Here is a 234,419-nt window from a genome sequence, read left to right as displayed (position 1 = left end):
GGTTTCCCCCAGGGAGTGATTTTGTCCCTGGTGGACAGTTTTGGTTGCTAGTCTGGGGGCGGGGGGACTGGGTACTATTGGCATCTAGCAGGCCGAGGCCAGGGGCAACGCAGGACATTCTCGGATGCACAGAACGGCCTCGTGACAAAGGAGGGTCTGGCCCCCAACGTCAACGGTGCCGAGGGTGAGCAGCTCGGGACGTTCAGAGGAGTCCTGACCTCGGCCCAGGTCTTGTCCCCTTCCCGTCCCCGCCGAAAGGCTCCCTCGAAGCCGCACAGAAAGGCCAGATGTCAATGAGTCACTTACAGTTTATTTTTGCCTGAAAGTATTTCACATCTCTGAACACAGCTAACGTGACAGTAGTATTAACCATCAGGAAAAGCAACAGTGCGAAGGGAAAAGATGGCATGTCTCGGCTCTTTTTTTTTCTTTTTTAGAGTTTTTTTTTGTTGTTGTTTTTTTGTTTTTTTTGTTTTTTTGTTTTTTTGTTTTTGCTTCTGCTTCTTCCTGCACCAGAGTGCTATAAAGTTTGGGACCGGAGGGGAGAGAATAAAACCAAACAACAGAAAACAACAACAACAGAAGAAAACAAAACACGAAACAGAACACACTCACACGCACACACAAAATAAAACCTGGCACGTAAAATGAATTAAGACTGAAACCCAATTTCTTTTTTTTTTCCTTTTTTAAAAAAATGAGGGCATAGTCGGGGGGGGTAATAAAGTCTACCTAGCAAAGTATAAAACGACAAAAGCATGGTTTCCATTGAATAAGATTAAATATATATAAAACAATTACATTGACTGAGGGGTCAGGGCTGGGGGTGCCGGAGGGGGACGGTATTTGTGCTAAACCAACAGAAGAGGGGGCTTGGGGGGAGAGGGGACCCCAAGTAAACCATAAAAGGGCTGTTCTGTACAGGGAGGGTTTGTTAAGAAAAAGCCGACTGTTTACAAAAGAAACGGAGGTTGGTTTGTCTTCGGGGCAGGTGTGGGGACAGAAAGGGTGTCTGTGCTGTAGCGGTCACATTCATAGGGGTGGGGTGGGCAGTCAGGCTGGTGGAGGCGACGTCTCTCTCTTCTCCCAAGAGACCATGCAGAGAAGCAGGCATGCGTGAGGAGACCACGTGAAGCACAGGGTGGCGGGGAGGCCACAGGCCGCAGTCTCAGTGGGGACAGGGATGGCAGAGGCCACCGGAGATGGGAGCTCTCCGGGGGACGGGGCCGGGGCAGCTCTTCCAGGGGATGGACCAGGGAGGACAGGTTAGCACCCCCCAAACGGCGTAAGAGGGGGCTGAGAGAAAGCCGGGGCCTGGCAGGAACAGGACTACAACGTGGGGACCCCACTTCTGCCCCCCAGCCTGACCCTCACCCGGGGGCAAGTTGGAGACATCTGGGAATTGGAAACGCACAGTGGGGGCGGGCGGACAGACGGCCGAGCATTAGCATACAGAATCCATTACGAAAAAGCAATTAATTTTCCAAGGAAGTTTTTTTTTTTTTGTCTGTTTCCTTTAAAAAAATAACAATAATACTACCACTACCCCAACAGCTGACTGGTTTATACAGTACTACGGGCCAGGGGAGGGCGGGGTGGGAGGGCAGGAGGGAGGGAGGGAGGGTCAAAGACTTCATAAATAAGAGGCAGGTCCCAGACCCGCAATTTGTCAACATTTCTTAAATAGGCGCATTATTTAAATCTTATGTACAACAAGAATCACTTTGCATAGCAATGGCGAGGACACAGGACGGTGCAATGACATGTCTGGGTTTTCTTGTCCCAATGGTGGGGGGCGGGGGCGAGTTCTCGGTGGAGCCTGTGAGGAAGAAAGCACCCTTCCTCGGCCCTCGAGGCCCATCAGGGTCGTGTGATGGTGGCATCGGAGTTGACTTTTCCCACACGGCATTGAACACAAAGGCAAAGAAAATCCACAAAGGGTCCCCCCTCCCCAAGGCCCCCACCCCTCCCCCACCCTCTCCCCCGACCCGCTGATGCTCCTCTGGTTGCTACAAAGTCCTTTTTGGATCAGGTCAAGGTTTCCAATTATGAAGCTAAAAGAATTAGGCGGGGCTGGGCGTGCTTACGGCCCCCCTCCCCACCCCCTCCCCCCTCCGCCCTCTGCCCCCAGAAAGACTCCCCCATCTATCTCACAGCCGGGACGCTGGGGGCGGGACCCCAGGACCGGCGCTCTACGGCTATTAGTCAAAAGTCGTGTGTTGCAGCTGCAAACTCCTTCCTGCCGAGCCGGGAGCTTCACCAGGCTTCCGTGTAGCGGACGTCCACTTCCTTCAAGTTGGGAAGCTTGGCCTGCGGGGCAGCAAGGAGGACAGTCCTTTCCCGAACCTGGCCCGGCGGTGCCTGGCTCTCCCGCAGCCACTGTGCCCTCCCCACCTTGCCGTCGGGGCTCCCTGGGGCTCAGAGCTGGGTAACCTCGGGGAGCACAGGGCAGCAGCCCCGGGATCGGGGGTCGCAGGTGGGCGGACAGCTGCAGGGGATTCCGTGCCCCCTGCCTCTGCGAGGCCGTGGATGCCTGGCTCTGAAGGCGGAAAGCTCCGGTGGGAGCCCCAGCTCTGCCACTTGCTGGCTGCACGACCCCGGGGGCAGAGCCCCCGGCCTCCTCCTCTGTGGAGCCAGCGTGATCCGGCCACGGCTCACAGGACGGTGCTAAGGGTGGAACCGCCTGACGCACAGCTCGCCCTGAACAACACAAGGCCGTGTGCCCTACAGGCGGGAACCACCAGCACCGTCACCACCGCCTACAGGCCATCGTTACGGGAAATCGGGCAGGCAAATGCGGCGGCATCGCCATAAATGCAGGCACCTGGGGGGCAGCGAGTCTTCCCCTGCAGGACGCCCCCGCGTCGGAACCGTCTAGACTGCAAGCTTCCACCTGCTGTTGTTCACACCTGCTTCCCGCTCTCCATCCCTGCCACCCAGACACATCGCCTCTCTTCCTTCTTTTATAAACAGCTGGCCTTCCCTCCACAAGCCTTCACTGCACCGACAGGGCTAATGGCTCTCCTCCCTTTGCTCCCTCTTCCAGACTCTCCGTGGGGGCACCGGCCAGTGTCACCTTCTACCGTGCGTGCGCACGGCTCCTCCGCGCTTCTCCCCTGCGCTCTGGCTCGTGGGCCCCCAGCCCCGCTGCTCAGGCAGAGGCTACAGACTGGGGGCTGCCTTCCCCTGTGCAGCACTGTAAAACCTTCTTGAAGCCGACCTCTCCGATCAGGAGATGGCAAACTGGCACGGAGGTTTCCAGGTTCTCCTGAGAGACGGGGCCATGAGCTGGAGGGCCCTGCCTGCCTGATGTGGAGTGCAGGCCGCCTGCCCCCAGGCAGGCAGACAGCCTCCGGGCCATCCGATGCCCGCAGCACAGAGGTTGGGCCTCACTGGCCAGTATGCTCAAGTTGGCACCATGGGTCTCTCGGATGCACGAAAGCGGCTTTTCTCCACAAGGGGCTGACCACACCCCTTTGCTGCTTGGCTAGGGCACCCGGATCTGTGCTCCTTCGCCTTCAGGGGGCACAGTAATCCTCAACGGTGCAGAAACACCCACTTGGGCCCGGCAGGTCGGGGAGGCCCTGGAGGGTGCACTCAGGCTGGTTCTGCGCCGGCCGCACCCCTGCCCCGCTTCACATGCTCCTCAGGACCCTCTGACGGCTCTCCTGGCCTGCTCGGCAGATTCCCTTCTCAAGACCTCCTTTTGTGAAGGCTCTTCTGCCCTAGTGAGCAGGGCTGGCTGTCCCCTGTCCCCTCCCTGCTGGTCCCCGAGCCCTGTCCTGGCCTGGTTACTGCATGTATCTGTCTGCCAGGACGGAGCTTCCTCCTGGGCAGTGGTGAACCACATGCACCTTGGTCCTGTCCCTGTCCCCAGCCTGGGCTTGGCACATAGTAGGTGCTCTAAAGCTGGCCGCAGGTCTGGCTGAGCTGGAGGGCTGAGGGTGGGGCGGGGAAGGGGTGGTCCCAGCTTCTGGGGATTCCTTCCAAGTGGCTTCCAGCGTGTGAAGGTGCCGGCGTCTCATGGTGGGTCTGGCTGCCTGGCCCAGGCCTTCCGTCCTCAGCGCTGGCTTATCTGCAGCCCCACTCACTCCTTCCGGGGCAGTTGGTACTGGACCCAGAGTGATAGGGGCAGCAGACTTCTGAAGGCCAAGCTCCACCAGTCCCCCAGGAAACGTGCCCACCTTTCCCTACTCAGATCCTCTTTCTTGCCCCAACTTTATACTGCCAACCTAGCCCAGGCTACAGGACCAGGAGCTTAACCCACGACTGCATCAGCCCTGTCGATGTTCTCCCTGTTTCTACTCTTGCTTGGACCACCCCCGGCTCCAGCGAAAAAATCAGTTTTCCTGGTAACAGCCACAACAAGCCTTTACAAGCATAACTCACAACATTGCTTAGAGTCTCTGAAAGCTTTCTACTGAACTTGGATGGAATCCAGAACCCTTCTGTGACCTCTGAGGGCTTATTCAGTCTGGCCCAAGTCTGTTCTCTCTTACTTCTAGTCACATTTGCTACAAAGTCAGTTCATACCAACCCCTTCTGCCTCAGGACCTTTGCCCTTGCTTTTCTTGTCATCCTTTGCATCCATTGCTTCTTATCTTATAGGTCTCAGCTTATGTGACTTCAAAGGGACCATCCCTGATGATCACATGCCAAACAGGCCCTCCCTGTTTCTAAGCTACCAATTCCCTGCTGGCTTCCTCCCTACCACTCCTTTCCACCTGCCATTATTTTATTTACTGACTTATCTGCCGCTGTACTAGCCTTTCTTGCTGGAGAATAAGCTCCACGAGGGCAAAGCACTGGTGTCTAGATGCTGACGGATGGAAGGAAAGAAGGAGGGAAGGGGGGAAGGGAGGGAGGAAGGGAAGAATTACCTTCAGATCTTCATAGGTGTCAGCTGAGAGCTTGGTGCTGTTCATGTTTAAGCTGCAAAGACTCTTCATGGCTGTGCAAGGACAGACAGACACAGGCATTAGGTCAGTGAGGACCCCACAAAGGCAGCTGCAGGTAGGGGACAGTCAGGCTGGGGGGCTGACTATTGTAGCCAAGGCCCCTGTCGAGGAGATGGGGCGGGAGGGTTTCAGGGGCACTGCTAGGGCACCACCAGGACAGAAAGTCTGTTTCAGGCAGGAGCTGGTCTGAATTGGGCTTACGTTCTCTCCCTGCTCGCTGAGCCTCCCTTCCTTCTGGTCTGTCAGGTCCCTGCACTGCTGTCCCCTGAAGTTCCCCAGGTGTGCCTGCCACATCCCAGGTCAGCCCCAGTGGGCCAGGCTGGGCCCTTCCCCCAGGGGAGCTCTGGGAGCTCTCCCAGTAGGGCTGACCCAGGACCCCCCTTCTTGAAAGCACGCCTCGAACTTTGGTTTGGTCAGGAGCCACCCATCAGAGGTGCGGTGTTCCATCCCGTTCCTGGGGGCACCGAGCCAGGGGCTGTGTGACTCCAATGACAGTGTCCAAAGAGCACATTTGCAGAAAAGTGTCCCCAAACTTCATCCTCTCTGCCCTCCATCACCCCTGTCTCCTGTCCCCACCCCTCCCAAGCCATCTGGAATTTGCCAGCAACCTTGTAGGAGCCATGGCCCCTGCCCAGCGTATCAACCCCCTCAGCCAATTCCTACGTATGTCCTGTACACCCAGATCCGGTCACTTCCCCGGGGAAGCCCTCCATGATTCCTCCCAGCTGAGGCATGGGGCCTGTCATCTAAACCAGTGGGTGGGACATGGGCAGTGCAGCTTCCCAGGCTCAGCACCCAAGACTTTGCTCTGGTAGATTAGGGTTGGGGGGCAGGAATCGGCACTTCTGGGTTCCTTGGGTGTTTTGTGGCTCCTTCTATTAGAGCGATGCTTCTCAAAGTTCAACCACACGTGGGAATCACCTGGGCATTTTGTTAAACCGCAGTTTCTGAGGCAGCAGGTCTGGGGCAGGACCTGAGAATCTGCCACATCTAACCCCGGCTGACGGATGCTACTGGGCAGGAGAGCGGGGCAAGCCTGTCCTAGGGCACTCTTCCCGAGCCTGATTCCTCAGACAAGGATCTGGAGGATAAGGGCACTCATGGTTTCGTTTTCTTCTAGAATATAAGTTCCATGAGGGCAGGGATATGTCCCCTATTGTGCTCCCAGCACCTAAAATGGTGCCTGGCACACAGCAGGTGCTCAATGAGCACTTGTTGAATGAATGGATGCACGCACGCGTGAATGGGTGGATGGGTGAGTGGATGAATGGATGCACGTGTGCACGCGTGCACGAAGCAGGCCCTGCCCACCCTGGCCACCCCCGCAGGACTCACAGCTGAGGGCCAGCAGGCCGGCGTCGGTCACAGGCGTCTCACACAGGTTCAGCACCTGGAGCATGGTGAGGTGTTCCGACAGGAGCCGCAGGCCGGCGTCTCCAAACTGTGGAGCACAGAACCTCTCAGCCCTGGGGATCGACCCGCGTCCCCACGGCACTCAGGGAAATGACTCTGAGGCTGGAGGCAGCGGTGGAGGAAGGTGATGCGGACAGAGCCACCGCCTTTCAAGCCGGGGGATCTGGGCTGCCCTCGCTTCTCTCCAAAGACTCAAATGCTTCCCCTGACCGGGGTTCGAGTCCAGCTTCTGCTGGTGGGATGCGGGCCAGCCAAGGGCCCTTCCCAGGAGTCGGTCTTGCTGTCTGTCAAGGAGGGCTCTGAACTCAGGGGCTCCGGCTACCAGTGAGGGCCAAGGCCGCCTTTCCTTGGGCAGGACAGTAGGATGGGGCAGGACGGAAGGCAGACTGCCGGGAACACCTGGTTCCTCTTCTATAAAAGGAGGGCTCTGGCGGGGCCTCCATGTCACAGGTGGGGAGTGGAGACCATGTGTGCTGATCCACGCAAGGTGCTTCGCAGCGCAAACGACACCAAGCGTGGGCGGCAAGCATCGGTGTGCTGTGGTTGTTACCACAACAGGAAGACTCTCGAGCTGCCCGTGTGCTACCCAGGCGGGTGCGGGAGACCAGCGTCACGTCTCGGCCCCGCCTCTCAGGGCTTCTAAGGCTTTGCTGGGCCCGCCCCTGCCCTGGGCCTCAGCAGCTCCAACTGTGAAACGGGCCACTGGCCTTCAAGAGGTCCTAAGTGTCCTCTGGCCTATGGAGGGGGTGCTGAGCTGGGCAGGGGCATGGTAATCAGGAGACTGGGCCCCGGGCTCCAGGCAGGAAGGCCAGTCCCAGAGGAGGGCGCAGAGCAGGGGCGCACAGGGGCACGGAGGAGGGGGCAGGATGCGGGGGCGGGCGGGGGCAGAGCAGGGTGCAGGCAGACAGTGTGCACCTGAGTGGACCACAGGTTCAGCTGCTTGAGAGAAGGCAGTTTGATGAGGTGCTCAGCGCAGGCGCTGGTCACGTTGGTGAAGGCCAGACTGAGGTTCTCCAGGTTTCCGAAAGAGCCGGAGCTCAGCAGACGAGCCAAGTCGGCATCCTGCAAACAGACAGGCGGTGGGCTCTCGGGGAAGGCCCGGGGCTGCCAGGCGCTCCGGACACCCCTCCGCACCCCTGTCCCCACCTCCCTTCCCTTGCCCCATAGACAGTTGCAGCAGGGGTGACGGTGCGGCTTGGGGGGGGGGGTGGGACCGAGGGGGGTGCTGGGAGCGGCTGCCCCCCCCCGTCCCCGTGGGTGGGGGAGAAAGCCTCCAGTGCCGTGACTCACACCCTGAGTCACCGACTGGGGTGCTCCGAGGCACGTCCCTCCCACAGGCGTGTGTGCGTGCACACGGACGTGTGTACCTGGCCAGCTCCCCTTCCCAGGCAGCAGCTTGGGCCCTTTGCCCGCCTGAGAACACTGAGGTCCCCCCACCTCTAAGGCCTTTGGAGGGCAAGACACGCGTGAGCACTAGACCACCAGGCGGCTGCGGGGAATGTCCGCTCTCTCTTTCATCTTAGTGATCGAATCCTTGGATTCTAGCTGCCACACGGCCACACCGAATTAAGGCTAATCTCCCAGTTAGATGTGGCCGTGTGCCGAGTCTGGACAATGGTATACAGGGAGATGTGTCCAGGAGAACTTTCGGAAAGCCCTTAAAGGGAAGGGGCATGTTCTTCTCTGCTTTTCCTCCTTCTGCTGGCGTGAATGGAGACCTGATGGCCAGGGCTTGAGCAGCCTTTTTGGACCACGAGGTGGAAACCTCATGCCAAGGACGGCGGCACAGGATAGGAGGAACTAAGATCTAAGGAGGCACAGGATACGAGGAACTAAGAACTAAGATCCCCGAAGCCCCCCTTGTCAGTGGGGCTGGAGAGAGGCGCCAACCTCACAGTGTTGTGGTGGTGATAAAATGAATAGCCCAGTACCCGGTACGTAAATGCTCAATGTATATTAGCTATTAGTACTATTATTAACTGGTAACATATTAACATTAATACCAGCGACAATCTACCGTGTGTGGTTTCCCGGAACCTGGTTCCCTCCTGGAAAAGCTGGCCTGACAAGTGCCACAGGGTCCTTGGTCAGCTCCACCGGCTAAAGTTCCTCATCAGGGAGGTCTAATCTAACTGCCTTCTTCCCTCTACCCAGCCCCACAGGAGAATAAAACCAACTCACCGTGGACTTGGAGGGCAGTGTTAGCCTGGTGGGCCCGCCTTTCCTTTGCTGCAACAGAAACCGGACTGATGACGACCCGTTCTTTCCCCTGGGCCGCCAGCCTGCACACTCCCCTCCCCGTTGACATCACGCACAGCGCCATTTTATTTCTCGGCGGCAGAAGGCCACGTGGTGGTCTCGGTCTCGGGGGCAGACCCCGAGACAAGGTGCGAACACAGCCGGTTTATCAGAGAGGGAATCCCCAGAAACGCCAGCAGGGGAGTGGGCGAGTGAGGCGGCGAAGGCCCCCCAGGAAGGGAGCGTTACGGTACCGCTACCGCTGGGGGTCCTCTGGGAAATGGTGGAGAAGTCATGTCTCAGAGGTGTCCCACCTGTGCGGAGAGGGAGCTGGAGTATTTATACACCGTCTCCTATTGGCCGCTGGGTGAGAGCTACTCCCAGAGACCAGGGAGGTGTGGGCTCACCACCCCTCTGAAGCCCAGCCCTGGTGCACTTAAAGAAGGGCCTGTGGGATATGAGGAGGGAGGCAGTGGCTGCCGCGCAGGGCTCTGGGGTGAGGCAGGATGCGACTCCTGGCCAGGCCCCGTAGGAGCTCCGGGACTTTGGGGCACCGACCTGACACGTCTGTGATCACCTGGAAAGTGGCAGGTGGTAGCCCCGACCTCTCCAGGTCTGGAGGAGGCCTCGCGGAGACAGAGGCCCGCGCAGGTGCGGGCGGGGGACCCGGGCTCCATCCCCCTGCACCCCAGCTGTGCTCTGGCGGGCCCGGCACGTGCGCCCCAGAGCCGGGCCGGGGACTCACCAGCTCCTTCAGCTCTCGCTGCCGGTCGCACAGCTGCTCGTACATGCGCTTGCCCACGCCCGTGCTCTCCAGGGTTGAGATGATCTGCAGCTGGGTGTCGTTGTTGTCGATGATGTTGTACTCCAGCATGAGGCACAAGATCTGCCCGAGAGCAGCGGAGGTGCGTTACAGCAGGGCGGGTCCTTGAAGGCACGGAGGGCTGGACCTCAGCCCGTGCCAGTAGCCCCGCGCGCCACAGGGAGGGGTCTCGGGTAAGCTCCGCGTGCTCCACGTGCCCCGAGATCTCATCCTGCAAACGAGCAACCACGCTCCCCCCTCGCTGTCCTTCTGGCTGGGTGACCCGGGCAAATCACGTATCGCAGCTTCCCGTCTGTACAACGGGAACATTCGTGCACAGCCGGCTGAGCACGGGGCAGGCTCTCGGCAAATGCGGGAAGAAATGATGCATGCTAGGACCTCAAGGGTTGGGAGAGAGCCCAAAGGACAGGGCACCTCTTTCCATCCCTAGTTATCCCCCTGTGCCTGGCACGTGGTTGGTGCGCAAGACAGGCTCAGAATGAAACTGGAGCCCCGGAGGACACCTGCAACACACTGCCTCCCAGAGCCTTGGGGAGCCGACGCGATCTCCGTTCTCCGGCCCTCTCGCCCAGGATTAGCATGCGGGCAGCCCTTTCCGGCGACTTCTCACTTGCCAAGCAAGGCCTGCCCAGCCCAGGCCCTCACAGCACGGCTCACCTGCCTCCTGGCTCCCTGCTCACCCCCGTCCTGCAAGTTCCCTGCGCAAGCATCTCAGTGAACCTCCAAGATGCCCACCGGGGCCTTTGGGCACTTAGGCTCTTTGGGCCCATCCACCAAAATCGCCAACCCCTTGACTCAGCCATCCTGACCTCCTCTGTTCTTCCTCACCCTGCTGTGGGGCCTCTTGTTGACCCCTTGGCCCCCAAATCTCACTGGCAGGGACGCTCTGGGGCTCAAGTTCTCTGATGCTCTGCCCACCGAGAGGTGTTCTAATCCCCGTCACCGTGACTACCGGCCAGCACTTCTCGTGGGTAGGACGTGGCAAAGTGCTGCCGCCTGACTCTGGGGCTGCACCGGGAAGAGCAACATGGCTTCTGCCATCCTGTCTGTGGACAGCGGCTCTGGGGGCCCCAGGCTTCTGGGGACTTTAGGATGAGGCAGGGGGGACCTGGGCCAGGCGTGTGTTCCCCGGGGAACAGGAATACTTCTGCCCAGGCTGCTTCATAGACAGAGGCCTGGAGTCCCAGCTGGCCCTGTCTCCTCATGAGACACCCAGGGTGAGAACCTGTCAGCTGAGCCCAGTCACCCCCAGATCCGTGAGCCAAATAAATGAGTACCATTGTTTTGAGCCCCCCCACCAGGGTGGCCTGCTCCACAGCAATAGACAAATGGGCAGAAACCTCCCCTGATCATAAGTGAAAGGGACCAACTGTGACAGGTGGCGGGGGGGCCTCTCGCTCCCGCTCGACTCGGGAGAGGCCGGGCCACACCTACCTCCTCCACCGCTGTGCTCCCAGCTGCCCTAACAGCTCTGGGCTCCTGTAAGGTGCCCAGTGAACAGAGACGAAGGACCGGGCAAGACAGCAGCCTTGCCAGGGACCCGGGCCAGCTCCTTACCTCCACCATGGTCTGGTTCCCCCTCAGCGCCAGGAGCATGCAGGGTCCCAGCTTGTTTTCCGCCAGGGAGAGCAGGAATTTTTTGGTCTTGTAACAGGAGCCCATGAGGATGTGCACCTATGACGGGAGACAGCCCACGTGAAGGGCAGTGACCACAGTGGGGCTGTGGCCCGAGATGCCTGCCGGTGGCATGCCGGGAGGATTCCCCACACCCTCTCTGGACACCAGATCTGAAAAGACCATCAGACCCCCCTCTTCCCACCGACAGGTGCTCCGCTGTGGATGAACCACGGGGATGTGGTGCTCAGTAAGCCGATCACAAGGGACAGATCCTGTAGGATTCCGCACACGGAAGGGGCCTGGGGTGTCAGATTCGGGAAGTGGAGTGGTTGCCAGGGCAGGGGTGGGACGGGGAGTAAGTGTTCAGGGGGTACGGTGCCACCACACGTGGGACAGAGACCTGTAGGGAGCCCTGCCTCCCCTTCCCAAGCGCCCTATGAGCTCCACAGGTGCTCAGTGATCACCTGCCCCAGAAACCCAGGAACTGGCAAATTCCGCTCCACCTGGGCTACACGCGGGGCAGACACTAAGGCGACGGTGTTTCTTTCCGGTGTCTCTGGACGTGGGTCCCGAGGGCCGGGGCCCCAAATGCCTAGTGTGCTCTCCCCCTTTGTGCCACGGCAAATGCCCTTCCACGGTTGGAAACGGCAGCCTCATTAAGGGGACCGCTCCTGCCCCCTGTGTCTCCATGGAAACGCCGCGTTGCTCTCTCAGGGGCTGTCTGCCTCCTTTTCCGCGTGTATCTTTTCCGCTCCATCGTTAACTCCGGCACAGACGCAATCTCTCAGGTGGGGAAGCTGCCAGCCCCCCGGGTTCTTCCGCACACCGAGTCCCCGCCACACAGGGTGGGGGACCGCCGGCTGTTGCCATGGTGAAGCTGTGACATCAGGGGAGCCCTCGTGAGTGGGGAGGTGGGGTGCACTTCCAGGATGCACAGGGCACTCAAGAGGGACTTGTCAGGCAGTGGGTGAGGAGTGGAGAGCCAGTGCGTAAGGAAAACGATCTAAAAATAAGTCCCTTTCAAGAAAGCTTCCAGAGGCAGCGCCGGATCTGTCGTCACTGCGGAGTGCTTTGCGAGCTGGCCCTGTTGGACCGGCGGCCCAGCAGAGAGAAGACCAACCACAGCTGTCACTTCTGGGCGGGCCGTGCGCTAGGCCCTGGCTGGGCGCCCTGCCTCCGTCACTGCAGGCGATCGCCTGGTGATCCGAGAGGCCGGCGCTCCACTCCCTGTTTTACAGACGAGGGGGCGAAGCGAGGGCGCAGCAGAGAGGCCCCCTGAGTCCTGTTTTCTCGCCGCTGGGAACACGCTTGGTCACAGAACCCAGCTGGTGTTGCGAGCAGGAGGGACAGCTGAGGTCACTGGCCACCTGGAGGACAGTCTGTGCCCCCCGTCAGGAGACGGTCACGCTGCCCCTGGAAGGGCAGGCTCTGGACAGCGTGGGCCCCATCAAGGGAGGGACCTGGAGGCTGAAAGCCTGTGTGACCTCAGGTAAGCCACGGCACCTGTCCGGAGCTGCCTCAGCACAGGCGTGTTTATGGGATGAAGTTGAAGACCTAGAAGAAACAGGGCACGTGAGGTGCCCAACAGAGTGTCCGGCACGAAGAAAGTACTGGAAATCGCGGCGGGTGCCCAGTTGTGGGTCTGGTGACGTCAGACCTCTCGTCTCCCGGAGGAGATGGTCATCCTGACCTTGATTTCTCATCGCAAAGGTCGGGTGAGCTGGTGGGTCTGCAGTGCCTTCTGGAATCTCTGAGCACTCTGAGCCCTCAGCAGCTCGACCTGATCTCAGCAGCTCGATCTGAACGTTGCCACTACGGTGAGCTGCGTGAGCTCGGGCAGTGAGCGCCGCGGGCTTCTGCTGCCTGCCTGGAAAGTGGGGTAACACTACGTGTCACCTCCCGACGGAGCCGAGTGAGATGGGGCGAGAACAGGACTTTCGTGCCCTCGGTTTGGTGCCTGCTCGGGTGAGAGGCAGAAAGCGACACTCCTGGTCACCGTCTTCATCACCATCTTTCTCTTTGGCTCCGATGCCATCCAGAAATTCCCAGGCTGGCCACTGCCGGACCAGGACAGTGCTGGCGCTCATCAGGCGGGGCAAACCCGGTCCCCGCCCGCAGTGCCCACTGACGGTCCCGTCCCACGTACCATGCTGGCGAACAGCTCCCCGTCATCATCACAGGCCACGCCTCCGGGGCTGTACAGCTGAAACCAGCCGTCTTTGCCGGCCCGCACGCTCAGCAGGCATGAGTGTACCTGCAGCAGAGAAGGGGCACAGCAGTCAGTCCCATCACACAGACGAGACCAGCTCCCACAAGTCCGGCACTTAAGAAATCCGTTTAACATCTACTCCGGCGACTCCGACCTCCTACTGAATTCCACAGAAGGCCTGTTGGGAAAAACCGTGGCATCTGTAAACTGGGGAACACTAGCCGTTCCCCATCAGCTCCGCGGGACGAAGGGCCAGGCCTGGCTTGGTTAGCTGCTCTGAATAGAAGCAAGTCTGTGGACAGATCAGGGGGAGACAGGCTCACAACCACTGCTTCAACTCAGTCCCCTTTTCTACGTCTTTTTCCGGGCACAGCACAGGGGGCAGCTCTTTTTCCTCTCTTCTCTCTCTGCACCTCTAAGTCCTGACTCCTGCTTTCCGCCCTCAGCTCTCTGACCCTCCTCTGTCCAGCTGTCTCAGGACATCTGCCCCCTCCACCACGGGGGGTCTGCCTGCTGCCCTGGCTGCGTGTCCTCTGAGCCACCTTCTGAGTCTTTGCCTCTCTCTTGAAGGCGCTCTGTCCAGGGTGGGGCGGTTTCATGCACATGCACCGCTCTCTCTGGGTCTCAACTGCTTTCCCAGAGTTCCGCATGTGGGTGGGTGGGTGGGCGTGTGCAAACACGTATGTGTGTTTGGGAGAAATTCCATCCACATCCACCCTACTATAGCTGCACAAAGAGAGAGAAAGAGAGAGAGAGGGAGAGGGAGGGAAACCAAGGCCTTTGTTTCTTACCTCCTCTCTGTCCTCAGAAGAAACCTGATAGAAGTGGCCAATCAGGAGTGAAGGAAGGACAATTTGCTGCCAAAAGCCACTTACTTACAGATATTCAATTGATCACAACCCACACACAAGTGAACAGAAAACAGAGGCGGGGGGGGGGGGTTTGACTTCTTTCCCTCTGAGTCGGAAAAATATCAAATGTTAATTTGTCTACTTCAAAAAATAGCGAATCAAGAGTATGCAACTCTATTCCGCAAATGTATCAAACGATTTAGAAGTCCGGCTTCTTTAGGAGGCAGAAGGTGGGAGGGGAGAGAGGGGACGAGAAACAGAATCAAAGGAAGAGGTTCAGAGGAGCCCGGAGCAGGGCCTGGCGAGGAGGGGGGGGGGCGGTGCCGGGCCTCTGCACCCCACCCCTCCGCAAGACCGGCCTGGCCCCTCGCTCACCAGTCCCCCGGGCCTCGCGTATGGTGCGGGGCTCGGAAAGTCTCCTCCCAGCACTTGGTTCTGCTTCTCCGCTCTGGGAAGCAGCTGGGACCACTTTTATTCTTCAACTTCAAAGTTGGTGTTTGAAAGAAAGGCTCACTTTCCAGGGGAATTCTGGGAATCTGTCTTCACATGCAGCGAAGAATGGCTTAGCGCAGCCCAGACCTGCCTAGCTAGCATTTCCGCTTTTCCCATTGCGGCCAGGGAATGCAGGGGCTTGGAATCAGGGCTTAGAATCAAGGTGTTCTAGAACTATGTGTCACCGTGGGGCCGGAAGAGCATATATTCTGGCTCTGTTAAGAAGGAATCCCTTCGTCCTCTGCCCATCCTTAACCCTCCGCTCTGCTGGGGGTCTGTCCCCACCTAGAAGCCAGATCCCCTCGTCACACCCCAGGATCCATGCAGCTGGAGAAGGGGGCTGTGAGCTCCTCGGGGCAGGGCCAGTGGGAGTCCCCCTCATGTCTGCAGCCCCGCCTGGCCCCACCTACCGAACAGGCTCTGGAGGCAGACTCCCTGGGTTTGAACCCTGCCTTGGCCAGGTACCAGCTGCGTGGCCAAGGCCAAGGAGATGTCACTCAGCTCCAAAAGGAGGGTAATTCTGGTGTTAAATGGGGTTGACGGCAGACCCCACTCGTGGTTGTGGCAAGGACTCCAGGAGAAAACGCAGGTGTCCGACACAGGGTGAGCGCCTGACCAAGGCCAGGTGTCTCTGATGTCCCTGATGCAGTGGATGGAGGAACCCAGGCCACCCGAGTCCTTGCTCACGAAGCCTCAGGGGGAAAGCTGACCTCTCCCTGAAGCCCAGATACGGGGGGCGGGGGGGGGGGGGCAGAGCGGCCCTTCAGAGGCCCTCAGCCACCATGCCCAGGAAATGAACCCCGGCTCAGAGCCCGGCTCAGATGTCTTCCCAGCTCAGATGTCTTTGCTGGCCTGCGGATGTCAGAATGGCAGGGCTCAAGAGGGACCAGCACTACCCTGGAGCTGGCTGGGAGCCCCTGTGCCAGCCCGCCCCTAACAAGGCCTGTGCTCCAAGAAGAAACCGCCAGCTGGTGGCAAACCACCTCTGGTTAGCCTGAGTTTACAGTAAAAGGCTGACATCATGGGCCAGGCACCCCCACCCCCCAATCACAGCGGTGGTGGGGGGGGTTGGGGGGGGGGAGTGGCGGTTGTGTTCATGCTCCAGGCCAAGGAGCCTTTGTACAGTGTTCTGAGTGCCTGTGGGAGACAGAGAGGCCCCGACAGAGTCACAGAAGGCTCAGGGTGGCCCACAGGCATCACGCCGTAGCCCCTGACAAGGTGCCTTCGAGAGGCAGAGTGGGAGGCTCACCTCTTGTCGCGGGTCTTCGGCAAACCTCTGAATCACGTACTTCAGCTCCCTGAAAGAGACAGGGTGGGGGCGGAGTCATTGCCAGGGTCCTGGCTTGTGTGGACGGTGATGGGGGCTGAGGGGAGGGCTGGGGCGGGGGAGCTGGCGGGGTCAGGAAATCCCTTGGGCAGGCCTGGCTATGCACGTGACCGAGAACGGGCTGAAAAGAGGGCTGGCCGCTGAGCACGGCCGCGGCAGAGGACATTCGCACCGGAAGGAGGTGATGAGGGAGGTGGCCAAATACTCACTTGGTGAACTTCTCGTGTGCGAGGGCTCTGTAACAAAAACAAAGGGAAACTGCAGTTAGCGGGGGGCTTTCGAAACCCTCAGTGATCCAAAGATCTTCCTCTGGGGACGGTGCGGCTTTATGTCTGATCCGAAGAAGGAGGAGGTTGAGAGTGAGACAGGGACATTCTGTCCCTCTTGGAAACTGCGAAGCAAAGGCCTCCTTGGATGAGGCCAGGATCCTGGCGACGGGAGCATTACTGAGCCCCCCACGGCCCGGGTCCCACACCTGTGGGTGCTGAGCAGGTGTCTGTGAGCACGTGCACGCGGGCACCGGAGACCCAGGTGTGTGCACTAATTGTTCCACCATTAAGGTGCGGCTGTGCTAATTATCGCCGTGCATCAGAGGGGCATCTGGGGACCGTTTTCCAAGCGAATTGCATCATGGGCCCACTGTCACATGTGTCCCCGGGGCTATGGGGACAGCGAGCGCAGCCAGTGACGCCACTGCTCTTTGGAGACAGCCGTGGCTCTCAGGAGTCGGATTTCTCCGGTCTGGAGTCCTGGGGGCCCCAGGGACGGGCCAGGCCAGCAAATGGGGCAATTACCAGGTATAATGTCCCCCTCGGAGAGCCGCATTTCATAAACACAGGCTCGTTAATCGGCTCCTGAGAGAGCCCTGAGCTGCCTCCTGAGGCCTGGCTTCCCCACATCTGTCAAAACAGAGACCTGGAGGCATTTTAGGGCCTGGTTATTCAGACAAAGCCTTCTCCGCAGGCCATTATCCACTAGACCGTTTTCTCCCTATTTTCCTGTGATAAATTCAATATTGGCATAAGGGCTGGCAAGAGAGAGACGGGGAGGGTCCATTTCTGGCCCAACTCACTGTGGAACACAAGCTAATAATCATAATGGGCGCAACAAGAGAGCTTTCAGCATATGGCGGCATGGCACAGAGAGCGATTCCACGTGCACTATCTTCCGATTTTCGCGGTGGCCACCGGAGAGAGCACAGACAGGTATTCCCACTCCCACCTGAAGCAGAACGGGAGTTGCTAACTGCCCTGCACGGAGGCTCGGTGGGGAGGGCTTTGTTTGCCTGCTTGGCTCAGCGAATCCTCGTGTCGCTGCCAGGAGGTAATCTCCCCGTGTTCCGGAGGTGGGGGGCCTCCCCGGGGCCTCACAGCCGAGGACCAACCTCTCCATCTCCCACTGCCGCCCACGGTGTTCTCGGGGTGACCGGTGGACCACTGAGGTCAGAGACCGGTGTGGGACTTACTCTTTGGGGAATGGAATGGGTTGAAGCAAGCTGGCCAGAGACGGTCTCCAGTCATCGTAGTCCGACCTAGAGAGAGAAGGGGAGACAGTCAGGTTCAGACTGTGGCCAAGGACGGGGCGGGGGTCTGGCGGGGACTCGCCAACCGTGCTCCGGCCACCTCCCGCCTCCAGGGAGCTGGGAAGATGAGCGGCCGGTGTCTGCCAGCCTGACAGAACCCGTCCAGAGAGTTCCTTCAGGCAACCGAAGGGGCCAGCCATCTGGCTCCCTGGGGCCTCATCCCACCTCACCTCTGCACCCAGGTTACCAGATCACTGTTCCTTCTGACTTTTGAGTTATCAGGTTGAAATCCCAACCCTGGCACCTTAGAACGTGTCTGTGTTTGGCAACACAGATGCAGTGAAGGTGCAACGAGGCAGTGAGGGTGGGCCCTGACCCAGTGCGACCAGCGTCCTCACGAGAAGAGACCGGGACAGATACGCACGCGGAGGCAAGACTGTGTGAGGACACGGGAAGAAGGAAGGTGACTGCAGGCCCAGCAGAGAGGCCTCAGATGAAACCCATCCCGCCCACGCCATCATCTCAGAGTTCTGGCCTCCAGAACTGCGAGAAAACAGGTTTCTGTTGTCAAAACCACCTGGTCTGTGTAATTTTGCTGTGGCCGCCCAAGCGGTCTGGCCCGGGGGGCTTATGAGGGGAACACAGAGGTGTTCTCATCTTTGTCCAGAACCCGTTGGCAAATTTGTAGACTTACTCATATAAAACATAAAAATGGTACGCTATTCGTTTGCAGTTTGGGGCAACCCTCCTGATTTATCAGCTACTTCTACTCCTCTGTCCAGATGACAGCTTTTTTCTCCTGAACAGTCACTATTAGGGGCGCCTGGTGGCTCAGTCGGTCGAGCGTCTGACTTCAGCTCGGGTCATGACCTCACTGTGCGTGAGCGTGAGCCCCACATCGGGCTCTGTGTTGACAGTGTGGAGCCTTCTTGGGATTCTCTTTCTCCTGCTCTCTCTACCCCTCCCCTGCTCACACACACTCTCTCTCAAAATAGATAAACTAAAAAAAAAGGTCCCTGCCAATGACGGTGATGATGACGGTAATGGAACAGATACCAGCAGCTGCGACCTCGCCCGCACGTTGTGCACATACCCCTTCACGCCGAGAACTTCGCCTGTTTCTTCTTCACGGTGAAGATCAGCCTCACTCAACAGAGGGGAAACTGAGGCTCAGAGAGGTTAACTGTGCACGCTAACACAGCTGTGGTGGATGGGAGATCAGATCCAGGCCTGGCTCTCGCCAGCTCTGACAGACGGCAGCTGAGGCTTTCGCTGAGGCCTCAGGTGAGACCAGGCACTGGAGGGTCCCCCCCCCCCACCTAGGGGCCGACTGTGCCAGAACAGGGACATTTGGCATGAATGAGCATGACAGCTGCAATGTGCTGAGAGAGCACTCGCTGCTCAGACCACGGAAACGGCCCCACGACCACCACCCACCGCGAATCTGTATTACAGGCAGGGAGTGGCCTATAAGGAGCTGGCAGGGTGACCGCAGAGAGGAAGCAAGAGCTTCTGGAGGCCGCTGTGGAGTCGGCAGGGGTGCCCCACACACGGTACCAGCACAGCCGGCCCCCCGGGAGCCAGCCGGGTCAGGGGCAGGGGAAGGAACGTGTGGGACATGGCGGTGCCTCAGCCTTTACCAGGAGCCACAGCGTTCACACGGGTCCCGTTTAACGCTCACAGACGCCCCGCGAGATTCCAATTACCACAACCCATATTGCAGGAGGAAAACAAAGCCCAGAGATGCCTCATGTTTGCACAAGTCACCAACTGGGGGTGTGGGTTTGACCTCAGGTGCCTCTGGGGCTGTGACCTCTGTCCCTGCCCCGGGTCCCCCTACTTCTCCGGTTTGGGGGACTCTGCCAGAAAGCAAACACAGGGGTAGCCAGTTCTCGCCGACCGTGCTAAGCCGGGCGGGCACCTCCGAGGTCCCAGTGCTTTACCCCTCACACAAGAACCGAGGCCACTGGAGCGGCCCCGCCTGAGCTGCAGACGGTTGGGGCGCCCAGGTGCCCGCACCCTGGGAGGGGCTGCGTCTTATCTCTGCACCTGCCAGGCCGGGCACCAGGCCAGGCGGACGTCTGGTGCCCAGAGGAGGACTGTTGAGCTGCGGCCCCGGAACACACAAGAGAGACGCGGCCAGGGTGTGGGGTTCACTCCCAGGTGGAAGGAAATGTTGTCAAGTGGGGTGCGTGTCCCCAGCTGCAAGCTTGAGTGTGCAGTCTGGCCCGGATCCTGGCAGGAGGGGGCGCTACACTTGGACCCCTACTGACGCCTGGCGGTACCCCCAGGAGGCGCCGACGGTGCTCGGACCGGCCCGGGCAGAGGAAGGGACCCAGACCGGAACCGTGGTCCTACGGCCCTGGGACTCATTTCCATTTAGTTCTCATCATCATCCGGTGCTCCTCTGCCCCCCACCACCCCGAGGAGCTTTCTCGACATTTGTCCCTAATCGTTCTCCCGATAGACCGTGTGTCTGTTTATATGCTGTGTGTCTGCACTTCACCCCAAACGACAGTTACGGTCTTCTCACCCCCAGGAGCCGGCACCGGCCCCCACCAACGACACACACGGTTTACAGGAGTCCTGGGCACGAGCCTTTCTGGCCCTGCCTTCCTGCAAACAAGCCAGGGATAAAGCGGCAGCCTTCAGGACCCAGCTCGCACCCTGGGGGGCTCTGAGGAAAGACTCAACACGCGCACAGAAAAGAATCCCCAGAAATGCCTGGTGGCCTGAGGTGAGTTCTAGCAGTGCCGCTTTGTGGGGCTTTGTTAAGCACTTATGAGGCCGCGCACCGGGCACAAACTTGCTCCCTGGCTCCTCGGGACGGGCACTCGAGGGTGACAGAGCTATCACACCCACCTCACGGGTGAGACAGTGAGGCCCACCTGAGCTCACACGGCGAGGAAGTGTGGAGCCGGGATTCACAGCGGGGTCCTTGGACTGCAGTGCCCAAGGCTGGGTGCGAGCTCTGCGTGCCAGGTGGCTGGGCACAGGGAGCCCAGAGGCCCGTCAGATGTGCATCAGGATGTGGAGACCCTTCTGACCCCATCCATACCTGTGTGCTGCTCTTTGGGGGGGACTCAGTGACCTTCATGTCTGGCTTGTCTTCTCTCTGAACCTCTCCCCGCCCCCCTCCCCCACCGGATTCATGGTTTCCAGAAACTCTAAAACAGGAGCAAATGCTGTAACGGTGCTTGTCGTGGGCACAGGCTATTCTAAGTGCACATGGATTGGCCCACGTGTGCCCCAGACACCTGCTGAGCTGGATGCACCCGCCACCCCCATTCTATAGATGAGAATGCTCAGTGAGGGCCAGCGCCGGCCGTCACACAGCTGGTAGGAGCTGGGACTTGAACCCAGGAGCCGGGCTCCCACATCCGTGCTCCATCAACCGAACGACACGACACCCTGTCTCCCGCTTACATCTCTGCAGGAAGGCCACTTCCCTCTAGGGAGAAAGGCACTCCTGGTTATTCTTTCGCTTAAAAAAAAAAATGTTCTACGTAGAAATACCATTAAACAGAGAAAACTCCCAGGAGACTTTAAACCGCTCATAATTAGTGGGTGTCAGAGGCCACGGAGCGGGGGCTGTGCCGGGCGTGAGGCGCACGCTGGGCTTCAGGGCAACACAGCCCGGCCCGGGGTCGCTCCTGGACAGAAGGGGGCATCGACAGGCCCGTTCCATGGGGCACTGTGCGTCACCTGTGTTCCCAGGCCCTCAGCTCGGCCTCCTGCCGGCTGCACTGTGGCAGCTCACACGGGGCTGAGCGTGGGGGCCTCGGGCACGGGGAGGGAGAGGGCAGCAGATTTCCTCCCTCGCCTCGGCCAAGCCAGTTGCAAGTCTGCGGTCGGCGCCTGGCCCTGCTCCAAACGCCCAGGTCTACAAGTTTGGGGGTACATGGCAGGTGTGTCGGGCAAAGGCTGGGTGCCCAGAAGCTGGCCAGGCCCGAGGGGTGGGCTGTGGGCCCCCCGTGGCCAGCAGAGCACCTGCCGTGGGCTTCCGGAGAGCAGGGCCAGCCTGGCCTAGGATCGAAGGGGGATCAGCGACCAGGCTCTAAGCGGCCTGACTGCCCACCCCCAAGAAGGCAGCCAGGCCTGCCCCGTGCTCAGGGAGGAAAGGGACACGAGGTAGCATAAGTGTCCTGCAGGCCTCCAATGAGCCCCGGGTGTCACTCCCCAGACACTTGGTCCTGGCATTAATGGGGCCCGGGCTGGCTCTAGAGAGGCTCTTTGCTCCCAAAGAGATCGGACAGCCGCTGAAGGCCACGGAGCTCACAGGGGGAGAAGCTGGAGTCGGTGCGCAGGAGGCCCAGGTCTCCCGCCTCACGCCGCGCTGCGCGGATGGTCTGAGGCCAGACGGCTGAGAAGTTCCCTTCTCTTGCTGTGCTGGGGGTGGGCGACACCAGGGACAAGGGGGGCAGGTGAAGGGGCGGACCCAGGAAACGGGGACAGGGTGGTTCCCAGGACCTGGGGCAGCCGCTTCGGCCTGGCGGAGACGTGACCTCGCCCCGTGAAGCCGCAGGCCGACTTGACAGCTGCCGCCCGAAGCAGAGCTCTGAGCCGCCCCGCAGACGAGACGCTTCCTTCCAGCACACCATTTCCTCCCGATTCACAGAGCTTCTTCGTGGCACGGGGAGAACGCGACCCCGGCCGCACAACAGGAGCTGACGCGCCAGCCTGAGCCCTGAGAAGCCGCAAGGCCCGGGCACACTGGCCCGGACGGCGCCCAACCCGAACCCCGACTCTCGCGGGCCCCAACCCCGGGGTGGGGGTGTCAGACTCCAGCAACGCTCACGGACTCGGTCCTGGCCCCACCGTCACGTCCCGCCTCCCTGCCATCCCTCAGCCTGTGGGAAGCCATTTCAGCCATTCCTTGTGTGACAGGGCTTGCAAGCCCCCGACCGGTCCCCTCCGTGCACCTCGCGCCTGGCGCGCACAGTGGAGCTGCGGCCTCTGGCTGGGGCAGCTCCTCCCCAGGCAGGACCACCCTGGGCGATGTCTGAAGTTCCCGTGTCCCCTCCCCAGCACCTGCCTTCTACGTTCTAGTGACGCCGCCCAGTCATCGGGACGACCCCACGTCTGTCTGCATTTTCCCTTAAGGCCCCTGAGGATAAGGCATCTTCTGCTTACCTCCAGCCCACCAGGGCCTCTTCCAAACCCCGGGTTTTTGCAAAAGAACAAACAGCCAGATTCGAGCTGGTCAGAGAGGGTGGATGTGCCCACCTCTCCCTCAGGACGTCTGCTCTCTTCTCTTCCCGGACCGAAGAGCGGCCCCTTGCCTGTGGCCCCCCACCGTGTGCAGCAGTTCTCCACGCCTCCCCCCCCCCCCGCCAAGGCGGGCAACGTCACCACTGCCAGTAGTTGGCGCCACTCAGATCCAGAGGGACTGAGGGCAGGAGACGAATTGGGAGCCCTGGCGTTTAGCGTAGAGCCTGGCCCGGTGGACGCGTGCGGGGGCACTTGGTAACGGGATGCCCGAATAGATGCGTGAGTTGGACACAGCTGTCCAGCAGGTTAAGAGGTGGACTCCAAACTACCATAGACCCGAACCTGCTCGGATTTCCCTCCCGAGTCCACATTCTTTTCCGTCGTGCCACCCGGCCCGGGCCTCAAAAGGGTAAGGCTGGCCTGCGCTGGGAATAGTTTTCCTTTTTAAGGGTCTCCAGGGAACTTCTCATGGTTTATGTTACTTTTCAAAGGTGTCAGATTCCAACAATGCACACGCCTTCCTCTGGGAACACAAGTAATCCGGGGCTGTGGGCTGGGCTGGGCTGCCGTCACGCTCCGGGAAGAGCAGTGCCTGCTCCGGTGGATGGGCCAGGCCGGGCCCCGGCTCCAAGTACGGCTCCCGTGGCCCCGACAATGCCCTGCTCAGAAGCCCCGCTCCACATTAGATCGTCTACACTTCCCCTCCCTCACGTATCTCTGACTGAGGAGTGTGCTAGTTGGGAACAGCAGTGCACTTTCACCAAGAACCAGAGCCGGGCCGGCAGGAGAAAGGCCCTACGTCACGACACGCACCGTACGGACAAGAAAACCGAGGCCCAGAGGAGCCAAGAATGCGGCCTGCAGCGCACGGCAGACTAAGTCAGAAGGCCACGGGCCTCAGTTCTCGGACCACACATGCTTCTTGTGATCTGTGTGCTGAATGCCTCACTGGGGCTTTCTTCCCCCTCAAAGCGCTATATAATCGGGAACGCACCTCACTCCCAACGGTGTCATAAAACAGAGGAAACCCCGTTATACCCAGAAAGTGCGGTAACTCCCACTGGCCTAGCGTCTGTGCCTGTAAGGTGCCCAGAGAACGTCCCGGAGGCAGGTGTAGCTCAGAGAGGACATGTAACTCGTCCAAGGCCACAAGCCCTCCTGGCATCCACAGCCCTGGACTCAGCAGTCTGGCTCTGAATCTGCGTCATTTCCAACGTGTCACCCCGTGGAGCTGCAGGGGTTTGTGGGTCCGGTGTGTCTGAGGGCCTTGGGTGGGCCAGAGATGCAAGCAGGCAGTAGGGTCAGAGAAGGGAAAGGGCCAGGAAGAGTTTAGCAGGTGCAAATTGTGTTCTGAGGCACTGCCCCCCCCCCCCCCCCCCAAGGTGAAAAGGCTTCTGGAAACATAAACCAGCTTCGTGGAGACCCTCAGGCAGGGGTGAGGTGCTATTCCGGGCAGTGGTCAGGACCGCCTCCTGGTGGGCAGCGCCCGACACCTGACACCCCCTTCCCCCTCCCCCATGCCCTGGTGGCTACACAACCACGGAGGACAGGAGGCCTAGAAGCAGACCAGGGAGAACAGAGTCCGCATTCGTGAGCATGTTTGTGAAGAAGGAAAAAAACCGTGTGTCAGCTGCATGATGAAACACAAACCCTTGATGCTTAATGAGAAATCGGAGTCAGGGACGGGGCCAGAAGGCCTGGGGTTCCAGGTGCTTGTGGAAAACAGCCAGAGAAAGTAAGGGGCCGAGGAGAGCGCGGGGCGTCTCTGGCCCGGGGGACCCTGCCTCCACCAGGGCGAGGAGGAGACGTGGGCCACGGCTGACCTATCCCCCGGAGGGCTGACTTCTGCTCTTGGAAGCAAGTGGGGACTGCCCCTGCCTTAGAGAGACGGACCTGTGTTCTTAGCAATGCCCTCCGAGCAGAACCTGGAGTTTCCTTCGGTTGGTGTGGGAGTGTGAGGAGGTCGCTAAAAGTGGCTGTGCCCTCAGCTGGCCTCTGCTGCTAGATGCTGAGGCTGGCGCTGACCCTGGGGACCCGGGGAGGCCTCGCCCTCCCCTCTCAGGGGCCAAAGGAAGGACAGAGGAAGTGCCTTCACCTGGCCTCTGCCGCACCCGAATTCTCTCTTCTTCTCTCAAGCCACAAAAGCCACTGTATAACGTACGCGTGTGTATGTGTGTGTGTGCACGTGCATGCATAGGTATGTGTGCACACAGATACCACAGGCCTTGGTTGTGCAGCACGGGGGACACCCCCAGGCACCTCCCAGTCCAATTCTCCGGCTCTCCAGGCGACCGAGAGGCTGTCCTGCACTGTCCAGCCCAGGAGCGCGCTCAGGGCAGCAATACGTCCGTAAGTGAGACACAGCATGCCGTGCGGAGTCGTGTAGGCACAGGGACGCGGTGAAACCCCAGCAGCACCGACCAGGCCCAGGAGCCAGGCGTCCCCTGGGATTGAGGGGCCCCGGTGCCCGGTCATTAGGCACCACGCACTGGTCGGGGGTAACCACACAGTCGTACCCATACCATGGTCCCTCTGAAAAGCCTCCCACCCTCCAGTGGTCGTGCCTGGAAATGCCGGGTCTGGGACCCGGTCCTGAGAGCGGGGCCAAGCTCTGTCTGAAGAACAGGCTTTATGGGAGCCACACAGGGAGGCATCTGCTGGGGTCTCCGGACCAAGGGGGGCCCCTTCCTTCACCTGCGGATGCAGGAAGCAGGTGCACGACACTGAGGTGGGTCTGGGTGGTTCACGTGTGAATGGCAGAAGTGGAAAGACCCTCAAGGGTCAAATATTAAGACCCCCTCACTGTAGAGTTGCACAACCGAGGCTCAGGGAGCGGGAGGACTGGGCCCGAAGCACCCGGCTCAGAAGCAGCACTGACCGCAGCAGAACTGGGTCTCCTGTCTGCTTCCCACTAGCCAGGCCTGCACGGAGCTGATCGGCAGGCCACACTCCATCACCGCCCACCGGGCCAGGCTGGGTGAGGGGCCGGGACTTGCCGAGAAATACACGCAGGCACACAGAGCATGCACAGATCACACGATACAGAAACACAGTCACAGGCTAGCTCACGGGCGTGTCTGCACACACACACACACACACACACACTCCAGCCTTTGTGCACAAATGGTCATACCCACATGTGTGCACTCACAGCCCCTCATCCCTGTGCAGTTACACACAGGCACTCAGGCGCTGTGCATTTACACACACAGGCACGCTCAACACACATATCGGCCCCTATAGAATGATCCATGTACATCCCACATCCACTTCTATATGCAGACATACACAAACACACACACACACACACACACACACACACACTCAGGCGACCCCCTCCCACTCACACGCTCATAGACACATTTGGGCACCCATGTGCTCGTGGACATCCTGGCAGCTCTACGCAGAGGCTTACACACACGTTCTCAAGCTCACGCACACAGCCTACACACGTGCCCAGACACTCAAGCATACATAAGCCCACACACCCTACGTACGCCCCCTGCATACGCACACACTCTCACGCACAGAGCATGTGTTCAAGACGCATACATACCCGAAATCTGCACCCGGGGCGCCCAGTCACGTTTACACACACCTCAGTACACACACACACACACACACACACACACACACACACACACACACGCACACACACACACACACACGCACACACACACACACACACACACACTCAGCACGCTCACCCTGCAGGCCTCGGACCAGCAGGCGCGGCTGCACCCGGCCGCGCAGCCAAGTTCCCCTCTCCCACCCTGGCGGTGACAGGCACGCGGCGGGGACACTCACAGCAGCTTGAGGATTTCCACGTAGCAGCCGAGCGTGCGGTCGGCCTGGGGACCCAGTTCGATGCTCATGGTGCTGCAGGCAGGGCTGACCATGAGGCAGTCGATGAGGTTGGGCTCGCTGTCATTGCCCGCGCTGGCCGTCAGTGCCGGCTTGGCAGTGCTGGTGTGTTCCACCTCCACGTGGATCTCGCTGGAGGCCACGACCACGGACTTGAGCCGCGCCTCGGACAGCGTGGCTTCCTGAGACACCAGGTCCGGGCTGGGGTGCAGAAGGCGCAGAGGTAAGGTGGGCTTCCGGTCACAGGGCTGCTGGCAGCCGTTCCGGATCTCCTTCAGGCTGGGGGAGTTGTCACGGCTGCAGGGAGAGGCGGAGAGGGTGTGTGAGCACCGTGCGAGCAACAGTCCCACGAGCGCCCCGGGCTCCACCCCAGGAGCCCCCGGGGGCAGTGCTGTGAGCTAGTGCTGTCATGTCCCAGCCCGCGAGTGAGGAAACTGAGGCTCCGCCTGTGGTTTGCTCAAGGTCTCAGGCAGGGAGGGGTGGAGACGGCATCCACGCTTAAGCGTCTGTCTCGAAGGCTCCTGCGGCAGTCCCAGCTCGAGGGGGGCATTCAACACACACGTGATGGATGAATGAGTAAACGTCAGAGTCTACGTGATACCACAAGGCCTTGGCGTTCACCTCCACCGCAGGCCTCCCCTGGCCACCCGTGAGATCCACTAAGTGCCTGTGCTTCTAGCTGCATCCTGGGGGCCAGCTGCCCCCCTCTCTCCTGGGGGCAGGCCCAGACCCCACTTCTATTGCCCGTCCCTGGTCAGGTGACGAGGCTCAGCATCCAGCTCCCCCGGGAGCCCACTTCCCAGGTGGATCCCAAACCCCAGAATTCTAGTCGCGGGCAGTCTGCGGGTGCCTCCAGCCCACGGCATCAGCCCTGCCCTTGGCTGAACCCGCAGCTAAAGCATCTCCACCGGCCTGGAGGGATGATGCTTGTTAACAGGGGTTCACTGAGAAAAGGCCTCGATGGCCTCACTGATGTCATATTTGTGTGGGAAACGCTGGGCCAAACACAATGAAACTAGGCCTCTATGCAGCAGGACTTGTCAGAACCTTGAGGCTGGTTAAAGCACCTCCACACTGGGTGCTTCCAAACATTACTGGGAGGCTCATTAGAGTGAAGGCAATTCCAGCAATGGGCTTCCTTTGTGGGTGCCACTGCGCTAAGTGCTATCACAGACCACCTTCTCAGATACGTCTGAATGGCCGGCATTACCATCTCCTAGTTCCAGGTGACGAAAGACACTTCTAGAGGTCACATGATCTACCCCTGACCCCATGGCTTGTAAGTGGAGGGGGCTGGAAATTGAAGCCAGGTCTCTGACTATAAATCCCTGGCTCCTCACCACCACATGGCTTCTAAGATCCCATGTGATCCTGTGCAGATTCTCCTCCTCCAAAAAGTCTTCCCTGATTTCTCCCCGGTGCCATCGTCACCCTTCTGCCCCCAGAGCCCGAGCTTTCCACCCCTGGCTGGATACAACATCCCCTGGGGGCACTTCTGAACATCCTGAAGCCCAATTCGATCAGAACCTCTGGGGTGGGGTCCAGACACCAGTAACTTTCCGGGTTCCCCATGTGTGCGGTCAAGGTTAAGTCCACTGCTCCGAGGCACTCAGAGAATGACGGCATAATTGCAAACGGTCACTCGTCCAGGCCCTCCCTAAATGTGCCACACACACGTGTCCCGTGCTTGCAAAGAAAGCACACGTTCCTTGTGCATAAGCCCTGGGCTGAGCATAGACCTCAGACCCAATGCACCCGGAGGGCCTAAATTTACCCAGCATGGGCCACAACCAGGCCTGAGCCGAGCCCACCAAGGATGTTTGATAAATACACTTTAAACTTTGCTAGGGAAGAACAAAACCCATTAGCTAAAGTCCGAGAATTCAACAGTTGATGGAAAATTGTGTGTGGTCTGGGGTGGGGGTGGGGGGGCGGGGGGGCGGGCAGTGTAACTGTCTCCATGGGCTCGGAGCTAATTTGCTACCCAAATACTCAACACTCCATTTCCCTGTGTTTGCCTTTGCTGGGATTTAGGAGTGGATTTTCAAGGCTGTTTGGCTCAGAGCGGGTGATTTTCCAGCAAGCTATGCTAACCTGGGTCAAGTTGTCTGTTCTTCAGTGAGTACATCATGTACCCACCGAGAGCGCTGTGGACAGACCCACAGGGCTTTATCTTCCAGGGACTGACCGCCAAGGGTGGGATGGACCTGAGCCCGGGAAAGACCTCGCAGCACCGCAGGCCTTGTGGTGACTTCCTGGAGGGACTAACAGGAAACTACTCCAGGCTCCAAGGGGGCTGGGCCGCTTTGAGCTGGGGGCTGGGACCCACCTCGCCCTCCCCAGGCCTCGGCCCTGGGCCCCTGGTTGTGATCCGCCCACGGTCAAGCTTGCCCCCTCCGGTCCATCCTCTGTGCAGCAGCCAGAGGGGACCTGGGAAACCGACATCTCGTCAAGTCCCTTCTCTACTTAAATCCTACTGGAGACCCCAGGGCTCTGGGAAAGAACACTCCACAACCCAAACACAGGGCCAGCTCTGCCACTCCAACCAAGCGTGGTCCCCGAGTAGCAGCCTCAGCCTTACGACGAGGCTGTTAGGCAAGCGGTCTCAGGCCCCGCCTGGGACCTGCTGAATCTGAATCTGCGTCTTATCACGACCCCCAGGAGCAGCTCGGCCTGGCCTGGCCGTTCTCTCCAATTTCCCCTTTGCTTCTCTTTTCCCCTCTCCTCGTCACACCGTTGCCCTCCCTTCCTCCCCTGCAGTGGCCTTCATCAAGGAGCGAATCACCTACGGACTCTGCCAAGAATGCAAATTCCTGGGCCCAACGTGAAAATGCTGTGTCCAGGAGTCTGCATTTTCAGGAAGCAGCCTGGGGATTCTGAGGCAGGTGTTTAAGGACCACAGATGGAAAAGGTGACTAATGCCAACCCTACCTGCACCACCAGGCGCTGTTTTCTCTGCCTGGATCAGCTCGTCCTGCCTCCTGCCTTGCTGGCAGCCAGGAGCTCTCAACTTAAAGATCACCTCTCCGAGGGATCCCTCCCTCACCTGCCCCTAGAGCAGGCGTTCTCTGCTCTGGCCACACACTCGAACTTGCCTGCGAAGTTTAAAATTAGAAAAACAACAAGCAATAAACAACGCCAGGGCCATCCCAATTCAATCAAAATTACAGCGGATGGGACCCAGGCACCACCCCCCTTTCTTTTCTTTTTTATGACCCCTGTGCTTGTAAACGTGCAACAACAACTTGCCAGGAAAAGGGAGTCCTGACTGTGGCATCTGCCAGTGTGAATGCTCCCGTCAGGACTGACTCCAAACCACCAAGGTGCCACCACTGAGTACGGGGCTGGGACGCGACGTGCTTCCAAACGCAGCAGGGCTCCGGCACACCCTGGGCGTAACTGAAATACGGTGCGGTCGAGTACGTAAACCTCAGGTGCAGGGCTTCGTGAACTTCCACACGTTCCCACCGGCCACCAGATCGCGACTCCTCCCCCTTGGTACCACTGACACTCGGGGCCAGATTGTTTCCCGGGGCGGGGGGAGGAGGGGCATCCTGCACGTGGGAGTATGCTGAGCAGCATTCCTGACTTCTACCCGCTGGATACACCCAGCACCCCAACTCCGGCCCAAGTCATGGGAGCCCCAAATGTCTCCAGACACTGCCAGATACCCCTGGGGCGTCAAGACGGCTCCCGGTCTCAACTGGTTCTCAAACCACTGACCTAGAGCAAGATGTGAAACACTTCCAGGAACCCAGAGGTTTCTCTCATGCCCTTCCTCTAACTCCCCACCCCAAAGGTGGCCATTCTCCTGGCCTCTATCACCACAGATTCCTTTTGCCTATTCTTGAAGTTCCAGGAAAAAGAATCGCACCGTATGTATCTTTTGGATCTGGCCTCTTTTGGTCAGTTCTGCATTTGTGCGATTCATTCACAGTTTGCTCGTTCTGGTTCATCCATTCTTGCCACTCTCTAGCGTTCCTCTGTGTGAACACACCCCAAGTGTCCAACCATCCTACTGCTGAAGGACACTGGAGAGGAGGGTGAGGCAGATCCGAGTGAGGAGCAGTTACACATAATGCCGCCGGAACATTCTCGTACGTTGTCTTCTGGTGGATATGCCAAAAGCTATACGGACTTGGGTCACAGGGTATATGCGTGCTACGTTTACGTTCTGATTGTGTAAACCTTCCCCAGCTGACTGATAGCAGCCAGGGTTCAGATTCCCCGTCACAGACCATGTTAATGATGCCTCTGGCTTCCATCATCGCAGCCCTGACCAAGGCGTGCCGTGACTGCTCCCTCCCTCCTTCCCTCCCTCCCCCTCCGTCTCCTGCTACACTGTCTGCTCTGAAAGGGCAAGGGCTCCGTCTAGCTGGTTCACCTAGGTGCCTGCGGCACCTGGCGCGTGATGAGCGGTCACTAAACGAGGGCTGAGTGGGCAAGAGAGACGAAGGCTGAGGCACCCGAGCAGCGCTTCGAGGACACAGAGGGAAAATTCTGGGAGGTGCTGTTTCCTGCTCCTGCTCCTGCCTCCTCCCAATTCCAGGCCAGGCATCGGCCGCGTGGGCTCAGGGAGGCCGAGATGAGTCACAGGCCTTTGGAGGAAAAGGAGCCTGGGAGTGTGTGACCCTCCTAGTACTCTCTTCCTGCTTCCTAGGGTGGCCCGAGTTGGCAATGCACTCAGATCGGCTCCAGAACTACAGTGTGGAGGTCAAGGGTGGGAGACCGTCCATGTGCACAAGGATGCTTAGGATAGTTGTCCGTTGTCCAAGCCATGCACTACCCTTTGATCTCCCGTGTGTGTGTGTGTCTTTTGCTTCTAACAGAACATGCTGTAGGCACAGAACAAGCACTTGGGACTGACCGGCATGACATCTTCCTGTTCTGGCCCCAGGGACACTATCACCTCCTGAACAGGGAAATGAGTCAAGATTGGACAGGTCCCCTTTGAATATCAGGACCTAGGGCTAAGGACATGAAAAACAGAAATCCTCCCTTCTTAGGCCCTGTCATAAGAAAATATACCCTTATTAAGGGTTTGTGGCCCCTTCCCCAGGAGCCCAAAGTACATTGGTTGTTTTACAAGCCTCACTTGTCCAGAGTTTCAGTGTCTCAGAATGCCCCACCTTCTTCTCTTTAAACTTTTTAAAATGTTTATTTGTATACTTTGAAAGAGAGAGAGAGAGAGAGAGAGAGAGAGAGAGAGAGAGGATCCAAAGCAGGCTCCACACTTACTGTGGAGCCGATGCAGGGCTCGATTCCACGACTCCGAGGTCATGACCTGAGCCGCACTCGAGTCAGACACTTAACCGACTGAGCCACCCAGGTGTCCCTCCACTATCTTCTCTTTAGGGGCTGAAGTTTATTCCTGCTATGTCCCCAGCTCTAGCTAGGCCTAGTTTGGTGTCCTTGGAATCGGGCAGTGTACCACCTGAACAACTGGACAGGGGAGCTACAACAGATGCCACCTGGTCCCGCACATCATATCCTCTCCAACGACTGGAGAGGTCACTGTATAAAGCTCTATACAAACTCATGGCATCTGCGTCACTGTGCATCCCAAGAGCGAGCCTCAACCAGGAAAGAGTGGAAGCGGTAAGTAACCACCACAGCACCATCGTCTCTCAGGGGAATGACTGTGAGACGTGTTCCACGCAGTCTCCTGGGAAGTCCCAGTGGGGAATGCACGGGTGTCTGCAATGGTCATCAGACTCCACCGCTGTCCTCGGGTCCCCTCCCTGAGCTCCTAGGGCTGCCTCCCTCCTAAGCTGCTCCACCCAAGCCCTGGAGGACCCGAGGCAGGGCCCTGTCATGCCTTTTTCCAGTCCTTCTCTACCACATGGGCTCTGTTTTCGTGTTCTCGCAGCCTGACTCCATCTGGCTCGATCCTGACCACTGCACGTTATCCCTCCAGCAGCATCTGACACTGTCTCACACACACAGATGCTCGGGAAACACACGCAGACCCTGGGCAAAATGAAATCCCATGTTTACAAAGTGAAAGGGAGAAAACTACTGCCAGCCCTTGGGCACACACATGCACACACTCACGTGCGCGTGCGCACACACCCGACACGGCCCCTCACGCACACCGCACTTGTGTGCACACACTCTCTCTCTCACACAGTGAGAGCCTCAGCGTGCCAGATGTGCCAGGCGGTGAGAAACCTTCAGAATAAAACACTTGTTCCTAAGGCCAAGTCAACACAACAGCCTTGCAGTTGCCAATGTTGATTCACGGTGTTTGCGTTTCTGGTAACATCCCCAGGTCCTGGTGGGTTGTGGGCCTGGCAAACGACGGGAGGCAGTCCCAGCGAACGCCGCCCCACGTCCCCGGCCGGGTCAGGTACAGGCCGCCCTCCCTGGCGACCCGGCCCTTCAGTGTCCCCATCCGAGGGTGGAAGCGTGCCCCCCCACCCCTGCAAGCTCTCCTGGTGGTGGCGACTGACCTGTTGATGAACTCTTCATAGCAGGAGTAGATGGCAGCCAGGCACACGGCCACCAGGTTGGGCAGGACCCGGGGGTGGGGGCAGTGCCCCGTGGGGCCGTGCATGCTGGAAGAGAGCAGGGGGCAGGGTGAGCTGGCGGCTGCAGCGGGGATGCCCACGCAGGGAGGCGGGGGAGGGGGAGGGGGAGAGGGTGGCCCAAGCCCTGTGCCGGGTCCTGGCTCTGCCAGGCGCAGGCAGCAGAGAGCCAAGCTCCAGGCCACGGGCTCGAGACCCAGGGTGCCTGGGTTCAAGTCCAACTAAGCAGCCTTGGCAAATCACTCGCGCTTTCCACTCTCCACGTGCTCAGCTATAAAACGGGGACGTGGCCTCCTCTTCAGTGGGTTACAAGGACCCAGTTTTTCTAACCCACGGGAAGACTCAGCATATGGCAGTCCTACGTCCCGAAACAATCATGTCTGTGCCTGGGGGTTCTGGAATAATCATTCGTGATACTGCATTTCACTCCCCAAAGTGGCCTGCTTTGAAAGAAAAATTATTACAGTCACCCTGGCCCAGCATGGCATCTGGGACACATTTGCTAAGTCCTCCCTGGATGCTAGCTATAGGTATTTATCATGGCCATCCCTGTGCCTCAGTTTTCTTACCTGTAAAATGAGGCTAATACCCGTCTCCCAGGGCTGTTCGGTACCTGGGAACAACACCCATAACATTCCTGGAAAATCACTGTGGCCCCCGGAGGTAAGAGAGGCCTAACCTGAAAAAATTTCACAAACCATAACTGGGTCCCGATAAAGGGACCCTGAAGCCACCAGGGCTCCTCCAGAAGGACACTTCATTTGGGTTTAGAAATTCTTCGTGAATTCTAGGTGAGTCTATTTAGGAAACGCAGTTTCAAAACCGGCTTAAACAGGCCGCTTTGATTTTCTTAAATGACGAGAGGAGTGAGGACAACTACCGCGAACATTTTCGTCACATCCGCACAGTTCTTGGCGTTTACGTGGATTAGCTCACGGGGTCTGCACGTGAACTGGGCGAAGCGCCCACTCCCGTTCTCAGTTTGCAGAGGAGGAAACCAAGGCACAGAGAGAAAATTTAGAAGCCAAAGAAAAAGCAACCCCACTCCTCCGAAACACTGGAAGGGGGTAAGAACCAGCATCTCCGGCTTCCTCTTGCCCGAGTTGGGGAGGTGGCTGTGCAAGTCCCCAGTGATGGCTCTGCAGGGCCTCAGGGGTATTGTCTCCTTACACACTCAGTACTTCTAGACCCGAGGTGGACCCACGGAAATAATCCTATTATTTAGGACGACTGCCGTTTCCTGACTTCCTACCCAGCGCCAGGTACTGCGCTAGGGGCCTCCTCACATATTACATCATCTTTAATTACGCAACAACTCCTACGGGTCGCGGCGTGAACGGGACCAGAGCGGTACGGCAACTGGCTCAATGTCACGGAGCTAGTAAGTGCCGGAGACCGCCAGAGAACACGGATGCTCAGGGCCCAGATACACCCCCGGCTTCCCTCGGGGCGTCAGCGCACGCGCAGCTCTGGGGTGGAGAGGAAGGCCGGCTGGCAGGCACGGCAGGGCGGGGGTCCCGCTGGGAGACCCACCTCTGGATGAACTTCTTCACCACCTCCATCCCCGCGTTGAGCTCGTTCAAGGCAAGGATGTACTCCTGAGTAAACAGCCTCAGTCGTGGGCACTTCCCGAAGTCCTGCGGAGAGAGCGGAAGGAGAAGCTGGGCACGCTGCGGAGGGGGCCGGGGGCCCGGAAGGGGCAGGGGGACCCTGCTCGGCCCACAACCGCTGGTGTCGAAGGCAACGGCGAGACACCAGCCCACTCCTCTTCCCAGCACACGGTTCTCACTTCAGGAGGCTGGCCTCGTCACCCTCTCGCGCACCCCCTTTGATGGCCGCCCGTGGAGGCGAGCCAATGTCCTGACACTGAAGGCTCTTCTGGGACTTGTGGCGAACTCATGGGCACGGCAGCGGCCCAGCCCGTGCTAGGGCAGGGGTCGGCGTGCCGCACAGACGTGCTCAGAAGACAGTCCAGCCGGGGCTTCCCTTCTGCACCCCTGGGAGGGGGCCTGCGGGTGTTGGGCTGGGCCTCCCACAACCCTTGGGGGAGCCAGAGACTCGTCCCCAGCAGCCCCCTCTCGCTGTTTCTGGGACCCCTGCTTTCTGTGAGCTGTTATCTCAGCTCACTCAACGCAGCAAAGTCAGGGGATACCCAATCTAGGGCCATCGGTTTCGGGGGAGGGCTCTGGGACTCCGCGGGGCACGCAGGAGGTAAAGGAAGCACTGGAGAGATGCAACTCCGCGTGTCCCCAGACATCAGCGACGAAAAGACACCTGTTCCTTCCCCTGAGCAAGAGGGTAGGAAGGAGGTCCAAGAACCAGACGTGGCCCCGGGGGGGGGGGGGGGAGAGGGTCCCCAGTCCTGGGCTGCTCTAGGCTGACCCCAGCTGCCCACTGGGCTCCAGGAAATACTTAGGGAGCATTTGATGATCTTTAGAAAAAAGCCGCTCTCAAATGGCACACGGAATCAAAAAGGCCGATGGAAGTAGAGGGACAAGCTCGGAGAAAGGCTGGCTGGACAGGCAATGGCGTGTATGTGTGAGAGACACACGGGGTGTAAGAGGAGGCGTGTTTGTGTGTGTGAAATGTGGGATATGAGAGGAGGTATGTGTGTGATAGGAGGTGTGGGAGGAGCTGTGTGTGAGAGAGACGTGGGGTGTGGGGGCGGGTGTAAGTGAGACGTGGGGTGTGGGAAGAGGTGTGTGTGTGTGTGTGTGTGTGTGTGAGATGGGTGTGGGAGGAGGAGGAGGAGGGGTGTGTGTGTGTGTGTGCGCGCGGCATGAGACGTGGGGCATGTGAGGACGTGTGTGGGAGATGTGCGGTGTACGTGTGTCAGGGTCGTGGCCCGAGGGGGAGGTGTGTGCCCTGGCCGGCGAGCGGGTGGGGCGACAGGGGGCTGGCGCGTGGGGGGGGGGGGTCCGTGCGAAAGGGGCGCGGGTGGGGGGAGGGGGAGGGGGAGGGGGAGGGGAGGTAAGTCCGCTCGACGTCAGGACGAGGCCCGGGGTGACGTCTCCGTCCGCGGCCCGGCCTGGGCCCCCGGCATCTCCGCTCAGCGGCCGCCTAATTGCGGGGCGCCGAGCAAGGCCGAGGGCTCCCGCCTGCTCCGGAGCGCGGCTCCAGCCGACGCCTGGGCCCGCTAGGCTTCCCCGACACGGCACCCCCATGGGGCGGGTGACCCAGTGCAGCTGAGAGCTGGGGGGGGGGGGTCATCTCCTCGGTGGCGCTGGCTCAGGGACTTGTCAGAGAGGGGAAACGTCCGCCGGGAAAGGGCGCTGCCTCCACTCCCAGGGTCACGGGCAGGGGTCTGGGTGGTGGTGGAATGGGGGGGGGGGAGGGGAGGGGGGCGGCGCTCCCGCCCGCAGCTTTGTTCGTGGACTTCTAAACCCGTGGGCTGGGTTTTGAACAGTCGGGGAGGGGGGGAGCAAGTCGATGTGGTGACGAGGGTGACCGGGAAGACATCCGAGGGAAGAGTCACATCTCCAAACTCCTCCGCCCTCCTCCTGCCCCCGCTCGGTGGAACCCGTTCAAGAAGACGTCACCGGATCAGCGTCTAATTTCAGGTAAAACAGCAAGACTGTCTTCACAGATCCAACTGATCCCGCCGGCCCTCCTGAAAGCTCCGAGTAGAACACGTCCCTCCCACGCCCTCCCGCCAGCCCACACGAGGAAGCTTCTAGAGCTGCGTCTTCACCTGGAGTAAAGAGGCTGAATTAGGGTCCTCAGGACAATGCGGGGGTTCGTCTTCTGCCATTCTCCTACCACGAGTGTGCCCTTACACGAGGAGGGCAGAAGGAACCACGGGGAAAGATCCGAAGGAACATACACACTCGTGTGCAAACACATACACACACAGGCGCGCACACACACACACACACAGGGCATCGGGCTAGATGAGGCCCCTGAGCGAAGAGAAGCCTGGAGCTTGACCGTGCTTCCAAATTGAGGAAGACGTCTAAAGTCCCCTGACGCCCTGGAAAAGGGTGACAGGAAAGCTGTGTGGCCTTGGGCTGACCGACCCACCCCTCTCAGGACGTGATCGTCTCTGAGGGTTGTAATAACCCATCTCTACACCCACTTCCACTTCTGAGGGCTTATGAGTCTAGGAACACTGCTTCAACCCAACCCTGCTAAAGGTAACTGTCCTTATCTTCGAGAGTAGATGTCTGGACAGTCAAGGTCATTTTCTTGGAAATAAACCTTACAGAAGGGTCTGATGGCCTTTCGACATATGGGTGACGACATTTTACCTCTACGGAAAAGCCAAAAATGTTCCTCTTGGAATCTGGTCTGGTCACTCAGGGGTCCACTAGGGACCACAGCCACATCTTGCTTCCCTTGTCACAAGAACACTCCAACGAATGGCATGTGGGCACAGGGACCACCTTCATTCTTGAGGATACAGTTTAACAGGTTTACAATCTCTAGGAGAACATTCTAGAGGACTGCTTCCATTTGTATCTAATTTTTATCTCAGTCCAGTGAGTAACACTCTAAGACTCTTCTCTAAGATTCAATTTACGCATCCATGAAACGGGGCGCGTGATATATCTGTGGAAGACGTGCTCTGAGGATAAGGGAAGCCCCGAGATCCCAGAACACCTCTGCGGTGTATGGTTTTCTCCATTTCCCCAGTGTTCAAATGCCTCCTTGATGGGGTGAAGAGAAGTCACTGCTCATGCTATGCTGACAGACACGTGGCTGGTGGCAGGCCAGCGACGAGACGCCCCACACCAGCCGAGAGCCCCAGCTCCAGCCGAGCATCTGGCCCATGGCTAGTAAATCAGCTTCCGGGAGCATTAAAGGGGCCTGAAAGGCCCACCATACTTCCCATGCCTAGCATTAGCCACGATCACTGTTCACCACACATCTGTTCTTCTGCAGAAAGAGAACCCCCCTCTGTCCTGTCTATAGTTCTCTTCTGACAGAGTTCAGAGCATGTAATTAGTAGATACCGAGAGCAGAACGCAGAGCGGGCCTGCAAAGCTTTATGGCATCCCCAGACGCGAGGATCCCTTGGGGAGTTTGTAAAAACTGAAGTGAGGATTCATGCCCGAAGGTCCCTGATCTCTGCCAGGCCACAACAGATGCTATAAATTCTGGATTTGCCCTGGAGCTATTCTGAATCTTATCCAGAAAATTATTACATGGTCAACACTCTAAGCCCATAACTAACCAAATATAAGGGAGACGTTGTATGGTTAAGCTGTGGGAGGCTGCCTGAATTTTGACTTTTTCCCCTTGGAAGTCGGATGTCCCATAAGAACTCTTATTAAACAGACTACGGACTACCGTGGAACACGCAGAAATGTTTACGTCCCGAGAAGGCATGGGCCCAGACAAGTATGCCCTGGGGGTTTGGCTGTCAGTGACAAGTTGTGAAAGAGAGGTCCTTCGCAAAGGAAACCCCAGAACCTCTGCTCTGGATTCTGAAGGGGTGCAACCCTCACCTCACGCCACATGCACGGTGATTTTAAAGTTAACAATCAGAAACCCTTTCCTCTCAGAAGCTTGAAGTTAGAGAGAGTGCCCTTGAAACCATAAAAGCCCCAATCAGGGCAGAAACCCAGGCTCCCCCTGGCCCCCCACCACCATGGAGATTTCTCTGTTGGTCCTGGAGAAAGAACTGGACGGAGTATCTCTCTCCCTTGGGTTCAGAAAACTAGAAGTGCATTTATCTCAAATCAAGGAGGATCTCAGAAATAAGCAACAATTCAATTATGGTACGTGATTGCTCAGGGCAGAAAATGGTGAACAGAATTCACACCGTGCCAGCATAGTTCAGTTGCCAGTGTCTGCCTGGAATGTTGTATTGGGATAGATTCTGAAGCTACCTCTGGGCTCTGCGGGAAGAGTGCTGTAATCGATTAATGATGTCTGCCGCGGGTGCGGGATGAGGAACCGCACCTGTGCCCTACGCTGCCATTCGGATTGGGGTTAGGGACACGGTGTGGAGACAGGAAGGCTACTTGTGAACTGTGGGTTGCCCCTTTCCACAGTTGTTTTCACATGCTAAGTCTTGACAGGCCAGGGGGCAGGAGTCATGGGTACCCTGCAACTGATTTAGTGCCACAGCACACAGATGCCTCCACGTCACCCAGGGGACCTGAGTCCAGGCTGGGGGCTGGCTCGGTAAGGCACATTGGACACTGGCCCTCGTTTTTCACTGCTGCTCTTCAGCACGGTGCCCCTCCCCTCACATCACAGCAAGGGTGCACGCCCTCACATGACTTGTCACTGCTGTTGATGACCCTGACTGCCTGGCCACGGCTGTGACTGTCCGCTTTCTCCATCACAAAATCACTCCTTCTCCCCCTTCCACACTGTGCATCAGGAAGGACACCATTATGGACAGCCCAGCCCCCACTGAGGAAGTGAGGGGTTCCACTTCCCCTTCTTGAGGGCCGAGCATCTGTAGACCTTATTTCTGATTCTACACATGGAAACTTCTCTCTTCTCCCCAGATGCACTATTTTTGTTATTTTTACTGTGAAAAGATCCTTCTTGTTGCCTTACGAGAAAAAAAAAAATATGGCCGAGGAGGACAGGCTGCATTAACACCCCAACTTAGACAGAATCCCAACCCCAGTCCCTGGCGGGCAGGCCAGGACAGCCAACCCCCTTCCCCAATCTTTGGCGAAAAGGGAAAGAAAAGACTGGCTTTGCAGTCTGGGGCCGGCGGGGGGTGGTCAGGGGAACTCACCATGTTATGCTTGAGGATTCTCTGGACCACGGGCGTGAACACTTCGATGACCACCATGGACCGGGGCCGCTCTCTGCAGTGCTGGGGAGACAGAAGGACACGGTCAGTGCCGAGCTGGCAGGGCCCAGCCAGGGCTGATCGGGCCTGGTCTGTGGCTCCTGGCAGGGCTCAGGGGCAGGGAACCCAGCACTGATGCCTGTATTCCCTTGCTCAATACTGGTGCACGGCTTTTGCTCTTTTTTTTTTTTCTTTTTGCCGTAAGAAAAAAAGAGGAAGGGATCTTTCGTTTGCTTTTTGTTTTGATCTTAAAATCCGAGGCTGTTTTAGATAGTACAGACAGGCGTCAGCTCTGGACACAATCCTTATTTAATACAGTGCCACTTTCACAGCACCAAGATTCAGAGTGCATGGTGTGACAGAGGAGTGTCTTGAAGCCCAGGGGCAAGAACACCAGGGGTCTCAGTGTTTGGACACCAGAATCTTGAAAGCTCTGTGGCTTTTCGGTTGTTGGCTTTAATAAGCTGGCAGCAGTGTGAGGCCAAATGCACCTCTCAGATGTGTTTTAATTTCGTCACGGTGGTGTTTTGTGTTTCAAATGAAAACTGAAGACCTTCAGGTGGAACAGACCAGGCCCCATCCCTCCCGACACATTTATAACCTGCCCAGGCCTGTAGGTGCTGAGTTTGGGATATGAGAAATCAGGGCTTTCCTGGGAAACCCAAGATAAATAAACTTTCCTCAGATCGTGGGGTCCTGACTTCAAAGTCTGGTAGGTGAGGCTGCCCGGGCAAGTCCAGTGAGCTGGCCCAGAGTGGACCCAGTGGGGGTGGCTTTGTTCCCCTCAGGTTCCCCTCTCTGGGAAGGCTTCCTGTGGGAGAGGCACTGAGGCTGGAGGCCCCCCCCCCAGAGGGAAAATAGCCTGAAGGCTCACAGGCCCCAGGGGCTGGGAGCCCTGGCTCCTGGAAGGGCAGGCTGCCTTCTGTATAGGACCAGTAGGAGTTCTATCAGGAAATGCCAGAAAGAATGGTTTCTTCCACCTCACTATTTTTCAAACTGCGCTACCCGGGAACCCTCAGGTATGATTTGCTTTGAAGGTCCAGTGTTCTAGAACCACCGTGGTTTGAAAACCATGAACTCTGGGAGAAGCTGTACAGCCTGAGGGCAGAATAAAGAGATGTGGATTAAATCGGACAAACTAGTGAGAGAGACGATCGGCTGAGACGGGTAAGGGAGCAGCTGACCATCCCCTCGGGGGCCCACACACTGGGTCATCTGACCCCACCCTGCTTGGGGCACGTCGCCCTCAAGCACTGGGGGGCAGAGAAGTCCTGATAGTTGTCTCCGGCCTCACCATGGCCCCCGGGGAGGAGGGGGCCTCCATTTTGCACAGGAGCCCGATGCCCGTGCGGCACACGCTTGTGTGCACACACGCACAGGTGCTCACCCGCTGGGCCCGGAGGGCACACCCTGCCACATGCCCACACACGCGCATTGAGAACGCGCCCCGGGCACTGCAGGCCAGCAGGCTGGGTCCACCCCCTGCTCTGTGGGTTGCTGGGAAAGGTCTCCTGACGGAGAGATGAGGCCAGAGAGGATAAGGCAATCCCGTCTCTCTCAAGCACACAGAGAGAGTGTGTTTTCCATCCCCTTCCCTCCAGAAACCACTGAGCCTCCCAGGTGCCCGCTTGGCCATGCCGCGTGCTCGGCTCACTGGTGGACACAGTCCACGCCCCCTGAGGACACCATGCGGCTGTGGAAGAAGCAAGGGAGGGAGGGAGCATGAGGAGGGTGAGTCAGCAGGTGCAAGACCGGGGAGCGCCGGGGAAGCAGCAAACCTAGGCCCTGCATCTCTCCAAAGACATCAACTCGTTACATAAAAAAAAAAAAAAAAATCATACAGCAAAGAACAAAACAGGATTGCATGCTGGTTCAGTCCCCGGACTACTGAAGTGTGCTTTCAGAGTGACGGATGATTGGTCCCCGACATGCCCTGGGCGTGTTCCGTGTAAATCCCACTGCGACCCCAGCACTGGGTCCGCGGGAGTGGATGTCCCGCTCTGTGGCTCCCCCCAGCTAACCTGGCGTTCCCCTGCCTGCTTTCCCTGTTCAGGAAAAGCCCCGTGGCTGTGCCCCACTGTGGGCCAGCCGGTGCTCAGAGGAGCCAGGGCTAATAATAAACCAGCTCTGACGTCAGGAACCCAGAAAACCCGCTACACATTTCTCCCAAGACAGCTACAAAGATAGTCCAGAGAAAAGCCGGACGCTCCTCCCCGACCCACCGGTTTGGACTCTGGGCCTTCCTGATCACCTGTGTGGCAGAGAGAGAGAGCTGTAACTCTGAGAGAAGGTTGCCTGGCCCGCCTTCTGGGTCCACGTGGGGCCCTGACCCAGGTCGGGCAAGCCTGGGTTTTCAGCAAATTGCACCAAGCCGACCCCAGCACGCACTCGGAGGCAGGCTGCCTCCTGCAAACGCAGCCCTCCTTCAGTGACGCCATACCTTGCAAAAGAATTCACAGAGATCTGGCGGTGGATGGTTGTTTTCCAGCAAAGGAGCAATCGCCTGGAAGACAACGAACAAACGTCAGTTGGAATCTCTAGGAGGAACTCCTACCTGGCGGGGGCGCGGGGGTGGGGGGGCTCACGGCACCCACTGAGAAACTGATAAAAGCTCTGGGCTGACCCCCCGCCTCGGAAAAATACACACCTACGATGACGCAGGTAGCTTTAGGGGTTTGGTGACCTGCTGACGTCCATGCACGTCCCCCTCAGATCAACAGTCCCCGCCTACGGGGCAGGACCCTCGAGCGGTTAAGAGCCCAGGCCCTGGGGGCAGAGTCCTGGGTGCAGTTCTAGTTGTGGTACTTGTGGCTCTGTAACTGTTCGAACAAGCTATTTTGTCTCTTTTAACGCCCGAGTTCCCGCCTGGAAAGCGGAGCAGAGAGAGTCACTGGGAAAGCGGGCGGGAGGTGCTGATAACTGTCATCTGGGGCTGGTCGTCCCCGCCCTTTGCAGGACATTCTGCAGCATCCTTGTGCTCAACCCGCTAGATGCCAGGAGCAACCCTCAGCCAGCTGTGACGGTAAAAGTCTCCGGGCACAGTTCGGTTTTATATTAAGGGAGTTTGAATATCTCATGCCCCTTGAGTTCATTTCCCACCAAGTCTTAAAAAAAATTTTTTTTTTTTTAACATTTATTCATTTTTGAGAGAGAGAGAGACAGAGCACGAGAAGGGGAGGGGCAGAGAGCGAGGGAGACACAGAATCTGAAGCAGGCTCCAGGCTCTGAGCCATCAGCACAGAGCCCGATGCGGGGCTCTAACCCACGCACCATGAGATCATGACCTCATGACCAGAGCCGAACTCGGACACTTAACCGGCTGACCCGCCCAGGCGCACCCCTCCCCCAGGCCTTCTTAGGCAAGCTGTCCAATTCTTACCGGTTCCCACTGCCATTCCTGGACAAGGTTCCCATGGCCTGAAGGGTGTGTGATTCGTGATTTTTCTTCCCCTTTCATAATTTGTGTTTTTAATTTTTATTCTTTATTTTTTTCATAATTTCTGTTTTAATGATTTTGCTAAACCTCAAATAAGATATTTGAACCACGGGAAGAAATGTGTCCAGACACTGCCAAATGCCCCACAGGAGACAAAAGAGTCCCCAGTTAAGGAGCCCCTGTTATAATACCTCTCACGGAGTCTGAAATAAGGCCAGGTCTCCATAAATGTTAGTTACTGGAAGGTTAACGTCTATGTGAGGTCCACTCATCTTCTTATTTGCCACACTGGGCACAAGATTAGGAAACAGGGGACCCAGGACCCAGAACCAAGACTACGAGGCCGTGTGACCCTAAGTGGGCAACTCGACCTCTTCGGGCCTGTAAATGGGGAGAACTAGAGTTACCTATTCACTGGGTTGTTGGGCAGATCTGATGAGAGAAAACTCTAGAAGCTTTGGAGTCTCGGCCTCAGGATAAGCCCAATGGCCTGGAACACAGCAGGCCATGGCCACCATCACTGGGGGGCTGTCTTGGGCTGCATTGGACACAGCGGCAAGGGGGGGTGGAGCGATCCGGCCCGACTCCCAGGAGGGCTCTGTGAGGACACGCTCTCCCCGTCACCGACTCCCACAGCTCCGACCCCGCCTGCTTGGGTTCACAGGGTCTCCTTGATCTGCTCCCTGCAGCAGCGCCTCTGGACATGCGGAGGGACCTGTCAGCAAGGTCTTCCGCTTGGCCTGGGACCATCAGGGAGAGGCAGTGTAACTGGAGGCCAATAAAAGATGGCAGTTACTCGGCCAGCTACGTGAACGCGCCTCTGTGAACGGGTAAGTCACTGACACTGAGGTTCTCCTTGATGGCACCACGAGCCAGGTTGGCAAACAGCTGGTGATTAGGCCCCGGGTCTTATCTGCCTAGGGCCGCACGGTCTAACACAGTAGCCACTAGCCACATGTGACCACTCAGACTTTAACTGACATAAAATTAATGATTTTAAGTGAAATAAAATAAAAAATGTAGTTCCCCAGTTGCGTGAACCACGTTTCAAGGGCTCAGTAGTCACACGAAGCCAGTGAATACCTCCAACGGGGCAGAAAGTTCTCCCGGGCAGTGTGGGGCAGGGTAGGTGGGCACCTCACTGACCGCGAGGCCGAGCCCGCCATCCTGTCACGGTCTCCCCCACCCCAGCCACACGGACACAAACCACCGACCGACAACGGTCGCAGACCAACAGTAACACCCACAGCAGCAGGTGCCGTTCTGGGTACCCCCCCCCGTGCTGGGCTCTGTGCTGACCATGCCCCTGGCGATCTTCACCGTGTGCTGGGAGATGGGTGTGGGTCTTGCCTTTTTCCCCAGAGATTGAGTCTGCTGCCCGAGGTGGCACAGTCAGAACACGGTGGAGCCAGAGGATGAACCCATGTTGGTGACTCAGGAGGCTAAGCTATTCACCACGCGACTTCTCAGTCCCGGCCCTCCACACGACCGGGAATAAACAGCCCTGTCTGGTGACAGGAATCACACTGAAGGAGAAACGGGGCAGCGAAAGACAACGCAACCCCCAGCGTGATCTCAGCCCATGGTTCTGGCTCTGCTCTCATTTCCAGAAGTTCAGTGCTCAGCCCGCTGTGTGGGGGCTCTCCTGTGCCTGCCCCCACGCCCCCCGGATGCCCCTGCTCCCCACACCCCGCTCTTGGACCAGCTCCGGGAGGAGGTACCACAGGCAAGGCTGAAGCGCTTCAATCGTGCCGGGCCCCTCTTTCTCGGGAACGAGTCAAGGAATGAAGGAGAGGAAAGGATTTAAGTGCCCAGAGTGGGCGTGAGGTGTGGGCTCTGTGCCTCCACGGCTATTCCCTCATTCGATCCTCATGACAACTCTGTGAGGTCAAGCGGGAGTTATTTCCTTTTGTACAGATGAAGAGACAGAGGGTCAGGGAGGCTACAAGGCCTGCCCTGGTCACAGAGTTACGATCATTTCAAAAGGTATGATTAATCAAAAGTGCTTAGATTTCTGTGGACTCTTTCTATAAGCCTAGTCCTCTGCTGAGCATGTCAGGTACATTAGCTCACTGACCCTTCCCGGCAGCCCTGTAAGAAAGGCATTGTTGCCATACCCATTTCACAGATGAGGAGACTGAGGCTTACTATGTCAAGTTAGCTGAGAGTGATCTGAATGGCCATCTGGTTAAATAAAAATATTCTAGAGCCAGTAGAAAGAAAGGACTGGGTGGGCCAGGGGTTCTCAACCAGGGTTGACTCTGCCTCCCAAGGGATGTTGGCATGTCCGGAGACACATTTTTGATCATCACGACCGGGAAGGGCTACGGGCATCTAGTGGGTTGAGGCCACGGAGGACAGGTACCTCACAAGGAAAGATCCGTCCCCAACTTTCACTAATACTGAGGCCAGAGACCTTGTGGCAGAGAAGCATGAAAGGACTCAAAAGCATCTCTGAGACAACACGTGTAGCATCACATCATTAATGCTGAACACACAAAACCACAACCCTGTCTGTCTGTGTGGGTTTGCTGTCACCGAAAGTCCCAGGTGCCGTCTCTGAAGAGGACACTGGGATGGAGCGAAATCCTTTCCTTGCTTCTTCTTTTTTTAATGAAATTTTACTCATGGAATATTTGCAAAAGTATTTTTAAATAATATTTTAGGGGCGCCTGGGTGGCTCAGCTGGTGAAGCGTCCGACTTTGGCTCCAGTCACGATCTCACAGTTTATGGCTTCGAGCCCCGCATCGGGCTCTGGGCTGACAGCTCAGAGCCTGCAGCCTGCTTCGGATTCCGTGCCTCCCTCTCTCTCTCCGCCCCTCCCCACTCATGCTCTGTCTCTGTCTCTCAAAAATGAATAAATGTCAAAGAAAAATAAAAAAATAACAATATTTAAAATAAAAGAAAATAAGTTTTTTAATGTTTACTTTTGAGAGAGAGAGAGAGAGACAGAGTGTGAGCAGGAGAGGGTCAGAGAGAGAGAGAGGGGGAAACACAGAATCTGAAGCAGGCTCCAGGCTCCGAGCTGTCAGCCCAGAGCCCGACGCAGGGCTCGAACTCACGAACTGTGAGATCATGCACTGAGCCAAAGTCAGACGCTTCACCGACTGAGCCACCCAGGCTCCCCATAAAATAAAATAAAAATAAAATAAAATAAAATAAAATAAAATAAAATAAAATAAAATAAAATAAAATAAAAGTAGAAGTCCTCCCATTACTTGCCCAAGGTCACAGCTCGTATGGGGCGGGCCCAGGGTCGGCACCAGCTCTGAGCGTGAGCTCACATTCAGCTCCAAGCCTCCACTCCTCACTAGCATGTGGGACCCCAGTTGCGGTTCGGACTGTGGGTCGACGCGCGTCCAGTGACGTGCCAGCTCTAGTCAACACCTACCTACTGCACAGATGCCTGACCCCAGATGGACTGAGTAAGACCAACTCAAGTTACTCGTGAGAGTGTTTATGAAAACGATTACATAAAAAAATACCAAGCCCCAGTGGGAGAAAACTAATTGCCCACGGGTCAAATCAGATAACGTAATCTCTGGAACGAAAGGAGACTTCCCAATAACGATAAGGGCGCTGGTGACAAAGAACACTGCGAGGCAGGCTGTAAAACGCAGGGCTGGGGGTCAGACCGCAGATCACATTCTCCTCTGTTCTCAGGCATGCCTGCTGAGCAGGGGAGCTTAGCCCAGCCCAATTAAGGGGTCAGCCCGGCCAAATTAGCTGGGTAACAGCAGCCTGCATCTCTCAGATCAAAATTCTTTTCCCAGGCTCGTCCCCGGTCCAAAGCCCTCACCCTTCTTCCAGGGCTGAAGTACATAGTGGGACCCATAGTTATCGCCAGCAGGGAGAGGAAGACACCGGCTCCTTCCCCGGCGCCCAGGTCCCTGCCTGCTTCTCCTCCAGCCAGCGCCTCGCTGCTCTGCCTTTCTCATGCTTGGCCCTCTGCCTGGACTGCCTACCCATCCTTTAATATCCGGTTTGCTCACCTCCTCCTAGAAGCCCTCCGTCATCCTCCTCCCAGTACCCTCACTGGCAGAGGATGTCAGGTGCCTGCCCTCTGTGCCCCACTAACACTCCAAACAAATCTCAACCCCCGACCGTGTTATTTCTTGATTGTCTGTTGACCTGCCGGGTTCTCCCAGCACACAATAAATCCCTCAATGGTGGCACTGAGCCTGTGGCACAGAGTTTTCGGCACATACTTGCACTTACATGTTGACAAGTGTTTTTTCAACGAGTTTATTAGTTAATAATATGCCAGAGAAAGGTGGTGGTAGGGGACGGGGGGTGCCCAGGTCGACATCCCCCCAGTTCTGGCGAGAGAAGGCAATGAGTGGTCAGGGTGGAGCGCAGGAAAATAAAAAAAAAAACCTCTACATTTTTAGCAAATACCCACTGAGTGTCCCAGAAGCTGCTGCCTTTATTCTCCACAATAAACGGTCTAGGCCTCACCTCTTCGGGTGCCCACAAGACCCAGCTGGAGTGAGGAAGGGGATTCTCCAGGCTGGGCCTGCCAGCGCCAAGGGGGAGGGCCCATGAAACCATAATTCAGAGGGGCACGGAGTCTGGCATGCTGTCCTTGTTTCAAAGGCTGCAGCCACCGGACCTCGGGCCCAGGCGAATGTCCTTTCTGTGCACACCAAGCTTGGCCTCCCACTTCCGCTTCAAGTTCCGCTTCCCTACTTCCTTATGCTGTATGCTCCAGCAATGCTGATGTTTCCAGAATAGAGCATGTTGTTTTACGTCTCTGTGCACATTTTATTTTCTCTCTCGGGAAGGCCTTTACTCTGTCTTGCCACCTGGCAAACTTTTTTTTTTTTTAACGTATTATTACTAAGTTTACTTATTTTGACAGAGGCTGAGTGGACGGTCATCACACATGTGAGCACGGGAGGGGCAGAGAGAGAGAGGGAGAGAGAGGATCTGAAGCAGGCTTCACGCTCAGCACAGAGCCTGATGTGGGGCCCAGTCCCACAACTGTGACATCATGACCGGAGCCGAAATCAAGAGTCAGATGCTTAACCGAACGAGCCACCCAGGAGCCCCTCATCTGGCAAGCTCCTACTGATCCCTCAAAACCCAACTCAGACATCGCTGTCTCCAAGAAGCACAGTGGCTTCTCTGCCGGGTGAGTTTATCACTCCACTCTCTATACTACAAGCCTCTATTTGTGCAGTGATCTACGTGTCTTCCTACAACAGACGATGAATGTCTCGGGAACAGGAACGGTCTTAGTTATGCACAGATTCAAATACACAGATCGGTGCTTGGCATCCGGCAGGTGCAACCTCATTTCTCTCTTCTCTCTAGTGAGAGTCACACTTCATAGCTTAAAATCACCCAGGAAGAGATTTTACGCCAAAGATGCTTACATCACAGTCAAGTCCCAGAAAATATTACCCCACTTTGCGTATCAGAGGGAATTAAATCCAGGTTCTATTTGTGGATTAATTAGGAGATCTGTCCTGGGGCAAGAAAGAGAATGCTTACCTTTCAGCTAATAGGGTTATGCCTCTGAATACATTATACACTGTCTGCCATCTCCTGCCTTCAACTCCCTGCGGCACACTCGGGAAGGAGGAGGCGATTAAGACACATTTGCTACAAACCTCAACGACTGATAATTACATCCCCCTTCCCAATCAATTGGGGCTCTGAAACGTGCAAAGGCAGGAAGCAGACTCGTCTGGCTTGATAGAAAAGACAAAACTGAGTAAGGTCGCCATGCTGGTGGATCACACGTGCTTCCGAGAAGGCACTCAGATCGGAGCGGCGGGGGAAGGACTGTGGGCCCCAAGAGGTGGACAGAGGGAGAAGGGTCCGGAGAGACTTACCACAATGATGTTCTCATGCTCCTGGGTAGTCAAGTTCGTGTTCTGAGGGATTGAATGGAGAGCGCAGGAGGGAGACAAAACAAAACAGAAACACTGACATTAATAAAACGGAACATTTACATCTCAAAGGTCCAACCGGTGAAAAACGCTTTCAGCGTCTCAGCGAGCAATGGTCACTTTGCTTAATTAAACAGATCAGAAGCCCCTCACAGGATTGGTCGGGAAGGGAGGAAAGCACGGCTTTGGGGCGGGGGGACTGCGTTTCCAGTCCTGGTTTCACCCCTCGTGAGTTACGCGACCTTGGCTCCTCGGTGAGGCTCGGTTTCTTCTCCCATAAATAGGGATCCTCTGTGGGCTTCAGTGAGAGGGTATACAGACAGACCTAACCGCACGCTTGGTGCTGCTCATGTAGATGCCACCGGGGAGCCAGGAGGCAGGTTCACAGTAAACACATCAAGAAACAGACTTTGGAATCTTGACTGTGCACCAGGCATAAGAGCGGCACGTACGTATTATCACAGCAGCTTTCCAGCTAGGTTCCCAGGGAAGAATGGTCTTCCATGAGCTGGCCAAACGTGGTTTCGCTAAAATTCAAACGCCAGCGATTAACTTGCGAAAATAATATTAAGTGGAAGGCGTTAAGCTTGTTTAAAGTTTAGGGTTTTTTCCCTCCCCAATGCGGGATCTTCTTACCCAGCTGGTACCTGTTACCACCATCCTGTGCGTATGCGAACGAGGGAAGGAATGATCACGCGATAAATGAGAAATCACGGGAGAAACCAGAAACGGTCGAACGACCGTCTTCTTTCCTAGTTTTGTGTTGTGTTCGGTTTCATCTGTTTGTTCTTGGTGGAATGGGTTCTCCCTGGTGTCGGTTCAGATTTCCTAATAGGGCCGCGTTTGGCCCCTGGTAACATGCCGTCTCACCGGACAGTGAACTGGCAAGATGGACGGCTGTTGGGTTCTAGAAACAGCCCCACCATGCGCACCACCTGGCATCACGTTTAAGGAGCATCAGGGTATCTGGCATTTACAAGCAGCTGAAACAAAAGAAAAGCCATTGGGCCGTGGATTTGCCCAAAGGGTGAAGGTAGCCTTGGAACCCGGCCGGGGCGACGTCTGCCTCCTCAAGTCCCCGGGTTCCCATGGAGACAGCAAGGCCCTCGGGCTTAGAATCCAGGAACACACGGAAGGTGGAAGGATGTCTTTTGGAATCCAGAGGCTTTTTCTTTTTTGGACATTGGTGGAGTCTAAGCAGCCCATTTATGGCAGATGATTAAACATCAATAATTTTTCCGCCCAGGGTAGATGGAAACGTGGCTTTGGTCTTTCCTTCCGACTGACAATGACAGCTCACTATGCCTCAGGCAGTGCGAGTGCTCTCTGTAACCCTCATCCCACATCCCTCTTCTTACGATGCTTTTCCTGCTCTCCTGTCCACAGATGAGCTACCGGAGTCTCACGCGGTGCGGCAGCTGACTCAGGAGCACAGGTAAGAGACGGTGGGGTGTGGGTTTCACCCTCTCTGTCCTGATGCCCAAACCTGCATCTCTCTCTTCATTTATAAAACAATTTTTTAAAAAATCTTTATTTATTTTTGAGAGAGAGAGCCAGTATGTGAGCAGGGGAGGGGCAGAGAGAGAGGGAGACACAGAATCTGAAGCAGACTCCAGGCTGAGCCGTCAGCACAGAGCCCGACATGGGGCTTGAACTCATGAGCTGTGAGATCATGACCTGAGCGAAGTTGGATGCTTAACTGACTGAACCACCCAGGCGCCCCAGCATCTCTCTCTTCAAAAAAAAAATTCTTTTTTAATGTTTCTTTATTTTTGAGAGACACAGCATGAGTGGGGGAGGGACAGAGAGAGAGGGAGATACAGAATCCGAAGCAGGCTCCAGGCTCTGAGCTGTCAGCACAGAGCCCGACGCGGGGCTCGAAGTCACGGACCGCGAGATCGTGACCTGAGCTGAAGCTGTACTCCCAACCGACTGAGCCACCCAGGTGCCCCTCTCTTTTTATAAAAGTTTACTTTGAGAGAGAGCGAGAAAGACAGAGAGAGAGAGGGAGAGGAGAAAGCGCACGCATGTGCAGGGAAGGGCACAGACAGAGACAAAGAGGGAGAAAAAGAATCCCAAGCAGGCTCTGCATCGTCAGCAAGGAGCCCAATGCCGGGGCTCGATCTCACAAACTGTGAGATCACGACCTCAGCTGAAATCCAGAGTCAGATGCTTAAGAGACTAAGCCACCCAGGTGCCCCCCTAAAACCTGCATCTCTAACCACTGAGCTATGGTGCTCAGCCCAAGCAAGGGCCAGTCCCATCCTTCGGGCCGTGGTAGACAGCTCCGAAGGGCTCAGTCCGTTCCTCACTGCACCTGTGCACCTTCCCAGGAAGAGCCTTCGGTAAATACAGATGCTGATTTCTTTGTCCCAGTCACTGGTGGTGGCCTGTGCTGTTCCGCAGGGACACTTCTCTCTCCCAAGGCCATTTTCAACCCTGGGTGGAGAGCACTCACTGAAAACGGCCACTGAATCATAGGGGACACCTGAACCCCAAACTGAGCGGCCTCTCCACACACTGAAGTCAACAAAGGCCCGGGAGGTCAGGGATGCGGCTCTGTCTGGCCAGCGGATGGGCAGTCCTTTCGCAGAACTAACAGCCCCTCCACCCCCTCCTTGGGGATCCTGCCCACCTCCTGGTTGGCTTGGTGACACCTGGAGCCTCGTAGAAGGAGACCCCGGAGACAACTTAAGTAAAGAGAACAGGCAAATAAGCTAGCCCATATAATCTACACAAGAAAGGGCAAGGAGGAGGAAGGATTTGTTTGTCTTTCCACCCATCCTCCTAGACCCTTAAGCTGAGAGTGGTTAAGGTCAAGGTCATGACTACCGCCCATGGCAATAAAAATGGCACTTATCCAAGTGACCCTGGGCAGGTGACAACCTCTTGGAGCCTCTGTTTACTCGTCTGTACCTTTTAGTACTTACCCTGCAGGGTCCCTGGAGAAATGCTAAGTATCAGCACTAAATGCCTGCCGAAGTGGTCATCACAGAGCCTGAGTGTCACTCAGGGAGGCGTCAAGCCTTACTCGAGGGGATGCTGCCCGGGCACAGCTCTGTCCAGCTCTGTCCCTTACCAAACAACAGCTCTTACCAGTCAGACACGGTGAGTCATAATGACCCCTTGCCCGACACACAGTAGGTATACAGCAAACGCAAGCTTCTTCCCTTTTTTCCTTTTTAAATGCTTTTATCTTTTCCTACCCCAGCGCTTGGGGATCAGGTGCCTGAGAAGCGATGCAAAGGCCCATGGGCGCGCGGTCACATGTGACATAAATGCCGCCAGAGGTTGGCGACAGTGCCCGTCGGCCACCTTCCCCATCGTCCTGACAGCGAACCTGATGTCAACGACGGTGTGGTGGCGGCCGGGACTGGCGGGGCAGGAGGGGCGGGCAGGTGGTCTTGCAGGGAGAGCGAGCAAGCCCCAAGGTGGAATTTGCAGCCCCACCACTTGCTCAGGTGTACCAGTGTCTCTGGACCTGAGTTTCCCCATCTGTACAACGGAGACAGCAAGGCCCACGTCTCAGGGGAGACCGTACGACACGAGATGCCATGCTGCACGGCACCTGACACCGGCCGCCACACAGCAGACGCGTACTCGCGGTGAGCGGCCAGCCTGGGGCCTGCTTGCTGGGGCCCTTCCCCTGCTCAGGCGGGAAGCCGGGATTTCAGGTCGCACATACAGCACCCAGCCTGGCCTCCAATTCCAGGCCTTGACTGTGATGCATTTCAGAGCATGAGTCTCTGCTCTTCTGCGAAATGAAGCTGTCGCACGCCCGAGGGCACGTCTTCTGTTCCTCTACCTGCCACCGTCTTTGCAGCCCACCCTCTACCTCTTGCCATACTTCCTTCCAGGGAAAGGGGTCCTCTGCTCAAATAGCAGACATGGAAGAAGGCCCGGGCCAGTTTCCTGGACTGATGGGTGGCAACCAGCTTGGGTCTGCGGGGGAAGGGGTGGCTCCAGGCAGCAAGGGGCTTGTGCTTCTAGAAGGAACCAGGGGCTACTCCCAGGGAAGGGGGACGGGGGACGGAGGCATTGCCCTGGGGCCGTGGAAAGTTCAAACCGGGAGTCATCAACGCCAGCGTCCCCAGGGGCCCAGGCAGGCAAACAAACGAGACAGCTTTAGTACTTGTAGAGCGCGGAGAAGAGTGCCCGGGCCGGAGTCACAGCGTGTCCCCAAGTAGCCCTCGCCTACACACGAATGGCGCGGCTGGCTCTGGCTGAGCCCCCACGCTCCTGTCTGTCTCCCCGCTGGAACGTGAGCTCCAGGGGGGTGGGGACTTGTCTTTGTTCCAATGCAGGACAGTGCCCGGCACGGCACGCACCCTACCGGGGGGCTGCCTGGCACAGCAGAGTGGTTTTTCTGAGGCTCTGGGGGGTCGTGGAGGCAGAAAGCGACAGCCGCTTGGACCCCTGCAGCTGACGCAGGCCAGGGCAGGGCAAGGTGGAGACGGGTGGCGGGGGGCGGGCAGGAAGGCAGGGCAGTCTGGGGGCTTCACCGATGTGCTCTGGCTCGGGAAAAACTGGAAGCTCCTGAAATCTGCTGCCATCATCACCACCAGCCTGTCGTCAGGCCCGAGGCTAGTCCCCCCAGCTTCGGTCGTGGGGCATGGCAGGGTGGTCACCACTGCCCCTTCCCCCTGCCACACCCCCGGGACGGCCCGCAACGGGCAGACGACACAAACTCAAGTCTGATTCCGTTGCCCGGCACAGCGTTGGTGCTCGGCAGAGGGGGTGGGGGTGGGGTGTGCACAGTCAAGCAGGGGGCACGTCTTACCTCTGAGAGCAGTTTTGAGACGATTTCCAGTGGGGCTTGGTTGATGGAGTCATCCTGCAGGGGGGATGTCAGGGCCATGTCCACCAGAGTTCGGATCTCCTTCAAGACAACTTCCCAACGGCTTGGGTTACTCAGCACTTTCTTATATTTGTAAATCTTTTTCTGGTCGGGAGGGAGAAAAAGACACAAACATGTTATTGATATTCTGATGGTGGAAGAGGACACCAGATGATCAGAGAAATAGATGCCCTAGCAGGTACAAGGCCCCGAGAAACTGCCCGTGTGGACGAACCCTCCCGTGGGAAACTGACTCGCAGAGAAAGGAGAAGTCCCTGCCCAGGGTCACAGGCGATGTTTGCAGACAGGCCTTCCGAACACTAGCTGAGAAATCTCCACACTGTTTCCGATGACTTAAAAAAACAACAAAGCGATGTCTCTTTCAGATCACGTCTTCTCCCAAACGTATTCCCTAAGTTTTCACACGCAGGGAGGGTGGAAGGAAGCATTCAGGGGTCCAGAGAGAGGCTTTCTTTGCGTTGGAGGTACTGTTTCTACTCATCCCGACCCTAAGAGGTCCCTCTGGAGAGTGGAGTCCAGCTAAGAAAAAGGACAGACAGGCTTGTGGCCAGGTACTCAACCCCGGCCAGGTGGTGACAAGCCCAGTAGGCCCCCGAGAACCGCAAAGCGGACCTCAGTTTCCACCTGGTGAGTGGGACGGAGCATATCCTCACCTTTGCTCGGGGCTGCGTCCAAAGCGGAGAAGAACTGGGGCACGGGCTGCTGTCTCCCTCGATGTGAGGCGGAGTGAGTTCCGCCTCTCTGACATCATGGAAACAGCAGCCCTCGGAAGGCGGAGGTCCCAGCCAAAGTGCCTCCCGGCCCCGGCAGCTGCCGGCCCCACTGTTGCCCTGGCTTGGGACTCTCCCACTGGATGAACTCCTTCATTAAGTGCTCTGCTCCCTGGGGAAAACCTAAGTTTAGTGTCACCGCACCAAGCAGCCAGCTGGGGTGACGAGTCACAGTCTCTGAGCCAGAGTCTGAATGAAGGAGTGAGTAGGGAGGAGGTCAGGGTCCCCCACTGAGGCCTCCGGGGGGGTCTCCCTGACCCTTTTGTTTCTGAGTTATAAATTACAAAGTGATCTTGGAACCCAGCACTTTCAAGGAAGTATCTGGGGATGTGCTCCCTACCAACCTGAGTTAACTGTGCTGGGTGAGGCCTCGCCATGGCACAGGAGGCAGACTTTGGACTCAGGTAGGCCCGGTTCTATGAAGCATGTCACCTACTGAGCCTCAGTTCCTCTTCCATAAATCAGGCAGGAAAATACTTTGCGGCCTCTTTCAGGGTGTGACTTTGACAAATTCTGGACCCACGATGGTCCGCCCTCTGTACGCAGTTACATTCACAGGCAGAGTCCAAACAGAATTAGCCACTGGCAACAAAAAGGGAACCCGGGTACATAACTCGTCTCTTTGGAAAAAGAGGACGAAATGCACAACCTCCAGCAGTACAAATAGTATCTCTACTTTCTTCCCCCCATTTGTTCCCAAACTCCACGATTTTCTGGTCTCTTACTTGCTCATCAGGCCCCATCACCACCACCATCACCCACAAAGCGAACTCACATCAAAGTCTGTTTCCCTCGTCAGCCCGGATCTTTCTTAAGCAAATCAGTATGGCTGGTCCCCGTACCCCGTCTTCCACCTGCCTGCCCTTTACTCTCCCTCCTGGTCTGGCTGTGGTCTGGCAGTCACCACGCCTCATCAAGAACCAGAGAGCGATGATGCCTCTCCGAGGGGCAGCAGGCAGAGGAACCACCTGAAACACGGACTTGTCAATCACTGCAGATGCTCTAAGGACTGGAAGACGCCTCGGCGAGCTGTCAGGGGCGGACGTTCAGTGAACACAGGCGGCCGGTGGGGGTGACGGTGACAGTGAGGACTTAGTGAATCCCAGGACTTTAATGACGAGACACAGCCAGTTCCCGGAGGCCTCCCTGGGCCGGTAACCAGCCTCGGGCCTAGTTACCGTCAGCTAGGCACCACCTCTGCACCGCCTGGTCTGTGCAGAGCCAAAGTTCCCCAAGTCTAAAGCCGTGGAGACGCTTCCCAAGGCAAGAACCCGATCCGCCCCCGAAGACGAAGACTCCTCCGAGTCCTGGACGCTGTGGGTTTGCTCCGTACCCAGAGAATTGCTTGCTTTTTAAGCGACCGTGAAATGGTCACGGAAACTCGCCGTGTATTAAGCCCCAAAGAAAACCACACGATGCACACCCCTGTGTTCCCACAGCAGATCCTAAATGTGAATACGGTCTGGGCTGTAAGGGCCCTATCTTCGGATCAGCTGCAAGCTATTTACCTTTGAAAGAATAATGACTTCATTCTTTTCGTGAAAACGATGCCTGCTCGTTGTAAGCAATTTAAACCATGCTGAAACGCACAAAGAAGGGGATAAGCGAAAAGAGGCCTCCAAAATCCCACAACCTAGAAATAGCTATCATTAATCTTTGGTGAGCATTGTTCCACCCCACCCGCTGGAACTTTGCCAGAAACAGCCAGCGCGTGGGGGTAGGTGGCCGTGAGGACCGCCCGCGGCTCTCCACACTCAGACATCACTGAGACCCCGAGGTAGCAAGGTCCGGGCAAGAGGGCCCACGGGGTAGCACCAGCCCGGGGCCCACCGACACACCCCCTCCATAGCAGGGAAGGGTGACACTCTCTTGTGAGTCCCCAGGCACCGGAGCCCTTGCTCAGTGGGCATCCCCAGCACCTGTGGTCACAGAGGCTGTAGCTGCATTCAAAACCAGAGGGTCCCAGGGCTCGTGACAAGGGCCAATGCGTAATGAGCTCACGCTACCCACCAGGCACTAGGCATTCCTGGGCATCAATCAGCTCTCTCCATCCTCACCGTGAGCCGGGGAGCCGGGGGGCTGCCGCAGGCTAAGCAGCCCCCAGAGTGGACCCTAAGACAAGAACCCAAGGGCAGATGGCTCTTGACTTGAGAGGCGGTGCGGGGCACATCAGTGCAGGGTGTGGAGGAAGAAGCAGTCACTAACGGGGCACCACCAAGCATTACGACTGGGCCGCTGTGGGACCCGCTGTGAATCGCGTGGGAGCTTGAGGAGACAGTGCTCTCCGCTCCCCTCCCCCAGGGAGCGAGGACGCTGCATTTGCCCGCCCACTCTCTGGACACCTCTTGTCCAGGGCCCCGCACCGTGGACAAACTGCTCTCGCAGCCAGAGAGGAACGTGCCCCCAGGCAGAGCCACGTGCGGTCCCGGTGAGCAGCCTTCAGAGTGCGGTGGCTCAGAGGGGCACCCGCAACCTTGTGCTGTAGCCTCCAGTGTCCTGCTCACACGTACGACTCTCACGGCCAGAGAGGCGTGAGTTCAGGACCCAAGGTCACACTGCTAGAAAGGGTCGGTTCAGGAGTCAAAATCGACTCTGGTTAATTCCAGAGGTCTCTCTCTATCATGTCCATCAGGGCCAGTGCAGACAGTGGAGAGGAGAGAGAGATTCACCGAGAGACACGATGAGTGGAGGGGGTTCAAGAATGCTTGGTGGCATTCAGTGACAAGAGGCTTGGAGAACCCGAGGCCAGGCGGCCAGGGCAGTGGGGGAGGAGCTGCGGGAAGGCGGTGGGTGGGGGCAGCAGGTGGACAGTGGGGCTGTGAAATCACGGTCATGGGGGTTAGACAGGCCGCTGGCTCTGGGACAGGGCAGCTCCAGGGCAGAGGGAAGCCTACCCAGGACCCACAGGGACCCATTCATTCTGCTGTGGTGATAAATTAGCAGGTTTCATCCCCCAAAACTCCAATGAGCTCATCTGGTCATGAGTCACAGTGTGGTTGGGACAGGGACACCTCTGGAGCCCTGACTCCCAGGCTCCCAGGAGCCTGGCCCTTGGCTTTGCGGTATGATCCTCCCACTGAGCCCCTTCACCAGGACGGGTGGGTGACATCTTGCCATGTCCAGCGTGGCCACCGGATTCTTTGGTCACGGGCCCCAGAGCTCTCTGGGAGGGGCTTAAAGCAGGGGTTAGCAAAGTGCAGCGGGGGGCCCAAACCGAGCCCCCTGCTTCTATCTGTGCAAGGAAGCCAAGAATGGTCTTAAGGGTTGCGAAAGAAAAAAAACCCAAAGAACATGGGGCAGAAATCCAACGTGCCCTGCAAAGCCCCAAATATTTGCTATCTGGCTCTTTAGAGAAAAAGCTTGCCAACCCCTGGCTGAAAAGGTCAAGTGCAGTCTAGAAGTAAGTGTGCAGAAAACGGCTCAGCGTCTTGAGCCACCGGGGAGACACAGGTCCGAACGGCAAAGAGACGTCACTTCACTCCCGCCAGGCTGGCTGTAACCAGAAGGACGACACCCGGTGCTGGTGAGGATGTGGAGGAACTGCGACCCATGTACACTGCCGATGGCACTGCACACGAGGACAGCACCACTGGAAAGCAGTCTGATAGTTACTTAAAGCATCAAGCATACATTTGTCCTATGACCCAGCAATTCTATTGCTAGAAACCTACCCAAGAGAAATAAAAACAGACTCGACACAAAGACACATACATGTGTGTCCCTGGCATTATTCATAATCACCTCAGACTGGAAACGACCCGACTGCCCATCGACTGATGAACAGATAAGCAAAAAGGTGGTCTATCCAGACAATAGAGCAGTGTTTGCAATAAGAGAAGGATGGATCAGGGCGCCTGGGTGGCTCTTTCGGCTCAGGTCATGATCTCACGGTTCGTGAGTGCGAGCCCCGCGTCGGGCTCTGGGCTGATGGCTCAGAGCCTGGAGCCTGTTTCGGATGCTGTGACTCCCTCTCTCTCTGCCCCTCTCCCGCTCGCACCCTGTCTCTGTCTCTCTCAAAAGTAAATAAAACGTTAAAAAAAAAAAAAAAAGAAGAAGGATGGATCTACTCAGATGTGCTACGATACAGGCAAACCTTACAAATGTGATGCTAAGTCAAAGAAGCCAGGAGCAAAACACATTCTGTGTGATTCCTTTTATATGAAATGTCTAGAAAAGGCAAATTCATAGAGACAGAAAGTGGAAGAGTCACTGCGTGGGGCAACAGGGATTAGACTGCATACAGACACCAGGGAATCTGTTGGGATGATGCGAATATTCTGAAACTGGACTGTGGTGATGGTCGCGCTACTCTATAAATTAACTAAAATCACTGAATCATGCACTTCTGATTGGTGAATCTTAAGCTGTGTAAGTTACATTTCAATTACAGTGTTTAAGAAGAAATCTCAACCTAGGCAGGCAGAGGAGGGCAGCAGACAAAGCCAGAGACAGCACTGCTTAGTGGTTAAGAGCGCAGGTGTTTCAACAGCAGACTTAGTAGAAATCTAAGCTCTACTTCACCCATTCACCTGGCCACCCGTGTACCCAAGCCATCCACCTTTGTCACCGTCCATCCACCCACTCATCCGTCCTTCCCGGCATCCATCCACCATCTGTCCAATCATTCATCAAAAATTCCCATGATGGGCCAAGCGCTGTGTTCGGTACTAAGGATCCCCACGGTGAGCGAAGCAGACAGGTCCCAGTGCGCGCGGAACTCACAGTATGTTACTCGTACCCTAGCTGCCTCAACCGCAACTCGGGGTCAGGCTAACTGCTGCCAAAGGCTCCCGTAGCTCTCCTGTGAGGTAACATATACAAGGTACCTAGCCCCACTGCTGGCTAAACAGTTACCTTCTTATCACCTACCAAGGGACAGGAGTGAGTGGCCCGGGGCAGGTGGAACTTAGGAGGATTCCTGGCATCCGTGACTCAGCCCCGCCAGCTCCCGAAACAACAGAGCCAGCAGGAAAAGCTTCCTGCCTCCCGGGTGGCACAGTCAGTCACTCCATTGCCGTCCTCACCCTCTGCTTGTCAGGGAGGGGACGTTACCTGGGCAACACCCGCCATCTCTCCGGCAACTGCTCCCACGGCAGAGGCGACCGCAGACGCCCGGGGTTCTCCGGCCTGGGAAAGCAGAGCCTGTCGGCAACTCCACGGGAGACAAGCTGTCACCGGGAGTGTGCCCCTCACCGGGAGAGGCGTGACTCAGAACGTGCTGGAAGCACGCCTCCCGGTGATGGGGCTGCTCTGCTGGTTGCCGCAGCCTCCCAGGCTCAGGCTCGCGACAGCACGCATGCTCCCCACCACCTGTCATTAAAGGAAGGGAGGCACGGGAGCTCCTTGGAGCTGCCGAGAAAAACGAGCCAGGGAGGAACCGACTGGCTTTTAGAACTGCCCCCCGGTGGACGGCCCAAAGCTGTGCCGCCCAGGCCCCACGTCCCTAGCCCCACGTGGCTACTTACATTCAACTTAATGAAAATGAAATACGATTAAAAATCCAGTGCCTCGGTCTACTGGCCACGCTGTGGCTGCTGGAAAGCCACAAGTGGCCAGCGGCTACCATGCCGGACGGCGCAGAGAAAGACCGTCGTCACCACTGCAGAAAGTTCTATTGGGCAGTGCCGTCCTACGGTCTCGGGGTCCCCCCGCGTCCCCATGCCCCCAGAGGACCAGCAGCATGCTCACTGCCTCTCCCCATCCTCAGCCAGCACTTTGGGGCCTACCCACCTGCCCCGCTCCTCCGACTTTCCCTCCCAGGTCTTAGGCTGGTGTTCCCAAACGTCCCCTGCACACCCAGGAAGAATGGATGCTTGGGCAACTTCTCTCATTCCTAGACAGGGGCCTTTGACCTCCTCATTCCCTCACGACTCAGTATGGGCCGTGCAGGCAACTCGCCATCCCTGCCAGGCCGCGTGCTTCCGGGGGCCCCAACACTCGGGCCGCGGGTCCTCCAGAATGGGTGCCACTTCTTCAATCCTTTTAGCCTTAGGGACCATCACCCTGCCTTCAGACACAAGCCAGGCCTGTGGTCGGCCCCTGCGTGCCACCCCCACACTGCCCACTTGGCCCTGGTCTTCACCATCAACCTGAGTCAGCTCATCGCCTCTCGGCACCCCCTGTGCACGTGCACAGAGACGCTAATTTAGCCAATCCAGTTACTGAGCTGTTCCCTGCTGGTCCAATTAATTAACAGATGGATTCATCAGTGATTCCCTTCCAGGGACTCGGGATTTTCACGAGGAGCAAGGGTAGGGACACCTGCTCTGGGCACTGGCTCCACGGGGGCGCTGGGAGTAGGGGAAAGGACACAAAACGAGACACAGGCCCAGCCCTGGTCCCCCTGTCGGCTGGCACGTAAACCAGGCCCCGACTCACGCTAACAAAGCTACGAAACACAAACCGCCGGCTACCGCTTACCCGGTGCTTACCATGTTCCAGGAAAAACCACCCTGACTGGACACAAGAGCCTAATGGTTATCACGCCTGGAGCGCTCTCCGCGGCCCAGGCCCTGTGTGAAGCTCTTCGTGGAAAATAACTGCTTTGAAGCCTTGCAGCCACTCAACTAGACATGTGATAGAACCAGGCCCATTTGATGGATGAGTAAACAGAGGCCGGGAGCGGTTAAGTCAGGTGGCAAGCAAGAGCCAGGGCTGGAACTGAGAGCGGCCTAGCTGTGGACCCTCAGGGCCCGACCACCAAGCCGCTCTGAGAGGCATGCACCCGAGAGTTCCTCTGCCTTGATGGATGCTGCCTGCTGCCAGGAAGCTGAGAAGTCCTTGCAACTGGAGACTCAAGGCCGCCCAGGGGCAGTTCCAGACTGAGTGCAGCTGGGTGCCCAGCTGGCATCTGCCTGGAAAGCCGGGTCCTGGGGAGACGGACAACCTGCTTGAAAGAGGGGAGAGGGCATGGGCACTCAGCCCCCCGCGCCCCTGCTGGGCAGTCTCTCAGCAGTCATAACTGCTTCCAAGGAAACAGCAGGAACTCGGGCACGGTGTCCTGCTCGTGGTCTCGGGGGCATCGGCCGGTTGCCTGGGCAACCACGCATCTGGCCGGCGAGGAGAGGAACGGGCCTTGGAGCCAGGCTCCCCGCCGGGTACTACAACCCACCTGGCATTTTGGGGCCCGCCAGACTCTTGGCAAAATCCAAACATCACACGGATCCGTTTGATCACATTTAAAAATTGCATGTGGCCGTTCTTCTCACTGAGCTCGGAGCTCCTTGGGGGAGGGATTGTGCCTGGTGTGTTTCTTCACGGTTCCGTGTGGTCACTGGACCTTCTCAGGGGCCCACGGAAAGTGCTCTGAGTGTTTGTAAAAGGGAGGAAAACAGAAACTGGAAATAATGGCTGACGCGTACCAAGGGCTTCTGCCGTGCCAACACCGAACCAGCCTTTTCAAACCTGCCAGGTGCTCCTCAAACCCGTGTGGGGAGTCTTGTTAAAAGGCAGATTCCAACTCTGTAGAGCCAGGTGAGGCCCGGGAGTCTGGATTTCTAAGAAGCTTCCGGGTAAGACCGATGTCCCCGATGTCCCCTACGAGGCGGACAGGCGCACCCAGTCCCCATCATACACGGGAGAAAGGGGATGAGGGATTAACAGCTTGCCTGGGGTCACACAGCTGGTGTTGTGGGTTCTGTCCCCCAAATGATACGTCCAAGTCCTAACCGCTGGCATCTGTGACTGTGACCTTATCTGGAGTTAGGGGTCTTTGCAGGGCAATCAAGTGAAGGTGAGGTCAGGCTGCATCGCAGGTGGGCCCTATGTCCAGCGACTGGGGTCCTTACGAAAAGGCCACGTGAAGAGTCACAGATACACAAGGGAGAAACGGCCACGTGAAAACGGAGGCCGAGGGTGCAACGAAGCGTCCACAAGCCAAGCAGCTCCGAAGAAGCAAGGAAAAGGACGTCCCTTAGGGTGTCTGGATGGGGGCTCAGCTTTGTGGACGGGACACGTTCGTCTTGGATGTCTGGCCCCACTACCCTGAGAGGATGAGTGTCTGTTGTTTTAAGCCCCCTGGTCGGTGGCGCTTTGCCACAGCTGCCCCAGGAAACCCACAGCTGGTACGTGGGAAGCAAGGACGGACCCCGGGAATCCTGGCTCCTGATGGCTCCCTCCATCCGCCGCAGTCACTCAAGCCGACCCCTCCAGCCCTTTTATTTTACAAAGCCGGAGCTGGAGCCCGTCTGCTGGGTATGTGGAGGTGTGGGAGGGGGCACGACACCCAAGGTGCGTCAGCAGCCTCTCCCACTTTGCCTTGTTGTGGAATTTGTAGGGTTCTCTCTTCCTGGGGGACACGTGACCCTGGCGTCTTTCTCGCTCCCTCGGAGGGTGGAAATGCTAGTGTTCATGCTCGACACCCGTCCAGCCTGTTACCCCAGGGCATGAGCCTGGCCCTGCGTTGGCTGCACACCTGGGTACCCGCAACATCAGCCGTGTCTCAAGGAGCCACCTGCACACCCAGGGAGGCGGCAGGGAGAGCTCCCGGACTCAGTCAGGACGCTAGCACAAGGCCACCTCAGGTCCTTGGCAGAGAGGAGTCATGAGTCAAAACGGAACTCCTTTTCCTTTTATGAGGGTCACACATGAGCCAAGGGAACCCCATCACACCGGCTGACGGCCCAGGGCTTCCTGCGGCGGGCACCGTGCTAAGTGTCGTCCCGAGACAACCACTTCAGGGTTCTCAATCCTGGTCACACGTCAGAGTCACTAAGGGGGTTTAACAATATTCCAATGACAGAGTCCGATCACGGGACAAGCTCATCAGGAGGGTGTTGGGGGCGAGGTGGAGCCTGGCACCCATATTTTGGGGGTCACTGGTAAATTTTAAAGTATATTTAGGGGCATCTGGGTGGCTCCATCGGTCGAGCATCCGACTCTTGATTTCTGCTCAGGTCATGATCCCAGGGTCGTGGGATCGAGCCCCACATTGGGCTCTGACGGTGAACATGCAGTGTGCTTAAGATTCTCTCTCTCTCTCTCTCTCTCTCTCTCTCTCTCTCTCTCCCCCCCCCGCCCCACTCATGTTCTCTCTAAAAATAAAAAGTGAATCTTAAAAAAATAATAAAGTATATTTAAGCACCAATGTGCACAGAAGCATCATTCACAGCAGTGAAAGGGTGGGAACAACTCAAGTGTCCACGGATGGGTGGATGCACAGACAAATGCAGTGCATACAATATGGTACGTATAAGGAAGGAACTACAGGTACTAAAAGGAAGGAAATTCAGACACACACGAAAACACAGATGAACCTTGAGGACATTACACTGAATGAAACAAGCCAGTCACAAGAAGGCAAATACCATATGATTGTATTTACGAGAAGGATCCTGAGGGGTCAGTACTGCCGGTCCAGTCTAAGGGGGCAAGCGCGACCCCACGGTACAGACAAGGAGACCACAACGTGGGGGAGGGGTGGCTGCCCACTTGGGGTGAAAGCCAGCTGTCTGAACCAGGACCCCTCCTCAGGTCTCCTGCTTTCCTTAGTCATGGTCAAGGGAGACTGGGAACACACACAGGTACGGCCCGGGACCTGCCCACAGCATTCTGGGAACACAACCCTGTCTCCACCTGGCAGTAACCCCAGGGAAGGCCGCTTCCCCAGGAGCCCCCTGCTGTGGAATACCATCGAAGATAGCCAGGAAGGGGCTGCACGTGCCTTCCGGAGTGATCACAGCACCCTAGGGAGGCCGGCAGGGAGCCCCAGTTTCATACTCAGCCACACCCTCCCCACCCTTCACTGGCTTGCCTCCCCCCACCCCCACCCCCCCGGCCTGTCAGCTCCTGGGAACTCAGAGGCTCAGACAAGGCCCCTGTTTTGACTCTTGGGAACACGCAGTACAATGAACCAAGCGCGGGGCATATCTGATTTTGGACTTCTGTCGTGTGCGGCCTCAGGCCAGTTCTATCACTTCTCCGAACCCTACTTTCCTCATCTGCAAAATGGAGATACGGGACTGAATGCGCTATTTCGGGCTGAATGCCCAGCACTTTGCAGGTGCTCAGTAAGTGGTACTGTTGAGTCCAGCAGGACACTGACTGAAGACAGTCCACCTCTGAGGAAAAATATGGGAGACGAGAAACCCCCATCGGCGGAGACGTGCTTGAGCCCACCGTGGCCCCCACGCACAGCTGTCACAAGAACGGAGGACACTAGGTCTGCCATGGGCTCCACGTCCACGACAACACTAAACGTAGCAGCAAACACGCCCACACACACACACGTGTGCACATATATTTACACACACGCACTCCGCAAACAGGATCCAACTCGTAGCGGCGGGGGGGAGGGGGGGGCCACAGTGTCAGGCTGATGACAGCTGTCTTCCTGCAGAGGGAAGTGGCTTGAGGGAAAACCAAGGGGGGAGGATGGGCTTCAGCTTTATCCGTAAATTTTCAAATTGTCACAGGAAGCCTTATCCGTGTATTGTGCATTTATTTCATTCAAAAGAAACTTAAAAAAAAAAAAAACCCAAAGGTTTCAGAAACTGGAACCATGGAGGCGGTGGTGTCCTTTCCACAGAATTTTCAAAGCGGTCAGAATCCCACATTCTTAGAACTGGAAGGGATCTGAGCTCCTATGTTTTTGACTTTTCCATGTTCCTGTAGATTACCTGGTTTTTGAAATAATATGTTCACCGGGAAAGGGAATCATACAGACGGTGTTAAGGGCGGAGAGTAAAGGGCACCAGAATTCCATCGTGGGGCTCACGGCCGGCACGTTTGTGTGCTGGTGCCCGTGATGTAACGGGTTCCCTTTCTGTGTGTACGTGTGCACACACGCACGCACGCACGCACACACCAGCATAAAAGTTTGCATAAATTTAGCCCACGCCATATACGTTGGCGTTTTGTTAACCTCACCTCTGTCTCCCGTGCCGCCTCCCCCACCCCTGTGGCCCTGAACCCGTGCTAACACCACAACGGATACTAGGGTTCGGCAAACGTTTTCTGTAAAGATAACAACATTCCAGGCTTTTCTGGCCACACTCTGCTGGGGCAGCGTGAATGGGTGGGGCTGTGTCCCCCCAAAGCCCCTTTCTTCATAAAAACGGGCGGTAGGCTGGGCAGTGTGCTGCCCCTGGCATGTATTCATTCAGATCTTTCCCCACGGCCACACATGCAAATACAGAGCTTTATTTTGGTCCTCAGCTTTTGCTGTTTTGTCCCCCGTTTCATTGCACAAAAGGAGCATCACGTTATACACAGATTCTGCGTCTTGCTTCTCCTCTCCTAACCCCCGGAGGAAGGCGCTCCAAATCAGTACAGATCTCCCCACGCTGTGTGTTTTTGTAAAGCCACCTCGAGTCTCACTGGGCAAAGGTAGCATTTACATTTAGAAAATTAAAATGAAGCAAAGGGCAGTCCTCCAGCCTGATCTCAGCCCTCTGGGCAAATCCTCCTGAAGGTCTTTCTGGCCATGGCCGTCGGTGGCCGTGACCGCCATACCTGAGCGCCCGCCCTTCCTGGCCAGGCAGCTTTACTGAAGAGCCCCTCCTCGGGGGCCACACCACCAGGGTCTCCAAGAAGGCAACCCACCCATCCTCCCCAGCTCTCCAACATCCGGAGCCCCGTCCCCACCCGTCCGAATGATAAACGCCACACAGTCACTGCACATCCCAGGCATGGCTGAGACCCCACTTCCCAAACTTGCCGCTTAAGAAGATGCTATTACTTTGCGATGACTTTTCCAGGGGAGTTCCTGTGCCCGGAGAGCGCATTCGACCCTGAACACGGACTAAAAACAGCAGTGGGGGCCTCTCGCTAACCCTGAATCGGAGATGCCATTTTCTGAGAAAACACCCCTGGTTAATAGCAACCCACCAAATAAATTTAAATGTACAAATACTGTACCAGAAGCTGCTCTCTTTCTCTGCCATGTGGGAGGGGCCGGGCCCTAGTGAGGTTTGCTCCCTGATATGCAGGGACAGCACGGGGCCCTGTTTCCTCAGGGCCTGATAAAGGGAAGTCTCTATCCCAAATAAGGACTTCCCTTGCTCGGCCTCAAGCTGGTAGCATCTCAACCCGGGGTGGGGAGAGGGCTCCGGTGTTTGTCTCAGAAGTTTATCTAGTGCTCGCATTCCTTCAAAGGGCATCGGATCTGTTCATCTCTTTGTTTGGGAACCCCTCCATTCCTAGTGGGCCTCCTCTTCTGGGCCAGAGCCACGGCTCCTTCTACCAAGGGCCCTAGTTCACAGGCTGGAAAAGAGTTCCCTAACCCACTGCTGCTCTCCAGTGTGCATGTGCAGACAGGTAGCGGTGGTGAGAGGTCTACCCCGCCTTCCGGAGTAGGGGTCTTCTGGAGGGGTGGCACTTACATGGAGGCTGTCCTTGCCCTGAAGAGGAGGGTCCTGCAGACAGGCACACGGAGAGCTCTCCCTGCCTGGGGGAAGCTCAAGATGGAGGCAGGAGAGGGGCTTGGGGGGTTGGGCGGGGGTTCATCATGGTGACTCTCAGTTATCTGCACACGCGGAGGAGATGCTGGGAGAGTGATCCAAAAGTTACGGATACGTTCAGCTGTTTACGCTTGATTTTGGGCCAAGAGGAACCCAGCAACAGGGTGCAGAGGTCACAGAAGGAGGCTCAGACCTGGGTCTGAATTCTGGCTTGGACACACAGGGAAGTTATTTCAACTGATGGGCAGCTTTCTTGTCTGTGAAAGGGGGATATAATCCCCACCCCTCTGCGACACCATATGGCCTCAACAGGACAACACAGGTGAAGCAGAGGGAAAACAGTAGGCACTCAATAGATGTCTGTTGCTCTTCCCCCTTTCTTTAAGCTACTGTAGCAGGTCTTGAGCCTCGGTGGGCATCAGAGTCACCTGGAGGACATTCAGGATTATGGGACAGGTCTGCACGTCTCCTAAATTTCCAGGGGAAGCTGATGCTGCTGGTCTGGGAACCCCACTTTGAGAACCACCAGTTCAGAACCCCTCTGTCCGTGGCTGGGAGAAGATAAAGAGCATTCTAGTTCCGAGCGGATGGTGACAAAGGCTTCAGAGCCAACGGACGCGGATGGGCCGCTTGGTCAATGCTGACTTGGCCCCCGACTTCCCGGGTGTGCTTTTCAGGGTCCACGCGTTCCTGAACATCTGCTCCAACCGGAAATCAGATTCCATCCACACTGCCAAAGGGTCTTATCCAAACATCTGCCTGGCGCCCCGTGTTTCTCTGACCGCCCCCCCCCCCGCCCCACCAGACAACAAACCACCTTGGCCTTCTGCCAACTGTCAGGGTGGCTTCCGCTGCCCCCCAAGGGGGTTTCCGTCCACTTCAGCGTCTTCTGTGAAACCGTCTCTGGCTCTGAGAAGGCACCAGGATTCTCGAGGGAGGGGGGCAGGGGTGATGGCCACTAAGGCTGCAGGGGGCGGGGGGGGGGGGGGGCTCTGTCTTCGTCTCCCGGTCAATTAGCCTCTCTCCACAACACCGTTCCATCCAGAGGGTTGAGCTGGCTGTCCCGCCGGGTATTTTATGATCATCAGGTGAGGCGAGGCCCTAATTCCTCTGTGGGGACAGGTGCTGCTCTTTTTGGAGTCTGTTTGGCCTGGTCTCCGAGCCAACAGAGCTAACAGTCGGGTAGGAGCCTTGGAGGCAAACAGAACAGAAGGCCACCTTCCCCTTGAGGCCAGACCACCCGCCGCGGCCCCAGCGGAGAGCGAATCGGCGTCCGCCTCTCCGGGGCTCCCTCCCCACCAACCCCACCACGAAAGGGTGCAGACTCCCGCAGAACGGAAGGTCTTGCTAGCCAACATACTGCCTCCCGTTTGTTTTAAAGGCTCTTCTTTAAAGAGACAGAAAGAGAAAAAAACCCAAAAAACTCTGCCTTAAAGGGCAGAAAACAAGTTCACCCGCAAACCATTTACGTGAAAAAACTTCCTTGTATGGTGACTCATCGGCCCCCATCAAAGCGAGCGTGGGATGGCACACCAAGGCTCTGGTCCCCCCCTTCCTTGTCTGGGGGGGTGGGAAACAAAGCCAAAAACAAAGAAAAAAACCCAACAGCCCACAAATGCACTTCTTTCTTGGCCATGTGGAGAGCCGGCTGTCATGTGCCATTCCCGAGGCCCAGGAAGACCTTCACACACAAGGAGGTGGGGGTGTCTTGGGCGGCCAAAGCCCAAGGCCGGCCCTCTGGAGGGGGCTGGGAAAGCCCTGGCTGGGGCAGGAGGGCGCAGGGAAAGGCCTGCTACCCAGGAGATGCCGGGTTCCTGCCCTGTGGCCTGGGGCAGGTCATTCCACCCGGGGGCTGGGGGGCCCCCAACTCCAGGTTCTTGACCCATCAACCGGGGATGGCTGAGGGGGGCGGGGGGGCGTCTGAAGGGGTGGGGGTTACACAGCCGGCTGTTCTCACTGCCTCTGGGCGCCCAACAACTGTTATCCTACCGCCATCCTTTCTCTCAGGAACTCGGTTTCCCCGCGTACACAACAGTGTTTTCCCTTTTACCGGAAGATACAAGGTCCCACCCAGTTTGACCCTCGTCTGAACGGAGTACTACAAAGCCATAAAAAGGATCTGTGTGGGCTGACACACAGATCGCCGTGATACGTAATTCAGGGTAAAGGAGAGAGGAATCAAACAGCGTGGGTGAAACGATCTGTGTGGCGCCTGAAGAGGGACATTCAGAGAAACTTCTGGAAGGCCCCGGGAGACTGCTCACAGGCCTGCCTTCGGGAAATGGGGCGTGGGGAAGAGACCCCCGCCGTGTGCCGTTCAGAATCGCCACACGCTCCCACGGCCCGCGTGTTCCTCGAGTGTCCACGGAGGGTGCCTGGGGGAGCGGGGGGCTGGCTGGAAAGGGGCATGAGGGAAACTTCTGGGGTGACAGGAATGCCGGTGGTGGTTATTCAGGTGAATACAACAGTCAAAACGCACCACACCCCGCAGTCGAAATGCAAGCATTTTGTTAACATGTAAATAAATTATTGCTTGTTTTTTTTTTAACTTAAGATGTGTTAACGGATTTATGGGCAGTGGGAAATTTTTTAGTTCTTTTTGTCCTTTTTAGTATCAAAAAAGCCTTCATAAATAGGATTTTTAAAAAAAAAATTAACATTTATTTATTTTTGAGAGACAGAGTGCAAGCAGGGGAGGGGCAGAGAGAGAGGGAGACACAGAATCCGAAACAGGCTCTAGGCTCCGAGCTGTCAGCACACAGCCAGACGCGGAGCTCGAACCCGTGAACTGTGAGATCACAACCTGGGCCGAAGTGAGACGCTTAACCAACTGAGCCACCCAGGCGCCCCCATAAATATGATTTTTAAATGTCCTCTGCCGGCGGGTGTATAGCTTGGGATGACCACTTTGGAAATCTCTGGGCAGTGTCCACAAAAGGGACCCTAGGCCTGCTCTATGGCCTGTGCTCAACAAAAGACATGTCTGTAAGGGTCCTATTTGCAGTAGCCCCAAACTAGAAATACCTTTGCACAACAGGACAAATTAACAGAGCCCCTTCATTCAACAAGAATGCCACGCAGCAGAGCAAATGGACACAGTAACGCTGCCCACAACAGCAGAGAGAAATCTTCTAATTTTGAGTCAAAGGAACCGGTCACAAAAGAGTTCAACACATGTGATTCCATTTATACCAAGTTCAGATACATGCAACACGAATCTGTGCTAATAAAAGGTAGGACAGGGGACTTCTGAAGGGGGAGGTGGGGGGCGGGGAGCCGAGGAGACACCTGGGAGGCAGTCGCTCTGTTTTTCAATCTGGGTGATGGTTCATCGGGTCAATTCTGTGAGAATTTGGGAGAAATTCATCCAGCAGTAACTCTTTCGATGCGTGCACTTTTCTGAATGCAACGCCTTAGTGAAAAGTTTACTTAACAAACACACTAACACGCCCCATGTCTGTGCCTGAGAGAGCTCTGGTCAGGGAACGTGGGCCCTCCTCTGCCTGGCTGGGCTCAGAGACCGAGCACTCCGGCTCAGATCCCAGCTCTGCCTGGTTCTAACTGTGCAACCGTGGACAAGCCCTGCACCCTTCCAGCAACTCCTTCTCGAAGGGCCTGATCAGACTCGGGGAAGATTTCAAGAGAGCACACACAGGAAAGCCCTCAGCACAGCTCCTGACATTAGTAGGTACCTAACCATCGTTCTCTCTACCGTAAAGAAAGCCCGCGAGGGCATGTGATCTCCTCCCTGGGGTCACCCAGCCCTCTGCCACTTGTTAGCCTCAATCCCTGATGCTGCCGTGACTATTAGTTACAGGGCCCCGATGGCCCACTGAGGGCCCCAGCGACCTCCCCTCAGTTCCACTGCACACAAGTGCCGGAGAAGCGGCCTGGAAGGACCTGTGCCCCGCCACGCTGTCCTGGCTGGGACAGCCCCGCCTCCTGGGAAAGGTGCCCTTTTCACCAGTCTCCCCGAGTCCCTGTGACCCCTCTTAGGAACGCACAGAGCCCTCCCTGACCAAGTGCCACAAATTAATCTGGATGGAATTCTGGCCTTCCCGACCTGAAGGAAGCCAACCTGTGGCCAGGCCCATAAAAGGTCCGAGGCTGACTTCTGCCCATCCTTCTCCGGCTGCCCTGTTTTACCTCCCTTCGCAGAGGCAGACAGGTGACAACCCGTGACTTTCTCAGGCAGGGGAGAACCAGACCCAGCGTCTGTCTGGAAGCTTGACAACTTCTCCCACAAACAAGCCCCAAGAAGCAGAGGTCAGAGCCACCAGGCTAGACGTGGGTCGCAGCCACGCTCCACACACCATGCTCTAGGGGGTCATGAAGCAGGGTGGGCGGACGCTTTCACTCCCTCCTTCACCTCAAGTCTGGCAGCAGCGGCTCTGTTGGCAAGAGTTCTGCCTCAAGGGAAAAGAGCAGAGTGATTGATTAGCGATGCCTGTCATGGGCTCCCTGGGGGCTGGTGGCATGAGTGGCTTGCACGGGCCTTCCTTCTTCTGGAACTGTCTGCTAGGACCCTTCTACGCAGAGGGAAACAGGGTCTTTGGTCATTAAAGCAGAGTAAGAATAATCAACGTCGATCTAACACTTTGTCACACGGCAGATGCCCTTCTTTCACATTAAATTTTTTTTTAATGTTTATTTATTTTTGAGAGAGAGAAAGAGAGTGAGACAGAGTGCAAGTCGGGGAGGGGCAGAGAGAGAGGGAGACACAGAATCGGAAGCAGGCTCCAGGCTCCAAGCCGCCGGCGCAGAGCCTGACGTGCGGCTTGAACTCACAAACCGTGAGATCATGACCTGAGCTGAGGTCGGGCGCTCAACCGACTGAGCCACCCGGGCGCCCCTGGCAAGTGCCCTTCTAAGTTCTTTGTTGCTATGGACGCATTTAATCCTACAAGAACCTAGTGAGTTTGGTCTTACTGTGAGCCCCACCTCGTTTAGGAAGAAAAGGAGGCCAAGAGAGGAAAGAAACTAGCCCAGGGCCACATCACCAGTGACTGTGAGAGCTGGGATTTGAACCCACGCAGCTTGGCTGCGAGCTCTCACCTTTGGGCACGCAGAAATTATTCTTTTGGGAGCAAACTGGCAAATGTGGTAAAAGCCACAAAATATACCCCTACTCTTCCCAGGAACCACTGTTCTGGAAATCTGCCTTAGAAAAGTGTTCCAGGGGTGGTTTAGTTGGCTGGGCATCCGACTCTTGATCTCGGCTCAGGTCATGATCTCATGGTTTTGTGGGTTTGAGCCCCACATCGGGCTTTGTGCTGACAGCATGGAGCCTGCCTGGGATTCTCTCCGCCCACCCCCCACCCCACCCCCCGCCGCCTCTCCCTCGCTCATGCTGTCTCTGTTTCAAATAAACAAACATTAAAAAAAAAAAAAAAAAAAAGTTCCAAGGAAGTAGGAGCTTAGATTCGGGAGAAACGCATGGCTGCATTATCCATAATTGAGGAAATGGGGAATGGCCTGAAAGCCCGACCACAGTGAGTCGTTTGGTAAATCAGGCCAAAGTCTCTTCACAGATGTTACGCAGCCATTGGATGCACGTGGGCCTGGACGCAACGAAACGCTTCAGCTGCAACGCTGTGCCGAAGCTGGTCGGACGGTCGGTGCTGTGCACCTGGCCACAGCCGCCAGAGCATCTGCGCAGAGGCAGATGAGGCCTGGAAGGGTATTTGCAAGAGCGACATCGGTCACTGGGTGGGGCCGGCAGCAGCAGAGTGCTCTGCCCTCGGTGTGGCCGCAAAGGCGTTTTCAAGGTGGCTATACAAAGCATGGGGAAAGCGAGAGGAAGCAAGACAGGGAGGAGGGCAAGGGGGACGAGGGGGGAGCGGGGGCCACCGTCTTCCCTCCGGGCCAAGGGGCGTCGTGGCTGGAGCAGGCCAGCCCACCAGGAGCCACACGGGAGGGTGGGGTGGCCCAGGGCAAAGGGGAGTCGGGAGCAAGCTGGGTGTGGGCACGTAGAGCCAGGATGCTGGCATCTGGGGATACTGGGGACACAGTGTGTCTGGGACAGGTGTGGAGGCGGGTTGGTCCTGAGCTTGACCTTCCGGGCCCGGCACAGGTGGTCGGACAGTGTATCCTGGGGCACGCGGGACAGGGTGGGGCCATCAGCCCCGACCTGTGAGAAGCGGGACTGCCAGGCCAGAGGTTAATTCATAGAATCCTTGTGGTGACGTCTGGGAGACAGAAAAATGAAAAGCTCTCATGACATGGTGTGTCAGACTGAAAACTGAGACCCTACGTGTGTGACACAGCAGAAGAGAAAGGAGGCAAGTCAGGCAGCGCCAGCTCACAGGTGTGAGGAACTGTCCAGCGTGTGTGTGTGTGTGTGTGTGTGTGTGTGTGTGTGTGTGTGTGCGCACAGGCACGCAGACACGTGTGCAGCTGGGAGCCGCATTCTCAGGGGTTAAGTTCCCAGGTTCTGGACTCAGAGTTGTGTCTCAGCCCCAGCTCCGCAATTTAATAGTTTTTTGCCCCCAAGCAAGTGGTTTTACCCCTCAGCCTCAGTCTCCACATCGGGCAACTAGGGAAATTCGAGGCCCAGGCTCCTCCGCAGATTTGTGAGGGTTCAATGGGGTGACAATGGCCACCTGCTGCTTTGGCTGAGGGGGGAGCTGGATGAAGACTCGGGACACACGTGCTGGGGGACTCCAGCTCGGGGAGGTTTGCGGTCGCGAACAGAGGCGTCAAGGGGCCACAGACGCAGGACTAGAAGTGGCTCTTCCCCCGGAGGAAAGGCCCACGAGGGAAGAGGGAGGGAGGTCTGGAAGGAAGGTCATAGTTGGGGGCGATGGCACCCGCTGTAGGGTCCACCCTCCCCCGGGGAGCTTCCCTCTAGGGGAGGAGCATCAGCTCTAGGGCCCTCTGTCCCTCTGACCTGGTTGCCCGGGAATCTTGGCACCAGCTGGGGCTCCCCACCCCATGTGGAAATGGGGCGATGGGTCCAGCCTGCCAAGTGGGGTGGCCGGAAGGGAGAGGGAACCTAGGCTCCCGGCTGCAGTTTTCACCTCTGTGCACCAGGGACCCGGATGGTGGCTGTGCCTTGGCGGGGGCTCCAAGCACAGGACCGGCTCACCTCCACGTCAGGCTCAGTGGCGGCCTGACGTGGACGCTGACTGGCTGTCCTTGGCGACGTCCTTGGCCGGCTCACCCATGAGACGGGGTGGTAAAGACCTGGAGGGCCGCGAGAAGATTCAGGAAGCGAATGCGCGTGAAGTGGCGGGCACGGCAGGGCTCAGAAACCCTCAGGAACGGCCAGCCACCCCCTACAGGTAGGGCCCTCTTGAGGACACTTCCTACCCCGCCCCAATTCTAAAACACGCCTCACGGGGGGCAGTGCCACGGCTGGGGGGCGCTAAGCCGCACTGATGGGGTGCCTGTGATGCTGTCACAGCGGCCACGCCTGCCGGCCCCCTTCCAACTGCTTCATGCACAGCGGAGCGTCCTGCCTACGACGACCCAGTGAGCAAGGTGCTGGATTACCCCCATTTGACAGAGGAGAAGACTGAGGCCCAAATGAACACACTCCATACCCGACACACTCCTAACGTGGTCACCCCCTCACGTGCAATGGTCTCTCTCTGACTGACATACCCGCCCCCTCACACATTCACTCACTCCCACACTCGTACATTCTCTCCCACACACTCACTCCCACACACTCGCCCACACATTCACTCATACGTTCACTCCCACACACTCACACAAATTCACTTACTCGCACACACACTCACTCACAATACTTACACACTTGCACACACATTCATTCACACGCTCACGCACATCCACTCCCACACACTCACTCCCACGTTCACTCTCACACACTCACATGCACGGGCATGTGCACTCCACATTCCTTCCCACCCTCCTGCTCTGTACAGAAGAGGGACAGAGCCCAGGACGGGGTGCCCAGGAGGCCGTGGCCGCCCCGGGGGTTCAGGGGAACCTGCCTGGGGGAGGAGGCAGCGTGGTCAGGGCGGACGCCAGAGAAGACACAAGCTGGGCCGGGACCTCCCCAGAGCCCGGTGCTTTCCTCTGCCCTGCAGCTTCGGGACGGGAAGATAGGCCAGCTTCTTGCCTCCCCCCGAGTCCGCTCCTCCGCCCCCGGCACTTGGGATAGGCCTCGGGGGCTGTTCTTGGGACCCCGGCTTCCCTAGGGGATAAAATCATCTTGGTTTTCAAGGCTTGTGAACAACAGCCTATGCGAGAACCCCTCTCGGGAAATGCAAAGGCCGTTTTCCCGCGCTGGAGGGACCAGAAGTGTCAGCCATGCCAAGTGGGTGTATCTGACTTCTTGGGGCTCCTTTATGGGCCTGGTGCGTGTCTCGGCCTGGCCAGGTACTCACCCACCCCAACAAGCTGTGTACACCCAGGCCTCTTGCCTCGAAACCTGGACGCAGAAACAGGCCAGTCTTTTCACAGCCTGTAAACACACAGCGTGCCCTCACGCGCCTGGCACACAGGGACAGGGCTGTCCCCTCATGGCCGTGCACACACAGGCAGGCCTGTCCCCTCACGGCCTTGCACACACAGACAGGCCTGTCTCCACAGGACCTGGCCTCCAAGGTGCATCTGTGAGTCAGAGATGAGGCCTCATTAACTCAGTACAACTGTTTATGCTTCCACACCCCCAGGAATTGGCCTCACGGGCTAAACCACCCAAACCAAACAGGGCTGGCCTCTCCAGGGAGCCCTCAGGACAGTTGCTCTGCCGCAGAGGATCCTGGGAGATCCCACTGCCCGGAGTAAGCCCAACCCATCCTCCTTCCTGGGCCTGGAGATGCTGGTTGTCCTCCTGTGGGAAGAGTCTCCCTGAACGGTGCCGGTCAAAGGGAGGAGGCCGGAGAGGAACAGCAGAGCTGCTGGGGGGCAGGGGGCGCAGGGAAGGGGATTCTGGGAGTTGGGACGCTGTGGGTCAAACCTCCCTCCCATTCTGGGTTGCCTTGGGAACTTGGGCCAGTGACTCGAGATTTCAACACATGCATGACAGCAACAAGCGACTATTCAGCGAGATAACATGATGCTTCAAACACGGGGCCCGGGCTGAGGAAATTCCCCAAGTGGACCGTGACTTCACGAGAACAAAGTCTGACACTGAGGCCACCGAACCACGGGATTCCCAGGACGGAGCAGAGGCTGGCAAGAACATCACACAGGTATTGTATCTACACTGCCTTGTCCCACAGCACGACTTGAGGTACATTCCACGGGAGCATTTCTCAATCTTTTCCTAATTATTCTTCCCCCAGGAGCCTTTAAACATTTCTCCCCCATTTCCCTTCTTCTCTTTGAAATTAAATGCTAAAAAATAAGATATTAGGGGCACCTGGGTGGCTCAGTCAGTTGAACGTTCGACTTGGGCTCAGGTCATGATCTCATGGTTTGTGGGTTCAAGCCCCGCGTCTGGCTCCGTGCTGACAGCTCAGAGCCTGGAGCCTGCTTCGAGTTCTGTGTGTGTCTCTCTCTCTGCCCCTCCCCTGTTCACACACTCTCTCTCTCTCTCTCTCTCTCTCTCTCAAAAATGAGTAAACATTAAAAAAATAAAATAAAATAAAATAAAAGATTTTGTTGAGTGGGGCTGAACTTTGGAGGGCCACATGCTATTGTAATAACTTAAGATTTTTTAAGCCCCAGAGAACCAATTGTGGCCCCTCTGGGAACAATTCTCTGTTGAGAATGCCCTAGAGATACCAGAACAACTCCATAAAAACTAAACCAATGGGAATGTAGTATTTAATAGGCAACATTCTTCACAAGTAAAAGAATGGGGTTTCTACGTGCCCTGTGGCTATAATATGCATATACGTGTTAGTATAGGTGAAAACCAACAAAAACAGTACTTAGAAAATTAAAAAAAAAAAAAAAAATCAAGCCGAGGCTGCAGGATTTCTCAAGTTCTTAGTTTTGACTTGTTAAAAAGATATTGAAAAGAAAATAAAAGGAAAAACCCAAGAAGGTTAGTTGTAAGTGCAGGGAAAAGAGAGCCTGTCACAGGAGAGGCAGAAGGTCACATCCTTCTTCGGACCCTTTAGTCCAAAGCTTCAGAATCAGGCAGAGCTGGATCAAGCAGCCCTACAAATGTGTACTAAAATCCTTTGTGTGGCTATGGATAAGTCACTACACCTCGCTGAGCCTTGGTTCCCCCATGTCCTGAATGACAATGAGCTGAAAAGTGCACAGCCATGCCTGGCACATCATAACTGCATCTGAGTTCATGAACACTTGCTAGAATCAATGCATACCATAAAACGAGTAAGCTATAGAACCAGAATTCGAATCCAAGTCTCTCGGCTCAATTTTGCTAGCCCAGAGTGCCTCCAAAACACCTTAAATTTCTTTGCCACTTTGAAAAGGAAGGGGAGCATGCCTCCCTCCTCCAGTCTCATCAAAACTGAAACCAAGTTGCTCACGCTAAGATACCACTGCCACCTGGTGGCAGCATACCTAAATTATTGGAGTGGGGGCAACTAACAAAGGAGGAAAACTGCCAGGGTCTTACACACACCTAAGTCACAAGCGAATGCTTATACAGGGAGAACAAACGTCCCCATCAACCACTTCACGAACGGGCTGCACACTGCCTGGCATTTACCAGTTCCTTGAAACTCTGACTTGGGTTTCCTGGACGCTTTTGGGCTTTGTTTGTTTTTGTTTTTGTTTTTAATTTAACAACCACAAAGAAACCAAACACCACTAACACTGAGTGCAGACATCCAAGTTTTCCTGGAAACTGCTAGAAGCTCAGGGGTCCCCACTTTTGTACTTGTTCAATCAATCGCCTAAATCCCACATGTAATCCTTCATGTTTAAATTTCACGTTTCAAGATTGTCACTTTCCGATCATCTTTCTAAGCCAGTCAGTGTCCCGAAATTCAGCTTTCTATGCCCACCTTCTTGGCTAGCCCTCGTAGCTGCACACTACTCACGAATTCCCCGAGCGCTGCCTCTCAGGTGTTCCCATAGGCCGCAGACGACAGTTAAAGAAAATGCAGACTGGGACAAGGCAGGAAGCAGAGCTCTGTGGACTACCACTAAAAACAGCCAGCCGCTCCCTTGACATTGATCTTGGCCACCTTTGCAATGAGGCATCTTCCCAACCTGTCCAGGGGGCAGTTTGTCTCCAAGTGCTTCCTGCCCCTTCCCGAGCTAGGACAAAACAAGGCAATCACCTACTGAGTTTTCCGCTCACATGGAAAACACATACAGAGAACAGAATGGGGCAGAGGCCAGGCAGCCGTTGTGTGTGGCAGTGAAATGGCCTCTTCCTTCAGGTAGGCCCCCTGACCACACTACCCCTGTTATCTTCCCTGCCCCTGGAATGCTCTGGCATTCAACTCCCAGATGGCCCCCTGCAGGTCCTGACGTAAGCCCTGCCTGTCTTGGGACACGCGGGGCCGCCGAGAGCCAGGCCCCAGGGACGCAGGGTAATCTCGCTGGGGAAACGGAGGTCTCAGCAGCACCTGCCGACTCTGTGAGCAGGAATGTGCCACTCTGCCTTCCTAGCTGCAGTCTGCTGCCTTCTGCCTACGTTCGCCAAGCTGTGGGCATGAGAGAGACCTAGGGGAGAACCCCGCCTTTAGCCCTGACCAGCTATGGGAGTGGGGCCAGCCTGGCCTCACCTTCCCCATCCATAAAATGGGAGCAGCGATGGGAATCAGCCTTATACGGCTGTGGCAAGGGTGAAATGGTCACGAGGAGCCTAGCACACAGTAGGTGCTCAATAAATTCTCGTCCCTTCCCTCCCTTGGAGACTTGCAGTGAGTTTCCAAGACTGTCACACAGCACAAAGCAAGTGGCCCTGCAGCTGTCAGCGGGGAGAGGAGGGGAGTGACCCTCTTTAGGGCCAGGAATGTAATTCTGCAGGGTGGTATTTCCGTCCTTGGTCCGGCTGTGATGAGCGTCCCTCTAGAGGCACGGGAGGAATTCCGAGTGTCCCCTCGGTCATCCCAACATGGCACGAGGCCTTAAACTCTGCACAGGGCCGGCCACTCATCCTCAGCGGCTCCCCGGCTCACTGTGAAGACGACAGCTCAGGACGTGCCCTGGTCATCACGGCCCTACCCCGCTGGCTCTGTGAGGCCACAGGACTGTCACGGCTTGTTCTAAACTAAAATTATCAGAAGGCGCGAGAGCCAGGGAGGCGGGGTGTTAAGTAAGGCGCCGACTGCATGTTCCACACGGGGGAGCACAACGGGGACTCCCCGGGGGGCTGGGAGGACCCTTCTCAGCAGATCTGGCCCCTGGGTCTCGAAAGTGACGAGCAGAGGACTGATTTCCTTATGTGCTAAAAGGCTCTGGACCATCCTATGCAGAGCTCGAACCGGAAAACTGGGCCAAAGAACCAGGTAACGGACAGGAAGTGAAGAGCGGGGAGAATGGCTGGGTGGTGGACTCCCTGGAATACTGACATTTGGAGCAGCCTTCCGAAGTTACTTTGAACCCAGAGCCCTGAGACCCTGAGCCTGCCTCACCCAGCCCCTCAGGCGGGCCCCTGTTCTGAAAGCAAGCCCTTCTATGGTCCTTTTGGAAGCAGGCCCAACGCTCTAAAGCTCCTGAGCAAAGTCAATGGCCAACGGGGCAGGAATGCCTTTCGGCACTGCAGGGAGAAAGCCACCTGACGTCAGGGGGAGAAGGGGGAGAGGCTTTCGTGCACTGGAGGGATGCTCCCGGGCTGAGCTGTCTGGAAGGCAGGAGGCGTCTGCCCTCACGCCTCCGGGGAACAGACGAGCTTTGATTTGAGCCGGCAGGAGGCTGCCCAGAGGCGAGGCGGCCGCCCGAAAGCAGCCACCGAGTCAGGACTTACCTTCCACTGCAGAGAATGGAACCACTGGTCTCTCAGGTAGCTGTTGGCAGCCTGCAACGACAAAACAGGACAGCAAGGTCCGGTCACCGGCTTGCAGCATGTCAGGGCACTAGTGCGCGGGCCCCAGGCTGCCCCGTCCAGCAGGCTCTGCCCTGCGGCCCGAGCACAGGGACCCACCCAGCTGAACCTTTCGGGCGCAAAAACCGAAACAGAAGTGGCAACCGGGGGGACTTTTCTGAAACGAGTCATCACTGCCGCTGCGTGCTTACAATTTGCTGGGTGTAAGTGACTCCAGACACCGGCTGCTTGAAGAGCTTTCACTGCACACGTATCTTGACTTCATTAGGATCACGGGAGGGGCCGGGGCGAGCGGAGAGAGGCACGGTGGTAGGAGCAGATCGGGTGCCTCCTTTCCACCAGGCACTGCTCCAGGCACCTGGCGCCTGTTAGTCACGTGTTCTGTCATCAGCCCTCACAATAGCCCTGTGAGGTGGCTACGCCCATTTCACAGGGGGAGAAACTGAGTCTCTGATGTCTCACATCAACTAAGTACATTCAAACCCAGGCAGGCTGGCTTCAGAGCCTGTGGGTTTATGAACCTCTTGCCAACCGCAGAAAGTCACGGGAGAGAGCGCCCGGCCTTGAACTCAGGTGGACTCGAGTTAAAAATCACCGTGCAGGGAGCAAAATCTTCCCAGAGGTGCACCACCCTAGTTCACAGACCTTGGCAACTGGGCCTGGATTTTCTTCTCCGTAAAACGGGGCCATTAACCCTATCTTGCAGGAATGCTGTGAGGATTGGGAAGGATTCCTGTAAGGTGCACAGAATCGGGCCTAGCACATAGTACGTGCTCACACAGAAACACAGCCTCTGTCGTTACTGTCATCACTAATCCCTCTCAAGTGAATCGTGGCCCGAGGAAGGCCCTGCAATTGTCACGCTGCTGTGGCTCTCACCCCCGGTTCCAGCACGGCTCTGGGTGATAACAGCAATATTTATGGCTCATTTAATGTGCACCAGACACAGCGCTAAGGTCTATGCGTGGACTGGCTTGTTTGGTCCTGGCCAGTCTACCCTGGGAAGTCGGGACCGTCAGCATCGTCACCCCTACGGTACAAACGAGGAAACTGAGGCTCAGGGAGGTTAAGAACGTTCCCACAGGCTCACAGGGAGTAGGTGTGGGACCAGGACTTGAACCCAGGCAGTCTGACTCATGCTGTAAACCACAAAGTTTCTGGCATTCCAAGTTTTCCAGTCACCATCCCTAAGGGCAGAAATGCAGTGTCTGTTCTCTCCTGACCCCGCAGCCCTCTGTTCTAAGTTGACCCTGACCTTCATGGTCCCGGGACTCTCACAAAGGCTGGAGCTTCTTTCCAAGTATGAAAGTCCAACTTCTGTTCCCAGCCTGCATGGACACACACACACACACACACACACATGCACAAGCGCGTACAACTTTGGGTCACCCTCTGTCATGGGGATCCAGGTACCCTACCCAGATCCTCGATGGGGCATCAGCCGCTCTCCCAGGGCACAGTTTGGGGAAATCTCTGGGCTTGAATAAACGAACCTGTTCCGTGGCCAGTGCGGGAGGGTAAGGGTACCAGATCCCCGTGAGCAAACTCAGAGACTGGCAGACTGATACCAGCCTGTGGACACAAGGCAAGTTGGCATCTCTGTCCTGAGTGGGAGTGGGCCGGGGGACACCTTCCGTGTGATTCAGGGACCTCTGCGGTGGCCGAGTCTCCAAGAGACCTGGGTTCAAGTTCCCTGAAGACACAGAGCCTTTGTCACCTGACTGGGGAGGTGGTGGCCGAAGGGGAGCCTCACGGGACCAGCAGCACCCCGGAGGGTCTGTGGCTGACTCACCTCCCATCCGTGCTGACCTAGCTCTGTGGTCTTGTGACACTTCTTGTTCATTAGGATGAAAAAATACACCCCATGCTCAGGGAGAGCGACGCAAAGATCCCCAACAATGAGATAATCCACGCAAAACGCTTACTTAGCTCAGCGCCTGGCACGTGTAGACACTTTACAAACAGCACCGATCAGGATCCGTGCAGCCACGGCCTGTGGGGTGCTGATAAACGTGGAACAACAGGCTTGCAGAATAGAAAAGCCCTGATCACAGCATGTGCCACCTTCTGTGCTGCCCTGGACCACGGTTGGGAAGAGACGCGTTGGATCCGCTCTCAGGGGCTGGTCCCGGCCGGTGTGAGCCTACCCGGCACACGCCCAGCCCACAACCATCTCTGGGCTTTTAAACACACCCAAGTTGGCCAGAGAGAGGGGCAGGTGCGGGAGGCCAAATACAGGACCCCCAGAGATGGTCCACATGCTTGCCCTTGCGAAGGCCTCACCTTAGGTGGCAAATGGGCTTTGCTAAGATTTGAGGAAGTTAAGGACCTTGAAATGGGGAGGTCATTCTGCGTTCTCTGGGTGAGTCAATGTCATCAGAAAGGTCCTTACAAGAGGGAGGCTGGAGGTCAGAGAGAAGAGACAGAAACAGAGGTTGGAGGGATGCGGCCACAAGCTAAGGGACACAGACAGCCTCTGAGGCTGGAAAAGGCACGGAAAGCTATTCTCCCAAGAGCTTCCGCGAGGCTCTAGCCCTGCCGACATCTTGATTTTGGCCCAGTGGGCCCCGTGCTGGACTTCTGGCCTCCAGAACTAGAAACAAACAAGTACTAAATTTGTGTTGTCTGAACTGCTAAAGGTGTGGTAATGTGTGACAGCAGCAGTAGAAAACCGGTGTGGGAGGTATGGATAGTTAGTGCTCAGAGGGGCTGCTCTGTTGGTCCTGGGGGTGCACAGTGGGCCCGGGCAATGCCCATAAGGTGTCACTGGTTGGACTGAATGACCAAGTGAATGAGCTCCTTGAGGGCAGAGTCCTTTAAAAAAAAATTTTTTTTTTTTTTTGAGGGAGAGCGGTGTGTTGGGGGGGGGGGGGGAGAGAGAAAGAGACAGACAGCGAGTCTCTGAGAAGGAGAATCTCAAGGAGACTCCACACTGAGCACAGGGCCCGACTTAGGGCTCCATCCCACGACCCTGCGATCATGACCTGGGCCAAAATCGAGAGCCAGATGCTCAACCAACGGAGCCACCCAGGTGCCCTGAGGGCAGAGCCTTATGCCCGAATCCCCCGTGCTGATTAGCAGTCCCAGGTACCGCTGCGGGGCTGGCTGCACAAGAATGAATGAACACGCACACAAAGCAGGAGGTGAGAAAGCAGAGAAGTGGTAGGAAGCACTAGACAGTGACTCCCTTTCTGTGCCTCGGCCGCCGAATCGAACACAGACCTGGTCTCCCCGTGACCAGGCCCAGCCCCTCCCATTCTGGGAACCACCCCAGCACGCAAGCTCCTGTTGGGGATTTTTAAGGCGGGGGGGGGGGGGCGCCCCTCCCTTGGTTGACTGTGAGGAGCAGGTGATCCAGGCCGCGTCGGTCGCGTCAGTCAGAAGCCCCTGCCCAGGACTCTGGGTCTTGAGCCAAGCAATGTGGGGATGAAGGGGTTAAGAATTCATCATGAGGCAGAGGGGTGTCTTCCGCTAAAGGGAAACCCTAGGCTGGGTGGGGCACGGTGCTACCACCTGCCTCAGCCTGTTCTCCAGGCTCCCGTCAATCCTTCCAGTATATTCCTTTTCTGCTGGAGACGGCCTGAGTCCATCTTGCCTGCTTACGTCCAAGAGCCCTGGCTGACCCACAAGGCACCACTGGACACTTGTTCCTTCTCAAAAACGCATGTTCCAAAGCATTTTCTCTCCAGCTGTTGCTCCAGAAGGCGCTGGCCAGCCCCGGAGCGGCAGCTTCCCCTGCTTCCACCACGAGCCCTCCTCCCACCCCCCAGGTGGTCTGGCTCTGCCCGACCTCGACCTCCACCTCGACGTGCCCGGCCTGCTGCTAAGCAGAGATGGCTGTGCACGTTTCCTCCCCTGCCCTGGTGCCTGGGGCCGCGTCCCCAGGTCTCCGTTGGGTCTGCTGTGTCCTGTTTGACAGCAGCCTTGCGGTCTAGAAGGGGAAGAAGGTTCCTTCAGCGACACAACCCCATCTCACCTGCCCTGCTCACCTCCCCTCTCGGCCTGACCTTTCCGGCAGAGCCCCCTGCATGTTCCAAGTCCCTCCTCACGTGGGAGAGCCCCCGCGCCTGCCCACACCCAGCTTCCCAGCTGCCTCCATCATCCCGTGAGCATCTCAACTGGAGGAGGTCAGAGTCACGTTCTGGAAAGAACGCAGGTGTGGGCTCAGTGGAGCAGTTGGTGGATCCCAGCTGAAAACAGCTGTGTGGCCCTGGACCACCCCGCCTGTACCGTGGACCCGGGGAGCCTGCCTCCCCAAGGCACGGGGCTGAACTGAGACGCACAGGGCAGGAACCCCGGCTGATGTCACCTACCAGGCACCGAGCAAACTGCTCTGCACACCTCACTCTGAGGCGAGGCCCGGAGGCTCCGAGCAGGTGGGAGGGCCCTGCCACCCGCCTGGGAGCTGACCCAGCCCGACCCCTGACCACACCGTCGCCCTCGCTGCTACAGCTTGTCTGGCACGCGCCCCTTCTCTGTCCTCCGCACCCCTCGCCCCCTCCAGCACTTTGGCTGGGACCATGCTCCCCGCCCTCCTTCCCGCCACTCTCAGGGCCCCATCCCGCCCACGGGACTGGGAAAGGAGACAGAGTCCCGTCGGATTAACTGCCACCTCCCCGGTGAAGCCGGGGTCACCAAGTTCGCCGAGTGGACTCACGACACGGGGGCAGATGCTGGAGACGATATCCGGTTCCGTGCTTCCACTCCAGGGAGGCAGAGACAGCAGACGTCCCCCACCCCACCCGCTGGGCTCATCATTCCCCAGCGCGACCGGGAGGAGAGGTGGCCACAGCCCTCGCTGTGCCCTCTGGGCTGGCTGCCCTTTGGAGGAAGACGGAGGCCGTGGCTACGTTCGTCCATCGTAACAAATGAGGCTCTTTGAACTGGAGGCTCAAAGGGATTTCAAGGATCACCCATTCAGGAGTTCTTGGTTTTGGGGGGGATTTATGGGAATCTGAATCCCTCTGAGAACCTGAAACAAGCTGCAGAATCACACCCAAGTTGCACATGTGTCCACTGCACACACATGCAGGTGCACGCAAAGACACCCTCCCCCCCCCCCCCACACACACACACAGAGGCAGTTTTGGAAGACAGCACGGGCCGTAGGTTAGGGACCCAATTCTAGCCCAGCCCATCCCTTCCTGCCACGCTTCTGATGAGCAAACTGAGGCCCGGACTTGCTGTGGTCTTATCAGCATCCTCCCGCAAAGCGTCCAGCTCTCCTCCCAGCACGTGGCAGGTACCCGGAGCCACGGGGCTGGCCGTGGCCAACCAAGTGTGAGTGGATGTGACCCGCGTCGCTTCCAGTGGAGCCTCTACGAGCCAGCACGCTACTTAGCAGGGTAAAACCAGGAACATGCCAGACGGCACCGGCTCCGTGAGCAGTAAGTACTCCCCGCTGACCCACAACGGACACGTGGCCCGAGTGAGAAAAAATCCTTTGCTGTTTTGAGCCCCTGAGAAGCTGGGGCTGCTTTGCCACGGCAGCAGAACCGAGCATGAGCCGGCTTGCTTCGCTTCTCATGTAGCTTTCACACCGGACACACATCCTACCGGGAACACTCTGCCTTCCTCCTCCCTCAGGGCCTGCTGCGCTGCGCACCCTTCAGTTCTGCCCCGAGTTCCTCTCCCCCCTTTCCCTTTCCCTCGCCATCCCGGACCACCTCGGGCGGTGGAAGCTCATCTAACTGCCCTACCCTGCCCTGCGAGTGCTGATCTCACCGTTCTTCTCTCTCTCCAGGCCGCGAGCTCCGTGAGGTCAGCAACCATGTCTGATTTACTCACTACTGCGTCCGCAAAACGCAGAGAAATGTCTGTTAAATGAAAGATTGGCTGGGATGTTGGATGGATGACTGGATGGACACGTGGATGCATGGATGACGGATGGGTAGACGGGTGGACGGACAGATACATAAATGGACTGGGTGGGTGGAGAGTTAGACGGATGGGTGAAGCATGACCCGTCCTGCTCGTTGGAAGAAAATCTCATGTGCAGTCAGGCTTCAAAAGAACTACTCAGTCTTGATCCCGTCTCTTCCCCAAGGTGTATCTGATCGGGACTAAAGAAGAGTCACGGCGGTCTTTCCCCGAAAACCTCCTATGACCAGGCACGGTGCTAAGTATTTTACGTGCAGTAACGCTGGTCCTCACAACAGCCAAGGAGGCAGGTCCTACAACTCCAGCTCACAGACAAGATCAGCGCCCTGGAGAGGTTACTGCTGCTCGTCCAAGGCCGCACGGGCTGCCCGCCCCCAACACGAGAGCCATGTGTCTGGGCTCCAGCAGGCTTGCAGGAACTGGGCTGGGGAATCAGAAGGCATTATGCCTGGTGAAAGGGGGGGAGGAAGGACTCGGCTCGGGTTCCAATCCCCACGTCGCAAACAAGAGAAGGGGCCAGAACTTTCCTCCCGAAGAGGGGCGGCGCATCTCTCACTGATGGAGCTGGGGGGCGTGGGCCACGAACTGCTCCTTCTTCTGGTCTGTCTGGTTTCGAAGAAGGACGGATGCTGCTCGGGGCGCGGGGCGGGGGGACGTCCGGGATCCCGACATATCACCTCTAATGGAAAGGAGAGGTCCACTCCGGACTGGGCTGTACGTGGCCCGGAGGAGAGGGTGAGTTTCTGCACAGGGTTTCTATACTGCCGTATGGGCAGCTGAGCCAGGACGACTTGGCCCCACGGGACGCAGGGTGCAGCTCAGAGTCCTGGGGAGGGGGGGGGGTCACTGGATTCAAGCATGGGAAAGAGCCCCTGGAGGCAGGCAGGCCTGCTCAGGCCAGGGCTAATTTCTCCTAGCGATAAATCTTTCTAATACTGGAAGGGCCTCGTTCCAGGCAAATTCTGCCTAATTTCCTCTTCGCAAGTTGCCAAGTTCTCTCTCATTGTTGCATTGTCTCGAGAGGTGAGAAAAACAGCCAAGGGTGCACTGTGGGTGACTGTTCCCAAGTTCTCCTTCCTGGCCCAACTTCTTAGGGAAAAAACAGCACGTGCTTTTCAGACCGGAAAGCTCTTTCTCACTGGCTTCCAGTAAGAAGGGAACCCACCCTGTCCCTGCCCCTGACGCCTGGCCTCTGCAGGTCCTCTGGGGAGAAGAGCCGGTCTCTGAGACCATCGGGAGACGAGAGTCTCTTTGTTCTGGTTCCGCCTGGACCCTGTCTTAGGAGCAGGGGGCTCCTGTCTACTTCTCACGGATGGGCAGAAACCCAACCGCGAGGCAGAAATCCCCAGATGGTGGGCGCCACAGGGCTCTTTAATGCTGGCCACCCCACCCCACAGGCCGGCAAGGAGCCCCCCGGCCCTGGACGCTTTCATTGCACCGTTTATGTTCTTATGCAGTTACTTCCTCACAATGAAACATCAGCACAAAGGGCATTAAGGGGGGAAAGAAGATAAATAGGCCCTTTCTGCACCCGGGGATTCTAATAACATGGCATTAGGGAGCTCATGCTGAAAAACACAAAGCTTCCAGAAAGACACCAACTGGACAAGGCTGGGAGGCTGGTGCCTTTGTCTGGGGATTCGACCTGCTGGCACATCGCTCGGGCTCTCTGCGCTGGGAGAAGGCACGGTTGCCAGAGATCGTCTCTTAACCTTCCCTGAACTCGGATAGGTCAGCTCCCAGAGGTCTGAGTGAGGCACCGATTCAAATTCTAACAAAGCAGCTTTGTCAGGAGGTCCCTGGGAGAGAGACGGAGGTTGGAGAGGGAGGAACAGAGGGAGGAGGAGACACAGAGGCAGTTAAGTCAAGATGCACGAAGAGAAGGGCCTGGGGTGGAGAGAGGCTTGGGATGGAGAAAGACATCAGAAGAAAAAAAAAACCAAAAAACCCAAACCGTAAGAGCAGCAGAAAGTGAAATACAGCGAGAGAGAGGGAGACACGGGGAGAAGAGAAAGTGTCAGAGAGAGACAGAGGAAAACGGATTCACGTGGGTACGAGAACCCGAAAGAGAGACCGAGAGCGAGAGCCTGGCAGGCGAGGGTGGGGACCCCTGCAACCCCAACATCACCCCACGGGAGGGAACAGCCGTGCACATGAAGGAGGACGTGACCCTCTTCAGAGCTGCTGGAACAGGCCAGACCCTCCAGCCTTGTGAGGTTACTTCCTCTGGCAGGGAGGCGGTGCGTGGAGCATGGGGCCGCGACGAGAAGTTCCAGGGTCCAGCCCCGTGCAGCACTTCCATCATTCTGCGATGACGGAAACGGTCTTTATCTGCACCGTCCAAGCAGCAGCCGCTAGGTCCGTGTGCTATCGAGCACTCGAAATGCGGCCAGTGGACCGTGGATCTGCATTCTCAACTTGATTCAGTAAATTAAAATGCAGACAACCCAGTGTGGCTAGTGGCTGCCGGCGGAAGGCACCACTGGGGGGGGCATTTCACCCTCTGCCTGCCCTGTGGCCAGGGGCGCCCAGACCCAGACAAAGCTGCTCCAGGTGGCCTTGCCCCCTGAGCACAGCGGGCTGCGTCCTGGTCCTTCCTGCACGCACGGCAGGGAGGACTGCTCAGTCATGCCACGGCTCCGGGTCCCATCACACAAACCGGGACAAACCCAAAGAAGGCTCCTGCGGACTGTGTCGACAGCACGCGAGGAGCGCCGCCCTGGGGCTTCAGGTACCTTCCAGCCCAAAGCCCATCTCCAAGACGACTTGGAACCCAGTTATGTAACAAGGCGGCCACACACCACCCATGAATCTGGGGGGGGGGGGGGAAGGGAGGAGGGCGATGATGAGAAGGAAGCAAGGTGGAAGCTGATGCAAACGGCGGAGGGAGAGGCTGAGGGGGGTTGCACCCACCTGGGCTCCCCGAGTAATGGGGTGGAGGGCCGTGTGTGAGTCCCGCTCTCCTGCTCCAGCCTCTGTCCACCGGAGCTGGAGGGGGGGTGCTGAGCGAGCAAGGGGGGTGCTGGCGCAGGCCCGCCTGTCGGCTCGGCAGGGGGAGCTCTGACGCGAGGCCACGGCCGGACGCAGCCCCAGCCAGGCGAGTCATAACCGCCGGCCCGCAGCCACGGCCTGGGTTAAAGGGACATTCCACTGCCCAGCAACCCACATCCCTCTAAGCCTCCCTGCCCCTCCACCCCTGGGCGAGCGGCATTCGGGCCTTCCTTGGGGGGACGCCGGCCCCTCCAGCCCCAGGAACAATGCGACCCTCCTGCCGGTCAAGCAGCAGCCACTATACAGCCCAGGAGATCGGGGCTCAGGGCCCTCCCCACTCTAGCTGGACTACTTCAAGGTTTGCCTCCCTCCTGCCTCCCTCTGGTGCTCCCTCCCTCTCTGTCCTGCAACTAGACTGATCCCTCTACTGTCCCTTCCAACCCGTAAGAGCTTTCCATGGCTCCCCATTGCCCTCGGAACATAGCCTTGGCTTCTTCACTCGGCTAATAAGACCCATAGAGTCTGGCTGTGACCCAAGAGCTCTGGACATCATCCACAGGGCCCTGAACCTGCCTGCCCCTCTCTTCCAGGGCAGCAAACACCCCCTCTCTCATATTCATGCTTTGCACCCGCATTCCCTCTGCCCCGAGTGTGTGCCCCCCATCCTGGCACACTCCTACTCATCCCTCTATGCCCCACTATAACGTCGCCACCCCTGGAGAGCCTTCTCTGGCCCCCCCAGGCCGAGTGAGTCAGTCCCTGCCCTCCGGGATGTGCCTCTATTTTAGCTGTTATCTCTGTAGTCACGTCTTTAGAGCTCGGTCTCCCCAGAGAGCCCCACAACTCTTCGAGGATGGGGCCAAGGGGCTCATTTACCTTCCTCCCCCAGCACAGGGGGCAGGCCGGCTCGGTGCTCTGTGAGTCAGTAGGATGGTCTCTGTACCCCTCTTCTCCAGCTTTCCACAGGATGCTATTACTGTCCCCACCCGCCGAATGTCCCGCCGCTGCTCAGGTCCCAGCCCAAGGGGGCCGGAAGTGGCTGCCCCCACAGACTCCAGATGGCAGCTGTCAGAGGGGCCGGAAGGACAGACAGGAGAGTTCTGCTGGCTGGGCTGGGGGGTGGGGAGGAGGGAAAAGGTGAGGGCAGGTAGAAGAAAGACAGCCAAGTGCAGAGGGCGCCAGAACTGAGAAGAAAGCAGACGGGCGGCCATGGTGTTGGTGTCCTCCAAGGGATGACGGTAAAGAAGAGGATTTTTCTAAAGAATTAGCTGTTAGAGTCAGCTTGTTGAGCTCAGCATTCCTCAGAGGCCAGACCATGTGCCTCTCGCCTTCAATGTTGTTACACAATCTAGTGGCCGCTTTGGGAATGCGTTTTAGGGAACATCTCTTCAGGCTCAGGGCAGATCTCCCTGGAGTGACAGAGTTAGAAAGAATATGTTCCTAAAAGAAGGGCCTGTTCTCCCAAAGACAAGAGAATGAATTCTCTCTAGATGAGCACTTTCTGACTCGGGGTCCCTGCCGGAGGCTGGGACGGCTCTGCCCAAAACGACACAGGACGGACACATCGCATGTATACACTGCTGCAAATTTTTCAGCCACGATTCCTTGCCTGGTGGACCCACCTCTCCCGGACCACAAGGTCCTGGAAGGGCCATGAGAGTACACAGCCCCCTATGGTCAAGGCTGGGTATGTAACCTAGGGTGGGGCCATCCCTGGGATGTAGGGGACTACAGCAGGGCCAGTCAGAATCTTCTATGAGATTTTACCGAAGGGTACTGGAAGGAAAATGGGCTCTCACGTTTTTAAGGACAGAAGTCCCTCTTTCCCGGGGTGCCTGGGGGGCTCAGTCGGTTAAGCAACCGACTCTTGATTTTGGCTCAGGTCGTGATCTCACAGTTCATGAGTTGTAGCCCCGAGGCGGGCTCTCTGCTGACAGTGAGGAGCCTGCTTGGGATCCTCTCTCCTTCCCTCTCTGCCCCTCCCCTGCTCATGCACCCACGTGTATGCTCTCTCTCAAATAAATAAATAAACTAAAAAAAAAAAAAAAAAGTCCGTTTTTCTCATGCATGGAGAAACCGTCCCTGACAATGAAGCCAATGCACAGAAAGAGAGCCAGGAAATGGAGACAGAGAGAGTCCCTGAATACTATTATCACTTGACTCCTGGATCAAGCTATGCCTGAAGGCCTCTCTTAGACTTCCCAGTTACTTGAACACAATTACAGCATCAAATTGTTTTTGCTTCAGAGAGTTTGAATGTTTGTATCATTTCCAAACAGCAGCCCTGACCGATACGCACAAAATGCACCCTTTTCCAAGGAGACAGCTCTGGGGGGCTCAGTCGGTTGACCTTTGATTTCGGCTCAGGTCATGATCCCGGGGCCGTGGGAGGGAGTCCCGCATCAGGCTCTGGGCTGAGCGAGGAGCCTGATTAAGACTCTCTCCCTCTGCCCCTGTCTACTGCTCGTGGTGTGCACGCTCCCAATCTCTCTCTCTCTCTCTCAAAGGACAAAAAAAAGACCGAGACCGACGAGAAGAACCTCCTCCTCACTCGAAGTAGAGCAAAAGGTGGCATGTGTTGCTTACTATGTCCTTCTAAGGCCTAAAAACATGCCTTTGTGCCTCAGTTACCTCATCTGTAAAATGGAGATCAAAAGACCCATTTCTCAGGTTTGTGGCGAGAAAGAAAAGCGTGAGACATAAGGTTCCTGGGCTGCAACGGGCAGGCGGTAGGAGCTCAGTCTGTGCACATTCCCTGCTCGTCTCCCAGAGAGGGCCCCACGGTTTATACCTTTCTTATGCTGGAGGTGAATGTGCCCTAAGCTAAATACCCTGCCCTCCTGGGAGCTGGCCGTCTCCTCTGAGGGAAAGCGGAGTGCGAGAGCGCGGAGGGGGCAGAGGAAACTGCTTGTTCATGTTTGTCTCTCCTACCTGCAGTAAGACTGTTCCCCCAGGGATTGTGAGCTGTAAACAGTACTTCGGGGCATTCTCCCAGGACAGCAGCTGAACATCTTCAATAGCGCTGTAGGAGACCGAGTTTTCCATGTACCCAGTTGGCTGCAGCAAAAAGAAAAAAAGAAAAAGAGAGAGAGAAGACACACATTGGTTACAAGATCAGGCACAGTATCCATGCCTCAAAGAAGGTTCCAGAAAACATCCTCCCGCCCCCCCCCCCCCATTCTGGCAACAGGCAAACCGAGTTGGTACAGACACGGGGCGACTCTGGAGACCAAAGGAACTCCGTCTTTCCTAGCATCCCAGCTGGCAGGAGGGGGCTGCAGTGGAAACCCGCCCCCGTGTTTGGAGCTGTAGAGTCGGGACCAGACTGGGGGCACCTTAAGGGCAAAGCCTGTACCCTGTTCCTCTGGGCGTTCACGGGGCCCAGCACAGGGCAGAGCCTGGATCCCTCCAGCCCTCACTGTGTCCAAGCCACTGCCTTCTCCTGCCCAGAATGCAGTCATAGACCCCCTTGGATTTCCCGGTCTCGTCTCCCCACCCAGATATGCACTCTCCACTCGAGACCCAGGGCCACATTCCAAGTCGACGAACTGTATCCCCCTACTCCCTGTTCAGTGTCCTTCCATAGCTCCCGGTGGCCCAAGCACGAATCCCACGTGCCCCTCCACCCCTGCCGGGCTCCTTCCTCCAGCCGCACCCACTTTCTCTTCTCCGTCGGCCCTCCCCAATGGCCCACCCGGTGGCACCACACAGTTAGCCTGCCCTTTGTCCCCAGACGGTTGTGGCCCAATCCCTGGCATCTCCTCCTCCACTGTCCAGGCCTCAGCTCCACAGGTCTTCAGGGGGGCCTGCTACCCCCCAGACCCTAAAGCCCACCTGGCCACATCCTTCCCTGTGCCCTCGGCGCTCCGCGCACCCCAGTGAATCACTGTGGACGCCTACCATATGTCATCTACTGATGCCTGCCTCCTGGCCAGGCTGCAGCTCCGTAAGGTCAGCCCCGTGTCTGTCTTGCTCCCTGCCCTCTCTCCACAGAGCCTGGCACGTGGCAAGGGCTCAACAATTTGTGTCGAAAGGAAGAACTGGAACAGCTTTCGTCGGTCAATGCTGGGGTGAGGGCAGGGAGAGAGAAACTCACAGCCGCTCACTACTCTCTGAGGGAGCTCCCCTGTCACGGAGAGAAGGCACCAGGAGCCAAGGGGATGCACTGGTCACCAGGTACCAGCAGCGTCCTTATCGCCCTGACCCCAGGAAGCCATACTTTAGCAGAGCCAGAGGCAAGCGTAGCTTAGCCCAGAAGGCAGAATGTGACGGCTGACACGTCCCCAGCCGTGACACGCGCCAAGCGAGGTCTCCTTCCATCCTCACAACGGCCCCGTGGAGCAGGTGCCAGGGCCATCCCACCACACGATGAGGAACCTGAGGTGTCACATGACTTGCCCAAGGTAGGCCAGCTGGGACGGGGGCTGGCCGGGGCCGAACCGAGCTGGTGACTCAGGAATCGGTGCCCTAACCACTCCCCACTGAGCTGCACACAGGAGGGGGCGCAATGTAAAACCCATGGCCTGCCGAGTTCATTCTACCATCGGGATATAGGACCGCCACGAGGTTTTAAATTTCCATTTCTGTCTGCCCAAGTTGAGATGCAGCGGTGGTGGTGGAGAGGGCTGAGGGCACAGGCTGCGGCAAATTTCCCTGATATGATCGGTCACCGGGCTCAGGAAGGGAGAGAGGTTGATCAATACATTCGTTCTTTCATTCATTCATTTACTCATTCACTCATCTGACGTATTCGTTGGGCATCTATTACATTATAGGCCCATATGCCGGGTGCTGGAGATACAGCAGTGGATGAGACAGGAGCCCAGGGGGGCAAGGAGATAACAAACCAAATACACAGATAAACAGCAGGTGCTGCACCAAGAATCCAAGAGGGTGTGCTCACAGGGACTAAGAGCTGCGGTGCCCGGTGCCCCGGAGAGGTGGAGCAGAAGTACGCCCCGGAGCTCGGAGCTCGTGGCCAGTGCAAAGGCCCAGGCGTGGGAACGAGCTGGGCGTGTTCAGGGAGCAGACTGCCCAAGGGAGGAAGGCCACTCCCAGAGGGTCCTGTGGGCCCAGCCAGGGGTCTGGGGTGGAGTGTTGTTTGGGGAAGAGACTCGGGAGGAGGGGACAGAAGCAGGAACAGCTTGGAGGCTCTAGAGCAGGTCCCTAGCAAACAGAAGCGATGTGGGGGGGGAGGGGAGGCAGCAGGAGAGGGGCAGTCAGGTCCCTTCTGCCCTTCCCTAAAGGCACAGAGACCACCCCTCAGCACCAATCCCAGGAGCCTCTGTGTCTGACCAGGAGAGTTGCCGTGGTGCATCCCAGAGGCAGATGTGTGGGCTCCCCTCACCTTGCAGCCTGTGCCTGCGCCCCATGCACTGTTCCGTTCTCAGTATTCCGCCATCAATGACTCAGCTCTGACTGCACATCTTGTCCCGAGAATATCCGTGCAACCAGGGGCTCGGGGGATTGGTTAGACACTTATTATCTGAACCCACGTTCAAGTATTTATTGTGTGCTGTCTCCCCTGCTAGTGTTCCAGCACAAGAGCAGAAATCTCCACCTGTTCTGTTCCAAGTGCCCAAACAGACCCTGGCACTGAGACGGGGGTAGTCATTTTCTTCTAAATGAAGGAATTATTTTCCTAAATAACACAGTGTTCATCCATGTATTACTTCTAATCATGACACAGAACATACTTGGGGAAGATGCTTTCTGGGGATCATTTTAAAAATTAAATTTTAAAATTAAAACTTAATTGGCAAATGAAAAAAAAAAAAATCTCCTTTCGGAAGCAATGGCACCCGGGTACCAGATGCGCCAAAGGCCTTTCTGTAGTGGCCCAAGTCCACCTCCCTCCCTTTACGAGGTCTGGTCGGCCTCCAAACTCCATGCCGTTGACCCCTTGAGACATACAGAGGCCAGAGGACACGGGTTGAGCCATGGCCACTAACACATCTGGAAAACCGCCAGACCACACCAAACAAGAGAAAGATAGCAACGCCCATTCTGTAAATATCTGGACTCGATGATCCAAACCGAGCCAACGGCCAGCCTCGTTTCTTTAGAAGCGCACCTATGGGCCTCGAAGCTTCTGCCTCCCACCGGCCTCCCCGGGGACCCTGGGACACGACGAGGCTCCGCACTGCCCCGTGTGGCACCAAGCCCGTGGCGACCACACGCTCGGGGCGGGGCGACCACTCCCGACATGTGCGATGTCCGGGAGGCGGGGCTTGCCTGTGTCTGCCTTTCTCACGACCCTGCTCCAGCTGCTTCAATGTGGCCTTGATTAGAAGTTACAACACAGGCTTTTTGGGGAAAGGTTGGGTATAAATAAATACATACTGGTTTTTAATAGCAGACGTTCTGCTTTCCCACTGTTCGAAACAGTACTGGCTAAAAGCAAAATGTGTACAGAGAGACCTGTGTTTGAGTCTCTTAACTGTGTGGCTTCATGCAAGTTACTGTACCTCTCTGAGTCCATTTCAGCCAATGGTAAAACGAGAATTTATCAGACAGGATTATTTTCTAATAATCCTTAAAGGAGGCCCAGTCTGTCAAGGCTTAGCACCGCATCTGGAACATTCTAAAAAGCGCAGTAAAATGAGGTACTTCGAGAAACAATAAACTCTACCTCTAGGCTCTTTCTCCCCCAGACCCGTACCTCTGGTCTAACCGTGACAAAAGGATCGGATAAACCCCAACCGAAGGACGTTCCTCACAACACCTGACCAGTACTCATCAAAACCAAGCAAGGTCCAAGCAACTGTCCCAGACATGAGAATTCTCTGTCTATGGAGGAGGACCACTCCTTGCACTGTGGGATCCCCAGTGGAATCCTGGGACAGAAGACGGACATTAGGTAAAAATGAAGGGAAGCAAATAAAGCATGGACTTTAATAACAGCATATCACTACTGGTTCATTAGTTGTGACAAATGGATCATGTTTCTGGGAGATGTTCACAACTGGGGTAGCGGGCTTAGGGGTCCATGGAAACTCTGTGCTGCCTTTGTAACTTTTCTGTACATCTCAAACTGTCCTAAGATAAAATGTTCACGGACAGAAATTAACTGCTGCCATGTTATTACTAGCATCGTCTTCGACGACAGAGCCTAGGCAGGAGCCCAGGGGGCTTACAAGGGAAAGGGGACGGATCGGGACTGAGAGTCCCTGAATGCTCTCTTGGGATTCAGGTGTGAGCCAGTGCTGACCACGGGCCTCCTTCGTCCGGGCACTTTCACACGGCTGGGGCGATTTCACAGATAACTGATAATTCCTTGGTAATCTGAACACGATGATCTGAGTTACAGTGCAGGAGATTCCTACGTGGGGTAAAGGCTCAGTCAGATAAAAAAGAAAAATTTAATTCCCCTCCACTTGAGGGAAGCTGGGAAATCCAGCTCTGAAAGGTACATGTAAGAGAACAACAAGCAGACTCGGTTGTTTCTACACGTAAAACAGTGCGAGGCCATACTGCGCGATTCTGTGTACGTGACGTCTCGGAAGGAGCACAACTACGGAACTTGAACTCAGACTAGCGCTCTCCAGCGGCCAGGGTGCGGGTGGGGACCAGTTACCAAGGGGCACGGGGAGCTATGTGGGGTGATGGAAATATTTAAAAAAAAAATTTTTTTTAAGTTTATTTATTTATTTTTGAGAGAGAGCGAGCGAGAGAGCATTGTGAGTGGAGGAGGGGCACAAGAAGAGAGAGAATCCCAACCAGGCTCTGCACTGTCTGCACAGAACCCAACTCGGGGCTGGAACTCATGAAGTGTGAGATCATGACCTGAGTTGAAATCGAGAGATGGGACGCTTAACCGACTGAGCCACCCAGGGGCCCCTGGAAATAGTCTGTATCTCGATGGTGGTGGTGGTGGTTACCTGACTGTGTATCTTTGTCAAAACTCACAAATCTACACCCTTAAAGGATGAATTTTACTGAAAGCAAATTAGAGGTCAAACCTAAGAAAGGCAATGTGTGAATACTGTAGATGATTTGGAAGCCGATGAATAGAATGAAATCTTTCAGATAAAATCACGTCAAGACCACTCATTAGCACTTTGGTATATTACCTTTATATTACCCTCCTGATTATTTTTTATACATGATTTTTTTTCTTTTTTTTTACAGAGCCCAAGTCATACAATACATATAATCTTGTGACTTGCCTGTTCTTTTTTTCTTTTTAACATAATGTTCCATCACATGCACATCGTATATTCTGGACAATAATTTCCAGAACTATTATTTAGTGGCTATAAAGCATTTGGCCACTGTTTTTTCACTGCTTCCCACCTCCCCCCACCACCATGGACAGTGTGGTTGTTTCATTTTATGCCACTATAAACAACTCCACAATGAACATCCTTGTGAAACGTGTTTTTCTACCCTATATTTAGGATTATTTCCTTAGGCCAGATTCCCAGAAATGGAATTACTGGGACAAAGGGTAAAAGCATATTTTACGTCATTGCCAAATTGCTCTCATTAAAGAGATATTAAAGAGAACCGGGGAGCCCTGGCTAAGGCTGGGGGGGCCTTCGTCCTGAGCCCCGAGCCTGGCTGGGTCCTGGAAAAGCCAGGCTCTGATCCGGGTGAGCTCAGAGGGACCACATGGCGGCCAAGTGCCCACAGCCCGACTGCGCCGCACAGGGGCTGGGATCACAGAAGTCTGCACACAGGGGTCCAGGCGCGTGGGGACGCTGCTCTCCCGTGGGAGTTGACGTGCCTCTGTCCTTTTGCCCTTGGGGACTGATGAGGGGCTAGCTTGGGGGTCTTGGTGCCCGCCAGACCAGGAAGAGAGCGCTCCCCTTCTGCTTCTGTTTCTGAGATGAGCTGCTTCTCTAGCATCCCCTCGATGCCCGGATCTGGGCTCAGGAGAGCAGAGCCTGGAGGGGCTTCGTGAGGGCCCCTAGTCAACAAAGACCCTCGGAGCTGACATTCCACACTGGGAACCCCCTCGGACCTCCCACGTCAGAGTAGGCAAGGAGTGGGGTGACCAAACTCCCCTGAAGCAGCCCCTCCCCCAGAGGCCCCCAGGCTGCACCTCCCCCTGCTTCCCAGGGAGCCAGCTCCTTCCCACCCAAACCTGCCTGGTTTCCATGGGGATTCCTCTAAAAGCGAATGTGAATCATGATGTCTGCGACCCCCAAGACGAGGCTCAGGCTGACTCAAGGCATATGTTGGGAAGGTGTCCAGCACCAATCCCAGGAAGGGGAGCAGGGAAGAGGCTCCCAGACCCCAAGAGGAGAAGCCGGTCTGGAAACACCCTCTATGAGCTCACTCCCGAGGCAGGTGGACGTGGGAGGCTGGGAAACCTTGCCCCCCGGGGGACCCGGGCTGAGAACAGCAGGCTGTTTGCCATGGGTGGGAGTGGGGGTGGGGGTGGGGTCGGCGCCCTGACACCCTGCTGGGTGAGCCACGCTATAGACAGGTCCCCCTCTCCCTGCATGGAAGCTGCCTGAGTCATCGTGGAGGGAGACCCCTCTCTGCACAGCCCGACTCCACATGGCACCGTCCCACTGGAATGAGGACGGGTTTGCTGCTGCCCGCTGCCCCCTGGACACACACCCTGGACTCAAAGGACAGATGTCAGGTCAGAGGATAGGGAAGCCTCTTCCAGCCCGTTTGGAGAGTCAACAACAACGACAACAGTAATAATGACGGCACTGTTACCTCTGGTATTAAGTACCACAGAACGGCTCGGATCGGAGGAGTGGGTTTTAGCTCACCTCCCCCTGCTGCTTTCTAGAACTGAGATAAAATTCATATAAAATCAAACGCTAACCCCTTTAAAACGTACAACGCAATGGCCGCTGGCACATTCACAGTGTCGTGCAACTTCATGGCACTTAGTTCAGTGCTAAGGCATTCTCAGCGCTCCGAAAGGAGACTCCGTACCCACGAAGCGGTCACTCCCCCACGGGGCTGCTGGCCGCTGGTCTGCTACCTGTCCCCGCGGCTTGGCCTCTTGTGGACATTTCCCGTCAGTGCAATCACGCAGCACGTGGCCCTTCTCGCTGGCTCTTTTCCCTGGAGGTTCCGGAGGTTCACCCACGTCGCAGCATGTATTGGTTACGGCTGCATAACGTCCCGCTGAAGGGACAGGCCACGTTTGGCTTACTCCTTCGCAGCCGAGGGACATCTGGGTGGTTTCCCCCTTTGGGGGAGGGGGGACGGTCTGCCGCATATTTTTCCGGTGATAAGGAAGGATGTGTGCCCCGCAAACACAGCCCTGGCGAAGCCCCTCGCGCACGGAAAGGCACAGGTGCCCCTGGTTAACACGCCTCGAGCGGGTAGCACGTGGCCAGCACCACGCCGAGGACACGTCTTCTCCCACTTGACCAGGCCGCAGCCCTGGAGGGGGGCCGTGTTTACCCCTGTTTATCCGTATGCTACAGACGAGGCAGGTCCAGAGAGGTGCTGACGTGTCACGGACCCCTGCTTTTAAGAGACACACCCAGGACTCAATCCCACAACCGCCGGGGACGGTGGCCTCCACCCCGCACTCTGCCAGCTCCTCCAGCCGGAGCCACACTCCGGTGTGCACACCGAAGGGCTCACGCACACTGCGAACGCACGCCGTGCACAAAGGAGCCAGGACCGGAACCTGGCGCCACCAGGGTCTCGGAATCTGCCCGCCAGCTGCCACCCCGCCCTGCGGGCCCCCAGGCCACCTACGGCCCCACTGGGCGTCGAGGGCAGAAATCCACACGGGCTCACTTGGGAAAGGCCTGTCAAAATATTTTGATGTTCTCTTTAATCCCACAAAGGGAAAGCTGTACCGCAAAAGCAAAGCGGCGGTAACAATTCGCTGCTACATGGGTCAGTCTGGGCCCCAGGCCCGAGCAAATCTCCTCCAGTGCCTTTCACACCCGCCACCTCCCTGTGTTTCCATAAACCAGGGATAGCCGACGTGACTTAAGCTTTTCCGGTTGCCCCAGGGCCACTGTCCCTGCCGCCATCCCCTGGCGAGCTGCACCCCCCACCCAGCACCACTCTTGGTCCCGCGAAGCGTCCACACGGCGGCCCGCCGCTCCCCTTCCTGGCCCCCGCCTCGGAGACGCTGTGTCAGGCTGCACGGCCTCTCCAACTGTCGTCTTAAGGCCAAATGCTGCCCATGTACCATCCCCACCCCCTACCTCACCAGGTTACCGCTCTTCTGCAGGAGCCTGTGAAACCACAAGGCCAGGCTTTTTTTATTAGCACAGGCAACTCGGTTTTGAGCAAGAACATCTCTCAGGAGAAAAACACACCCTTCTTGTGTCTTATGGCCTTTTGTTTGATCGTCTTTTCTTGGTGGTAGGGGACTTAATGAAGGGCCGTGTGGCTCAAGTGGCTCTTAGATCCGCACTGTCACACAGAACTTTCCGTGATGGGGGAAGTGCTCTGCACCTGCGTGGTAGCCTCCTGTGGGCTACTGAGCACATGCAATGTGGCCAGTGCAACGGTCACCCCGGGACTCAATTTGTGCAGTCACTCAACACGTGGAACCCCTCGCATGTGCGAGCCAGTGCCCAGTGTCTGGGGGCGCGACCCTACAGTCGTGCAGCTTTGGAGGCAGGGAAGAGACAGATGACCCAAGAAAATGGGGGACTCTGATGGATGGAAATTTGTGTTCTCAGGGCCTGGCACTTCTCACGTGTGCCCCTGGGTACCCCTGACAGCTGAGCAACTGACCAAGTGAGTCTGGAAGGGAGGCTGGATGGAGGGACCAGCCCTGGCTCCCACTGAGGCCCGGAGGGGCTGGCACGGATGCCCTTCCTCTGCCCTACTGTCAGGACCTCCCAGCCTGGGAGCAACCCCGCTGGCGCCCCTTGCCCACCCCGCACCTCTGCACGGTCCTCCCCACCTCCAGCAGCCCTGGGGAACCCACACGGCCCTCCCGGGAGGCAGGTCTTGCCCCGTGACACATCGAATGAAGGTCCCGAGCAGGTACACGTCTTCACCAACCACACACAGCTATTCAGGCAGAGCTGGAAGGAGAACTGAGGCCTTCAGAGCACATGTCCTGGCCTCTGTCTGTAACAGCTGGTGATGAGAAGTCAGGTCAACCACCCCGTGACACCACCCCGTCCTCCAGCCAGCCAGCAGGACGGCTCGAATGGGAAAGGCAGTGACCAGCGTCGGCATAGAGACAGGGCATCTGGAATGCTCCTCGACTTCTAAACCGCTGTGGAAACCCGTGCACGGCTATCGGCTAAAGCTGGAAGCCCGGGTCCCCTGCGACCAGCGGTCCTATTCCCACGAAGAAGGGCTGACATACGTTCTCGCGGAGAGCTGGACACACATGCTGCCTGAGCACGACCCAACCCTGGACCGAACAAACTGGAAACCACCCAGGCGTCCATGAGCGGAAGAACGGGGGAAGAAAGTGTGCCGCGTCACCCGGTGGAGTGCGACTCAACGGTGAGAGAGAAAGATCGGCAACGACACGTGGCATGCAGATGAACTAACTGCACGGACCAAAGGCTGAGGAAAGGACACTAGACACAGAAGCACAGATTATACGCTTCCGTTTATATAAAGTTCACAAGTGTGCAAAACACACTCCATGCTGAGAGAAGTCAGGGTACTGGTTATGAGGGTGACCGGCTGTCTGGTTTGCCTGAGCCTGAGGGGCGTGCGTTCTTGAGATCCTGGGTGTTCGGCACTAAAGCCGGGGCAGTTCCGGGAAAACCAGGATGGGCGGGCACACCACTGCTTACCCCTGAGTGGGGACGGTACCCTGAAGGGCCAAGAGGGAGTTTCTGGAGCTTCGGCACCGTTGTAGGTCTTGATTCGGGTTGAGGGCAGCACAATGTTAAGAGACATCGAGCAGGACGCAATATATACTTCTCTGCATGTGTGTTACGTCTCAGTGAAAGAATGTTTGAAAGACCACAAGTCTGAGAGTCGAATCCAGGCTCCACCACTTGCTGGCTGTGCGGCCTTAGGCAAGTCACCGGGCCTCTCTGAGCCTCAATTCTCTGCCTTGCAAAAGTGACATAGGATCCACACCCACTAGGACGGCTATTTTAAAAAAGGGAATAACAAGTGTTGAAGGAGATACGGGGAAACTGGAACCGTAGTCATCCACGGCTGGCAGGAACGGGACACGGTGCAGCCACTTGAAAAGTCGGGCGGATGTTGGAAGAGCTAAACGGTTTCCACGTGACCCACAGGGGGAGTTTAATGGTGTGGGAATTACGCTGCAGTAAAGAAGGTAACAGTGTACCTATCTTCAGGGTGCTGCTGAGAGCAACTAAGCGCGTGGCCTGCGAGCTCGGCACCTGTGAGAACTTGCCAATAGGTCACTGCAAGGGGGTTACACAGGGCGGCCCGAGAAAGGCAGCAGGAGGGGCTGCAGGCAGGGACATGACCAAGCGAGGGTTTAGCTGTTTGAGCTCCATGAGTTAGACTCCCAACGCCGTGCCAGGTGCTAAGCAGGAGCTCATCATACCAAGGTGATCATTCTTCAAGCCTCAACAAGAAGGAAGAAGGGGTTTTGTGCAAACCATCTCCAACTCCTCCACAGATGACCGCAAAAAGGGGGGACAGAGAGGGGTGTTCTGGGCTAGAGTCGGCCCTGGCCACGGGGTGATCTGCCAGCTGTGGAAGACCAAAGACAAGTAGGACCTCATCGCTTAGATACTGCCTCCCTCAGAGAGACCCGCCCCACACCCTCTTGCCCCAACTCAACCAAGCCCCACCTTGGGGGCCTGGGAGGGGCCACCGGGCAGAAGCGCTGCTGGACCCTTTTCCTGCCGCCCAGACCTTGGCCGAGCGCCGCCTGGAGGCTGGGCTGCGAGGGCAGGGCCAGTCGGGGCAGGCCAAGGCTGTTCTCCACGGACCGCACTCCTTGGAGACAGTCAGGAGGCATGTTCTGGCTCATTAATCATGAGTCCAGCCATGGCAGCTGCCCCCTTTTATGGGCAAATGGCTCAAGACTTGGTTTAATGACAGAGGAAGAAGAAGTGATATTGCCATGTTCGGACTCTACAACCTCAGTCACCACCGTGGGATGGAAATCCGAGTCCCCGGGGTGTGGCACTCTTCCTCTGTACCACGGGGCCCCTCTGCCATCCCGGTAGCTGATCGAAGCTCTTGAGGGCCGCGACGCACAGTCAGCACATTTCCAACCACCGAGTCAGCAGCGACTTTTAGGGAGCAACAGCCCGGGAGCAAAGCCCAGATGCCCGGCCCTCGGGAAGTCCACAGGCCCCATCTGGCTGATTCTTCACAAGGTTCCCGCGGGGAGCCCCATCCCGGAGAGGAAGCAGGGAAGGTTCGGAGCGGTTAGATGCTGGGCCCCGGGTCACAACTGGTAGGTGGAAAGGCCACGTCCTTATCCCCGGTTCCACGTTGCCTGCCCACTCTGCCAGATGCTGGCCTGGGGGTCCCACGATGAGCAGGGTGTGCCAGAGTGGGCCTTCTTTTTTTTTTTTTAAAGTTTATTCATTTTGAGGGGGGAGGGGCAGAGAGAGAGAGGGAGAGAGAATCCCAAGCAGGCTCCATGCTGTCAGCATGGAGCCACGAGATTGTGACCTCAACCGAAATCGAGTTGGACTCTCAACCGACTGAGCCACCCAGGCACCCCCAGAGCGGGCCTCTCGATGGGAGGTGGGGGCAGAGGCGTACGAAGGTAGCGACAGTGCGACATGACAAGCAGGGTAACTGCGAGGTGTCGGCTACAAAGGACAAGGAGCAGGGGTGGGGACAAATGCTGGGGAAGGCCTCCCAGAGTGACCTTTGAGCTGGGCCTTCAGGTGGGTCGGGGAGTGCCAGGCACTCCCAGAGGAGGGAATGGAAAGTACAGGGGGCCCAAAGTGGGGGACCCTGGTCTGGAAACAGGAATTCGTGGGATGAGCGGGCAGGTTCAAGGATTCCTAAAGGGGCCTGAGATGGGACCCAGGACAGGGCACTGCCCCTGGCTGCCCAACCTTCCCAAACTCGGATTTCCTCTCTCTCCTCTCCCTTCTTTTTTTTTTTTTTTTTTTTTTAAATTAAGGTAGACATGTAAACGGTCAAGTGCGGAAGTGTGAAAGTGCACAGGTTTTATGTGCTCGGCAGGACATATCTTTGCGCAGGCTCAGCCCTGCACAACCACCACCCGGGTCAAGACAACGGAGGTCTCGAGCCCTCCGGCAGGCTCCCCAGTGCCCTTCCCGTCCGCACCACCTGGGGGTGTCGCTGCCTGGCCTCTGTCACCATAGGTCCGTTCTTGAACCTATGGAATCACAAATGGAATCCCACAGCGGACAGGCTCCTGTGTCCGGCTCCTGTTCACCATGTCTGCAGACGCGTACGTCTGTGGCTCATTCTTAACTGCAGAGCGGTGTTCCTTCCGATGCACCGCCACTGACAGTGAATCTTTGCTTGTTTCCAGTTTGGGCTCCCGTGTAGAAAGGGACATGGAATGAACATTTCTGTACATATTTGGGGTGGGCGAAGCAGAGACAAAAGTATGTGGGTAAATACCCAGGAGTGGGATTCTTGGGTGGCCCACAGGCTAAAATGCTTGTATCTAAGTGCAAGAGACACACATTTGCAGGGAATCACAAGGAAGTTTGATGTGACACCAAGCTCCTGTGTCGAGCCTCTGTCACAGGTAGTTAAACCCGTCTGGTAGTTTGGAGGACAGAATCAGGCCAGCAATGGAGCTCGATCTTCTGAAAAGGTGGAGCGTATCTACCCCAGAGAGGACCTCTGAGCCCCGCTGGAGAGACAGCACCCTTCTCAAAACTAGACTCAGGGCCACAGAGGAAGTGGCGGCAGAACCGAAACTTTGTGGCTACAGTGGCAGAGACAGCCAGCTCTCCTCCCCTGCACGTCCAGCAGGCTCCCCACGCTCCCCACAGATGCTTTTGCAAAAGGAGAAGATACGTTTGCTCCAGATCAGAGAGCTCGGAGCGCAAGGCTGGGAACAGGAACGGTATTTCTCTTTGTTAATATTGGGAGTAATTTAACCCTAAGATCACACACCAAGGTCAGGCGGGCCTGTCTGTATCCACTTGGTGTTCCCGACGTAAGGAGACCAGCAGGGATCAGACAGTGAATTTTTAGGTCTTCAAAAACACAAATTAGTTGATGGTGGAATTCTGCCAGGGAAACCCGTGGCCTCTGACAGCCTGGAAACGGGGGCACCTGCCTCTGTGTCCTCCTCAGCCGGGCACGCCCCAACCCGGGTGACTTCCTGAGAACAGGGATCCTGCGCTTCGATGGGCCACATTAGTCGGTTGCCCAGAGCAACGGTCTCCATCAAGGACCATCTATGTGCTTCCTATGTGGGTCAACTACTGGGAGGCACTTTCCCGCTGAGTTTTCAGAACGAACGACTCATGAGATTGGTGCCACTGGGATCCCACTTTACAGCTGAGAAAAATGAGGCCCAGGGAAGAGAAATGACTTGCTCAAAAGCCATGCGCCCGCTTATTAACGAAGCCAGGACTGGGACGCTAGCCCTTTGACCTAATCCAAAGGTCAGCAACCATTTTCTGTAAAAGGCCAGATAGTAAATTCTCTAGGCTCTGTGAGTCACAATAATTCGACAGTGCTGTTGTGGTGTGAAAGCAGCCACAGACGAAATACAAATAATTGTGGCTATGTTCCAATAAAACTTTACTTACAAAAGCAGGCCAGGGCCAGGTTTGGCCTGGGGCCATAGCTTGCCAACTGCTAATTTAAACCATTCCAGAGCGTAAACATATGATGGGTGGCTGGCAGGGTGCATGGATGGGCAAACATGAGTGGAACATTTTCTCTCTTTTTCTTTCTAAGGTGACTTTAGTGGACGGGTACGTGAGCGGGTGAACTTGCTACTTACTGTATCTTGCACGGCTGGGCCCTACCGAGATGTTCTCCAGCAATGTCCTCTGAGCACCGGCCTCAGCCCTCCCCCTAAAATCTGTAGATGCATCAATCAGCCGCATTCTGCAGAAATTTCCCAGAGACGTATTTGGGGGGAAAGTCCCTTGGACCTATCTCTAAATGAAAGCAAAAGTCCCAGAGGCCAGAGCTACCCATGTCCTGGGGACATAAGACTGCTGGAGATGACCCAGAAGTGAGCTGTCAGGGCCCTACGTGGGGTGACCCACATCTCACTCTTGTTTCCAAAACAATGAAAATGAGCCAGCGTGACTGAAGTCTCCTTCAAAGAACCTCTGACAGCGCAAAGAAAGCTGGGCACACATCAACAGAGCCTTCTAGAAAATACCCAGAGGAAAGAGGGAGGGAGGGAGGGAGGAACAGGGGAGGGAGAAAAACACTGAGAACAATGCTTTGGTCCAACATGCACACGAAATGGGCCCAGAGAGGTATGGGAACTCCCCAGGGTCACCCAGCTGGGAGGGGCAGTGCTGAGAAGGGCCCCCAGAGCTCTCCCAAGATAAAGTCTGTTTGTCATGAGCGCGGCTGGTATCCTTCCCGAGCCCCCGGAGCTAGAGCTCAGGGTGGCTGAGCACCGCCAGTGGTGAGCAGACGAGAGTTTTGGAGTCGCTCACCGTGCACTATGCTCCAAGGGGGCTCCTCACAACCATTCCCTCGGCATCCGGCCTCGGGACCCCCACCCCCACCCTTCACGGACTCACGCCTCCCTGACAGGATCCGACACCTCTTCTCTGAGATCGCAGGAGACGCTGGGCAGACGCCAACGCCTGTGTAGCATCACAGGTGCAAACTGTCTGCTCTCCACGACAACCTGAGAGAGGGAGGCAGTGACTCTTTATGAAGCCTGACTATGTGAAGGGCTTTTCGAGCACCAGTTTATCTTCCCAGGAACACCCTGAGGCGTGGAGCGTTGGTCCTTCCCATTTTACAGATGAGTCAATGAGGCACCGAGCGGATAAGTCACAAAGAAGCAGTGGGGCCAAGACTTAAATCCTGCCTCGCCCAACTCTCCGAATTGCTGTCAAGCCCTATGATGACGACGACGACGATGCTGGCATCCACGAATAGCCCAGAGCAGTCACCCAGCTGCAGAAAAGGGAGGAAGAAGGGAAGAAAGGAAAAAGGGGGAAGGAAGAGGCCCTTGGGGATACAGAGCATATGGCAGCACTGGCTTTTCCTGTTCTGGAAACCAGCCTAGGGCACTGGAGAGCCCGGCCCAGGGCCCACTCAGAAATCTGCTGAAGCCGCCCAAAGTCTGTGTCCGTCAGCACAATGAACAAGTGGGCCGAGGAAGAAAACTCTGTAATTAAAAACAAAAATGGCACACAATAAAAACGTATGGCTGGCTGCTGGCCTCAACACACTACCAGACCAAAGTGGCCGCACACAGTGCCTGGCTCGGGTATCAAGTGCCATCTGGGCGCAGGCCTGCCCGAGAGAGACCAGCGCAGGTCCCACGATGTTGAGCCCATGTGGATTCATTATTTCCAGAAGGTGCCACCCTGCACGGATTGCACCCAAATGGACGTGGCCATATTTGGTCAGAGCTTCAAGGCCAGTCTTTCATAGGCCACTTAGGAGAGTGTGATGTCATTTGAAGGCTCCTGGGAGGCCACACAGAGGTCACAGCAGGCAGCTGCTGCTGCTGTGAACAATTTTCAGGCGACGCCAGCTCTTCTGTTCCACAGGACGCTGCATTTGGGGTGTGATCAGATGCTGGCATAAGAACTGGGGAAGGGAACAGGTCATTTCTTGCAAAGAAGACACATACTGGGATCCCTGCAGGCATGGGGCCACACCAGGTCAGCCTCTGCTCAGGCAAGTGTAGACATCTACCGTCCAAGGATGTCTTTGTGGTCTCACCTCTGGAATGTCAGTACCCAGCTGTCACTCTCACCAGTAACTTCGTTCAGCTCAACAGGCATATATTGAACTCCTACTGTGTACCAGCACCATCGGAATAACGAGGAATCACACCGATGGCAATCTAGCATCACCTACAACAGCCTAGAATATAACAACCAATACTCAAGGCAGACATCCAGACAAATTCATTACAACCTCATTCTTCTGAGCGCAAATTAAAACCACCATGTAATCACTACGCACCTAACAGAATGGCTTTAGGAAAAAAAAAAAAAAGACACTGTCAACCTCTCACACACATTGGGATGGCCACTACCCGAAACAAAAACCAAAAACAAGAAAATAGAAAGCGTCAGGGAGGGTGTGGAGAAACTAGAACCTTGTGCACCTGCTGGTGAGAGCACATAATGTTGCAGTAATGTTGTGTAAAACAGTACGAGGGTCGTCAAACAATTAGGTACAGAATCGCCATATGATCCAGCAATTCCACGTCTGGGTACATACATGCCCCAAAACGAAACGCAGGGGACTAGAATGGATATTTGTACCCCCATGTTCAGAGCATCATGATTCACAGTTGCCGGAAGGCAGAAGCAATCCAAGGGCCCATCAGCAGGTGAAGGAGTAAACAAAATGCAGCATACACCCACGGTGGGATATCACTCAGCCGTGAAAAGGAAGGGAATTCTGGGACACGCTACAGCCCCCACAAGCCCCGAGGGCATTATGCTGACGGAAATAAGCCCACCACAAAAATACCAATATGATATGCTTATGCTTACATGAGGGACCCAGAGCAGCCAGGGTCACAGAAACAGAAAGTAAATGGCGGTCGCCATAGTCTGGAGGCTGGGGTGGGGGTGGGGGGTTAGTGTGTAAAGGGGACAGAGGTTCAGCTCTGCAAGAAGAAAACAGTCCTGGAGATGGACAGCGGTGACGGCCAGGAACAAGGTGAATGTGCTACAGTGACACGGAACCGCAACGTTTTTAAAAACAGAGGAAGGGATACATTTCATGTGTATTTCACCATAATGTGTAAAATGGTGGGGGGGGGGGCGGGGAGGCTACAGTATCCAGCGATGGCCAGGACGCGGAGAAGCCCGGATGCTCCCACGCTGCTGGCGGGGCCATGAACTGGTGGAGCACTCTGCGAAGTGACTTGGCAACATCTGCTAAAGCTGAGCCGACCCCTCCCCTCCGCCTGAGGAGCCCCACGGCAAGACACCCCCCGACAGGGATATGTGCACGGACCACACACCCCAACACTCACAGCAGCACTTTGCCGACGCCCCCGGTAATAACATGTTCGGAGACGTCACGGCGCATTCACCAACGGAGAACCACCTGCCGGTGAGAACGAGCGAACTACACGTCTGTTCAGCAGCAACGTGACAAGTTTCACCCAAAAAGAGTACGCGCCACACAAGGCCTTTTATTTAAGGATGGACACTGGCAAAGGTCAGGGCAGTGGTCACCTTTGGGGCCGTGGTGGCTGGAAGGGGGACGAAGGAGGGTCTCAGGGGGTGGTGACACCATGTGTCTTCATCTGGGTACAGGTTACCAGGACATGTTGCCTCTGCATGTTCACCAATGTGTATACTCATTATTTGTGTGCTTTTCTGTAGGCGTTTTATACAGGTCAACAAAAAATTTCCTTTGAAAAGACTACATTCCTCTGCGTCACCGGTTGCCCATCTATGGACAAAGACCACAGCGGGGGCTTGGGAATCACTCTGATTTTTCTCATCATGCATGCCTACATCATTCAACAAAGAGAACCCGTGTGTGCCAGGCACATGCCAGGCTGTGGGGATGCCATGGTGAGTGACACCCATCCCTGCCCACGAGCATGGTGTGTAGACTGAAAAACATTGGCCCGTCTGCATAAACAGGTACACTGTATCTCAAACGTAGGTACATGCTCTTGTTACGGATAACTGTGTTCAGAATATCTTTATAGCATTTTATGTATCACTCAAATCGTAATGGTGAAGAACCCAGGCGTGGGAGTCAGAAACCCTGGTTTCACACATCAGCTCTGCCTCGACAGGCTCTGGGCCCCGGGGTGCAGAGCAAGTTAGTCTTCTGGAACCCGTTTCCTCGTCTGTGACACGGGGGTAACAGAGCCCAGCTGATGGGGTCACTATGACAGCCGGATGACGGGGTGCACGGAATTCACTGAGCTCAGTGTCCAGCACACAAATGTCAGCATGTGCAGCACTGAGGACCCACGGTGAGCCATGAATGAACAAGGCTCTGGGTCTCATTGGATCTCCCCTGTAGTGGGGAGACGGGCAGAAAACAAGTAAGCAAAATAGTTAGAATGTCAAATAAGTTCAAGTAAAATAAATAAAGCGGATACCGCCAAAGCGGATGCTGGGCTTTGGCACAGCCGAATAATTTCACAGGAAAGTACAGTATAATTTAACCATCACACAGAGATAATTCTAGAGAAGTATGGGGAACCACCGCTTGATGTTTCCCAAGAAAGACCATCCCCAGCCTGATATGAGACGATCCCCCACCCCCACCCCCACCCCAAAGGTGACATAACAAGACTGCGCTAATAAGCCCCTTGCGGCAAGGGTCAGAATTTCACCATCAGACACTTTCTCCCTTTACAGACAGGTCCTTCTAGAATCTCTTAGAGAGGTTTCATCTGTGAGTGGGGGAGCCAAGAAGAAAGGCAGGGAAGGGAAGGAATGTATTCCACGAGAAGGCTTTGTGTGATTTTTCTGGTCAGAAAACAAAACCAATGTAAACTGTATCTCCCTCGTGCCGCCTGAACAGAAGGCTCCAAGCTTTCAAACAAGGCCTGGGATAATCGGGGCCCATCCCTGGGGATCCGGAGGGGCTCGTTCTGCGAGATCCTAATTGCCTCATTTCACATGGTGTCTTGAGAAGCCGCAGCCTCCTCGGAGGCAGGCAGGGCATAATCTTAGACAAATAAACACAAAAGTTCTGGGGGAAGCGAGTGCTGGCAGCCATTGCTGGTGCTTTCAAATAAGAAGCGGGAAATCCCTGCTTGTTCTCGGCTCAGGCCTTGCCTGGGGGACTGCAGGCTTCCATCCAAGGGCTCCAGGATGTGTGACAAGGGAGTTTTTACAGCTGGCTACTTAGGCACAAACCCAGGGATCATTCTCCAAGGAAGCTGGGCTGCAGGGCCAGAACCACCTCTAAGGTGGGATCTCTAGAACCATTAAAAATCTTCTCCTGAAAAATGAGGTCTACACAAAAACCCGCGCACGGGTATTTATAGCAGCTTTGGTGGTAATCGCCCAAACCTGGCCAACCAAGATGTACTTCAGTAGGGGAGTGGATAAATAAACTGTTACAGATGCACCATGGGATATTATTCCGTGCTAGAGAGATACGAGCTATGGGGCGCCTGGGTGGCTCAGTCGGTTGAGCGTCCGACTTTGGATCAGGTCACGATCTCACAGTTTGTGAGTTCGAGTCCCACATCGGGCTCTGTGCTGACAGCTCAGAGCCTGGAGCCTCCTTCGGATTCTGTGTCTCCCTCTCTCTCTGCCCCTCCCTCACTGGTACTCTGTCTCTCTCTCTCAAAAATAAATAAAAACCTTTTAAAAAATTAAAGAAAAAGAGAGATACGCGCTATGAAACCATGAAAAGACATGAAGAACTTTAAACGCCTATTACTAGGGGAAAGTCCGTGTGAAAAGGCTATGTGCTGTAGGATTCCAACTCTAGGACATTCTGGAAAAGACAAAACCTTGGAGACCATGAGAGATCAGTGGTTGCCAGGGGCCGGGGGAGGGGGACAAACAGGCAGAGCACTGGGGATTTTTAGGGCAGCGAAACTACTCTCTGTAACACTATAGTGGTGGATGAACATTCGTCCAAGCCCATCACGGACCCAGAGGTGAACTGTGGGCTCTGGGTGATGATGAGTCAGTGTGGGTGCATCAGCTGTACCAAATGTACCATCCACTCTGGTGGGGACGCTGCTGTAGGGAACGCTATGCATGTGGGGGGGGGGGGGCAGGAGAGCTCTGTGCCTTCCCCTCAGTTTTTGCTGTGAACTGAAAACTGCTCTAAAAGAAGTACATCTAAAAAAAAGAAGAAAAAAAAATCTACTCCCCCAAGGCAGACTGGAGAGAGATAGGCTCAGTCATGTCAGGAAGAAGCCAGGTGGCAAGAGGAAAGTTCTGGAACGCGGACTCAGAAAGCCTGGGTGCCTGCTGCACTCTGCAGCCCCTTCACCCCGGGTGCCTCGGCTTTGCCGCTAGTTTAAACAAGACGACAGTTGGAAGATGGCTACGATGGCCTGGGCGGAAGGCTGGAAGGCCAAGGACTCTCTAAGTGATGGTTCTGGGCGCGGAGGGGAAGCCAGGGTCCAGGTCCCCGTGTGTGCATATGAGACACAGATTAACCACCTCATCGGTCCTACTCACAGGCATTCCGCCTTTTAAAACTCCGCCTAGGACGGAGGAACAACTTCCTTACGACATAATGAGCAGAGGTAATAGTAAAAACATTTAACATCTGATCTCGTGTAGGAACAGACAGACAGGAAGGAATGGAGCTGTAAACGGCTGCTTCCACCGTCCAGGTGCATTCTACAGGGCCCCTGCTCATGGTAAGGAGTCACACGTGTCCCCTTTTTTCACAAACAGAAGACCCTGTATTCCTGTCCACCAGCATTCCAGATCAAAGGCATGTAACTGGCATTACCAACTCAAACCGAACACACTGTAATGAAAAACAAAATCCAACACCCGACCCAAAGATTTTACCTCCGGCTGCCTCGTCTTTACCCTTTTCAAAATCGACAAATCAGCTCTTGGGTCCCAACAGATTGATGTGAACCCCTAGAATCCTGGAAACCCCCAGATCTGACTCCAAACATCTCTCCTCTCAAGTTTTCCACCTCCTCTCTCTCTGCCCAGCGTCACAGACCCACACAGATACCTACCTCCTCATTTGCTTGGCAAGCATTTGCTCCAAGAAAAAAACACAGTCCAGAATCCCTTCCCTTAAGAACCTCTCAGCCGAGTGGGGGAGTCAGACATATGCGTACAGATGATCAGAACTCTGTGTGTAGAGTACCTGCAGAGGTGGACGCACAGGGAGCCCTAACTCAGCCACGGGATCATTCAAGAAGCCTTGGGGCAGTTACGTGATTTCTGAATTGGGATTGGAAGGGTGAATAAATAGGAGTTTGTCAGGCAGGCAGGCAGACAGACAAAGGGTGAGGGAGATGAGTGAGAAACCGGTTAGATCCAGATTATGGAGAGGCTTGGACACCAGAATGTAATGTCTGGATTTCCACTGGATGACTGAGGAATGCTGGGGCTCACAGGGATTGGATCCCCCCCATCCACGAGGCCGAGGGCTCTCAAGTGCAAGGAGTGACTCACGGGACTGCCGCCAAGGACCTTGGTTGCCGTGTGTCTTTGCAACTAGGTGAGCCCTGAGCAACCAGGTCTTTCCACCACTGCCGCTGCCACCACGGCCATCACAAGGAGCCATCCTGTGAACGAAGGAAGAGCTGTGCCACGCTCCATTCGATGTCTCCTCTGGGAGACGCAGGCCATGGTGTGATTTCCCTACGTCTGTGAGAAGCGCTGCCGAACGTGTGTTATCAAACGGCGGCGTAAAAGCACTTGCTCCATTTCAGCATCCATCTACTCAAGACGTCCCCAAATCCCGTCTCCGAACGAGCCTGGATCAGTTAGGCCCTGAAGTTGGGAGGCTGGGTGTGGGGGGATGCCGTTCACAGAGACCCAAGCAAACCCCCAAATCCCTTCTGGAGAGACGGGAGTACGAATACACGACAACACGACAACTCACAGAAGCTAGCGAGAGAAAGCAACGGAGTCTGAGCAGGAGAGCGTGGCCTGTTTTCTCAGTGGGTCACTCATTCACTCTACAGACATCCACTGACGGCGCTCTGTGCTCTGCGTCCAGGTGCTGGGGGGGGTGGTAAGGGGAGGCACGGTGAGCACAGGGGGAGACACAGGGCTACGAGAGGGTTACACACTCTCCCGGGGGATGGAGACAACCACCGACTGCGCTCGAAGGTGACTCTTGAGGAACGAGCTGGGGTTTGAGGGGAAGGGGATGGAGGGACACCGTGTTTGGAGGCAGGAGGAAAGCCGTTTTTGGGGGATGGTGGGAGGTGGGCCTGGCTGCAGCTGGGTGCACACGCGGGAGAGGGCTGGGTGATGAGGTCAGAGGGCTAGGCCGGCTTGGGAAGGGCTGGGAGGGCCAAGCTGCGGGTGTGGGCTGTGTGCTGTGGCTGTGGCCAGGCCGAGGGGCGGGCTGGAGGCCGGGACCCAGGAGGACAGGGAGGGAGCGGGGCGGGGGGGGGGGGTCCTCTCCCGGCCAGAGCCATGCCAAAGGGCCTGCCGAGGTCCAGGGAAGAGGGCTGAGGGGCGCTGCCTCACGGAGCACCCGCAAACCCTAACGTCTGGCATGAACTTCTCTGCAAAATGGAACGAGTTCCTACCGAGGCACAGCACGGCGTGCATGGACCTCGAGAACGCGACGCCAGACGCAGAAGACCTCACGGTGTGTGACTCCACTTCCCCGCACCGTCCAGAAGATGCAAATCCGCGGAGACAGAGAGAAGGTGAGTGGCTGTCACGGGCTGGGGGAGGGGACAAGAGCAACAGTGGCCTCTGGCGGTGATGTGAGCGCCCCAGCTGTGGTACTTGGGAAGGAAGCAAAGGCCACTGAATTGTATACTTCACGCTGGCCACTTTTACGTTACAGGAGTCTCACCTCAATGAAAAGAAAGTCTAAAATACGTGCAATGAATTCTAAGAATCTTACAGACCCAAGGAGGATGCCGGAGCCGCTGGCTTGCAGCCTCTGCTCTTTCTTAAGCAGGGCCTGGGCCACGCGGGAAGACTCCCAGGGGCGGGTGGTGTGGGCCCTGCAGAACCCAACCCCCCCCCCCCCCCCAAGCCAGCGGCCAGCGGGCGTCCCTTCCCGGGCAGGGAGGGGAAGAGCTGGGTCTCAGGGGGCTCCTTCGGAGGCCCTTTCAAGAGCAGAAATCCTCTCCTGGTTTCTAGTCACGTGTCAATAATTCAGATGATGGACGACACCAGGCTGGTCCGCATAGGATCAACAGAGCTCATGTCCAAGAGCATCGGCCTCCGGCGTAGAAGGAGCCAAGCCCTCAGTGTATCGTGATCAATCGGTGTCCACACACTCCTCACACCAGATCCGTGGCCTCAGCAATTTCCAAGGAAGCCCTGTGACCGCTTTAGGTAAAAACATAGTCGTTCTTGCACAGAGAAAGACGATTTTATACACACACACGCACACCCAGACTTGTACTCAGCTTGAAATAAATAATCTACAAACTGGATTAAGAGTCTGCTTCCTGAGCTTCAGACTCACAGTTTATTCATTTATCAAATATTTATCGAGTGCTTCCTGTGTGCCACAAAAGTGCTTCCAGCATGTTCCGGGCGTTGGGGACACGTCATCAAACAAAACAAAACAAAACTCCTCGCCCTTCGTGGAGGGCTTACAGTCTAGTGACTGCCTGCCGGGCACCACCGCCTGGATGACTGCCAGGCTCTTCTTCCAGATCACCCGCTAAGCTGAACCCGCCCCGTGGGCTCTCCCTGCTGTCCCCCCAAGCCTGGTGTGGGGCAACCACGTCTACCAGCTGGCCACGTGCAAAACCCCACGGCTCTATCGTACGCAACAGCCTGGACCCTGACCTCCTCCGTCAGTCCCCAGGGTCAAATCCAGCTGCGACCTGCCCCTCTGAGTCACCCACACATTCCCGTACCCTCTGTTCCGGCCCTGTCTCCCCTCGTCTTTCTTCTGGAATACCCTGCAAAGGTTTCCTGTCTGGACCTCGCGCTTCCAGTCTTGCTGCCTTCAAAACCCTGCCAAAGTTTCCCGCCTGAAACACCTGCCTGTCTGGCTCGTCACTCCGCCCGGTGACTCTGGACGGCCCCACTCCACCTGGAGAGAAGACCCAGCCCCTTTGGCCAAGTACTCTGGGGTTTTCGGTAGGAGCTGAGCTGCTTCCTGATCGTCAAAATGCTGTGAGGTGACCAATGTTTGCTGTGTTCAAGTCACTTACGAGAAAAAGGTCAGGTGCCCTTTCTCAGAGCCCACGAGGGAAGGGTGTCCCCGGAAGTCACGGTGCTCAGACAGACCCGATGGGAAGCGTGGGTGCAAATTAACGTACCGCCAACAGGCCCCAGTGTGAAAGAACAGCGAAAGGAGCGACTCACTACTCCCTCCGCATCCTTGCCCTGACTGTAGGAAGCTCTCTGCTGGCAACGTCCATCGAGGGCTGGTCCCCCCTCTCTGCCCAGGGACAAATACTCCCACCGATGTATTTTCACAAAGCGAAACTGGGCGCTGGTTGAGAAAAGAACTCAGGGTTAGCCCAGGACGGCGGCACAAGAAATAGCGAGAGTAGACGGGGTGGCCGCTCGCAGTCAGGGTCAAAGAACAGAACTTCCTCTGCTGCTGTGCGGGGCCCCCGGCCCCGACCTCGGGGGCGGGGCTCGCGACAACAGGGGGAGACGTTCACACAGACATGGGGCTCGGGACCTTCCCAGCGCTGCCCGCCGTCAGCGGGGAGACGAAGGCGCCGGGCAGCCCAGATGTTGGCAGGGTCCCATTTGCAGCCCCAGGAACAATTCCCCCTTTCACTGCCCCACCAGGCAGCCAAGGTCAGAGGCAACGCCAGCCAGACCTTACCCTCCGAGTGCCAAGGCCCTTTAGAAAAATTTTAAGAATTCTAGATAGAGATGTGTCCTCTCTCCTAGCTTTAACAGACCACGTGGAATGTCCTCTGCCCTTTTCTTGATGACATAGTTGTCATGTGGAGCATCCTTAACTGCACACTGCCACCGTCAGGAGCTCCCGAAGCCGTGAGTGAGCGGCCGGCCTCTGCACTGACTGTCCCCAACCGCTGTGCATGCTGTACCCTTACTTTCTTCCTGTCACTTCCCCCTCCTCCCCAGACTCCGGGCTGTCAGGTATTTCAGCTCTCCGAGGACAGCATGTCAGCGCATCAAAGCCTCCCTTCCTCCTCCTAACTCATTAGCTGCATCTCCTTCCAAAGTCCCAGAAACCCAAGCAATACACCTGTCGGCCGCGCCCAGGGTGCAGATGAACGAAGGCTGTGAGCTCAGTGTATGTCGGCTGCCACTTCTGGGGATGCTTCTTCCTGGGCTTCTGGGCTGTGTTTGCGATCAGTGTGACTGTGGGAGAGTGGTGGTCTCAGAGCAGATGAGGGGCTCCTCTGTGTACGGGCACGAAGGCCCACCGCTGACTCAAACAGTGGAGTTTTCTTCCGCTGAAAAACGCTCCCGTGGAACACCGGGAAGTAATCAAAGGCCACTCACCACCTTTGAGGGCAGGGCTTTGACTCCAAGAGGAGCCTTCCTGGTCCCCGTCCCCAACCCTAACCCCACCTGTCCTTCTCAAACTCAGTCTACGTGATTTTTAAAAACGGTGCCTTGGCCTCATCCGGCTCAGAGAAACGGGGGCTGAGCTGGCACGTTACCAAACACACGCTCCAGGGAGGAACCCGGGGGGCACTGCGCTGAGCAGTGCAGCATTCCTGTACGTGGGGGGCGGCCCTTTGGTTTCAGGCCCGATGTGGCAGAGACAGAGAGCAGCAGCTCCAGGCCGTGGGCTCCGGGGATCCCACTCCCTGAATTCAAAGCCCGACTCTGCCATTTGGGAGCTGTCTGGTGTGACGGCAGGTGGTTCCAACACCGTGCCTCAGTGTCCCCATCTGTACCTACTTCCGGGAGTTTTGTGAGGATTAAAGAAGACGCCATTCCTACGAATGCTGAGTTCAGCATTCCCCTCCGAGGCAACAACCAAAGAAACTGAAAGCAGGGAATCACACAACGGTGAACACCCACAGCAGCACCATTCACAGCAACTAAAAGGTGGAGACAACCCGACTGTCCATCAGCGGATGAACGGCTACACCAAATGCGGTCCGTCCAGATGGTGGAATGTAAATCAGCCATAAAAAAGAATGAAGGACTGACAGATGCCACAGTGCAGATGAACTTTGGAAACATCATCCCGCGTGAAGGAAGCCGCTCACAAAAGACCGCGGATTATACGAGTCAAATTATTTGAAGTTTCCAGAAAAACCACAGGACAAAACACCGATGGGTGGTTGCCAGGGGCTGGAGGAAGTGAGGAGGGACTTCTAATGGGCACGGAGTTTAGTGGCGGTGAGAATGTTCTGGAACCGGACAGAGGACGTGGTCGCACAACAGTATTCACTTTAGAACGGTTTATGTCACGGTGTGCGAATTTTTGATCTGACTTTTTTAAATCCTCAGCTCAGTGCCCAGCACAAAGCTCACCGTGTCAAAGGTTCTGGCGCTGGGAGACCCAGGCTCCTGTGTGACCAGGAAACGGGTCTGGTCGCAGCCGTGCCCTCACGGCATCGCGAAGGTAAGGAAATGAGAAAAGACGATGGACGCCAGTGCTCAACACAGCAAACACTCAGTTCACGATGGCGAGGACGTCTGGAGAGGTGGGAGGAGGGGGGAGCGGCGGGGTAGCTGGTAAGGCAGGTGCAGCCGAAGGCAGGTGTGGAGGCGCCCCCTGCCCCTACCCGTCCTTGCTTGCAAGGACCCTAAGAGAAGGAACTCTATGGACCTGAACATCCTGACTGGTTGTGCTCTATCAGAAACACCTGTTCCTTAGACGACCGGGGACGTATCCAGCCCAGCTTAGTACTCTGCGAACCTGTTCTATTGTTCTACTTTTTTCGAGCAGCAGGACCCTTTCTTCAACTGAACGAGAGTCCTGACAGGTAAAGCATCAGGCAGGTGCCCCTCAGGCGGACGGGGTGCTCAGGAGGGCCTGGGACCCTCTCTCCTACTCTGCTCTGGTTCGGAAACACTCTCCAAGCCCACGTCTCCTCCCGTCGTCCCAGAGAGACACCCAAAAACAGGCCCAGCGGGTTTCTGCTGATTCCTTCAGGAAGGAGACTCAAGGCGAACCCTTTTCCCTAATGGACAGAATGGCTTTCAAGGCAGAGACTGCCTTTCAAAGTCCAGAGGGCTGTCCTGGGTGAGAAGAAGGTACTAGATTTGTGGGTGGCTCAAGTGAGTAAGTGAGGGCCAAACGGGGCAAGGCAGAGGGGTGGACAGGAAGGCCTTGAACCCCCGAGAGGCGCCCAGGAGGCCCAGCTGCAGCCATCCGTCTCAGCTGACCTCCACCAGCCCTTCATCCCCCATCTTCCCTCCTGCCGTTATGAGATGACCCCTGAGCACCCCCGCAACAGCCCTATGAGGTAGGTGGTGGCATCCCCATTTCCCTGCAGGGGAAACTGAGGCACAGAGAGGGCCAGGTGCTTGCCCCAAGGTCAAATGGAATTCTCACCTGAACCCACAGAGGCTCAGGAGAGGGATGTTGATTTCCTGAGCTGCAGAAACTGAGCAAAATCTGGAACACCTGTCTCCCGACTCTTCGCCAATGCTCCTTCTCCCCGATCCCACCGGCCAGCACGGAGGAGAGAGAAAGACACAGCTGGAGAGGTCAGCTGATGTCAAATGATGTTGGACCTCACAGGAGTGGATGGTTCCGGGGCAGCAGGTGGCTTGGGCTCGTCTCTGTCATCGTCCTTCCCTGAGGACCAGTGTGGAGAGAGGTCTGGCTTATCTGCAATGGCACCGGCCAGTGCCCACAGGGACTGGTGTTGCTGCTCCCAGTCTCAGCCCCGAGAGAGGCCACCATGCTGTCCTGTGCACAGCCTTTCGTGACGTCTCCCATGTGGAAAGGCCCAAGCTGTCTCCATCTAACTGGTCAGGAAAAATACCCTACATATCAGCCCATCCATGAAGATTTCCTACTTTCTGGGCTAAAGGGATCAGGAAAATCAGAGTCAACTCTAACGTGGGCTCCAAGAGGAGATCGTTTTTGGACAAAAGGGGAAGGGAGGGAGGAAGGGAGGGAGGAAGGGAGTGGTCCCACAGACAAATATATGTGGAGAACTGTCTCTAATACTCCCCTTACTGATGTTTACAATTCACAGTGACGTATTAAAGGCACTGAGAAGTCCTGCAGCCAAGAAACCTGCCTTCACTGTTTGTATACCCATGTCACAGAATCTTTGCTCGTGTTTGTTCTGTTGCAGTGGTGGTGGTTGTCATTCTTACTTTTTGCTAGCACCCCTCTTAACATCATATAACAATACTCCTTTTAGGAAATGCTAGGCTAAGACATTCCTGGAAACAGCAGGAAGGCAGGGGTTGGGGATGAGGGTGGCAGTTTGTTCATTTGGGAAGAAGTCCTTCTCAACCGCACAAAAACACCAATGCCCTTCTTAACAAACTCTGGTGGCACTGCCTTAGCTCTCGGAAAAAGTCCAAATCCCTCCAGGTGGTGTTCGAGGCCCTGGACAATGTGGTACCGGTCTCCCCGTCAGTCTCACCTCCTGCTAAGCTCCTCTCCCTCCCTACCCAGGTGAAGATCTGACCTGGCATTGCGAGCTCAGGATCCACTGTGCCTCTAACAACATCCCTTCAGAAAATGCCTTTGTAAGCATCCTCTAAGCTGCCTAAGCAGGAGAAAATTTTCAGAGATGAGAAAAATCACGCAATTATTTCCCAAAAAGTGGTATAAGAAAGAGGAAGTATGGTGAGGGAAGAGAAGAGGCATGGGGCTTGCAGTGAATGCAGCGTTACAGTGCCCATTTCACAGATGAGGAAACAGAGGCTAATACCTCATCTCACTCTCCATCTGTCCTGGACCCTGAGGCGGGACAGATGGGACCCCTGGGCTTGTTCCCAGGATCAAAGAACTCACACTGTGTCCCATCTTGGTGCTCCAGAAAGAATTCATCAAGTGATTTCTCCTACTCCTTCATTATACGCATATTAGCTCCAAAACGTTCTCGTTTTCCAACTCAAATTTGATGGCCTGTTATTCTCAGGATAGGGGTTAAGCACTTAAAATGCCCCTGTCTTTCCTTTCTGAAGACACACGTGACCTGCACCTCGTACAGATGGCCCGCAGGTTAACTCTAGGAGAGACCCAGTACTCACGGGACTCAGGGCTGGGATTGCCGCTGACCGGGTGAGACGCCGCATCCAGCGTGCCGAAGCCCCCGGGGACAGCAGGGAAGAGACTTATATGCAGCCTCTTTCCCTTTGAATGAACTGGTGGTGGTGGTGACGATGGGATGACGCTGATGGTGATGATGGTGACTGCCCTGGCGGTCAAATCCTCAGCAGACAACAGCCTCCACTGGGGCCAAGCGCTCCTAACACTTCCACTTGGAGCTGAGAACACCAAGGCTCAGAGGCACTGGGACAACTTAAAGCCACCCAGTAATTCCCAGGAGCGGGACTCCCAACTGCATCTGACTCTACACCCTGTGCTCTTACTCCCTGTTCTACGCTAGTTCTCGTAATTGCGCAGCACCCCACAGTGGTTATGGCACCAGGCTCTGGTAAGAGGCCCCCAGCGTTTGAGTCCTGGCTCTGCCTCTGGCTAGCTATGCGCGGAGAAGTTAGGCACTTCTCGGTGCCTTGATTTCCTCATGTAGAATGCACACAGTAGTATCGTACTTCGTCAGTTCAAACACAGCTGAACCTCCCTTAAAGTTGGCCGGGTAATAAGGCTCTGCTACATTCTTTTCTCTCTCCGAGGTCGGAGAGAGAAGAGGGTATCTTACCAGCAATGGGGTCTCAGATCTGAAGAAAGATTGGTAGCACCCGTCCCAGAGAGTTGTTATGGGGACTAGGCGAGATAATAGAGAGAGAGAGAGCGTAGAACAGCACCAGGCACAAAATGAGCGTTTATGAACATTTGTTCTCGTTTCAACAACGGTTTAGAGTTCAGGCAGCCTGCAAAATTTATTCCGGTGTTCGTTACGGGATCAAACCCTGGTCAGACCCTGAGCCAGACGCTTTGCCAGAAACACATTCCTCCCCGAGAGACGCAGACTCCTCCTCACGCACGCGCAGTTCACACAGCTGGGATGGTCCAGGGGCAGGACTTGAACTCAGAACTCCTAAGCGCCCACACGCAGCTCAAAGCTCTCTGGCTGGGGCTCCCGGGTGGTCACGGTGGCAGGAATTCAGGCACCCCTGGAGGCACCAGGCGAGTAAAGGAGGGGAGCAGGGCGGTGTGTCCCTGGGCCCCAGCTGCAGCCTCTAGGGCCCCTCATCCTGGTGTTTATTCTACGCTCACGGATGAAGTCAGCCTCCGTGCGGGACCTTCCTTCCTGGGGCCCTGATCATCACTCAGGAGACCCACAAGCCTACCTTGAGAAAAAGTTTTCTGTTCCCCGAAGCCCACATCGCCCGTGCTTCAAGCCTCCTGGAAAAACTGGACTCGCGACAGCTCTGCGACCGTCTCCACAGGCAGCGTGGAGGCCGAGGGCGAGGGAGTCAGTGCCGGGGACGATTCGGTCCGAATCAGCATCTCAGGAGCGCTCTGAGCCCGGAAAAGCTGGCGAGGGGGCTGGGGGATCCCTGTCCCACCGCTGTGCCACACAACGTGGGCTGAACCGCCCAGCTCTTCCTGTGCCTCAGTTTCCTCCTCTGTCCCCCATCCATACATAATTTGTTGGGCAGATTAAAAAGGCAATCAGGGCAAAGTGTTTAGCACGTGCTCAGTTAACCTTAGTTACATTATAAGGCAACTCTCCTTGAGTACATTCCAGAAGAGGGCGTGCCTCTCTGAACGCTATAGAAATGAATGTTCCCCTCTCAGAGGAAGAAACGAGAGAGGGATGAGAGACAACTCAGTAGATGGCGATGACACCTTATACAAACGTTTCTCCAGCAAGCACTTAATGAGCACCTACTGTGCATGGAGCCCTGGGGACGCCAGGGGACAATATGGTCCTTGCCCCCACTGTCTTCCATTTGGTCCATTCTAATACTCAGGATCAGTGGCGTAAGCACCAAGTGAGTTGCAAAGTGACTATTTACTCATGAGTCTGTGTCTCCCCAGTGTCTGCGAACCCCTGAGGGTAGGGATGGTGACCTGCCCCCAGGGGTCACCTATGCGTCCCCAGCACGGAGCACAGCGTGGAGCACAGCAAACCTGCTCGCGGATGGGTAAGAAAATGAGCCGAGTTGAGGGACTATTTCAGGTTAAAGTCAAAGACTCTTCTAGAACCTTCCACTATCTTCCCCGCCCCCCACCTCACTTCTTCAGTGACTGACAGTTTCCCAATCTGTCCAATAGGAAAGCCTCCAGCAGCCTCTCAGTTTCCGCTGAAGCATCGCCTTTTCCTTATGGAGCATACACACACCACGAGCCCCGGTTAGGGCCTGCCCTGTGGAGCTGAGCCAACGGTGCCCACTGCCAAACTTAGCACCCCGTCCACGTCCCCCTGCTGGCCAGTGGGAGGACTCCCAGGGCTGGGAAGGGCCTTGTGGCCGGGCAATGGTCAGCCTGGGATGGGCCAAGAAGTAGCAGGTGGGGGTCAGGGAGGACGGGGCGGGGGGCCTCAGGGGAATGGCTGGCAGTCTGGACAAAGGGGCTGTGGGGCGACGAGGAGACCCAGAGATGAAGGCTCCAGCAGGATGCTGAGTGCGGGGAAGTAAGACGGGGGGCTCCCTGGGCTCTCGGCTGGGCAGCCCCGGCAGGGCCAACCCTCTAGACCAGCACCCTTCCGTGATGATGGAAACGTTCTCTACCTCCGCCATCCAATATGGTGGTCATGGGGCTGCTGAGCGTGTGAAACATGAACAAACGTGGATGTGAGGCAGGGGGGCCGAAATGCTGGTCTGCTTGGGACTGAGGGGTTTCCGGAAAGAGGGATTCTTGCTGCCAGAACGGGGACGTCTCGGCTGGTCACCGACCTTGACTATGTCACTTTCCACGAGAGCCATCAGGTCGATTTCACAACCGTCACTAGGGACCTTGGGCACCTCTGACTGTGGGGCTGCCAGCCATCAGGCAAGTGGGGGCCATGAAGAAGGGAGCCCGGATCCGAAATCAGACTGAATGGATTCTGAGATCCCGGCTCAACCCCTGTGAGCGTCTCGGAACCTCAGGTGCTCGTCTGTAAATAAGGACAGTAAGACTCTCTCTCCCAGAGCGTTGTGGGGGGAACGAAGAAATAGAAAGTGCCTGCACGCAGGAGGTGCTCAAAGAACACTGGCTCCTCCCCCCTCTTTGTGGCCACTATTAAAGGCCAAGAAGCAGAACGAGTAACAACTCTGAATAATTCCAAGAAAGAATGCAAAAGAACTCATTCACCTAGCATACCCCAGCCCCACCCCACCCCACGAAATTTGCCAGGGAGGAGGGGGGGCCCTTTCCAAGACTGACCCCCAGAGTCCTGCCCGTGAATAGGAGGGCTCCCCCCACAGTTCTCTTGTCCACAGAAAGAGCTCACAGGGGCTGCACGCTGCCCTGAGCAGGTTCCGAGTGGACACCACAGCCAAGCAGGAGGCTGATGTGATGGACAGAAATGGGGAAGCTGAGTCTGAGGCGGCTGCCAGAAACCAGCATTCTGGAGACCCAGGAAAGAGACGGCTACTTCAGATGGTGAGCTCAAGGTCTCTGGAGCCTTGAGAAGAACGTGCAAAAATCCCTGGGCAAAGAAGGAGGGGAACTGGATGGAGGACCAGTCAGAACCACATCAAAGTGTCCTGGGCTGGTGCCGGGGTCGGGGCCAAGGGCTTCCTGGTGAGCGAGTCCACCAAGGGTCTCACGGTGGAGATCTACTCACCGCCCTTCCTCCTGCCAGACGAAGGCTGAGGGGGCTGGAGTCGAGGAGAACAAGAGAGGAGGTCTGCCAGCACAGGTCAGCGAGCGCAAGGAGAGGCTGGGATTCGTCCTGGGCGTCAGGGAACAGGCTCCCGGCGTGGGAGGCAGGGCCACCGTGCACACCTGCTGGCCAGGGCAGGGTGTGACCAACCAAGGCAATGCACGGGGCACACGTCAGCCCACACTGCCACTAAGCTCCACACTGAGGTTCACCAGGGAGGGGGCCATGTGAGTCCACACCTCTCTGGAACGCCTTCCCCCCCCCCCCCTTTGATACACTTTTTAGGACAATTGCAGGTTTCCAGAAAAATGGGAAGGATAGCACAGAGTTCCCACAGGTACCACATTCTGGTTCCCCTACGTACGTGAATGTGGTGCACCTGTTAACAACTAGTGAAATAATACTATAGTGAAAGTTCGTGCCTGATTCGGATTTCCACGGTTTTAATTTCACATTCCTTTTCAGTTCCAGGATCCCATCACCCCACTACACTTTGTTGTCTCGCCATCTCAGGCTCCTCTGGGCTGTGACAGTTGCTTAGACTTTTCTTGTTCTTGATGACCTGGGCAGTTGTGAGGGGTGCCAGTCAGGTATTTTGCAGAATGTCCCTCAGGGGGGGGTTGGTCTGATGTTTTTCTCCTGATTAGACCGGGCCTGTGGGCTGGAGGGAGGAGGTCCCCAGAGGTACGGTGCCCCTCTCCTCACATCATAGCCAGGGTGCATATGCCGTCACATGACTCGTCATGGCTGCCGACGGCCGTGACCGGCGGGCCAAGGGATGCTGGCAGGTTTCTCCACTGTCAGGTTATTCCTTTCTTCCCCTTTCTGTACTCTGCTCCTCGGAAGGAAGCCCCTACCAGAAGCCTCTTAAGGTATGGCCAATGCTATTCCTCCCTCTTTACTGAGGCTGTTAATGGGAGGGGGGGGGGGGGGGGGGAGCTGATGACTGAAGACCCAAAGGTGGTGTGGGAAGGAGACCAGGAACCAGGGACCTCCAGAACTGGATAGCGGGTATCTGCTTCAAACAGGTGTTTTCAGCCCCTCGCTCACCCCCCCCACCCCCGCCGCCCACGTCTCCTCTCCAGGCCCTGCTGGGGCCTAAAGGAAGAAGGGGCTCAGCCGGTAGATGCTCAGAGTCCCCTGGCCAGGGCCCAGCCAGCCCAGGCCTGACACAACAGCGTGGCTCCCTCACTGAAGACGTGACAAGCCCCGTGAAAGGGCCTTTCGGCCTCGGCCACTTCGAACCCAACCCCCCACCCCCACCTTCAAGGAAGCTGTTGTCAGAACGTTCTGTAGAGGAGGAAACCGAGGCTCGGAATAAGGCATCACCGGGAAATGGCCGTGTCAGGTTCAAGCCCAGGTTCTCACCGCACAGCAGCACGGGTCTCACCCACCGGGACGCGCGGCAGCGGTCATGGCGTGTGACGGGTCTGGCCCTTCCTGGTTCCCGGAGGCCAGCTGTGTGCGCCTCTTCCTCGTCTGCATTCAGCGGTCTTGTTTTGGCCACAGCGGGAGTATTTACACTGTGGAAACTGCTCAACCCTCCAAATCCAGGCTCCCCCACCCCCCGCCCAGAAAAGCCACCACTCTGCAGAAAGCAGACTCCAACCCGGGCAGTCTGAACCCTCATCCACGTTCTCCACCACCAGGCCACACCGCCCTCTCGAGGGCAGGCAAGACGGGGGTGTGTGCGCGTGTGTGCACACATGTGTGTGTGTGTGTGTGATGCTCTGCCCTCAGCGCTCCCAGGTTTCACGAGAAAACCACACTCCCACACTGAGTTCAGGGTTCAGATTCTCATGGGATAATTTGCCCCAGTAAAGCAAAAGCACCGAACAGCACCTGGCCAAGACGGGGACGTGCCTCTGTAACCCACTGGCCTCCGTGGCAGGACTGATCCTGTCTGAGGAGCTCCTGCAGGCCGTGGCTTCTGGAAAGTCAAACTGAAGACCAGAGATGCCAGGACAGCCTGGACCCCTGCCAGTGTCCTCTCCGAGAGCGAGCCAGGGCCCCAATGCTGGCCAGGAGGGAAGGAGAAAGGAGAGCATGGCCTTGAGGGCCGGTTATCTCTGGATTCAAATTCTGGCTCCACTATCCAATGTGAGGTGTCGCCTAAGTCCCTTCGTGCTGAGCCTCAGTTTCCTCATCTGCAAAACGGGGCGGTAAGCCATGCCGCATGGGTTGTCCAGAATGAGACGGCATGTGTGGGATGCCTGGCATACAGTAGGTGCTCACGAGTGGCAGCTACTGACATTCTCAGTGGATCCAGAGTGCAGGCAAGAGACGGCCAAAAAGTAAGCGATTCAGAGGGAGGGGGTTACGGACCCGGGACGGGGAGGACCCACAAAAGTGTGAGACGCACCTGTCCTCCTTGGAAAATGCATTATCATATTTAAATCTTTGCCAGTTTTCCAGGTGAAAACCTGCTTCGTGGTTTCTTTTTACTTCCTATTTCTCTCATTACTGAGAGGCGTTTCCTCACAGATGTTGGCCACTGCATTTCTCCTTTGACTCTCTGTACGTTTCCCCCCAGAGGTGGTCAGTTTCTTATTGATTCACGCGCACTTTCTGCGTATTAAGGTTATTTAACTCTTTATTTGTCAAATATGCTGGAACTGCATCTTCCCAGCTCGTCATTTGCCTTTCACATCGGTTTACAGTAAGGCTGATGTGTCGCTCCGTTTTTCCATGCTCAAGGGTGCCTTCTTTTTTTTTTTTTAAATGTAGCCAAATCCAGTTCTCCTTTCCTTTGTGGTTTCTCAAACAGAAAGAGCCAAGGTTTAGGGCTGTTGTTGATCTGTGAGGTTGATCCTCACCAACTGGCTTGAAAGTAAGAAACAAATGTCAAAGTTTCCACTCTCCTCCCTCGTCCCCCAGCAAGCCATGAGGGCCATGCCTGGGCCTCCCCCCACGTGGCCTGCCCCCTGTGGGGTCACTCCCCTGTCCCCTGGAGCTCCCGCCTGGCATGGAGAGAGAGTGACTCACTCCCAAGGCCTGGTGCCCTTGCTCTGGGCCCCTGCCAAGCCGAGACGGGAGACAGGCGGCCCACACACTGCAGGGTTTTCATCGGGCAGCCAGCCTTGCACCTGAGGACGGGAGCATAGCTCCCTCCTGACGTCCCCGCTTCCAGGGGGCAGAGGGCAGGCATGTGGCCGGAGCACCAGAGGAGAACAAGCTGGAAGTCAGAGGGGCAGGCAGTCTCGACCCACCGTGCCACGGTCCACAGTCAACGCCAAGGGGAAGGCACAGAGGTCCCCTCACCCTCCTTCACTATCAAAGCTGCCCTAGAAGGCAGGTGCCCTGCACCTTTCTGGGCGTCAGTTTCCACCTCTGCAAAGTGGGCCCTTCCTCTGTCAGTGACTTCTGGCTTTAAAAAAAGTTGAATCTTACACTGAACAACTCGGCATACAGCTCCCACCATCCCTGGGTGAGTGTATTGAAGTTCTCTGGCCTCAATTCTACCCCAAAGAAAGCCCTGGGCATGAAAAGATTGAGAACCTTCTAACGGCCGCTAACAGGTCCGTGCCAAGCCAACAACAATTTATGAAGTGCCTACTATGTGCCAAGGGCTGGGGATACAGCAGTGAACAAAACAGACAAAAGTCCCTGCCTTCGGGAAGCTGCCAAGGAAGCAATGAGTGAATAAATGAACTTTACGCTGTGATCAAGTCTGCAGAGGAAACCAAGCAGAGAAGGGCCAGGGCGCAGAGAGGCCGAGAAGGTGGGTCCTATGGAGAAGGGGCACTGGAGCCAGAAAGGGCTGGCACATCGCACAGGCCGTCTCTCGGGGAGCATCATGCTTGCAGAAGTGGAAACTGAGGCCCACAGAGGTGCAGCCAGGGGATTTCCAGGGCAAGTCTGTCTGTCTGTCTGTCTCCTCCAACCATGGGGCTAGGACTTCAGGGTTAAGTAAATGCTCCCAGGGCCACAGTGTTTTCTCACAGTCCAAATATGCCAGACATAGGCAAAACCAAAGGGGGTCCCGGCCCGCAGCAACTGTGCCCCCACACCGGGCACGGCGCACTCTGAGGACGATGAGGGCCCGCGAGGACCCGCAAGGACCCGCAAGGCCCAGCGGCCACAGCAAGCACAACATGGCTGCTGCGGACCCTTTGTCAGCAGGTTCTCACACCAGGCAGCAAAGACCCGGGGGTGTGCCCTGGGACTCCTTCCAATGAGCATCTACAGAACAGTTATGGCTGCAGGACCCTTCCCTCTGGGGGACAGGAGGGTCTGAGGTGTCCTTCCATCCGGTCCCGTGCACTGATGGCGTGCAGGAGCCTCATGAACATTCAGGTATGAACACACTCACGGGATCATGACCCCACATCCAGAAGGCTCCCTCGTGCCCCTTCCTGGTCAGTGTCCCCCAGAAGTCATCACTCTTATGACCTCTATTGCTACAGGCCAGTTTTATCTGCCCTTGAACGTCATATAAACGGAATCATGCGGTATGGACCCCTCTGTGTCTGGTTTATTTTGCGCAACACAACATCTGTGATATTCATCTGTAGTATTCGTCATTTTTCATGGCTGTATACTATTCCCTCGTGTGATCATGCTATAATTTGTTTCCCATTCTACCAGTGATGGATACTTGGCTTGTTTCCAATTTTAGGCTATTGCTGAGGCTGCTTTGAACATTCTTGCTCATGTCTTCTGGTGGACAGAGCACTCGGGAATATAACTGAGAGTAGGATTGCTGGGTCCTAGAGAAGCAGGTACAAATGCATTAGAACCTTGCCAAGACCTTGTAGGCAAACAAGATGAGCCTCACTGTGTAGACGAGGAAACAGAGAGGTCAAGTAACATGTCCAGGGTCACACAGCTAAAGGGTAGCACAGCTGGGATGCAAACCCAAGAGCTATGTGTGGCTCCAGCGCCATGCCCCCCTCCCAGCTTCACAGGGGTGGGCGCCCTGAGCAGTACCTACTGCAGAAAGAGAGCACAGGGGAGGACAATGCTCCTTAACTCCCTGGAAGAACAGCAAGGCCCCAATCTGTCCCCAGGAGGCTGGGAGACCAGGTCCGGGGGCCTGGCAGGCTGAGCAAACAGACATGCATGAATGAGGCCTAAGTCCACTCAAACCCCAAGCACATAATTTCATCTGGAAGCAAACGCATCCAGCCGCCCCGGCGCGCCCTCCTTCTTGGGGAGAGGGCAGCCTCCCATCAGAAGCGCCTTTGTCTCCCCCAGAGTGGCCGAGACAGAGTGGCAGAAGCCTCGCTTGTCCAAACAAATGACAGTCAACGGTCCTCCACGTCTCCCGCTGCCCGATTTCAGCCTCAAAGGACCGACTATGTCTCCGTCTCCCTCGTTTCTCTCCTGAAGCCTCCTGCTGGCTGGGAGGGCCCGGAGACACGCTCTGGTCCCAGTCCCGAATGGCGGAGGAGGGGGCGAGGTGGCACATCCACCCGTGGGACACGTGTGCCCACTCACCGTGCACCGGCCCCGACACAGGACTGGGGAAAGGCGGACGAGGCCGGCACGGCCTGAAGGAGCTCCCGGTCTCCAAGGGAGATGAACCTAATGGCAGAAGCGTGTGCTGAACGCTGCCTTCCCACTGGGAGCGTGAATCAGAGGGGAGGAGGCAAGTGAGGTCTTCCTGGGTGTGGGGTGCAGGCCGGGCCGCTCGTGTTGCTGTCCCTCCCTACCCTTTGGAAAGCTCTCCATCTCCCCTGCGAATGACCCTGCCCCCACTGGCGGTGGGGTCACCATGGTTACCATAGGATGCCGCCTGGTAGCCGCGGTGACTGGTCCGGAGGTCGGCCCCTGCCCTAGGCCTGGCCATATGGGGAGCTTCTTTGGGAGCCTAGAGACAAGAGCGAGAAACAGGGGAGTCTCCTTTCCAGCGAGACGCCACAGAAGAAGGCGGAGCCGCAGACGGAGACTGAGACGAAGGGGCCACGGGTTTCTAGCCCCTGCCCCGATCGCTTTCCCGCAGCGCCCCGAGCCGGGCTGCGGTGGTCCGCACCTAGAACGGGGAAGGTCACGCGCAGGCAGCGCTCCTCGGTGGGTCTCGCAGGATGCCCAGGGGTTTCCGCAGTGAAGACGAGGGAGAAAGGCTCCCGTCCTCAGAGTAAACCCAACGGCACCTAAAAGAACAAACTTCCCTGTGGAAGGTCGGCTGTGGAGTCAAAGGCATCTCTCTAGGCCCAGACGGGGCCCAGACTCTGGGTTAAGGTTCACACTGCTGCCCTGACCCTGGTCCCCGCAGGGACTTTATATAGATTCCACAATAACGGTCCCCTTTCTACCCCGCTCCCAGAACCCAGCCTATCCTCGGGGAGAATGCCTCGAGCTCCCGCTTGGAACATTCGGGCCCTCGCCAGACACACCAGAGCACCGCCCTTCACTTAACCCACTCGGGAGGTCCTGCCCCTCCCCCACTGTCCTGGAACCCCAACCTCATCCACGCGCACGGCCACACGTGCGTTCCCTCCTTCTCAGACACCCTCTCGGCATATTGTCATTCGCAAACTGTTCTTCTGCACATTCGTCCACGAGCTCTTGTATGTTTTATTCATTCCTACACACAGACCTACAACTCATCAAGTGTTGACTGAGCACCTATTATGTGTCCGACTTGCTGATTCTTACCCCAATGCCCAATTTCTGCAAGTGTGATCTGCAGAGTCACCGGCATCAGAATTACCAGGGTTGGCTTATTGTTTTTAATATTTATTTATTTTTGAGAGAGAGAGAGACGAGTATGAGAAGGGGAGGGACAGAGAGCGGGAGACAGAATCCAAAGCAGGCTCCAGACTCTGAGCTGTCAGCACAGAGCCCGACACGGGGCTCGAACCCACAAATTGTGACATGATGACCTGAGCTGATGTCGGACGCTCAACCGACTGAGTCACCCAGGCGTCCCTTAAGTGTTTTTGAAGTTTGTTTCTTATTATAGTTTGACAGAGAGAGAGCGCAAGCACGGGAGGGGCAGCGAGAGAAGAGAGAGAATCCCAAGCACGCTCTGTGCTGTCAGCACAGAGCCCAATACGGGGCTTGAACTCGCGAACTGTGAGATCATGACCTGAGCCAAAACCAAGAGTCGGACGCTTCGCCGACTGTACCCCCCGGGCGCCCAGGGTTTGCTTACGTACAATACTGAGCAGCCCAACCACTCCTGCTCCTACCCAGGAACGACGCTCCTGGAACAGATGCCCGTGCTGCCGGCTACGCTGACGGTCAAGAGCGGCTGGTCTCAGCGGGCTCTGCTCCTTTTCCTCGTCCTTGTCATCCCTGGCCCCCGTGAGCCCCCGGGGTTGCCAGCAAGGGGCTCAGAACCGCAGTCCATGGGGATGAGACTCTTCTCTAACAGCGGGGTGGGGTTACCTCTGCTCCAAGAGCATCAGATGTATAACACGCACATGCAAAGATACACACGCGCACTTTTAAAAGGCTTGCCCTGTGGAAGTCTTCATGAACGTGTCTTAGGAGAGCTCTCCCAAGGAAGGTGACTTAAGGGGCGGGGGGCTGGTGTGCAGAGGGCAACACTGACGAAGGCCCGCTGCAAACACATCTGTACTCGCGGCCCCTCTCGAGCCACCCTGCACCCTCGCCTGTGTGCGCTCTGTGCTCTTTCCTCCCCTGGGAGATTTATTCAGCCAATCGAAACCTGGGCTCCGGCGAGATGTGAGAGCCGCCTGCTTCTCTACCCCCCAGCCCGGGGCTCCTTCAAACCGTATATCGATCTGCCCTAAAACTGCAAGGAGAGGCGCGGCTGGCCCTCGGGCCATGGGCTCGGGGGTATGCGGTTCTTCCAGCGCGCTACGCGGAGCTCCGCCCTCAAGGCAGGGCAGCAGCACCGGTCTCCAGCTTGTGGTCTGCCCTGGAAGCCTGGCTCTTCAAGGTGCAGTAAACGGTCAGACAGCATCGACTCACCTGGAAGCTGTCCCAGGCATCGATCTGTTTTCCAGGGCGCCTCATCTGCGCACCACCAAGCACTGTGATAACGAGAGTTCAGAGTACGTGGCCGGCAGCTCAAGACCACACAGCTACCAAGGAGACAGAAGGTGCCCGCCCAGAGGAGCGTACTACCTGTGCTCGCCGGGGCCTGAATCACCTTGTTCAGTCCACACCACGGCCTCTCGCGTTGAATGTGCCGACGGGCTGCCTGGAGAGTTTTGTCAAAATCCAGACCATAGTGCAGGAGGGTAGGGTCTGAGAGTCTGAATCTCCAAAAAACTTGCAGTGGGGCAGAGGCAGCCAGTCGCACGGAAAGGGGCTGCCCTACCAGATGGAGGATGTTATTATTACCAACATTCCCTTTATAACAACACAAAGGAAACTGCAGCTTATAGAAATTCACGAGCTGCGTGAGTCACAAAGGCAAAAGAGGCCATGCCGAGATTTGAACCCAGCACCGTGGGCTCCAAGACACAAACTCATGACCACTGAGCCAAGATGCCTCCCCAGCCAGCCCTCCAGGCTTCACCGTGTTCTCACTGGTTCCTTGTGTCCCCCATGCAGGGGGGCCAGCCAGGCGGTGGCAATTAGAAAAGGAGCCCCACCTCTCAGACAATTCAGGCCACGGCCTGGCGAGGTGGGGAATCTTTGTGCAAAGAACGAGAAGCCCTTTTCTCCGGAGGGGTCAGCGCCTTGCCAGGGCACATGCAATTCCAGCCCACTCAACCCATGGCCGTGACAAGGTCTGAAATGACAACCGCGTGACTCTCCACGGAGGCCCTGCCCGCCAGTGCTTCCCCCTGAGGCCGCAGATCCTAGTGACGAAGAGCAAGGACTTTCTAAGTTCAAATTCCACCCCTCCTACATCACGGCTGTGTGACTTTGAGCAAGTGACTGCACCTCTCTGAGCCTGTTTCCACATTTGGAAAATGGGGGAAATGCCCACCTCCCTCACAGAACTGTTGTGAGATATGAACTTGGGAGCCCTTTGGCGCTCGCAGAGTTGGCCCCGGACTGAGGAGTGAGCCACGCAGGGTTCCCAGAAGGCCAGCTGGGCTAGTCTGCCCGAGACCGGGCAGGGCGTCGCTGGGAAGGGGCGGACATCCCAGCAGCCCTGCTTCGCCACGTGACCCACTCTCACGGGGCCACCGCCCGGGCCCAAGAGCCGAGAATGGCCAGCACTACAGGCTGGTCCCTGATGAATTCGCTTGGGGGCGGGAGGGTCTGGCACCTCATGGATGGCTTCCGAGAGAAGTGCCATGAGGCGTGCCCTGTGAACAGAGCGAGAGGACCGGGGTTGGAATCCTGGTGCTTGGACCCTGAGCAGGCTGGCCTTGCAGCTCACACCCCTCCGCGGGGGCCCCACTGGCTCTGCTGTAACACGGGACTGGTATGGGGGTTCCAGGAGGCCCGGACGGCGCTCGGCCTGTGCCTGGCGCACATCATGTGCTCAGCCAGGTGAGTTACGAGGTGACGGCCTCTCCAGCCAGCAATCACCAGGCTGCCCTTGGCTTTTTGCCCACTCTGCACTCTTACGTCCGATCCACGGGCAAGTCCTGGCCGCTTCGCCTCCAGATCAGCGCCAAGAGTGACCACCGTCACAGCCTCTGCCCGTGAGACCAAGCGGCCGAGTGTCAGCCTCACCTCCTGCCTGGACTGTCGGGCACACTGGCCTCCCTCAGACGGCACCACCCGAGAGGACTTACTGGGTTGGCAGAAATGCTCGCTATCCGCACCGGCTAGCGAGTGCCTGAAAGGTGGCAACCGTGACTGAGGAACTCAGTTTACAACTTTACAGGTGCCCAATTAAATTTAAATGGCCACACACGGCTAACAATCGTCGGATCAGAGTTTTAGACTATTCTCCATCTAGCAGCTGAGGGATGCGTTTTTAAAAAAGTTTTTTAATGTCTTTCTTCGAGAGAGAAGAGAGCACGAGCAGGGGAGGGGCAGAAAGAGAGGGAGACACAGAATCCAAAGCAGGCTCCAGGCTGTTAGCACAGAGCCTGATGCGGGGCCCGAACTCACCAACAGTGAGATCACGACCTGAGCTGAAGTCAGACGCTTAACCAATTGAGCCACCCAGGTGCCCCTGAGGGATGCTTTGTAAAGCCAAAGTCAGATTGTGTCCCTCCTCTACTCAAAACCCTCCAACGACTGACTCCTTTCTCACCCAGAAGAAAACCCAAAGCCCTGGTAATTGCCTGCAAGACCCTCCGTGACCTGCCCACCCCCACTCTCTCTGGTCTTGGCTCTCACCACCTTCTTTCTCACCCATTCTGTTCCAACCCCGCTGGCTTCCTTGCAGTTGCTTATACCTGCCACTCCTGCTCCTGCCACAGGGCCTTTGCCCATGCTGTGCCCGCCATTGCACACACACACTTTCCCCTAAATGTCTTCACAACTGGGTCCCCTAATTGAAGGCTCTGTTCCAATATTCTCCCTGACCCCAGGAAATGACACCCTGAGTCCACTGTGCCTCACCTCCCCCTGCCACGTTTCTTCAAAAATAGCTATGACTACTTAAAATGCTATGTATTTGTTCACATATTTATTCTCTCTTCTTACCAGAATATAGGATTTGTGGAAGCAAAGACTTTGCCTGTCACACTCACTGCTGTATCTCCTGTGCCCGGAATAGCCCTGGCCAGGCTCAGAGCAGGCCCTCTATACAGATGAACAAAAGAATCATGAGCGAGATACCCAGCACATAGCAGGTACTCAATAAACAACCACGACTGCTACGGTAATAATAAATTGTCGTCATTCTTTCCCCAAACCCAGTCAATCTTGTTCAGGGCCAGGCCTGGTGTCTCTTTGATTATGGAACAACAAAGGAACAACACCCTCTCCTCTGCCCAGCATGCCCTGCCTTGGGTGCCAAGAAGCCGGGAACCCCACACAGAAGGAAGTCTCCTGGTGGCCGGGGTGGGGGTGCTGGCGGTGGGCAGAACTGCCGGTGGGCCTGGTTGCCAGGTAACCCCACCCCGTCGCTCACAACCACGGGCCACACAAGTTCCGCCGGGAGGGGCTGTGTGTGTTCGGCTGCCTTATCTGCTGGCCTGACCACCGGTGTTTGTGCCTCGCTTACGGAGGACAAAGTACACGGGGGAGCAGGGTCCCAGTCTGCAGGCCGTGAGTCTGTAGTGGGCAAGGAAAGCAAGCTCGGGTTCCTGAGGACCTACTGTGGGCGGCCCACTTTCGACACATTCTCGGCCACCCTTCTCGGCCACCCTCACGGCGGTGCGGGTTTAAATAAGATAACGCAAGAAAGGCACTTCCCGTTGAGTCCCTTCCTGGGGTCCCTTCCGCCGCTGCAATGATTGTGTTTCTTCTTCTAGGACATGCTCCTCACAACGTTCATGGCAGCACGCCTGGACGGGCCCAGCTCCGCCCCTGCAAACTCAGTCTGGGTCTCCCTCCACCCCTCTCTCGCTCGCGTCCAGGGTTCTCCACCTTAGCACTGCTGACATTTGGGGCCAAATCGCTCCTTGTGGTGGGGGGCGGGCCTGGGCCTCGGGTGGTGTTGAGAAGGATCCCCGGCCTCTCCCGGCGGCTCGTGGGAAGGTAAAAGAACGCAGCCGCTTTGGAAAACGGTATGGAGATCCCTCAAGAAATTAAAAATAGAACTACCATATGATCCAGCCATCCCACTTCTGGGTGTAGACCCGCAAGAACTGAAAGATCTCAGAGAGACATTCGAACATCCCTGTTCACATAAGCATTATTCACAACGACCAGAAGGCGGAAGCAACCCGAGGGTCTGCGGGGAGGTGACCGGACAAAGAAAGTGGGCTGGATGCACACAGCGCTACGTGCGCTGAGCCAGTCACAAAAATACAAACACCCTTCCGTTCCACCTTCCTTGAGACACCTGAAATGGTCAGGTTCCTAGTGACAGAAAGCAGAGGAGGAGTGACCAGGGGGCACTGCCCTCAGCAGGTGGGCTGGGTGCCTCTGCCCCGTTCATCTCCCCCACCCCCCGCCCCCCCGTAAGGTTGGCCTCAGTCCACCATCAAGCCCTGACGCAGAAGCAGCGTTCTGTGGGGCCCTTCCCTGACCTCCCCCACTCAGACCAGACGCTTACCCCTCTTCTTTCAAACTTTTTAATTTTCAGATTGTTTTAGAATTTTTTTTTTTTAAGCTGCAAAGACAGCACAGGGACTTCTGGCGACTTCTGCTACACTGTCACCCCATTTCCCCTCACGTTGACATCTTCACGACCCTGGAGCACCAGTCACAACCAAGAGACCGGCATTGGTACTGAGTACCGGCTGGCCTGGACGCGTCGTTTGGACGTCACTGCATCCCCCACCCAGGGCCCCTCTCCTGTGCCAGGGTCCCAGCCAGGATGCCACATCACACGTGTCCTCGTATCGCCCTGACATCCTCTAGTCTGGAGCAGTTTCCCACCTTCTTTGCCCTTGAAGTTTGCCTTTGACAGTTTTCAGGAACACTGCTCAGGGGTTTTACAGAACACCCTTCAAACTGGGTTCCTCCAATGGGGTGCCTCCTTTTTTTAAAAAATCGTGGTGGGGCACCTGGGTGCCTTAGTGGGTTAAGCATCCGACTCGATTCTGGCCAGGTCATGATCTCACGGTTCGCGGATTTGAGCCTCACATCGGGCTCCGTGCTGAAGGTGCACAGCCTGCTTGGGATTCTGTCTCCCTCTCTCTCCGCCCCTCCCCTGCTCATGCTCTCTCTTGCTCTCTCAAAATGAATAAGCATTAAAAAATTGTGGTCAAATATACGTAACATAAAGTTTACGGTTTTAACCATCTTTAAGTGTACCGCACAGCAGCATTAAATCCTTCCCCACTGTTGTGCCAAAGCCACCACCGTCCATCTCTGGAACCTTCTCACCCTCCCAACCTGAAACCCCGTCCCCATTACACACGAGCTCCCCATTCACCAGCCCTGGCCCCGGGGTAACCACGAATCAAAACCCACAAGGAGAGGACGCTCCACACCCATCGAGGTGGCTACTACGAGAAGACCAGAAAATAACAAGCCGAGGGGGCGCGGAGGCCCCGGAGTCTTGCGCGCTGCTGGTGGGAATGCAAAACGGGGCAGCCGCTGCAGGAAACCGCTTAGGAGATTCCCCCCCAAATTCAACAACAGAATTACCACCTGAGCCAGCAGCTAGGCACCTGCCCAGGAGAGTCGACAGCAGGGACCCGAGGAGGTAGCCACGCCCCCACGTTCACCGCAGCATTATCCATTAAAGGGTAGGAGCCAAAGGGCACCAAAGGGTATCCGGCCAAAGGGTAGGAGCAACCGAAGGCCACAGACAGCTTCTAGAGCAGACGTCCCCTTCTAACACATTCAACGCCTGCGTCCCTAGCCAGCCGCTGGCCCTTCCGTACTGAGCCGCATTTGCCTTGCTCTCTGAGGCATCCCAGCCCCCGGGGGGCGGGGGGTCCAGCAGGTAGAATGGGCCTCTGACAGCACACTAAGATGAGCTGTGGCCAGGTAAGGGGCCGGCTTCGCTCTTCAGGTCCCTGGCCCGGGTTGTATCGGAAGGCAGGGCCATAGTGGAGACACCACAGCAGGATCTTCCCAGCCCCCAGGCAGCCCCTGCCTCCTTGAAAGGGCTGTGCCCCAGTGGTGGGCAGACCCACACCTTCCTGACCCTCCAGATGACGCCGCCTGGTGGCTCTGGCAAAGCGGGGGCTCTTGGAGCAAGGGCGGGAAGAGCGTGACTCCCTTCCCAGAGAAGGGCTCTGACAGGCAGCCCCCCCCCGACCCAAACGCACACGTGGACACACACATACGCACTCCACACACACGAGACTGGCAGCAACGACATCCACCAAGATATCCGCAACGTCCTGCCAAGAAGAGTCCTCACTGGGCACCCACGGCGTGCCGGACGCTGGGCCGCGGCACCTGACGAGGTTTTGGTGAGACTGTGAAAGAGACCACAGGGGCGGTAGCAAAATGACCCCCCGTCCTCCAGCCGCGGAAACCGAGGCCAAGACTAGAGATGTGGCTTGCCAAAGGTCACAGACGTGCAGATGTGTGTGGCCGGGGTGACTCCGGAACCCAAGTTCCGACCCCAACGAGATGCCTCCCCCGCTGGATTCCCGGCTCCTCGCCGGGTCTGCGTTTTTCAGGGAAACAAAGGCTGAAGGCAGAGGAGACGGTGCTTCTAGTTGGCAGGGACTGTACTCAAGTCGCAAGAGAAATAAAGGACAGCCAGTAAGAAGCTCCTATTTATTAAGCACTTACTGCGTGACAAGGTTTACCTCCTGGCTGTTACCTTCGTGGTTCCCAGCTGTAGACATTTATTTTACTGCTGAACCGCGTCAGAGGTGAGGAAAACAAGGTCCAGGAGGAACAATCACTTGGCAGGAATCAGGCCCCCCCTTCAGGACAGCCCCAGTGGCAATAATTGCCCCCCAGCGGTTTCACCGGCTCTAGCGTGCATGGTCACGGATGGATCAGGGCAGGAGGGGGGTTCCGGGACCCCTGCAGGACAGGGGCAGAGGGTCGGCGAGGCGCAGACAGCTGTTCTAAGGCCATGGGGCTGCAGGGAAGGGCCAGGAAGGCAGTCCTTCTCTCAACAATGACCCACGTCAAATCTACCTCCCAGATTTCATACTGCTGGCGTCTTAATTTTTGAGTTTCTTCCCTACCGCTGGTTTTATTTATTCATCCAGGCAAAGTTCTGGCAAAGGTCCAATGTGTGTCGTGAGGAGGCCACACGGCCCCACTGCACATGCACCAGAATCGGAGGACTGGGGGCACATTCTGGCTCTGTCACTTAGGAGCTGTGTGGCCTCAGGCCAGTGGCTTCAGCCCTCTGAGAGCCAGTCTAGCAACGCAGGGTTGGTAGATACGTGCACTGCCAGGGTGGCCGGGCTCCTGACACGAAATCGTGGCTATGGGAGCTCCTGAAGCAACGTCGGGCACGTGGAGTTCTGGAGAAGGCCGAGGGATCTGAACCCAGGGACAAACAGGGACCGGCAGGGGCAAGGAAGACGAAACACACCTGCCCAGGTAACGCCCCTGACCAGCTGCCTGTAACAGCAGCAGGCGCCACAGAGGGGCCCCGGGCCTTCTCAGCCAGGTGCCCTCCCCACCTACTTCCTGCCTGGCAGGCCCTTTCCATTCAGGGGACCTGGGGCCTGCAGGGACCCGCTCGGATCTGCCGGAGGACGCCCCCCCCCCCCCTGGGGAGGCCTGGCAGCGATGTTTGCAAGTCCGTACGGTCACCAGGTCTGTGTGTCCCCCACTGGGGTGTAGTTCTGTGCCCTCAAGCTAAGTCAGAAAGGAGAAAACTGTTCCCACCTAAGCCCAGGGGAACCCTGATTTCTCCAGAGCCACAGAGACCACTCTGGAGATAAAGGAACCAAGGGTATTTTTTTCCGCACTGCTCCGTCACGTTTCCCCTCCCTGGATGATGCCTGCTGCTTATTATAACTATGACAACATTGGAAATACTTCTTGTGGATTTCTGCAAGAGGGGAAATGACGGGCTTTCTTCTGGCTCTGGCTTTTTGCTGGATGCGGCAGACCTGAGACAAGGCCCCCTGGGGTGGACCCCTGGGACTGTGAATGCAGGGGTGAGGCACCAGGGCAAGAGAGGGTGGCCCTCCCGTTGCAGGACTTTGCTGAGGAGGGCTTGCCAGAGGCTGGGGAACGCTTACTGCCTCTGGGAAGGGCTGGGCGCCCCTGGGCCCTTCCAGCCCAGCACCACCTGCGGCCAGGGGCTCAATCTGCCCCCCCCACCCCGCCCCAGATGGGGGACAAAGGTATTTTAAGGCTGTGGTCGTTTCTTGAGTGCCATTAGGTGCTAGCGGGCACTGTGCTAAGCGTTCTGTGCTTTGCTTGGGTCTCACGGAGTCTTGCCAGGTGTACGATTCCCTCCAATCTACAGACAAGGGCCTGAGCGCCACGGAAGAATGAAGTGGCCTGACCAGGGTTATTCCGCCCGTAAAGCGGCTGCAGGAGGACAGACACTTGTTGATGCTAGGGAATGAAGAAAACGAGAAAGTACGGCGACTGTCCTGAGTCAGAGTAGAAATCCGGGTAGAAGGTATGAGATGCATTAGATTACGTGGACCTATCTGCCAATTCGGGATTTTGCAGACCTCTCAGATGCCTGGAGGTGGCTTCCTGGAAGTGAGTTGGGAAGGATTCTGCAGCCGCATCGGGGCTCAAGTGGAAAGGGTGGTGATTGATTACTGACGTCTGCCCCGGGCACACCTGTGGAAAGCAGTGGAACAGATGCCCCACTTACCACCACTAGTCTGCTGTACATCCGGCTGATGCAGGAGATTCCTCTGAATCCCCCTGCTCCTTCGCTTCTCTTTGCATTAAATGAGCTCAGTTACAGAACAGTAGGTAGAAATACCTTTGGAAGAGAAGGGTATTTCCTCTGAGGTTAAACTACACACCTAGAACTTGTTAATTCAGAGGTAAAACTCAATTCTTACAGCGAAGGTAGGTTCCACTCAACGTACACACTTCCTGGGTGCCGATTACGTCCTAGGGTCTCTGCCCTCGCTGAGCTCAGCAAGGAAGACAATTAACTTAGCAACTATTTACTTCGGTTCCCAAGTGGCACGCTCAGAGGGCCGCGTCACACCCACGAGCTGGGGAGGCAGCCTCCGCCTCCCGGCCCAGGACCGAGTATGACGTGGCAACCCACCTTGCTGCTCACAGCCCACCGGACGCCCTTGCCCACTGCGTCCAGAGCCCAGAGGGTGCTGGAAGGCCGAGGAGTGCGGGCATGTGACAGCAAGGGGACCTGGGGAGGCTGCAGCACAGGGACCCCCCCCGCCAGTGATTTTTCTGTCTCTGCTAATCAGAAGCTCGTACTTCATTCTCTGATTTTTTCCACCCCAGAGAAGAACGTCGGCTGTGCGACCCACAGCTTCTGGCGAGAGGCGAGGGCGCAGGAAAGACAAGACACAATGGCATCTCCGGGGCGGGGAGGGGAGGTGTGTCCGCAGCCGGCGGGAGCGTGCCCGGCTTTTATCTCAAGGCTGGACTTGAGGTCCTGCTCCCCACCCCCCACCCCCACCCCCACCGCTGGCCTGAGCAACCTCACCCACCGCCGTGAAGGGGCGGCCCGGCGTGTCACAGTCGCCTTCCCTGTTCCAGGCTGGCACCGGACGGGCAGCAGGGTTTGTTTGGAATAGATGCTCCTCATCAGAGAGTCTGAAACAACCTCCCTTTCTGGCCGGAGGAGGAAGAAGGCATCTCTGAGGCCAGCGCTTCCCCCAGTGCAAACAGCTGAACCCAGCCTGCCCGCCCAGCTTTCAACTCTGTTGCTTTTGCAAATATGGTCCTGGGTCCTATTTCCCACATCGCTGCAGCCACGTCCAGGCAGCCTCCTGGAGGCACGGCCGCTGGGCCAGAGACCAGGGCAGGGAGGGAGCCGACCCCTCCCACCTTCCAGAAAACCAGCGGGCGGAGGGTCCAAGGACAGAGCAGGCGCCACCACGGCGGACAAAAACGAGGAGGGATTTCCAGCAACAGGGAGTTCAGGCCCCGGGTGCCGAGACCCATCTGTAGGTCTGTGCTCCCGGCTGACTTCCCTCACCCTCCTCCTCCCTCAGACCACAGCTGACGAGTCGCTTCCCGCAGCCCTGGAGGAGGAGACCGGGTCACCCGATAAAACTCGCCTGCCCGTGGAAACTCCCGTTCACGTCGGCCTCCCCTCTGGGACGGACTGGAAACTCTGTGAGGGCAGGGACCTAGTCACCCCCAGCCCCGGCACAGTGTCTGGCGGAAATGGGGGGACATGTGGGGGCGGGAGGGATCTGGGTCTCTCGTGCCAGGGCTGGCCCGCTGTGGTCAGCAGAACCACGCCCCCCCAGGCCCCCCAAGGTGTCCACATCTGAATCCCCAGAACCTGTGAATACTCTGCCGAGATGGGGGTGATGCTGGGCTACCCTGTGGGCCCCGTGGCCTCAGAAGGTCCCTGTAAGAGGGAGGGAGGAGGGGCAGAGGCGGAGAGCGGGAGCAGTGCCATCGTGAGCCTGGGGACGCAGGCAGCCTGGGGACGACCCATGTCGGACTTCTGGTCTCCAGAACCGTGAGACAGTAAACTGGTGTGGTTCTAAGCCTCCAAGTTCGTGGGAACTTGTCATACCAGCCACAGGAAACTACAGTGCCCTGCAGGGCACTCTCGGGCTCCCTGGCCGGCGACAATCAGCCCCACGGAACCTACATTCATGAGACAATGGCCGCTGAGTTGTCTCCTCCTTCCCAGTAGTGAGGGATGGAGATTCCTGCCCCCTTGAAGCCAAGCCATGGTGACAGGACGGGCTGTGGCCGAACACATGAGAGGAGGTGACATGAGACAACTCCGTGAGGCCTCCAAGGCCAAAGGACGGCACCGCAACGCTGAGCACCCCGGGAATCCCGGGGCTTCGCGGGGCAGGGGGGCTGCATGTCCTCCTGGGACAACCGCCACCCAGCCCCCCGTGTGCCGCCCATGTGGAGCGGGTCCCCGCGGACCCTCCACGGACACGTCAACAGAGCTGCCAGAGAGCATCTTCTGCCCGATGTCGCGGCACCACCTCAGCCGTCCTAAGAAGGCGTGGGGGGACCTGGCTACGGAAGCAGCAGCTGCCGCCCCCCCACACACCCGCCCCCCCCACACACTGTCCACCTGAGGGGTCTCAGCTGCCTTCAGAGAGAGGCCACCCTGGCCAGAGACCCCGACACAGTCCCCAGGGTCCCCATGACAACTTCCACACCAGATGGGGGACGTCCACCTGTGTCCCTGGATGATGGTGACGGGAAACCACTTCTCCCAGACAGTGTGTGTGTGGGGGGGGAGTTTCCCGCACCCCCGCACATGTCCCACGCGTGTCTCTCAGGCCCACCTGCAGCCACCTTCCTGACATGCCCAGAGCGCCTCGGACCTCTGTGCCTCCCTCCCACAGATGTCTTCCCCCCTCTCTGCTTCTTTGCCAGGCCCTCTGCCATGTCTGTGGCTGCGATTCTAGGATGTCGATGGATATTTTCAGAGCTTTATTGTCCCATTTGTCACTTGCTAATTAGTTAGGAGTGACTAATCGGAAAACAGTGGCAAGGCAGAGAAAATACTCCTATTTTCTTCGCTTTCCGTTGTCCGTGGTTACTGAGAACCCTCTGGATTTATCTGATGGAGCTGGGGGGAGGGGGCACGCGGTGTGCACAAAATGGGAGTGGGATTCTTTGTCCTCTCCTGGGCAAATAGGGAGAATGCCGGGGGCTGTCACCACAGAAAAGGGCGGCAGCTTCATGTAAGAATGACAGTGTGGTGGTCACCAGTGAGCAAAACCAGGGTCTCTGGAGCCCCCGACCTTGGCCTTCTAGTAATTTCTAACTCTGACCAGGCAAGCCATAGGAGCACAAAATCCCCACTGAGTTCAGGCCTCCCCTGGCACCAGAAGCTATGTGACTAACCACACCAAGAACACAGAAGGTAGGGTGAGACCCGCCTATGCAGTCCTACCCGATGCCGCCAAGCTTTCAGGGTCAAGAGCAGCAAGCAGCCAAAGCCCCCACTGTTCTCCTGAGCCCCCCGTGGGCAAGGCCACGCCTCCCCAAGCTGGGGGACAAGCCGTCTATGGCCTGCCCTCTCCCAGCCCGGCCCCCAGCCAGGTGCACCCCGGTCACCCGTGGACCTCACTGCAACCTCCCGCAGCTGCCTTAACTCTCCCCTTTCACAGAGGAGAACACTGAGACTCCGCGCACATGACTGGCCTCAGGTCACAGCCAGGAACAGGCAAAGCTGTGCGTCCAACCCAGCTGTGTATCCGCTGCGTATGAAAAGGAGAGGCGAAGGAGAAGGGCCAACATCGGCACGTGCCAGGTGCCTGGAGGACATGACCTCGGCCCTACAACCACGGCGCGGGTGGGTCACATCACACACCACAACACTCACACACGCACACGCACAGACAGGTACACACACGTGTGTGTGCGCGCATGCACACAGAGCTCACGCTGTTAAAGAGGCACGTGTTAAATATGAGCGTGCACGCACATGTGTGTGTACATGCACGGTTCCTCGACATAGAGGGGACGAGGGAGCCGGTCGGCACCCCGTGCCCTGCTCCAGGCCCACAGTGCCAGGTTTGGCAAAGGCCAGTCCTTGCCACCTCTGCCCTCTGGGGATGATTGCATCACTGATGGTGGTTTCCAAAGACAGTAAACAAACAAGGAGGCCTCAGGCCTGCCTCTCGGGGCTGCTTCCCCAACACCCCCACCACACTCTCGCTCGCTCTCACTCACACACACACACAGCCCAGCCCTGGCAGGAAAGAGAGGGAGAAATCTACTCGGGCACAATTTTGCGGCGGCCCTCTGCGTGGCTCCCGACCCGGTGGGCCGTCCAAGCCCGAGGGAGGAAGTGCAGATGGGAAACAACGGCCCGCGTCGGCCAGGCTGGCATTTTCCAGGGGAAAGTTCTGTCCTTCGGATGATTTACCAGCCGGGCGAGGTTAATCGTGGCCTGTCAAGTACAAACGGCTCCCTCCGCCCTCAAGCAGGCTGTGGTGTTCCAGCAAGTAAGGTAAGTCAGGGCCAGGCTGGGGGTCGGGCCCCGCCCTCCCCACCCTGCGCTGCCAGCTGCCAGCACAAAGGGTCTGGTTTTCTGACTGAATGAACCAGCGCTCTGTCATGGGAAGAGGCCTCACCGACCACCTACTGTGCGCCTGGCCCTGGGCCGCGCTCCTTCCGCCCAGGCCAAAGGTAAAATGGAGTTCATGGCTGAGTGCCAAGCCCAGGCACACAGACCTGAGTTTGAAGCCTGATGCCCACGGTTCGGCTCGGACGGCAGCCGGCTCCGTCTGTAAAATGGGGCTCTCAGCCGTGGGCATCTGGCGATGTCTAGAGACGCTGCTGGGTGTCACGCTGGGGCAGGTGCTACTGGCATCTAGCAGGTCACACCCTCCACAAACAGGGTATCCCCCCCACAACCCCCCACAGAGAACGAGCCACCTCATGGGTCAGGGGGGTCTCTGGTAAGAGATCCTAGTGTGAAGGATGCAACACAATGCCTGGCTCAAGGTAAGCCCTCCACGAACGCCAGTGGCTCTGATTATGTCAAAACTGTCCCAGCAGCCCTACAGGATGACATTACTGTCACCAGACTGCAGGGAAGGAAGCTGGGACCTGTGGCTGTGAGCTGCTCCAGTGACAGGACAGAGCGGAGCTGAACGGGCTGCCTGACTCTCCCAGTGTCCCCTCTTCCCCAGGGCACGACCCAGTCCCAGGCGGGTGGAGATGTCGAATCCGCTCTGGCTGCCCCAGAATCACAGCCGCTGCCTCTGCCTTCCTTCTGCGGTCCCACAAGGGGAGCAGGGGCTGCTTCCCAAGTTGTTTTCTTGGACACTGAGAGGACAGACACCCATGGCTGGACCCTGCAGACAGCTCGAAGCAGGCACTTCCTCCCCCCTCCTCCTTCCTCTCTCCATCCCCCATCTGCTACCCTCAGCTGTTGCCTGACGGGGCAGTCTGTCCCCAGGGCTCAGCCTGAGCAAGATGTACACCCTTGGCCCCTCGAACCAGACCTTCCTTCCAAGAGTCTGGCCGATGCGGTTACAGGACCCTCTGCCCACACGCCCAGGGAAGGGTCGGCCTCAGGGGTGGCAGAAAGTCCCAGGAGAGCCTGTGCGGCCTGGTCTCTTCTGCCTTCAGCTGGTCCCTCGCGCATGGCCCAGTCAACACACGTGGGGCCTACAACCAGCCACGCGGTCTCTCCGGCCTCCTTCTAATGGCCAGGCCTGGACACATGCTCCTCCCTCCCGGGACGCTGGGCCCTGCCCCTTTTGCCCCCCACCCTCTTCACGTGACTCAGACCTCACTGAAACATCCCTCCCTCTAGGCCAGGCTCGGCCCTGCTTCCGTGCGGCCCCATCTGTGCGCCTACCACCCCGTCTGCTAAGGAACACACACCGGTCTGTATCCAAAGCCGCTAGATCTGGAACCCGAGGGCAGAGAGCTTTTCCGAGCGCCTCACCTCTGCAGCCCGCCCAACACAACTTTCCGCAACGATGGAAATGGTCTGTGTCCATCCTGGCCGGTACAGGAGCCACTACCCACATGTGGCCACAGAGTCTCTGAAATCTGAAGAACCGAACTTTTACTTTTGTTTAATTTTAATTAACTCTCAACAGCCGTATGTGGCTAGTGGCTACCATATTGGGCAGCGCTGGTCTAGAACAATGCCCAGAGCATAGTAGGTGCTCGGCACCCGCGGGTTGGTTGAACGAATGAACGAACGAACGAATGATGTTCATCACCCTACTTTATCAGCCCACATTATAAGCATCTGACATCAGTCTTCTCCAGCAGGCTGAGAGCGTCGCGAGGGTAGGACACAGCCTTTGCTCATCACTATATCCCCAGCGTTTTGCGTGCTTCCTGGGACACAGACCCTCAATAAACATTAATGAAACAGATGAGCGCGTGCACGAATGCATGGCCTGCCGCTCGGAGCCTCGTTCCCTTTGCCGCCAAGCCCACGGAGAACAGACGGAAGAGAAAGCAGGCCGCTGGACTGGCTCCTGAACGGATTTCCAGCCCGGTTCTTCCTTCCCACCTCAGAGACCGTCTGGGCCCCGCATCCTGGGCTCCGTCTCACCGGGTGTCCACAGTGAGCGGCCGCCACCAGAGTGAGACGTCCTTTCTCGGGTGTCCTTCCCTCTCCCCCTGACGCCAGGGAAGAAGCCGGGGAAGTCTGCTCGCTCTAGACTCAGTTGAAGAGCAGGACTCCTCCTTGCCCTGGGGCCGCCGTTCCCTCCCCTCCCTGCTCAGGCAGCGGGGTCCCCTCAGGAGGTCTCAGAAAAATTATTAACTTATAACAATGAGGATGAGCGTGAGCTTCTATTATCAACCAATGCCTTTCATCCCCGACCGGTGGCTGTGATGTTCTGCAACACTGTTATTCACGGCGAGCGAGCGTCATCTGTGTTTCTCCCCCCGACTGGCTGCCCCACTTCCTTCTGATGTAGGTCACGATGGGTTCTCCCTGCAGTCACTAGGTATGCCTCCGGTGAGGGGGGGTGATACCGCTTGGAGCAAATGTAGGAATTCTCTTACAGGCCTGTGGGGGACCCTGTGCTCTGTCATTCAGCTGAGACCCAGACTTGCAACCGCACGTGGAAATCCCGTGCAAAGATCCTAGGGCACGTGGGAGGGCAGGCAGGCAGGGCAAGAGGAGCTGGAAAGCCGCTGTCACGTGGAAGAAGTGCCAAGGAGAGGCTGGTTTCCAGAACGGAAGCAGGGTGGTAGGTAACTGGTTACCCTCCTTCACGGTGAGCATCCTGGACCCACCGCGTATAACCGAGCGACCCGGAGTAAACTTTCTCTTCCTTCCCGAGCCTCCCGTTCCCAGCTGAAAACGGGGGATAATTCCAGCACCTGCCTGCCAGGGTGGTTTGAATTAAACGCATTCACTGAGGTAAAGTGCTTAGCACGGGGCCCAGCACCGAACACCCAATAAACACATACTATGATCGATGTCGATGCCGTTTGCCAAGCAGCTCTTCTAGCCTCGCCACACGAACGTCCGCTCCTTCGCTCTGACCAGCACCAAGCGTGGGCGCCCCCCCAGGCACTGTGTGTGCTGCGTGTGGTGACGGATCGGACTCTGTACCTGTTCTCAGGTAGCAGGACGTCTGCTGGGATGACGGACACATTAAATCAAATACAACAGTGCACGCGGTGAGCATGTCTTGCAAGGACACGGAAGGCTAAGTAGCCCAGAGGACGGAGGACGAGGCCTGGGCAGGCGTGATCGCCTCCCCTTGCTGCACCGCGGTTCTGAATTTGTGGAGACAGACCCAGAGGTTTCACAGCATGTGAGCTGGGCCAGGAAAGAGGACAGAATGGGGATCCCTGGCACGCTCGAAGGTCTAGAAGTACCCACGATCACGGGCCCTTTGGGCAATAAGAAAAGGCTGTCTGTCTGCGGCTGCGGCACAGGGTGCCTGGTAAGGAACTGGCAGGAGATGAAAATAAAGATTGATTTGGGGCCAAATTCAGCCTTCTCTGCCTGGAAAACAAGGAGGCGAACTTCGCCCTGTGGGTGATGGGGAGTTTTAAGTGCCACTCAAGTTACTCGACTCTGGAGACACCCCCTGCACACACACGTGTATATGCACACAACACTCCACATACATGTACAAACACACACACACACACACAAACATACACAAACACCCCCCACAGGTACAAACACACATACGTGCACGTACAAACACATCTACACACACACATACACGCCCTACACACACACACACAAAACATGTAAACACGCATGCACGTAAACCCCCCTACACACACGTGTGCAGGTGCAACACTCCACACGCATACAAACACACACACACACACACTCATGGGCCTGGCTCCACGGCATTGTGCCCAGGGCAGAAACGGGAGCCTCTAGACTCCAAGCAGAGAGGGTGTGTTCTGAAAGCTGAGGCCTGAGGGCCAGTTCCAGGCTGGCTGGAGGAGGAAATGTTGATAAACAGGAGGTTACCTCCCGGCCCACCTGCACGCACGCGCACACTAACTCACACCTTGAGAACAAGAGAGCTCAATGGGTAATCAGGTTAGGTGTACCACACGCAGCACCAGAGACTGCAATAAACCCACTCTCTTTCACCTGCATGACGTTGCAGCCTGGGCCCTGTTTTAGAAGGAAACTTCCTCCCACATTTAAAAGGGAAGTGCGGGTCTGTCTCCACAAATTCAGAACCGCGGTGCAGCAAGGGGAGGCGATCAGGGAACCCCACGAAGGGTAGAATGATGGGGGGCGACCTCACCACGCGGGGCCTGCACCTGGTACGCTCTACCCCTCCCCCTTTCTCCTGAGCGGAGGGTCTGATCTCCAAGGAGAACGGTTACCCCAAGGAGGCTCGTTCACAATGGAGATTTCTTGCAGCAGGTGGATGCAAATAAAAATGTGCTAAAGGTTCCTTAAAATAGCTGCATTCTCCTAAGCAGGATAAACCTTTTTCCCTGCAATATGGTTCATACCAGCAATTAGCTCAGTATACTCTTTTCTTTACAGAGAGAGGGGAAGTTCTGAAATAGAAGGGACTTCAGGGGTCACAGCTGGATTGGAAAGAGTCAATTTTTAAACAATGAACTCAAACTTAGTTACTTCCTTGGAAAGAGAGACTTCCAGGGCCAAAGGATTTCTCTTCGTCGCAGGGAACTGAACTCCACCTTTGTCAGGCCTGGCACTGTTCTAAGACGGTAGTCTGTTTTATCCATGTGTGGAAACTGAGGCACAGAGGGGGAAAGTAACATGCCTGAAATCACAGAGCTAAAGGCTGAATTTGAACCCAGGCCTTCTTCCTTCAAGGCTCAGACTCTCGTTCTCCCGACTGACCTCCTTCTCATCACATTCAGACCCACTGCTCACTGGGCCAAGGCAGGGCCACAGACAGGTGCAGCAGGGCCCAGAAGGGCAACGGCAGAGTCCCAGCAGCCCTGGACCTTAACGTGGGAATGGCTGGCCGATAAAATGCCTTCGCGGTAAGCAGCCATCTATGGGGGTGAACGTGATTGCTCTAGAACGTTCTCATGGTGCCAACCAAGAAGGCTCTGGGGCTGTCGTGCAGCCTTGGCTGTGATGTGAGGAGAGGGAAGGGCATCATTCTGCCCAAGGCCAAGACAGCCACAAACTCTGTGCCATCTCAGGACCATTCTGTCTTCGGATTGCCCAAGCCCGACCCAGCCCACCTATCAGATGTGTACGCTGAGGCCCAGAGAGGTGAAGCAATCTCTTCGAGGCCACAGAGCAAGCACTGGGCAGAACCAGGAGGGACACAGGGGTCCCACGACGCCAGACCTTTGCCCTCCCCCACCTCACACATTCCAAGTCAGCAGGGGCTCAGACGGACACTCTTTGGAATGGACCCCTGAACTTGCCTTTCACTAAGCCTAGAACAGAAAATTCACAACCCCCTCAAAAGCAAAGCTACAAGTCAATCTTATAAATTCTGCCCCCCTGTAAAATGCTCCCCTCTCTGCTCTCCCATGATGGGGATGGTACAGACTGGATGTTTGTGTCTCCAATACCCACCCCCCAAATCCACACGCTGAGGCCCTAACCCCCATTGTGATGAGATTGGGAAGCGAGGCCTTCGGGGAATAATTGGGGTTAGAGGAGGACATGAGAGTGGGAACCTCTTGCAAGAAGAGGGAGCCCAGAGCCCTCGGTCTCGGCCGCGTGGGGACACGGGGGGAAGCCCGGGAAGAGGGCTCTCGCGAGGCACCGATTAGGCTGGCACCCTGGCCTTAGACTTCCAGCCTCAGAGCTGTGACAAATGTCTGTTGCTCAAGCCCCCCAAGTCGGTGGTATTGTGTTAAGGTGGTCCGAGGTGACCAGGACAGATGGAGAGCATTCCGCTCAGACGAAGGTCCAGAGACTCAGGCAGTCTGTTCTCCCACATACAGAATAATGTGGCCTGCTTCGCGAGGCCAGGCATGGGAATCTCCTAACCCCCAAGGCCCACCGCAGCCCCCGGCACACCAAGTGAGGCACGAGAAACGCCTGCTAAGTAAAGAGACCCAAGCACTGGTTGAATACGTTCACGTTTAACATACGGCCCCTGTGCAACCCTCCTTCCCAGGTAAAAACCCGTCCTGGGTCATGGAGCTCCAGCTTCCCTGCCGACCAAGTGAGCCCACACCCAGCAATTCTGCGCCTCAGCATGTACCCACAACTGATCTGTGCACACAATCTCAGAAGAGCTGTTTGCTCCTGCACTGTGTTTACACGTGAACGGTGAGAAATGACCTTCACATCCACTGACAGGGCCGGAGGTGGAGGGACAAGCATTTCATGGAATGTGAACAGAGAACGGTGGGTCTCCAGCTACCAGGACCAGTGACTGGCGATGAGCCCAAAAGAAGTCAATCGTTATTATGAAATGAAACAGGTGTGTTATTTTTACTGGAAACACGCAAAATGTGTATTTGTTCCCCATCTTTCATGGTAGGGACAATGCCTCTTCCTTGAGGATGGCCCCGCCTCTGACGTCCCCACTATCTTGCTCACATAAACCCCAAGCGATTTGCAACAGACAACATCCAATTCCTGTTTCCTTAAAGACCTCCACGAGGCCGGTGGTAGTATGGCCTTCTCCGCTGTCTCACCCACAACAGCCTGGTTTTCAGCAACTCTCTACTGAGACTTTCGGAAGCATTCCGTTTGGCTTTCATATAAACGACCACTCTCTTTTCGCACTGGTGTTCCAGAAGTTTATATAATCTTCAAGTAAATTGTGTAATTACAATAACACCTACAATCAGCCTGATCAGGTCTGGGACAGGCACAACTGGCCCTTGGTAACATGCAACAGAACTTGCCGGAAGAGAAGCGCAGCCTTCCCAGAGTGCCCTACCAGCTTGTACTCCAGCCAGTGCCGAGGGAGTAGACGGCAGGGTGTTGGGAATCCCAGCCCATCTGTTAAATCTTCTGCCATTTACAGTTAGAGGAGTAAGTCAGGTTAGCACAATTTATATGGTTCCATTGAACTAACATGGATACATCTCCACAAAGTCTGACTTACCCTCTTTTTCTCTCTTTCGGACAGAGAGGGGGACAGAGAGAGAGAGAGAGAGAGAGAGAGAGAGAGAGGAAGAATATCTTAAGCAGGCTCCATGCTCAGGGCTCGATCCCACCACCCTGGGATCTTGACTTGAGCCGAAACCAAGAACCAGACACTCAACCAACTGGGCCACTCAGGTGCCTCCCTCCACAAAGTCTTTTATTAAGTGAAAAGGCAAACTGCAGGATGGTACCTACAACAGGATTCCTCTTATGTATAAATAAACTCTTATATAAAATTATACCATACACTTCCTATAAAACAATATGCTTGAGCATGAACATACAGAAACATAGAGAAAGACTGGAAAAGCAGGATGTGGGACAGGAATGGGACTGGTAGTGGAGGAAGGGGTACTTCACATTTTTCTGTAAGGCATCGTTTTCCATGAGAAGAATATAAGTATATAATTGAGGGGGTGCCTGGGTGGCTCAGTGAGTTAAGCGTCCGACTTCGGCTCAGGTCATGATCTCACAGTTTGTGAGTTCGAGCCCCGCGTTGGGCTCTGTGCGGACAGCTCAGAGCCTGGAGCCTGCTTTGGATTCTGTCTCCTTCCCTCTCTGCCCCTCCCCACTTGTACTCTTTCTGTCTCTCAAAAATAAATAAATGAAAAAAAATTTTTTTAAGTACATAACTGAGTTTTATTTTTTAATGTTTTTAATGTTTATTTTTCAGAGAGAGAGAGAGACAGACAGACAGACAGACAGACAGAGTGTGAGTGTGGGAGGGGCAGAGAGAGAGAGACACACAGAATCCAAAGCAGGCTCCAGGTCTGAGCTATCAGCACAGAGCCTGACACAGGGCTAGAACCCACAAACCTTGAGATCGTGACCTGAGCTGAAGTTGGGTGCTTAACCGACTGAGCCACCCAGGTGCCCCAAGTTTTTTTTTTTTTAATCAATAAAACTTTAACAGAAGAGTTCAGCACTTAAAACAAATAAGCCCAGAGCCCAGTAAGTGTGCAGCTTAAAAAAAAAAAAAAAGAAAAAAAGAAATGAAAATAACATTCAAAATAAGAAACATTTTCATTTGGCTTCAAAGGAGCGGCTGTCTGCCTCTTGGCTGGGGGAGCAGTGAATGGCATGGTCAAACCATCCCTGGCTGGACATCTTCAATGGGCAGGACCAGAAACAGTTAGTGGAGTCATCAAACCAGCATGTTCTGACCAGACCCCAAGGTCAATGTACGCACGAAGCTGCCACAGCAACCAACCGCTCAACAACCCTTGAGATTTCCTCCATTTAACCCGACATGCCATGTGTCTCACAATTCACCAAGAAGTGGCACTCGGAGGGTACTTCCAAGGTGGTGGAGATTATTCTGCAATGAGACAAGTCCTGCCAACCCCCATTCGCTACAAAAGTTTGTTTTGTCTTCATCTCCCAGGGGACCCCCCATCACTGGATGCTGGTACATGCTCCGCGTGGCATGGGGAGGAGGGGGCAGCGATACGAACGTGGTGGAGAAGGACACAAAACCACCAATGGATGAGTCATTATTTCATGTGAATTGTGCTTGCGCTGGTAAAGCCCACAAAGAGAATTACCGACCTATCCTGTCCCAGGCTGCGGAGGTCAGGGAGGACCACAAAAGGTCCCCTGTGGCAGGGGCCCCCTATGACAGTGGCCTTGAGGCTGAGAACAAGAGGGGAATTAGCGGGGAAAGAGTGGAGGTGGGAGGGAAGATCGGTCTTTGCAAAGAGGACAGTGAGCGCTTGGAGGTGGTCGGCGTGGCCCGGCCGAACAAAGGGAACAGACCCTTTGGCTGGAGCCAGGTAAGTGAACTCCACGGAACAGGAGAAGGTGGGAGACACAGGTCCAGATGGAACCATCCCCCGTCCCCAGGCCCCAGGCCGAGAATCCTGAAGGTTTCCCAAAAGCAGTGAGAGCTAGCACAGGATTCCTGAGCAGAAGAGTGCAGTTCCGTATAAACGTTGCCCTTTCCTTTGCACCTGAAAACACCGATCTTGCAGCCTGTGCTTCCAAAAGGGCCCTCGATTCTTTGCATCACCGTGGGCCCCGCAAACATCTGTGTCAGGCCCCCGGGACAGCCAGATACTTGGCAGTGTCCCCGTCCACCACTATCAAGCCCCAAGGATGCCCTGGTTAGAGCCCTTTCAACGTTGTGCACAAAACCCTCGGACTGCTGGGCTCGTGGAAACATTGTCAAGATGTTTTTCTGTGCAATTGAGGCGCCTGCTTGGAAAATCCCTGCTGCGAGCGTTTCTTTCTCTCAGGCGGCTACACCCAACTGTTTTGCTGCAAGATCCTGCGTCACAAAAGGGATATCCCCAGCTAATATGACATTCAGGAGGACCGGAGAATCTGGGCTGCCTGAGTTCACGGTAATCACGCCCCATCAGTATGTGTTCTTCCTCTGTGCTATCTAATCGAATGTCCTGTGTGTATGAATATAAATACTGTTGTTCTGACCCATGATGAACTTATAGACAGACGGATCGTATCAGCTTTAAGAGATTAAGGTTTCCAAAACCAGATGAACCCCATTACTTTTATTTTAATTCAAAATGAACACAATTTCCCCCTGGATGTGGATGAAATTAATGACCTCAGAAGGAATCAACCTGCCTGCGGGGGGGGGGGGGGGCGGGCAGAATCAGATAATCACATCCTTGCCTGAGATCACAACACAGTCTCAGTTTGAGATGTTCCATGCCACTTCACCTAATGCCTCTTTCTATCTTCTTGGAACAAGGCTGTTCTAGTATGTTCTTTGGGTGCACCGAATGCCAGTGTCACTTGGCTTAAATGACAGGGGATAGATCACCACCCAGAAATTACTGTAACCAAGAGAAATCCACAGGATCAAGACCAGACCAAGAAAATCTTATAAAATGGTAATTGAATCAACTTCCTACCAAAACCAGGCTCTTCTTAAATTGCAGATATCAACTTACTCCGCTTATGAAGTAAGAATACAGAGGTACCCGCCAGCTTCAAGCAAATCCACTGAGAAAACTCCAGCTAACCCACAGCACACTTAACGAATGACGATGAAACCGGTTTTGACCGTGTTTCCACTGTTCCAACAAACCCCGGGAAGGCAGATACGGAATCTTTCTCCCACAAGCAGGAGACCCCACTGCTGGCTCGCTATTTCTTGGGCATCGTTAACCCACGAGTGCCTGTGGGCAGCCCATACAATGTGGTGGCCGTGGGTGACATTCTGAGAACAATATTGCCCCAATCCCGCCCCTCCTCCTCACTGGATACTTAACCTAGGGCAAGGCATTTCACCCACCCGAGACTCGGTTCTCCCATCTAAAAGCGGGTACGATGGTATTACCTACCTCACAGGCAGGTGGCGGACGTGGGGGGCAGTAAGACGTGTCATGTGCGTGGCACAGTGTCCAGCACATTAGCCCTTGGCAAATATCAGTTATTACGGGTCTCTCCCCGACTCCCACATTCGCCCTGTAGCCCCACTTGCCCAAGATTCTGCACCCAGGGTTTTGCTTCTCCCCCTGAGAACTCTCAGCAGCTCTTTTGGCTGACCTTTGCCCTGTACTCCATCCCTCAGCACCCAGACTCCCTGTCCCTCCACTGTTCAACAGGAGTGGCTCCTGGAACGCCTACGTCTAATTCCACCACTGAACATTCACAAAACCCCCGATCTGTCCATTTCTATCCAACTTTACTCTCGGGAGCCCTACCGAGATGTCCCCTAAAAGGCATGATGATGGCAGAGCAGGCGGGGCGGACCCAAGTCGGCATCCCAGGTCTGCACCCGACTGGTTCTAAGGTCCGTGGCAAGTTACTTGTTTGTAGAAGTCACGCAAAAGTTGGAGAAAATGCACTCGGCTGAACAGTATCTGCACCTTCCCAGATTTATGTTAGGTTTCACTAACATTTATCCCCCCCTACACCAAAAAGCAACGACAACCTGCACCTCTGTTTCATCAACTATACAATGGGGGGTCCTGGGGAGGTAATCACCCCTACTGCGGAGACCCTGCTGTGCGTGCTGTTCCTCCCTCGCCTCCTGCACTAAACTCTATCCACCTCCTCTAAAGGTCAGGAACTATGGGGCGCCTGGGGGGCTCTGTCGGTTAAGCGTCCAACTCTTGATCTCAGCTCAGGTCTTGATCTCAGGGTTGTGAGTTCGAGCCCTGCACTGGGCTCTATTTTAGGCTCTAAAAATAAAAATAAAGGTCAGGAATAGGTGCCCATCCCAAGGGGCTGCAGGACTTCAGACTAACTATATAAATTCACACAGATTGGTTGCACTACAATGTGAACATACTTAGTGCTACTTAACTATTCAGTTAAGGGTCGTTAAAAGAGGGGCGCCTGGGTGGCTCAGTTGTTAAATATCTGACTTCAGCTTAGGTCATGATCTCACAGTTCGTGAGTTCGAGCCCACTTCAGATCCTCTGTCCTCTCCCTGCCCTGCCCCACTTATGTGCGCGCGCGCGCTCACACACACACACACACCCACACACACACACACACACACACACTCAAATAACAAAAACAAACATTAAAACTTAAACTCTTTAAAAAAATGGTAAAGACAGTAAATTCTATGTGTATTTTACCACAACCACAAAAAGAATGAACTGTTAAGTGAGAATTTTATCCCTGAAGGTCAATTTATAATGCCCCACAGTAAATGATTGGGGAGAAAGGCACCAAGCTGTACCCTTGGGCTTACGTTTTTTTTCAAGATCTTGCCTTAAGGCATGCAAAGATGAACAAAGTGTGATAGCTGTTAAAAGAGAAAAGAGGATACAAAATGCCACCCTTTTGGAAAACTGTGTTAAAACATGCACACGGATCTAGCCGAGGACTAGGAAATGCAGCCACAAATAACCACAATTATTATTCTGATGAGCGGAATTCCTGATGGTTTTCTGGTTCTCCTTTTCTACTCTTTGAATATTTTACATTCATGTTTCTTTTTTTTTATTTTTTGGAATGTTTATTTTTGAAAGAGACAGAGCATGAGCGGGGAAGGGGCAGAGAGAGAGAGAGAGAGGGAGACCCAGAATCCGAAGCAGGCTTCAGGCTCCGAGCTGTCAGCACAGAGCCCGACATGGGGCTCGAACCCACAAGCAGCCAGATGAAGACCTGGGCCAAAGTCTTAACTGACTGAGCCACCCAGGAGCCCCTATCTTCATATTTCTTAATCATAAAACTAAACAAAAATAAACAACTTGTATCTGTGCTTCGTGGTCTCCCTCCCCCGTTTTGTAAAGCCTCTTTTTGGCCCCCAGTTCTGTTTTGTGTCTCTATAGATTCCTTTATCTCTCAGGCACCACTGCCCCTTCCTCCTCATGGAAAGAGAGTCCAGATCTTCCCTGCTGAGCTCAAAAGCAGCCTCAGAATCCTTCCCAAGACAATGCTCCAGGCGGTCCCATCCCTGAAACGCATCTGCCATCCCCAAGTACACTTGCTCTCCCGCCTTGTTCTCTGTTTCCTGGGTGCGTCCTCATCCCCTGGTCCAAGTGAGCAACCCCGCGGGACAGGGGTGGCCATTTATCCTTGTTCTCCCCATCTTGGTTCCAGGAAGAGGTGACAAGAGGCTCAGTAATCCCACTCGAGACGGACCCCACTCTTGGATAGCACCTTCCCACTTCAGCTGAAAGCTCACTCCTGACTGAATTCCAAAGCAAGACCACCTATTTTCCAAGTCGAGGAGCCACCAGGCATAGGTTCCCGCAGAGCATGAGGAAGGATGGTGTCAGCCTGTTAATGTGGACACAAACCCAGGCTCACCGCCACCCCCATCACACCCACATGCGCAAGACAAGGTGGTGACGTCTGATTTCCTCAGCGGGGCGGGGGGGGGGGGTGTGAGGGGTCACTTCCCAGCATCCTTGCTTGTCACCCTCTAAATGGATTCAAGGAACCAATTATTAGCTTTCACAGCAAACAGGTCTCTTCTTGGTCTCTCCTCCTGTGATTCTAAAGCAATTAACACCTCATTTCAAAGTTTTTACAGGGAAATTCTTTATGTTGCCCGGTCTGCGTTACAGACCTTGGGGTGGGGTGCTTTCTGTCTCCACCTAGGAATTTATGCTGCAGACTGGGATCACGCTGACCCACAGGTGCACACTCCAGTGCACGCACAAGACACTGCAGACTTGGGGTCCCACATCACTGAGGTTCTCTCGGCCCGTGGGCGACACAACTCCCTGGGGAGAGATCCAAGATGCACTTACCTTGAAGTTAGTTAGAGTCGACAGGTTTCTCCAGCAGCCCAAGACACAGGAATTGACCCAGAGTCCTTGTAGTTCATAAGAATGTTCAGGTGTATAACCTTTTATTACTGTAATCGCTTTCAGCCCTTTTAGAGTGTGGGGCTGTCTCAATAATTTATTGGGTGGAGGGAGGCGTGGGCAATCGAGTCAAATATTTGCCACTGGGAATATTTGGGAAATTCAAGGACATGCGACTACAGTGTATTTACTATGAATTCTGCTCAAAGGTGAAAGGTATGAAGTGAAGAGACACCTTACAGAAAATCACTAACACTGACAAGTAATGTTATGTTATTATTAACAGACGAAAAGTTTTTATGTACCAGGTATAGTACTATCAAATTCACGTATCTAATCTCACTCGTGATGATAACTCTTACGTGGCAGATACTTATAACTGGGTCCACCCAGACAGAGACAGAACTGATCCCGGCTGCTTAAAAAGAAAAAAGGCATCTCAGTGATATGCCGCGAGCAAGCATGATACGTATGTAGGATGTACAGAAAGGCACACTGAGACACAACCTATGAGAAAGGTCAAATATGCTGGAAGCTACATGCATATGAGATCTGGAGCCCCCATCTAGCCGTGGGACTGGGCCAAGTACTTGACCTCTCTGTGCCTCTGTTCCTTCATCTACAAAATGAAGGGTTCAACTTTCAAACACTATGAATCTAGAATAAATAACTAGAACAGTATGGGGCTAGAGCAAGGACAGAAAATCAGCAGTAACTAACAGAAAGCCTAGAAGAGGCTTTGACACGTATTTGAAAGCTTTAGTACATGGTAATAGTGCCATTTACAAAATTTTTTTAATGTTCATTCATTTTTGAGAGAGAAACACAGAGAGTGAGTGGGGAAGGGGCAGAGAGAGAGGGAGGGAGACACAGAATTTGAAGCAGGCTCCAGGCTCTGAGCTGTCAGCACAGAGCCCAACACGGGGCTCAAACTCGTGAACTATGAGATCATGACCTGAGCTGAAGTCGGACGCTTAACCGACTGAGCCACCCAGGCTCCCTTTTTTCTTTCAATGTTTTTAATGTTTATTTTCATGATAATAGTGACATTTAAAAAAAATTTTTTTTCAACGTTTATTTATTTTTGGGACAGAGAGAGACAGAGCATGAACGGGGGAGGGGCAGAGAGAGAGGGAGACACAGAATCGGAAACAGGCTCCAGGCTCTGAGCCATCAGCCCAGAGCCCGAGGCGGGGCTCGAACTCACGGACCGCGAGATCGTGACCTGGCTGAAGTCGGACGCTTAACCGACTGCGCCACCCAGGCGCCCTTTTTTCTTTCAATGTTTTTAATGTTTATTTTCATGATAATAGTGACATTTTAAAGCAGAGGGGAAGGGAACACTGGTGAATACTAGTAGACAATTTTGTTAACTATTTGGAGGGGAAGAACAGCACTATGCCTCGCCTTACACTTTATACCAAAAATTAATTCTAGACTAATTTTACAGTTATGTCTTAAAAAAAAGAAAGAAAGAAAAAGAAACAATGGGGAATTTTTGCCCAGTCTTGAAATTTGGAAGAACTTTTTAAACCACTAACTAAGGCATTTCATTAAGAAGCCACTAATTAAGACACTAAGATCTGACCGCAGGAAAACGTAAAACTTCTCTATGTCAAATAAATTCCCCACACAAAATTGAGAGGCTGGACAAGAGAAGTGGGAAGGGGTGACAATCATTGACCTGAGGTTTTAAAAAAGATTAACAATGTTTCTATCTCAAAGATGAAACCCTCACAAACTCCTTTTTCTAAAAAAATAAAAGATTCTAGACATACCCCAATTAAAAATGAAACACAAAGACCTCAACAACGAGCAAAAGAAATGCAAATAGTAAATGAATCCATAAAGCAAGGGGCGTGAAAGCGATTTAAGGTAACAAGTCCTTACTGAGGGCACTGTGTGAGGCTCACACTCCTTTAAAGAGTTCAGAGTTCACTACAATCAGGCATGTGTGGCCTCGCTTGTGTGGTCAAGAGGGTGCATTCCTGAAAGTCCTGGCCACGAGACGCAGCCTGACCGCAGGCTGCCCGGGACGTGCCCGGGTACAGGAACCCCGACAGAGACCAGCCTGGTGGAGACACGCGGACCCACACGGGGTGGCAGTGGGGCCGTGAGCAGGGCTCCCAAGGTGCCCCTCTCCTGTCCTGCCTGGAATCAGACGGCAGGAAAAAGCAAACACTAGTCTCCAGGATCTTCCTTCCCCGTCCGGGGACTCCTCGGCCGCCCAGAGGATGCCCACGGGTGATGGGCAGGGGAGGGGCCAGAGGGGGTCTGCCTGCCACCTCCTCCAGACTGGTGCCTCCAGGCGCCCTGCACGTGCTCGGCCTCTGCCCGCGCTCTGGGGAACTTTCGGAGGCAGTGCCTCGACTTTCAAGATGAAGCACGAAATAGTAATAATACCAACAATAAGGGAGGCCCTCGCTCGGTGAGTGTCTACCACTTAGTGACCGCTCCCTACACACGCTCGGTAGGCACACTGCGTCCTCCGGCGAGCAAAGCGAGGCCCTGCAAAGCTAACCCGATTCACTTATCCATCCATTCGCTCACTCAGAAGAGTACCGAACACGCACAAGGACCAGGCCCTGTTCCAAATGCCCGGGATACAGGAGCAGGAGGGCCAGAAAACAAACAAAGATCTCTGCCTTTCTAACAGGAGGAGACAATAAACAAACTAAATGAGACATACATAGTCTGTCAGATTCTGGTAAAGTGCTAAGAAGGAAAATTAAGGCAGAGAAATGAGACATAAAATAAAATACCAGGGGGAGTGTTAGCACTTTCAGTGGGACAGCCGAAGAAACCCAGTTAAGTGACTTCTGAGTAAAGACCCAACATCAGTGCAGAGCAGGCAGTGTGGATTTCTGGGCAGAGACACCCCATGTGGAGGGACCGGCCGGGGCAAAGACCTCCAGGTGCATCGCCGGGCGTGTCACAGGAAGAGGCCCATGAGTGGGGCTCCCAGGAGGCCACACTGAGCCCAAGGTCGAGCGGTTAATCATTGAAAGACCAGCCGGGCATCAATCACACCGGGAAAAGGGCGCAGACCCACACCAGTGCCACGCCTCTGCCCTCCTTCGGGGGCTGGTGGAGAAAAGGCGAGGGTCCTGCCAACCCACCGCACAGCACGAGGTCCACAACATCACCTCCCGCTTTCCTCTGGTCCCAGGGAAGCTTTTCCTGACCCAGGCACCAGACAAGCTGAGGGTGCTTCCTGCGGCCTGGCCTGTGGGACCCACCTGAGTGCAGCTCCCCTCCCTGGGGAGGCCCAGGGCTGTGTGCAGGATTTAAAACGTTCTTAAAGAGACTCGCAATAAGCCAGGCGATTTCCCTGTGGAGCTCGATTTATGGGCCTGGCACGAAAGGTCGCTTAGGACATTTTTCAACATTAGCGATGGTTACTGTTCTTGAAGACGATGATACATATACACAGGCCTGCACAAGCATGTGCACAGTTCTAGCAAACGCACAGCTAAATGGGAACGCTGTATTTGTTTTTCTCCGCCATCTGATCATGAACTTGCTGGCAGTTAAGCTCAAAGACAGGCAGGGCAGGAGAGAATCTGGAGTCTGAAGAATGAGGTGTGAAAGCCAGCTTGCACACACATGAGCGGACTTTCTCAGCTATCCTCTGCCTCAGTTTCCTCATCTGTAAAACGGAGCTTCCCAGATTACTGCGTAAACTACAGACAATGTAAGCAAAGCACCCGGCTCCATGCCTGATGGTTGGAGCTCCATGAAGGGGAAACTGTGGAACCACAGGACGGTTTTGGAGCTCTTTGCAGTGCAATTGTTTTATTTTAGAGGACAAACCAGACCCACGTAAGCAAATTTATGAGCCATTTCTAAATACAAACGGCAAGAGAGGTGAGATAATCAACAACTAGCCCCAACTAGTAATTTGCAACAGGAATGAATGTTTCTTAGTCAATAATCTCTTTTTCTCCCCCTTTCCTGGCTGTGGCAATAGTTTGAATCAGCCAGTCTGGGAAAAGCCACAACACAGTTTGACCTCCTGAAATCAGCTAACTTGGAAGGAAAGGAATGATCTTGAACCCAATGAACCCACTTCTCCAAGCAAAGGTCGGACTGGATTACACTGATGAAATCTGCAGAGACCCTAGTCCAAGTAAGGTCACATTCCTGCCTACTGGAGGTTTGGACTTGAACATATGTGGGGGGGGGGGGCACATTTCAACCCACCGCAGCGACCATCCGAGATAGTATTAGAACAAGTTAATGGCGGGAGAAGGAAAGTGGCAGTGAGGGGGCAAATGTGCCGGGTGCTACATTTAGCTTTTCCAATGATCGGCCCTGGGATGTTAGGAGAGAAAAAAATTTTAATGCAGGGGCTGTAACGATCAAACAAGGTAATATATGTAGAAGAGAGCACAGCACCCGCGTGTCAGTGACGCTCAGCGATGCCGCCCCGGGTAGTATCTGGAGGAGGCTCCCGGTCCCATCGCTTGGTGATATTTCCATTCCCGGTGACACAGAAGTCTCGGAGGTAGCAGTCACACGGGCCCCCCGCCGGGGGAGAGAGTGGGAGGGGGGCGGGAGAGGCTCTGCTCTGCTTCTGGGGAGCGAGGGGGGCTGAGTGACAAGCAGGCTTTGTGAGAAGGAGGCAGGAGAGTCAAGTGAACCGTCAGGAGCGTCAGCTGCGGAGGGTAATGGGTGAGTCGCTGAGTCAGACGGGCTGCGCGGATCCCACAAAAGAGGAATACTCCCACCAAGAGAAATCTGTTTGACTTTAGAAAAGTACAGGTTACAGTGATACTCACTAAACACCCCACCTTCCCGCCCAACAGTCGGGAGAAATGAGTAACGGGAAATCCATCAAGGGCTCTGAGGGATCCCCCACTTTTACTAGGATTTTCCCCCCCAAAGCGGGGCCCTATTCACATCCTATATGCCTGGGATGATCAGGATCCCCTAGGAAGAAGGTTCAAACATCCTAACACGCAGGGACCCGGATCAGAATAGATCAGGCCCAGAGTCTAATTTTCCCCTGGCGTTAACGGTCACAACCATTTATCTACGGAGAAAGCCATTTTCTAGCTGCCTGGCTGGAACATGAACTCTCTCAGCGGTTTTTCACATGATGGGGATGGTCTAACCATCCGTGTCCCAAAAGCCCTTCACACACCCCCACCCTTAACCCCGACCCTGGCACACAGGTTTTCAGATGACTCCACGATTAACCAATGAATCAGGCTCCGATGGCTGCTGTAACAAGTCACTAGAACTTAGTGCCTAAAATGACACACACACATTTACTGTCTTACAGTCCTGGGGGTCAGAAGTCCACCCCACCTACCGCGTCCACCAGCATAAAACCAGCTTCTAAATGGCAAAGCTCACAGCCCCGTGAGCTCACTCCTGGGAGCCCAGGCAGACTCGAGACACATCTACGGCCGTTCTAGAAACAGAGAAGACTCTGGTGATTACGAAATGGAACTTCTCTTCTTATTCTGGGGAGGGGGATAGGTTGAAAAGCATGGAAGATTCCAGACACTCGACCACTCCTCCAAAGAAACTCGGACTCTCCTGTGAGGAGCTGGCTGGAAACGATGACGTAAACCGACTCTGGAGGCTGGTTCTGCATCTGAAGGAGTTCAGGGAGCCTGTGTGCACTCCCGGGGGTGGGGGTGGGGAGTTGACACGGTCCCCTCAACCTTTTGTGCGTCTTGGAGCCCTTGGTTGCGTGGTGAAGAATCTGGACGCTTTCTCAGGGTAAGCTTTTTTTTTTTTTTCTTTTTAAGTATTCTCTACACCCAACATGGGTCTCGAACTCATGACCCTGACTGAGGTCAGGAGTCCCAAGCTCCACCAACTGAGCCAGCCAGGCGCCCCGGAGTAAGCTTTTTAAAACGTATAAAATAAATCCATAGGATTACAAAGGAAGCCCAGCACACCGCAATACAATTATCAAAATATTTCTTAAAACGTGTGACAGAGCAAAAGATAGCTTCTTTCCTGCATTAAATAACGAGATCGAGAGCAGGCCCGACAACTACCGGGACTTGGGAGCAGTAATGACCATAAAGAGATTCGAGATGCCCGTAACAGAGGGAAAAGGACCTGAAAACATCTGTGATTTCTGCTGGTGCCTGAGTCACAGTTCCTGCCCATGAAGACGACAGCAGCACCGGCTACTGTCATCACTGGAAGAAATGCGGCATTTTAGTTACAGGGTCGTGACCAGAAAGTGCCATTTTTTTCACATCCAATTCCCAGGTCCCCTGAATTCTACCCATGGCCCCAAGGATGAGAACTCCTGGAAGTCAGTAGCTTTCTTTTCATTCCCTTTATTTTATTCCTCATGAGAACACGCTCCCTGCAGCCAGGCACCGACCCCGACGAGGTGAAAACAGGGGTTCAAACAGATTCTGCGCATCAGTGTGCACAGCAGCGCGAGTCACATTAGCTACGAGGTGCAGACAACCCAAACGTCCTCTGACACATGAGGAGAGGAACAAAATGCGGGATGTGTAAACACACACCACACACACACACACACACACACACACACACACACACACACACAATGTTATTCAGCCCTGGAAAAGAAGGAAATGTGGACACGTTACAATAGGAATGAACCTCGAGGATACTGTGCTAAGTGAAATAAGCCAGACACGAAAACACACAAACTCTAGGATTCCACTTCTCTAAAGAACCTCGAGGGGCGGGATTTCTAGAGACAGAAAGGCAACCGGTGGCCACAGGGGCTGGGGGAGTCAGCATTTAACGGGGACGGACAGCGCTTCAGTTTGGGAAGCTGAAAAAGTTCTGGAGACGGACAGTGGCGATGAGTGTAGAAAGCATGAACGTACTTTAACACCACAGAACTGTGCACCGCGAAACGGCTAGAATGGTGAACTTCGTGTTATGTATATCTGAGTGGATAAAAAATAAAAATAAAAGAAAACGGACCCTGCAGAACACAGAAGGCCATGACCTTTAAGAAGAACGGCCTCTCTCGTGGCCAGAGGCAGGGGCAGTCTCCTGGTGGCCCTGAGCCAGGCTGGGCCGCCCCACGGACCTGGGCTTGTGAGCCGATGTGCCACCATGAGCAGGCCACTCCACCTCCCTGGCCTCAGTTTCCACCTCTGTAAAAGAGGCCACCTGCCCAGCACAGGGAAGAGAGAGCATATCGTCTTGCCTGAGACTTTCTGATAACCCCGTGAGGTTGGACAACTTTCCCGATGACTTAGTTAACCCACCCAGAGTCACCCACCAGGCAAGGACACGCAGGCCGGCCTCACTGAGGAACCCCGACACACAGGTCTGTGTGTATTTGCCTGCTACTTGTTTCCTGTCTGTCCCACTAAGCTGCAGGCTCCCGTGTGACAGACCCAGATAGGCCTGTTTCATCAGCCACACCGTCCCCAGAGCTGGTGAGCTGGAGGCTCAAGAACCACGTTCTGTGTGATTCCCCCCCCCCCACAAAAGTGGTTTCCCTTACAAGCAGGGGATGGTGGCATTGATGGGGCCCGGTCTTTCAGGTCTCCAAGTGGATGTTGGGATAACCCCAGCATGTCACAGGTCAGTGTTCTCCACGGAGCCGCTGATGGAGGTGGGGCCGGAGGGAGCCACGGCTGAAGGGACAGAAAAATAACCTACGCCGTGGTGGATGGACGCCTACGCACCGTCACATGCACACACACGCACACCTGGCGAACACACCGATGACTCAGGTGCCGGCAGCTGTGAGCTTCTGCCAGTGTGCGAGGGGTTCACCTTTGGTTCAAGAGGCCCGGACGCTGGGAGAGAGCCGAGGGATGAGATCAGCCTCACCTCCCCGCTCCCGGGGCAAGGAGGCTGTGCCCAAGCAGAAGTTCAGGGCTGCTTGGGGGTGACTCAGCTCAGGAGACGACTCAGGGTGCTCAGCTGGACGGCTGGCAAGGTTCCAAGCAGGCGCCTAGGGCAGTCAGGGAAATGGGCACAGCGCTACCCGAACCACAGTGTCGTCGGCACGTTTCCTTTTCACACAGCATTCTAGGCCACGATGCCCTCTGCAGGGAGGAGGGGTTGCCAGTGACCTAAATCAGGCAAACATGGCCGGGCTGGGTGGCTCGGGAACCTGGATCCGACAGACCGGATTAGTCAGCTGCTTGGCCGGGGACCAGGCAGGCTTGACGTGCCGCGAGGGACGCCCTGCCTCTGAAGTCCCACCGAAATGGGGGCGGGGTGGGAGGTGGCTATGAAGCCCGCCATGCAGCCGAGTGACTGTGGGCTCCGGGTGCCCATCTATAAGATGGGGTGACGCTGTCCCCCATCCGGGGCTGCCCCCCAAACGAACAGGAGGGCAGACACAGAGGCACTCTGCAGCAGGGGAAAGAATAGGCCAGATCTGTGCAAATCAACAGAGGCAGGTCTCAGACACAGGAACAAACAATGCTGGGTGGAAAAGCCAAGTTGTGAGCGCATTTAAAAAACACGCCCAAAGCAACGCTACGTATTGTTTACGGTACGTGTGTGTGGTGTGTGTGTGTGTGTGCGTGTAAAAGTATTTAAGTCTAATGGAAAGATCCACACCAAATCTATAGCGAAGGGTACCTGGAGGCAGGTGGTGAGCTACAGGTGAATGTCAAGGTAATCCTAACTCCTCTGGCCATGTTTCGTTCCTTTATTTAAAAAGGCAAAGCAAAGAGAATAAAATGTTACCAGTGGTCAGTTCTCGGTGGTAGAAATGTGGCTTTCTGAGATTAGTCTTTGTTGCTATTTGTATGTTGTCCGACCCGAAAGTCACCTTGACACCTGTACATGGTCAGGTAATGAATTCTACTGACGGTATATGTACTCTAAATTGTGAATTTTTTTTTTTTTATTCCCAAGATTCAAAAAGAAAGAGTCTCTCGGAGCATGCAGCATGTGCTCAGAGTGCTTACTAAACTGCATTCCTCCCTCAAAGTATCCAGGGTCCTGGTGCCCCACGCCTCTGCTAGAAGGCAGTCTTCCACCTCTGGCTGTTTCAGGGGAACAAGAGGTCTGCCTGGCCCAGGGCCCTGCCACTGCTCCACTTCCCTGGCTAGGACAGGCACTGGAGGAGGGCTGGGTGTCCTGCCGTGGAAGACCGGCACTGAGCGCCCAGAGAACTATCCGTCCCTCCTGCTTCAATCCAGGTATGGCCACCTGGCACTGAGCTCTCATGGCAGGCTCCAATCCACCAATCACAATCCAGGAAACCCAGTGACATCACTGATCACCAATCGGAGCGCCTGACCCACATGAGTGACTCGTGTTGCCACACCAGGCCGACAGGATTTCAGCAAGAGGCAAAGACACTTGACATTTCTTTTCTCTTGGGAAACCTTATCGAGTGTAAATGTTGGGCGTTGTCCAACACGGACACCAGCAGGCAGCCCCCACGTCCACCCACGCTCGGCTCCTCAATTCCAGATTTACTCTTAAATTGTAACAGTGCCCCTCGAATGCTGCTTACACACTTTCTCTCCCTCATTTCCAGATAAAAAAGAAACAACATTCTGGATGCCACATTTCACTGGATCACAGACCCGCCTTTCCAGGGAGAAATTCTATCTGTCAGACTCTGGATGCCAGGACGGAAGAGAAACATTCAGGAGACTTTTTCCTTTCTCTGATCTCATCAACCCCCAGCTGAAGAGCAATATCACATGCTCGAAAACCAAAGTGACCCCCCTCCCCCAAACTGTGACCGTTTGGGGATGTGAATGCAAGGTATGGCAAGACTCGAAAACCATCTGGTTTCTCTCGTCCGTCCGCCATCACCGTCCCACACCTGCCCGCGAACAAAGGTGGCGCGGATGGGAAAAGAAGCGCGGGAGAGGGGCTTTTTGGAGAAGCTCCCACAGACCCCGCCTGCTGCACTCAGGGTCCTCACAGAGTCTCCTCCCGGCTAGGTGCCCCTGGAACGACTCGGGCCCCTCATCATCTGGAAGCAGAAGCGGCCGGACCCTTCTAAGAAGCAGCAGGCGGCATTTTGGGGAGGCAGCAGGCTCACGGTCACCAGTCTGCAGGGCAGAGCGGAGTGGGGGCCGCCCGTGTTGTGCTGTTCAGGGGGCGGCAAACGTGGAGCCACCAGATAACTGAAACCTCTGCTGTCTTCCTGCCACTGCCGACCATCACCATAGGAACCACATCCTGCTGCTACCATGGCAACCGCGCAGTACCATCCGCTCGGTAAGCAGTGATGCAGAGGCCACTCAGGAAGGCCATGGGGCTGACAGGGTCCTGCGGTCCGCAGCCGCAGGGACGAGGAAGTGACAGAGAGAAGGCTTCCAAAGCGATCGTGTTTCTGTTTTGTTTTATTTTGTTTTGTTTTGTTTGCTGGGCTTAAAAGCCCATCTCCTGCTCCTCAAGAATTCATTTACCCCAAAAGTAAATCCTTTTGAAAGTGCATTCCTGCTCTGGGGATACAAAAATCTCCAGGGCTGAACATATCAGGTAAGAGCCCCATGGGGACCTCTTTCAACACATGGCCAGGGCTCTAGTGGGGCCGGCAGACTGGGACACCAGGGCTCCCAGAGTAGAACCGCAGGCTATACGGCAGTCCCGGGGCACACCAGGCACTGGGCTGAGGCCCTTCCAGAAGTGGCATCTGATTCTACCCTCACAACCCTATTTGTAAATCGAATTCCTTCCTTCCTGCCCACATCTTACAGAGGAATGAGGCTCAGGGAGGGTAAGTGAGCTGTCCAATGTCAAAGGCCCTGATTAATTCTGGTCACCTCTATTACCCCCAATGCAGCGTTCCATGCATCAGGCCCTGCGTATTCATAACAGCTAACGTTAATTTTTAATAACCATTATTTTAAGAAACATTCATAGCTACTTCATAGATATTGCCTACTTTGTGCTGGGCACTGCATTAGATACGTTATACGAAGCATCTTATTCGTGTCTCGCAGAATCAATGAGGTAGCAACGATTGCAGATGAGGAAACTGAGGTGCAGAGAGGTGAAGTAATTTGTCTGATGGCACACAGCAGGTAAGAGGCAGACCTGGGGTTCACTCGTGGCCAGCCGGACTCCGCAGCCCGGGCCCCCAGTCACCCACTACCCTGCTTCTTAACGACAAGGGCAGCTGAAGCACAAACGTTAGACCCTGGTGACCCAGCACAGCCTCCCAAGGATCCCGCCCTTGGGTGTGGGGTGTGCCTGGACGCCACAGAACAGTCCCAAGAACCCACATACAGTACACATAAATTTACTCCCCCAAAACAGTCTGGGCCGTGCCTGTCAGCACATGACACATCTGAAATGACCCTGGTTGGCCACAGAGAAGCATCTAGGTGAGCTCTCATGCCTGCGTCCCTGCAGCCCCCCAACAAATCTGGCAGAATGACAGCTTTGGTCAATGGCCCCCTTCAGGGCAGACAGGACCTTCCAGGGAGTCACGACTTCTCTGCTCCCTGTTCATCCTGAGGCGGGCATTTCAGAACCTACTTCCCATTCACTACGGTTCAGGAAGACAGAGCCCCCAACGCCGAGGGCCTTAGGGGAGGAAACAAGACGCCGGCACGTCCCAGCACCTCACAAAGGCATCTTCGTTGTGTACAGATATGTAGAGCCACATGCAACCGCCATTTTGCAGGTTACAAGTGGTCAAACTCTGGCAACCACACATGGTTTATTCTAACGTCTGACCCTCCTAACAACTCCACTGTACTGATGAGGCTCAGAGAGGTTAAGTGACTGCCCACGGTCACAGAGACGGGAAGCGGGACGCACAGGACTGTAGCCAGACCCGACTGTCTTCAAAGTCCTTCCTGTCCACCATGCAACACTGTTTTCCCGGCTGCCCTGGGGGCCGGGAAGCCCAGCGAGGGTATGACACAGTGGGAAAACAGACCAGAGAAACCACTTCCTGTGCTGTATGAGTTGAGGGAGCCAGGAGGCTAGGACTTTTCCTGGGGGCCCAAGCTTGGCTCTCAAAGAGAAACAGGTGTGGTGTAGTGGTAAGACCAGTAATCACAGGGGTTTTGTTTTATATTTTTAAATCAATACCAAGAGGCAAAGAACACAGGAAGCAGGTAGACAGTTAATCGGTTTGAGCTCACTTGGCTGGTGCGTAAGGTAGGATGCTTACGTCTACTGCACACGGCTGGTTGAGAAATAAACACAGTCATGTGAGCCAAGAGCCCAGCACCATGCCTGGTTCACACGCAGGGCACAGCAGACATCACTTCCCTTGTCCGTGGCCGGTCTCTGAACCTCTCACCAAGCTGGAGGGGTGCAGCCCAGCCTGGTCACTTTGGGGACGTCAGGAGAAAGGCTCTCCCGTGCCTGTCCCCTCCTTTCCCAGATAGGTCTGGGCATTTCCTGTATCCCATTCGCCATGATAAGGCCATTGTTTCCCTCCATGACCCTGACATCTCTCTCCACTTCCCAACTCCATGGCGTCAACAATCCCAGAGGATAAGCCAGTGGGGCTGGGTGAGCTGACCCTGTAGCAGATGGCAGGTCAAAGTTTCAGAATTGTGACAAATTTTCTGCACTCAGCTATCTTTTGACCAAAGAAAGAGCCAAATAGGAAATGGAGGGATGAGATCATCCACAGGCTTTAGCCACAGGAGTTTCAAAGGGGACTTGGGAAATAGCATGCTATTGACTGAAGCCTTGGAAAGAATGACTAGTCCTCAAATAGCTGCATTACCCACTTTCTCCTCCGACCCAAACACACACACACACACACACACACACACACACACACACACACAATTAATCAAGGTGGAGTTGGGAGACTGGTGCTCAAAGAGACTCCTTTCATTGAATGTTGCCTGCGAAGAAATTCCACAAATCTACTGGTGTCCGATTTTCTAGAAAATCCAAGAACTATGAAAGGTTCCCATTGTTGTCGTGGGAGGTCAGAAGTAAAATAGATGTTTCAAGCCACTGCCAACTTTGTGCCATGGCTGAATCTTCCAGGTCTCCGGGAAATACCTAAGTCCAAAAATGGCAGTCCAATGGGTAGGACTGTTTCTGACATGTTCCCAAGGGCGTCGCCACTGCTATCCTGCAGGAAAGGTTTCCAGCCTCCCTGGTGTCTTGAGGGGAGATTCCTAGGACACGCTGCCTCTAACAGGGGGGTGGGGGAGAGGAGTTGTACCCCTTGGGAGCCCGTTATTCATTCTGCAATCATGCAGGTGACGCATGAATACAGTGTCGTCATAAAAATTCGAACAACACAGAAATGTGAAGAACAAAAAGCAGCAAAGTCTCTTTCATCTGGATTCAATCCCACTCACCTTCCCCAGAGATAACCCCTTGGGTAGCCAATTTGAGGTGTTTCCTTGAAGTCATTTTTCTAGGCACTTATGTACATGTAAGAAAAGAGTTTTTCTTTCATGCTTTTGTGTAACAATGAGCCTTAAACAAGGGCATGCTTAGGACATCTTTCCGTAGCAATGCATTTTACATTTACCTTTCTTTTTCACCATTCCATCGTATTCCACAGAATAAATACACTAAAATTGATTAACCTAGTCCTTCACCGATGAGCTTGGATGTCGTCTCTAGCTTTTCAGTCTGCTCCCTTACACATCCTTGGGCATGTCTCTAGGTGCGCGAAGGACAACTGCTTTAAGACAGACACGTTGGTGCTTTAGTACTCTCCGCTAGGCCCCTGATCTCAGCAGTGCACAGCCAGACCAGGTCCCAGCTTCAGGGAGCCACGAGCCCTGGCTGCCTGGCCATCGATGAGACACTCACGCTGGGGAGGCGAGGTCAGCTTCCTCTAGTGGGAACACGGTCTAGTGGGAGCTGGGTCCTGCGTGGACTTGGCCAAGACAGAGGGACAGATGTTAGAGTGTCCCGGGGGGAGCGCTGGGTGGAGATTCCAAGCCTACGAAGAGCACATGCCTCGAACAGCAGGCGGTGAGCCAGATGTGCGCTTTAGGGAGAGGAAGCAGCGTGGCATGGCTGAGATCCTATAGGAGGCCAGTGGGGAGCAGGCAGCAGACTCAGTGCAGAGGAGAAGCACGATTGGACGTGTACTGCAGCAAGTGCCCAGGGGCCCCGGGAAAGACGAGGGGCTGACGTGACAACGCAGGCTGCCATCGGGCAGCGGCAGGCTGGAGCGCAAGGGGCAGGGCGTTCCGTGCACGGAAAACCGCAAAGGGAACAAGAACTATGGCCCAGACCCGTGGCTGGGTGATGGGACCAGAAATCACTCAGAAGCTAGAACCGTGACGTCTTCACCTGCCAGATCTGTCAGGGTCTCACCAAAGACAGGAACCCCTGCAGTGTTTGAACTGAGGGGCTTTAATGCAGGAAAACGGGCACACAGGCATGGAAGAGCCAAGAAGTCAAATGGGGGACGATGAGGTGGCCCAGAGGTCAGCACCGGCTGGAAGCTGCCACCACTCCTTGATGTGAGGGACAGAGGGAGAGAGGGGTGGAACTGAAGCCCAGGGGCTGGGGACAGAACCACAGGGGGAGTCGCAGCTGCCGTCAGAGAGCCTCGCGGGGACAGAGACAGGGAGAGACCCCCCCCCCCCAGCCTCTCGCCTGTTCCTCCCAGTGGCTGAACCCAGAGACATGCAGCCTGCAGGGTCCCCCCTTTCCCCCACAGCCCCCCGAGCAGAGGAAGGGCGAGGAATCAACCACCCAGGGGAGACCTGGCTCAGATGCGCCGAGGTGAACCTCCGGTCCCTGGAATAGCGCCTGGTACAGGAGACACGCTCGCTAAAAGAATAAACAGAGCCAAGGATGGTTTCAGAGCCCCGCCAGGCCTACAATTGATTTTCTGATAGCTATCGAAGCTGCTTTCAGACTGACGAAACACGCCTCTCATTATCCCCAATCCTGGCCCTGCACTCTCAAGCACTCAATAGAAAATCGATAGTGTGTTCTCTGAAACAGCAGCCAAGTGGTGCCCGCCTGCCCGGCCCTCAAAGCCAGACCGGACACGCCCCACCCCTCACATCCCCACACACGTCCGCACCACCCAGCAGAGATCCATTTCCACATGTGAAAGCAGGAGGGAGCCCGGAGGTTCAAGGACAGGAACCAGGAGGCCAAGATGCTCCGTTGTGCTGCGGCTCACTTTGAAGCCTCCGAGCACAGATGGGGAGGATTCGGCCTCACCTGCCCAGTTGATCCCGAAATGCTGGGCAGGTTCTTTGGCACATCCTGGCACGGAATGAAGGCCGGTTGCCAGGATGTTTCTCGCTGCTCGAGTCGTGCTTCGGTCCAGCTGGGAAGGCACCGGGAAAAGGCTGAGGGCTGAGGGGCAACCCAGCTCTGTCAGCGACTGGCCGTGTGGCCACAGGTAGCCTCCAGCCTCGGACCCCAGCTCTGGGAAATGGGAAGGATGCGACCTCCTCCCAGGACTGTTGCGAGATTTACCAAGATAGCGTCTGATTCTCCAATTATGTCATTCCGGTGAGCCATTCACGGCACCTTCTGTCACTGGAGGAAAGGGCCCCGTTCCGGGTCTACGGTAGCCTTACGTGACAGCTATTTGTATTAATCCTAACTGGAGTGATGTAGCACACACACATGCTGGGCACTACCCCCAGGATTTCATATCTATCCAGCCACTTAACCTTCAACAGTCACTTACCTTTTCACAGGAAACGTGATTATACCCATTTTATAGATGAGGAGACCGAGGCACAGAGAAGTTGGGAAATTAATCCCTGGGCTCACCGTTAGTTTAGGAGCGGTGGAGCCAAGCTTACCCCCCGGGCACTCGGGCTCCACAGCCCATATGGGTTAACGGTGAGTAACTATTTATACTAGTGCTCTCTATTAAGGCGTACCCACAGGGCTTTCCCACGTTATCCTCCAAATAGCCCCGTTTTGTGGATGAGGAAATGGGAGGTTCAGTGAGGTCAAGCCACTTGTCCAAGGTCACAGACTTAACAAGTGGCCACGTGACTTGGAATTTAGGTGCTCTCATTCCAGAACCACCCTCCTGACCCCTTTAGGGCCAAATGGCTGTCAAGGTCAAGGCTGGCTCCCCTTCCTCCCTCCTTGTGCCATTTTGAGAAACTTCCCTCACCCTGATCCCCCAGGGGTGGTCACGCCCCCGCCAAAGGGGAAGCTTTCTTGGTCCCTCTCCTCCTCCCTGCCCACCCCACCCCCCAACCACATGGGCTGGAACACCTGCCCTCCTCACCACAAATCCAGACACGAACCCACCCCTCAAATAGACCGGGAGTGTCACCGGATGCTGGCCTCTTATGTAGTAAATACATGAAATCATCTTCCACAAACACAGTATTTTGGGGATGAAGATTCTCTGGGCTTCGACAAAGCTGGCAGGGTTTTTTTGTTTTGTGTTGTTTTTTTCAACTAGCAGCAGCAGCCAGAACAGAAGCCCTGTGGTCCGTTTTGGGGCCAAATCACAAAGCCTTCCTTCAGCCCCTGACTGGGCTGGGCTGCGGGGACCAGAGCGTCCGGCCAGGGACAAGAGGAGCAAAGCCAATATTGTGGCAGCAAGCGTCAGTGGAGTGAAAACCAAACCCGGAGGTTCCGAGGGCCAGAATTTTAAAAATTCACACCAGCACAGAGTTCTGCTGCTGAGTCCGGGGCCGACCCAAGCTATGCCTGTGTCCCCTGCAGAACAGCTCGGCCTGGGAACAGGCAGCTCCACTCTGGGAAGGGTCCAGATCCAACGCTCACCCCACCACCTGCACCCGGAGGCCGGGCGGCCGCCACGTCAGCACCCTTGACGTGACCCTGGAGGCTTGATCCCAGTTCTGTGCACGCTCAGCCCTGGAAAGGTGTCCCCGACGCGCAGAGAATCAAAGGCCAGCTCTATTTGCCAGTCGGCCTCCCCGGAGAATCCCAGGGTGGAAAGGAACCCAATCCAGCCAGGTGGTGCAACGGATCAGATTTCAGTCCCTTCATTCACTGGACAGCCGTTTCCGGAACACCTACTATGCGTGGGGCCCAAGCCAGCCCCGCTGGCCTGGCTCCTCCACTCCAGCCTCTGGCTGGGACCTTGGCAACGAGGCCAAAGAGGAAGGTGGCATCTATGAATAGCCTGTTGGCAGGCAGCCCCCACACCCTGGGCCTGGTGAGCAGCGACGGCTGTAGGCCTGCCCCTGCTGCAAGCTTCCATCCAGAGAGGGAACCTTCCGACCAGCTCAACAGACAAAAGGACTCAAGAGATTTGCAGAGGGCTTAGTTGGGCAAGGAATCGAAATCAAAGTAGAGCAGAATGCTCCCACCGGCCAAAGATGGGACTATGTGAACATCAGAAAGAGGAGTAACCGCCCTGGGTTTTGATTAAAACTCATCAGATAGAAATGTAAGTCCGTGGATTCATGGGAGAGAAAACAACTAAAAAAAATAAAGCTTTGGGAGATTCTAAAAAATCAGCTCATTACTGGAAAACTTGGTAGAAAGGGGAAGAAGGAGGCTTTTTTCCTGCCTTTCTTATACATCCTGAACATCAGGACGACCAAGTATTAGATGAAGTGAAGCCCCTTTTGGAATAATTCTATCTAATGAATGAGGACGGAAAGGCAGACTCAAAAAACACCTGCACTTTGCGTCCCTGATGGATAATGGACCTCAACGATGATGGCTCGATGACGACTAAGCCGATAGATGGGTCAGGCGGCCAGCATCTGAACCTGATCTCAAATCACACCCAGAGACCCGGCCCCAAGCGGCCCAAGAAGTGCGGGTCGCCACCTACAAAGGGGGCACTTTACCTATTAACCCACTGTGTCCGACAGGTGATCACTTCAACGCGCGATCCACATAACACATCTTCAGCGGGCTATTTTATACTCTTCCTTTCAAGCTAAGTCTTCAAAATCTGGTGTGTGCGTCACACAGCACATTTCAACTCAGATCGGTCATTTCAAGTGCTTGGCGGCCATGTGGCCGGTGGCTGTTGTCCTGGACGGCACGGGTCTAGAACGAACTAGAAAGCCACAGGGTGCATGGAGAATGTGCAGGAAAGACAAGGCACGGAGGAAGGCGTTCAAAGACACCACGCGGAAGCGGTCGGCAGAACTGGGAATATGGAAGATCGCGGAATACCGGTGACCCGACTCCAAAGGCTTTCAAAACCCTTAAGAGACATCCTAAGCAGACACGATGTACAGACTGTGCTTGGATTCTTACTTGAACATTTCAACAAAAATCATTTATGAGACAGCTGGAGAAATGTGAACACTGACTGGACATTTGATATCAAGGAACTGTTAGTTTCTCAGGCATTGAGAATGGTAATCCATTTAAATTTCTTTTTTTAATGATAGCTCATTTTTTAGGGAAACCTACAGAAGTAATCTCTAATGAAATGACAGGATGTCAAGGATCTGCTTTCAGGAAATTCAGTGGTTTGGGGGGGCAGGGGAGGGGAGCGGGTGAGGGCAGTTAGGTGGCAAGACTGGCCAAGAGCTGGTAACTGTTGAAGGTGGTGACGGGCACAGAGGGGTTCATGTTACTCTTCTCTGTTGTCAAATACGTCTTCTCAAATTTCCCAAAATGAAGGTCTGACTTTTTTTTTAAATGTTTCTTTATTTTTGAGGCGGGGGGCAGGGAGAGACTGCAAGTAGGGGAGGTGCAGAGAGAGAGGGAGACAGAGGATCTGAAGCAGGCTCCAAGCTGTCAGCAAAGAGCCTTGATGTGGGGCTTGTACTCACGAACCGTGAGATCATGACCCGAGCCGAAGGCTCTACCGACTGAGCCACCCAGGTGCCCCAGGTCTGATTTTTTTTTTAACAAAAGAAAGGGCTGTCGGTCTCAGGCTGGACGGATGTGGCACCACAAAAGGGGGTTGGTGGAGTGCAGCTTGGCAGACGGAGCTCTGGAGCCACCCCTCCAGGATCTGAATCCCCATGTCGTCGCCAGCTGTCATGTGACCCGCCTGTCCCTTCGGCTGCTAGCGCTCAGTTTACTCTGCTGCTCACAACAGTGCTTCCTCACAAGACTGTTGTAAGGATTACATAAAATAACCCAAACTAAGTGCTTAGCCGAGGACCAGTGATAACATCCGGTGAGAACACAACCATCCCTACTGGTTTCGTCACCGTTATCCTGGGAAGGCACACTGGAGTCGGGGTGTCCATCGTGGGCACATTTCCAAGCTAAGGTCTGGTGTGGTCACTCGGGGAAACAAAGGCCCCAGTACCTGGGCTGTGCAGCTCCGGGAAGCTCTGAGGGGCAGATGCCTCCCAGTCTTTGCAGGGGCCCCGAGAGGTACAGATGACAGCAGGAAGGAGAAGGTAGTGTGGTAGGACGCTGATGACCGTCCTCCATGCCTTGACAGGGTGCTCACAGGGCAAGAAGCCAAAGCCAACAGCGCTTTTGCCAAATGCCCCATCAGAGATACAAGAAACGCATCCTCATCCGAAAGTGTAATGTAAATTGATCAGAAAATGAGGTTCCATTTGCCAACCAGATCCAATTTAGGCACAGTTCCCCTGGGGCAGGACTTCTAGGTGGAAAGAAGGACGCCTGGAGTTCCAGACAAAGGGCCCTCATCCCAGAGAGGTAGGGGAGGCCCGTCCATGCCATGCCATCCATCACGGGGTCATGCTCCGGCCACCAGAGGACATTGTTCCAGCCCATCCCCCAACCGGGGAGCTAGGAAGACAATAGTCTGGAAGTCCTGGGTCCCAGGGAAGACCCAGCCACAGAGATATAGCTGTGGCAGGGCACCCAAGAGACAGCGGGTCAGGCCATGCCCTTGGGTGCCCCAGGCTGTATTCCGGAGCCTTCCTGAAATTTGCCCCCGCCCCAATTCAAGGGAAGAGTTCTGTGTTGGGGCCACACTGGCCCGACCTACTCAGGATGACTGGAAGGAGATGGACAAATGGGGCAGGAGGGAAAGACAGCCAGACCAGGACTCCAAGAGCACCCAGCCTATCTCGAAGCTCACTCCCATTCTTAGCGCTGAAAAACCTCAAGTTCAGAGAGGTGCCGGAGGCGACATAGCCAGGAAGCAGAGGAGCCTCTATTTCAAACCCAGTGACTATCTCTGAAGCCACGCTCCCTCCGTGGCAGGCTGCAGGGCAGCTGGGTGACAGGGACGAGGGTGGTCCTGCCCACTGCTCCTCTCTGAGCCACACTTGCTCCTCTGCAGGACGCAGCCAACAAGAGCTGACAAGAGTAGTGAGGATGATGACCGGGATCGGGGAAGAGGGCTTGCCACGCAGGGGGCCTGCACCACCTTCGGACACCTGTGTGAACCTGCTCTTCGTGGGGACCTGCTGCCTTTTCTCCCGAGAGAGTGGTCTTTATTTGAAAAGCAATAAATAAATGATTCCCTTCACATCATGAAAGCTGCTGCTCTTTAATTTTATTAAAGAGTTAAATTCCGGGAAGTGGGGTCCGTCCCACTAAGCAAGAAGGGGGCTTTGCATTCCAAATACCCAAACTCCATGTCTCCCCAATGAAGGCATCACAGGCTTAATTCTGCAAGCGACCGGCCAGCAAGGCCAAGGGCGGCTGGCCCCGGGCAGTGACGCTTGTTCTCCTAAGCGTTTCCCACCCCAAGCTGCACGGCTGCCGAAGCACACGGTGCAGGAGACCCGGGGACGCGATGGCAATCCCCATTCCGCATACCATCCCAGGCCTCCCCGAGCTCTCCCGAGACCCTGCTCAGGGGGCACCTTCTCAGGGCAACGCACTTTGGAAAGATCTATCAATATTCCCAAAGCACGTAACCTTCGACCCAGCTATTCCACTTCTGGGAATTCATGCCAGAGACACCCCCTGCACATCTCAGAGACCTTGGCACCTCACGGATCAGCACAGCATTACCCGAAAGGGCTACAGTCTACAGACACACATACCCTGAGGGGATGGCTGTGTGGTCCCATACAGTGGAATACTCTGCAGCCACAAACAGAGAAGAGGAAGCTGTACTGACCCGTGACGATCTCTTATTACTGGTCAGCACAAAAATGATACAGGAACATGTGTGCGGGGTTCTGTCGTTCTTCTAAACAAACAAAGAAGGAAACGAAAACATGCATGCATTTGCTTGTGTTCACCTAGACTATCTGGAGCCACGAGGCCGGCCTGGTGTCCCGTGCGGCAACAGGACACACGGGCACAGCGATATCGGCACTATGACTGCAAACCCTCCCGAGAACCCAGGAGGGTTCTTACTTTCTGCAAGAACCCCGCAGGAGAGAAGGCAAACACTCAGTGACCCACACCTACCGCATCAGGAAATTTTGCTCAAGTCATGTGCTTAATCTTAACAAGCCTTGAGAATTTTCTATTCCACTCCACATCTGTCCTTGCTCTAATAGCAAAATAATACTTTAAATGACTCCCTAGTTAGATTGTTTAACCTTTCCCCCCTCACCAAATCTTCTAAAATGGAGACTTCCAGAAAGGGGCGCCGTGTTATCAATTATGCCCCAGTTAAATTACTTAACCTTTCCACTCCTCAAGTAAAATGCTCATTCCGAGAGAACGGAGCCATGTTTTAAATTACCTTATCAGTTAAATGACTCAACCTTTTTCCCTCTGAATCGGCAAGTCAAATGGTTATGTGGAGAAGATACGGGGGGGGGTAAGCCTGCACTTTCTGGAGCTCCTGACACCCCCGAGGCGAGGATTCTGTGGCAAGTGCCCAAGACCCCAGAGAGCAGAGCCCGGGCCGGCAAGTGACCTCATCTCAGGGTTCGTGTGGGAAAAAGGCTGCAAGTCATTTGCACTTCAAAGACACGCTTTATTTTCTTCCCACTTCATTATCTTTATATTTGGAAAACATGTCCCCACCCCAAACTAGCGTTCCTACGCGATTACTAATTTTTATTTCCATTTTCACTTCCAATGTTATTTCCGTAACATACGGACGGTTTTTAAAAAGCAGTAAATATCAATAAAAGGAAGGATCAGGTTTCCCTGTGTAATCAAATGGCTGAACTTAGCCAGGGCCCGTGGCTCAAGAAGAAACGCCAAGATTTCCCCGGGCTTTTTGAAGGGCTGGACGTTTCTCTGGGGACCCTTCCTTGCTACTGTCTCCGCAGACCCCGACTCAGTGAACACCATCAAAGCAGTTCAGAATACAAACTCAGAACCACATAGGCCAGGATCCAACCCTAACTCAACCAGTGAGCTACGTGACCTGGGGGAACTTCCTTAACTTCTCTGAGCCTTGGTTTCTTCGCCCATAAAATGAGGCTAAGAAGGAAGAGGAAGGGAGTCAGCTGCTCAGCGTGGGGCCAGCATACCGTCAGCACCAGGAGAACAGCAGGTAGTTTGTATTATCCGTGATTTAAAGGAGCCACAACCTCACACCCGGGGGGGGGGGGGGGGGGGGGGGGGGGGGGGGCGGGGAGTTATCCCGGCAAAACTTTCGGGGTAGTTTCCCAACACTGTTCATAATCTCTTCCCTCACACAGCCTGACGGAAGCAGACAAGACTTCCAGCTCCCAAACCAACGAAACTCTAAAGCCACCCTTCAGGAGAGACCAGAAACCCGGTCCGGAGGGTCCGACCTGATGCCCTGATGCTCTGGGATCCACGGGCTCTGCTCCCTTTGAAAAGTGCAATATAAATGGTGGGACCAAATCAGCAGCCCTGAGGCGGCAGGAGTCGTCCTGACCCAGGGGACCAGTCACACCTGGGAGCGAGAATGGGCGCGAGTGTGGCAGAACAGCTGTCCCCGGGCAGGCACAGCCGCCTCCTTTATCTGGGCACACGGTAGGGTCCCCCCTCCCCTCCACACTCACCGCCTAAGTCCCAGGTGTGCCTGTGTGGCCCTTCGGCCATGAGATGTGAAGTGACGTGAGCCACCTGGAGACCCGCATTCAAGCACCACGTCTCTCAGCCTCGCCTTCGAGACAGCGGAAGCACGGGCGGAGGTGGGACCTCGGTGAGTCTGGGTCCTGGGGGGCTCCGGAGAGGAGCGAGGCCCCTGCTGAGAAATACACCTGGACTGTGCAGAGCTGCTGGCGGACGGGCTCCGTGTTACCGCAGCAGAGCCTGGCCCACATGGCCACAGCGAGAGGTCAAAGAGCACACACAGCTCACGACGGCACTTCTCGACCCGTCTGAGGCCAGAGACCAGAATTCTACTTTTATCTGTAATTTCTACTCCATCGCACACCAACGATTTGGAAAATACAAGAAAAGTATCACCGTAATGTCAGATGAGAAGAAAAGTGTCTGGACCTTCCGCTCCTCTGGACTTGCCTCTTCAGCCCCTCCACAGATGGGCCCGGATCCCCGGCCCACGCCTGCGGTGCCACAGTCAGTGGAGACAGACAAAGGCGGGCTCCAGCCCCAGGGCCGCGTTTTCTAACACCGGAGAAATAATTTAACCTTTCCAAGCCTCCACTCTGTCTGTAACGTGAGAATGTTCAGGTGAAGATTTATACGGAAAGCACACGGAACACGACGCCAGCTGTGAGGAAGGCGCTCGATAAACGTCAGCCACTCGTCCACATCCTGTCCTACTCCCGGGCGACAGCGACTCTGGCACAGACAGGCCCAGTGGCTGGCTGGGGAATCTGGAGTGGGGCCGTAGGCCTCAAGCAACCTCAGAGACGGAGGCACGGGGTCGAAGTGCAGAACTGACTTCCGACACCCACCGTGAGGTATGGTGAGCAGACGTGCAGCTAAAGAAGGACTTGGCAGACGGCCTGGTGGTCCACTGAGACCGGAGCACAACATCCAATGCCTTAAGATGATTTATAACCATTATGAAACCGATGCTTACCGCCATCTGCGAGCGCCTCTGTGCCCAACGGTTCTCAAAACTTACTGGCGCTTCACAATGACCCTGTGAGCCGGGGACGGTTAAGACTGTTTGGCAGGAGAGGAAACTGAGGCTCGGTGTGGTTAAGTAACGGACCCGCAATCCCACAGCAGGGCTAGGTGTGGTGACTGAGGGCTGGCTTCACTCCAGAATAGACTGACCAACTGTCTAGTTTTACTGGGACTTGGGACTTTCGATTTTAAAATGGGGATAGTCCTGGGGCGCCTCAGTGGCTCAGGCAGTTAAGCATCCGACTTCAGCTCAGGTCATGGTCGCACTGTTTGCGAGTTCAAGCCCCACATCAGGCTCTGTGCTGACAGCTCGGAGCCTGGAGCCTGCTTCAGATTCTGTCTCCGTCCAATTGCACCTCCCCTGCTTGCTCTCTCTCTCTCTCTCTCTCTCTCTCTCTCTCTCTCTCTCAAATATAAAATAAAATACAAAAAAAAAAAAATTAAAAAAAAAATTAAACGGGGACAGTCCTGGGACGCCTGGGTGGCTCAGTTGGTTAAACGTCTGACTTCATTCGGCTCAGGCCGTGATCTCACGGTTCATGAAAATTAAAATAAATAAACATTTAGTTACAAAAAATTAAATAGTTTTCTTAAGAATGGGGATAGTCCTGGGCAAACTGGAACAAACGGTCACCTACTCTAGAGCCTGGGTTCTTCAGTCACTGTATTTAGCACGTACTGAACCAGGGCAGGTCTTTAATCAACTATCTACCAGGAGGCCGGAGCAGATCAGGGGCTGCTTACCAGTCTGTCTGGGAAAGCCACAGCCCACGACATCCTGCAAACATATCTAAGGCCAGGGAGACAGGGCGTGATGCATGTACGCCAGAGATAAAGCAATTACCTGGCATCAGAGGGACAAGACAGGGCTCCACACAGCCTGGGCGCTGGCCCTGCCCTGAGGTCTGTTCAAGAATGGAAACTTCTAAATACCATCCCACAACCAGAAGCCTTTTCCTGACTTTTTTTTTTTTTATAATTCAAACAATAGGTAATCAGAATGTGCTCAGTTAGTGACATACTGTCATAATTTGCCAAACAAAGCAATGGGAATAGCATCCTAACGGTAATACTTTGCATTTCTGAGAAGGGCGGGTCTTGGGTGTGACTTCATTTCCCAGCGCTCCTGGCTGGGTCTCTTGTCTCCCTCCTCAGCACCAACCCTGCACAACGCCCCAACGCCTGGCATGTGAGAGGTGCCCAGGGTGCGGTCGGTGAGTGAAGTGACGCAGGAGGACATCTCAATTCTGCAGAAACTAAGGCACCTCCAGGCTACACCAGCTGGATCTGCTGTGGCTGTGTCACCTCCCCCCCCCCAAGAATCCAGTGCCCACAGTGTTCATGGGACTGTCCTCAATGCCCTATTCGTGAGCTGACCACATAGCCCATCCTCCACCAGGACACTCTGGAGAATGAAATGAAATGGTGGTCATTACACCAGGACTGAAAGTGACACGGCGACTGTCCCAAGCAAAACGCGCTAAACGGTCACCCGGCTGACGTGCGGCATCTCGTCTGAGCCCATCGAGGGCAGCAGTGCAGCTCGGTGGGGACAAAGCCTGGACCCTGGGGCCGGACTCCCTGGTCGAAAGCCGGGGCCTCCTGCCCACCAGCTGGGCTACAGTTCCCTCACCTGCACAGCGGGCTCGGTTGGTCGTGCCTGCCTCTGCGGGCTGCCCAGCCTCAGCACCGGGCCCAGCATGTGGTGGGTGCATTACGTGTGTTTACTGAATAAAAAGCCCTCCCACCACCCCCAGGGGAGTAGTAGAATCATTGTTTTACGAATAAGGAACTAAGGCATGGAGAGAGGGGTTATGTAACTTGCTAGTTAGTGGCCAAGCTAAATTCCAACCGAAGGCTCAGGGCCCGTGTCTTAACCGCCCCGTAGTCCTGCCCCCCACCCTCAGGACGGCAGACCACTGTTTTCTCCCCATCTAGAAATTCAGGACAAGGTCAAGAAAAAAGTGTAAAGAGCCCTGAATCCACGCGTGGCAGGGCACACTTCCAGAGCTGGCCGGGGCCCAAAGAGGTGGCTGACGCAGGGGAGGGGGTCCGGGTTCCCGTCTGCAAAACCAAGAGGCACCAGCCGCATGGCAAGGGCACTGCCTGCGCACCACACGCCAAAGCTCCCCTTTTCCTCTCGCCAAATTACTCGATCTCAGCCGTTCCTTTGCGAGACAAGACTGAAATGCAATCTCCAACCCCACAGGGCCCAGTGGGATTTCACCAACTCAAACTGCGGAGTTCTCCAGGAAAACGGAGGAAGCTTGCCTGAAGTTTCAGATTCTTGGTAGGTCTTAGAAAGCGGCTCCTGGAAGCGGCAGGAAGTGGTTTGCCTTTGCTTATTTTCCAAAGGATAACCACCAGATTTGCTCATAAAAACTTTTCAACCGATTGGCAGAAGGCACCTGCATAATCAGGTGATTTCTCATCTCCTTGGGGTTTTCTTCTCTTGTTAGTTCAATTCGTGGGGTTTCAAAGAAGTGGGTACTCAAGGCTTGGCACAGTGCTTGGCACACAGAGAGAAAGAAGGGAGAAAAGAGGGAGGGAAGGAAGGGGGGAAGGAGGGAGGCAGGGAGGGAAGGAGGGAGGGAGGCAGGGAGGAAGAAAGGGAGGGAGGGAGAGAGAGAGGGAAGAAAGGTGTCTTGCTCAAGAGTCAAAATTCACCGAAAGAAAAGTTACTAAGGTTCACTCAAAGCCCATGGTTCCATATCCAGCAGGGCTCAGACAGCACCGACCACCAGCTCTAACAAAGGTCAGGGGCTCGAGCTGGTAGAACACACCAGAAGGAGGAGCAGAGACCAGGAACGGCCGCAGGTGGCCGAATCCAAAGGGGGGGCTTGGCTCCTCACCGGAGGCTGGGTATGTTTTGGAGAAGGAAAGAAGGGGTTCCTCTGGAGGGGAGAGTCAAGCAAGGCGCAGACACACATAAAGGCAAGAACACGCTGGGGAGCCTGGCAGGGGAGGGCCGAGGACACTGGGGTCATGGCCGAGAAGTCTGGATGCTTCTGAAGAGGCCAAAATAGGAGAGTCTCGCCCAGGCCAACAAGCCCAGACCCGACTCTGAGAGCAGAGGCAGCAACTGGGGGCCCCGGACAGAATAGGACAGGACCAGGCAGCCGCTGCAGGCGCGGTTCAGAACCAGAAGGCCCTGCCAGGGTGGGGATGGGGGTGGGGCACAGAGCGCGGGCAGGAAATGAAGGACCAGAAGGAAATGTGGGTTTCCTGCCACGGACTCCTGGGAAGCCACTGGACCAGTCACTTCTCCCTGGATGTGGCCATGTCCTAAGCCCAATCCAGGGAGGAGTTTCCCAGATTCTGGGGCATTTAGGGGCTGGGGTCCCGCGTCAGCTGAGAAGATGGACGGGAAGAAAGTCAAGCGGGGGCCTGGCAGATGGAAGAGGGGCGCTAAAGAGGCCACAAGCCAGGGGGAGGGTGGCCGGGGGGGGGGGGGGGGCCAAGCCTAGGCCTGCAGAGTCACCGGGCAGGTTAAGCGAGGGCAGGGTAAGCAAGAGGGCTCTCCGAAAGGGAGCTGGAGATGGGGAAGTGGAGGCTGTGTGTGACTGGGATGCGCGTGAGGACCCAAGCGTGTTCTCAAGCACGTGTGCTGGGTCCTTCTAGCACATGTGTGAGGCGTGTGCATCCACACCCTTGCGAACGAGTGCTCAGTGGTCACGTGCGTGCACTGCAAGGGGTGTGTGCCGAGCTCACACACACACACACACACACACACACACACACACACACACACACACACACGTTCATGAGGAAACAGCATCAGGGCAGGGTTCAAAGCTGGGACCGGAGCCAGGCCGGGACCGAATCTTGGCCCAGCCCTGTACTAGCGTATGACCCTGAGCAACTGACACAACTTCTCTACATCACAGCTTCCCTAATGTCACAGCTTCATGGTGTTGTTAGGGGGACTCAATGAATTCCTATTTGTAAAGCACTTAAAGAGACGGCCCTACAAATGCTACATGTGTACTAAAAAAAATAAACGTGTGCATAGGTGGGTGGTTACACAGCTGGGCACAGAGGCCTGTGCACGTCCAGAGAGATGTGCACAGCAGAGAATAAATGGGGACGTGCACACATGCAGAGTCAGGGAACCGTGGGCTGAGTGTCCACAGATGTGCAAGAGTGAGGTCTGTCCAGCCATTCACGTGTGGCCGTGATGCCTGGAGGAGGCAGGACATGCAAGGGCCCAAGACACGTGTTGCTTCCGGGCCAGTGTGACATGTGAACACGTGCGTGTGCGTGTGCGGGGTGTGCAGAGGTGTGTAGGCATGTTCTGAGAGCACGTGTGCATGTGGTCAGAACCACTAGGAGCAAACCAAGGGGAGCACGAGCCTAGTAACGGTGGTGGGTGGTGAGTGGCCAGAGGCCCAGGGGGACCCCTCAGAGCTGCTGGGAGCCTGCAGCAGACTGGTCGTGGAGAAAGGTCGGGGAGACAACCCAGACCAGCCAGGCTGGGGACACAGGCCACATCTAACTCAACCCTGTGCCTCAGCAAGTTTTACAGGAAGGAAGGAAGGAAGGAAGGAAGGAAGGAAGGAAGGAAGGAAGGAGAGGGGGAAGGGGAGGGGAGGGGGAAGGAAGGAAGGGGAGGGGAGAGGAGAAGGAAGGAAGAGAGGGGGAAGAGGGGGGAGGGAAGGGGGGAAGGGAGGGCGGGGGAGGGAAGGGGGAGGGGGAGGATCACAGACTCGTGACATCACCAGGGCCCTGTGCTGGACACACCTGTGCCAGGGGCTCCACACTCATGTTCCGTTTTGGGCTCTCGACAGGCCTAGGAGGAACACCAGCCCCACTGCTTCAGACAAGGCAACGGAGGAAGCAGTGTGTCCACAGACCCAAGGCCAGGAGGGGGGGTTCCCGCGCCAGCTCTGTGTGACTCCGCGACGGACAGCCCTCTCCACGATGCCGCTATCCCGAGAGGGAATGAGCGAGTGCGGATGACGGGCGAATGAACGCGAGCACGCACGAATGAACGAACCAACAGACGAACAACGATGAAAAGGAAACCGAAACTTAGGGCCCAGAGGAGGAACTGAGCAAAGGAAGTGCTGCTGTACCGGGCCCGTGCCCGTGCCGTGTGCGGGACAGGGCCGACTCAGAGAGGCACGAGCGGTGGTAACCGTGGCGTGAAAAGGACCCGGGGCCCCACACTGCAAAGGCAGAAAAGCAGAAAGCAAGAGCCTTCTCCACAGGCCCCGAGGCTGCCAGGGCAGAGGAGGAGGCCGGGCGCGCGCGGAGGCTTTCAGGCTGGCCTCTGGCAGCACAGTCAGAATGCAGGCCGGGCGGCCCCACGGCGGAGCCTACGGTGTCAGCTCTGAGAACTAGCATTCGGAGCTCTACTCAAGTCCTGTGGGATTTGAGATCAGCCGGATCCCAGCCGCCAAGGCCTGGACACTCGCAGAGGGCCAGGCCGCCGAGGCTGGACGTCACTGGTGGGATGACCTATCGCTGCGACTTCTCCAAGCAGGCCGTGTCGTAAGGCCCCACAGGTCTCGAGCTAATGACAGTGAGGGAAAGTCCCCTCCCTATGCCACCCCCTCGCCAAGACCCTTCTAGAAGCTGCCAGCAGGGTCCAGAGGCTCTTTAGAGCTAAGCCTGACACGCTTAACAATCCCGAGCTCCCCCTGGGCAACTCTGGGCGGCCTCGGACAAGCGGCTCAACCTGGCCAAGCGCCGTGCTCTTCCTCTGGGGTAGGGAGCCCTTACCCACTGGGTGTTACAGAGGGAGAGGAGGGCCCTGAAAAGGCAGAAGGCCGTAAGACACACAGCAGGTCCTCCCACATGACGGCTGTTCTTATAAATGGCGGTCCTCGGGGGCCCAGAGATACCTGGGCAGACGGGAGCCCCAAGATACTGGACCCCACAGCTACTCGAAGCGGCCAGGCAGGGCTGGAAGGGACCTCCGTGTGGGTGCTATGGGCTCCATTCACCCCCGGCCCCAGGCTGTATCTAAGGTCCAGTGTCCTTCCCTCCCTCTACAATGAGACCCTCCCACAGCCCCAGACACCCTTAAGGGGCCCAGCACCCAGCACATCTCTGCAAATCCACCTTCATGGCCTCTTCCAACACCTGAGCTCACCTGCCACCACAGGGTGAGCCGAGGGCCCCACTGCCCGGGCGCACGTGGGCATCCCCAGGGCTGCCTTCCAGCTGTGCCAGTTTCTCCCACTGAGACCTGCCCTTTGCCCCAACCCCCACTCCTGCCCCACCATTCTGGTTAACGGAACGTTCTTCTTAAACTTGGATTATTTAATTGGGCAGAAACCCAGGATATGGAGCGTCAGTTTTCTGACTGTGTTCCCCGGGGCCCCCAAATGGGTTCCAGGGGTACCTGTGGGGGCTGACCTCCACCTCAACCCAGATGTCATGCCTTTAGGAACCTTCTCTTCATGATGCTGTGTGAGGGTCGTTGTGACACCAAAATCACAAAAGCCATGTGCACAAGAGTTCATCCAACTTGACGCTGAAAAACCCTTCCCTGCTGTACATACACCCTGCCCCCATGTGCTGCTTAACGTTTCACGTATGCATCCATTTCCTGTCCCTCTCTCCCAACTGGTGAACACCCACGATGGCGGGGGATTGTTTTTGTTCACTACTGTATCCTCAGCACGACAGCAGGCATAAAGACTGACTTAATGTTTATTTCTTAGCTGATTAAATGCAATAATCAGTAACAATAACCATAATGCTTACAATGGGCCAGACCCCATTGATACGTGTTACGTGTGTGAACTCACCCACTACTCACATCAACCCTTTGAGGTGCCCTTAGCCCCATTTTACAGATAAGAAAACTGAGGCATAGCTCGGCTTATGACCCCAGATTTATAACATCTTCAAGCCCCCCCACCCTTGGTCACTAGCTCACCTGCTCCCTTGTACCTGGAACAAGGACCCTGCTCCTTCTGTTCCTCCTCATGCGGTCACTCTGTCCCAGAGAGGGTGGGGATTATCTCACAAACATGCACAATTCAGACGTGAGACCGAGGACTAAAAACTTCCTGTCTAGGTGGGGAAATAAGGTGGAAAGAAAATAACCGTGAAGTAGTTGAGTGGAGGTAACCCATGAAGGATGGGCGCCTGCCACTGATTGTCAGGGAGGGCCGCCAGGAGGAGGTGACAGGTCTCACAGATCCCAGGCTGGGGCTGCTTCTCTACCAAGGTAGCTCCATGTCTCAAGGCTTCCAAACAACAGCAGCCAATAGCTCTGAGGTCTCAGTCACTTCTTCCACAAAAAAGCAAAGCAGGAGGGAGCCAGTATATCTCAGATTAGGGGACACACCTGCCTACCCTCCTCCGATAAGCGGGTCTGAGACTTCAACCAGCTCTGGATCCAGTCCCCGAGCTGAGCAGAGCCACGCCCGCATGGTGAGTGTGGGACACTTCCCCACGGTCCTCCCCTAAGTGGACCGCACCCGAGCCCTCTGTCCCATCCTTCCCCGGATGCCAGGGCGGAAATCCGCAACTTCCCTCCTTGCGGGAAATGGAGCAACAGACGGGCTGCGCTGGTCCGTCCTCCTGAAGGTCCCTCCGGTGCCTACTGTCGCAGGCAAAGGAGCCCCACTCCTTTGGGTCTGCCCGGCTCCCACTTATCATCGTGCCCAACCTGCCCGGGGTCTCACCCGCTGGGGGGTTCCCCTCTGCTTCGCCCAGGCCAGGAAGCTGCAGCCTGGGCATCCGTGTCTGCCCCTCAGGAGACTCTGTGTTGTGGTAATAACAATGACAACGATGATGACAGCTGACAACGTGCCAGGCACTTCACAGTCATTCCTTCACACTAATCCAAGTCCTCCCCATACGGGGCATAATGAGGTCCATGTATAGAAGGAGAAACTGAGGCTCAGAGAGGTCACCTAATTTCCCCAAGGCTTACAGGCACCAGGTGTAAGGCTTCAGTCACCCGAACTAGGTGGGAATCCCAACTCTGACATCAACCCTGCAGTCTACAGCTAGTTATGTAACTACTCTGTGCCTCGGTTTCCTCATCTGTAAAGTGGAGATATGGTGCCCGTGTCACGGGCTTCCTTAGCGGGCTAACCAAGATAGTGCAGGAAAGTACACGGCACCTAGAGGCTCTCAGTAGACGGCAATTACTGTTACTCATCCTTATTAAGGACGCTCATGACGAAAACACATTCTGTGTTGTCCGGGGACAAGAGTAGCAGGTACCCAGAGGCCCTCGGGCAGCTTTAGCGAGTCAGAGGGGCCCAGGATGTGGACTCAGCTGAAGGAGTCTGCATCCCAGGCACACCGCTACTGACCCTATGGCCCTGGGTGACACGGACGACCCCTCTGGGCACACCATGACCCCCGGAGGCGTGCAGAGGAACGCACGCGGCACGTGGCACGAGAAGCCGCTTGAACACCAGTCCCGGGAAAGGAACCCGCCAGAGCTTCTCTCCAAACCTCTCTTTTGGTGCTGGCTTCCAGTGGGGAGCATGTCCGGCTCCATTTCCTGCCCGAGGTGGAAAGAGGGCTGTGTGGCCTTCCTCTGGAAAGTTCCCGAGAAGGCCCAGCCCAGGGGCTGGTGCCGAGCGTCAATAAAGGCCGCTTCTGGGGAACCTTCACCCCCGCATCTGCTCCGTTCCCAGAACACTCCCGGAAACGCCCTCCACACACTCAGACCTGCTCCGGGTGCCCCCGGCCGCGGCGTCGGACAAAAGAGGAGGCAGGCTGCGGTCAGCGGGCAGGTGCGTGCACACGCTGCACAGCCAAGTCCAGGGCGGCACGGCACCACCCCGAGGAGAGGCGAGTAGAAAATCGGGGTCCGCCGTGGGCGAGAGACCCAGGAAGAGGCGGCTCCACGAGCCCCATGCCAACCGAACGCTGCCCCGCCTCCCCAGGTGACTGGTCCGCACGTGGGGGTGGCGCTTGGAGGCAAGCTTCTGGAACATTCCTCACCCAGGTGGACGCAGCTGTGACCCCTGAGCCAGGACTCTGGCTTCGACCACGCAGATCACGTACGGACTCACATTTCCACATACTTACGCGGAAGAAATGAATGGAGAGGCAAAAAAGATTAAAAACCAGCTAATAAGTAAATCACCTTTCCTAAGCCTTGTGAGAAGTTCACCGGCGGGGCCTGAGAAACGAAACAGATGGTGGCCGGAGCTGGGCTCTGGCACGGGGCGGATGCGCGCCCAAGCTGACCCCTGGCCCCGCGCAGCGGATGCTCCCCTCCCAGCTTCCCCGCTCCCCCGCCAGGCCCAGGGCCTGGAGGCTCTCAGACACGCGCCTTGTGCCCAGGGGGGCCACGGAGGCGGTTTGCTGCCGCCGCCACTCCTACGTCTGTTACACCAACTCTCTGAACCCGTTTCCCCACCTGCGAAATGGGAACAATCGGACCGACCAGCCACACAGCTGGGGACCGAACGGGGCAAGGCGCTGGGTCAGGGCTCACACCGTGTCCTCACCGCCAAAGGCAGCCCCGCGGGCCACACGGTAACCTGGCCCGCGTGCCGGGCCCACTCCCGGGGCTTCACCTCGCGAACCTCACCTAATTCTCCGTCCAGCCAGGAAGCGGGCAGTGGTACTCCCATCCGTGTCAGGACGACTTTCACAGGTGCAGGAGGAGCTAATACTCGCCAGCATCTCCCAGCCTGCCCACTCCCAGCCCCACGGACGGTGCACCCCGGCACCCCCAGCCCCATCACCCCGGCGCCTGACGCGGGCGGGGCACTCGGGAGGGCAGGGCAGACAGCTTCGTCGCTCTGCGGGGGCGTCCCACTGCATGCCAGGACCGTGCCCTCACTCGCTCGGGGAGGTACGGCCAGGCCCCCACCGCCACTGCTCGCCCTGGTCCAGCCAGGCTCAGGGGCCCTTCCAACAGCAGAGAAAGTAATGACCTTACACAGACTGAGGATTTATGAACCTCCCCAGTCACCACCCTCCTCCTGTCTCATTCCCTTCTCGTTCTCCCCTTCTTTCCCTTTTCCTCTCTTCGTCCCCGTTGTCTGTCTCTGCCTCTCTCCGTGCCTGTCTCTCTATCTCTCAGTCTCTTGTCTCTCTTCTCTCACCACCCCAACCCAGACACCTGCTCCTCCCCTAGCTGCCCCTTTTCGCTTTATGCACCCTCTCCCCTCCCACCCATCCCTGCGACACCTCCCGTCCCCTCTCCCACATCCACACCCTGTCTTCCACCTTATCCCCACTGCTGTTTCCAGGGGCTATTTTTGCCAGCCTTTGTCTCTGTTCCTCCGGGATTTTCTCCAGCACCCCCATTTCCCTTCTCCCCTCCTGCCCCACTCTCCCCAGGTGCCCGTCCCCAAGGCTTCTCCCATACGCCACCCACATGACCTGTGGGAGTCCCTCTCTGCCACTCGCTGCCCACCCCCCTGCCCTGGCTGGAGGGGACTCTGTGCAGTCTTTGTTGCTAACAGCGGTGCTAAGGGCTACGACGAGGGACAGGAGAAAAGGGCAGCACAAGTGGAGACACTGGGGCGTGTGTCCCAACGTCAATCGTTGACTAACACTCAACACTGCACCATTTTCAACCCACAAAGTTAACTTAAGAAAGAAAAAAAACAACAGAAGAGGGAAAACAGCGCCCGCTATGCACGAGGCACCCAAAGCTGACTGGGCTGTGTGGACCAGGGCGTTCCCATGTCGCGATGGCATCATAGACGGGTTCAACTTTTTTGGAAGGCAAGACAACCTCATCAATATCCAAAGCCAGCAAAATGTTCATACCCTTTGACCAAATAATGCCCCCCCCCCGCCCCCGCCAGGGATTCTTCCAAACAATCATCCATCGTTGGAAGGAAAGGGTGAAAGGAAGCCACGAGCACTCTGATTTCGCTGCGGCGTGCTCTACGGAAGGAGACGGGCTGAGAACGGCTTCGGTGTCTAACCGACCGGAGACACACCCATCAAACGCGGTGCGGGGACTTATCACGCAGCCACTGACAGTACTGCTTGCAAAGACTACGCAAAACGTAATCTATGCAGATGACAGAGGAGCAAAAGCAGAAACAGAACCCCATAAAAATATAAAAGCTATCTGCATCTATGGGCAAAAACCGAGGACAATTCGAAAACTAACACAAGTAAGTCCGAACGGCCAACTCCGCTCAGCGCCCGAGGTCAGACAGCAAAGGCCAACGAGCGGTCCAAGGCCCGGACCAAGTTCGGAGTTTGGGTGGCACACAGCCTCCGTTTCAGAAAGCACGGAATTTATCTGGAAATGGGTTCAAATCCATTCAGCCGGTGTGTATTTGGGTAGGATGGGACACCCGTGGCTATGTTATGCTGGCAAAATTGTAAGTACAGGATTTTTCTCTCCTTTACCTTTTAAACTCTCTTCAACGTGCCTTTGATGCTGTTTTTGCAATTAAATAAAAGGAAAATCAGGATTCTCGTGTACAGGGCTTAGAGCTGACAAAAGCCTACCTCCTATATAATCTTACTTGATCCTCCAGAAGCTCCGGAAGGGAGGTGGGGCAGGGAGCTTTACTGACCCCATTCTCACCAAGATGAAAACTAGGAACCCGAAAGGGGGTGACTTGCTCGGTGTCACACGGCCGCGTGGCAGCAGAGGCGGGACCCCAACCGGGCCCTTTGGGAAGGAAATTCCAGGCCGCACACCGGGCCCCCGAGGCTTGTCCTCACTGGGCTCTTGTGAGCTCCAACCCCCTCGACGTCTGGCCACAGCCACCTGCCCCCAGGACACACGACACAGATCAGGGCCACATCACACGTTGGCCGCCAGAGCCGACAACTAAGAGCCCCCGAACGGGAGTGCCCCCCACCTGCTCACTGCCACCCTCCGCTCACCGTGCAGGAACAGGGAGCCCCACAAACGAAAACCTCCGCTGCTGGTCCCTCATCCAAGGCCTGCGGCCAAACGAGGGTGGAGATGACACAAACGCACGAGCTGAGGCTGCGCGGCCCGCTGTGCGCGGAGTCACCCCAAGCCTCAACGTGGCCCATCAGTAAAGTGGGAATGGTCACAGGAGTCACTGGGTGAGAGGGGACAGCGTGTGCCCTGCACCCAGCTCAATGCCTGACCCCAGCACGTGCTACTCCGAGCCCACCACGCTCTCCCTCCGGGCCTCTGCACTTGCTCCCTCTGTCTAGAACATTCTACCGCAGACACCTGTGGCTCACCTGCTCACTTCCTTCAAGCCTCAGCTTAAGTGTTTCCCTGGCGAAGCCCACCCTGTTCACATCATGGACATTCCTACCCCCTCACCCTGCTTTGGTCTCCTTCACGGTCCTTACTCACACCCGACATGCGATGTATTTATCAGGTTAGGGGCAGGTCCCCCCAGCCATGAGAAAAGGGGCTTTGTTCGCTGCAGGGCCGTTTTCCTAGCATGTAGTAGGAGCTCAGTAAATGTGGAACTAATTAATTAATAAGCAGAGATGATTTTGCCAGAGGAATTGGAACCTTCGGCAGCACTTAACCAAAGGTCCACACAACCTTTTACAGCCCCCAAGGGGCGTCAGACTCCCCGGGAAACTGCGGGCCTCTGGCCACGTCACCAGGGTGTCCATAAGCTCCACACCCTCTCTGCTTCCCTGCCTGCTCCCCAGGGACCAAAAGGCTGGCACTGAGAAGACACCAGAATCCTGCTGGCCAGAAACATGATGGATTGCCTTGCCGAAGCGGGAACTAAGACTTCAGTACATCTACTGGATTCCGGAGCCCCTGGAGGAAGCAAAGCCAAATTCCTAGCACTGGACCGCTGGGGAATTTCCCAGGGTCTCTCCTTCCCCCTGAAGACTCCTCCTGCCAGGAGGTCGCCTCCTCAGCCTCCGCCCCAGCCCCAGCCAGGCCAGGACGGGGACCTTGGATGCCTGCAGGAAGGAGCTGCCATGTGCAGAAACCTCTCCTGTGCTGGGCACTCTGCACACACACAGCTCGGCTCTCCCCACCCCTCACCCTGAGCTAGGCTGGGCAGGGCCTTCACAGAGAGGATGGGGCTCCAAAGCCTAGAGGCGTAAGCATAGGCCCCCTAGGGGCTGGGTCCCGGGGGAATGGCAGCCGCGTGGGTCAGTTTGCTGACAACTTGTGCTGGGTCCCTGCCTGTTGCAAAGGGCTCCCAGACCTCCAAGTACCACGGCACTTGTGGAACAGGGGCCCCACGAACAAGACCCGTACTGCTGGTCTACCGTCTAAGCTCTGCATCTGAACGACGCGCCTCACTGTGAGGGAGAAGAAGGTATCACCCTCCCAGAGGTCTGGAAGCCCGCCCCTTGCCTCAGCAACCCTGAGCCTCTGCAGGTAAGGTACCCTGGACAGGAAACAAGCACCATGTCCCCTTTTCACACAGCTAACTCCAGCTCCTCCCCCAAATGCCCACTTTGATGTCACCTCCTCCGGGAAGCTTGCCCTGGCCCCTCAAGTCGGCCTCTGAGAGCCCAGTCAGCATCTGTACAGACCTTGTGCGTGGCTGTGTCTCCCATGCCTGTGAGGCTGGGACACACCAGACGCCGGGTAAACTGAAGGATGAATGATCAAAGAATGAATGAGAGCGAGACGAGTGGGAACAGACTGAGTGGAAACACTGAATGAATGAATGAATGAATGAATGAATGAATGAATGAGCTGTGAATGGAGCAAGATGACCGCCCAGCACCGGGCGGCACCTGACTTTGCAGTCGCAGCTCTACCCACGCCGGCCGCCACTCCCCCACCCCGTCCAGATCACACGGGGCTGCAAGACAACAGAGTGAGTCAAGGGCCGGACAAGGGCCGTCAAGGCCCGGAAGTGGGGCTTGGAGGCTCCGGGGTCCCGGAGACCCAGGAGTGACGCTGGCGCTGGGGTATAGTGAGGCAAGCTGGTGACCCCGGGGGGGGGGGGGGACCGCTGGAACTGGCAGATCGCCTTGGCGGCAGCCCCAGGAGCCCGGTGTTTCCCCAGGTTCTCCTGGAGAGAACCAGACACATAATCAAGAAGCAGCATCACAGAGATAACAGAAAACACAAGCACTGCCCTGCGCACCGAGCCCTGTCCCAAGCACTTACCACATACTGCCTCATTTAATCCTTTCAGCCACCCTGGGAGGCAGACAGTATCATCTCCACTTTAGAGACTGAGAAACTGAGGCACAGAAACTCTCAGAAAGTGGCCGGAGGTCACACAGCTAGTAAGCAGAGGAAGCGAATTCAAAACCCACGCAGACGGACTCTCGAATCTGAACGCTGAACTACCAAGGAATGTCTCCCAGTGTTAGTGGGCTCTGATCACGGAGCCGGTAATTAGTTAATTCATCAGTTAATTAACACTCTCAGTCTGCGTGTGCGCGGACCATACGGCCGACAACGGTAATGGTAACGAACAGGACACCCCGTGGCCTTTCCAGAACTTGTGCCGCGGAGGAGCTGGGGGCGGTAATCCAGCACACAAGGGTACCGGCAGATTCTCTAATAACTGTTGGCAGAACGCGGCACATCGTTTTTGCCTGGGTGGTGGGTCAGTGGGGGTGGCCCTGAGATGGTGACGGAGCTGAGCCCTCCCGAAGCTACTGCTTGGTACAACTTGGGCGCAGACACCCCGCTAATCACTTCACGGAGGTCTCCTCTGATCCTCGCACAGACCCTCTCCTTGGAAGGTGCTACAAGGGTGCCTCCGGTGTGCGGAGAAAACAAGCTGAGGCTCAGAGAGCTTAAGTGACTTGCCCGAGGGCACACAGCTAGGAAGCGGCATCTGATCTCAGCCTCTCCCTGACCCCCAAGCCCAGCCCCTTGCCCTCTGGGGCCCTGGCTTTCCTTCTGCCTTTCCAGAGGAGGAGCTGCCCGGAAGCCAAGTGGGACAAGCCTGCCTGGCCTGCCCGTTCCCGCCAAGTTGGCTCCCTCGGCCTGCCACAGGCCCCGGAACCCCATCACTTCAAAGCGATTCACCCTTGCGGGCTGTGCGGTTTGGTCTGGACCTGGGGGGGGGCGGAGGAGTCAGCACCACGCTTGCCCTTGACCACCCAGCTTTGAATCGGGTTCCCCACGACCTCAGGAATCCAGGTGCGGCCCTCACAAGGGCCCCCGGCACTCAGCACTTGGGAAGTTGGGCCGGCATTCTCCAGCCGGGCAGACACGCGGTGGGGACAGAAGGGTCCCCAAACCAGGCCCCGCCCCAGCTGCTGAGTCAGTTTTGCCTCTCTGCTTGGACCCCCTCGGGCTGGCCCGGCAGGCGCGCCCCCTCCGCTTCTCCGAGGCCTGGTGGCCGCTGGGATGCGGTAGCTTCGGCTGCCCTCACCCCTGCAGCCCACACCCCATCCAGAATGCCTCCCCTGTCCTGCCCCATGCCCCTCTCCCCACAATGTGCTCACCTCCTGCCACGGGCCCTGGAACCCCAGGAGGCTGGGGGAACACTGGAATGTGCGATGCCTGAGGTCAGAGACCGAGTCTGATTTGAGTTGGGTTGAGAGGAGGGGCAAACGGCCAAGAACAACTCGCTCAGTTACTTCATTTCCAGACTTGGCGGCTGCCGGGGCTGGGCTTCCAACCAAGCGGGCTGTGGCCAGGACATCTGCAGCAGCACCAGCCACAAGGCGCATCTGGATCCGCTTAGGCAGTTAAGAGCCATACGGCTCTCTTCGGAGATTAGTTCCTGGGGAGCCCGGCTCTCTCTGGGGACTGGGTGAGGGGCCCGTTGGGCTAAGGACACCCGGAAACTGTGTGAGTGGGGACGGGGACTTCTAGGTCTACTTAGAGAGCCACCTAGCACGCTCAAGTGCAAAAGGTCCCTGGCACTTCTGACTGTGTGGCCTCGGGCACCTCTGCTGCTCTCTCTGGGCCACCGGGCAAATCGTTTCCCCTTCGCTGGAAGAGGGCAAGAGCCAGTAAGGGCCCAAAGTGCAGTTTCCCGATTTGTCACGGTGCCTTGGGGCCTGGTGCGTATTCAGCCCACGTGAGGCGAGTGAGTGAAGGAACCCAGGAATGAACGAATGAACCTCAGGGCTGCCTCATCGGTCAAATGAGGATGCCAGCATCTCCCTCCCAGGGTGGCTCTGAGGACCAGCCGGGACCACAGAGCGTCGGCCATGGCACAGAGCGTGTGCACTCTCCTCCCTGAATTTTTACATCCACCAACTGCAGACTTCACAGCCCGGAGGGCTAGGAACGTGAAGAGCTCCAGGAGGGCCCTGCCGTGCCAGAACTGCCTCCTCTTCCTCCTGTAGACACACCCTTGTGAAGTCTGACACGTACCCTCGCTCGGACCAAGCAGGCAGTGAATGCGCAAACCAACGTGCAAAGAACACGGGGTGGCGACCTCGCGGGTGGGGGCGACCTTGGGTGGACTTCGCTGAGCCCCTTCTCGGCCTGCCAGGCATGGCGCCAGGCTCACACCCAAGACCTTGCCACCTGGCCACGGGTCTGGGGGCTCGGGGTCATTAGCCCCACGACACAGACTCAGAGCAGCTAAGTGACACAGTGAAGGAAGAAAGGAAGAGGCAGGGTCCGGGCAAGAGCCCAGGGCGCCCGATCGGTGGGGTGCCACGTGCTGGCCACGTGGGTCCAGCCCCAGCTCTGTCGCTAGTTAGCCATGTTATCTCTGGCAACTTCACTTGCCCTGACTTCCCCATCTGCCCTGGGGAATACTAAGAGGGTCCATTCCATCAGGTTGTTTTCTGTCTGTGTAAAACACCACTCACGTCACTAAACACCAGAAACTCTCGAAAAAGTGTCCCAAGTACTCGGTATGTGTCTACACACACTGCTCAATAAGCCGTCGGTTCCCATGGGTCCAGAGGGATGACAAGAGACTGGTTACAAATCTCCTCCAATCTTCTAAGTCGAGACCTTCACCTCACTGCGTGTCAGAACCACCCAGGGCGTCTTTACAAACCGTGGGGTCCAGCAGCAATCACCCGTGCTCTGCGGGCACAGCCAGTTGGCATTTCTAGCGGCCAAAAATCATTTACGTTACTATCAGCTTTCTATCGTGACGGTAAAACAGCTCAAAGACAGTGAACGACAGAAACCGCTCAGACAGGCGAGCTAGACGAGACGCACGGCAATCTTTCCCCACCCATCTCAGAAGCACTTACAATAAATATCTCCTGACAGGATCTCACAAGAAGATGGGTATAGAATGCACCGTGGCAAGAAAATTCAGAAACGACTCAAGTGCCTGTCACAGGAGCGTGGTGCACACGCGCGCCGGAATTCTCCGCAGCGATGACAATAGATGGTGTCGTGATCAAAAAAGATGCCTGGTCCCCACCCCCCACCCAATGAATCCCGATCCCCGGGGGAGCCTGGGCATCGGCACATCGGTGTTTAGGCTCCCAGGTGACTCTGATATGCAGCCCAAGGTGGGACCTGCCACCTGAAACCCACGGAGACAGAAAAGAGGTCTTCGGGGGCTGCCTGAAGGCAAGGGACAGGTTATCATTACTGAAGGAGTAGGGCACGGCCGGGCAACGCACATTCCCAGCAGGGGACAGAGGAGCAAGGAAGTCACCAGTTAACCGAGACGGCCCAAGTCTGGCCGACGGTCCTGACCGACGGACGGTCCCGACTGAGCCGGGTCTGGGCACACTCCCTGCGGCCGCACTCCTGCCTCAAGCCCCACCCCCCTCTCCCCCGGGACCAAGGGCTTCAAGGGCAGAGGGCTTTCACTGCAGGGCTTTTTGTAACCAGGCAATCTGTGTCCATCCATCAGAGTCAGCACGCATTTGCACCCCTCCTCGGGGAGGGAGGTGGCCATGGCAATGACGCCCCAAAACCCCGGCCCAGGCCAGGGCTTACTGAGTGCCAGCAGGCCGTCTGTCATTCTTGCAACCTCCCAGAACCCTTCCTTGTGCCGGCAAGCGCAACTCCTCCCGGTCTTTTCACCAAAACCAACCTTGCCAGGATCAAGTGGGGCCAGCGGGACCCACGAGGGAAGGATGGCATCTACCAGGTGGTCCTCCAACCTGACCCGGGGGAATCTGTGGGAAACGGTGACATCAGACAAGTCTGCCTTACTTTCTGGCTTTCTGTAAAGCTAGAGGGAAGGTAGAAAAGGCACCTGCTTTGTTCACCACCAAATCTGACGTCCGACCGAAAACCCCGCACGTGGTAGCTGTTCAACAAATGTTACCTAATTCAGTGACCACAGAATGCTCCCTTTCCCAAGATTCCAGTGGGACTCAAACATTCAAAGGAAAATGTAATGGGTGGAAAACTTGAAATGTGGACAATTCTATCTACAGCCTTAATTTCTGTCTTTTGATTTGGATAAAGAAAGATCACCGTTACTTGCCTGGACAGATAATGCTCTGCAGGAGAGATCATGAAATTCTAGAAGCAGCGTTTGTAAACCACTGTGTTGTATAAATAGCGAAAGTTATATCTGACCAGCACTCAGGCTGGCTGGAGGAGGGGACAGCTAGGATGAGTCCCCAGTCAGGCTGCAGGTGAGGCCGAACCCTGGGCCTTAACGCGCCAGCCATTCCCACAACACAGAGCGAGCGGCGAAGGAAGGGACAGGGAGGGGGAGAGCAAGAGGGAGAGAAGGAGGCATTTAGGGCTTTGGAGCTGCCATTTTCACGAACGGCGTGCTAACACAGCTCTCTTCTCCCTCAGAGTCAAAGCCAAAGATCCTACAAGACTCTAACCATGTGGCCCCTCACTGACTCACTGACCTCACCTCCTACCACCCCCTTCTCAAGTTGACTCACTCTGCTCTGACTACATTCATCTCCTTGCATTCCCTGGAAAACACCAAACTCCTGCCCCAGGGCCTTTGCGCGTGCTAAAATAACTGCATGGCTTGTTTCCTTACCTCCTTCAAGTCTCTACTCAAATGTCACTTTCTCATCCAGATCTTCCCTGATCACCCTGAAGTGCCACCACACACACTGAGCCCCTCCCCACTCATACCAGCACTCCTGTCCTCCTCATCCTGCTGTATGTTTCTCTCCACAGCATTCATCAGCAGCTGACAAGATCCTCTATTTCCTTATCCAGGCCCTTTCTGCATGGGGCCTCCAGGAGGGCCAGGACCTGCTCTGCTCTGCTCTGTGCCTGAACAATGCCTGGCACACAGCACATGATCCAGCAACACCTGCCGAATGAGCGAGTGAACGGGCCCTCTCTGTGCCACACACATCCCGTGATTAGCCTCAAGAATAGGTTCCACTTGGAAAGTGTGGAGCCTAGGGGCCCCTGGGTGGCTCAATCGGTTAAGTGTCTGACTTCGGCTCGGGTCACGATCTCACGGTACGTGGGTTTGAGCCCCGCGTCGGGCTCTGTGCTGACAGCTCGGAGCCTGGAGCCCGCTTCGGATTCTGTACCTCCCTCTCTCTCTGCCCCTCCCCTGCTTGCTCGCTCACGCGTGCGCTCGCTCACTCTCTCTCTCCCTCAAAAATAAATGAACATTAAAAAAAAAAAAAAAAAAAAGAATGTGTGGAGCCTGGATCTACTCAGCTCTAGCGACTCGAAAGCCCAGGTAGGTCACCTCCCCAGACGCGGACAGATGCAGTATGTGGGGCCTGCCTGACTCCACGGAGCCCAGCTCCCTCCCATCTCAGAGCCGGTTGGATCCTGAGAGACGCTAATGCTCCCGGCATTCTGGCATTCTGTCTTCCGCCCCAAGGTCTCTCCTGCGGGGGTGGGGCAGGGGCCTCCCCACCAGGCTCCATCCTCCCGAGACACACAGCTCCTCCTGGGTCCTCACAGCCCAGACAGGAGCGGAGGTACTGTCTTCAGAAGTCACTTAGCGAGCGCCTGACTCCCAGTCTGGACAGCGGCTCATTGCCCCTCAAAGAGGGAGGCAGGAGGGGCAGAGTCACGACACACAGGGTGGAGTGATGTCACTATAAGCCAAGGAACCTGGGTGGCCTCCAGAAACTGGAATTCTTCCCTGGAGCTTCCAGATGGAGTGCAACACCTTGATTTTAGCACCACGAGACCCAATTTTGGGCTTCTGGCCCCCGGAAGTATCAGATGATCAATGTGTTTTGTTGGAAGCCGCCACATTCGTGGTAATTTGCTACAGCAGCCAGAGGAAACTAACGACCGCCTGCGCCCTCAGCTGGAGAGGGCGCCTGCCCCCGGGGCCCAGTGTGGTCCGGCCCCGCGCAGATGCTCCCGCGACTTCCTCTTTTGTAATGATGTCAGTGACTAGGAGCTTGCACTCTGAAGCCAGACGGCCCCGTTCAACTTCAGCCTCCACCTCTCATGAGCTGGGCAACCCTGGAAATGTTTCCTACCCCTCCTGTGTCACCTTTTCCTCGACTCTTACGCAGAGCCTCCCAAAAGGCCTACGTGGTACAGCTGCCATGAGGCTGGCACGAGAGAGCGCCCACAGAGGAGGGATGGAACCCGGCACACCCAAGTCAGCGTTCACCACCATGATGCGCATCCTGCGCGAGACCGCGGGCCATGGAGAACAGAGACGGTGCCTGTCTTAGCCATCGCGTTTCTGCAGAACACAGAGCCAGGCAATCACATCAGAGTAACACCGGTTAACTGAGTGAATAAACGAATGAGTCCTATGGCATCAAAAGATCTCAAACACAGATACGAGGGACAATCTGTGGGACATAATGTTCCTGAAAGAAGACAGACAGCCAAGCCGAAGCTCTGAAGGATGCACGGCTTCTCCTGGGCCGACACCAGTGGCCCCCAGATATTTCGAACCCAAAGGAAGAAGAACTGACCATTGCCAAGGCCTTCCCGTGAAAACCCTCTGTCCAGCTTCAGGTCGGGCCCTCTGACCAACACCACAATGGCCAACCTTTCCTGTCTCCTCTTCCTTGGTTGAGCCCCCACCCCCACCCCCACCACAGTGGCGGAAAGGAGACCCCCTTTGTGACGGGTGATGAAGCCCCACCCACCTCCCCAGTAATGTCTTTCCCCGGTCATCACATCCCCTTCAGTGCCGCTCATGAGGAAACGTATGTCACTCATTATGATAGTCCCCTGCACGGGGTTCCTGCAGAAGTAAAACGAGAAAAGGCGAATGAAGCACATAGTGCCTGGCATATGGTTAGTTAGCACTCCATAAACACCAATGAGATCATTTTTAGTTGATCCCATAGTGTACATGTGAGTCGTTATAAGCCCCCTTCTGAAATCACATACAACAGAAATGACCAGAGAAGCAGGAGAAAGGATCAGGTCAGAGCTCTGGACTCAAAGATCTGGAGGCTGTGTGAACCTGGGTAAGTTACTTAACCTCTCTGAACCTGCTTCCTTATCTATGAAATGCAGATACTATTACCTGCCCCAAAGGAGTGCTATAGCTCAATAAAATAATGCGTATCAGCCGTTCGCACACTGGGAGCTCTTCGGGAGCTATCTGGAAAAGGTTCATGCCCAGGCCTCCCTTAGACCAATGCAATCAGTATGTCCAGACTGGGGTCTGGAGTCAGCGGTTACGTAGATCACCTGGGGCGACTACTCCACGGTACAAACCAGGGCAGAGAGACACAGATGCTTATACACACCTGGCACCCAGTATGTGCTCAGGAAATCGAAGTTTTCGTTAGGATTTCATCAACTGGCAATGATTTTCTTTCATTCATTCAACACGTATTTGCAGGGAGCCTGATGTATATAAATTCACAAGTTTCGAACCATGTGCTAGTTGCCAAGGGCCAGGGGTAGGCGGGATGGGGAATAACCGGTAATGGGGACGGGGTTTCCTTTTGGGGTGATGAAATATTTTGGCACTGGATACAGGTGGTGGTTACACAACACTGTTAACGTGCTAACTGCCACTTAAAATGCTCACTTTAAAATGATTGATTGTATGCTGGAGAGTCTGGGTGGCTCAGTCAGTTAAATGTCTGACTTCAGCTCAGGTCATGATCTCACGGTTCGTGGGTTCGAGCCCCGCATCGGGCTCTGTGCTGACAGCTCAGAGCCCGGAGCCTGCTTCGGATGCTGTGTCTCCCTCTCTCTCTGCCCCTCCCCTGCTTGCACTCTGTCTCTTTCTCAAAAATAATAAACATTGGGGCGCCTGGGTGGCTCAGTCGGTTAAGCGTCCGACTTCAGCCAGGTCACGATCTCGCGGTCTGTGAGTTCGAGCCCCGCGTCAGGCTCTGGGCTGATGGCTCAGAGCCTGGAGCCTGCTTCCGATTCTGTGTCTCCCTCTCTCTCTGCCCCTCCCCCGTTCATGCTCTGTCTCTCTCTGTCCCCAAAATAAATAAACGTTAAAAAAAAAAAATTAAAAAAAAAATAAACATTAAAAAAATTTTTTTAAATGATTGATTTTATGTTAAATGAACATCACCTCAATTAAAAGAAAACAATCATAATCCAGACACAAAAGGAGAAATACTGTATGATTCCACTTTTATGAGGTGCCTAAAGCAGTCAGATTCGGAGGGACGGAAGGCAGAACGGAGGCCGCCAGGGGTGGGGTGTGAGGAGGAAGCACAGGGGGTCAATGTCTCATGGGGGCACGGTTTCGATGGGGGAAGATAAAGTTCTGGAGATGAACGATGCCGACAGTTGCACAACTGAATGTATTTAGAAATGGCTAAAATGGTAAAAATGTTATATTCTGTGTATGTTACCACAATTTAAAAAGTCCTACGCTGACGGTCCAAACATATCCTTGCCCCCTGGGAGCCGTCCCCCTCGACGCACACCTCCTTTGGGTCAGAGACGATATCTTGCCAGTTTTTCCAGGAGAGCAACTTGGAGCAACTGAACGCCCTCTTTACAAACAGGATGGAGATGGCCGTTTGTTTTCTCTGTGGGGCAAGGCCAGATTAAGTCAAGAAAACACGGCGGATCCCTGCCCCTCCCCCCCAGGAAAAACCCTGTGGGTCAATAGCAGAACTAAAAGGGCAGGCGCGCACTTTCACTTCCTGCCCGACTCCCCCAACTCCTGGGGGTCCAGCGGGGCCCAGACTTGGGGTGGGTGGCGGGTGTCTCCTGGCCGGCCTGCCCCGAGGACTTGCCTGCACAGAGCTGCAGGAAACAAGGCAGGGCCACGCTGCTTCCAGGAGGCGAAAGGGCCCGCAGGAGGGGCACTGAGGCGGCTGGAAGGGACCTGAGTCTCAGAGCCCCGGGTCCCCTGCCAGCCCTCGCGGTGCACCTCTGGGGACATCACCTGCCCGTCCGACCAGCATAAATGAGAGAACCGGCTTCACGCAGGAAAAGTAAATGGGTTTATCTCGCAAGCCAACTTCTGTCAATAGAGAGGCTCTGGGGAGGGTTCTCAGGTGGCAATTGATGTGGGAAACAAAGGCAGAAGGAAATGGCAGAGAAAATTAAATTTCCTTGTAACCTGCAGCCCACGGACAAATAGAGGCAGGCGGTCCACGGTTTCTCCAGGAACTCCCTGCTGTCTTAGTGCTAATGCTTCGCTAGAGGGAAACACAACCCTAGCTTGACAACAGCTAGGCCTCCGCCATCCTCGGAGTCTTCTTTAGCATACGGAAATCCCTTTGGAAACTTCCCCTGGACTTTACCTCCAACTCCCAAGTATACAATCAGTCTGTCCTCACGACCGGGGGGCACTTCTTTCTGCCCACAGTCGGTCCCTATGCTTGAATAAAATCACCTTTTTGCACCAAAGAGGTCTTAAGAATTCTTTCTTGGCCATCGGCCCTGGACCCCCACCAGCACTCCAAACCCACATCAGCAACGGGGTTCAGCAGGACACAGGGAAGGACCAGTGGTGTTTGCCATCAGCAGGGTGGGGAGAGACCTACCAGTTCACGGTCTGTGTCATCCCTGGATGAGATTCCTTAGAGAGTCATTCCCTGATGAAGTCCCGTGAAGTTCTTTCCAGATTTGGAATACACTCCGTGGCCACCCTGACACATGTCCATTCAAATCTCTGCTCGCACACTTGCTTTTTCGGAGAGCTCACTACCTCCGCTGGCAGCCTAGTCCTCCACGTACAGGAAACCAAAATCTCTGCCCTCAACACTTTCCCAGGGACCGTGGTTCCAATCTCTGGCACCATAAAGACTACGATGGTTCTTTGCTCTTTCTCCTGGCTCCTGTTAAAAGACTTCCTTCCTTCCACCATTCCAGGTTTCCAAAGGATGGCCTGTGCTAGAAACAGGAGGGTCCACCTGTGCCCTGGTCACACTGTTTCTCCCTGACTACATTGCCCAGACTCCCTTGCAGCTACGAGCTGCCTTGTGACTTGGTCTGGCCAATAAGATGAAAGCAGAGGTCCTTCTCCACTCTGCTCCACCACTCCCACTTGCTGCTATCTAGTTGTGATGGCCAAGAGCCCACCTCCCTCTAACTGGAATATAGATGAAATGGTAGGAATCTGAGCTGCTACCTGGACCATGAGACAAAGTGCTAAGAACAGTGGAGCAACAAGACAGAAGCAGCTTGGGTCCTTGAGAAACACAGACCAACCATACTCGCCCTGATAGGACAGCCTATAGCCTACCTAGACTTCTTTTATTTTTTTTAATTTTTTAAGATGTTTCTATTTATTTTTGAAGGAAAGAGAGAGACAGAGCATGAGCCGGGGAGGAACAGAGAGAGAGAGGGAGACACAGGATGCGAAGCAGACCCCAGGCTCTGAGCCGTCAGCACAGAGCCCAATGAGGGGCTTGAACCCACGAACTGTGAGATCATGACCTGAGCCGAAGTCGGACACTTAACCAACTGAGCCATCCGGGCCCCCCCTAGACTTCTTTTAGATGAGAGAAAAAAACTTCTCTTTTGTTTAAGCTGCTGGGTTTGGTTGTTTTGGGTTTTTTTTTTTTTTTTTTTTAATATTATATGAACCCTGAACCCAAACGCAGGATACAGGACGTGTGATTGCAAACGATGAGAGCCTGGTTGTCTTCCCACGAGGCACGGGTAGGCATGAACAGAACCCCGGGGGCTAGGCCCTGGTGATGTCAGCATACAGCCCACACTATGACCTAACACCTGCCCCTTAAGGTTCAGGGCCAACATTCCAAGGTTGACAGTTTCTGCAAAATCAGTGGATGGATTACTTCTACCAGTGGATGATAAATACAACTAGCTACCATTTATCAAGCACTTCCTATAGGCCCCAGGGGCTCCGCTCAATTCTGCACGAATTATCTCAGCCCCACAAGAGAGAAACAGCCCTACTCCAGATGGCCCCCAGCACGACGGCTCGAAGACTCAGGACTCCAGCCCGTGGTCCCCTCCCTTCTTCTCCACTGTCTCCTGAAGACAAGATGAATGTGGCTGCCCGTGGGAAGTGAGGACCAGAGGAAGGGGAAGGGTGAGGGAAGGTGAGAAGAGGAAAAAGAGGAAGGGGAGAAGCAGGGGAAACTCTCACGCTCCAGCTAAGGGAGAGTCTGTAAAGAATTCGGGGCCAAGAGAAAGGCAGGGGTTGACAGTGGGGAGAAGCACGCATGGAAACATCAGGAACTGCAGCTGCAATGGTCTTACACTGGGTGGTTATATTTACGTATTATTTTATACGTTGCTTTGGATGGCTGAAATCATTCAGCATTTTAAAAGGAAAAGGAGAATGTAGTTTGTCCTGTCAATTACACCTCAATAAACAGGGATTTTGTTTTGTTTTTTAAATGTTTACTGACTTATTTTGAGAGAGAGAAAGAGAGAGAGAGAGAGAGAGAGAGAGAGAGAGAGATCCAAGCAAGCCCCACACGATCAGCGCAGAGACTGATGTGGGGTTCGAACTCGCCTACTGTGAGATCATGACCTAAACCAAAGTTCGATGTTTGACTGAGCCACCGAGGGGCCCCAACAGAGTTTTTGTAAATGCACCCAGAAACGGGAAGGGGGGGGCACGGAGAGAGAGAGAGGAAGGAGAAAGGGAAGGGTTAGGCCTCCAAACATAGTGGCTTCTCATCATGGCCCACGCTCCTCTCTGCCACAGAGAAGGCCAGCCACGCTGACCACGGCAGCCCCATCCATGAAGCCGCAAGCCCTCTGTGAAAAGGGCCACTTCACCTCCACGCTGCTGAAGCCTCCCTAGGTGAAATGCTATCTCACAGCTTCCAAAGTGAGTCACACTCGAGCCTGGCCACCCCAGAACCACGTTCCACGCACCAGCAATTTTGACAAAGACAAGCAGTAGCTGTTCGCCCCTCAACGGTCCCCCCACAGCGGGAGCAGTGAGCCAGGCTGGCAGGGCCTCAGCACAGACACCATCCTGGCCCTGCTCCCCAGCACAGGGTGGGACCGGAGGCGGGGGGGGGGGGGCGTGGGGTGGTGGGAGTCCCCCAGGAAGGGAGGCGAGCTCCGCAGGTGGTGTCTCTGATTCCAGCACTGCTCCCCTTCCACAAAAGTGACGCTGACACGGGACAGGAGGCTGGGATCTCTCGTCTCCTGTGGCCTGACTCATTTCGTCCCTGGGATCCTCATGTAGCACCTCCCACTGGAGGTCTGGACTGAAACCAGGGAGCTGGCACGAACCCACACACAGAGCAGAGATCGGATCTGCCTGGCCCCGGGGCGCCTGGGTGAACGGGAACCACACAGGAGGGACGGAGGGAGGGACAGATCAGTGATGGGTGACTCAACCCAAAGGAGAGAGGCTTTACTCCCACCACCCGTCTTGACTTCTCCAAGCTCAAGAAAGTACCGCGTCCAACGCCCCCGGCCCCGGGCCGGTGCCGAACCTGAGTACGTGCCCAGCCTGAAAGGGGCAGCCGCCAGCAGCCCTGGCCCACGGCCACCACACAGGGGTGCGGGCACAGCCAGGAGCAAACTGGTTCACAGCTGGCCTCAGTGTTCCCAGCCATAGAGTGGGGACAGTAATAGAGACACCTGCATCACGGAACTGCATCACAGAGGAGCAAACAGAGAGAAGTCATTTAGAACCACACCAGGCACGCAGTAAGTGACACAGAAGTGTTTGCTTTTGTTGTTATTATTAGAAAATGGAAATCCAGATTTTTTTTTTTTTTTCAGGGAAGCTCTCCCAATTTTTAAATGCGGACAACTCACTAAAGCATTTTTTTCAAAAACACTGTGTGGGCCAAGGAAAATATATTGGCAGACTGGACTTGGCCCGTGGGTCACCGCCTGCACCCTCTGCTCAGCGTGTTCCCTGGCTCCCCGTGAGGCAGGCCCGACTCCTACAGGCATCGCAAATCACCAGTCGGGACTTGAGATCACCCCACTTCTAACGCCAGCTTCCAAGACCACGAATCTCTTAATGGGAAATAAATGTTTAAATCAACCCCCACTGACTCCCACACCAAAGGGACAGGAACTACTAATTCTTACCCACCACATCCAAGCCGCCAGTTTTTATTCCATGGGAAGGAAAAAAAAAAAAAAAGGCTTATTTAAAAAACACGATTGGGAAGATGGAGAAGACGACGGAGAAGGAGGAGGAGGAGAAGGAGAAAGAAGAAAGAAAACCAACAAAGGCGATCTCGAGAGCACCCCGCTGTTGACTTGGGCAACAGCCGCTGCCGGTCAGAGGAAAACAGCTCAGCTCTGAAACCCGTCCCAGACACGAAAATTACAGAGCAGCGTCGCTGACATACCCCTGCCCTTTCTGTGTCATTCACTCAGGAGGAATGCAATTAAATACCCTTCCCCCACAACAAACAAGAAAGGGAAACGTCAGCCGCTGGTGCTCTCAGAGCTGAAAGGAACTGACCTCGGGGAAGGACACGGGGAGGCAGGGCCACCACGCAGGGCAGTGCGGGGATGAGAGGCCCTATACTTGGGCCCATTGTACAGATCAGGTCGCTGAGGGCACACGCAGGAGATGGGACATAAGCAGACACCCACTAGGGACAGCCACTTTGTGGCTAAGCCTGAGGCGTGCTGCAAGGGACAAGAGAAGAACAGGACACATAGTCTCCCCCTGACCCCTCTCTCACCAGCCTTTGCAAAAAGTCATGCCCCTGTTTCCCAAGGCACTTGGAAAGAAATCCAAACCCCAGGCTGAGGCTGCCATGGCAGTCATGTCTGGCCCCTGCCTGTCCCTCCAGCCTTCTACCTCAGGGCCTTTGCACTTGCTATACCGACTCCTGAAATGTTCCTCCCTAGATCCCCACAAGACTGGTCCCTTCAGCAGTATCACCCACTCGGAGAGGCCCCCCTTGACCGTGCTGCCAGAAATGTGCCCCCACCCCATCTGTCTCCACCACCTCTCCCTGTCTGATCTCCGTCCCAGCACCTGCCACCCCTGAAGGGCCTTGTGAATGCTGACTTGTTTGCTGTCACCTCCCTGGCCCCAAGAACTCCAAGCTTCCTGAGAGCAGAGGCCCTAACGGAATGCCCTAGAACAGTGCACAGCACAGAGCAAACGTTCAGCGGTGTCGAACGGGTCACAGGGGTCACTACCTGCTCCTAAGCCGTAGAACCACGGGCCAGATAGAGCAAATCCTCAATCCCCGGGTAGACCTAGTGCCATGGGAACGCCGAGGATAAGGCACCCTAAAGAACACCAAAAGTAAGAACAGTGTGTCTTCATTAAGCATCTCTGGAGTCCTGGGCCTTGCCCCGGGCTTGGTTCATGCCCCCTTTCGCTGCTTCCTGACCACGATCCCAGGTCACAAATATTACCACTGATTTCATCTTAGAGATGAGGGAACAGAGACAAGTTGTATGACTCGCCCCAGGTCACACATATACCTAGTAAACTGGAATGCAAGGAGCAAAGTGCCACAGTGAAGTGCCACCTTTGGACACGTGTGTGTGTATACCCATAAACGCATACTAACCTTTATGCTCCCTCCTCCTCGAGAGAGAGAGGGAGGTTTCCCTTTGCTGATCTTAGGAGCCTCGGGGCCACAGCAAAGACAGGACTCCAGGCGCTCGGGAATCGCGTTTACTTACAAACGAGCAGTTGCGACTCTATAAAATCAATATTTGATCTCTTCTGACTTACAAAAATCACACTTGCCCATGGTTGCCCCAAATCCAACCCGAGAGTCCACCTTTGTGTGGCTCCTTAACAGGCAGGCCGGGGAGGGGCAGGCACCCAGCCCCGACGCTCCCGCTCCCGGCGCCTTCCTCTGGCGGCTTCAGGTCCCGCCCGGCCTCGTCTTTAGCACTTTCTCCAGACGTATTTCTCCGGAGGGGGAAAGAAAGCAGCTCTGAGGTCAAACTTCTCAAACATCTGGCTCTGCGACCTGGCCTGTGAGCACGTGCCCCCCGCGCCACGACGCACAGGGCAGGAAGCGGCAGGCAGAGGCCTGGGGCCTCGCGGCCAGCAGCCCGCGTGCACAAGGAAAGCTCCCACGCGGGGCCGCCTCTGGCACCCACACCCGCTGGCCTCACCAAGCACCCCAGAGGTCCCAGACGTGCCTGGTCCCAGCCAGGGAAGCAGCAGAGGGCGGAGGCGTGAGGCCACTTTGTTTATCTAATGCTTCTCAGCATCTTTTATTTTTTTTTTAATTCTCTTCAAACTGAAACTGTCAAAAGTGGTGCCTGATAAATCTGAAGGCTGCAGAGGAAGTGGTTTGTCCTTCCTCCAGCTCATGACTTTTGCAAAAGATAACACGGGGCTGTAGGTAAAGCGTCAGGCCGGGCAGGGCTCCCAGCAGGGCCCAAGGAAAGGCTCTTTACCTGCAGACGGCTGCCGGCCTCCTGACAAGGTCATGGGTGCAGGCCCTCCAGGCTCACTGGCTGCACCCATCTGAGGGGGCTTCACGGGAAAGGAGGAGCCAAAAGAAAAGCCCTCCCCACATCATCTCCTAAAGACTTGCAGGAAACTTGATCCTGGCAGGAGCCCTGGCCTGGCAGCTCTTATGTCCCCACAGCAACCTAGGAGTTGAGCGTTACTATCCCATTTGCCAGGGGGACAAGTAAGACAGAATGAAATCACGTACTCAGTTGAACCTCAACAACGTACCCAGGGTCACGCAGAGCCAGAGACTGGCAGAGCCTGAACTTAGGAACGTGTGACTCCAAAGTTTCGTGCCACCTGCCCTGGGAAGCCCTTTCCGGCCGCTCCTTCCCCTGGACTTGGTCAGACCCTTCCTCTGCAGTCTTGGGAATACCGCAGTAACAATACTAATCACAGGAACTCTCTCTTTCTCATGCACCTTCTCCATGCTGCGCAGCACTAATGCTGGACGTGCATTTTACCCGCTGAATCCTCTCAGAAGCCCAGGGGATTGGTACCACTATCCACCTCATCGTACCAATGAGAAACAAAAGCTCAGAGAGGTTAAGCCACTTGCCCAAGGTCACACAGCTTGTGAGCAGGAGAGCCGACGGTGGAACCCCCAGCTCAACACTCTGATCACTGGCCTAGGGGCTCCTTTTGCCGTGGAAAACTGATCCCTGCATTTCCAACAGCAGACGGTCTTCGCCGTTATCTTGGGTTTAGATGCTTCCAGCTCAAAATGATGTCAGGGGCCGGCCCCTCTGAGCCTCTCTCCCAACGCCAAAGATTGAGGGAGAGGCCGTTTCCTCACTGACAATGAACTGAGCCCCACCCTCGTCCCCAGTTGGGCCTTTCCTAGGTTCTCAAACGTGACGATGACCACATCAGGGCAAAGAACGAGGCTTTCTTTTTCAAGGCTGAGCAGGAAGGAACAAGGTGTTCAGGGGCATTCCAGGGACCTGGCTTCCGTGTTCAAGTCCAAAGTCCCGAGCCCAGCACGCAGGACAGCTCACCTGGGCCCACTTCACTCTACACACTCCTGGCCCAAGGGGGCACTTCCCTCCTGCAGATGCGTGGCCCTGCGGCTCTCGACCTGGAATGCCAGTCCCTGCGTTCCAGCCCGAGCCGAACCCTAGGTGCTCAGCAGCTGTCTCCTAGGGAAGCCTGGCACTGCCACAGCTCCCCCATCACCCTTACATACGTCAGAGTCTCTGCATCCCCGTATTCCCAGCCCTTGGCACGACACCCGGCACCCAGCAGGTGTTCCATAAGTGCACGTTTCAGGCACAGATGCCCAGACACTGCATATGCCATGGAGGACGCCAGCGCCCGGTACGTCTCCTCACTCTCCTCCTGCCCTACCTTCTGGGGAGGCTCCACCGCATAAGGAACCAAGAGGAGCGGAACAGGAAGCCAGGCCCTTCACGGTGCGGACTCCTCACTTCTAGGAGCCACGCGTGGCCTGAGTGTGTGAGTGGGTGGGAGGGCTGGGGGAATGCGCGCACTCTGGCTGATTCTGGAGACAGAGCCGAGCCTGCCCCTGGAGGCGGAGGAACTGCGGGCTCCCCTCCGTCCCCAGCCAGCCACCTTCCGGCTGTCTCCTGGCCACCTCCGCCTCCCGAGGACCACGGAGTGCCCCCAGTTGCGCATGTTACGGTCTTGTTCAGTGGAACGCAGGCCCAGAGGGATGCCTAAGGGATGCCTAAGGGATGCCAGAGAGATGCCTAAGAAAGGTGGAACACTAAATTTCGCTTCTTCCCAGACCCGAACTTGGGTAGAAACGGCACTTTTGAGGGGACAGCATTCAAATCCTCCCACCTTCTCACTGGGGGAGGAAAGGCGGTGGAGGGCCACCCCAGGGGAGAGGTGGAGGGGCAGCCCTACTGGGGCTGCTCTGTGACATGCCCCAGCCTCGCCTGCTGTCCCTACCCTGACACCAATGGCCGAGTCACCAGGCACCTCATTTGCAGGTGGGGCCCAAGGCCGGACGCTCCGAGATGCTGAAGGACTCACCCGGTCCCCACGGCGAGTGGCAAGGACGGGCGGGAAACACAGGTCCAGTCATCCACCCACGCTCGGGCTGGGCCCATACGGGCCAGACAGCACCGCCAAGCCCTCTGCCTGACAAACTGGAAATGCGCTCGATGAAAAAGCCCCTCTGCGGCCCAGAGGAGCCTGCAAGGACAAGGGCCCTTCGAAGGGTAGTTTGAGGGTTTCTGTCTGTTTGTTCATTTTCCTGTACGTTCTGGCCGTCCCAATCTTCCAACCAGAAGGCTCTGGCACCAAATGAGGCCCAGGAGAAAGGAAGAGTCTGGCCCGGCCGCTGAACTCCTGGAACCGTCTGCAGAAACGTGCCTTTGCCCTTCCCGAACTTGGTGAAGAAACAAGGGCCTCTTTCAGAGCTGGGCCCTTTTGTTCCTGTTCCCAGGGAGGAGACAATCTCACGCAGGGAAGGGGTACTGAACAAACTGGGTTCAGCCCAAGCATCCAGGGAAGTGAGGCTGTGCCGAGTGCACCAAACTCAGTGCTGTACCAGCCCCTTTGCAGCTGACCAATCCACTGGACGGTGCCGGTCTCGGCCTTTGAAAACCACGTAGCCAGCAGCCTCGTCCCCCGATGGCGGCCTGGTCGCGGTGACAAGCGTGGCAAGCCTTGAGAACCTGAGACCCGCCGGGCCCTGTGCTAAGTGCCCCGGGAGCGTGTCACCATCAAGCCCGACCACAGCCCTAGGGGCAGGCACCACGAGCCTGCTTCACACAGACAAGGAAACTGGGGTCACTAGCAAGTGGCAGAGCCGGGACCCGAACCCAGTAAATGCACATACATCCCTGGCCGCCAATCAACCAAGAAGCAGCCAAGCGAATTATTCTTTTTAAAAAAGATAGAAATGAAAAGAAGGGAAGGGAAAAAGAAAGAACAAGAAAGAAAAAAGATGTATTTTCTTCATCACATCTATCACCATCTGAAATCAGCATGTGCTTTTGCGCGAGCGTGTGCCCCCTCGGGAAAGTAAGGGCCTTGAGTGGGGCCCTGCTCGGGTCACCCAGAGCCCAGCCCCCCCAGCAAAGTCCCTGGCACACGGGAGACCCTAAGCGAACAACTGCCCGGTGCCCCCCGCTGTGGACCCAGCTTCGCAGGGACAGGGACAGTGATGTGCGAGGACTCAGAAGAGGGAGGCCTGCTGTGCTCATGCTGTCCAATGAGCCGGCTGCAGGGCTGCTGGGGGAGGGCCCAGCCCCAGAGGACCCCTCACCACTCAGGTACCTCAAGCCGCAGGGAGGCTTGCTGGTTAGTTTCACTCGTCCATTCTTTCAGTCGCGTCTCAGTTCCCTCATCTGACAAATATCCATCAGGGCCCACCGCCACCAGCGGTGGTGCTGGACGTCCCTCCCGGGACTCAGACTGCACCCACAGGCGTACTTCCTGGAGGTGGTGAGCCTTCAGCAGGGCTGCAAAGCCTGACTGGCACCTCTCCCCTCAGTCCCAATGCCTTACACAAAGTTTTCTGGATTTCGAAATGAAGGTCCCTCTCACACTACCAAAGACTGACTGCTTGTGCAGCACAACCCTGGGCGGACAGAAAAAAAAGCACACACAAACGACCATCTACAAAAACATTAGGTGTAAATTTTATTTTCCACCTCTGGTTATCTTGTATTGTCCAATTCTTCTACGATGAACCTGAGTTCTCCGTGTAATGGGGGAGACGGAGATGAACATCTTGAACAGAGCAACGTCCGCTCCCAGGTATACGTCCGAAAGAAGTGAAAGCAGGAAAGCTAATAGCGGTTTGTCCCCACGTCCATGGTAGCATTAATCACAGAGCCAGTGCCCATCAACAGAGGAAAGGGTAAACAAAATGTGGTCTATCCGTACAAGGGAATACTACTCAGCCATAAAAAGGAATAACATTTGGATATATGCTACCACATGGGTGGACCGTGAAATCATTATGCTAAGTAACGTAAGCCAGACCCAGAAGGACAAGCGTTATAGGATTACGCTGCCATGAGGTACCTAGAACAGGCAAATTCACACAGACAGAGGGTAGAAGAGAGACTGTCAGGGCTGCGGGAAGCAGCAGAGGGGGAGACAGTATTTAATACAGAGTTTATGTTGCAGACCCATGAAAAGTTTTGGATACAGGCAACGATGGTGGTAACACAACGCTGTGAATGTATTTAATGCCACTGAAATGTACATCTACGAATGATTAAAATGCTAACTGCTATGTATATTTCACCCCAATTACAAAAAACACACACATTCAGAAGCTGAGATACCGAGATAAATGAGACCGTGGTAGTACACAGCAGACAGAGTGAGAGAACCAGGAGCTGTACTTGGGGATGGATGCGGCCTGGCAGTGTCTGTCCTCGGCCTTGGTCTGCTCAACTGTAAAAATGACAGCAGTGGCCTCGATGATGTCGAGAGGCCCCACCAGACCAGATGTGGACCCAGCGACCTGCTCTCCTGCTTCCTGACGTGGAGCGAATTCTAAGAAGACGCTGGCAGGTGTACCCCTCCAGGCCGTGATCCAACTCCCGAGATGCAGCTCCTCCAGGTAAAGGGGCAGTAAACACCTACTCAGAACAACCCAGGCTCAGCCCAGCCACCTCTCTCATCGCATGTGAGTGGCCACGTTCAAGCCATCCGCCCCTCAGTTTCCTCATCTGAGAAGTAGAGACACAGATGAGAAAGCTACTTTCTCTGCACTCCCCCTTGCTGTACATATGGCCAGGGCCGCCCTCGAATGTCACACAGGCAAGGCAGATGGAGCCTTAGCTTTGCCCCAGAGCGGGCCACCTTGGCCGCTGACCGGGAGGACCGGGCCAATCTTGGCTGCACCTGAGCTCTGCAGCCAGGCTGCTGGGCTACAGAAGCAGAGCTCTCTCAGGGCCTTTCCTCGGTGGCCACCCAAGGCCTACTCATTTCTCCTTAAGTGGGATCTTACAAGGGTGCGGACATAAAGAACACCCAGGAAGTCCCTTGAGGTCACAGGAGAAGCATGGGCCACAGGAAAAAGCACAAGGGTCCGGGTCAGCCTGATCTGGGTGTGAATTGCAGCTCTGAGACCTGTGTGTCCCTGGAGGCCAGTGGCTGTCCACAGTCCTGAAACGCGGCCATGACCCACCCCAGGGCACAGCTGCGAGGACGAGACGCACAAGCACCCAATACCCAATAGGTGCTCAAGAAATGGTGGATTCCATGATTTCGCCCAGCCTCGCCCATGGCAACCTGTACCCAGCTGGACGGAGAGCTGGCTCAGATCGCCCTGCAAAATCTTCCTCCGTGCACACAGCACACTTTTAAAAAAGAATTTGAGAGTCATAAAAAAACACAACCGCATCCCGCCAAACTGCCAAATGTGGTGGGAGTAATGAAGCAAACAAAAGGGAAAGTTCAATTCCTTTTCTTGGCTTAAGAACATGCAAATGCAAAATTCAGTGGCAAAGAAATCATCCCGGCAGAATTCCGTGTCTGCATTTGAAATGGCCCCATGGAACGAACTCTCTCTCGCCACTTAAACCACGTTTCACCCCAGGACGCGGCTAAAGACGGGTGCCCGGCTCACGTCGGAAGAGTCAAAGACCATGAGGGAACTCATGTATTGGGGTCTTTTTCCACACTACCAACCAAGAAAGACCCTTCGTTTCTCTGAACCACGCCAGCCAGCCTCTCTGCCATTCTCTGAGAGCCGTGTGCCTCCAGCCCCTCGCAAAGGGACCGGGCTCACTTCAGCTCAGTTTGCCAGGCGGCCTCCATAACTCACTCAATAAAAACACCAGCCCTTCACAGCACAGAGGATCCACACTTCTGAGTCAAGTTCAAGGCGATCAAATACAAAATCCACCATGGCCTACTTGGACACTCCCTGGGCCTATTTTGTATGCTTACTGTTCTTTAATCCTTAACCACAGGGGCTTTGTGGCCAGTCTGTCCCCTAGCTTTACAGGTCAGAGAGGTGAGGCGGCCCGAGGTCACTCTGTGTGCCAAACGGGGCTGAGCACCGAGCCACATGTGCGATGCCAGCGGAATCCCTCTGTGCTGACCACGGCGTGGCTTCAGCGATGTGCTCGGCCTTATCGAAGAGTAAAGAACTGTTCTAAATCTGAAAATAAACATTTTAGGGGCAAGAAGCACCAACCTTGAAACTCCAGACTAGGATAAAAGAAAAAATAGTTCACCATAACCAAGAAGACTAAACACAGCTCTACAAGCACAGAAAATGCTGTGTGGACAAGCCCACTTCCCCAGCCAAAGGATGAAACTTTCTTTTTTTTTTATCATTTACATGTTAATTTCTGGACAAATTTCCATTTCTTGCTAGGGACATGCCACAGACCTCCCAGACCGGTTTATTACCTGGGGCGGGGGGGAGGGAGGGGGGAGGGGCGGCAGGTCCAGGAAGGAACCCCTAAGAAAGCCTATATGACAGATGCTAAATCCCATGAGACTGTCGTCTTACCACTTTCCCAGAGGGGTGCCTAGCTTTCATCGAATTTTCCAAAGGACTGTGTTGCCCAAAGAAGTCCAAGGCCCATTGTCCTTGGACACATTCGTTCAGTAGGGAAGACTCCGTCATTTCAATTGCCTCTGAACTCACTATCCACTCCAACATGAGGACAGAAACCAGACCAGGCATGAAAGAAAAAACAAGTCACTCTCCAAAGCAAGTCTTGCAGAGGACAAACAGGCCAAAATTTAAGAGGACGTGACAGAGGAGCTGGTAAAAATTAATAACAGTAATACAAATTTCACAGGTCTCCAAAAAGGAAAGGGGAAGGAAACCAGCATCACTTAAATCAGGCCTCGTCTTTCTAAGGCAGCCGAGCGGCTGCGGGGTGGAGCGTTGTCCACGCGGCAGACTGCCACACGCCATGCCTCAGCGGTGCCCCGCACACACTAGGTCCCCCGTCAGTATCTGCAGGAGCCGAAGGAACATTCCACGCCATTTATTTCTCACAACCTTGGGATGCAGGGATTGTAACTTCCAGTTTCACAGACCAGGCTCAGGGAAGTCATGTGACTTACGCAAAGTTCCAACCAGAAAGAGGCAGAACCGGGATGCAGACCCAGATCCACGCACTGCTGTGCAAAACCCAGGTCCTTCCTCCTACACCACACCTTGCTTAGACGTCAGAGTCACTTCTCAACAGAGAGCCCCCCGGTGTGGAGCAGACTCCACACTCCCAGGGGCTCCCTTGTGGGTCATTTTCCGTCCCTAGGTCTCAGGTTCCCAATCCACACAGGGGGAGACGGGCTGCATGCCAACAACAACTGATTAGCAGTGGCTGTCTGGGCTCACCGGGAAGGATTGATTATGTCAGGATTGATTAGCAATGTCTACCAGGGGAGAGGAATTTATTTGCCATCCCAGAACTAGGTGGCCTGCAGGTTCTCTCTGCCTCTGATTCTAATTATGAAAATTTTAATGGGGGGGGGGGGAGGGGGAGGTGATGGAAAAGGAAAGAACAGACCAACATTTTCCAACACTGGCCACAGCTGAATCCAGCAGAGCCCAAAGTGGCCGACCAGCCAGTTGTGCACGCTTTGTGCACACAGCCCTGCCACAGGGGAGGAAGTGGAAAACATCGGATCTGGTGCCTGCACACCCAGTAAGACGCCCCGTCCAAGCCCGCAGCAGCACAAGTGTGGGTTTGGTCTGGCTGGGCCTGGTTGTAAAACACCTAGGCAATCAGTAAGCACGGCAGCCTCGCAGATGGCTCCACTGGGGTTCATACCCTGGCCTGACCTGAGCCCTGGGCAAAGTACTTCACCTCACTCAGCCTCGGCCTCCTCATCCCGGAAGGTCCTCACAGGACTGTCACGGTGATTCAACACGGGGGTGCCTCAACGCACAGCCAGCCCACAGCCAACTAGGCAAATAAGGGGCCACCGCCACCGTCATGAACGCCACTGTTCTTTGAAGGCAGCGTATTTTCAGACACGAGTCCGTGCCCAAGAGACAAATCGCATTTCCCCATGTTCAGAGCATGGCCCATTTGGTTACTGTGAGCTCTCAAAGGCAAGGGCTCTGAAAACCAGTCCATCCTTCTGAAGCTCCTGGTGTGTCAGCCGGGGCCCTGCGAACAAACAGATGGCAGACACAAAACGGTATAATTTGGAGAAACCGTTCACAAAAGGACAACATACCAAGGTGTGGGCAGAGCACAGGGGAAAGCACCAGAGAGGGTTTTTCTCCCTCGGGTGACCAGCTGTCCCGGGTCTGCCTGGACCGCGGGGTTTCCTGGGACATAGGACTCAAGTGCCAACACAACTTTCCTGGGACAGCTTCCGGCAAGCCGGGCCAGTTGGTCACCCCCATTGCTACCACATGTTCCCACCCCTGGGACAGAGTGGGGGGTGACAGGACAGGAGCTGTGATTGAGGGACCCTGCCCGCCCACAGCAACCTTAAATTGAAGCCACTGGCCTCCATCGCCTCCGGGGTCCCCACTGGCCAAACCCCCCCTGGAGGCCAAAGGGCACAGAAGCCACAGGGCCAGGCCCTGGGCCCAGAGAAAGGCGAAGAAGAAACAGAGTGTTATCCTGGGATCTCAAGGGGCCCAGGACCCATTCCCTAGAAGGCTCCTCAGGGCGGCCCAGGGGGACTCAGAGCTCCAAGACCTCATCCAACAGGAAGGACGGGGACCCCCTCCCGTCTGGGACGGGGACATCAGGGTGGAACACGCTCAAGACTCAAGCTCTGGGGACCCACGTGTGTACACATTTACTACTCCACATTCAAACAGAGGCACAGCAGGGCTCCGAGAAGAAGCCCCCTCCCCTGGCGGCAAGGTCACCCCAAAAGTAAGGCCAAGAGGACACAGCAAGCTACCACAAAAGAAAGGGGGTTTCGTGAGTTCTGTCATCAGAGACCTAAGTGGAGAGCAGACAGAAGGCTCAGGAAGGGGGCAGGGGGCAGGGGGCAGAGGCCGGGCATCCACACAGGTGTGCCTGGGGCAGGGCTGTGTGGGATCTCCCACGGACATGCTCACACCCGACTCCACTAGGCAGGCCCTGGGCATGTGTCAGGGGCAATATCGTTGAGGAAACAAAAGCGACTTTCAATTCTGTTTTTAAATCATATTTTCCAAGATCGAAATCTTATTTGCCAAGCACGGCTGGAGAAAGCTAAGGTGAAAACCACCAACAATGCCTCAATCCTCCCAGCTGCACGTCTCTAGCTCCCTTGAGTCGGGGACGTGGTGGCTGGTGCTAGGGCCAGGGCTGAGGGTCCATTCCAGGTCCTGGTGACTGAGGTCTCAGGACAGGATCGGGGCAAACCCTGAGGTTCTCCAGGACAGGTCCAAAATCCCCAGCCAGGGCCAGGGTTTCCAAGAAAACTTGAGATGCTTTTCTGTCCCTTCACAGCCCGTGGCACTGGGGCCCCAGACGCCCCGCTGAGCAACTCCATTCAGCCAAACACCTGCACTGACATCACACGTCCCTGGATCGAAAGGACCCTGCCTTCAAGAAGTTGAAAGCTGAGCAGGAACAGGAACGCAGGCAGGTGGAAGCCGCGGCCACGAGAAAGCCGGGGGTGACGACGGAGCGGGCATTTACCGAGTACTCGCTACACGCTGGCATTCTTCTGAGCCCTACGTGTAGTATCTCCCTTACCCTCAGGATAGCCTGGGAGGTGGCTACCGTTATCCCCACCTTGCAGATGCAGAAACTGAGAACTGGGTCACACCACCACTGGTCACACGGCCTAATATCAAGTGTCTGGATCCAACAACGCTGGCCAGCGCTTGTAACCACATTGCCTGACGACAATGAGGGCGCCTGTTAGGAATGGACTGACCTGGGGGCGGGGGGGGGGGGGGAGGGGGGGGCTGTCTTCGGCGTCTCCACCTCCACCACGGGTTTCAAAGTGGGCGTGGCGGGGGGGGTGCCACCCCCAATCCTCAACACAGACTCCTTCAAGCAGAGCTGCCCACAATGCTGAGAAGGGCCTGCGGCAGCCGGGTGGGGTCTGAGATCCAGCCAGGGCTTGGCTCTCCTGGCCCAGAGGGGACCCTGCTTACCACCGGGGCATTAGAAGGGCCCCAAGACCTCTGCTCTTGGCAACGCTCTCTAACCTAAGCCCCTGGCTCCTGAAGGTCACCTGCTGACAGGACCCAGACATACTCCAGAAACATCCCTTTATACCTTTTCTGGTGCCGTGGTTCAACTAGATCCAAAAAGCAAGGGTACACAATGCATGGCCTCGGGTGGGGGGGCTTGAGTCAAGCAAATGAAGGCCTTCTTGGAAGAGCCACCAGGCCGGTGGTTCACCCACCAGCCCACTCCCTCTCCTCTCCACACCCCTGCCCCCCAAAGACACTTTACTTCACAAAGGTTGCTTCAAAGTCATTTTCCTCACACCAAAACTTTCTAACGCTAATTTCTCTCTTTCTTTTATTGGCGTGAGGCAATTCTCCTTTCAACAACCCAGATCTCTGAAGTCCTGAGTCATTCAGGCAGGCACAGCAGGGGGGCGATCCTGGGATCAAAGGTGTGGGGAGCTTGCTAAGCTCCGGCCAGCGGGATTTCCTTCCAGAGGCCCTGCGGGAGAGCCCCGCCACTTGGCCAGGCATCTGGGCGCCTGCAGCCCCCACAAAGTTCTTCCTCACCATCTCCGTGGCAGGTTCTGAAGAAGCAAGGGGACTGGGGCACGAACACAGGCTCCCAGCTCTGCCACAGGCCAGCCCACAGCCAGGGTCCGCTCTGTCACACAGAAGCTCGCAGGGGTAGATGGGATGTTAAATGAGCTACCCCGGGGTCTCACCCAGGAGACACGGGGCACTGTAGGCGGGCATTTGGGGCCATCAGAACTGTGGGGAGCATCTAGCGGGCTGAGACCAGAGATGCTGTGCATCCTACAATGCCCAGGATGGCCCCCACCGCAAAGAATGATAGAGGCCCCAACATTCATAGGGACGAAGAGGAAACACCGTTGAGATAATGTATGAAAATGGCTTAGTGTTTATGAATAAGACCTAATCCCCTGCTCGCTGTGCAAAGGATCCCACAGGTGACATACGCACTCATCTAGAAAAAGCAAAGATGGCTGCACCCCAAAACGTTCATATGCGTGACTTCTGGGAGGTTGGGATCATGGGAGAATTTTTTGCTTATTTTATAAGATCATCATCCCTGTGTGATTATTTTTGTTTCACTTCACAAGGGCAGAGGTGAGGAGCCAGTAGAGAAGACTGATAGGCAAAGAAGCAAATGGCAGCCGGCTGTGGAAGAGCGAGCCCTCACTGCAACCGGGGGTCAGAAAAGACTCCAGGGGCTGGTGGCCACCACCGAGGCAGAGGGGAGGAGGTGCTGTGCCACAGCACCCAGGCGCAGGGTAGTCGAGCCGGAAGGCGGGCAGGGCAGGGCAGGGCAAGGCAGGGCAGGGCAGGGCAGGGCAGGGCAGGGCAAGGCAGGGCAGGGCAGGGCAGGGCAGGGCAGGGCAGGGCAGGGCAGGGCAGGGCAGGGCGTGCGCTCCCAGTGGACCCTGGACTTCACGATCGCCGTAGGCAGGTCATCACAGCCAGCTCTGACGGGCAGCTCCTCGAGGCCAGGCCATGTCAGGGGAGGAAGGCGAGGCGCTGAGAGGCTGAGTCCACTATCCCCAGATGAACACAGGGCAGGTAAGAAGCAAAAGTCCGCCACGGCCCTTCTAGAGACAGGTCCACAGGGAGAGGGCTGAAACCCCCCCTCCCCCACCCCCAGGGTGACACAATGTGCTTTGTCCACACACAACCTCCTCGCTTCTGCAAGGCCCTCCAGGGCCTCCAAGAATGGAGCCAGCCTGGCCATTTTGGGTCTCTCTGACCCTCTGCTCTCGAGCCCTGCTCACGGGACACGCGCAGTCACGCCCTGGAACCACACGGCCTGGGTTCAAACCCCAGCTCCACCATTACTAGCTGGGTAAGTAGCGATCTCATCTTTCTGGGCCTCAGTCTGCTCCTCTGGAAAATGGGGACAATAATAGCAACACCTCCTGGGGACATCGTGAGGATTAAATAAGCTCCCGTACACAAAGGGCTCAGAACATAAGCGCTGAATAAGCACCGGCTGTTGTTATCACTGCCTTGCTGACGGTGAGTCCCCACTGCCCAGCAAGGAGGCATCGTGGCAGGAGGAGAAGGTCTTCGGCTCTGGATCCAGGCCGTCTGGGTTCCAGATGTACACCCTGAACCTCACAGGGCCTCCATTTCCATCTATAAACTGGAACCCCAGGGGCTGGAGTGAGGATAAACGCACAAACACATCGAAGGGACTCAGCATGTGGGAAGAAATGATCGCTGCTGTCCTGCAGTCCCCCCACCCTGTCCTGATCCGTCTGGTGCCACAGGCTGACCCTGCTGGGCTCCCCAAGCCCGGGAGCCACCGGAGCGCTGGGACAGTTCAAGCACTTTCATTCCCCCCCCCCCCACTTCCTTCCAGGAAGGAAGGTTCCAGAAGGGGAGCCTTGGGAGCCAAAGCTGACAGGGGAAGTTTCAGGTCGAGGGTTTGGAAAGTACCAAAGGCCTCTGATGGGAGCCCATCAGGAGCTCCAGGCCGGCGGGCTGAGCCCCGCAGCCTCACGGGCGAGGCAGCAGGCCAGGAACCCTCGGGCCTGTGTCCACCCCTGAGGCCAGCCGTGCACGCCGCATGCCAAACGGGTCGGCTGCACACGCCATCTCGTTTAGCCTGGGCGGCCCTGGAGGAGAGAGCGGCGCAGGCACGGCATGAGAGCGGGAGGTCCGAACACATCTCTTCTCTCTCCCCTCCCTCTCCACGGGAGGGCCCTGCCCACAACTGGCAGCAGCCTCACTGGCTCATTTCTTCACTCACTCATCCATCCGTTCAGGCAAAGAATGTCTGCCGACACACCGGGCCCCAGCATCCCCACCTATAAACTGGAGAGAGGAACAGTATGTCGCCGGGCTGTTACGGGGATCACGGATGTAACCACCTGGCAAAAGAACGCTCAAGAGTGGCTGCCACCATGGTCCCTGCTGTGACGGACCCCTGGCCCTGGTGACTCAGATCCCCGCAATCCTGAAGCTTCCACCTGGGGGGATGGATCCTAGGCGCCCACCTGGCAGCTGGTGCCTCGTCTCTCTGCATCGCGACCAGGGCCTTCTTGGCCTGAACGAGCGCTGGGGAACCCAGCACCAACTTCACCCCGACTCCTGGCCCCCGCCCGCGGCCCCCACTCTGGGAAGTGGTCCCGCCTCCACCTTCCTCTCCTGCACTCTTCTGTGGTGCCCACCACTCAGGGAGAATGGCCCAGACCGCCCAGAACGTGCCCCGGCGGCTCCGGCCCCTCTCTCCTGGCTTTCTTCTCCCTCTGCCCCTTCCCAGCCCTGGCCCCCCTCTCCATCACTGCCAGTCCCAATCCTGGGCCTATCTATCTAGATGTGTCTCTCCTACAAAGTCCTTCCTGAAACCACGTGCTCTTCTTCCTCCCTCCAAACAGCAGGACAAGGCACAAACCCCCTGAGGAAATGTGCTGCGTTCGACACTACATCACAGTTTCTACCGTACCCCGATCTGAGGGAGGCTTACGGGGCAAAGATGATGTCTGACCCTGCAGGCACAGTACCAGGGAGCACTCACCTTGGGAGCACATTACCAGGGAGCACCCGTTGGCAAACGGAGGACCCGGGAAGCCCCATCTGCACACACCGTGTCGGGTACTCAGCTCGCAAACTTAGTACCTGGTGCTCACTCTTGACAAACACTTGGCATTCGCTTTCCAACACCAGTTCCCTGAACTCACTTGACAAATTCACGAAGGAATGTCTGCCGAACACCAGCAAACGCTAAATTGATAAGCCCACTGATTCTTAACTAAGATGTCTCTGCAAGAGCCTGAAATAATTTTACGTATATCCAACGGATAGACACGTATTCACGGACACGCACACCCAACGCGTGAGGGCAGACCTGCCTTTGCCTCTCAACTCAACCTCTTTGCCCACAGTAGGGAGACAATAAACGTCATCGTAATCATGAATGCATCGCTCCATTCCCTGCAATAGGTTTGCTTCTATCTCATTCCCCACCAGAGAGAAGACTGCAACCTTCCTGACCTGCCACTAAGCTCACACCCAGGAGCCGGAAGAGCCCACGGTGCTGAACTTCCTTTCCAGGGAAGCGGCTCTGCAGCCGGTACTCTGAAAGCCTCTGCGTGACCTGCAATCCTGGTGGGGGTCCTCCTTTCTCCAGTGCCCGGCCCCCCTGAGCTCAGGGGCTGTCACGTGACAGAGCTGTGGCCAACACAGCGACCCGACCTACCAACGGCACTGCCTGGCATTCTCTCCCTCTCCCCATCTCCCACTCAGTGAGGCCCTGGGGGGAGGTGAAGGGAGAGGATGGCCAGTGACACAATATGGAGAAGCCAGGTGCCCACGTGGTCCACGTCCAGTAGGGCAGAGTCCCCACTGGACTGGTGAGAGTAAGAAGTAAGCCACGTTGCGTGAAGCCACCCAGATCTGGGGGCAAGTTGTTCAGCTGTCAGCCCAGCCCGACTGACGCCCGGCGCTGTCCACACGGATGGCTGAGCCTCTCACTGGCGCATGCTGGTGATCACATTCACCCGGACAGTGAGCCAAACGGGGGGCGAAGGGGCCCGGCCTGGGTTTCTCCACATCGTGCACTCCCGTCTGCAGCTTTTCCAGGCCTTTAAGAGCCTGGGCTGGACTCAAGACACCCAGGAAGCGACTACAAGTTCCGGTGTTACCTTCCCTCTCCTGATGACCCCACCTGAGCTGCACCCAGGCAGCCCGGCCCCAGGAAAACATCTGCCACCCTGCCTGAGTCCTGGACATCCACCTGCCCAGGGGCTGGAGGGTCCAGCTCTTCTGCTTGCCTCCAGAGTGAGTTTACTCAGCCTAATCTGCTCACGTGCTTTCTCGATCATATCATTTCTCGTAACGGCTTGAAAGCAGAAGGTCCAAGGAAAAATGAAGATGGAAGGCACTGGAAGGTTCTGGAAGGCACCGGAAGGTGCTGGGAGGCAGGAGCTCTGGGTGTGAATCCCAGCCTTGGTGCTGAGTCATTTGTAAGGGTCTTTGGGCGACATACTTCTCTTCACCACAACCCCCACCCTCACCAGCAAGATGCTGGAGGCAAATTCAACGATTAGTGCATCCTAGGTGCTAGGACCCTTGTAACTCAGTATGACAAAGACAGCTGGTTTTGACATTTTGCTGGGCTTTGTGATTTAAGAGTCTCTTAAAGCATTGCTCCAAACCTATTCACTATCTATTGAGAGGGAGCCAGGCTTAAATACACACACAGAGACACCAGAATGAAAGCTCCATGGGGCTGGGAGCTCTCTGTATGACCAACACCCAGCAGATTCTGGGTGTTCGTAAGTATCTTTTAATAGATGATAACAGCTCCTAGGAGGTGCGGGTAATAACAACTGTACAGCATTTACTAAACGCCAGCCACCTTACTGTTTTCTAAGTACTATCCAGCCTCAGGGCCTTTGCACTTGCCAATCTCTCTGCCTGGAAGGCTCTTACCCCTTCCCTGACTGCCATGTGCAAAGCAGCAAGGCTGCCAGTCCCCAAGCTCTAAACGCCACACCTCCCTGGCTGCTCTGTTTTCTCTAGGACCCCTGTCACCACCACACAGATTTTATATCTCCTTGCTTGGTGGTTTATTGTCTTCGCCCACCCCACCGACAGCCAGACTCCAGGCAGGCAGGGTCTTGTTTTCTTTAAAGTGCCTAGGGCAGCGATATTTACCTGTTGGATAAACACGTGAACAAACTGCCAGGCCTTACCTCACTTAACCTCAAGGACATCGACACTGAAAGGAAATCCCCATAATCCGAATTTTATAGGTAAATACAGACTGTTAGGTGACCTGCCCAAGGTCAGCCACCAGTTGGGAAGTTGCAGGGGGCGGATTCCAGCTCACCTGTGCGACCACCGCACAGGGTCTGGCTGGTCTCCTCCAGGCCCCTCACTACACACCCCAACGCGGATACAAACGCTTCGCATGTGGCAGGTATAAAGAAATGGCTACTGAGCCCAGGCACCAATTTCTGCACCAGAAATGTTTCTGTTTTCTCCTTTGCCTCAGTACACAGGGACACCACACACACACACACACACACACACACACACACACACACACACGCCTCACCACCCTTTGGTTACGGCTCTGCTGATGTCAGCAAAGCTTCCTTTCGAATGTGCACCGCCTCCCTTGGCGCCCTGCTGAACTCACTGGGTGCTTTGTCACCAGAGCCAGGAGTGGGGAAGAGACATTCTCACTTCCTCCCTTTCTCTACCACGGGGCTGGGCGGCCTGGCTCCCATCCTGGGGAAGCAGGAAGTCTGGGGACAAAAAAAACGATGCTCTCAGGTGGAGCAGGAAACAGCCAGCCAGGGCCAAGCTGACTCTTTCCTCAGGGCACAGGTCAGTGCGACGACAGCTCAGAGCCCCCTGCTCACCTGTGTTCAGCTCCCGGTGGGGGCCCTGGGGGCCGGACTCTCCTGCGGTGGTGACCGTAAGCCAGATGGAAGCATGCCCGCAGGCAGCAGTGACCCCAGGCAACACTGCCTTCCTTCCCCTCTCTGAGGGAAGGGCAGCTCTTTCCCGCAAAGCATTCTGGGACTGAATATCTTAACACCCACCGAAGAAGCAAAAAACATTCAAATTATCAAAGCAGGAACAACTCCACTGAACAAAAATGGCAAGTGTCTTGTTTCCGACAGCAAAAGATCGGGTCTAACCTAAACATCCAGCAACGGGAGGCGGTCGCCTAGCCTCACGCGACGCCTGTGCAACAGAGCACTACGCAGCAGTGAACAAGAGGAAGGCAGCTGTGTACACACAGATCTGGAGTGATCTTCCAAATACACTGTCCAATGACCAATCACGGCCCAGAATGGTATGTAAATGGCCGAATGGTCAGCAAGGATCTGTAAGAAATCATAACAGGGCTCGCCTACTAAGAGGAGAACTGGGGCCACAGGGACATGCAGTAAGATAGAAGCTGTATTTTTCCTGATATGCCTTGTACTATCTGAATTTATTTGATGGGCGCATTATTGTTTCGATTAAATTAAAAAAAAAAAAAAAGGAGTGGGGCACCTAGGTGGCTCAGTCGGTTAAGCCTCTGACTTCGGCTTGGGTCATGATCTCGCAGTTTGGGGGTTTGAGCCCCGCGTTGGGCTCTGTGCTGATAGCTCGGAGCCTGATGCCTGCTTGGGATTCTGTGTCTCCCTCTCTCTCTGCCCCTCCCCCACTCTGACTTTGTCTCCCTCTCTCTCTCAAAAATAAATGTAAAAAAAAAATTTAAAAAAAAAAGAGCTTTGTGGGTATTGGTTTTGCGTGTTGTTTTTTTTTTTTAAGAAACCAAACTGTGCTCCTGGATTTTTCTGAAACTACTTTCACCAATGTTGTTGCCTTCGTATACATCGGATCTGCTCACTACCCCTAACTTTCCCAAACACACTGCTCACCTCAGAAGACTTTTCTCTGGAGACTGCCCACTTTCAAATCGCAAGGGTCCTTTCCATTGGCACAGGATTTCACGAAGCTCTCTCAGGGAGATTAAGAAAATGTGAATTGGAAGACCAGCCCCTGGTCACATCCCTACCTGGCGTGGCCGTCCCACCAGGTGCGACTGTGAATTATCTGTAATCCTTACGGCAACCCTACAAATCAGGCAGGTTCATACCACCCGCCAGATGGAGACAAAGCAAGGCCACCAAGAGGAAGGAACGCGCTAAGTCACGCAGCCGGAAAACCGTAACAGAATTCGGCCCCAGTTCCATGTGACAAGACCCAGGTTGGTTCTGTCCCATGGTGGGGATGCCCTAAACCCTCTCGCACTGCCTCACTAGAGCTCATTTAATCTTTTAATCGAAAGCATAAATGAACCACTTCAAATGTCCATTCCACCAGAACACCGAGAGGGTACCATCCACGTGGGGCCAAGCCTGGCTGACCACCCTATTGCCCCAAGGCTGGCAGTCAGAAGGAAACCCGAGACAGCTCGGGTCCTGAGGACGAACCCTGAAGCCTCACTGGACACAGTACCCCAGAAATGCCCTCTCCCACCGCCAGGCGAGTCAATGGGGGCGGGAGCAGGCGATGCCAAGCAGAAGCCACGTGTAGGCCGTGGAGCCCAAGCCCGTGGCACACGCCTGTCGCCATCGCCGGCCCCACAGCAGAGCCCAGCCACACGCAGTTTAACAGCATCCACCTGGACCGGCACGATTCTTCCCATAGCCGGAAAGAGCACCCCCGGGTGCACCAGGCAAATGGCAGCATGAAAAACCGTTCCCTCCTTGAAATGCATTTATTTATTACAGCCCGGGAAACACAGAACAAGTTTGCTGTTTATGGAGAATTTAGATTTTTTTCTCCTCTTCTGTCTCTGGCCCCCGCCCCTAGACCCCTCCAATCAGACATGTTATCTGGGAAACAAACTTGATATACTCCAAAATCTTACGACAAATGCCACCAAAAAAACAGAATTGTCTGTGTCTACTCCCTGCGGCAGAAAACCTCAAACGGAAGGCGTGAAGGACGGGCACAGAAGAGCGGGACAAGGAACAAAGACGGAAACAATGAACACGTGTGTGCACACACACGCAGACACGTCCCCACGGGACCTGCGGCTACCCTGGGGGACACGGACTTCAATTCCCAGGCGGAAACCACACCGTGGGGATGAGCCCTCCACTCAGCACCAGACACCCAGTAGGTGCTTAGGTTAACAAATTCCAAGTTCAGGAGGTTGCTACCGCAGAGAGAACACCAGAGTAAGAGACCGACAAGGATTCAGGTGACTTCTCTTTTCCTTTCGGTGACAAATGTTTCCCAGAAACATTTCAATGGGGGCAGCAGAGTGGAGAACGTTTAAAAAAAAAAAAAAAGTCACTGATAAATTAAGGCTTGAAAATTAAGAAGGCCACCGTCACCTGTGCTCCGACCCCCATCGTGTTTGGTCAGTGAATAAATGACTTTCCGGACTGGACCCACTCTGAGATGCCATGTGCTGCAAGTAATAAAATCAGGTGAGAGAAAAGGTAGGCAGCCTTATTTGTGCCTCTTCGGAGCAGAGGAAACAAAGCCCACAGACAAAAGCCCTCTTCCAGCGGACAAACATGTCTAGCAGGTGATCAAATTCAACCCACACACGAGAACAGCAAAATGGATTCTGGTCTTGTGGACCCGGCTGCTTCTGCAGGACTCCCGGCCGTTGGCTACAACCCACACGATGATCAGCAGCCACGAAAGGCCCAAGGAGGCCGGGGGGAGTGAGAAGCCCAGGTGCAAAAGGGGAATGAGGCACCACGTCTAGGCCACAGTCTGAGCAGGCCCCCAGGTGTGGTCATGTGCACCCCAGGGAGGGGGCAGACACATCCCAATCACCCCTCACACGTCAGCCAGGTCGCGGTCGCCTCTGCGTTTCCTTCTTTGTTTATGAGCGTTGGGGATCCAAAGTCTGGAGCGCAGAGTGCATCAGGCCCTTGCGCTGTCACAGGCCGCGTCAGGCACACCGCTGGCTCGACAAGGACTTAATCAGTAACTGACCCGGGAGACTGGCACAGGGGCCAGCTCCGACCTGACCCCACAGAAGGCAAAGTTTACAGCCGGGCCAGGGGGTGACGCTGAGCCCATCTCCCCGACAGGGAATCAAGACAGGTCCGCCTGAGGGGTGCACCCGGCTGGAGCTGCCTACCAGGCGGGCTGGGAGCCCCCGTGTGCTTCCAACCCTAGCTTGATGCAGCTGTGGTGCCGGAAGCCTTTATCTCTGACGACGAGCCAGTTAATTGGATCAGTGTAGACAGACTCCAAAGACGTTTGGGCAGCAGTGTATTTGGTTTGTTTATCGGTTTGAATCCAGATCAATCACTCTGAGTCTTGTTCCTGAAGCCCACACAATTAACCAGATAACTGCCAGATGGATCTGAGCTGGGCTGTGCAGACGGCTTAATATACGGACGATGTACATTTCATGGAAGGATATGACCTGATAGGGAACAGACTTGGCCTGTCGGCAGCTGGGGGCCGGGGCCTGGGGACTCTGCAGAGCCACAGGGCTGCACAGGGCTTGCTGCTGTAGAGAACTACACTCAAATTCACCTTTGTTTCATTTGGGCTAATATTTCTCAATAGCGTGCTTGGGCCACACTAGAAAATGCAGACAGATTACATAACGCCCAGGCCTCAGGGAAACCCCTCAGGGGCTGCTTTGCTTCCCGAGGGCCCGGACACCAAATAGGTGTCTCATGGCGGGACAAGGTCCCTGGTGCAGTTGCAACCCCACCTCTAGCCTGGAGGCCGCCCCCACAGCCGGCCTGCCCTCGGCGGCGCCCTCCACGCTCACAGGCCGCGGCACGGACAGCCCTACACCCCACTGGAGCCCACCATGGCAGAATTTAAGGACACCCTCTGCCCAGAGGGCTTGGTGGCCACAGGCGGAGGAAGGGGGACTTGCCAGCCCATTAGACGCCAGCTCATAGTTCCTCCTTCCACATTTGCAATGCCAGAGTGGGGCTCTGCTCAGGCAAATCTTGTTCTGTGGATGGTCCTCAGTCCCCCGTCCTGAAAAATCACAGCTCCTCTCCAGAGAGGCCCAAGCTACGAAGGTACCGTCCACCTCGGCTGGCCAAGGTGCTGGGGAAGGTGGTGCCGGGGCCTCCGGTTGCTTAAGAAACCAGTGCCCAGCCTCAGCCTTTGTTCCCTTCCTCTCTCTGCTACATACCTCTTGAGCAATCAGAGTAAGGGGGGTGGCGGCCCAGCGCCTCCAAAGCTGACTTCCCCCAGACCATGGCCAGCAGCCGCTGAGCACGCGCTCCTGGCCTCTCCCACGGAGGGTCACTGTGCCTCTCAACCACTTCCTCCCCACCCCCCCAACTCCCCTTCGTTTTGAAGAGTGGTAGAAAAACAACAATGCCTCCCCTGAAGCAGGGGGAAATTCTGAAGCCAGATTTGGGGGCTCCTGATGCCAGGCAGGGAACCACTGGAGGGCACCGGTTCCTCCCCTGAACCTGAAAGGCTGCGTGCCGGGGAATTTTCTGAGGCTCTCCCTCCATCAAATGAAAAGCCAAATGCCGAGGCCTGTGGCTCCGGACGGGTTTGGGAACATGCATGAGCCTGAAACCGGGCCTGAACCGCTTCACGGCAACCAGCGATCCTGTGTGAGGAAGCTGTCTCTGCAGGTACTGCACCAACCTGCCCACAGGAAAGAAAAAAATAGGTGTTCCAGGCACGTCGGACCCAAAATTCAGAATAAGAGTCCTCATGTGCTTCAGGGCTTTCGGGAGGGGGGAGTGGTTTCGAGGAGTAGGGCTTCTTCTGCTAACTTTTCCCCCTCCCCATTCCTTGGAGCATGTGTCACGGCCTGTGACACACTGCCAAGGGAACATGGATGCCGGGGAAATGTCTACACACGCTACACGTTTGTGACATGCCATGTAAGCGACACCCTGTTTCCTGGCTGGGTTTTCTTGGCACAGGTGTGGGCAGGCATTGAATTCTGCCACCAGCGCCACAGCCACCACGGCCACCCCCCCCCCCCCCCACTGTGCTTAGTAAACAGGATCGCGGCTGCCCCAGGGGGAGTGTGCATTCTGGGGAAGACCTGCCACCTCTCCACACAGGACGGGATCCCCTCAGCAAGGCTCAGGCCCAAGCAGAGCTGGGGCTTTAAACTGCCCTTGTTTCAAAACACAAAGCATCCTGTTCAGGCTCCTGCCTGCCGCCCCCACCCCCTGCGACCCCACCACCACCACCGATGTCTTTCTCCACCTTGCAGATTTGATTTCAGAAACAGATCCATGACTTCCCTGCCTCTCATCCAGCTGACCCAGTCCTAGCCATATATTTAAAACAATAACAATAACAAAATAAAGCCAGCAACAAAGAACACGTATACACACACACTTCGCAGACAATGCAAGACCAGGGCCCCCACAGGCCAGCTTCCACTCTAGAACTTGACCTCCCCTCGGTGGGGAGGAGGCAGTCCGGGACCCCTATCCCCTCCCCCTCCACTTCCAACCTCCCAACGTGCGAATGAGATTTTTCAGAAAGGGAAGCACCCGGTTTTGCCTAGCAGCCTGGGCAGGAAAAAAGACAGTAGAGCCCAGAGAGGCACTGCTTGTGGAAATTCTTTGGGTTTTGGGGTTTCGAGGTTGTTAGGTTTCCTTTCTTTCTTTTTCTTTTTTTTTTTTTTTTTTTTTTTTTTTTTTTGGTTGTTTTGTTTTCCCTTCCAGGGCAGATCCAGATGGGCCGCGGGTTTTCAGAAAGGGAACCCCCACCACCACCGGGGCCCAGCCCGGATCTATCCCACGGTCCCATCCGGGAGGTCCCCGGACGCCCAGGATGGGGTGGGCCACATCCTGTGCAGAATTCAGAGGGTCTCCGCGAGCCCGCCCGCTGGGCACCGGCCAGCCCCGAACACAGGCCAGCAAAGGGGGAGGGGGGGCCACCGGGCTCCCCCCCGCCCTCCCCGCCCCCCGGGCCGGCCCGACACCCCCGGCGCCCCGCAGGCCCCGGGCTCCAGGTGCAGCGGCGGGCAGGGGGCGGCGGCGGGAGGGGGCGCCTCCCGGCCCCGAGGCGAGGCGCGGGGGTGCCGGCGCGCCGCCGCCGCGCAGAGCGACTCACCGTGGCGGACGCCAGGCTGTTGTCGGCCAGCGTTAGGTGGTGCGGCTCCCAGCGCCTCAGGAATTTCGAGGTGAGGATCTTGCTGAGAAAGGTCCGCGGGTGCCGGATGACACAGACCTGGATGTCGCCCTCCTGCAGCAGTTTGTACCTCATCCCGTTGCACAGCAGAAGGGCCCGGCGGCAGGGCACGGCGCCCATCTTCGTGCCCTCGGGGGCCGGCACGTCGCCCCCCAGCAGCGGCTTGGTCTCCTCGATCTGCCGGGGGTCGCCGCCGCCGCCCGAGCTGCTGGTCAGATCCATGGCCGGCCGGGCCGGGGCGGGGGCCGGGGGCGGGGAAAGGGGGCTGTCCCGGGCTGCCGGGGCGGCGGGGCCCCCGAGCGGCGGCCCGCACCCCCCCCACCGCCCAGGAAGGTGGGGGGGCGTGGGGCTGGGGGGGCGCCCGGCAGGGGAGGGGCCGGCGGGCGGCGGGCGGGCGGCGGGCTGGCGGGCGGCCGGCGCTCGGCGCTTCCTCGCGGCTCCGCTTCCTCCTAGCTCGTCGGGTGCATGC

General features: G+C 55.8%; 1 protein-coding gene and 3 long non-coding RNA genes across 6 annotated transcripts; 2 read left to right on the top strand and 2 right to left on the bottom strand.

Annotated features, from left to right (window-relative positions):
* Window positions 1-290: 290 nt before the first annotated feature.
* Window positions 291-234,208, bottom strand: CMIP (c-Maf inducing protein). The gene is made up of 21 exons (XM_023244846.2): window positions 233,873-234,208; window positions 91,864-91,989; window positions 79,984-80,034; window positions 53,924-54,085; window positions 49,087-49,128; window positions 42,250-42,312; window positions 39,753-39,833; window positions 34,586-34,689; window positions 32,978-33,082; window positions 26,469-26,822; window positions 17,394-17,459; window positions 16,138-16,164; window positions 15,851-15,899; window positions 13,196-13,303; window positions 10,990-11,106; window positions 9,355-9,495; window positions 8,553-8,600; window positions 7,287-7,433; window positions 6,294-6,399; window positions 4,881-4,951; window positions 291-2,310 (listed from the first exon to the last, which is right to left on the bottom strand). The coding sequence occupies exons 1-21, from the start codon at window positions 234,170-234,172 to the stop codon at window positions 2,257-2,259; spliced, it is 2,322 nt and encodes a 773-aa protein (XP_023100614.1). The 5' UTR covers window positions 234,173-234,208; the 3' UTR covers window positions 291-2,256.
* LOC123382358 lies at window positions 50,257-58,479 on the top strand. Its single transcript, XR_006590622.1, has 2 exons — window positions 50,257-50,578; window positions 58,260-58,479. It is a non-coding gene; the product is annotated as an uncharacterized LOC123382358 (long non-coding RNA).
* On the top strand, window positions 88,794-95,984 carry LOC123382357. 2 transcript variants are annotated; one of them, XR_006590621.1, is made up of 3 exons: window positions 88,794-90,619; window positions 91,440-93,108; window positions 95,586-95,984. It is a non-coding gene; the product is annotated as an uncharacterized LOC123382357 (long non-coding RNA). The 2 variants fall into 2 exon arrangements; XR_006590620.1 differs by having other exon boundaries at window positions 91,440-93,335.
* On the bottom strand, window positions 127,076-131,155 carry LOC109494962. 2 transcript variants are annotated; one of them, XR_002150142.2, is made up of 2 exons: window positions 129,821-131,155; window positions 127,076-127,204 (listed from the first exon to the last, which is right to left on the bottom strand). It is a non-coding gene; the product is annotated as an uncharacterized LOC109494962 (long non-coding RNA). The 2 variants fall into 2 exon arrangements; XR_002150143.2 differs by having other exon boundaries at window positions 127,076-127,200.
* Window positions 234,209-234,419: the final 211 nt, after the last annotated feature.

Source organism: Felis catus, chromosome E2 (genome assembly GCF_018350175.1).
Source record: "Felis catus isolate Fca126 chromosome E2, F.catus_Fca126_mat1.0, whole genome shotgun sequence".
In the NCBI taxonomy this organism is placed as follows: Eukaryota; Metazoa; Chordata; class Mammalia; order Carnivora; family Felidae; genus Felis; species Felis catus.
This window is presented reverse-complemented; position numbering and strand designations above follow the sequence as displayed.

What these genes read in the sequence shown, in the direction of transcription:
- CMIP (XM_023244846.2), bottom strand. Translation starts at nt 234,172, where the DNA reads ATGGATCTGACCAGCAGCTCGGGCGGCGGCGGCGACCCCCGGCAGATC. An exon ending in ACAGCCTGGCGTCCGCCACG is followed by an intron (nt 91,990 to 233,872) that starts GTGAGTCGCTCT and finishes TTTTTGCTGCAG; the next exon opens with CCAACTGGGTACATGGAAAA. An exon ending in GCACACGAGAAGTTCACCAA is followed by an intron (nt 15,900 to 16,137) that starts GTGAGTATTTGG and finishes TGTCTCTTTCAG; the next exon opens with GGAGCTGAAGTACGTGATTC.